Source organism: Pagrus major, chromosome 12 (genome assembly GCF_040436345.1).
Source record: "Pagrus major chromosome 12, Pma_NU_1.0".
Taxonomy (NCBI): domain Eukaryota; kingdom Metazoa; phylum Chordata; class Actinopteri; order Spariformes; family Sparidae; genus Pagrus; species Pagrus major.
In genome coordinates this window covers 8606087-8894444 of record NC_133226.1, presented here as the reverse complement: position 1 = coordinate 8894444, position 288358 = coordinate 8606087, and positions in this window count along the sequence as shown.

Genomic DNA, 288358 nt, shown 5'->3' with positions numbered 1-288358 from the left:
CATGTTCTTGATAGTAGATTACTTTAAGGTTACTCTTTGTTAAATACATGCTCCTTGTTCACAGTTCTGCTAGTCTGTTAGATACTGAAATGTCAGCATGCCTCTGGGTTACGCAAACACTTCACAGGCTCAAGGAGGCTTGGGTCAAGGGCCCAGAGAGCAGGGGAAGCCAAATATCGATGCGAGCAAAGAGCAGACTGGGAGCAGGTGCAGGAGAAGTTGAAGAAGAGGGAGGCAAGCCAGCGTGCATATGCTGAACAGCGGTTGTGCAAGCAGCGAGGATTGGCACCTCATTTGGAAGCTGCTGGGCCGGGTTCTGCTGTTTTAGGCCTTCTACACATGCTCAGCAGCAGAATCACTTCAGCTCGTGCCATTGCTTGTCTAAGCAGAGGGTGAAGGTGCCAAACCTCGCTGCTGCGCTTCAAAATTGACTTTGTCAGTGAGATTCAAGCTCTGAGTGATGTGATATAAATGGACAAAGAGCAAATCGTGAACTGGGTAGGGAGACGGGACTACCATGTTTTTGAATAGGCAGATAGTGAGCATTAGTGAACATTAGCACTTCTCTGCTGCCTGACACATGTTGGTACATGTACCTTGCCTCTGCACTGTGTTGCGTCCGACTTTGAATTTTTGGACAGGCAAGACTGAACTCAATTGCTCATGCAACGAGGCTGGAAACTGGTGTCGTCAGAGAGCTGCTGGACAGTTGTCTCAACTCTGCCATGCTTGCCCTCCAGCTTGTCAATTTGTCCTCCAGCGTCACTCTAATCGTTGATAATCCCTCCTCCTGGGAGTTCAATTATGCCCGGTGCTCACCAGTGGTGGTGACCTGAAACCGACAGGCCAGAAACATGGTCAATCTCTGCTGAGTCCCCGCGACTCTTCAGACCTGCTGTAACCAGAGCGAAACTTGGACCTGAGTGCAGGGACTCCACAGAGATGGACGCTTAGTTCAAAAAATGATTTACTGAAAACCACACAGCGGGGGACAGGGGAAAAACAACACACGCTACTGCCAAGGCATGACTAAAAGGACTAATTATGGCTCTGCAGAACTGTCACACATGCTGGAAGAAAAACAAACCAGACACTGACCAGACTAAATATATCAGAGCAATTACTGAGGAAGTGATCACACAAGGTCAAGCAAGACTGGTGTTTTCTTTGCATTTCTTTCCAAACTGAGCACACACTCTGAAATAAAGAGACACGGGGGGTTCAAACATCCGATGGTGACATACCACAATAAACAGCTGATCTGCATTCATTCAGCATTGGTCCTTGGAGGCTTGGATAAAACGGAGGCATCAGGTAAACAGCCTCCCTTACATAATGCATTATTTATTTCTACAATAGCAATCAAAAGCAGTGATATGTAGCTCTGGGTAATGTTTAATTACTTTGATAACGCATAATACAGCACAATTTAAAGTTGTGTAATGAAACTGTTTAAAGTTTAGATGTGTTCAAACAGGAAATAGATTCCGCTGGATTTGGCTCAGGGAAACATAATGAGCAGTGCTGTAAATAAATAAAACATAAAGTGAATTAATACATATCAAAAAACAAAGCAAGCTGATTTGTCTATGTGAATGTGTTTAATTGTAGTTGTAAGGGAGGGTGATTGTTCTGCCACACTGAGACTGTGTCAGTTCGGAGGCTTTGTTGTTTTGCTTGATCTCTAAATTTAATATTTCTTTTGTGTGTCGTGTCGAGGTGCTCTTTGCTTGAAGCTCCTTGTGATTTGAAAGCATTATTTTGTCATAAATTTTTAATTTTCCTGTATTTTGTTTTATTAAATATCATATAGTATAACAGATTATGTGCATAATTTCGGAGCGACTGTACATTCCAGCTAAGTAAGTAAGCCAGCCCACTGCCTTAAGGTAATCCTGTTCCTGACACTATGTATTTTTTTTTTTCTTTCCCTCAGTCACTGACTCACAACTACTGTTAATATAAAAGAATATGCTATTTTGTTTGCCAGCGGGCACAATCAGTGATGGTACACAGACGATCCCTAAATTCCCCCCTCCCCCCTCTCAAACTGAAGTGCACATAGCCTCTGGTCTCTCTTGCATCTCCAGACTATGTCAGATATCTTCCTAAAAGTGCTGAGCCTGACTGCCAGAGACAATTACTGTAAGTTAACAATGAAAAGAAATGGCTGCCTAAAGAAAATTCAGATGATGTGCTGAAGGACAGAAGAAAAGAAAAGCTAGCACAGAAGAGGACACTTGACTTGAAAGATAAGATGGGACTTACTGGAAAGATAAAATACTGTATAATAGTCAAGAAGCAGTTCTTTAACTCAGATACAAGGTCAAACTGTGAAGAAATCAAAGTAGAGGCTTGAGCAATATGAAGTACACTGTATGTACAAACATAGGTAGTAAGGCCTTGTTTGAACTGCCGGCCCAGGTCCATATGAAATGCAATTTTTGAAAATCAGATTCAAGCCATATTTGGAGGTGGTGTCTTAGTCCAGACGTGTCTTTTGCTTCACTCCAACTCGGTATCACACCAAATAGACCCAACGTTTCACCGTGTCACGATCATGTTAGGCTTCACCTATCTGTGAAATCAACACGGTCACTTTCGTGATCAAGTTACCAATTACAAACATACCCTGTCCAGATCATCTTAAAATAACTACTTCCTTAAAACAATCAGCACTCCTTGGTTAGGTTTTGGAAAAGATCATGGTTTTGCTTGAGTACCTACTTCCTCAAAACAGTCACCACTGGCTGTATCCTCACACAAGACTCAAACCTTGGTCGCCTAGGTGGACGACCTATGAGTATACCACCCAACAATCCTCGATCAGCTCTTGGCATGGACTTTCTGGCTCACTGAATTATGTTTGTCTGTTGTCCCTGACCCCTGATGGTGCTGCATCTCCATACACTTGTGTACTTTTCACGCCTAGGCGAGCCAAACCATCACCCTTGCATGTTGACTCATCAGCCAGGAGGAAGATGCAGTAGTCTAGGTATGAGATGACTGACTGGACCTAAAGCTACGCTGCCCTCTGGGTAGGAGGAATGCACATATCCTTCTAAAGTTGTAGATAATGAATCACCCATAACACTTGTAGTGACAAACCCACAGAAATCTGTCACTCAGGACTGCGGCTCAACAGCTCTTTATGGACAGTTTTAGCTCAGTATTTGTGGCGTTTGGAACATTGAGCCTATTGTATGGTTCAGTGACAGCAGTCTCATCAACAGCTACTATCTACGGTTCCAGCAACAGTAGGAGGTAGCTGTTTCAGCAAATAAGCTCTGAAAAAAAAAAACACAGAAAAGGCTCTACTTCCTACAGAAACTTAGGAAGGCTAAATTCAGGAGCCAGGTTCTGGTCAACTTTTACAGAGGAGCAATTGAAAACATCCTGATCACAAACTGGCATGGTTTATGCACAGCCCAAGACAGGAAGGCTCAGTGACATTGGGAAGGTGAGGCTAAACTAAGCAGAGACCAAAATGGAGCTAAAAGTGGACTGAATATTGAACTCAGATTCATCAGTTGGCAAACACAAATCAGAATGGATGCTTACGGTACACCATCTGGTGTGTTAAGAGGCAACTGTTTACTAATGCATTAGCCATTGCGCCATAACTCTGTTAGGTTGGGTGCCTTCAAGCAGTCATAATACATTTATGCAGCCTTATTTGTTTTTGCTACATAGTTATCAGGCTGTCTTTCCAAAACACTTGTCATGTAGCCAGTTGACCCTTTACATGGCAGACATTTTGACTTGTCAAAGCCGGAAAAGCAAAGGTGTGACCAATAACAACATTGATGGCTCCATTTCATCCTTATATGCTCCTTATATTTTATATTATTTATAAGTGTCCCAGTTAGCCATGTCAGTGAATGAGCATGCAGAATACCAGAGCTCTGTTACTAGTTCATATGAATAGAATACAGCCATTATTCATTTTTTAAATTCCACCAGGGCTTTTTCCTGCTTTGACAAGTCAAAGAGTCTGCCATGAAAAGGGTCCATTAATGGTAAAATGCATCGAAAATAGCACAATATTTGGCTTTTGAGACATCGTCTTCTCTCCAAACTTACAAGTCTCCAATAATTCAGCTTGTATGTAAGCTTTACTGTGACCTTAGTTTAGTCTGAGTGAGATATGCCAGTTATGTTTAATGATGCTGAGCCAAATGCTCATCTTAGCAACTGCATTATTAGAGGCTATGGCAAAACAGTGAGCACAAATGATCCCCAGGTTGGCTAATTAAAAGTGGGCACTTGGAAGCCACGTATGGTTCTGAAACACATTGAAGTGATTAACACCATTCATATTTAAAGATGCCCTGTGAAGTGCCTCGAACAAGATATCTTCAGCTGAATGGGCAACAGCATGCAGTCAGAGTGAAACTGAAAATTACAGTGGATAAACAGGGAAAACGTTATAGATCACACAACTCTTTAGCAAATACGCAACCTTTAAGAAGCATTCTTAATATTTAATGCGATTTTTATGGGTGTTTATGGGCTTAATGCTCCCATTTCTCCGTCTGTTGTTAGATTACATTTGGCGTCAAATAAATGATAATGCAATTTTGAATGAATAATGCCGCCACAGTTCACCCTTTAACACAGTGGATGATTTATTCTTAATACAAACGATCATAATTATTCATTTGAAAGTTGTTGTTATTGTTCGACATGTCAGAGTTTCAAGTGATGTGTTTTGTCGGCGTATTTAGCAGGTGGCGACGAAACTGCACACTAAATCGGTTTCACAGAGACAATTACATCAGTAAGATAAAAAGTCAGCCTCCATGAAGCTATTCCTGCCTTTTCCCCCACGCATGCAGTCAGTTGAAAAGTATAATTAATTGTGTCAAACACGACGGCACAATCAAAATTGATGCTCAAAAGTAATTTGCATCAGCCTGAATCAGCTTAACTAAAGTTGATTATGTGCCGCTGTGTTGAAGAACTCCAAAGTTCAATTGAATTGTTTCCAAAAATGCAACAGATCCTTTATAATTTCTTAATTACTGTAAAAAATGTGACTCTTAATTTCCCGATTGTCCTTTACAAGTGTTAGAATATGGCTCCCTTAATCAAAATCTGTGTTTGGAATAAAATCTTTGCTCCAATTTGCTTGCTTGTCCATCAGCTGTTTTGCAACCTCTCTATGTTATAGCTCTAGGATAGTACAGCCGCGACTTCTTCCTGGCAACTGATATATAATCCGATATCCAGTGTGAGCATGTTATCCATAATACTAGTGTGGATGGATGGGGGTGCCTTTGTAAGTTCCTGCCAGGGCCTCTCTATTTGTCTATGCTTATTTTACAATGGAGGTCAGTAGAAAAATCATCCAAAACAAACACACTGCGAGCGTCTTCATACAAACACAGCAAGCGGGAGAGGGAGACCATTTGTTTCCTCAAGAACTGGACTCAAATAATACGTATTATGCGAGGCGGTGCTTCGGCGCTGTGCCGAATTTACTGTCTCTGAGGAATTCAACAAGATGTATGGGGGTCTGCTTTGTTAGCAGGAAAGAACTCCAGTCATTTTTAAGATTTAATATTGCCCAAAAGCACTCTTTCCCGTCCTTACAGTACAATTAAGACACTCTAAATTCTGAATCTTTCACACTCAAATGGTTTGAAGGGGTTATGTAGTTCTATTTAATAATGAAAACTCGCTATAAATTGCAGATTAAAATCATTCCTTTATTTGAGGTATGTTAACAAGCAGTCTCCCTGCTAAAATGGCTGCGGTAATTAAAGTCAGAGGCACAGACTCGTGTTTTATTAAAAAGGCAGGCTACTGTGTAAATAATTATAATAGTATAACAAGTATAAGCTATGCATAGTGTGACGCTTTGTGCTAATAACCGTCCATGCTGTCTCAGAGGAAGGCCTTCAATACTACAATGAAAAATGCACAAGATGTGATGTAATGATAGAGAAAAAAAAGGTCATCTCCGAGACGCCGAGGATCCACAAAGGCAGCGACGGTACAAGAGACCGTGAGGGAAAGAGATAGTGAGAGCAAGTTCAGTGCCCTTATCTGTGGGGGCTCAAATTCTGCTCCATTATTTATCGAGCTCAGCAGACAACAGTTACTCACCGAGATATGTCAGGTCAGTGTTCTCTTTAACTTCAGCCCTAATGCTCTTCAACATGGCTCACTCTCGCGTAGGGACCAGAGTGGACACTTGCTGCTGCACAGTATCATCCCTCCCTCGCTCTCTCTCTCTTTTGTTCGTCTCTCTCGCTCGGAGTGCATTCTATCACATTTACATCCACGCTCTCATTTATGTATAAGGCCGTGACACGAACGCTCGCAACCCACTCCCGCTTGTCTTTTGAGTCTCTTCAAACCAGAGAGGTAGCTGTTGTGACCTTCAGAGCCAGAAATCCTGCAGTGCGACAGAGACTCTGCACAGCTTGCTTGTGTTGACAAATGTCATCATTAATGCTACAAGTTATCACGAAGACATGGAAGGCAAAAGATCAACATTAGCGATGGGAAAGTCAAGCTTTTTCTGCACTCATGCCAGCTCTCTGATTTTTTGCACCAATACATCTTATTCTGGCCAGTGGTGAAGCCTGAGAATGGGTCTTTTTTGGTCTACTGCAAGATAACTTGTCTGCTACTGGTCAGATTATTGTGGCCTGCACAACTCTTTGAAATATTATTACAAGAATCCGTATCGTAGTTGGACAAGTGCAGTCACCAAATGGCAGAAAGTGCATTTTCTTCTGATAAAAAATGAAGTACTGTAGTGCTGCAGAGATGCCCTGGCATCCAAATCCTGTTCTCCAGATGGAGGAAAACATGTGTTTGGTACAGACCCCAATAAATGTCAGATTAATAGTTTTTTCAGTGAAAATGAAAATTGTGACACAAAAATCCTCAGGAATCACATCGCAGTCATAAAGTCCTCTTTTGTCTGTTTCAGACATGTTTTGAGTATGGTATAATTCCATCACCATGGTATAAATCTATCATAAAACCTATCCCAAAGTCAGTAAAGAATGATCCCAGAATACCTCTTAATTACAGAGGCATCAGTCTCCTAAGTAAAGTTTATAAGGTATATTCTAATATACTGAATTATAGGCTTATTCGATATTTGGAAATGAAACAGTGTCTTGTTGATGAGCAGAATGGGTTTAGAAAGTACCGTGCCTGTATTGACCATATTCATTCAGTGTCAACTATTATTAGAGCCAGAATCGCCACAGGTAAACCCACTTTCTCATGTTTTGTAAATTTCCAAAAGGCATTCGATTGGATTAATAGAGATTTACTTGCCTTTAAACTGATGGAAGTAGGGGTGGATGGTAGATTCTACAAAGCTATTCAGAGTCTGTATGGTAACCCAGTTGCTTGTGTTGAGATCAATGATATGTATACTGATTGGTTTGAAACCCCTTTTGGCGTGAAACAAGGTGATATTCTTTCTCCAACACTTTTTGCATTGTTTGTGAATGATTTAGCTCTACTGATTAAGAAAAATAATCTGGGTATATGTTTGGATGACACTTATTTAGGTATTTTATTATACGCAGATGATATGATTTTACTGGCAGAATCTGAGTCTGATTTACAAAATATGCTAAATTTGGTTAGTTCTTGGTGTCTTAAATGGAGATTGGTGATAAATCAGAGCAAAACACAGATAATGCATTTTAGAAACAAAGGCATGGAAAGAAATAAAGAAAAATTCTATTTTGATTTAGTTGCCTTAGAATATGTTAACTCATATAAATATTTTGGTTTCTTTTTTGATGAATTTATGACGTTTGAAACTGGTTTTGGGTGCCTTGCTGATTCAGCTGGGAGAGCTTTGGGATCAGTTATTAATAAAATGAAAGTTTGTAATGATTTGGGTTACTTTACATATACTCAACTGTATAATGCATGCGTCTCTCCCATACTGAATTATGCTGCAGGAATGTGGGGATTTAAAGATTCCAAATGGCGGAGGATAGAATAAATAAAAAAGTATTTATATGGAGTAAATTACATAGTTCCCCCTGGTCAAAAGAAATTTACTCCATTTTTGAGGAGGTGGATATGGTGTATATTTACAGGAATAACTTGTGTTGTAATGTTAACTCCATTAAAAATAAGCTTCTATTGAAATTTGACGAGAAATGGTTTGAAAATGTTCTATTAAAACCAAAATTAAGGACATATATGCAGATTAAATCTAACTTTGGACCTGAATTATATGTTACATCACGTTTACAGAGAAGTCAAAGATCTTTAGTTGCACAGTTGAGATCTGGTATTCTTCCTCTGGCCATTGAGGTTGGTCGATTTAAAAATATTCCCGAGGAGAATAGAATATGTGAAATGTGTGAGCTAGATGAAGTAGAAAGTGCGTCTCATTTCCTTTTATATTGTACAAAGTATGATGATTTGAGAGAGGTATTATTTCATGAAATCTGTGGACAAAACCCTGAAATATTTTGGTGCTCTGATGAGCAGAAGCTGGAGTGGTTGTTTAATTTCAATGTGTTTAAAACTGCTAGCTTTATTTCTCAAGCTTGGAAAAGAAGACAGGTAAATTTGTTTAATTATTTTTTGATGATTTCTCTTGAACCTTGGCATTGTCTTCCCTTTCTTTTTTCTTTAGATAATGGTTTTGAACCCCCGTTTGTTTTCTTACTTCTTTGATGTGCTGATGATGTGCTCTAGATCCGGTTTGTTTTCTTGGTGTCTTATAAGCCCATGCGGGCTGGGCATACATGTATGCATGACACAATAATAAAAGTAATTCATTCATTCATTCATTCAATTCATTCATTCATTCATTCATTCGTTCATTCATAATATCTGTCAAAATATTTTGCAGCCTTTCTTCAGAGATATACAGTAACATTTCTGCACTAAAATATCCCAAAACTAGACCTTTTCTGTCTAGTCTTGTACTTAGATCTTCACAAATGTTTCCAACAATAAACAAACAAGTCAAAGTCAGTTTACTCAAGGTAACGGTGCGTTTCAAGCCGCCTGTGGCTAGGAAGGAATTTGTTTTCCTGGAAGAGAGTCAAGGTACCAAAAAAAGAAGCAAGGGTCATCATGTCACCAAATCTTGCTTTGGTGCCAGACAGTGGTGTCAGGTATATTGCAGTCATTGGGCGATGCATGGAGAAACACACAAACACACTAAAACCCAACATACCTACATCCTATGACTTCGGATGAAGAAATGCCTCCAGAAAAACACACTCCAGAGAGTAGGTTAACGACTTTATTTTTTCCCCCAGTGATTGACAGGGCTGATAATATTGTGACCAAACAGAAGGGGCTGGTGTGATCAAATATCACTGATGAGACTTCAGTTACACTTCAAACAAGACCCTTTCCCAAACAAAGTCAAGGGATGATCAACATATTGGTAAAAACATTAACCTACTCTCTGAAGTGTGTTCTTTCATTTTCTGGAGGCATTTCTTCATCAGAAGTCATACGATGTAGAGGTGTTTTTCGTTTTAGTGAGCTGACGCCACAGTCTGGTACCAAAGAGGCAAGATTCAGTAACATAATTACCCTTCCATCTTTTCTAGGTTCATTGGAGAGAGTCAGGAGCGAAGTTGGCAATAACCACTAAACACAACTTAAATAAAACTTTAAACATTACCTCTCTCTGTAAACATTTCTGGCTGAGAGATTTTCATCAGCAACTGTGGTTGTTTAAAAATTACGACCCTAACTCCCATGATCCCACACAACTTTCATCTTTTGTTCTGATTGAGAGACACCGAGCAACAGTAAACTACACATAAATATTCATGCTCCCCAGGGGAAGGGTTGTAAGGATTTTGATGAGCACTGTACCCTCTGTGCAACAGCATCACATCAAGTTTCCTCATGACCACCTTTTGGTTCATTTCAAGGTCGATAGAAAGCTAAAGGACAGATTTCATTAAAAGGTGTGGAGCAGGTGCGTGATCCACAGAGGACAGATACATTTCACTGCTATCCACTCAGACACTGGAAATATAAATATATAATGAACATATTGTGTCAGAAATTTGACTTGGTACTTCAGTGCTTTCCTGAGGATGAACCCATTCCAGAACAGCTTTCATTTTAGGCAAAAAGTTAACACTCAGTAGTCAGGTTACCAACGTATTGAGCTCTTAAAGGTGCCATACATATTCATACTCCAATAGATAGAGGCAGCATATCACAAAGGTATCTGCTAAGATACTAAGGTAGATGTTGTTAGCTTCTCAGCTCAGTTAGCTAGTTGGACCACTGGGGCAGTATTAGTTTTCACACCGCTATCACAGCAGGTCTGGACCACTGGTCGAAAGAGGTTTTCAGGCCCAGGGCTAGCTAGTTAGCATGCTAACTTCAGTTGAAATCTCTACAACATAATGTCAAAACTATAATTTCTTCACAATCTGTTAGTTTGTTGTTGTTGTTTAGTTTATTTTTGAATGTTTTTCAGTTGAAATTCTTACATATTGCACTTTAAAGGTGGAAAATCCAGAGACTGTGCTCCCATGAAAAACAAGAGCCATTTTATCAATTGCCCAAAAATGACATGTAATTTGGTCCAAGTGACAAAGCCCCCTAACAGCTGTAGAGACAGCAGTGTGACACTATTTTAGCGCCATTAAGTCCACAAAGTGGATATGTGGGTAAATAGAAGTTGAACTTTAACACAGGAGAGCACTGTTCATTTCCCCACCAACAGTCTACGTTGGTTTCTTCTCACCCCAACCGCGGTCGCTCTCTTTAGTAATTTAAATCCAAACCACAATGTCATCCCACCCTCGTGTTTTGTGTATTCGTGTATTCGCACGTTTCTGATTTGGTTGTGTCCTCTCACTTTGTGGTAAACGTTGCTCATGTGTTGTCAAATTGGTGAAGTGGTTTATTTTTAAATTGCTTGTGTTGCATGTGTTTTCCTAAGTTGGAGCACATTCAGCTCTCAGGGCCGCCCTATAATTCTTTGTAAGAGGGTGTCTCTGTGAAGTGATGGTTCTGACCTTATTCCACCTGAAACAAGAAGAAAATGTTTACCTTGACAATACACTATCTGATGTCCTGCTATCAGTTATCTGAGACTTGAACAAAATGCTGCCCTGGAGAAAAGGTGTGTGTGTGTGTGTGTGTGTGTGTGTGTGTGTGTGTGTGTGTGTGTCTGCATGTTTATATGACTTTAAGTAATAGAGGGACATGGACAGCAAGAATGAAAATAAATCACATGACTCTTCTGCCTGAGATAATATATTTCAAACATGAAATGCTTTATTTATCTATTGACTGGTGCACTTGTTTGGCTGGTATTTAGAATTCAAATCACTTTCACTGTGGTCTATTACCCCTGAATTGATATGGACTGAGTGAGCTGGGAAGAGTCATTAAATAAAGAAAAAGTCATTAAGCAAAATTAGCTGGCTGCTGTAAATATCACCAAATGAAATGCCACAGTGGGCTACCTTTCACATAAAACAAATATGCCAGATAATGACTGTTTTGCTGCACATGCACTTCATATATTCTTGACTAATAACATTCAAATGCAATTGATTGATTAAAAGCGTTCATGGAAATTAGACGTTTTTTATGATTTTGTTTGGTTTTGCCGTGATCATTTTTATAGCATTATAAAGACCAAGGTTCCTCTTTGTGCGTGCACATTAGCGGGAAATTTCTCGCTCTTAATGGCGGTCTGACACATGAAAGTCACTGAGGTAAACCCTGCAACTCCAACAGTAGATGTATCAACACAATTAAAAAAGACATAGATGGTTAGGATGTACTTCCTATGAAAGGCTACTTTGCCGACTCCTAAGTAATGCATGCTTTTAACTCGAGCCATTTGGACACCTCTTAATGCGAGTGTACCACACTTATTACGCAGGTAGTTACTGTCGGAGCATAAAACACTTATCTAAGTGAACTTGATTTGCACTTAGCGGGGATAATCAAGTTTACTCTCCAAGACAACACTAAAAAATGCATGTTAACCGCATTAGGGCTAATGGATGAAACGGAAAAATATTTCTCTTTCATGAAATGTAATTTGGCTACAGTACTTTGAAATGTAACATTCTGCTGTGGTCCAAACAATGGTGCCATATAATTTAGCATCACAACAGTTACCTATTTGTGTAATGCGTTGGTATCCGAGCTAAGTAATTCACCTCATGTGATGTTGTTGGACATGAACAGACAGCCGGCATACGAGCGTTTCTTACTACAGAGAATGCGCATTCTGAAATATTAAAGTGGTTCAGATAAGTGAATGAACAACTGGATATTTCTAGTCACCGAGTTGAAACTTCACATTGACCTGATTGAGTGTTGGGTACAATTTTGTGTTTACCCGAGTTATTATTTTTTCTGATTTCTTCAATATTCACACAGTTTGATTTGGAAAATTTGTGGCTCTTTGTCAAGCTGTGACATGGAATTGAGTATTGTGTTTCAATTTCCTCATGCACATAGGGGCCTGATAATGATTTGCATCATTTGTTGTATTTATTATTTTTATTATTATTATTATTATTATTATTATTATTATTATTATTAAAACATGTTTTAGTAAACAATATCAGTGCATTGATCTTTGAAATCTCCCGTGATGCCACCACAAATTGAGTCTTTACCCCCTAAAGTCTTAATGGTGATTTCTGTTCAGCGTCTCATCTCATCACTGGCACAGTGAGTGATTTCACAACAACAGATCTAAACAGCACAAAGCCATGGATCACGGCTGGAAAAAATGGTTTTGATCTGATGGCATTTACTGACATTTTCTGACCCCATTCATCATGTCCCTCTGACACGCTGTCTTCCCATTACTTACTTTAGTTTCATTTACTATTCTCTGGAGGTACACACAGAAAACTCTAGTTTACCAAAGTAAGCTGTGTTTCAAGTCAATGTTGTGACTCATATAACAAGATGTCAAAGTTAGAATAATACATTCTCTGAAGCTACATTAATATAGTTTCTAATATATATCTATATATAATATATATATATATATAATAGAAACTATATTGTGCGATATATATATATATATATATATATATATATATATATATATATATATATATATATATATATATACATATTTATATATATATATAATAAATGGTTTATGAACTTTTTCATTGTTAACAGTGAAATAACTATTAACTTAAGTGTAATTAACTATGAATTTACCATTTATTAATGATGGTTATTATAAAGCGATTGCCTGTATTTACCTAAATTCTAAACAAAAGCTATTTCAGCTTTTCATTCACATCCGTGAATGTGTTAAGTGGTTTGTAAAAACAAATAATATATACATTACACAGTATACAACATGATGCAACATGTGTTGTGATGTTTTCAAGGCTTTCAATGCTCTCATATAACCAGCCCTCGGGATGCGCTGAAGTACAAAACACTGATTACATTGATTGCTTGTAAATCAGTGCTTCCTGTATATTCGCCTATGGCTAATAACTATATTCCCAAGTACCATAGACACAAACAAGGCCTTTTAATGTTGCCATAGTAACCATCTGTTTCACTCTCGTGTCCCTTTGTCATAATGCGGAAGGAGGGGGATTAGAACGAGACAGACTCCAGGCGGGCATGACTGCTTTTGTTCAGGTCTCAGCACATTATGCACAAAAGGTGCCGTTTTCATTTGTCTCCACCTTGTCTACATTCTATGACAAATCTCATAAAAGAGTAGAGTGTGACACAAACCTGGCAGGTTTCAGTGTGACTGGGTATTTAGTAACCGAGCATGCAGTCAAAATGTGGCACCGTGACATTTCACAGTGTTAAAGTTTGTATCCAGACGCCCCCGTGATGTATTATCAGTTATGAATTCTCATAGAAAACAGTTTCTGAGCTGATGCATTGTTGGTTATGTAAGGTAGAATGTATTATACTGAATATGCAGTCACTCTTTCAGTGTCTATCTCTCCTGTAGATGTCCTGCCATCCATTCATTAGCAGTAAACAGTTAAAAGATAAAGTATTCACATCCTTAATTAGGTAAAAGCAGCAGTGTTGAATCTCTCATCATTTTAAAACTGACATACACAGTCAATGGAGTAACAAGTATGCACGCAATATTTGGTTGAATGAAAAGTTTTAAAAGTTAAAAAGTGCAAATATCTCACAATAAGTGTTTATTTTAAATTCTCATTGATATCTCAGCAGTGTAGTTAGCTCTAACGGCATTGCTACAAACTGTTATTGTTGTTGATGTAATCTACATATTGAAGGCAACCTCCTGAACTTCTCACCAAACAGATCGCTAACACTTAAGGATTCTGCCAAAACACTTGATCAGGAGTTGTCAAACTAATTAAAATCACTTCTCTCACGTCTCATGTCTGTAGTAAGTAATTATTAAAAATGTCCGCAGCAAAACAACTTGAGGATCTGTTATAGTTGAGTTTGCTTATAAAAATTAGGTTTTTAAATATCATTTTAACATCTTCTTTTGTCAATACTTTAGCATCTATTTATTAAAAGTGCTGCAGTGAAATAATAAGTAAGTAATGACAGACTTGTTTATTTCAACCAGGATAATGAGAAAAAAGCTAAACTTTCTTGTTTCAATAACCTTCCTGGCCTTTCGAGTAAAGATTTCAGAGTTTATGTGGTGCCGTTAAATGCAACATGACCTCCCTGTCCGCGCCCATGAATTCTCTTGGACAAAGTGGTGTGGATTTAAGCGTTAACGACATGCACCTGAATGCACTGAGAGTGTCAAATTTCGACAAGCATAAATAAAACTATGGAGATAAATGACACTAAAACGCAGCTTGACTGTTTTGGTAGAAACATTCATCAGTGTGGCAGAGAGCCTTACAAGATTTACTTGCCAAATGGAAAATAAGCCTACATCTGGAGCTTTGACATATTCTTACAACTATGTTTACACCAGTTGTTGAAATTGTGTACTAGAGAGAACGAGACACATTTTGTATGACAGCTGACAGCAAACCATCAGCAAACCAGTAGATCCGGACCATGTCTGGAAGCCTTGCACTAGATTGTAATCAGTGGCTGTGGCTGTTTTTCAGTGTTTAATGCTAACATGTGTTTATTGTTCTTACTCTGGCTCGGCAAATACAGAATTTGTATGATTAAAGCTAATAAAACACTAGCACGAGCAGAGGTAAAAGGATGCCACCATCTCCATTACCTTTTACCTTCACTTTCACTTTCCTGATTTGTTGCAATACTGATATTGCTGTAAATTTTGTCCTGCAGAATTTTCAAGTATATACACGTATTTGAAAAGTTAAACACAGGCTGGATCAGCAGCCAATCTTCAGGAGAATCGAACCTCGCGTTTAGACGTCCAAAAGCTGCCTACATAGAAAACTATCAGTATCTGCCAGAAAATATACCCTTTTCCTTTTCTGAGTCAAACGGTGCTATCTTGAGGGAGAACATTCAACCTTGAGTCTAAACTTAAGGAACCAGACAGTATCATAGCTGGACAAAATATAAAGGCTCACGCCGGCTCTGTTTCTCTGACAGTGGAGACGGGCCTCGTTGATGGTGCTCGATCTCACCCTTCACTGGGAGGTATGTGACAGAAGAGAAGAGAGGGAGAGCAGACAGCCCTCTGAGGCAGGTCTCACTGCGGCGTTCTTCTAGAAAGGTCACTTGTGCTTTCAGATAAATAAAACAACACCTGGCTCTTAGAGGAGCTGCCGGCTCCATGCCAATTCCTGCAGAGAGACAGGGGTCCCAGGTGCCAAGCACAGCAACCACTTTGAGCTGCCTGAGGCTGAACATTACACCCTTTATCCTTAGGGTGGGTGCGCTACACACACACACACACACGCCTGACAATAGATTTTTTTCTTTGTTCAAACTGAAAACATAAGAAACAACAACACACAACCTTGGATACATTATTTTGTTGCATATTCTTGTATGCCATTAAATCTGAAAAAAAAAGTGTGCACACAGAAAAATACAATATCTCTACCTCTAAATTCTTTATCAGGGCTGAATATTAAAAAAAAGCATGCAGTGCTCAGGTGTTTGTCCTTGAATGTTCTGTCTGGACATGATGTTTGCCAAGTACAGCACCAAGGGTACAATACATGATTTAATGGATTTAACAGCTTCTTCATAATTGCCATAAGGAATGCTTTCTCATAAAATTCTCCTGAAACAACATTATGTTCAGGTCAGCAGTACCTGCTTTCACCCAGAACCACACGCAATTCTATAATAATAATAATGCACTAAAATAAATCCACACATTTGATGGTTAACATTCTTCTGAACATCACTTGTATACAAAGCATCAGTCAGTGGAAAAGCACATTCATGCAGACTAAGTGAAACCAAAAACTTTCAACTTTACAACAAAATGAGCATCGGACACAATAAAGTCTTGTGTAGTGCATCACAGCGGACAATAAATTATTTTTGACACTTCAGAAAGTCCAGATGTCAGACGTTTGCCTTCTTTCTTCTAGTACAAAGGCATCTACAATGTAGGCTACTTAGCAATTCTTTGGACATCATGGTCAATGACATTCCTGGTCCCAGATTCTGTCTTTTACCACCCCTGCCTCATCACCTTTGCACGTCATGCAGGACATGAAAGACCGCAAGCTACGATTGTAATGGGGTTCGACATGTAGTACGCCGAGTCTCTGCCAAGTCACAGCAGGGACCACGATCACCTGATCTGACATTGTGACCATCTGGAAAGACATAGTGTTCTGTAAATCCCACCCTGACTACCCACAGATATACAAGGAAACCTAGACTGATGATCAAACTTTTGTTTTACTTGTGTTAGCTAAATTTCTTGTTGAAAACATTTAGTTTTTTTTGCCTGAATCAATGAGTAGCGAGTGATGTATTGCTCCAATGGACATCAGTTTCAGTTGACACAGACAACACGTTCTCACTCCTGACTTAGAAAATACAGCAGTTTGGTCAGTGCACTTAACCTTCAAATGATGACTTAACCCACCCTTTCGTGTCAGTTTTGCACGTGAAAGGTCTCGTGGTCAAGTTAGCAATAATTAATCTGCAGCGCCCAGTTAGACTTTCAAACCAAGCTTACTGACAAGAACTTCAAATATTATCGCATATTATGTCTTGTGGTCGCAGTTAGGTTAGGTGTAGGCACCAAAACTGCTTGGTTACTACCGAGTAAAACTTAGAAGTGTAGGGCCACTGACCAGGCTGCTGTATTTGACACATTGGTAATGAGAATGGCCAGACGAAGCAGCAATCGTAGCAGTTGCTAGGACCAATTAACTTAACTTAATCAAGTTAAGTGTTGTTTTGACTCACAACAACCTGTGCAGCTGAATCAATCTCATCCACTGTTGTCACCATCGATTTGGCCATTTTTCATTATGACCATTATTACAGGAAGATAATATCAACATTCTAGATCCTTGGTTGGCGAAAAAAAACAGCACCAGAATGGGGCACAGGTAAATAAAATGGCTGTTTAGAGGTAAATATATATGCAACACCCCTCCTGGCATTTCCAAAAGTACCCATTTTTGACAACATGCCACCTTTGATAACCATCTGTTAGCTCTGGCTGGCTGACATGAAACCGGCCTGCATTCCAGTGAGCTAATAGCAGCAATGCATGCTCACACCGATCAATCCAATTTAGCTCCACAGGTACTCAGAAATTAGCAATACGTGAACCCAGAGCATTAACAGCAGCATGGGTTCAAAGCACCCCCTCACACGCAAACTAACCCTAAGCGTATTGTTAGATAAAAACAGTTTAAAATATCACTAGCATGAAATTCATGCTGCACAGCAGAAGCACAGCAGCACAATCTGTTCAAAATAAACGTACCTTACACACCATACATGCCAGATGTGTTAGTGTAAAAATACATTGCATGTATACAGTACAGGCAAAGTGTCACTAATAAGACACAGTGTCAGAACAGAGGATTTAATAAGTATTTTTCAGCGACACAAGATCAAGAAAAGAGACTCTGTGTACTTCCTTGATTATTTTTCTGTGAAAAATTATAAGCATAGCAGCGTGATGTGCTTTCCATCCAAATCAATCACTTTGCACCTCTATCGGCTGTCAGCAGGTCGCACACTGGAACTCCAAACACGCTTCAGACTGATCAGCAAGACATTGATCACAGAGCCTCTAAAACCTCTTCATTAAACGCACGGTAACAGTGTGAGCCGTCTTACCTTACGATGGCCGTTTATTCCTGCAGTTTTAGCACAAAACCATCCAGCGCTTACAATAAAAAATCCATGTCTCTGTGCTAATAGCTAATTCTGCACTGTGGAGGAGGTTTCTTTTTTGGGATAATGAACATTTTCCACCCCTTACTTCGCAAAGTAAAAACAACTTCACATGTTGATTCTCTCACGAGTCCTCAGCCGTTTCTGTTTGTTTTGTACCTCCCACGTGTTCTCACATCTCACTGATGACGTCACTGGGAAAAACATCTCTGGTTAGGATTTGGTTAAGTTTAGACAACTTCGAATGGGCGTCACAGTTTGGACCCTAATTTTTCATTTCAAACCCTTATCCTGACTCCCGTGTCTATCCACTTGTGTCATAGCTTTATCATCAAATCCATTCCACTCGCTTACTGAGGAAATGCCCAAATCAATGATATTCCATACCATGTTTTCACTGCTACCTTAAACCTAGGCAGATTGTCACATTGCACACACAGGCACATCGCTAACGATCTAGTCATTTCGAACCACGGATGCCAGGTGGTTGTGTTTAGGTGGGTCACCACAAAATGTTCAGGAAATTGTTAACTTACCAAATAGCAAATGTTGGTATGTAACTAAATACTGCAATGCTGTTATAATGTTATACAGCTAACTTGATGGATTTTCTCACGTACACTCACTGGTGATTCTTGATGGTAGTGGAACTGACTGGAAGAGGAATGTAGATTATAGGGGAACGCACAGGGGCTCTTATACTAAAGTTGCCCCTCTACTACACTCAGTAAGTTTGAAAACATCAGAGAAATGAATTGAACAGAAAGTGCAATTACACGCAACATAAAGAGATCCTCAATTTAAATAAACGAGTGGTTATTAAATAAAGACGGCTCTGAATTAGTCATCGAGTCAACGTCTGTACAGACTGTACCTTTTTAACATCCTCAAATATGTGATCTGGAGCCAAACACTTCAGGGTGAAATTAGAAGATGTACCCATAGTTTTTTTCATGCTTGTATATCCAGATACAAGTTTCAAACCACCTGTTAAAATGCAGCAGAATACAGGAAATGATCTGCTCTGCTAAAAAGAAATTCTGGGGGAGAAACCTTGAGCCCCATTAGGCTTGGACATACTTTTTACAATGCTTCCCACCTCCAGGCTTTGATCAACTGAATTATCTCAGCAACAAAGCTAAATCCAGGCAAAAAAAAAACTTTGGTTGGCTGTTAGTGTTAAAGTCACATGCTTTGTACACCCAAACATTCAGCCCAACCTCGTCCCCATTACATTCAGTACATCTGTAATAGAGACAGTTTTAAGCCTTTAAATATGGAATGATTGCAGTGGTTTTTCTGATGAGGACAGTCTTGATGAATCATCTCATTATATTAAAGGAGACAAATTACACTAATTTTCAGGTTCATAATTTTATGTTGGGTTACTACTAGAATAGGTTTACATGCTTTGATGCTCAAAGAACACATCAGTTTTCTCATACTGTTCAGTGCAGCAGCACTGTATTCATTCTCTGTCTGAAATTCTCTGTTTTAGCTCCTGTCTCTTTAACGCCCCTCCTCCCAAATACACAATTTGCTCTGATTGGTCAGCTCACACACGCCTGACCCATCACTGCTAACAACAACAGTGCATATGTGCTAAATCTGTTATTAAGTGCCAAACTAGCTGCTCCGCATAAATTATGCAAATGTGTGACGTAGTGTGACGTCACAAAGTCATGGGATTAAAGTAGGGACTACTGACGAGGCGTTTCAGGAGCAGTGTTTTCTGTGGGAGGGAGGAGTTTCTTTTGGTGCAGGCTTGGACCTTTTTAACTTTCAAGATCTTTTACATGCACAAGAACAGATAGAAAATGCTGCAAGATAGGGGGGTAAAAGACAATAAAGTATAACAGGCCTCCTTTAATTCCTTCATTCCTGACTAAATGGTGATTTAGGGAGTCTGGCTCAAGTTTTAGACCAGTTGGAGGGTTCCTGAATAGTAGTTCTTAGATAATTCTCTACTTTCCCCTCACTGAAGCTGTCCTGAACTGGAAGCAACAAAAACTGCTTTTTATGTCCCAATTCATTGGAATGCCAATTCCTTAACCAGTGTACATGGTAGCTGCATTGTGCCAGAAAACAGAATCGTTGCAGAGCCTATAATCTTTGGGTTCGTTCAGAGAGACCATTGAAAACTTCCAACACAATAGCTACTGGGCTACCTCAGAGAGGACAAAGCTTCATATAATAACATTTTCAATATGAATTGAGACTTTTAAACCTTTCCTTCAATAGGGCCAAAGATATTGAAGCAAATCACTGACATTTTACATCCACTAAACATTTATTATTGATGCCTCTATTATGTGACTACGTCTTCAAGACCTATGTATTGAATTTCCTTACTAAGTTGAATGACATTGCTTAACTTATATGCACAAGGATTACCCTTGAAATATCAGGCTATAGGACACCTCTCTGTCTATCTCTCACCACATAATGTGCTAAAATGATACAGAATAGAGAAGTAATAAAAAGTCAGTAAATGACTTGTAAATGCATCTACAAAGAGCGTTTTAACTGGTAATTGTGTAAGACAGCAGTTTGGTTTAAAATTTCAGAGACATTTGATTTGAGATGGTTATTGTAAAAAAAAAAATCTCTTTGTGTGCAAGACATTTCAAAATATGCATGAAGGAAAGAGGAGAGAATGTCAAAAGTGTAATACAGAAGTAGAGCTGCAGATAGAAGGAGATCAGACACTCAGAATTCAATTCGGCTGGTCCGTCAACCCCGTCATTGGAGCCGCCAAGCATGTAGAGGCCTCATTCCTTTGTGCACAATCATTATTCTGGACAAGGCGAAAGCATTCAGGTAAAAAAAAAAAAAAAAAAGTATCAACATTGTGCAAGGCAATGAATGGGTAACAAGAAACAAAAACCAATAATAGCAAGCGGAGGGTGACCCGGCAGAATGGATCGTGAAGGGCAGCGTGTGTGCAGAAGTGATTCTGTGTGCGGAGGAAGGAGGGTGTGCATGTGTGTGATGGAAGCGCAAATAATGATTTGTATGTAAATAACGTTCATCGTTTATTTGATGAGGTTGCGCTCGAGGCATTTGTGATTAATTTAATGGGAGGTCTTTAAAGGTCTCATGGAATTAAATGGATTTTCTTTTCACTTCATGAATTATAATTTGGGATTTTATCATAGCAATACAATAATGCGTGCCATTCAAAACAACTTTATATTTTATAATTCATCATTAGACATTTTGAATACCTTTGTGTTGACTTGGGCTGAACCGTAATCTCTCTACCCAGGAACACATGTAAACTTGGCATATGCTGCATGTCACGTGTAGGCACGTGTTTTGAAGGAATGTTGTGAAAATGAAGCTTACTAATGTTCTGCATTAGCGGTAAAAGTTGGAAGCACAACCCCCGCACACGGACGCACATTTAAAAGCAAGTATACAGCCGCTCGAACAAAGACAGTGAAGGAGGTCAAGGACGACGAAGAGGGAGATGTTTTATTCCGTGAGTCAGGCTGTATACAGTGCATCTGAGCCTGTGGCAGGGCAGAGAGCTGCCAGTTTTGACGATGTTGTTGAAAACTGACAACCACATAAATACACGCCTCAGACCCATGATACAGCTGCAGCTACCTTGGTAGACCTTCAGGTTTTTATATGGCAGGAGCTGCGAGGAGGAATGTGCACCCTGGATTGTCAGGTGAGCAGCCCCTGCACCTTCACTTTGCATGCTTTATTTTCTTACTTGTCGTTTTATTAGATGCACTGAGCTACATCCAATACAACCGGGCTGTAATAAATCCTGCCTTCATGAGGCTTATCATATTGAGTTTTTGTTGACACTCTTGTCATAGAGGTGTTGATTCAATTCTGTGGTCAAGTGTGTGAAGGCTGTTGACCAGCGCGGTGGACAATTTGTTTTTCGGACAAGGCTTATAAAATCACACGTGGAACAAACAATGGACAATACCAATATACATACTGACACAAGGGCATAAAGTTACTCATGCAGACCCCCCACAGTGAATATGGAGATGTGTTTTTGTGTCAACACTGTGACACATTCCATCTTAAAGGGTAACTCCACCAATTTTACACATTAAAGTGTGTTTACAGATGTTGGGGAGCCTACGTTGCATATGTGAAAAAGTGCTATAAAGTCTTTTGTGGCTCCAGAGGAAGCTGCATGTAATTTCATAAACTGCCTCCGGTGATGTCACTCAGTGACTAAGTTGCATTATGGGTAATGTAGGCACCAGGTTTTGAGAAGAAAGATGAATGTGCAGAATTAAAGAAAAAATTAACATCTCTAGTTCTGCTGTATCAATTTGATCATTAGTTTTTTTTTTTTTTAACTATCCATAATGAGTTCAACAGTTATATACAAGTGCTTTTCAAAACTCGGTGCCTACATTACCCACAATGCAACTTAGCCGTCACTTAGAGTGACATCACTGGAGGCAGTTTAGCAGATCACATGCAGCTTCCTCTGCAGCCACAAAAGGCATTGCACTATTTATTTAACATATGTTGTAGTCCCCAACACACTTTAATGTGTAAAATTGGTGGAGTTACCCTTTAACTAGGCAATTCTACAGTTTAGAGACAAAACACCAAAGGCATGATCCCTCTCTTTAGCGCTTTAGCCTAGACCAAAGAAAACAGAAGTCAGGGATATAGTGGAAAACTTTCGGGGGCCAAAAGATCCAAGACATATGAAGCAGGCAGTTTAAGGTTTTTTTATCAGCACGCTGTCTTTAAATAAGTTCTGAAATGCACTGGAAGCCATTGAAGGGAGAGATTCAGTCCCTCGTGTTTGTTTGTGCTTGCAACAGGACAGAAAAGAGCTAAGATTACATATAGAATATTCAAACCTGCTCACCTTAAGGTTAAGAGAAAGAAACAGAAGTAGGTTCTAGGATTTGTTGAAACCCCAGGAGACTAAAATGTACGCCAACATTCTATTCTGCCAACCAAAGGACTTCCTTTTTCAGAAAGAGTTGAAATTGAACATATTGGAAACACACTTGTCTTTAAGGGCTACTAATTGCATCAGAAACTACAGCTGCTGCTAATTAGTCTCATTGGACTGTACCACATATGCTAAATATAGAGGGGGAGGTTGCCACTGGATGTTTGTGTATCTCACTCCCTTTCGGCTTCTTCGTCATCAGCACTTGGGTTTTCTTTGTTGCTAGAAAATTGAATGTTGATATAGAATTAAAAATATATATAAAAATATTGATTTTATCTCAGTATTTCTGAAAAACTGAATGTCTGTTTCTGGTTGAAACTCCCTTGTAGCTAAAGTTACTGATAATGAGTTCTTAACATGTTTGTTGTTCCTTTGTTAACGTATTTCACTTTCATGTTTGTCTGTATACAAAATGTCAAAATACCTCATCACATGTGAAAATCACAGTTGCTACTTTCACATGTGAACTAAAATTTTAACATGAGTAGAAAATAATGTCACACGTGAACATTTAAAAACGTGATCGTCTTTTTATTTCACACAGAAATGAAAGTTTCCAAACATGAAATGTCCATTTTCACATGTAAATTACAAACATTCATATGTAAATTGACTTGTATTAATACTGTGTTTTTCTGGTCTACAGACCATTCAAAGCACTTTGCAACTTGCCACATTCACTCACTCACATGCACATTCATACACTGATGGCAGAGGTACTGACCTGCTCATCAGGAGTAATTCAGTGCTTCCTGACTAAACTCCCCCTTCTATATTCCTACAGTATGCTCAGCCATTTACATATACAGTCACACAGATGGAGCAGCCAACGGCAGTGTTATGGGGATCCGTAATGAGATGAAAGACACTTTGACATGCAGCCAGAGCCGGGGGATTGGACCACCGATACCCAACCTCCTGATCCCCAGCCCACCCACAACTGGCTTTTTTCACATGTAGATTTTAAATTCCACATGTGAACACAAACCAAGGCCCATGAAATCACAGATAATTTGCTTCCACACGTGAATTCAAAATTTTCACACATTTTAACAATGTGATTGGCTATTTTCACATGTGAACTGGGTATTTTCACTTTGGGAGCCTGGACACACTCCAGCAGCAAAGAACGGTTCTGGAGGATGAGTGACACTGAAAGGAGCAGCGGAAGGTCCGGGACATGACAGGCTGTTTATAAGCTAGGACATAGTGAAACTATCTAACATTTTATGGAACTATTTTCGTATTGCTATCGACAACGTGTCTATCGCCGATACATATTGCTATTGTTTTATCGCCCAGGCCTCGTGATAGCCATGGTGCGACTGCTTGTGTTCATTTATCAGTTGTCTCCTTGTTGAGCCCTGACTGTGAAAAACCTCAGGTGAATGGCTGACTGCGAAAATCAGCACTCCATCTTATCGAGCCCCAATTCCCCCGGCCCATAATGCACCATGATACTGTAGCACTGGCCCAGTCCTGGAGGAAAGAAAACAGCCTCAGCAGCGGCAAGAGAAACAGAAGAAGCCGTAATAGGTATGTCAATGAGGCCATAGTCCCAGCTGGTTCACTTGGGATCCGGCGCTGTTTCCGGAGAGCACTTCCAGCTCTTTGTGAGAAAACAGCACTAACATATCATAAGACATTTTTAGCGCACGGCGCAAAGCAGACCGAACAGACAAGTATGCCTCACGATGATGCATTTGCAACACGTGCGAGGTTTGCATCTGGGCTAGGGAAGGCTAACACTAACTCAAGCAGTGTAATTGGGGAGGTTATATTTTAATTTGTTTGCTTTGATAGATGGTGTACACAGAATGCCTCTTGTACCGCTCTGTGGTTTCTGAAGAGAAAAATAACTACAGTTGAAATGATCATACCCTCTGCTTTATTAACACGCACTGCATCACTGAGGAATTCTACATCATAAATAATGCACCTGAATTTTAACAATATGCAACTTTTGCCATTGCCTTCCAGGCTTTCTGATTTATAGCAGGATGCAGCGCCGGGCCTCGGCCCCTGCTGAAAACATATGCTTTAATGCAATAATTCACAGTGAACCTAACAGAGATCTATGATGCGAGGGGGACACTGATAGTACTCCAAGGGACACACTCACTTCCTACTGTACCAGTGCTGCAGGTATTACATAAATAACACCTAATTGGTCTAACCGCAAATACAAAAGTTTGAAGGATATAAAAGAAGACACAGAATGAAAGCTGAGTTAAATAAAGTTGCTATAAAGTCTTAAAATTCCAACACTAATTGATGCCCCACTTGCCCACTCTGAGGTTGGATGACTGAAAGTTTCTGTGCACAGTCCTCTCCCAGATATTAACAGGATGAAAGGAGCAGAACAGTAGATACTGTCTGGGGAATAACTACTGGTTGATTTTACCATGTGACCTTTTCCAAATAGCCTCTCAATGCTTTTCGTTCTATCTTTCATCATGTGTATTACGCAACTGTATTACACCGAGCACTTTGCCGGGGAGTGAGCACAGGGAGTTCAATGTTGTGTCAGGCACACTTGGGCTGGAAATGCAGCTCTTGATTGACAATGACGGGTCACATTAAACATCTATCCTATTAAAATTCGGGTCAGCATATGATCACGGCCGTCACACGTAACAATATGCATTTGATTGAGTGTTTTTACATCCTGAGGGGTTTGTTCTGGTGACAAAAATATGAAAGATGGAATAGAGAACAGCAGCTACAGGCAGATGAGAGCACTGCAGGAGGTTGGTCCACAGAGGGAGAGCATACACCGTACTTCATTGTCTCTCCTCTACATCTTGCACACTATAGCCTGAAGAGTTAACTGTATATAACAATGAGATTTTTCTCTGGGATTACAGTGTGTGGTGGCTGAGCCTGGGGATTGTGGCTGGACGGATGAATCCAGTCTTAGCATCTGCTTTTGAACAAATCAGCTCTGTAGCCAGGCTACATTGGATTACATGCAAAAGCTGTGCTGTCACACATTTAACAGCATTATGTCCAAACCCATAATATTTTTTAAAAAAAGCATTAAGCAGCACAACCTTATCATATTAATATCAGTGTGGTTAATATTGAGTAAACATCTGTAAATATTTCCGGAGTGAAACAACATGGCCCATTTTGTTTTGTGTCTCATGGACATTTGCTCTCCAAGTGAATGATTTAAAAAGACTGGTTCACTATTGTTTGACTAACTGTCTGCTTTTGCTGTTTGTCCTTGATAATTTCAGTCTCAGTTCAGTCTCCAGGCACCATCAGATGTCATAAAGGTTGCTGATTAGGCTCGGGGAAGTTTGCAGGGAGTATTAAGTATTAACACTGGTCAAAAATCCCTCTATCTCCTGTTTTTTTATGAACTTTTTGTTAAGATCTTTACCCAACACCCAACTCCACAGGCAACTCAAGTATTTTTCCAATTTGCCACCTCTATGGCAGCCTGGCATCACTAGACCAGTTCTCTAATGCCAATCAGTCTAGAATCTCTCAGTTCATTTTTGGTTTCCAAGGAGTGTTACAAATGGGCGCACACCAAAACTCCTCTGGATGCAATTGGATTGAGCGGCAACCAATCAGAGCAACAGAAAATGTAACATAACCCTGAGCAACAGAAAAATGTCAACAGACTCTAGCATGCTGAGAGGAGCTGTGATTGTGTAGCATTGGTATATCTTTGAACATACATACATACTGTACATGCTTACATAAATTGGTATCTAAATTAATAACTGGTAAAAAGTTAGATGTGAAAACATTGTGGCTCTGAACTAGATAAGCAATTGTGATTGGCCCAGCTTGGTCTAGTACAGATGGAAATCAGTCTGAATGGGAGGAGGATAAAACTTATCTGCCAGAGCAAATAAAATATGAGCTTGCAGATTTGTCTGGGTCCCAGGCTACTTATACTTTAAGCATGGTTAAATTTAAATGAACTGCAATTAGATCCAAGGAGCTTTACAATGTCTCTCTCATTCACACTCACCAATCAAGGGAAGCTACTATGGAAGGTACTGGCTTAATAATGGAGCAGTTTCAGGGTTCGGTGTCTCTCTCAAGGACTCTTACAACATGTGGACTGGAACTGCTGGGGATGGAACCACCAACCCTGCAATTAGTGGATGACCACCATAGCTACAGCTGCCAAATTCAGGCACCTAAAAGTACTTTTGTTAAGCTTGGGTTTCAGAAAAACCGACGTCTAAACCCAAACCATGGTCTCCAGTGTCAAACTCACACACTTGCTTCACTCAAACCACCATTTCTGAGTCAAAGTCAGAAAGAGAATCAGCAGAATTCAATTATGCATACTTGTGAAATATGTGGTGCTTGAAGCTTGTTAGTGAAGTTACTACCTGCAATTTCCAACTTATTGCAATGATGGACCATGAATTAACACAGATAATTCACAGGAGCTTATCTTTACCATCCACTCCTGCTGTCTCGAAGCCAGTGGCTTCCCCAATACTGGACTGTTCATTGGGTCAGAACTAGCTCAGTTTGATTTGAATTCTAGTACCTCCATTAGTGAATCCATTGTACGTAGCGAAAACATCGAAAACAAATAGATTTTTGCTGTATAAATGCCTCTGTGGCTTTCTGCCACAGGATACTATCATGCTACTTGTGTCTTTGCCATAGCGGCAAGGTAGGAAGCTGCAAGTCATTATCTATGTAGAGCATCAGAGTGGAGTGACAACATCACAGTCCTCTACTGCAAAATCTCGACTTCTGAACGGCAGCCAGCGTTGCACATTTGATCATTTCATTGCTTTTATATTACATTTAGATATAAACATGTTGATTAGGCGACATGACTTAACACGATATGTTCCGATGCAGTCAAATACAATGTACCATATTACACGCAGCACAAACAAATCCATTAGGTGCTTTTGTCGTTGGTGCCGAGGCTCCGTGGGAAGGCAAATCACACAGAGCACATCAATCAACTCCACTCTTTTCTGAATTCGACAAAGACTTTATTTCTCACATCGCGGAGGAGTCTCTGTATTCCGCATGTGCCGTGACAGTGATTTCCCCTGACAATCCACGATACATTGAGGAAAAAGGAAACCGTGTGATTAGCGAAGACTCGGCGGCGGCGTGCAACTGAACCTTGGAGGGAGACGAGGCAGAGGCAAAGAAGGACTTTTGACGGTGTGTGGAGGGGTGCGGAGGGTGGATGTACATTCCTGAAACCCTTGCTCAATCAAACGGTTCACTTAATTTACTATTTGCTATGTCTGGTTTACAGTCTGTAAAGTCTGTAAAATTCCTACTTGTCTTCGCGGCGGCAGATGGAGTTTTGTGTGGAGACAGAAATGAGAAATGTTTAATCAAGCTTTGCAAACACCGTTGTGATGAAAACATTTTGATTTACCACCTTGAGAGGAACTCAGATGTTGTTTACGTACTGCTGTGTTCTTAGTGACAACAGATTAATACCATCTATAAACAAAAGGTGATGATTGGAAGCTATACCTTTGCGTCATAAATCAGGCATCTAGGATAAGAAAGTGTGAAGAAACAAACAAGAAACTCTGAAAATAAGGGGGTCTTGTGGTCAAAGGTGAGGTATGAGGGGATTTTTGAGGATTTATAAAATTGACAATAAAAGAATGGGGTTCTTTTCAGGGCCGAGGGTCAGGGGTCCTCTTCGGGGTTGAGGGTCAGGGATCAGGGGTCATGCAGCATTATGATGGTTATCATTGACAGGGTCAGCGCAGAGATAAAGTGTTTGCCTTAGCTGCACGGGACACTATAGTCCTGCTGTGAAGTTTTATTTCGTGACTATGAATCCCAAGGGAGCCCCAGTGGAGCAGAGCTGTGTTCAGGGCCCGTTGGCAGATCTCCCATAGCTTCTGCACGCTTGATATAGGGCCAGACTATCTGCTGTGACAACTCCTTATTAAAATCTAGTGCGTTTGTCCTTTTTCCGCCTCCCCTCCCCTCCCCTCCCCTCCCCTCATCTCTCCTTCTCTTCCTGTTTTTCCCTCTGTTCTCTCCCACCTCGACCACAGAGGGGGCTGGGGGAACGGGAGAGGACATAAATTCACCGAGCAGCTTCAGGCAAGGTCTTCATCAGACGCTCATTTCTCATCATTTTACCTAAAGTCAGCAGTCTGCCTGTATAATTACACCAGGTTTTAGTGAATACATCTCAAGGAACCCTGCACCCGCGCTCCATTGTTCAGTTATTTTGCACAATAAATGGTTCTTCGTTGATGGATCTCTCGGTTGATCTGTGACAGGAGGAGCGGCGGGTGCCGGGAATAAGAAAGAGAAGAAAAACTGTCTTGACTGCATTAAACATGAAATGGTGTCATTATGTAAAATTGTAATAAATTATGAAAAAGGCATACATCTTCTATGTAAAATATGCCTTAAATACTGCATGGCCAACAAAATCCATGTATTTGTACACCTGTCTCTGCAACATAACAAGCCTTTTGTATATATTTAAAAGAGAAAACAATTTTCTGTGTGACACGTTTCTGGTTTTGACTAATTAAAAGAAAAAAGTATTGAAAAGAACGAGAATTCATGCATAAGGTTTCCCCTCAGGAGTTGATGACTTTGCTCTCGCCCTTTGTCCTTGTTTCATTAGTAATTACGTAGCCAATGAAATATTAATTCAGTTTTAACTAGATGCCATTAGAGCTTTGGGATATAATGTTCTGTCAAGAAGGTCAATTCAATTGAACAAATACTAATAGTGACCAAGACATCGGTTATATACTGTATGTTTGACTGAAACAGCCCTTGCCATAAAGCACTAGAGTGTGTGTGTGCGCGCGTGTGTGTGTGTGTGTGTTGAGGTGTGACTTTGCAGTGATTAATGTCCTGCGTCCACACTCTGTGAGAGGGAGATAATACAAGAGGCTGTGGCCTTTGTGTTCTCAGTTTGTGTTAATGCCTGCACCTATCAGGAGATTTTAAAAGGGTCTAAGGAATAACATTTGCTCACGGATAGGCTGCCGCAGGAGCGAGACCCACAGATTGAGAGAAGAAGATTTAGGTACAAATAAAAAAGAAAATTAACACATTATTTATCCTAAGAAATCCACATACTGGATAATAAGTTGTTGGTCATTTGAAATGATATTAAACAGTTATTTTTGTGCATATCATAATAACATGAAGAGCTTCTTCTAACAGCGTCTAATTGGCCTTGTTCGACCATTGAAATGTACAACAAAGAACATTTTAACTTTATATGAAATCAAATCGTATGTTGTTTCAGGACCATCACTGCAAGTGACCAATCACACAGCTGTGACGTCATAAGTTCACGACTTCCGTTGGCTGGAACATCATACTTAATGATGCTCCAGGATCATTTCTGTTCATGAAACAGAGACAAAAACAGCATTTGGAACAGGCTGTCATAGCTGAGTGGGTATGTGTGGGACTCAAGAGACCAGAGGTTTTATCCCATCTGGACAAATTATTATGCCGTTCGTTATATGTAGTATATTATATAGAATCACATGCACCTTGGTCAACTTCGTTCTACAAGTGCAGCAAGCATGTTAAACGTTGGAAGTTGAAATAAATATTCATGAATTATCTGCATGCACAACCCTCTTCTGGTGGTTGTTGACTGGTGAAAGACAAAGCAGGAGTTGCTCCTCACAGACTTTGTCCCACTGTGCCAGTGTGCAGCAGGAAAATCTCAAGGGCAGCCAAGTTTGAGAAGTGGGCGTGTTTTTTTTTCCTTTTCTTTTTTCTATTTGTTTTTTTCTGGGTGTAAAATCCTTAGCACTTCCACCTACTGAAAGCAAGCATTTCTGCTCGCCTGACAAATGTGCAAGGGGAGAAAAAAAAACAGGCATTGTATACGATACACAGCAACACCATACACATCAACAAACAGAACACCACCCCCAGCATCCCCAGAGGAGTAGGGAAAGGAGAAAACAAAACTTCATCGAAGACACACTCTCTCTGTTTTTCACACCATTTGTTCAACCACAACAAGGCTACTGTGATAAAGAGGACATCAGATGTACTGTGGATAGATCGACATATGTCATCCTGATGAAATTTGCCTTGTACCTAAAAGTAATCAAACTTACAAATCCACCACCACTTACTAAATGGAATGAAATCATTCAATTGTTTCAACTTACACCAGTACATACATATTGTGGGCTGTATGATGAAGTATTTTGAAAAAGGGTTAAATAACGAGCCTTTCTTAGTTGATAGTTTCCAACATGGTCTGCATGTATCTAGACCTGCAGTTCAATGAAAGAAAAGCAGGGGAAGGAGAATTTGAAACAAAGTTGAACAATTCTGTCAGAACAAAATTAACATATTTGGTTTAAAATCAAATGGGAAGCCCTCAAACATTTGCCTATTTCACAGTGGAAATGTCCTGAGCCCTCCTTGACTTAATGAGTACGCGTGTCAAAGTCTGTAGAGCGGAACTGGCCAGAGGAAATATCGGCAATGGAGATATAAAAGTGAAGAATAATGGAGAACAGCAAAACAGACAATGGAAAAAATGAAGGATAGGAGCAAAGATGAGAAAAAAGAACACATAAAAGATTGTGCTGACACTGAAAAAAGAGATAAAGTTATACGAAATAGGGTAGGACAATGAGAAAAGATTTTAAATTTAGAAAGTCAAAGTTTTAGGCTGCTAGGCCTACAATTATTTTCAAATTCAGATGAAGGAGAAGAAGAGGCTGAATGTCTCAGTACTAAAAGGGAAAATTGGGTTCCCCCAGGCTTTGGTTGCAGTGGTGAGCTGAGTCTACAGTGTGCCAAAACTAAGAAGTACTTTCTCTTTATTTCTGAATACTATTGTGGGAGAATGCAGCATAGTGCAGCATACAATGACATATATGACGTGAGAGCTCAATTGAGTGCCATTCAGTTCAACCATCACTGAAGGACGTCTGTTTATGGTGTTTTGTAAAGTCAAGAGATTATAAAGGGTACTTGATAGATTTATTTGCATGGAGTTCAACCTTATTCTGTCATGTATTTATTACACGTGGTGTAACATGGTATACACACTCCCAACTTGTCAAATACAGCAGCTTGGTCAGAAGACTTAAGCTTTAAACTAAGATTCTTTACCTACCTCTCTAGCTTCAGTTTTGCATGTGAAGGGCTCCGTGGTCAAGTTAGCAATGATGTGTAATATGATATATAGACTTGATGACAGATGATATATTATACTTCCGGACTGTTTGCATTTGCAGACTCGCAGTTAGGTTTAGGCACAAAAACTATGTGGTTAGGTTTAGGACAAGATCATACTTTGGGTTAAAATAGGGTTAAAATAACTGTATTGTGTCACGTAACTTGTGTTTGTTATGCATGTCACGTCACGTTAATTACATAACTTACGTAACTTAAGTTCAAACAAATCAATCTTGACTTTTATTCACACAGTATATAACCATCCCCAGACCTCGACTTTTCTCCCTCTTTATACTGCTGCACTAGAGGGGAGCTTGAAGAAGTGATGTTAAAGTGATGAAACTTAGAAGCGTAAGGCCACTGGCCAGGTTGCTGTGGTTGATGCGTTGGAGTGAGAGCGAGCCGTCATGCACAGATAATGTCACATGTAAATGAGTGAGTGGAAGTACTACAAGCTTTAACTTAGAGATATTTGTTGAGCACAATGAAAGCTAGTGGATACTAATTGTTTCCCTTGTTGATAGAAGCTATTTGTGGTTTACTGCTTAAAATCCACAAAGGGCCAAAAAAGTGCAATGAAACGTGTGTCAATCTTACAAATTACAGAATTAATGACATGCATAAACATGTCATTTGACTTAGCAGCACTCGAGTGACCTACAAAATGTTTGCCTGGTTGCTCACCTGTCTAATATTTGCAGTGTCTCTAGGTTGGAGAATTTAATTCCAGGAAAACCAATTGCCAATAAATTCAGAGCTTGCAGTCCTGACTGTACATAACAACCAAGGTCAACATGTCATCCTTTCTGCAGCAGGAAATAATCATTGATAGAGACTGGGTTGGGTGGTTTGAACTCCAAGATGCTGGAATTCATAAGTAAGTGGAGGTGTGACTAGGTCGAGGTACAACATAGCTGACATAGGCTATATAAGTGCACTTTAACATTTAAATGTGCCCAACAACTAGTAGCAGTGTAATCTCTTAGCTGTGAGCTTGTGAAATTTGAGCTAGCATTATAATGTGAGGCAATGCTTCACAAATTTGCTCTGCAACAGGGATGTGTAGGCTCAGTGGGCAAAGCCGAATAACTCCACTTACGTTGTTAGTGGAACAGGTCAACCAAGACTGACCTGCCACTCCTACCACGTATCCATCTCACTGAGCAGTGGGAGTGTATTGTTGGGAAATGCTCTGATAGGAGCCTACTAGCTTTAAACAAGTTTTCTTTATTTTCCAGACACAAGAGAGTTGATAAGTTCACATCTGACAGCAAAGACGATAAAATATACAGTTAATAATGCAGCATCACTTACATACATTCCTTATCCATTTCTAGTTCACATACCCTCCCCCCCAAAAGTTTACGAAATCACCCCAGAGCTATAGATCAGAATAATGTACAAAAAGGACTTGATCTCAAAGTTTATACTCAGAAAAGCAGTTCCGTCTCACTCCCATGGTTTTGAAGGCTGGGAAGACAGCTTTATAGCAAGGGCGCACTTCATATGTTTCGCTAAGTAGAATACAGCATGTGTGGGAGCAGCAGCACAGCTAAAGTTATCTGAAATGCAGTAAAGCCTTCAAGCTACTTCAGAAAGTATGCCAACCTCATGTGGAGCAGATCGGCAGCATCATATTCCATGTGCACAACAGCACCAAAAAGAAAAATGAGCTGACTGACAAAATGACTGATTAAGGTAAACGTAGTAGTCTGATTTGACCATGACATTTTACCCCCCCGCACCAAATTTAGCTTGTAGTGAAGTGAATTTCACAGTTTTAAGGCTGGTGTCTTTTTAATTTGACATTGATTATCCTCAGCAAGAGAAGATCAAGGTTTCTCTTGTTTTCCTTGATAGTTTGGATCAGTCTATTCTTGCGTTGGTCAGGATGGGCTTGCAAACATACTTGCTGGGTGGGGACGTTGCTAAGGATCACGAGTAGTGCAAATAAGCAAAGCAGCAATTTACCTGAAAAGATGTTTGCATTCTACTCCCGACTGGTTTCTGGCACCGCTGGCGGTAGTGCTTTCTCCTGTTGATCTGATTGGTTGAATTTTGCCCATGATAGACAGTGATGAGATTGATTGATACTTTCTCCAATCACTTGTCAAGTCCCCTTTTCCAAACAGCTAATAGCAGTGCATTTCCAGATGGTCATCCAGGTTAATCAGCATTATCATTGCAGGTGGACCACAGAGTGAACAAAGAAGTGTTAGCCTGAGTGCACACAAGACCAAAATAGTTGTACAAACGTCTGCTACAGCTGGGCTTTGAAAGTACTAATCATCAGCTGGAAGAGAGACGACAGCCGAACCTCTCTTCTGTTATCCATAGCCACAATTCATCTATTATACTGCCAGGGTGTAATTTAGTCACACTTAAGAATTTGCCATCTGTAATCATTTCCATTTGTTTGAAATATGAAGAAATCACTTAGGTTGGGGTACATGGACATGACATCTGACTAGGGTGGATTGATCTATTTCAGATTTGAATGAGGCTTTGGTGAATGCAGCGTTTCCTCTCGCCTTCAATGGGCTGATGAAATGTCACACAATTGCAGGGGACAAAAAGCTAAATCGTGTCAGAGGTAGGCTAAAGATGCACTGAGAAAAGGAAAGGGAGGGAAGAGGAGAGGATGAAAAACCCAGGGAGGATCTGTTTTGGAGGATGCTAATGGAATCTTACAATGTGAATGAGTGGAGGGGACAGTAACCAAATGAGAATTCTACATTGATCCTGACACACAAAGGCCTTTTGGGACAAAGCGACAGAGGGAGAAATATAACTCGCCACAAAAAAAGGAGGAAATTAAAAAGTCATTCTCGCAGGGTTGTGAAAGGCGAGGTTTATAAACCCTTGTCACATACTCCCAATAGGCATAACCCCATTTTCATATACAACTAATTTAATCAAGGTGACTTCTCCTCCCTGCCTCTCCCAGGATGAAGGCGAGAGTTTGCAGTTCCCTTGTGCCCACAAGCCAACATATGCTAAGATTTGTGTCTGCGGTTCATCCCCCCGTATAGGCTCAGAGCGGCACAGTCTAATCTGTACCGTGGATAGCCTCTCCTTGCCCATATTCTCCTGAGGAATCTTGTTGTTTTAATGACTGCCCTAAAACTTTCCCTCTGTCATGTCCAATATTTCCTATCTTTTGAAGGTCAGAAAATTAGTTTGCAGTTGGCACGAATTCCTCTATTACAGCTGCTAACATAGAGGAGCTATTGTTAAATATAACTATCACAATCCAAACTGAGACCGCAGTGACTTTGTAGGGATTTCTGCAAGTGAAGTAAAACAATGAGGGGAATAATAAGACCAATATTTATGGGAACATTTTGGGATTGCATATTGGACAATTAATAAAAAAAACCTTTACCGTGATTGCATTGTTGCTAAGTTGTAAGTCTTGTTCGATCTGATTTTCAGGCTTATACATTACAGCCAAACTTGTGAAATGTACCGTACCAAAAGAGACCTTCAGTCAAACAAACAAGTTCTTGCTGCATCTCCCTAGTGAATATTTGTCTTTTCTTTCATAGTCTGATTTATGGACAGACATAAAAAAAATATTTCTTGCAAGCATTGTTTCAAAAACAACTCTGTCATCCACATTAACAATCAAAACTATGCATAAAACATCCGTCATTCCATCCGTTCTTCAGATTTTCATGGTAATGTTTTCCCGTTCAGATCTTCAAAGACCTATTTTAGGACACAAATTAGCTGTGACAGAGTCAACCATGTGACCGAGAAGAAAGCGAGTTAAAATGAAATCAAAGTCTGCTGTGTCAGTGGATGCCGTGGAGGGGTTTGTGGTTTTGTACAATTAGCTTGGTAAACAGCTGCTCCTCACACATCAAAGAACCGGCAGCATGAAGGTAAGGGATGTGTGAGCGAAGAAGAAGTGCAAGGATCAGTTTCTTTATCCTGACCTTATACATGCCAATGGTGAGGAAGCAATGCAAAGTTATGGGAGATTTTTGAGCCACCAACCAATGCCCTTCTGCACGCTTTGTGTGTATATTGGTTTACTGTCTGCTGCTGGAGAGGAAATCAAAACAGATTTCTGGATTGGTGTGACACTTCAACTTAGGCACAGAGGACCATGCTTTATGAAGCTTTGTTAGCATTTAGATATGCTAGCTGTATGGCTCTATGGAGAGCTAATCACTTTTGTCCAATACTTGTATTTTTGGGCTCAGAAATAACATGCTAAATTAAGATGTTGACATGGTAAACATGCAGCAACACATAAGCATGTTAGCATTATTAATATTCTAAACTGTATAACAAATAGTGGACAGAGCCATTGTGACGTCTGTGCCTTGAGTTTGGCATTATGGCCATCACCATCTTGGGTTTTTGGAGCCAGAAGTGACAATATTTGGACTAGGGGGTGGAGGATAAGCTGATTGGATCTAATTAAAACCTGATGACTCATTATGGTAGCCACCTGTCATTCACAAAGTAGCCAAGCTCCAAAGCATATCATCTATTCTACTCTAAATGGGACCATCATTTACAAAATGAAGAAGGCTTTGAAGAAGGCTTCAAAGTAGTGATTGAGACCATAAACTAATGAGGAAACTGTTTACTGAGGTCATACATCAAGTGAGAAGTATTATTTTCTCATAATCTTACATACAATCTGACTTATTTTTGAAACTAGTGGAGTCACCCCCTGCTGGCCATCAGAAAAAATACAGGTTTAAGGCACTTATGTATTGGCCTTCAGACACGGATGTTCCGTTCAGTCGTCTTCACAAAAACACTTGTGTGGCTGTCAATTCCTAGTCTGTTGGCATTTCACTGAAAAACGTAACATTATTGTAAAATAATCTCACTTCACCCTGTTAAGAGTACAGTACTATAATTTATTGCTCTATTTCAAAATGTTGAAAAGGTTAACCACAAGACTTCCTGCCTATTTACACTTCTAAAACCTTCATGGGTGAGACTCAAATGTTTTATTTCTGCAGAAAGGTTACATTTTATCTGAGAAGAAAGGCGACGGCTCAGTGTAACAACTTCCTCTAAAGGACATTTTCTGTCGACCAAGCCTCGTGAAAAGTAAACAGTGGTTAATTTCCACCACGAATAGAGAAGTAGCTTCTTTAGTGTCCTCCAAACCCTTAAACATTTACTGCTTGAGTCGAGTGTGGTTGACACTACGTTCATGCATACTAAACAGCCACACAGAGACAGCTCAAAAACAGGGGTTTATCTGTGGTAAGAGCTGACACCGACCATGGGAGAGCTTAGATGTGACACCTTTATGAAGTGAAAGCTAAACTGGACAAATTTCCCAGATATATTTTATTGATCTTTGCAAGCGTTACCCCCATGTTTTCACACACACACACACACACACCTACAGAGGAGGGGATGATTTATCTGAATGTCCAACTGACAAGGCTTTTTCAAGTCTTAGTTTGAAGGGAAAATATAACTACAATATGCTTTGTTTGGTGCCACCAGAGAAAAGATCAATGTTTTATCCTTAGATGACGGAATACTGATGAAATTCGTTGTAGAGGGGATCATAAAACACTGGAGTGCCGGAGAGCGGAGGCAAGCAGGATTCATGATTTTTTTATCCAATGGCCATAAGAAAGTCAAAGGTCATTGTGAGGGTTTCGATTTCATACAAAATGCCTGGTAGGGTCATGTTTTTTAATTTCTTTTTTTTTTTATCATTTGTTTAATGTAGTAATATATTCTAATGGAATCAATTTTAATAAATAATTTAATTGTTGGTTTATTGAGAGCCAGCCTTTTCTCATCTTGCACCCCTTTGTGACACTTTGTCATATAGGATATATGTCGATATATGATGTGCATGAAATCATAGTCATGCATATCTTAAGTCTTTCTGTTTCCTCCCAGAGGAGGATGGAGACAAGTGCGGGATTTCAAATTTCAGACTTCTAACGCTCTGATGCAGCTTCACCTCATGGGACCCTATTAGTCGATGGGTCACTACACACTGCACCCCTAACAGAACAGACTCCTGTGCCCATGCCAGAACTTGTCTTGATTAATTATCAACAGAGGCCATATCCAGCTGTCACGGGCAGGAAGTGAGACAGAGAGAAAGAAAGCTAACATAACTTCCACTTCTTCTACTAATGATGCTGCTCATGCCGCTGATGCTATTTGTTGGGCACCCCACAAAAGAAATGTTACAAGTTGCTTCACATAAAATGAATAATGAACATGCCAAAGTGTCGTATTTTGCTTTACACTTCCTGTCGTTGTCTTTTTCTTGCCTGTGTTTTATTTGCGAATTAGTCCCAGTTTATTTAAAGGTAAGGAAGGCAATTCTGGAGAAAGATAGCTGATTGTTGAGTCTCATTCCCAGGTCATTAAGTGTCAGTATTTGATGACTTGAGAATCAGACTCAACAATCAGCTATCTTTCTCCAGAATTGCCTTCCCTTCCTTTAAGTCAGTGTTTTCCCTTACTCTGTTGGTTTGTCTGCCTTTCTACATCAGTTCCCCAATCCTGTGTGTGCGCCTCATGAGCCTTTATTGTTCCTGCTTTTGTTCCCCATGGCTTTCTGTTTTGTTCTAAGGTTTTGTATTTTTCTTTCGTTTTTCTTGGATTCTTATCAGCCTGCGTTTGTTGCCCCCTTTGGTGTTTTTTGGATTCAGCTTTATTAATAATGCTCACTTTTTGTTACTTCCGCTTGCCTGCATGGAGTTTACTTTGGCTCCCTTTTGGAAACTATAACCCTATCCTGACTTTTGTACACTTGTCAAACCTACTTGAACCTTGTTAACTGAATGAGATGCGAGCAAATGTTATTGACAAAGTCGGTTAGGCCGTACTGATCTCAACTGGAATGTCCAAATCGGCTACGGTCAACACGGCACGGAATTTTAGCAAACCTTGTGCCGGAAAGCGCGGCGTCATGGATGGAACAGTTGATTCATTTAGCTGAAATGAGGATCTATACGATACCTCCACATTCAACTCCAAAGGTGGCAGTCTGCTGGAGTGAGATCTTCAGGAAGCTGGAAGTTTCTGGCAAGAAAATAACCTTATTGCCGTTGGCTATATTGTATGTCATCTCCAATAAAATGAAAAAAATATCTAAGAAGAAAACGTGTTTTCTGTTTAAAATGCACAATTGTGGGAAGACAGTAAGCAACCATCCATCTTTTACTTGAATGGTTATGTGTCAGATCTTGAGAGTACAGCTGATAGGTATGTTTTTTCTTTAAATGACATAACAGAAGTGCATATTTAACAGATTCAGTGTGGACAGACAGCGTAAAATGTTTCATGATGCGTCAACAGCGATAGTCTGACACTCGCCTGCTGTTAGGACACTATGTTAGCTGAAACTGGGGCCCTGTATTTCCTTCTGACTCTCACCCCCAGTCTGTTTCTGCTTCTTTGTCTGAACCTATCTCTCTATTTGAGACTGAACCTGTCTCCCTGTTTGAGGCTCATTCTGAACCCTGAATCTCTCAGTCTGAACCTGGGCACAGTCCGGTCCCCTGTCTCTACCTGAGGCGGTCCAGCTCCCCAGTGTCCAAACAGTCAAGTCCTTTGAGTTACAGTGTCCCTCCTCAGTAGTGTTATCTTCCTCTCCAACTGAACCTCACGCCAACAGTCAACAACAGGTAAATTTGTGCCACCCATATACCAGTTACAGTGGTTCCCAGTCCAGTTGGTAAAAACTATCAGGCCTTGACAAAGGTGGATCGATCGCCCTCCATCGTGCAAACACCAGGAGCTCCCTGCCACTTCCATTCAGCAGTCAGTCTCCCCAAGCGGAGCTGCCGACCCAGCTTGACATCCTCCTTGCCGCAGGCTGCACTGTCAGCTTCCTTCAACCCTTCCCTCTAACTCTGCTTCCTCACCAGACCCTCTGCTTTCTCTCTTTATCACTGACATGACTGACTCCATTGCTGGAACTTAATCAGCTGTCATACACAGTTTTCTATGGGTCACCATTTTGAGAAATTGATCTTGCTTTAAATAACATGTATGACCATATAACATTATTGTCCATGTTGGCGGAAATGGTGCTTCTAACAGAAATGCACCACTATTGATACGATCAAAGCAAATGGGTGTTTATCTGGGCTCAAATCATAATTGTTCATTGGGAAACAGTTTCTTTAATCTCATTTAGAATATTTGTGTTGTGTAACCACATTATCTTTTGGTGATTGTATTTTCTCTGATTTTTCATCCGTCTTCCTTTAATGCATTTATATTCTATTTCCTGAGCAGTCAGAGAGCTACAGTTAAGTTCATTTCAGCCTGCACATTATGTTACAAGCAAAGCGTTCCTGACCAGATGTAAGTCACGCACACAGAAGAGCCAATCTGAATGTAAAAATTGTATACCATGACAAATGCAATGCCCCTTTATTCAACAGCTGCATCTTCAAAGAGGCAAAAACTTTGAACACTGCGGATGTTTTGCCTCATTGTCTTGAGACCATCCACCTTGATTCTGACTTCTGTCACTTCTATTTCAGGGCTTGACAACAAGCTTCTTTTTCAGAGACAACAACAAAAGTTGAGAAGAAATTGGGATATATGGGATTTTATTTAAACTCCTCTGCTGTGGTAAAAAGACTGCTCCACAACAAAGACAGTTATGAAACTTATGTAAACTTGTGAACTTATTGTCCCAAAACATCCTCCATACCTAAAGGATTGAATAGGTCGATTAACAGTGACTCCCAGAATGACATACATCACCACTCTCAAAACATCTCCCCTGCAACATGCCAGCGACAGGCGTGATAAAACTTTGCCGTATGCTCACAGTTTGGTTTAGGCACTAAAACTACTTGGTTAGGTTTAGGAAAACATTGTGGTTTGGTCTAAAATAACTGTGCGTACGTAGTTTCAGTTGCATAATGTAGCCTACATGACATAAGTGAACTATGTAAAAAGTCAAAATAAATGTTTACTTTCACTTTCACACTGGCCACAGGCAGCAGTCTCCCTTGCTTGTTTGACCCCACCATCCTTCCCCGACGTCCTCCGTATGCAGACTTGTCACTCTTTATACTAGGCCTACTTGGACTGACTTCCTCCTTTGCTACTGTTATAATTATTACGACCACCAGAGGTCGCTGCCAAATACGAAATGTAAACATGAGTGTCATAAGCTGCTTTCACAGTCAACCAATATTGTTTTTTCTGATGAGGACAGCTGATTGTCCCCTTAGCCAACGAGCTAACTACTAAGAGCGGACCAGGCCTTGTGTATGCAACAGTGGTGAGCCACCTTTTCAAAGATCCCTTCCCATCCCAAAATATAAGTAAGAAAGGTTATATAACATAAACTGCTACATTTTGTCCAGCGTGAACTAAGGCACTGTATGAATGACCTACATCCCAAGACCAGCCTAGAGTACACGCCTTCAGACATGTTTGCAGATATCAAAGCAGGCGCAGATCTGCAACAGGTCAATAACAGCCTCTTTCCAAAACAGTTCATAGGCTGTGCCAGGCCTCGAGCTCCTACAAAGAGATTTTTTGATACAAGCACAGCATGAGTAGAGGTGTACTGGTGGCGGTGTATCACTTTAACAGTAACAACTTTAAAACGTGCTTTTTCTCCTTTAAGGTCTTCCAGCTGTATCCCAGTGTGTATTTTTTAAGGTTAAACAACATATTTGATGATCCATTATCTTCTGTTAGACAACAGCCAGCATTAGCATTCAACTACTTCCTAGCTAACATTACTCTTCAATAGTTAATAAGATACGATAGAAAAGTAAAGAAAAAATAAATTAGGTCTAAGATATCAACATATCATATCTTGGACACATTTCTTTAAGCCAGGAAGTGAAAAATGGAGGAAGTGGTTAATGCTAACGTTAGCTAATGGGTTATCAAATATGTAGTTTAACCTCAAGTTATGGTCCAATTTCCCTCCAGATTTTCATTGTCATTATCATACTCAACTGGTAAGTGATGAAATGATAGCAATTTGTCAGATTTCCTACGTTTATACAACAGGAAGCCTGTAACACAGTAGCATAACATTATCCCAGTCTTCAAGCTCCCCACCCTGAGCGAGACATCAGACAAAAATGGCCGCCATGTGAATTGGTTCAATGGGTCACATTTTGGGAGACACTGCTGAAGCCTCTACAGCTTCGAGGATGACACATGACTTGAAGATTCTACTATAGTCATACATCATTGTCACATTTTACCAACAGCTTGTTTTTTTTTTTTCAAGTTTGAGCAAAAAATTATGTAATTTGTCAAAACGTATTAACAAATGTATGGTTAATAAACATTGCCATGGAATGACTAAAAAAAAATTAAATAAGAAAAGTGCCAAAACACACTGGAGTTGGGTTTAGCCATTGAAAGAAGTTGTTCCTTTGTGTTTTCTTTCATAGTGTCTTAAAAGTGTCAAGCAAGCACGAACAACCCAGAGATAAAGTAGGACAGAACTGCACTCTTACATTCATACGAGAGTTTATTTAATCTTAATTGTATAGATAGCTCAATAAAAGAGGACGGAGACTAGAGTCAGCACTGGCACTTCTATAGGTACAGCCCAGATAGAAAGGCTTATCACAGGCTTATCCTGCTTGGCTAATCACATATATGCAAATTCTGAGTGAGTGGATGTGTAAAAACCGGGGTGTAAGACTGTGTTAGAGTGTGAAACATGTGTGACATAGAATGGGGGAACACATTTTATCTTCTTTACACTTCTGCATAATGATCTGAACTTCTGAAGCTCAGTGTGGAAAATACATATGCATTGCAGTCCTGAATACATTCTGGGATGTGGAACATGAACTTATTTGCACGCTGCACGACCTTTTGTTTTTCTTATTCGGTTTTACACTACATATTGCTGTGCCACATCACACTGGCTAAACACTCTATTTCAATAACTTGTGGCTTACATTTGATTTCCTCTGAGAGCTTCGCTACGCTCGTGGAAACGGCAGCAAAAAGATATGTTTTTATTTTTTTCTTCAGATACGTTCTTCCCAAAAGTATTGTCATTCACGATGACGTGCTTGATCCCAGAAGACATAATTGCTGGGCAAATAGGAGCCATTATATGCTGAGGTTGCTTATATGTGCACTCTGCATGCATGCTTAGATAGAGCCTTGACCTCAGCCATTACCTTCCTCTCTGGAGGACAGCTGCGCGAGATAGAGGTTGAAGTAGTTCTGAATTAAATTGGACACTCGGCTTGACAGACAGAACAGTCTCCGTCAGGTGAAATTGTGGGAAGCATCCCTCCAGGACCTACACAGCTGCCTCAGGCAATAAAAAGATTAATAATTGAATAAATATACATGCATAATAAAAAGCCCATTAGTTTCAATAGAAGGATGATTTAATTATTTACAAGAAACTGCGGAAAAGAAAAGGCAGGAGTTCAAACAAACTACTTGTTTAGTTTGTTATATAGACTGAATACAGTTTTTTTCTGTATTTGTAGATGAAACTAGATAAACAAGCCCAGAATGCCTTCCACATAAAACAACTGCATTCAATTTGATGAATATACATTTTTCCATCCATCATGTTTACATTCCCCATGCAATCTTTTCTGCTGCCACATGCTGCCTATTTTTAGCATGTTACTTCCAACACTGTCAATCAGATGAATAGCATGAAAGCAGAGATAGGTTTGTGTTTTGGTATGTAGAAAACTACTGTAGATACAAACAAAACACAGACCAGCTCATAAAAAAGAACCTATGATGAAGCAGAGTAAGTTCAAGTTCAATAAAGAAGATCTGTTATCTCATGTTTTGATATTTATTTACCCATTTCCTGCCCTTATCTTCTGCATCGCTTCCCTTTCTGATACTGTCAGTCCTTTTAACTCACGACTTAATTCACATTGGTCATGGTTGGGGTTTTTGTGTCCTCGTCTGTCCACGTGTCACTTTACATTTCCTGTCTTTGTCTGTTGTCTTGCCCTCTTGCCCACTCACCTATGTTTTCCTCATGTCTAACCTGTGTTGCTGACCTTGTTTCTCCTGTCTCCCTGGTTTGTGCTGGTTTGTTTAGTTTTTGCATCTGTGGATAACTGTTTTTATCCTGTCTCCTGCGTTCCAGTGCCTGTTCCCCTGATCCTCTCGTGTCCTCTGTGTCTAATGCGGGACATTGTTCTCCATGGTCTCTGGTTTGTTCTCAGTTTTGCATATTTTTGGTCTTTTCTTGGACTTTCCTTTGCCTGCCTTGGCTGCTTGCTTTTGTATTTCAGATCTTTGGACGTTGCATAGAAGTTTATCATCAAAGCTAACCTTTTGTCTATGTACCTTCCTGTGTCTGTTGTGTTTGGGTCCATTTTTGAACAACGTTACGTCACGATCTGACCGATGATCTTCTTGATCTACTCATGTTTCTTGAATTGATCCATGGATGCACAGTACATTTATTTCACATTTAGACACTTTAATAGTATATAGTAAGTAATAATATAATAATCACAACCAGAGCAGCTCCCATCACACTAACCATCTTCCCAGAGCAGCCTTCGGAACAGGTCGACTGGCGGTCTCACTGTCTATGACTCATGCTGTCAAAGTACCCCGATGCTTATATCACTGGAATATATTAATAATTTGTCAGCTTATTTCTTCAAACGAAATTGAAATATAGCACTGTAGCTGTCTTACTAGCTGTAAAAAAAATAATAATAAAATAAAAGGTTCGCTACTGGAAACTTAAATCATAACTGACCTGTTTACCACTGGGAAATTGTAGCCAGTGCTGAAGGAAATTGTGTTTTCTACATGATCCATTTAAATCTTTATTTTATTCAATGCAACTGCATTATTTGCATAACCAAGATGAGTTCATTTTAGTCAAAGAAAAGGTTGTAGCTTTTGAGTGATGGTTTGTCAAAAGGTTTGGGTCCCTTTTGACAAACTCTGACAGTTGCACTTTTCTACTAGCATCTCTGCATGTAGCATCGCTTTTCTATGCTGCCTACAGGATATTCCTGGAGGTTCAGCAGAGAGGTTACATCGTCCACCTCCTTGGTTTACTCTTAGAGAGATGTCTGGACAGGATCTGGACTCAGGGGGATCCTGCCCTATCTCCTATCTTCATATCGGCCTACGCTTAATGAAATGCTTCACTCCAAGGGTTGTGATTGCCAAAGTGCTGTGCTAACCTCAATAGATATTGTGAGACACTTTCATTGACCTCTCCTTATTAAAATGCACTTCAGTGGTCTCAACAAAAGGCAGAAGCCTTCATGGAAAGTGGTTTTATTTTGTCTCCTTTATGAAACATTTGTGGAATATTAATTTTACCATAATAAAATTACTTTTTGGCTTGTGGGCTATTATCTCTGTTAACATGCAAGATGCACATGCTGCTTATTCATTTTAATGTAGCATGTGAACATTTGTTTAGACCCCCCATAATTTATCACTAATGGACTCATCAATCACTAAAATAATTAGCCTTAGGGCTACCTAAAGGCAAGGTAAGATAACATAAGGTATCATGATGTTTCAGCCGCTAACCACATTGGGAACTGGTTCAGTCAGCACATAATGATTTGCTGTGTTGTTGTTGTGACTTTAAGTACCCTTAACTGTCTTCCTTGGGCCTATAATTAGCTGCTCATTGTGTACCTCACCATTGGGCATTTTCTCATGCTTTTTCAGCGCTGTCTTTGTAAATTCTTGAACCAACAACACTCCTGGCAAACATGTAGAATTACTCATGGGCTGCAGCACAATCAATGGGAGAAATTGATGCAGTGCGGGGCAGTTTGTCATGTATATGTAATTAATTATAACATGTACGCCGACCCTCGGAAGGGGAAAAAGTCTGTAAGGTGGTGAAGAAATACCCTTGGGTTTCCGCCGCATCACCTTGAGCAAACAAATCCGCCGTAGGAATAGCAATGGCAAAAAATAATCTTGCCCTCTGTGCGCTACCTGCTGAGTAACTATTAGGGCAACATAGCCTCCTGAGGTCGGCTCCAGTAGGGAGGTGAGCATGCAGGCAAGGACTTAGTCATCAACGATTCCACAGCTTGAGTGTGGGTGTACTGTGGAAAAGTTCAGAGGCATCCTAGGTGTGCTCCCAAGGGCGGAGGATGGAGGTCTTGAGGGGGATTTTCCACGCAGTGTTCAGCATGTCAGCTCTCAGCAGGTGGACCTTGTATTAACATGTGTCAGTCTGCGGGGGAGGCAGGCAGGGGAGAGGGAAAAGAGCAGACGCAAACCTCCATTATGCTAAGAGAGGGGTATGGTGATGAGGACAACAACAACAGAGCCAAACAGTCATCGACAATCCATGGATGTCACAGACCACCCGGCTCGTCATATTTCAAAGCGTGCCTTCCTCTGGGTAGTGATGGGGCACTGGGACAGTCTGGTAAAAGGCAACATAATCAATCAAAGCAGGCAGCCTGACATTCACCATCGCAGAACATTTCAAAGGGGAAATCACAGCCATAGCAGTTTTTCTTTCATTTTGTCTATGCTGTGCTCCAGCTCACATCAAACACACTGGACACCGTCTTTGAATAGCCAGCCCATTATCCGCATGTAGTCTTTATTTTACGAAAGCCCAGATACAAATAAAATGCCTCAAAAGAACATTAAAGTCCCCGTCAGTCAAAAACATGTTTTTCTTCTTGTTCCTACAGTTGTTCCGACAGCTTAACTGTGTGGGATGATACTGTATATGTGAGGTTTGGAACTACTACATTGTTTTCACATTCGTTTCTGGAGGTGTACATTTTCTTTGTTCTTACTGAAAATCTGATTTTAAGAGGTGGGACTACAAGCATAATTTGTGACATCACAAAGAGTTTGGAAGCCAATCCTGGTCCGATATTCAGCATATACAAGTGGGGTGTGGAAACTCAAAGCCTCCAGTGTACATACCCTGGGAATGGACTTCACAGTGAAATAGACATCTTGTGTCCAGCAGTTACACTTGTGGAGTGTCAAAGAATGTTACATGTTCAAATATTCTGGAATTCTTAATGAGGGAGAAGGAATAGGTGCCATTTTAGGGGTTTTAATATGGTGATTATACTTTTTTTCTGCAAAAACACATACACTATAGAATTTTATGTCTTTATACAAAGGTGGAGGGGATCTTTAACCACTGCCTGTTGATTATGGTTTGGCAACTTTTAGGACTTCAACTAACAATTCGTTATCGATTAATGCTCATCACAAGTTCCCAGAGCCCAAAGTGACATCTTCGAATCGTTAATTTGGTCCGTCCAACAGTCCAAACCCCAAAGACTGTTTATTTGTTAGCATAAATGACAAGGAAAACCAACAAATCCTTACATTTAAGAAGTAAATATTCAGCTTTTTTTTCTTACTGCTCTTATCGGAGCAGTACCTCCGAGAGCTATGGAGGTCAGTTTAGCAGCAGCAGGACAAGAAGAGGAAGTCTTCAAATGTAACTTTTTGGGAGAGCTTGTACGAGTCGGTGAGAAGTTGTAAACATCTGTATGATGTTACCTCGGCCAGACACAGAGACCGACAGTTAAAACAAAACAGCTGTGAGCCCAGTTTGACTCTGAGCAGCACATCCAGCTGTTGTATTGCTGACCATCCATGCCTACACAAGGGATGCATAGATGCATGTGGGGAGTGACAGTTATATGGTTTCAAAACAGATGCATCTAATTGTGTAAGTAAAGGGAGCATAAAATGATCTCAGACTTGAGGAGGTCCTTATATTTTTAAATCATTATTCATTATATATTTTTGCCTTTATTTGATTGTTGACCACAAAGGCATCCAGGAGAGAGTGACATGAAATCAAACTGTGGGACAGTGCAATTTTTTGGATGCTTCTTGACCAGTAGACCATGGGGACAACTGCCATATTTTGATCCTTTTCCCATTCTGCCTGTTGTTGCTCACCACCACCTGTCCCCTCTGAGGAAAAATGACAGCACTGGACTTCTGTTCAAACACATTGTAATGTTCCTCTTGAATGCCAAAGCGAGTTATTATGTGACGTGACCTTAACCGTATGACATTTTTATAACCTAACCCAAGCGTTTCAGTTGATGAAACCAAACAGTGTGATACGTTCGCCATACAGATCAGCAGATCAGAATAACGCTCAGTGGAGTCATTATGAAAAGCTTTGACTAGTGACCTACTTTTTTCATGCAGGACACATAATAGAACCAACACATAAGTATAGAAAACGTGTTTCAACCCGCATACTGCTGGAGTGCTGGAGGGGAGGACACATGCTCTGTCTGAGGAAACAGCTGTGCTCCGTTACTTCTAGTCTTGTGAGTAATTAGCATGCTTGAAACTATATTACATGCGTACACAGTTGAGTTAAAGAAATTTGATTTCTCATGTTTATTGTGATAAATAATGTGGAGTCCCATTCACCTCTACATGAGTGGAATAAATAAAGAAAAACCTCAGATGTAATCTAATGTTTGAGTCATAAATATTGAGAAATGTACCCAGAGCTTGGCACAGTAACTGCTCCCTGAGAGAGAGGACAGGCAGAAAAAACCAAAACCTATATTTCATCCTCTTCATATCCCCGGAATTGCGAAACTCAAGCCAATTGAAAAGATACAAGAAGAGAGGGCGAGATAGGGAGCGGGATGAAAGAAAAATATTAAATGTTCTGAATGTATTACATCCCCAAAAGAAATTTGCGGACCTGTCTTGATTGTGTGAATAGGCATTGCAAGAGAATTTAAAGACCTCCCTGTTCATCATAGTTTCTTTACCAGCTCCCAAATGACCCAGGCCAACCCCAGCCCAGTTGACAGGATAAAATATTAGCATTTAAGGTTTCTGCAAACCACAGGTACATTCAAATTTCAACATTTCATAGGTTGCATACCATACTGAGATGTATACAGAATGTGTCCTATCACAATAACAGTACATGTTTATCACCTGACATTCATGTAGGAGTCGGAGGTAAGTGGTGGACTGGGTGACAAGGCTCGCAATTCGAGTCTGCGTTACAGCTAAGTGTGAAACCACTGGATATTTTTGATGTGAAGTCGGGCCATCTGAAGCCATGGTTGTGATGACAAAACTGGGTGTTTGTAAGGGGACCTTTGGACAGCTCCAGTTGTGTTTGTGGCGACCAAAAGAGGTATTGTATGCCCTTCCATTGGAGAACACATGCCCTCTAGGGTTCCCTTGCGTTGGAGAAAAAGTGTTTTTGATGAGAGATGACACAAATTGAATACCAAGAAGGGAGGCTCTTTTTAGAACTGGAATATCTTAATCAGGAAAGTATTGTTATAAAAATGAGGAAATAACTTACAGGCTTGCACACTTATTGCTAAACACTATTTGGATACAAACATAACACAGCAGATGTTTCTACAGAGATTTTCTCCACGTAATGCTTTTGATACTTGGTCGTTTTCTGATTGCTTGTTTGTTCATGTTGTTGTTTGTAAACCTGGGGCTTCCCTTGCCACGTCCTCTGCCTCAACTGACAGCTGTTCGGCCCAGCAGGCCCCCGAGGCAGAACACGAGGCTCCATCTGATGTCAGTTTGTCTGGTGACGGCGGGCCAAGGTGCCTTGTTTTTCCATCAACACCGTCACCTCTGGGCCCAGAGAGCATCTTCGGCGGGACAGGGTTTGGACACCGGTAATGAGACACGCTGTATGGTGAGAGTCATGCATGACAACTTTGACAAGTCCATAAGAAGGCCACATAAGTCTCCACCTTCCTGTGTGGCGAAGACTCTGTATTTCTAGTGCAGTGGGGTTGCCATTGAGTGCTACGCTTAATGAGTCCCTCTCACAGAAAGTGTAGGTGTACTTGTCAGTGACACTGTCCAGGCAGTAAGTGTTCCTGTCAAGTGGCACATACCTCAGCCTTCTATTATAGTCCAAGCTCTCCTCAACTTGGAAGTTTATTCAAATTGAAGAGTGCGTGTGTTATAATTGAGGTCTGGTGTGACAAAAAGTGTGACGTGTTTGGTGATGATGAGAATAGTTTCTTGTTTGTCCCAATACTGTGTGTTCTGTTTCTTCTGTCCACATGGGTTTGACTCAGCCGTAGTCGCAGGACTGGACTTGTGGTGGTAGCCATATGGCTTCCAGGCCAGCCTGCTCTTCTATCTCTGCCTACGCATTCCACCAAAATACAGGCCTGACAGTTTGAGAATGATGTCATTTAGTTTCCTTTGAATTCCCAGACCGCAGTGCATGTATACGTCATCATCCCCTCTTGTTCAACAACATGGTGGCACCTATAGTGTCTTAATAAGAAGACAAAAGGCATGTGGCTACAGTGGGCACACTCTAGCTTAAATAGCTGAGGTGTAAATTAAAGCAACATTATGTAGAAATGGCATTCTCATTCTTATGAGTCCAAAGCCAAAACTACCTGCACCAAACTTAGAACTTTTCTAAAGGTGAAAAAGAAGAATGGATACTAAAATGAAATGGAATGTGATGTTCAGAATTTTGTTTAATCATCTGAAACTAATAATCATTGTATTTTCATTACCTTAGAATTAACCTTTTATATCTACAGAGGGAGAGGGTCCTCTTCCATGTGGCACCGTCAAGTTTTACACAGTCGCCCAGAAAGAACAAACCAAACGCTTGCTCTAGAAAGGGGCCCACAGCGTTCTTTGCCTTGTTAGCGTCCAACTTATGGTGGGTGATGGAGGGGTGTTAGTTAGTCAGTTAGTTGCAATCTGTAATCTCACTGCTAGATGCCACTAAATCCTACACATTAGGCTTAGAAATGTAAAAACCTCACTCAAAATGTGTAATGGAAAAGACAAACAAAACATATTGGAAAGGGAAAATGAACTACAATATTACTACTACAGTAGTTTATTCATCTCCCCCTCCCTTTAACATTGGAGACTTAACATTTGGCCTGTTGGTACGCCTTAGCATCAATTTGATCCAGTGGCACTACTAACTGCACTGACAACTGTGTGATTACATTGATAGGGGAGGTGTTACTTTGATAGGGTAATGGCAATATGGCTTCCCATTACAAAAGGAGTCCCTGAGGATTTATGAATATGTTTCAGTTGTGAAGGAGTCCTGTGGGAATTCACTGGTCAACCACAGGCTGGATTTTATTTGGATTGCATCAGTCAATTACATTTCCAAAACATTTTACAGCTTCTTATTTTTCTTTTTAACATTTATGATTATGGCCTGATTATCCAGAGTAAAAAGTAATTGCAAGCATGGTGACTAGTTAGCTCAGGTAAAGGTTTTTAATTCCTTAATGTGAGATTCTCTTTCTTGTCACTGGTATATGTGGCAGTGTGTAAGTCATAAACATCATGTTCTCTTGATGTTGGAGGCCTTGCAGATCAGGCTTGGAGGAAAGGAAATACATAGATATTACTTCAAACCGGCTTTATGAATTTGCAGCATCATTATTGATGACTTGATTTGATCGTATCTGATTTAATGGCTCATAATTCCCTTGTGATAATAAAAAAACATTATCTAAATAAATGTCAGTACACAGACATGCTGGGTTTATTGTTTGAATGCACCTTGTAAATTAAGTGTTGAGAACCATAATCCAACAATTGATAATTAAAGGAGCCATCGAGGGAAGATGTAATTCATCATCTGTGTATTCTTAACTGTTCTGTAAGTGATTTTTATTGACTTTCACTTATTGCCTGTTAGGATCCTCTAACAGCCTGTTTTTTTTTTTCTGAGCTGTGGGCTTGTTCCCTGATAAGCAAGTTCACAGACATGTGCCTGGAGCAAGGATAACGTCGTTTTTGATTAGAATCCTTGACACAAATCCCTCGTCCCTTTTGAAGTTGCGGACCCTCTCTCATGGCCGTGATACCGCCTTAGGGATATGAAAAGACATAGATACAGCTAAGCGAATTCATGATAACTTTCATCTTGAACTGTTCGATTTAATAAGCATCCATTCTCATGTTGTTCGTGTTTGTGATACTCCTCAGTTTTCACTACCTTTACTGTCTGGTTCCAAACCTGCAAAGGTTCTTTATCGTTTGTGGTAATTGTATCTGTATGCTTCATGTTAAGCTACCTTTAGTCCAAGTTAAGCTTTCAAATAGCTATATGTTAAGTTGATTTAAAGGAAGGCTTTTTTTTTTTTTCCCTTTCCTTCAGTATTTTATATTCTTATGCATGTAAAAGATCTGCACCAACAGAAACTCCTCTTTCCCACAGAAAACACTGCTCCTAAACATCTCGTCACCTGGTCTCACCTTTAAATTCCGTGACTTTGTGACATTGCATTACATCACCATGTCACACATTTGCATAATTTATGCCTCATAGCTAGTTTGGCATGTGAGAATTGATATGGCACAGCTGCTCTGTTGTTGTTGGCGGTGCAGGGTCCGGTATTTGTGAGCTGACCAATCAGAGGAGACTGAGTAGGGGAATACAAAGCTGCATCACTGGACAGTATGAGAAAACTGATGTGTTTCTCTGTCTCTGCAAACCATTCATATATTTAATCTTCATATGCCTTTATGTCATTTTTCTATTACATATCTGGTTAGGCTTTGGCACAAAAAATGCTTGGTTAGGGTTAGGAAATGATCATGTCTTGGCATGAAATCGCTGTTTTGTCACCACAAACTTGATGGAAATGGTCCTGAAGTGTTCCTAAAATTATTCAGTGGTGTCAAGCTTCCCAACGTTGAAACATCATGGTCCCGTGTGCCCAAATATCCAGTGGTTTCACACTTGCTAATGTTGAAACCCAGTCTTGAACAGCGGTCACTGGCTCAGCAGCCTTTGTGCCTAACTCCACTTCCATCACCTCCACCTCCTGATATGAAAGTCAGGTCGTAAGCATGTGATGTGATCGTGAAGTGACATGTTTTTGTAGAAATCTCACTATAATATATGGACACGTACAAATGCGAACGTAACGTTTGTTGGCAGAAACGTTAACCGCCAACATTTCATCCTGGCGAATGGGCTGACGCGAGAACAGCAATCAGGTCTGGTGAAAACCTGCGCCTTGGTACGAGTAAAGATCACAGCCACACCTTTACAAAGGACACTGTCAGCAAAAATAGAAATGGTTCAGGATCACAGAATCTGAAGTTCAGTCCTCTGAGGTGTGGCTGATTGATGATGCCAATGTGGTTTTTCACTCTTAAGCTTCCTTTTCCTTGAGAGAATTCAGGGTAGGAGCATTGAATGGGCTAAATGTGGTGTTATGCTGTATGCTTTGAACAATGCAATTTTGCTTTGTAATGTATAAAAATGCATGCTTTGTGTGGTGCTGAGAAAAGAAGCCATTACCAAGAGGATCAGAGGCTGCAGCCAGCGCTGTAAGGATGCTTTCTCCTTAATGCTCCCAGCACAGCCATTAAAGTCCACCCAACAACTCAGCTCAGCCTGTATCTCCCACTTCTGATGGCTCCTCTGTGGTCATTTATCAGTCAGCAAATGTTAGAGCCAGAAAATACAAGGGCAAGTCGGGGAAGGGACGACGAGCAGAGGTGGCAAAATAATTTTTATCTCTCTGCCAAACTTTGAAAACAAGAAACTTGGACGGACAATTTGTCAAGGCCAGCCCATATATATTGTTAACCCACACTGAGACTATTCTCACCAACAGAGATATAATTCTATCTTGGAAAACAGAAACAAAAACATAGATCAGGTAAACAACATGTTTAAATCCCCAAATATTGTTTTTTTTTTTTGACTTGATGTGTTTTCACAAAGACACAGAAGCTTCTGGATATTTATGTACTTACTGCAACCAGTTGGCAAAGGAGTCACCGCTTGAATTATTCCACAATTATCAGCAATTAGTGCTCAAAGTCAGACACATTCGTCCCCATTCATTTGTTATTTTGTTGATTCATTTGTTAAATGGCTCATTGCGTTTTGGTCTCAGTGAATGATACGTTTTAGGGTGCATCATTAGTAACATGGTAGGAAATGTTGTCTTTCTGCAAATTTGCAAAAAGCCCTTAATGTCTTTTTGAACCCGTGGTGTGTTCTTCATGACACTTAATTGTATATATATCACGCATTACATCACTTTTTACAGAGTAATGTGTACTGTATCCTTTACCCTTTAATTGCCCCCCGGGGACAAATAAAGCATTTTGAATTGAACTGAATTGTATAAGTGATTAATGTAAAGGAGAATACAACTTTCTTCCAAAATAACAATTTTACTCATAATTAAACTTTACAAAGAGAGTGTTCCAGGAAACGATTGCACGATGCAATTTTTTGTGTTTTTTGAGCAAGGAGTTGTGTTGTAAACAAAGAAAAGTAATGTTTGCTTTCAAGGTCACTCACTAAAATGCATGGTGAGTATCTAACAAATGTGATGATTGTCTCCAAAACATTTCAAAAGCAAACTTAAAAGGGCATTTTTTCCATCCATGTTAGCTTGCTGGACATCTTGGGTAAACTCAGGCTGTCATTTTCTTTAGCCCGACAGGTAAATAAGGTCTCCAACCTAACTTTAGTGAAAGTGTTGTTATTTAGATATAAAGGCATCAAACATGCATTTTAAGTTATTGTAAACAACAGCACAGTATCACAGCAAATAGTATATATTCAATGTATTCATGTATGTTTCATGAAATTGTTTAGGTTTAATCTGATTTTGATCAGAAAGCAATCTGAATGGAGGCTGGTGCAGATGGAACCTCAAGGCTATTCCACTGCATATGCCTGAAATCTAAGAGAACAATCAGAGAACCGCAGACTTGATTCATTTCCAGGGCAAAATAACCTCACAGCATGAGGCTGGCCGCTGCCTGATGATACAAAATGGATGCACCTGTGAACCAGCTGCCCTAAATCAAGGTTGTTCTTCATTTCAAGTTCCCCGCTCGGTTGAATCAGTTTGAATATACGCTTGAAATAGATAATACAGTGCATGCATGTGTCTCTCTGTGTGCTGCCAGTGTCACAGGGACACGACTGGTGCACACACACGCAGACGAAATATGCATAAAATTACCATGCAAGCTCGCTGAAAAGGTTAGGGTGCTTGTTGGCTAGTGTTCAAACAAGACGAGAGTAGCGTAGGTGGCAGGAGTTGTGTTTGGTGATGAGTGGGAGTGAAGGAGGTAACTCAGTGTCAGAAATCTCTGAAACATCTGTTACCTTACCCTGCTACCTGCAAACTGGATTACTGGTGAATAATGTTGCCTCTGTGATGGCCCTGCAGGTGTTAGAAAGGTGCTGTCCATTAAAAATAGTACGAATTAACACATTGTTCTACTGAAATCTGAATGTAGCTTCTGTGTGGTTGGTTGCAGAATTATAAAGGAATTAAGGGATTGTTGCAGTAAACCAGGTACATGTGATCCTTTTTTTTCACATTTTTATTCTTCACCAGTGGGGCTTAAGTGTGTTGAGGTTGGTCAGTCAGTCAGTTGGTCAATCCGACACTTCTCTGCAGAGTATAGCCCAAACTTTACTGGATTTTTCAAGCACATACCAATACATTTATATTTGAAAACAACAATGAAATACTCAACCCAGTTGCCAGAATAAATGTTGGCAATGTCATTTCTGCAAACCCAAAACATGTTGAAACTTTAAATTTCTTTATATTGCAACTTTACATTTACTCAACTTCAGTTTTCTTTATTATGTTGTGACCATGCTGTGTTCATGATCTGAGTGAGTTAAGGGGGAAAAAAACACTTGGTTAGGGTTAGGAAAAGATCAAGTTTTGGCTTAAAATACCTATTTTTTGATTGCCACAAACAAGGCTGAAGACATCCCAAAGTCTCGTTAAAAGTATCAGATTTTTTGTCACCACAAATTGTCCCATGGAAAAATATCCAGTGGTGTCACACCTGCAAATGTTGAAACACAGTCTTGAACTGAGGTCACAGGCTTAACAGCCTACTCGCCTGTAACTCCACCACAATCTCCTCCACCTCCCGATATATATATATATATTTTTGGTATACAGATAAGGGGACATTCCACTGTGTACAAATAAACTTATTTTGACGTTTCTTTTGTGGAATTACTAATCAGCCAACATACTGTATACAGTACAATATATGTGCAATAAGCTAAAATTGGCAGATATAGGTCCAGCTACATGGAATTTGGAATTGGTCTGCAATAGTTTCCTTACTATTTATGTGACCCCCAAAGATACTCCCCAGACCAATTTATTGGTTCGTGGTGAGGTATTATTTACAGTGAGGGAAACATATCATAGTCTCTTTTGGCATTTCCTAAACTTGGCAACCAAGGCCAACTGATATGATATACTCAGGTTCAGACTCTTACAGACAGATACACTGTTCTCTATTAGTGTGTAGTAGATGTGACCTGAAGATCACACAATGTTACTTGAGATAACTTGGGTAAGCATAGTTTCTTGTTTGGATTCCAACACCAAAAGAAATCATGAAATTTCTTCAGTAACAAGCTGACCAGTTCTTAAGAACTCCTTCACACTTACAAAATATGATAGAAAGATTTCCTTGAAATTTATCTGAACATTCTTCTATGAGTTCGTCTGAGAGCACCACCATCTAGCTAAGACATCCACCTCACATCGAAAAAGCACCATTAACAAATTCCATGAGTTTTTTTCTTGTCTGTCGCCTTTGTACTCTATTTATTTCACAGCTCTATGATTTTAATGACCCCCATGACATTTAATTTGGCATCAACTGCTTCATATAAAGAAAAGATACAGAATAATTGCACAAGGTCATAATTTCAAGTACAGACTTTCATTTTAAATTAACTTTTTAAAATGCATTTTCAGTATTTCATTCTAATGCTTGCCAACCTTTCTTTGGCTTATGTTTGTGTTAAAACAAGCTGGATTAATATGTCTGTGAATCCTGAGTGGTTTACTCAAAGTGGTTTTCTCTTTTCAAGTGTGAAGAGTTTGTTTCACATGAAAAAAAGTAGTGATATTAAGGTGCAATATGTAGGAATTGGCCACCTGTCGAATTCATACTCCAAACCAACGGGGGAGCACATCACCAAAGTAACCACTAAATGCTGCTAACTACAGCTGCAATTAGCGAGTTAGCTCACAGGCTTGGAGCACCGCTAGTTCAGGAGCTTAGGACTGTGACGGGCCGGGGCTAGCTGGTTAGCATGCTATCATTGATAAATATTTTTTCAACAATACATGATGTCATAACACCATAACTGTTATTTCATCACATTCTGTTGATAATTGTGAATGAAAAATTGAAAATTAAAGTTCCTACAAGTTCCTACATATTGCACCTTTAAAGTCATTTGTGTAGTTGAAATGTATTTTTGACTGTCACATATCCTGTTAAACATTTACATCCCCCTCTCATCTATTTTGCAACCCCATTGTGGAGTCATGACACTTATCATCTATAATACAAACCAGAGATCAAAATGTTTGTTTTGTGCCTTTTTTCTTTTTAATGAAAATGATTCAAATTTATTTGGGATATAATGCAAACAATTCCATCCACATAAAAGTAAAAGTAGACAATTATTGCAGTCCATTTAGTCCATTTATTTTTTGTTTTATCTAAAACAACTACTGCAGGAAATGTTATCAATTATCAAAGCTTGATTGGATCCAAGTTCAGATTAGATATGCAAAAAACGCACATTCATGACATTGTCCGGGGTTTTTATTCATTCAGGCTCACTGTTGAGGGCGATCACCTCATTACCGCCCTCACATAAACAGAACCCCTCACCAAGGGCAGCATGCAGAACTAAAGAGGTTGAGCACATGAAAGCAGTAAAAGCTTTCAATATCATACTTGTTGTGCATGCACACAAGGCTCCATTTTGTTTCCTCTGAGTGGCTTTATGGTTCAGGGGCATCATCAATTTTCATCTGTCTCTTTTCTGCCCAGGTGGTCTGCGGCGCCTCCATCGCTCTGTCTGTAAACATCCCAACAAATATGGAAAGATCAAGTGAGGTTTTATCATTATCAGCCCAGGCAATGTCATACAGAGCTGTGGTTTCCTCTGCTAGATCATTAGCAGTAAATCAAATGGAACATAAGCACACTAATGAATAGAACTGCGAACACTATTTATACAGAATATCTGGCAGGGCAGACCCAGTGCGATGACTTGACATGTTGACCGAATGCTTCTCAGTATGCTTTCGGGAGGCCATTTATCTAATTTTTGTTTAAGGTCAGCATACTATTAACCCTTCGCCATGCAGCCACACGGTATATAATGCAACAAATACCAATGGTACATTGCGTAGATGTTTTGCTGTTACTCCGTCCTCGCAAATTAAACTAAAGGAAGGCCTCGTGGAGTTAAGGTATCAGCCGAAGAGTTCAAATACATTAAATTTCCAACAAAGACGGACCACCCTTGCCCTCACTGTATCCCAGCTGGAGCCTGCCTCAGCTCTCCCTTAATCTGACAAAAAGATCCCAGCCAAGCACTTTTCTTGGGGTTAATTGTATGTGACATCCATAATACAGCTTTGGTCAATGGTTATCTTCGCATGGGTGGAGAGCAAGTTGTTTCACTCCTGATGTTATAAGTTCTTCAATGTGCTCTTTCTCCACTTACCAAAAAAAAAAAAAAAAAAACTTCTCATTATGCGATTGTTCTTAGAAAAGTTCAAATGCCTAATTAATTTAACAAAAAAATTGATTAATTCAACCTTTTGAAATGGGTAACGATCTCAGAGATGATGACACGCTGTAACCACCATCGTGATTAACGCTGATTACAAATATTTAACATAAAGGGACGTAATGTGTTATGACATTTACCCATTCTCGGAGAAAAGCAGTGAGGATGTTCCGAGCCGAGTGGTCTCCTCACATATATTAGCATCGTGCATCACTCTTTTAATGAGTATGAAGAAAGATCCATCACAATAGGATCTGTTCAATTTAAACCAGAAGGTGATGCCGCATTGGTCTCCACACTGTGCTGCTTGGCTGAACTGCTGCACTAATGATGAGGCTCGGGGAAGGCGAACTCCCACGGCTATGTGTGTCCCTTTTATTAAGATGGAGGGGGGTAGACGAATGCGGTGGGGAGAGGAACTGATGGGTTAAGCATCTTCCTCCAGAGGAACTTTATCTGCGGCTGAGAGCCACTGTAGTAAATTTTAATTACCACTCTCGCACACGACTTGGTACACACCTGTTTTATATCTGTGTGGAATTTTTTTGATATATAACCAAGAGGATCTGTACTTTCGGCTCGAAGTTTTTTTTCCTCTTAAAAGCAGTAACATAATTGGGTCAGTCTTAGACTCTTGGTCACTGTGGCTGCTCTGTAAACCTGAAGTATTACTCCCATTAGCCGCAGTTCTGTTCCCCTGGGCCATGGGGGACACATAGAAGGTAATTACAGAACATAATGTTATTAATTACTCCAAGCACTCACGCTACCGTCGGAGCTGAACTCTCCGCAGATGAGGTTCTCAAAGCCAGGCAGGCCACAGCACAATGCCCAAGGTTAAGTGACCCACTCGTCTCTGTCACTGGACGCGGGGAATTGTCTCAACGCTTCCGTTCGTCTGCGGATTCTCAGTACCGAGCGTGTTTTCCCGCTGCTGTTGCCGCCGAGCTAAAAAAAGAAACAAGAAAGATTTATCCACAGTGGTCCCCTGCAGTCATCTGTGTCCTTACAGAGTGCACAGAGGGAGGAAAAATCAGTAAGACAGAAGCAAGTGGTCAGATGTCACTGTGGGTTTCCATTTGAAAAAAAAATTAATGGAGTCAAACCAGGCCAATGGTGAGAATTGTTGTTATTATTATTATTATTATTATTATAATTAGAGACTGATTTGTCCTGGTGTGTAATGAGACTCCCCTTGCATGTCAGTGTTGTCATTAAGCAAACTGCTTCCCCATTATGGGTGTAAAATTTCCCACCTCCAGCATGATCTCCCCATGATCTCCTCCTACATGCAGAGTTTATATATAGCATAATTTAATCTCATTACCCGAGTGAGCCATATGCCTCTCTGTAATGATGAAAATACAAAAGTAGGTGTTATTTTTTGGCTCGGTGCAAGCTAGTGGGGAAAGCTTCAAGCTGACTCAAGCTTATTTGTTACTGCAGTTCTTCACACATTATGTATTTGTATGTATAAATATAGGCAGTGTTGGGCAAGCTAATTTGTGCAAGCTACTAAGTACTTAATACTGGAAGAAGGTGAACTACAGAAAAGCAACCTTTTGGACTAAATCTAGTACATACAGTACATGAACCATGAAACAAAGACAGAACACCACTAGTCATGGAAAAGAATAAAGAATTTAAGCTTTGCATTACATTGCAGAAGCAGGAGAACTCTGACACAGGAGTTACCCCTCTAGTGTCATTTCTGGAAGCACCCCTCTCGTGCAGTATTATAAAGAATGAGAAAAGACCAAGTCAGGAGGTGGATGGGGTGGTTGGGTGGGTTATACAGTACATAGGACTTACTCCCCAAGAGATCGGGTTAGGGTTAGGGTTGAGTCCCGTTTGGTACAAGCGAGAACAATTTGTTTGAAGTTAGATCATGTTACATAAGTGACGTGACTGAATGTAGAGCTCAAAGCATAGTCTTTCCCTCAACTTAACCAAGTAGTTTTTTGTGTCTAAACCTAACCAAGTAGTTTTGGTGCCTAAACCTAACCAAGTAGTTTTGGTACCTAAACCTAACCAAGTAGTTTATTGAGTCTAAACCTAACCAAGTATTTTTTTATGTCTAAACCTAACCATGTTGTTTTTTGAGTCAAAACCTAACCAAGTAGTTCTGGTGCCTAAACTTAACCAAGTAGTTTTGGTGCCTAAACCTGACCAAGTAGTTTTTTGAGTCAAAACCCAACCAAGTAGTTTTGGTGCCTAAACCTAACCAAGTAGTTTTTTGAGTCAAAACTTAACCAAGTAGTTTTGGTGCCTTAACCCAACCAAGTAGTTTTTTGAGTCAAAACTTAACCAAGTAGTTTTGGTGCCTTAACCCAACCAAGTAGTTTTTTGAGTCAAAACCTAACCAAGTAGTTTTGGTGCCTAAATTTAAACAAGTAGTTTTGGTGCCTAAACCTAACCAAACTGCGCCTGTATCATAAAGTTAATCAGTCCAAAACTCAATCTGTCATAATAATTGTGGCACCCTTCACGTGCAAAACTGATGCTCGAGGGGTAGGTAAAGCATCATAGTTTAAAGCTCAAGGCCACTGACCAAGCTGCTGTATTTGGCGAGTTGGGGCGTGAGAACATGTTGACAATTCATAGCGTTTTTTGTTATCACGGGTTAACGATTCGAGGGATAAAGCAACGGCAAAGCTCTAAATGAAAAATACACACATTCATACATTCGTACAATGCAATGGGTCACCAATCACAAAAGTAATATTCTTCCAGTAAAGTCAACAGCTTTATTTGATTAAGAGTGCAGTTCCCTTGGAGATAAATAATTGTATTAAACTAGAATTAGCTGTAATATCCCTGCAAATGTCACTGTTAGCTTTCATGCATATAGTAGAGAAAATGGGTGTATCAGCAAATACTTGATGCCTGAAAATGTTTATTTAAATCTGTACAGTAATCAATAACCCTCTCCCTCACTTGAAATATGATTAAATTAAATACATCTTCTATGTCCTCGAACCATTTAATATCGACACATATTATGAAGATATACTTGTGAAATATTGTATGAACATCAATCATGAGCTTCTACAACAATTTTGAGACTGGGAAAATGTCTTTACACTAGTTAGTTTACGCTTTTTTCGCCAAGTGTGTGCGCTCATACACGGTCTCTGGTTTTTCAATGCTCTAAAAGTACTTACACAGGAAAGACATAAAATAATCATTCACAAGACTGGGATTCAACTAGTACTGCCAGAATATGTTTTATCCTGCATCCAGTGTGAGCCTTGGGGTTTTATTTTATACCGTATGTAGTTGTTTTATTTAGGTTGGCAAGAGGCTGTCAGGAATATGAGGATGGGACTGCGTCAAGGCACCACATTAGTCTGATTCATACTACAATGATTTAGAATTCAAAGCTGAACAAACAAAAGACATTTATTTAACAGCTTGTCACCGCTGCTGTATTGAAAGAAGAAACAGACAGTATGCTAACAGAGCCTGTGAAGGTCCTCCAGGAGGGAGGAGAGAATATCTCCTTTTATTCTCATGGGACTCTTTGGCAGTTATGATACATTTACTTACTTACCTGAACAGAAATCATTTTCTTTCATCTCTGTTCATGCCTTACAGAGGATCAGTAAGATACATCTCCACCCGTTTGAAGTACCGTTACCTGGAGACACGCTGCTGGGCCGCCGCACTGAGCTTATTTGATATACTGGATTTTATGTCAACTGTGGCAATCCACTCTATGCATCATGTCTAGTTCCGAGTGCGGGGAGACAATGTAAGGACATGCTGTGCTATTCCTTAAAGCCACGGCGGCTGGACTGCCTATTTTTATGATCTATTGTTATAGAGGCAGTTTACTGTAAGATTGGTGGGCAGGGGGCCAACAGAGATAAGGTCCATATTAGATAATCATCCCTCAAAGCATCATTACAAAGTGACCGCCACTATCAAGATCATCTGAGCATCTAAGCAGACTCAAAAAACTTCTTATCACCAACACAAACATTTGCAAGTACAATATGAAGAAGGAGTGACTGTTAAAAACAAGACTTTTGTCCCCCAACATTTAAAGGTCCACTTTGTAAGAAAGTAGATTTCTGTGTCTCATTCCCAACTCGTCAAATACTGATGCCTTGGGATGGCTGCTGACCCGCTCTACAATACAAAAGCAACACAAATCTGCTGGGTCACAAATATTCATACAGTAATTCTAATATTTGGTAAAATGTCCCTCGGCCAAATTCACCTCAGTTGGCTGAATTTTTAACCGCTCCTCTTGACAGAATCGGTTCAACTAAATTTGTTAGTTTCCTGGCACGGACTCGTTTCTTAGCACAGTCCACATGTTCTCAATGGGGTTCAAGTCAGGACTTTGGGAAGACCATTCCAAAACCTCAATTCTAACCTGATTTAGCCATTCCTTTACCACTTCTGGTGTGTGTTTGGGATCATTGTCCTGTTGGACCACCGAACTGCACCCAAGACCCAATCTTCTGGCTGATGATTTTAGGTTTTCCTGAAGCATTTGGAGATAATCTTCCTTCTTCATTATTCCATTTACTTTCTTTAGAGCACATATCCACTGGCAGCAAAACAGCCCCACAGCATAATACTACCACCATCATGCCTGACAGTAGGTATGGTGTTCTTGGGTGAAAGGCCTCACCTTCTCTCCTCCAAACATATTGCTGGCCATCGTGACCAAACAACAATTTTTTTGTTTCATCTGACCACAGTTTCCCCCCAGGAAGGCTTTGTCTTTGTCCATGTGATCAGCAGCAAACTTCAGTCCAGCTTTAATGTGCTGTGTTTGGAGCAAGGGCTAAACTGTTGACCATGACTGTAATAGTAAAATATGGGCCCTGTATCTATAAGCAACTTGAAATTATTATTATTTTTCTTGAAAGACTAGATTAATATAAATGTATGCAAATGAATTTGGTTGTATTACAAAGCCACCACTTCATCTCCCCACTCCTGAAACCACACCTACGCCCTTGGGTAAAAGCACGACTTAGCCTGAATCCCAAGTGATTAGCTCCTGCATGTGCGATTATTTTCTTTCAAAATCATGCATTTCTCTGTGAATGAGATGTTAATCCCCCTCGAAAAACACTGAGGAGATAATAATCCAACAATCCCATTTGTGTGTGTGTGTGTGTACGACTATTTGAGCTGCTAACAGGTAAGAGCAGGTTTAATGTGTCTTCGTAGCACTTTATTCCAGCACAATCAAAGTGTCACACATTGTTGCAGACCATGTTCGGCTGTTTGCAAACATTGCTCTAATGTTTTAATACCTGGTAGCAGAGTATTGTTCCCCGAAGGCTTGTTTTGTACCACCTCCTCACAGGCATTATTTTTTTTTCTAACAAAGGTGGGTGTTTAATAGTGTGAAAAAGAAGGATGAAAGACAACTGTGAAGATGATTGTAACACACTCAGGAACAGAGGGTGCTTAAATTGGATTCTTAAGAGGGTTCTGAGTCAGTAAATGATGTTTTACACAGCTTCCCTTGCAAGGCTCCTGCAGAATTACAGCGTCAGAAACCTTATTTTGATGAAAGTGCAAGGCCACGGGCTGCAAGGTCAGCCCGGCAAAATAAAGGGAGCTGTAAAGGTGCGCCCTCTTCATATTCATTTGTTACATAACACGGCCAATGTCACACCTCGTCATGGATCTATTGTGTCAATATTGTCTGCATATTTGTAAATAAAGTCATGTCTCTCTCATCTCTGGAAGGCATTAGTTGGCGTTGCAGGTCCACTTGAAGGAAGCGGTGAGCCTCCAAAGGTCAGTCTGCTCTTGAGCTTTGCACCTAACTCACCGGCAGGTTTATTCTCCGACAAAGGGCCAAGGGGAGAGTGGAGCGCTCTCGGTGCGAGCCAATTAGGGCTTGTTTATTTTCCTCTGCTGTCTAATAAACGTCACTTTCTAGTTTTAATGGCTTGGAAAGAGAGTGTGATTAAAATTCAGCCCCGTGGTGTGACCAAACGTGAAACGGAGCCACGTCTTCTGCCGAGGCCCTCCATCATGCAGAATGGCTCTCGGCACACCACATTGTTATGGGGGGTTATGATACTAGAAATATTTATAACACCCTACTGACCTCTGTGTACAAGTAGAACAGGCACCGCGAGGATGGCAATCCTCACAAATAAAAGCTGGGAAAACAAACACAACACCTGCAGGAAGTCAATGCCCGCATTATTTATTCAAAGGCCGGCACTTTTCAAAATTCAATAATCAAAATGTAGAAATTTGAAATGTTTTATTCCAAAATGTGTTCTTGCCCTTAGGTTCAGTTAGACTGTCTCTTATTTTAAATGTGTTCGCAGTACCTTGCTCAGTTGTTAATATGTTGTGCAGTTTTTTTATTTATTAAACAGAAAAACAAACAAACTAAAGAATTACGCTTGTATGAAGCAGGAAGAAAAAGAGCCTTAATTGTATATTATTGACCACCAAAGCCAGTCTCATTACAGGTGTTGCTGCTGTTGTTGCTGTTTTTCATCTGTGACATTTAAAAATGTCAATAGAATGCACTGTGCCTAAAAACATGTGATAATTTAGCAGATGATTGGCTCACGCTTTATTTAGACTTCTCTGCAGCTCAGCAGTTTACTTAATCATGTTGTTTAGACCAACTTGTATAAAAATCCATACACTCAGCAGATGAAAAAGCTAGAGGCTTCTCTAAATTGAGTGTAAGTAAGTATTTTTGGCTTCATTCTTTAAGATCCAGTTTTTAGCACCATGTCTGATTTTTTTTAAAAGTAGGTTAACGTGGCTTTGATGATGTTGGACTCCTGCGCTTGCAAACTTGGAGAAAAAGTTTCAAAGTAACCTTCACAGACTAGTCAAAGTCCAGTGTGCAGGATTTAGAGGGGATCTAGGGAGCTCTATTGGTCAGAAATGGAATATAATACTCATAATTATGTTTTCATTAGTGCATATTCACCTGAAACTAAGATTTTTTTTGTTTTGTTTTTGTTATGTTAGAATAAGCCTTTTATATCCACAGAGGGAGTGGGTCCTCTTCCATGGGGTCCGCCATTTTGCATCGGCATGTTTCTACAGATCAGAAAAACAAAAGGGTCCAAAGGTTCAATTTGTAAGACATTTTTGAGTGGCCACCATCCCAAAGCGCCAGTATTCAACAAGACGGGATGAGACACAAAAATCAACTTTCTTGCAAACTGGACCTTTCGCACTAGGGGGTCTTTAGCGTTAGCATTTAGCATTAGTGTTCGTTTGGTTCTGCAACCACACTGCTAGATCTTTAAAGTATCACATTTTTATGTTGAACTTAAAGTATAGGGAGTGGAGAATACACACTGTTATACATAGTAGGTGAGACAAAGTCGTTGTTTGAAGGTCTCAAGTCTAAGCTATGAAGTCCCAAGTCAATACCACTGAGTCCCAGATCGTATTGTAGGGTTAGGGTTTAAAAGTTGAAAAAGAAAACTGTCAAACATAACATCAGTTAGTAAATTGAATTTGTAGAAATAATGAATGCTTTTAAAATGTTTAAAATTGCCCCTTGGAAATATTATTTCTGTGTCAGGGTTTGGTATTTGGTAGCATTTTATCAAATCTGAATCTGAATCTTAATGAATCTGTCATTGGCTTTCTATTTTAGTAGCGTAAATTTAAAAAGAAATTAAAAATCTTTAGTCTGTAGAGATCCATCCTTTTTGTTGGCTCAGAAAGGAAAAACGCTGCAGTTACAATTTTTGGTCTCAGTCCAACCATAAAACTTGGAAATTAGATCAGGATCAGCAAAGGATACAAAATGCTGATTAAATTCATATCAGCCACATTGAACCGTTTTAGCTCTCTGCCTGTGCACACCTTACTTTTAATGAGCTACTTGCTCTCAGGGACTTTTTCTCTCTGATGGCCTTGTTGAACTATTACCCCATTTGGAAAACACACCCCAACCACTCGTGATATTAGAGTAACCTTGCAGAGTGATGCTTCCTTTACCTCAGAAATGATCTTCTAAAGTTTCATTTTGGCCTTTTGGCAACCAGCTTCTGCCAATAATCTTAATCAGCTACAGTTGATCCAATATAAACCTGATTAATTTTAAATTTCAACTGATATAAGATTAAAAAAAAATTAGACATAATGCTTTTTTGTCCAAATGTGGTAATGTTTTTGGTGTGCACTGCACCTGTGCTGTGTGATTGGCTGATGTCAGAGCAGACTACATCTTTTGTCAGAAGAGTTGTGTCTAAAGTCTACACCTCTGCTCGTGTAGATAGACTCTTTTGTCTCTGCAACCGAACAACAAAGAGAAAAATAACTGCTTTAAAAACAATCTGAACTGTACCTCATCAAAAAAAGAAGTCAATTGTCACCACATTCACCGGCTTTATTTATTTATTAATTTAACTGAATGCAGGATGTACACAGAGAACAAAGTGACAGATGTTGTGTGGGACTGCTTTAACCAAAAAAGGAGACAGTCAGATCTAAAGATGCCCGTTCCACTAGTGCCCACACTGAGAAGGCCCAATTACCCTTCTTTTCAGCCTGGACTCAGGAAAGACTAACAACCCATGCCCAAAGATCCCCAGCTGGGATTTTCGGGGGATAAAAAGGCCACAGATACAGCATTGGGGATAGTTGTAAACAAGAACTGTAGGTGATCAGTAAAATCTTGACATCAGTTCTAAAATTTATTTGCAAACGGTGTACTGTGGAAAAGCTGCAAAAGGTCTGATACGGTCACGTCTATTAGATTTAGATAAAAGCCAAGTCGAGATAATGTGAATTGTTTAATTTCTCTGATTAAACGAGCCTCACTAAAACAGTTTCCAAGAGCTGCTATCCATAACAATGAGCTGGTGATGTACTATCTGCAAAATTAAATCATGGTATTGTAAGCCAGGGTGAAAATGACCTCAAAGTCAGAGTGAGAGCACCGCTGAATGCTTAATTAGGCCGTTAGTGTTGGCAAGCTTGCTGGCTAAATAATGGTGATGATGTAGATCCAAAAACGGGAGCAAACATTTTGCAGAGCTTTGAGCTGTAAACCTTGCCGGGGCTGCCAAAGGGCTTTGTGTACCAAAGAGTCTAACTGCTGGTTCCAACACAACGCCTGCCACTGTGCCACCCCCATACTGACTAACTTTCTGCCTGTGCCTTTTCTCTCTCTTTCATTTGAATCAGTTCAATAAAGCTTTACTGGAATGACGCTTTGATTAAAAAAACATACTGCCAATGCAAAGACTGATGAAAGACATGAAAAAAATCCAAACAAATGAGTGGAGACACAAATGCAGATGGTTGCATACACAAAGGTGCAAAAGGTCACAGAGTGGTTTGAGCATCAAAAAGACGCATGCTGTCAAAGCCTGTATCACAAAGCAAGCTCAACATAGTTTTCCCACTGAGCCTCACATTGGCGATCCTGTATAACGGACATGACGAAGCCTCTAACTAACTAAAAATGAACTAAGATTTGCAAACAGAATGTAAGTAAACAGCTGTTTCTGCGTTATGATGTGTATGTATGGTGTCTAGGACATCTACTGAAGTTAGCATGCTAACCAGCTAGGACCTGTGCCAGTCCAAAGCTCCTGTGCTAGCCGTGCAAACACACTCCCCTGGTCCTCGAGCTCCTGGTCTGAGCTGCTAGCTGCGTGGCTAACTGTGCTAACTAGCTGAGGGCGGCTACAGTTAGCAGCAGTTAGCGGTCACTCTGTTTTTTTGAGTAGGAATTTGATTGGTGGCTAATTCTTACATACTGCACCCATAGCAATGTGTGGTATAGTTGATATTTGAGAAACCAAAGCGCCAGTATTTGGCTCAACAATCAACTTTCTTCCTCCAGAATGGCTTTTTGCACCTTTAACTCAAATGTATAAGCAGAGTTCTGAAATACGAGCAACAACATCATAACTGAGTGGAATACTTAACATGACATGAAGTGGTCGATTCCTACTCATAAGTTATGATTTGACAGCAAACAGTGGTTAAAAGAGAGGATGGATCAGACAATATACATTATACAACACAAGCATGCAGCTGGAATAAATTACAGCTGTTGAAATCTCTGAAATGTAAGAAAACGTCAGCTTGGATGTATTTTTATGATTAAAGGTAACTGTGGGTTCTTTTTTTTTTTAATTTCCAATTATCATGTGATTGATTTTATCCTGACCTGAGGCCTGAATAAAATATAAATCTACATTCTCAGGAGTTAAAACAGATAAATGGAAATTAACACAAGCCTATGCAGCTATCATTGCAATTTTTTAGGCTTTTGTGATAATCTCTCCCTGTTAAAACTGAGCCAATAACATGATACCGGGACACTTAAGTTAAGACAGACAGCTTACTGGTCTTGGCTCCGTTTTGGGGAAATGGTGCTCATCTTCATCAAGGACTTCCACAGACTTGGAGAATCAACGACAAGGCAACCCGGTCTCACCCATTTGAGTAAAATCAACACAACGTAACACCTTTAAATTGCGTGCAGTGCAATAGCCATAGTCAAATTTTGTGTGCAGGTGGAGCGCCAATCCCTCCCATTAACCTCTGTGAGGAGCAGATCCATAGTCAGGGCCTTTCAGGAGTATGTGATCTCAGCAGTAACTGGTTTTGAGAGCTTAAGGGAACAAACATAAAAATATTCACTTCCAGAAGTAAAGTTAGACTGGTGTGTGTGTTTGTATATACATTATATATGTGTGTGTGCATAGGTCTGTCTATCACAGCTTATTTTACAGCCCATATGCCCTGTAGGGAGCACCCCTCAATATGTTTTTAGTGCGCTGCTGTCAGCTGGCTGGAGCTTCCAGATAAGGGCTGTTATGTGTTGTGTAGTTAGTGGTTAAGTATTGGTGTTCTCCACAGCTCTCCGTGTCACTGTGTTATCTGAAGGGTCCCAGCGAGCTCCTCAGGCTCGGCTCTCCAGGTCGCAGTAATGAGAGGGGATAATTACTGATCACACTTTGCAAATGGAACAGCAGGACGATAGAGGGCATCTAATGAAGCCCTCCGCTTGCCCCCCCCACATCATATACACAGAAACACTGTCGAGGGCCTGATAATGACAAACATGGAAACAACTGCAGGTCTCTGTGGACCTTAGCGAGGAGGAAAGGTGTGTTGCATAATGCTCCAAGGCTCAGTGTTTGACCAAGATTTCAGCCTTTCCTCGACCTTTTTCGAAACTCTGAAACATGAACCACGATAAAGGATCAAGACAGGAAAAAAAGGAATTACAGAAAAACAAAGAAAATGCATTGATTTTGCAGGAATACTCACTATTTTTATCATCATTCCAGTCAGCTATAATGACTGAAAATAAAAACTATAATGAGGAAAGGAGGAAGTCAGGCAACATCAATGTAGAGAGACAAAGTCTGCAGAAGGAGGATGTCAGAGGGGGACAGGCCAACAAAATGTTGGAGTGAAAACACAAGAGACCACTGTCTGTTTCAGTCAGCAGTGGTTTCTTTGAACCGTAGTTGTTCCTGAACCGTAACCAAGTGTTTTGTATCACATGAACGGGGATGAGGGTCCATCAAGAAGATTTTATAAGAATAAGTACTTATTCTAATCCAAAGAATTCCCCAAAATGTAACCAAGTCATTTTGTGCCCTAAACCAAACCAAACCTTACCCACAGTGTTTCACATCACTAAGCAGATGTAGTTACAGTGATTCAACATTTTTGGACAGCACAGACAAATAAGAAATATCCTGCATTCTGGCATTCTATAGAGCTGTTAGAAACAATCAATCTTGTAGTTTAGTTTGGATGATTTCTTGGACACATGTAGGCTGAATCAATTTTGTATATGTGTATTGACTGATAGCCCTCCAGGGACAAAAAAAAGTTCTAAGACAGGAAAATGTTGTTTTAGTACATCACAAGTCTCATTTTAAAGTCTACAGGAGTAAATTGTGAAATATTACAAGAGTTTAAAGGTCGCTTCAACAATACAGGGGGCAGCATATCACCATAGTAACCGACAACTGCCGCTCTTTGTTAGCAACCATAGGCTAATTGACTAATGGCTCAGTTGGCCCTGGAGCCAGTGGCCCTAGAATTGGCCCTGACTGAGACCCCAACCCTGGGTCGTGGGGAGAGTCACCACAGGCACAGTCACCAAGGGCTCAGCTCATCCAGGTTTAGCAGCTAAAGTGGGCCTGAACACAGCCTCTAGGACCGATGGATGCCGGTTTGAAGACGGGGGAGATGAAACGAAGGTGATCTACAGCGGCTCTGACTGAGACTATGACTCCGAGGGCAAGGAGAGACAGCTGGTGGGGACAGGAGAGGCGTGCAGTGGCAGAGGAGAGAGATAGTCAAGCATCGGCACATCTTACTCAGTGAGTTTATTTCAGTGGGTTTATTTCAATTAAACCAGAGCAGATTGTGGAGAGACACTGTTTTGATGAGTTGTATTCCATTCATGTAGAGGTTGAATGAAATGTGTTTCAGGTTGAGTGGCAATTAAGCCTGTCCTAGCTCTGTAAATAAGAGATACTTTTATACTCTATACTGTTCGGTAAGGAAAATGGGTGTAAGAGTACATTCTTTCATGACATATCATGGGTTTATTTTGTTCATTCATACTTAATGCTAAGAGATCTTATGAAACAGTAAACCCACTACTGGCATACATCTCCCAGCTGAAACCACTGGGGCTATCGGACTACAGACTATTGTGGTACAAAGAGGAATTAGGAGACAGGGCAGGCTGGGGCTAGCTGGCTAGCATGCTAACTTCAGTGGACATCTCTGCAGCACAGTAGTAGATAGTAGCGCTGTTGTGTCTTCACATTCTGTTCTAAACGTTAAAAAAAAAGTTTGACAACAATTTTGGCCATATCTTACATCTTATCCCCTGTAATATAACTAGAATAAATTGAACTTTTTAATCATTATCATCATAAAAAAAGCTACAAGTTAAACACCTGTAATGTCTTTAACTAATATTTGCTTGTTCATCTTTGTTTTCACAAAGACATTCAACAACAAAACCTGTCTAGAACTATCTTTGCGATGCCTCATGCCTCCAAGAAATGACGTCCAAAGCGGCGGAAATAGCTTTGGCCAACAGCCTAGATATATGAAACAACTGAATTCCACTTTAGGGATTAATTTCAAACAGTGCACCATTTTATAAGCAGGACTCCCTGAAGCCCCGTATCCCAGTAATTAAGTTGGTGAGAACAATATCAGAGCCAAAACTCTTATAATTAGGCTCTGGTTGTAAAAAAAAACTGAATTCCGCTCCACCAAGTCTCATCTCGTTACATTTAATTGATGATAACAACTGATGATAAAGAATGTGATTGAGAACAACCTCTTTGACCTTGAGCCCGGATCACACCTGCACCACTTTCTCCTTCTCCTCCACCTGTACGCTGAGGACAAACATTGTACCAAGCCAGAAAAAACAAAGGCAGAGAGGAGACGGAGCACTTTGTCAGATCAGCTAATTGAGTATTTGGCCCAAAGCAGGAGCCATTTATAAGACCCCTCCTCCCTCTAGGCCTGCCCAACTGACTCCCATTCCTCTACCCCTGTCCAGCTGTGTGCCGCTGTGACACGGGGCTTTGTCACCCCTGTTCCTGTATACCCCCCTGCCTCTTCCTCATTCATCACAGCAGAGTGATTCCTAGGTTTAAGGGAAGGTGATAAAGTTGCTTGCAGGCCCACTGTGGACACAGCAGGACCCTCCAGGCTAAAGTGCCCTGATCAATCAGAAGCTCTCCTAAGTCAAACTGCCCTTCTGGAATCAGACTCAAGGAAACAGGACCATAACTTGACAGGAAACTAGCGAAAACCCCTAGCGAATCACACACACTGACGCACAGAAACAATTTCCCACCCCGGTGTTTGTCACTAATCTTAGCTCTCGAACCCATTTTTGGCCAACTCAACTGTTTTATTATGTTTGGTGCAGCAGGAAACTACTTCATCTTTGTTGAGGATGACAATTAGGGGCCACCAATGTGTAATCAGAGTGAGTGTCCCAGAATCATAATAAGTGTCGGCACTGTCTCCCACTCCTTCCCATTTGAACAGCTGTGACTCCAGCAGTGCTCTTGGCAGGCTTCATTCCCTGTAGCCTCATTTACTTGCAGCCTCTGAAGTGTTTATTTGGAACAGTATGTACCTCAAACAACTGGAGATATGTGTACCGTGTTTTTTTAGACTCTGTCCTCTGGATTTTGTTTCAGTGCACTTTTTGACAAAAAGATAAAAGTTGTATCTGCTTATCTAATAGCAGAGCCGTCTCGGAGTTTGGCGGCCCTAAACGAGATTTTGTCTGTGGCCCCAAAACACTCCCAGCACAACCACCGAATCACACACACTGCTACAGACTACAGATTAAATGATGACATTATCCAATTATCCAAAATGTCCAAATATGATCTATAAAAATGGAATATAACATAGCTATCAAGCAAATGGTTAACCTGAATCTTTTGCTGCAGTTTGGCCAGTTTAACATATTATGTATTAAAATGATAAATTAAAAGAAATGTGCTGTTGCAGGAAAACGCTGGTAGCTAATTAACAAGCAAAGCGAGCCTTTATAAATTAGAAATGCAATCCTTACTTATACTAGCAAGAAAATAGCCACAAATCAAGCTTGTTCTCTCAAAAACGCTTAAAATGAATAATACATTCATTACTTTCTCGCCAGGTTAGAATTATTGTGGCTCTATTCTGTTTAATTTTTTTTTTAAAAATGAAGAACAAAACGACTATTGTTGCAAGAAAAACAAATGCCAGACTCAATCAGATCTGACCAACATCACACACTTTTATCCTGTGTTATCGTCTGTTCTTATCTCCAATTTACTCTTCTTTCGCGTGTCAGTCTGAAAGTTTTATTTGTGGAACGTCATCGACCGCACTGACAAGCAGACCCAACGGGATGACGCTGCTAACAACAAAACGTTGATCCAACACCACCAACAATGCTGCCACATTACTATTCTTCTTCTTCTTCGTTAACTTCAGCCCTTACAAAGTGTGGAGCAGGCAGTCACACCAATCGCGTGGCCCCTTTTATTGAATGTGGCCCTAAACGACCACATAGAGTCTTTATACCACCTTCAGCCCTGTCTTATAGCGACATTAGTCCTATGTCTTTAGTCATGGTCACAACTAATGTACGATACTGTGATACCAGTCTGCAAATATTGTATTCAATGAAACAGAACATTCTCTGAGAACATGCAACAGCTAAACCACAGTAGTGTTGTTTCATTGAAAATAGCATTTCAAGTGAACTGAAATTCTATTTTGAATTAGCCAGAGAGGTCAGAACTCAGGTTTGGGATTCAGTGGCCTGCTTACGCTTTCATTCAGCAGGTCACATGCACAGTTGTCAACTCATTTTTATTAATGATCAAAAACACGCAACACTTGATGCAATCTCGTATGAAAGAGGCTTTTTTGTACATGCATGTTCCTTTATGGGAGAGGAGACATTACTACCAGGTTGTTGATATCACTCAACAAAACTGGTTGAAAAGGCACCCTAGGAATATTGGGTGCATTGGGGCTTAAAGAAGCATTTTTTTAGTGAGAAATATCAGTGACTCTGGTATGTTAATGACTCACATGATGGCCAGCGTGACAATGACTCACAAGAGATCTTAATGACTCTCAAAGCATTAATCACCCGACAGAGGTTAAATTGCCAAGGACTCCTCACCGGTCCGTTAGAAGTGAAGGAGCCTTTTGAATGAGAGGTGAAATGTCTTCAAGGATCTCAAGCAAGTCAACATGCCTTCATTGAGCAATTAGAGCGACCATGACCTGGGTGACTGAAAACCCTCACAGCCACGGTCAACAACAAGCACAGAAATTCAGAAGCATGTCTGTATTCGCCGGGGATTTACTGTGAAGGCTAGAACCAGTAAATAATTTATAATATATATAATAATGGCATCAATTTCATTATAAAGTTTGCCAGCCTTCCGCTCAGCGTTTCCCCCAAAACCACCTCATCTCCTGATCAGCTCACCATACAGTATATGAACCACTTCGCCTCAGTTTCCCCACCACATCGGCTGCTGTGCATTCTGCCCTGAGAGCTGATCAAACCAGACATCGGCCCAAATAGAAACCCTCCGACAGCAGTCAGTGAACAGGACAATAAGCTCACACAGTTTATTCAAAAGATGTATTTGTACTTCTGACTCCTGACTCCAAACTATCACAGCTTTGTGATACAGTTCACAGAGAATGGTCGGTGGTGCAACAGGGAAAACAAGCTATGATTGTTCTTTAAATTCAACTCAGAACATTTGCACAAATTAATTAATTCTCTGACTTTCTGCTCGCTTTGTCGCTTTTGAGTCCTTGGATTACCTAGTAGACTTTGATTTCATTCAATCTACCTGACTCTGAGTCGTGCACTTGATTCATTACTTGCAACACTTATCCTTCAAATACAGCACCCCGTGCAGCAGCAAGCTTCGTGTCGGCTCGTTTTTTATTTTTTGGCGCTTTTCCTTTGCTGGAATTGGAGAAATCAATGTGGGTACTTGTTGCGTTTGAACAGTGTGACACAATGTAACGAATGCATTTCATTTAATCTGGCGCTGCACATTATTTTAATGAATCTCCCTCTCTAGGAAATGTCTTAAAGGTGACGTCAGCCTCCCAGCTTCATCCTGCAAAAAAGTTTAATTGAAAAAATACTTTTGTGCTCCTGACTTTCAGACTCTTTCATCAAAATGGTTCCTGCTGTCAGTGTCATTCTATAAATGGTTTTCTTTGTCATTTTTTCATAAAATCTGCCCCATAGTCAATAGGTCCAGGTCCAGGAAAGACATAATCAGCATAATACATGTCTGTCGAGGTAAAGTATTTCTGCTGAGTGCAGCACCATGTCCACACAGGTTTAAAGTGATTTCCAGTAGCCCTTTCCATTCCTGCACTGCATATCTATCCTCCTCCTCACTTCAGGCGAAGTTCCTGTTCCTATTCTCAGTTTTCCATTTTATATTTAGACCCTGCAATTGATTGCCAATTATAATATCCCCTAACCCCGCAATTATGCTTATATAAATGAGACTAGTTTGCATGCAAAGCAAAACACCTTGTTTGTTTAATTTAATTACATTAACCAGTCATGCTAAACTCAGTCCCCCGTGGCTAATGAATGGGAATAGTAGCTTTAGAAAATCATCATTTGTTTTGTTTTATGCTGGTTTCCAGCCCTTCGGTCCATTTCACAGGCCAAATCTCAAACACCATCTGACAAAATGAGTCAGTAGTCTCAGCAGGGAGATGGGATGATTGCTCAGAGGAATCAGGATGAGACAATGTCCCTTGTCCCCTCCGCTGTGGTGTCTTTGGTGGCGTTAAAGCATCGCTGGGCTCTGTAATCTGCCCCTGTGCCACAGAGCCAGCGTGGTAGCAACTCTGCTTCGTTTTAAGGTTCGAGGTAATTTATTAGTCGTTGTCCTACACAGGGCTGCACAATGAAATGAAAGTTGTAGTTCCGTCATGCTGCAGTCACATTACACATTTAGAGAGCATCATCATCATCAGGAATTTTTTTGTTTCACTTTCTTTAACATTGCGAGATGATATTTTCGTTAATTTCTCAGGGAATAATACATGGACCTTAATAAAAATCCGACATATGTAGGTGTCTGGTATCTATGAGTGAGTACAATTCGATGCAGGTGTGGTGAGTTTAAGTTATGGTTAAGCAGTTATGGGTGGTTTTAAATTTAGAGTAATACAGGGCTATGGAGTTTGATATAGGATTAGGCTTGATGCGCTCTAATGAGTGCCATCGTAGTTTTGAAAATGTAACCAGACATAGCATTTCTAATGTTGGTAACTTTACCTCTGCAGAGACTGTGTTGTATTATTGGTTGTTGACAGGTGAGTGACGCACTGGACCAGTGGGTCTATTACACAGTTTGGCATGATGCTTGGTCGAATGTATGCATATACACCCAGGAAATAATTCCATAATGCCTTTTTTAAATTTGTGGGGGCTGAGATGTGAATGAGCAGTAACACTATGGTGATTATAATATGGTTTCCGTGCTCACATTAAAGCAACGTTATGTAGAAATGGCATTTTGAGTTGAGCACAGAGTTCAACACCACTTTCATAAATACAAATCCAAGGTCTGTAACAGTTTGTGTAATGTAGGTGCTAACTACAAACAAAACTCATTACGTCAAAAACAACGTTATGTGTTGAAAACTTTTATCTTGCAGTAAACATGTATATAACACTGTGATCCTACCCTCTCACTGAAGTTACATAGTGCAGAAACAAGTGATAGGGGGATGGAGTGGATGAGACAGAGACACCATTCACCCTATTACAAGACACTGTACCATCAACATGATTTAGAAGCTGTTATTTTAAGATTAAAAAAAGGGGCATGATGCTGCCTTAAAAGTTGGACATCTGGGAGACACTGTCCATCAACTTCTGTCCCTGAACTCACTGATCTGAGTCGTGCGCTCTGTTGGCATGTTAGAAGTTTCAATTTCTGATTTAAAGCCGAAAGAGCCTTGTGAGCCACGTGATTTTTAATGCTAATTTTTCAGTTCATCTGACTGGATTTGTTTGCTTTTGGCACCTCAGTGATAATGTGCCTTCCTGTGGTACCTGCACAGCAATTTGCACCTCCTTTCATTAATATGGATATTTCAAGTGCATCACTGGATCTTTTGGTCCTATAACCCAGCGCCTGGTCCACAGGGTCGAAATACAGAAAATGTATTCAGATTTTGCACATTCACTGAACAGCATGGTACTTTCTATCTGATCAATGCAGTTTGTCTTTGTATAATCATATCCAAATCTTTATAGATAGAGTTGTTTGGCTCTGGAGGGAACCAATAACTAATGAATGAATAGACCGGAAAAAGATAGGCTAACTTCTGACTCCCCTTTGAGAATAATATAGTATATTATATTACAAGATATAATACTTCAACCCAGTTTCTAGTGCATCTCCAATAGCAAAGGAAACTGACGGACAAAAGACACAGGCCGAGGTTAAAAGCTTGTTCAAAGAAGAGATGGCTTTGATTCTGGTTTACACTGGCATCTGAAGGAATGTGGAAACAGAAATGACTTCTGCGTTCTTGACTCACTGCTGAGCTGCGCAAGGTCCATCTGCAAAGAGAGGGCAGCCATATTTTCTTATCTCATTAACAGTTATTTAAGCAGATGTCTTCGCAGGCCAGCACAGAGTAGCAGCAGCGAGTTCGCCTGTGGAAGAAGAAAGGCTTCTTCTCCTTGAGAACCCTGAGGACCTCCTGTCTAATGAAATGCTGTCAAGGTCCAGTGAGCTGAGCTGCCAGAAGAAAGCTACACAATGGAGAAAAGCCCGACAACCAGCACAAAGCGAGAGGCAGATAGCAAGCCCAACTCCTCATACACTTATTACATTTTGGGAAGCACTCAGCCAGATAACAGTGGGAGGCCGCCTCGTTCAGACAAACAGGAATCTGTTGCTTCCTCTCATCCGGATACATTATTTACGGTGTACTGTAATGCCAACTGCTGACAACAGTGATTCATTTAGATAAATTAACTGTCCTTTGAGCTGAAATAATTGGTCTGAATAAGCACTGTGGAGAAGAGGAGAACAGAATCTCAGCGGACTCGGGATGAAGACCTTTACAGGTAGAACTTAACAGCATTAGATTCAAAGCTTTACGGTGTATGACCGTGAATCTGCACTGTAAATATGAGTATTCCAAGGCATCTATCACTTCAAAATGAAAAGTATCATTGAAAAAAAAGAGAGTAAGCTCGCTATATTAATGGACATACTTCTCTGGGAGTCACATTTTTCGAGGAGCGGTGGCTCTGGCTATCTGGATAAATTAAATCTTTCAAACAAACCACCTTCCACGGAAGCAAGAGAGCTGTTTTTCATGAGCTCCGAGCCTCACGCTGACTTTTCCGGCTAATTAAACAAGGAGCCGAGACAGACAGAGAAAGATGAGGACTGCGACGGGGAACCAACCTGCAGCTGGTGTAACAGAAAGAAAAGATTACTCTGTCATAAAAGAGAGAAGGGAACGATAAGGTGCTGTTATTTATAACCCCGCTTTAATCTGTTGTCAGGGCAGGATTCTCATCCTCATTAAAGAAAAGCTTTACATTGAGACGGCCACTGTCGAATCTGTTTGTTTTTTTTCCGACAGCGAGGAAACATCACCTCCAGTCGTCCCCTCCGTGTCCCTGTAACTATCAGCCTTTTCCACTGTTGTGTTTTTCTGTTTCAGGTTGGAGCAGATTAGAGAATAGTGCAGTGTGGGGGGCCTGTGGTGCAATCAGTTTCATGGTTGGCCTGCAAAAAAAAAAAAAAAAAAATCACACAAAAGGAGACACACATGAAAGCTGTTGCCACAGAAAGTAATGATAATTGTGCGTCACACTTTCTCCTGAAGCTTGAAAAAAAAACCTGTTTGGAAGTACGTCTGAATAGAGAGAAAGGCAGAGGACTGTGGAATGAGAAAATAAATATGATCATGGTGTGTTTGTGTTTTATGTAATTGAATGTTTGATGATAGAACTAGACATGGAGCATGCACGCTTCTGTCTACATGATATGTGTTAAACATACAAGGAGTTTTTAACTGGTTATGAAACGGTCTCAGTATGACACTGATGTCTCTGTATGAACGACAGCAAATGAGACCATCAGTGAGAAGATTTGCTATTTCTATATATTATTACAGGTATTCTTACTGCCTGTCACCCAATCAAATCGGCAGGATAAATGTTGACATACATACGTTTCTGCAAACCACTGATATATTGAAACTTGTTACAAATTTACGTTTTTCAAAGGGGCACTATGTAGTTTTGGAGAAGAAATTCAAACTCAGTATAATATTAATGAGGTAATAATACAAACTCAGAAATATTTATTTTTTGCATAACTGAATAAACAAGCAGTACTCAGTGATCTGGGGACCTTATTTTCCTCTGTTTGAAGCTTGAAAGGTGGCAGGGTCCACCATATATAAACAAAGTAAAACAGTATGAAATTGTTTTGTCATTTAAGGTCAGTTTGTTTATTCTGTTTATTCAATCATGAAAACAAATAGTTTGTTTATATAGTTTGTTTGGGCATAAAAAAAAATCAGTCAATGAAGATTTTAACCTTTTTGATTAAAATGCCTCCCAAAAACTTCATAGTGCACCTTCAAGATTCAGTTTTCAGTTTTATGTCGTCACAAGGCTGTGTTTAAGGTCTGCTTGCGTTTCGGAACAAATTTGCGGTTATGGTTTGGAAAAGACGTGTTGGCTTCTGGAAATTGTCCAGTTTTGTTGCCACTAACACAGCTGGAAAATGTCCCAACATCTTTTCAAAAATATCCATTGGTTTCAGGCTTACGAATGTTGAATTACCATCTGAAACTGTGGCTAATGGCTTGGCAGCATTCTCCCCTAGCTATCTAGCATTGGTTCGCATACCGCGGGACAGGACTTCTGGGTCCGGTAAGTCATAAGAGTAGAACAATTTTTTTTTTTAAGGTGGAGTGATTTGGATGAAGTGAGGATTTCTTTCATCATTATCATACTACAGTAATTAATCTTATATAGCCAAAAATAGATACATTTGTTTGGAAACAAAAATAGTATAAAGAATATATTGTTACTTTCTTGCCTCCAAGACAAATGCACACGCTAGCAGATCAAGATGATGGTGTTCATGCTGCTTTTGTCCACAGGGGCCACCAGAACCAAATCTTAAAAAGTTCCACGTAGTAGCTTTACCATGAATCTATACTTTTGTGATTCCAATTTCTAAAGACGGTCCTCACCACAAGAATGATGGCATTGATTTAACTGGTTAGAAAACAAGATGATAGCACATTAAACGCTACCACAAATGAACTCAAAGATACTTTTTGGTTTTTGAATCATGGTTAAAATAAACTCAAATTAAAGGATTTCTTTGAGGCCTTCACAAACCTATAAAAAGTACGGGGAAGGTTGGAATCTGACCTCAACCATTAGACTAAGCCAGCTGAAGTCACCCAAAACACAATGTAAAAAGCTCATTACCAGTGACCTCCAACCCAAACCAACCCCGACCTAACAGGAGAGGCTTTTGTTTGCAGAGAGCTTTTAAAATGTCACACAATAGTGACATTTGCCTTACACTTTTTCCAAAACCCAAGGTGACAGTTTGAAATTGCTTGTTTTGTCTCATAAAAAGTCCAAAATGGAAAAGATATTCATCAAACAAGGAAAAGGAGATCCTCACAATGGACAAGCTGGAACAAAGGAAATACTTGGCATGTAAGCTTGAACCATTTAAACACTTTTATCAGTCAGCCTGCTGATTAAATAGCTTATTTGTTATGTTATTTGTTCCCTTGAATGTGAGATCTCTTCAGAAACATGAGGTGAATCTTATCGAACTGAGTGTTCCAAGAAAAATCTGAAGATCTCCAGCAGTTAAGGGATCGATCATTCTTGAGGAATACAATAAAAGTATAATAACCATCAGAATCCGTCAAATACATAATGGTAGTACACATTTTTCAAGTGAGTCATAGAAAGCAATGCATAGGACTGTAGCGTTTGAGGGGAGCAGTTTTGCTAGTGATGTGTTTCTCCTGCTGTGCTACATTGGAGAGAACTGCTGTGGGCATTACCAGTCAGTGTAATAAACTTTTATTAGATTCTATAGGTTGAATTAGGGTGGAACAGCTTGTGTATGTAAAATAATTGGCCTGACTAAACTCTACCAGAAATGCAAAATTAGATCAAGTTCAAAGCCGCGGGAAGACGAGCTCGGGACGTGTTGTTGAGTTGTGTGATTAAGACGGCAACACAAACCCACAGAGGAGAGGACGGTATCTTCATCTTTACAGTCGTCTTCGTTAGCTGGATTGTCTGGTCCAGTGCATAGGATGATTACAGCTCTCATTAAGGATGGACTCGGACTGTGTAAATCCCAGGACAGTCTTGTGAACAAGGAGGAGAACTGACAGAGCGTGCTGCCATGATACATACTGTCTGTAGTATCTGTCTCCAGAGTTTACGCCACAGTGGAGACACGGTCTGGTAAAACAGCTTAATTTCGCTGTCTTTGCCTTTGTGCAAATGTGTGTGTGTTTCACTGTGGCTTTTATCCGCACTGATATGAACAGAAATTATGAATTATGTGAATGTGTTATGATAATGATGCATCTCTCAACCACATTGTGATACAATCATGGGATTGTATGTAACCTGTCAAAGTACAGTTTGAGTTTGGCCATCATTAATATGCTGCAGTCGTTGTCTAAGCACACTCATGACAACTAGACTTCAATCAGAGACTCTTATGTCAAGGTTTTGACATTTACAGCAAATAGTTGCATACTAGTCACTCTGCTTTGTGAGCTCTAAACACCCAAGCTGCAGCAAGAATCTGCTGGGAGAATGAAACCATTTTAATAGACATTACATGCACATTAAATCTTGGTTAAATCAACTAAATGAAAAAATAGCTACTGGCACAGAGTGTCAGAGTAACAGAGAGAAGTGTCGGGTTGAAGGTGCCATGCTGTTCATCTCAGTGCATATGATGGAACTTGGGGTTTCATAATTTCTCCAACTGAAAATTTGATTTTCTGTTAAAACTTTTCTTTTCAGCATGGATGGTTAGACTAGTAAGTCTTGATTTTTTTGTGAAGTTCAAAAGATTTTTTTTTTTTTTTCATTCCCTGACTGTCATGTATTCTTCCTTAAAGTGGAACGTACTATTATTGTTGGTGCAGCTGTTGCACAGACAACCTTTCTGTTTCCCTCAGTTTAACAACTCCAAACAATACAGGGCAAAACATGACTCCATTCAGTCAGTCAGTCAGTCAATAATGGAGACATGAAAGCAAATGGAGGTGAAATGGTGCCAGGCTGCGAGCCTGACTGGAGATTTTGTGCCCGGTGGCAGACAAAAACAGCACAGTAAAAGCGAGGTTTATAGAGAACCAATCAAAATGCAGATGGTGCCATTTCTTACCACACAAAGGCGAAATGGTCAAACTTAAATTATTTATTAAAAATGTAATTATAATAAATATTTTAAAGAAACTGTTAAACACAAAGACAAAATTGGGGCTCTTGATAGAGGTGTACTTTACAACAACAGCTTGAGTTTCCTGTATGTTTAGCTGCACACACAGCAGCATTTGCAGCAGTGTGTAGTTTACAGGGAAGGAAATATGTTACCATAACAAATAATTATTTCATGAACAAGCCCCATCAGATTGCTGGATATGGTGACAGGTGAAAGGGGACATTATGCTCATTTTCAGGTTCATAAATCTATTTTGGGTTACTCCTGAAGTAGGTTTACATGCTTTAGTGTGCGAGGAACTCTGATTGGTCAGTACACACATGCCTAACCCAGAACCACTAACAACACCAGAGCAGCTGTGCTACATTAGGCGATAAAAGAACAGATAATGTAAACATAAAGTTACTTGAATAATAAACTAGCTAACACAATATAATGAATTCATTTTAATAACGGAGCTTCTGTTTGCTGTGTCTCTGCCAGCCCTATACAGTACACGGCATAACATGCTGTCGATCAGATTCAATGAAAACTATAAAAACAACTTTATTAGTGGTTTTATACACTCAAAAACAGACATGAATGTGGTTCTGTGTATACTGCATGTCTGTGTATTCAGATGTATACAGTTCTCCTTTGTCATAACTTTCTTGGGCTGCACACAGAGGTATGCAGGGACCCTCGCTGACATGGTCAGATGGCGAAAATTATGTTACGTGGACCCACACGGCTATGACATGCTGCTAAGCCATGTGATGTAGTAGCTATCTGTCAACATGTTTTGGTGATGTTCTGCCCCTTAGTGGCAAAACCTCAATTAATGGGGCTTTAACTCAGCAGTTATAGGGTAAATTGTATGCACTCTCTGGCAGTGCAATAAGATTAAACAAATATAAGCTTTTCCAAGTCCTTATAACTGCTGACTTTGAAAACTCTCCATCCAAGCTGTTCTCTGTTTTGACATAAAACCTCTGTTATCGTTCCAGCATGAGGATAATCTGAGAGGAAATATGGGAATTCGAGTACGTCTTGGAAGATGTGTGTCTGGCCCCACCTCAGCTCCCACCCCACTGAGTCGGAGAGGACACGGTAGCTGCCCTCACGGTGACGGTCCATCTGTCCATCAGATCTCATTAACAGTTCAATTGTCTGCGGGGAATCAGTGGTAGTCGGGGAGAGGCTCGCCGGTTGGAATGACAATTAGCAAACAAAGCAAACACAGTGCAGATAGAGGTAGCCTTGGAAAAAGAGTCCAGAAGTGTGTAAGGCACTGCAGACAATATGACTTCATTGTTTTAATATCTTATTGTATATAAATGCGTCACACAGGATCAACACATGGTTGAACAATAAGATTACAATGTCATGAACATACAAACTGCATCTGTCTGAGTCTGTTGATATCCTTGAGAGTGTTTCCGTCTTGAATGGCATGTTACAGCCCCAGTCATTTATTTGCTTGAGCGGAGCCCTTGATCCGAAGAACTACAATTACTGTTCGGAAAAGAGCAATGTGTAAAATGGCTGATTGTTGAGTCTTATTCCCAGGTTGTCAAATATTGATGCTTTGGTTTGCTGGCTGGCCCGTCCCACTAACCCAAAGAGTCAGTGTTTGACCCCCTGGGAATGAGACTCAACCATCAACTATACACATAGGAAGAATGAAATGAAAGAATACATAAACAAGAGACAGTCCCTCCACAATAGGTGTCTCCAGGACAACACATTGCCATTGTGACTCACTTACAAGGTGAAAACATTACCAGCCAACACAGCTGGTAAATATGTGAATATCAACAAGCCAAAAGCCAGATAAATCTTGACTAAAGTTCACATTTCATTATGTAAAATACAAAAATTGCTACATTTACAATAAACATGGACACCGGGTTACGTTTTTCCATCGGCATGATCCTTCCCCAGTTTGTCAAATATTTTTCGGCTGAGTTACTTGGAGAACTCGGCTTGTACTCGTCGCGGTGCAGTCGCGAGTTTCAGCTCATTACAGGCCACACTGGATGCTTGTGTAGTGCATGCCGGCTGTATTGGTGAGCTGCTGCTGATGCTGCTCACTCACTGCTCCTGCCTGCTCTGTCTGTTTACATGGAGTCTGCCTTTGATAATTATCAGTAAATATGATGACGTGATTTTCCGTTACCCGAGTTGAAAGAGCGAGAAAGCCGGAGAGGGAAGAACGGGAGAAAGAGTGCGCAGGAAAACAACTGCCCTTCATCTGTATTCTCTTCATGTCTGTGACGTATCCCACAGGTACAGGCTGACTTTAGTGAAACGCTGGCATGATGTCGATAATGACTGTCCACAGGTCGTTTTTAGAAGAGGTGCTTATGCTCACAAATACAACAAATGTTTTGTTTTACCAGGCTTTGGGATGTTTACTACTATTCTAAAATTCACCAAAAAAATACATCCTTGATCCCTGTGAAGGAGGAATCATTTTGTTGAATGTAGGCAGGTCCAACTTCAATGATCCATAGACATTTCACAGGGTCAAAGATCCACGAGCACCTGCAAGCTCAGCCATTGCACAAAACTCTCGATGCACAAACCCTCTGGTATGGCTAAATCTGACTGGACCCAAACACAGACGCCAAGGGAGCCGCCAAAGGACCTAATATACTATCAGCTACTGACCAACCATCAAGGGTACACTATCAGAAATAGAGGTAGGAGTCAATTTCTGTCCAATCTTCACTATTGTCATCCCTAGGGCTAAATATTGGACCTCAAGGTCACTTTGTGGACCTTTGGGGGGCTAAAAAGGTACATATATGGTTCTCAAGCAGTAAGAGGTACATATGTGCAATTGTCTGTACATTTTTTCTTAATGTACACTTTTAAAAAGGCCAATTTTTGTTCCCTTAAAGGTGCAGTATGGACAAATTTTAGTTTAAAACGTTCAAAAATTAACTATAATTTTCAACCGAATGTGGAGAAATAACACTTGATGTTACGTTGATGACATCTATGTATTATGTTGCAGAGATCTATTGAAGTTAGCATGTTAAACAGCTCTCCCCAAGCCTGTTGTATTTCAAAAGGCGGTAGTCCTGTGGTACACAACACCAACACTCCCCTGGTCAGCTGATACAACCGCTAGCTGCACGGTTAACTAAGCTTACTGGCTAACAACAGCTACATTTAGCATCAATTAGCGGTATTTCTGGTGATGTACTGACCCCTATTTTTTTGAAGTCTTTGACAGGTAACCAATTCTTAAATATAGGACTTTTAAATCAAGGTACAGAATTGCCACTAGGGGGACTAGACTGGGCCCTTAAAGGTACAAACCACAAGGGTACAAAGCACCCAGTGTCAAGGGTACAACAGCTGTACCTTAGGGGATACTGCCCCAGTAACAAGCCGATGTACCCCTACAGGTACAAATATAAACCTTATTTTCTAACAGTGTAAAAAAGGTCTGAACTTTAGTTTGAGCAGAAACTCTTTCTATCCAACCAAGATTTTATCAGGTCTGCAAACCAAAAGGTTGGTAAGATACATTAAACTGGTGCATCAATCCAAGTACACTGCCCTTAAATGCGCTTAAATAGCAAATAAATAAATAAATAGAACATGCCTGATCTAATTAATTATCTTGAAATTCAAACGTGGTTGAGTTGTTTTTATTCTGACCTCCAAGAACTTTCTGCAGTGCATTTGTGTTTACATGGCCAAACTAAATTTATCTCTTCCACAAACAACATATGTTTTTGAGCAGTTCTCATATCCATATGTCCTGTGCTCGCTCCATCAGTCCTGTTTATTTATCTCATGTACATCCTCAGCCAAATGGCAACTGTCAAGATAAGTCTGCGACAGAAGGAAAAAGCCCATCGAGCTGGAGTCAAGTGAGCTAAATCAGAGTATGTCTGAGAGAAGTTATGTCATTTAAACACTTAAACTTGCCCTGAAAATTGATGCAATTATATATTTCTTCAGACAGACTCCAAAGCACATACAGTTCTATAATTACTGAACAACACTTCACCCCTCTTATAACTCCATTACTTTTACAGAGAAAATTACAAATCTATGGTAGACAGCGCGGATTAACCCGGTGGAGGAGTTGCTATTTGTGTCTTGCACACACTTGACAAACTTAGACTCAATCCGATGTAGCTTATATTCAAATATTTTCTAGTTTCAAACTGCCATACATTATTCAAATTGAGGCCGAAAAAATTATGCACATTGAGGATTAAATGTTTTTAGGCAAAGAAAATTAATTCACATGAGAGGCCTCGCAAAGCGGATCAAGCAACACCAATGAAGTGTATTTCAAGATATTGAATATAAGGTTTCAACTGGGATTTTAAGAATGCCCTCATGGTGGTGAGGAATCTAACAGGATAATTTGCTGTAATGGGCATCAAGGGTGCTCCAAGGGAAGAAGCGGGAGTCTTAACCACATCATAGGGTCTGAACATTACTCTGACTTCAAAGTGGTATGACCCAATCTCTTAAGAATCATAAAACTATAATCAGTCAAAGAGAAATCAAAGTGGGTTTTACACTAAAGGCTTCTGATAAAAATTGAACTTTGTGTCCTCGCAAATGGTACACTCTGAGTTCACACAGTGTGCTGTGTCAGTCTTCTCTTTCTCTTCTTATGGCCTTACTTATTATTGTCATGTCAGGCCCATTTTCTGAATATTATATGGATTTAGGGACATTATCAACCTATTTGCCAGAATAAATGTTATCCAAGAATGTTTCTACAAAACCAGAGAAGTTAAAGCTTTATGTTTCTTTATGTTGTAACTTTACATTTGATTAAGTTCTGTAATGTTCTTTTTCTCTCTTGTCACACTTTGCTTATGCTCTGGTTAGGTTTAAGCACAAAAACTGCTTGGTTAGTGATAGAAATGCATCATGGTTTGGCTCAAAATACGTGTTTTTGTTGCCACAAACATGCTTGGAGATGTCCCCAGGTCTTCTTATACAGACCCAGTTCTGTTGCCGCAAACAAGGCGTGACATGGCTCGACTTCCCTTGAAAAATATCTGGTTTTGTTTACACAAACACAGCTGGGAGGCTGGAGTTCTCCTTCAAAATATCCAGTGGTGCCCTTTGGCAGCCTCCTCGCATGTTATTCGACCGTCATCCCCTCCTCCTTCAGATGTGAAAGTCAGGTAATAAACATGTAATGTGAAGGTGATATGACACATTCACTACAAATGTCAACATGGTACAAAGCCTATAACACGTACAAGCTTGGACGTATCTGTGATTTGCAGAGACGTTAGCTGCTAACACTATATCCCACTGGGCTGTTGTGTGTGTATTATACAAACAGGGATAATTTGTTTGATTTACCAACATTTTGATCATTTCAGGAATACATGCTGGACAATGGTTTGACAGACCCATAGAGTATTTACTGGATACCAAAGATTTAGATCTCTGTTTTTTTTATTTGCTGTTAAATGGAGTCCTAATGAATATAGTAAAAATGCTCAACACTAATTAGATTGATACTGTAAGGGAGGTGGTCTTTGGTGAGCAGGTCTTGCTTCTGATCCTCAGTTAATTTCAAATGAGGGTAAAATCCAATTAATTGGATTCTGGCTTCAGGGAGGGTAGTCATGCAGTAGGTGCTTTTCGATGAAAATTACACCTCCAAGGATAATAGCTGAATCTATTTCAGGAGGATATTATTCTCAGACATGGAGCTCGAGTACGTAGGTTTACTTCAGTTGATTGCTGCCGACTCTATTCATATTCTTGAGCAAACCGGATGTATGTTTCTGGTTTGTTTTTCATATTATAACAGTTTTGGTGTCTTAAGGCTACCCTCGTGGCAAAGGCTGCTTCTCTAAGTGAAACTAACCCTGAATGAATTATTCTTGATATTGGAAAACAGCCCTTTGCCCTTAATTTGTCACCTTTTTAGAACAGAAAATTGATTAGACTGCTCCACGTATAATTGCTTTCACTCCCACAGTCAACCTGGAATCTAGATGTAAACTTTAATCCATTTCCTACCGTTCAATTAAGTGAGAGATTTCAATCTTCCCGTCTCACATTGTGATCATTCTTTTTTTTATTTAGAGGTGAAGGACTATTTATTTGCAGGGTAAGGGAGGGTGGAATATTGGAGAAATGATGAGTAGAAAAGTTTCATTTCCAATCATGTTTTCAGATCTGCTTGAGAAAAGAGAATTCTCAAGTGTGGTGAGTCATTGTTATAGAAAATCTCAACACAATACAGGAATGATTCAAGGGCAGTTTTTCCAACTCTCGGTTTATCTCTTAAAGCAACATATTTACATACTTGGAGTACAGAGTGAGAGGGGCATAATGGTCCATGTTGATGTCAGTGCGCTGTTGTTTCACACTGAGTGAAAAGAAGTGATTTCAAGGTTGGGTTATGTTCAATGGGGCACACAGGGATAATTTCCTTCTTATGCTAAATTCAGTTTTGTGTCTGTTCAGTGAGCTGCTAAGATTATTGTGGGTTTGTTAGCTTCCCTGTGTTGGAAAGTTATAAAGTAATACAGTTATGAGATTGCCACTTGGTATGGAAATGTAATGAGAATCAGATAGTTTCTTGGCCAAAAATCTTAGCAAGAAAAAAGGCCAAAATAAGATGTTTATTCAGATTTAAATGTAGAAAAAGAAAATCATTACAATACACCCCACTGAAAGGTATAAATGCCCAGTGGTGGTACAGTGGTGCTTTTAGCTAAATGCTTTGATCTAAATCCAATGAAATTACCATCTGAGTTCAGGATTTTGAAAACAGTAATGCATAGATAGCAGAAGGGAGGAGAACGCAGCCTGAAATAGACCATATTCACATGTAGCCATTTTCCTCTGATGTCATGTTCGGGGTGGGAAGCTTATATGCTGGGATGACACTATGCTGCTTTGTTCCAGGTTGCAAGTCATATAAACATGGGAAATATGGCAAATTGTTATCATTTCACTTATTTGATTGATTAGCAACTGAAAAGATGATGGATAATGAAAATCTGGAGGGGCATCGGGTAATATTTCAAAGTTAAACGACCTATTTGATAACTGATCAGCTAACATTAGCACTCAACTACTTTCTAGCTAAAATTTCTGATAGATTACATCCAGTGAGTTTCACTTACATTAACCAAGATATATGTTTATATTTAGGAATTAGATCAACCTTTCCTGCCATATTGGATGACACTAATGTTAGCCCAGAAGTGGTGGAATGCTAACGCTATCAGTTAGCTACCAGTAGCTAAATTACCAAATATGTTGTTTTACCTTAAATTTTGGTCTGATGTCCCTCTGGATTTTCACTATCAATTGTCTTTTCAGTGAACTGTAAGTCGTGAAATAATAACAATTTGTCAGATTCCCTTTACTTGCAACCACAACACAGCTGTACGACGTTTGAGCTTCCTACCCTGAGAGGAAAATTGCCGCCTTGTGAATTTGGTCGAAAGGCGCCCAACAGCAGGCTCATACCAAAAGTTTACATCCACTCAGTCAGACTATTCCTAGGCTGACTATGTCATTAGTGCTACAATGTGATGAACTAAAGTTCTGGACAAATTGAAATTTTAACCTGTGACAAAGCTAGGTGAAAGGCCAGGGGATCACCAAAGTGATTAAACCTGTGGAGAAAATTTATGTTGGTATCAAATTTCATGATAATTTATTTAATAGATCATGAGACACTCCAAATCACGAATGTCAACCTGCTGGCGGCACTAGGAAAAGGCCAATAATAGGATTCATTCTCTGGGGATCATAGACTGTACAACATCTCATGGCTGTCCATTGTTGCTGAGATATGTAGATCTGGACCACTGACAGACTGACATTGCCATACATAGTGCTACATGTAGAAAGGCTGTTAGGTCCTCTTAGCCAGTGTTACAATGTGCACCATTTTCAACATTTTAGACTGAATCAGTGCAGTAACACTTTAATTGGCTCTGTGTATCTTGACGTGCATTTCATAGAAAGAAAAACAGAATGTCAGCAGCATCAGCCTTCCAGTGATATCAAATCATGCAGTCATTTAAGGCTAATAAGAATCCTAAAACCAGAGTCCTGAAAGTGGGCTCCGTGTTATTTTTGGCATTGCTTCCCTGTACTTCATCAAGAGTATCTCTTCATGCATGGGAAGCTGCATAAAATTAGCATATAGTAAAAGAGAAGGAGACTGCCATGAGAAAGAATGAGCTGTATTTCATTAATGGCTCATCGTGCAGTTCAAGTTCAAAGTGGAGTGAGTTGACCCTAATTTACGTTGATGGCGGAGCAGACAATTTCATTTTTTCCTCATTTTTGAGAGTTATCAGCCTATATCAGTAATATCTCTCTTTATCAGCAACTATCTATCTATTGGCTTTAACATGTTGAAAGGACATATTCCTATGATGGCAATACCTTTCAGCCCAAAGCTGATTCTGCTAATTCTGCTAACATTAGATGAGAATTATCACCAAACTCCAGAGCTCTTCTCTCATCAACCCTGGTTTTCAGCAAACATACTCTGATAATCCCATTTTATCTGTTTCTCTGCTGTGCAGTGTTTTGGTAGTGAAGTAAGCGACTTGCTAACACCTGTTGCAGGAGTTAGTGAAGTCCAAAAACCAAATGAAAAGTAGAATAAATATTGGACTTGAAATCAATGATAATGTAACATCTGCTAGATGTGTGAATAGGCAATTGCTTCCGAATACGTGAGCCGTAACAGCTTTATAATGTGGTTATAACTCAGGGTTGTGCGTGTGCTCGTTTAACAGGGAGTTTTCTGCCGCAAAGGGGACTAACAACGTTGACTCCATAACATCTATTTCTTAACATCATGTTGACATCTTTAGTTAATTTAAATGTTTAAACTACTATTCCTTTTGCAGTGCCCAGGAGGTGAACTACCTCTCCAGCTACCAGACCACGCTCCGTATTGACTGGTCCCAGCGGGTCTTAATCCAGCCACCCTCCGGTCCTCAAGTCAAGTCCCTATGGACTGAGCTACTGCCACCCCCATCTCCCATAAAACGCTGAATGTCAAAAGAGCAGATTCATTAGCATGGAGTGTATTGACATATTCTATATTATGTGTGTCGTGATATCTTAGTTCTGGACGCTAAAATGTGAAAAGAAAAATCTTTTGTCACAAGGTTTGGATTTGACAGTTTTCTTACCCACACACAGGAAACATAAACTGACATACTCACTCGATGAAAGTCAGACGCAGAGCAGGTGGTAGACTATAGGCTGCAGGTGGAGACAAATTAAACTGCGACATTCCCTGAAGAGGTGATGATGGGTGAGAAAAAGGAAGCACGCACATTGATTTACCTGGTGAGAGGGGTCACTTGTCCTTCCCTGTGCTCTACTAATGTCCACTAAGAAGTTGAAAATCAAGCACCCCCTCTCACCTAAATGATACAGCATATTGATTGGCCTTAAGGAAGGTTGTTCTTTTATGTATTTGTCAGGAGCTGACCTTGCTGTTAGTGTAACAGAGTCTTGCCACAGGCAGGCACACCACACTGAGGTAATTTTACTTCAGGTTTACACAGGGGGTTACATCACACAGCAGCAATCACCCCTCTCATGGACAAATCATAACTCTCCATGGTTGGTGCTTAAGTTAAAACATGTAGTGAAGACACACAAATGAGCACTATGACTATTTTTGCTGCTTTTTTTCTGACTTTTTGACATTAAAACATGTGTTCAACATTTCATTACATACTTTACTTTGCTAACCACAATAAAAAAAACAGAAAATACAACCAAAGAAAAGTCAACCAATCTTTTGGAAGGTTGTGAAATCTCCATTACTGAACACACCATCATATCTGAACGACTGGTTGCTTGTCGGTGACTCTGAAAACCAATAAAAAATATATATTTCTAGATTTGAAAATCTCACTGGCTACATGATGCCTTAATCATCCGGTGGCTGGCATATAAGTGACTCAGGAGAGAGGGGATGGAACAAGGAGTCCTGTCTTTGCAATCACTCGTTGGCTGCTTTAGGCTCCAATTCTGGCATAGAAGCTCCTAACAGGTCAAATGAGGGGTCAATCAACCTGCAGCCATCTCAGGATCTCCGGTATGCAGGGATAATGGGGTTTCAGACTGAGTGAGGGACATATAAAAACATATCAAAACATATGCAATTGCATTTTTTTTAGCTATTTCTTCACCATTTATGCATGGAATACTGTATTTTGGATTAAATATTTTAGGGAAATAGATGAACTGGACATTTGAGAATAAGAGAAGACAGTTTTTTGTTGGAATTTCATTCACTACTGAAACACCGAGATGCTTCAGCTGTAAATTGCCAAAACTAAAAAAACAATATTCAAAGCTTTCTAAGGATATATGGCATGAGTATCAGCTCAAACTGAGGCACTAGCCTAGTTGCTTTGCTTTGTTTGATTGCTATGTGAATGAGCCAGACCATTGGAAAATGATGAGACATACCTTACATACATTACATCGGTAACTTAAGTACTGTTATGTTCGTTTGTTGACTTTTAGTTCACGTGGTACACAAACAGCGGTCTCCTGGGTGAAAGTCTTGAGTTTGTTTGACCCATCAATCCACCTCAACCTCCTCCTTGTATTGACTTGGTAGCTTTTTATACTCTCACCTGACGTCCTCTTTTGCTGCTGTAACAATTACTACAGCCACTAGAGGTCGCCACATTGCAGTAAATGTAAACATGGGTTGTAAAAATCTGCTTTCACAGTCGACCTATGTTGTCTTTTCTCTGATGAAGACAGGCTTTCATTATTATACACATGTAGAGCTACATTTACTATACTAAATTTAAAGACAGGTCCTCCATGAGCTGACAACATATTTCAATCTGTACCAGAAACATGAATCACCTCCAGATGACACTGGGTAAAAAGTTGCAGGATCTCCAAAATTGGTATAATTTTTCACGAAAATGTGGAGATTTTAGAACAGATAATTGGAAATTCTGACCTGCCAGGACAAGTTAGGAGATCATCAAAGTCATTGTGATGCATTAGATGGTATTTCAGTTTGGATCGGAGCCCAACGTTAATGTAGCTAAAATTAAATGTACTTGCATTTTAAGTGAACCTCACAGGTAACACATCTTCAGACAAGTGCATTGTATTCCTCAAAAAATCCATCAAATCAGCCTCATGCTCATTAAAATAAACATATGATTTTGACATGTAGTTTCATTTTAACATACTGTTGCTAACTTGGTTCACAACTAAGGCCAAACCAGAGGGCTGCTGCACATGATTCCAGATACAACACACATGCATACATTCAGTGGGTGGAATTGCTGTTTTCTTAACGTTATTTCACATGATGATAGGTTCTCATCCCACAAGATGACATGGTTCCTAAGACTTGTTTGTTGCATTTCATCTAAAATGAAAACACAGCAATTTCCCTGTCTCTTACTGTAAAAAGATGGGTTTAATGTACTGCGAATAACATTCAATTTCTGCTTGCTTTCTATATCATATTCTGAATATGTTACCATAGATACAAAACATGTCAGAGACGCACTAACCACCTAAGGTAAAGGATGTCACAATATAAGTGGGCAGTGGGCAGTGTGAGATGAGACGGGCGATGTCTCAATGGTATCATGGGGTAATTTGGACTGTTGACATAATAATGCAAAAGCCAGTGGAGGAAGTGCTCACTTGACTCGAAGGTAAAACATTATTTTTGCAGTTATGTGATTAAAAGCAACACCCTTATCAAATTAATGGGTTTGATTATATGCAATTATACCCTTATCAAACTAATGATAGTAATAGTTGTCCTGTTTGTACTTTGTTGCCTCCTAATTTGTCACCATCAAATGAACCTGAGCACAATTACCATTAGTGATACAAACTCGTGTGTGTGCATGTGTGTCGCCGAGTCAAAGGCAATTAGGAATGAAGTCAAAAAATAAAAAAAATAAAACTGCACACACTCTGGTTTTGATAATATCATGCCCATTTTCTGATCAATTTCACCCTATGTCACATCCCTCTCTTTTTTGGAAGCGCTTTCATTCTGTTCAGTCCAGATAGCTGGAACTCATTAAACTGCTGGATGAAACACAAGCAAGGGAGGTCACGGTTTGTCTAACGGAACGATTATCAGAGGCAGACCACCCTCATATGACTTATCACAGTCAGGATACCTTCCTACAAAAGGCAAAAACAAACAGTCAGAGCAAGATCCAGCAGTGCAATCAGGCATAGCTCTTTAATGTGCTGATGTCATTCGTTCCTGAGCGCAGAGGCTGCGGCACAGAGCGGGCTTTGATAAGCTCCCGAGCAAAATTACATCTAATTAGATATGCTGCTGGCATGGTCTCTCAGTGCTCATAGCTTTATAGCCAGTGAACAACAAAAACAGTTTGTCAGTGTGGTCCTGCACAGTATGGACACGGTCCCTTAGGAGAGCAGTAAATGAGACTCCCGTTTGAAATACAAAACGGAATCCTAATGGCACAATATATTACTCCCTGCACCAACAAATGTGCTTCCAACGTCTTGTTTGTGCCTGGGGATTATCTATTGTTTTAATTAAGAGTGAGGGCACTAACACAGATCCCTGTGGACAGCAACTAGCCAAGACATTGTAATGTGTCCGTTAAGAGCAGCCATGGTACTCCAGAGCTTTGCCACCGTGGTTAGACGTAAACATTTATCCATATATAACCCTTGTCTTTATCCTTGTTTGTGTCTCCTTAATGATGACGCTCATCTTAATGTGAAATCAATATACAATATATTATTTTGATCGCTACAGGGAAAAAGATCTGACAAACTTGTAGTGGTGGAAGAAGTATTCAGGTCCTTCAAAAGTACAAAGTACAGATACATCAATGAAAAATTGAATTACGCCATGCCCATCATTAGAGCTAATTGAATGTGGGAAGGGATAATTAAAGAGTCCTCCGAGCATCCATAGAGAACCATGTCCTACGGTCAACCCAGAAAAAAAAAAAATCTTGGCCACAATGGATAAATTAGTGGACACTTCCAAAATAGATTCACAAGATATTTTTGAGGAGTTCTACACTGTACTCTTTGGTAGAAGCATCCATTCACAACAATCATAGACGTGATGTGAACGGGGGCCCCAAGTAGACCCTTTTTAGCGGGTAACCCTTAACAAAAAAAGGAGGATGTGAACTGCTAGTTTAGTCTTTGAAAATTTGTATTTTATAAGGTGATCATGTTCTCTTCTCTGTAAAACATACAACATTTCCCTTTTGCAGAGTATTTGATAGAATTGAAAAGCTACACAATACTCAAGGATCTGAGAAGCAAGGAATACACAATTGGAACTGTGCCTCATGCCTCTTTACAGGTGCCCTTAAAACTTATACAGTATGCGTTGCCCGGTGACTATAATGTTAACTGATGGCTGTTTGAAAAAACGTACTCCCCCACAAAAGGAAACAGGAACAAAGATGTCACATACTTGTAAGATGAATGCTTAAAGCATAACTATGGCACCCACCCAGAAAAATATGACAAAGCAAGGTTAACAATAGCACAGAAGGTTAGTCTGATTTTAAATATGTCCACACATCTCATAACAAATGAATATGCAATTCATATCAAGTCAATGATTCACTGAAAAACAAAACAAATAAAAACTAATAAACCAAAGCAATTTTCAGCAACCCAACATTGCCCAGCACTTTCCTGAGATGCATTAAAGATTTTAGAATTATTTGTGTAAAACAACATCAGCGAAACAAAATGACAAACAACATGTATTGAAAGCTTGCTTACTCATACCTAAAATGAACATTAGATTATTCGAGTCCCATAGGAGCACTTCCACGACCCATATGTCCTTCATTTCCAATTAGTTCAATTTTCTCATCTTTCTTTAATATCCCAAGACCAGTTTGCTGTTCAAACAGCATCTGTCTAGCAGAGCATTCGTCTCCTCCAGGCTTAAGCCTATTTCTAATTAATCTGTCCCTCTAACAGTAGAGAGAGGAGGTCAGAAAACAGGCTGAAGGTGACTGAGACTGGGTCTAGGTCTGTTTTTACATAAAACATATTTTATCTTCAGGGAAAGTCAGGCAAATGCTGTTTATTTTGATACAGCTGATGCATAGTTTACATGTTTAATTTATCTGAGTTTAAAACTGCTGCAGCCTGAATAATACCACTTTTTTCAGACTCACACAGACATCTTCTCTTTTAATACAAACCATCACAGCACATTAGGAATGCTCAATTATCTAAAATTGACTCGCCTGGAAATTCACCGTCATCAGTATTAACAATTCATTTACCTTATTTACGAAATACACAAAAAAGTACATCTTGAGAAATGAGATCCTGGAGACAAAATGAAAGCATAACTGGGTCTAATTTACTTTGTTTGTACAGCAAATGTCTTCTAATTATTATATCTGAGCAATGTTTCTGGAATGAAGATAAGATTGTGCTGACTAGGAGTGGTAAAATCAGCCAGTTACAGTGAATAATATTCATGGTCATAAAAAAGAGATATGCGGAAAGTGCAATGTTTTTTAAAGCTCACTCTGGAGTTTGTAATCCAATTCTGTAATGGTTCTTGCAAGATTGGTCCCTCACTTACACTAGGAAACAGGCAGGAATACAAGTAAACAAGCTAATTTCACGATTTCCAGTTTATAGTACTTTATGATCCATGACAATTCAGAGGGCAATCTTGTGCGTCTTTTACTCAATTACATCTGTTTAACAATTTAGTTAGTTTAAAACACAGTTTCAATCCATAGAATACGATGCATCATTGCAGATTAAATTCGTTTTTTTTAGTTTTAACGGAGACAAACTACTTTTCAACTTTCCTGCCTCCAATGTTTCCCTGTGGTATTACTGTTAGCAACATGGCTACCGCTAGCAGCTCAGCTACTGTCCAAAGCAAACAAAAACCCATAAAAATCCCAATTTCACCTAGAAACCTCGATCTCAGTGCTATGAAAGGGCAGAGTAAAAACACATGGTTGTATTGACAAGTTTTTCAGGTTTTGTTACTGACTGATCTAGTACAAGAATGCTGATTTTGAAACCGTTTCAAGTCCACACATATAAACAGGTAACAGACTTTGACACAACACCGCTGCTCTCCACTGAGTGAATGCCCGTCTGTTCAGTGTTGTTTGACCTCAGTTTCTGTCATTCTCTCTCTTGACTTCTTTGCCTCCTCCATCAACTGGGTTCTTCACACAGTTATTCTAGTTGTCCCACCATTACCTGGGGATAGCTACCAGGGAAAACAATGCCTCTTCCTTTTATTGTTGTGCAATGGCAGACTGTCTTCCTTTGTTCCATAATTTGACTTTTGTTTACCCGTGAACAGTTTAGAACACATACCATAGTGAGAGCGAGGGTTTATTGGCAACCAATGTATTTGCAGATGGTGTCGTTTTACTACAGTCATTACACTGTGCAATCAGTATTTACTGTAGAATGATAAGTTAAGGCATAAAATGTGTCTATTGCCAGTTGACCAAATTTTAAGTCAATAAAATAAAGTCCATAAAGATTCATTTTGAATGAAGGATGCAGTATTTTTGGATCGTTCAATTGCTACTTTTACAAAGTAAGACAGGTAAGCCAAACAAATAGGGTAATCAAAACATGAAACCTGAAAACGTGAAGAATGTAATGTAAAAATGTAAAATCATGACTGTGAGATGACAATAGTAAGCCAGTGCCAACAAAGACAGCAGCATGATAAGGTACTAGATGTGATTCAGGTTGCTGAATTTGATCTGCCACTCACGTCCTCTGAGAACATTGTAAGAATAAATCAGGTTGAAATGGCTCCATCCTGCAAAACCTCCAAGTAAGGGAATACAATTGAAAAGCAAGTGGTCAACAAGATACTGCTGGCCTGTGGAAGAAAGGCTTGGAAGAAGTTTCTGAGTACAGGCCCATCATTGTATTCGAGTTCCCTTGGCATGGTACGTCTTTCAAGTATTCATACTGTCAAGAAACATTAGGAAGGCATTTCCTAAGTAACAGAGGGGAAAGATGATGATGATGATGGTGACCAAGCAGACCAGCCCAGAGATGGTGACCATGGCAACACCCGACTCCACAGATTGGCCTTTGTGTAGGCTTCACCAACCATGGATGACCAAGGATGATGGGCATGACAGGTAAATCATTGAGCTGTAACGGAATAAGCAACACAAGACATAACGCGGATCCATGAGCAGCTTTGATCGTAGGCATTGTTCTCTATAGGATTGTCATGACAGAGTGAACATGTGTGATGGACCCAGACAGTCTGAATGACCCATCCCTCTGTAACACCAATAATTGTGCTAATGTTGTGCTGAATTCTCAGTGTCTCTGACAGAGCAAGGAAACTGAATAATCTAGGAGCACAGCTTGAAGAGAGGTAGCGCTAACAGCAATGGTGTATCTAGAGAATGACAACACTTTCTTTCTACCAAGGACAACCGTTGGTGCCGATGGCTAAATAAGGAATTCTGGTCAAATGGTAAACCAATTTATTGATGTCAGTTAAACCACATAAAAGGCCACTGAGGAGAGGTACCTCTTTCCGTCCACCCTCTACCCGTAATGTATGAACACAATAGCATAATCACCCTCACCGTGAACAACTTGGCACATGGCCCACATCATCCAGGTCACCTCTCTCGCAGAGACTGGACGATCAGAGACCTTCATCGCCTCGGCTGTAAACACGGAGTAATTAACACACAGGAGAGCTGGCTGATCCCAAGCAGGCACGGTCCAGACGAGGGCTTTACCTGGCATCAGAGTGATGATGCAGGCTGTACAGGTAGCCAGATGGTGGACATGCACATGGGGCAGATGGCGGCCTTTCCTGGGTCCTATCTAAAGGAACTGTAAGGTAAATATTGTAGTGATCATAATGTTCACAGCTGTGTCACTTTTTTGCTCGCTTACCATTCTCTTTATAATATGCCTTTTATAGTCGACTCTAAAGTGAGTAGTAAATTGGATTTGTGTCTCATTCCCAATTCCAAACTGTCGCTTTGGGTTAGTAAGTCGGGTGGGTCACCAATTCAAAGCGTCAGTATTCGACATGTCTGGAATGAGACTCAAAAATTAACTTTTTTGTTGGACCTTTAAAGGCTAGCACATCAATTTATTCAAAATATATATTTCAGATAACTTTGTGACAAACTCCACAACTAAACAGCCCAGATTTAAACATGTCACTCTAGTAACTATGCTTCAGTCTTCTATACCTCAAGTTTGCATTTTAAGATCAAGCTTGAACACACATCTCTGCCGTTTTTGTATTTGACTTAATTTCAAATTCCTTCTTTAACTGTAAGTTAAGCACCAGCAAAGACTAAAACAAACCTGAGCTGTGATGACTTGCAAATTCTGCTTACCCACAGAGATATGTTGATTGACATGCTGTGTGTGCCCAGTAAAGAAAATTGTAGCTGCCCTGATGAACTGCCAGAAGGACTTTCTTTTTATTTTTTTATTTAGGCCTGCATCCTCAATTTGCTCAAAGTCACTGCAGAGTGCTCATGTACAGGAGTTAATTTTCTGAGAATGTCTTTATTGATCGGCTTGCTGATTTCTGAGTAATTTTGTGGAAGAGTGCTACGGTGAGAGCTGGCAACACTTTGTCTCCAATTTTGATGACAAAAATGTTTGTGTCTTCTGTCAGTTTTCATCAGTCTGTGTGCCTTGACCCTCTTGGACCTCTTGCAAAGACCTGTTGTGACAACTAATACAACTCTGGGCATTTTCTTACCTACCGTTTCTGTGTACTTAAGGATCTGTGTCGACTGACTGAATAATTATATGTTATATGTACAAAATTTCCATAATGTAACCCTGGAAAGACATAGAATAAATAAATAAATTCACTTTATGTTTAGATTATAGATATATTGGTGATTCTGGAGATTGCGCCTCTTATTCATGTGACCACAGGAAAAAGAAATCCCTCTTGGTTATCACACTGCTCTGAGATATTCTGCCCACATGGTTTGCATGTAAATGAAATGGCTGCCTTAAATTACCATCTTGAGATAATATGATTTCAAAGGCATCACTCATCTGAAATCTTACAATGGACTTGGTCCTGCATGTGAAAGCTTTACATTAATATGGATGTCATGTTAATCCTCCCAAGCGTAACAATGCTGTTCTGCAGCGAGGATATATGAGGATGACACATGCAAAGATGTGGTGAAGTTTCCCTCATTATATATTGTGTGCCCGTTGAGCAGTATAATTGCTGCAACCAAGGGAGCAATAGCCAACTTCTGTCACTAAGTGTTCATCCACTCGTATGAATTGTAACAGCTCGATGGTACCTGCTGCCTTCCTTTCATTTCTAATTCATGATATTAATATTGCTCGAGGCCAACTCTTGGGAACTTCATGACAAAGAGCGTAATGGACTTCTCTCTCAAACAAATGGGTGGCTCTGGAATATTGATTTGGCCCGTATCGTCTCATCACACACAGAATAACAATCAAACATTTTTTGTCTCTATATTTCAGTTCTCCCTCCACACTTGATTAAATGTGCATTTCCTCCACAATTCCAGATAATAATGCGGCCATGCCTTTTGATCTTTCCATTTTAAAAGAGAAACTGAAAAGATGATTAACCCAATAAAAGAATGTTGCTCCCTTTGAAGCCCGTGTGCTGAAATATTGGTGAGCCCTGGCTAAAGATAAGACAAATGCTGTTTGTTTTTTGATCCCACGTGTTCTAGATAAATCCGCTGAGAGAAACACAATGACCTTTACTAATTCCAGGATCAAAAATGCTCCAGTCAAAATGGGCAGAACCACCTGCACTTGATATGCGCCATTAGAATAAATATAGTTTGTGTGTGGTGTGTTCACAAGAAAAATATTACATTATATCCTCAGTTATATCCATGCAAATTCTTAAAGTCATAATGCCTTCACCCCTTTCTGCACTGCCCAGTCTAATGCCAAGGAGTGAAATAAACCTGCCAATCCACTGGAGGGCAGTGTGTGAGTGTAGCGCTTTGCCTCGCCTAGGCACGAAAAGTAGAAGGGTGTATGAAACAATGCAACAATGATGGGAGTAAAGTGTGAGCGTAGTATAAATATCCAGAAAGTCTGCAACAGGAGGAGGTTAGGGCTGGTTTGTTAGTTCATTCATAGGACTTTCACTGACGCGACCATGGTTGAAGTCCTGTGTGAAACCAAAAGGCATGATAACTGTTTAAAGCAAGAAGGTATTTTAAAGGTGTAATTTGTAAGACATGGCAAGCATTTGAAGGTAGCTCCAAAGCTATAAAGTGCAGCATAGATGCTTACTGATGCTCACTATACTAGACTTGATACTTTTTGCTGTAGCTATCTGGGTGTAGCGACTAGCTGCCGCCAGCAAGTATCTCAGTTAGTCCTGGAGCTAAGTGGCCCTATTAGGTAAGGGAGTGTGCCCGCACAGCAGCCTCGGATGACGGGGGAGTCAACTGCGGCCTCCCAGTGAACACAGCTGGACACCGGATTTGGAAAGAACACAGTCTCTGAGACCAACAGATGCTAGTTTGAAGACAGGAGATACGGTACAGAGGTGATTTACAGCAGCTCTGACCAGGACAATGACTTCAGTGATGAGAAGACATGGCTGGTGGGGACCGGAGAGGCATGAGGCAGCAGAGGAATGAAAGAGAGTCGGGCATCAGCAGTTAAAAACTCATTCAATGAATTGAAGGATTAATTTCAACCAAACCAGAGGTGATTGTGGAAAGACAAAGACTGTTTTGGTGAGTATTATTTGCGTGAATGAAGTTGCATTTTAAGAAAAGTTAACAAGCCAATTATCATTTAATACTGACATTGATATGTGTCTGTCTTCTTTGTTGTAATTTGTAGAGTGTCCTAAACACACACTTAACTTTACTTTATAAATCAGCTTGAAAATGAGGTAGGTTTTTGAAGTGGCTTACACAACTCTATTTTCTTTGAAACACTGAACAATCTTGTTTTTTATTAATACCATATCCTCACATTTTATGAAGTTGTGACTCAGATTAAGAAAAAAGAACATTTACTGTTACTGTACTGAATAAAATATGTCACGTGCAAGAAGTTGTCCTGAATATTTTGTTTGAGGCTTGGCAACGAGCAGCAGCCTCGATTTGATTTGTCAGTTTCAAGCTGTGTTTTGAGCTTTTATAGCATTTTTGTTCGGGGGGCTGTGTCATAAAAGTGCAGTATGTAAGAAATGGCCACCTGTCGAATTTATAATCAAAACAAATGGGGGCAGCATTTCACCAGCGTAACCACTAACTGTTGCTGCCATTAGCTATTTAGCCTAGTTAGCCATGCATCTAGTGGTCTGGACTGGGAGCTCGGAAGACGAGGGAAGTGTTGGTGTCCAAGTACGACCGGGGCTAGCTGGTTAGCATGCTAACATCAGTAGGTATCTCTGCAGCACAATACATAGACATTATTATGTCAAAAATGTTCCTCACCTTCTGCTGCTAATTTAGCATGTTTTTAAACCATAATTGTCACATATTGCACCTTTAAACGTGATGGTGTGGGTTTTGTTCATCCACTGTAATCGTAATATACTTGACCCGGCCCCAAATAAGCATCCAAAAATGGATGGATGGATTACTCTGGCATAGTCACTCTTAAAACAGCTGTCACCATTATGATGGGAAATGAACAAATTGTAAAAAACACATGCAAGAAATAAGTTAAATCTAAACTGATAACTGCAGTAGCCATGTCTTTTTTACATAAAATGTATAATAACTAATGGCATGAGTAACTGATTTTCAAAAGCAGTGAATAACCAAAGGAATACTGTTTAAGCATGCAACAGCAGGGACGCAAGGAAGGAAGATGACTCATAGATAGATAACAGGGTACAGACTCGAGCAGGAAGGAGCGATCAATTGAAAGGGCACATTACTAGCAACTTCGAGAACAGCTGTGAGGGAGGGAGGGACGCTTTATATCTAGTCCCTGCTGACAGAGTTACACATTTAGAGGACCGTTAAATATGGTCCTGCACTGATCGATACAATTTTGAGTCATTAAATCTGTTCAGATGAAGAAAAATTGAAATCTGCAGAATATTAGCACAGCTATTAATGAAACTCAGCAGGAGGGTTTCATGTTGGGCATGAGAACTATTAATCATCTATAGAAGGAACTATTAATTTTCTATAGAAGGCTGAAGTCACAGTCCACTTCCAGACTAGATTTTCTACTCCATCTACATCTGTACTCCAGCACTTTCTTTTATTAAACTTTTTGCTCTAAAGCCTACTGGAAAACATTTCACAGCTGACTGAGACACTATTAAACCAAGTGACTCCAGAACCAATCTATCAATGTGAGCAGGAACAGAAGTTCTAGCAGGGAGACTTAACTTGCATACTATTTCCCTGCCACCATCAGACTGGAGCTAATTATTTCACGTACTGTACCTCCTGCTTTTCAAAGGCTTTTGTCAATAAAGGAATGACCCCATTCACACCCCACCAACACCACCAGGAGGCTGCATTACAGTCTCTATTCAAAGAATCTGGCAATACCTCCTCCAAGAAATCTATCTGTCAAGCCACAGGGATGCTGTTTAATTAGTTTTTTTTAATACCTGAATCAGAGTTGGCAATTCTTGGGAAACGTTTCCATTTTGCTCTGGAGAAAATAATATTGTAGCTTGAGAGGATACAACATGTAATGGTCCTCTGGGAAAAGGTTTTCTGAGCACGTACTGACTTCTGATCTCGTCTCTTTCTGTTCACTGGCTGGTTTCTAAAAAACATTTGTGTCTTTTAACCAGGAACACAATCATTTCGCAACCTTAACAAAGTGGTAATTTAACCAAAACCGAAGTCTTCAATAATGGTGTGGGATTAGAAATGTTTTTGTTATTTCTGCAACAGTGACTGTAACGATTTTGGAAGGAAATGATCAATTATGTCATCCTAAGAGGCTTCAGATCATAAAAATCTTGTATGTGTTGCTCTGGTTTGTTGCGGCTGTAGACGGACGTCTAATAGGCATTAGAGGAGGATATCACACTAATATGCAGGATTACCAAGAAAGGTGAATTTTTTTACCTTTAAATAACAGCTTCGAAATCATTTTGATGGTACAGTGTCTTGTAATATAGTGAATTGTGTCTCTGTCTCTCTAGCACTCATTTCTGCACTATGTAACTTCAGTGAGAGGGTAGGATCACAGTGCTACATACATGTTTACTTCAAGTTCATAACACTTTTATGACATAATGTGTTCTGTTTGTAGTTAGCACCTACATTAGCTCTGACAAATGGTTGCAGACCTGGGATTTAATAACCACAGTGGTGTTGCATTCAGAAACTGTGGGATGTGCCAAATCACACAAAATACCAAGTTCTACATAATGCTGCTTTTAATATGCGACATTGAACTCACATTTGTTTAAGTGCTGTGATGGAATGTGCAGGTGGCATCATGCAACGGCACTCTGGATTGAAGTGGGAAATAAAGCATTTTAAACCTTATTTGTGGTAAAAGTCTTTTTACGCTGTTTATATCAGTTTGGACAGATGATTCGTTACATGCAGTTCTTATGTCCTTGTGACCAATGAAAGTGAAGTTACAGTTCTATCCCCATTGATTTAGATATGGGCCTAGTCGTATTAGCTCAAAATAATTGCCCGCGGGCGTTGCCAAGATGGCTGCTGAGTGGCAAGACATACCTAAAGTGACTTTGACACAACTAAGCTACCACACAATTTGTTCTTTGAATTGTGAATTGTCAATTTTACAACAGTTAGTTTTTGTGACAATTACGCAAACAATTACTACGTTAAGTTAGCCGGCTTCATAGTAACCATACAGACATAAGTGGGTACTGTCTTTCTCTGTCTTTTCCCAGAGATCTACACAATTGACTTCTTTTCCAGCATGAACACACTACTCAGTCAAAAAGTGCTTTGGGCTAGTATGTACTATGGAAACTGAGACATGTATTGCTTTTCTACCAAAATTAGCGGGTCTACACGGGTTTTCTTAAACTAGAAGAGCCACATGATTCAATTATTTTATCCCCCTTCAAGTTAGCAGAGCGCTAAACCGGAAGTTAGCCGGCTCGGTCGGCGATCACGGTATTTTCACAGCCAGGAAGTAAAGCTTTTTTGGCTTCAAAACACCACTGAGCAGCTTTCATAGGAATGAACGTGTCTCTGCCTCTAACACCATGTCCAGTAACATATGTCCTTGGATAGATGCATCCCAAATTCCTTCTTTATTTATGCGCCACCACCAGATGTTGATAACGTGTCATCACTTTCCGTGGCGCAATTTAGCGTGTTCAACCGGGTCTTATGTTAAGATCAAAGTGGAGCCAAACCGAGGTGAAAAAAACCTGTGTCTACTGCAGAGTCAATTGACCCGGGTACAAATGCAGAGTTTACATATTCCCATTGCACACAAAACCAGCAGGTTTAAGTGGGATTTATGACCAGTGGAAAAGGGCTAATAGAGTAACAGTCAGGCATTGTGTGTTGCTTTCGATGTGTGTTGTACATCATAATAGATTTGGATTCTTTTATACCACAATACCATGTACACATATGCAGATAACTTTAAAGACAGACAGATATGAAGGGAAAACTATCCCTTTCCACTGCTCACATGGGAATGTGGAAGTGTTGTATTTCAAACTATAACACTGTTTTCAGTCCAGCCAGATATAACCCAAGATGGCAGCACGAGCGTTTCTGTTTGTCCTGTAAACATGTGTGCTTTATTGTGTCAGTATGGCCCCTGAGCTGGAAATACAATACACGATGCATTCAAAGCCTGACTACAAACAGTCAAGCTATAATCAACACGGGTGAGTTTCTTGTTGTTCGTTCCGTGCTCTATTCCCCGCTCACCTGCCCTCCTGCTCGCTGCTTCTCGCCACCTAATGCCTAATGCTACCTGATGCTCTCTGCCTGCCTACTGCCAGACAGCCTGCTGTGCTGCTAACACTGTTCTCTCCCCAGTGTACTCGCTGCCCTGCTGCCAGCCAACCTCTGACTCACGTGTCCAAAAGCCATTTTACCTTGAGAGCTGAACTATAGCAACGACAATGACATAATTCCTTATTACATGTTTATTCTGGAAATTGAGTCAAACCGACCTTTGCCTATGCTTACCAGCACTTTTACCAATGAATTAGATGGGCACAAATTGCAGCGCAATTGTCAGGATAAAATGTTGGCAGTTAGCGGCCTAGACCCATATAGTATTTTGTTTCATTTCACATTCCCATTACATGTTAATGACCTGAGGTGCAGGGGATGGTACAGTGTAGAGTTTAAAAGTTGACTTTAATTTTAAAAAGTCAGAAAACTGAATACCTCAGAATTACCAAGTAGACTATTACTGTAAAATCTGACAAAGTGACTATACTTAAAAAAATCAAGGAAACCAATTAACTCAAAATTATTAAAAGTAGACAAATATCTCTCATCTCATCTCATCTCATCTCAAAGTAGGTCAGAAATTTTAAGACACCAAAAAACTAGTAGGCCAGATAACATAGGGCAGCACGGTGGTGCAGGGTTAACACTGTTGCCTCACAGCAAGAAGGTCCAGGGTTTGAATACCGGTTAATACAAACCAGCTGTGTGGCAATTGTATGTTCTTCCTATGATTGCTTGTTTCCTCCAGTTGCTCGGGTTTCCCCCACCCTAAAAACTTTAGGTCAATTCTTCGGTCAGTGCCCTTGACCAAGTGGGTCCTGGGGTGCTTTATGTTGGCTGCCCACTGCTGTCACTGCCTTCTGGATGGGTTAAATGCAGAGTTACAGTGTCACTATGTTGTTCATTGAATGATATGTGATAAAATAAAGATTCTTCTCGAGTTATTTTTTTCTAAAGTTAGCCTCTGATTTTAGCTGTACTTGTTCTTTTAACTGTGCTCTGTGTTCTAAATCATTTTTCTGTGTAATTATTCTGTTTACAGTCTTCTCGACATCATTGAAAATGAGGGCATGTATGAGTTTTCTAGATTTAAATAAAGGATGATGAATTCCATTGCTCATGTTCCTCCCCTGTTAACAGGCCCACATTTTTATACAATTATAGGTCCATCTCAAGACTGTCTGAAGATTTTTAATCCCTCATGAGTCAGGATTTTTTACTTACAAACTAACAAACAGTCTTTTATATGATTTATTTACTAGGTTGGGATTTTATGAATATATGGATAGCAGGAATCATTGTAAAGGCTTTTTAATTGGCTTATCTTAGCAATAATGAACAATAGACTTGTCAGCATTGGACTATCAGTCACACAGATCACTGTGTGTGCGGGCTGAAATCATCACCCCAAGCTCCTGAAACACATCACAAGATGTGCCCCAGTATTTGGTCCTGGGACTGTAGAAGCTGATACTACATCTCTGGGCTTGTCTGAGGTGAGGGGGTCAGGAGCACTTGCTGCTGCGTCTCTGGAAGGTGCTGAGGTGGTGGTGTCAGCAGGTGGCTGAGGATCTGCAGGTGTGGGAACAAAATGGAGAGGAGTAATTGTCACCACTGGGTGTTACATTATATTAATAAATAAAGCTGCTGATGGTGAAACCCAGCCAATAGCACCTAAGCCACATTATAGCCAGTGGTGGGAGAAGCATTCAGATCCTTTACTTAAGCCAAAGTACCTCAGTATCAGTAGCTAAATGTAGTTAAAATATTAAGGTTAAAGTACTGACTGATATATTATTATATATGACATAATAAGATTTTTAATGCTGAAGCATCAACTTGTGTTACCATTGTTGCTGCTGGAAGTGAAGCTAGTTTGAAGTACTTTATATACAGTTTATGTGCAGGGACATCAGATAAATCTGAGGGTTGTGTGATGATTCATGAGAGAAGATGAAGAAAAAACAAAGCTCTGATGTGTTTTTAGTTTCTGGACTTTTTCACTTTTCCTTTGCTTCTTGCTGAGATATTGGATCGTTAAAACATGTATTGAAATGAAACCATGTGAGAAGTTTTAAAGGGAAAAAAAACACCATGTGGTGCTCAATGTGTCGCATTTTAAAAGCTTGTTACTGTACATTATCCACTGTGTAAAATCTTGTGTTTTTAAAGTAACTAGTCATTAATGCTGTCAAATAAATGTAGTGGAGTAGAAAGTACAATACTTCTGAAATGTAGTGGAGTGGAGGCATAAAGTCACATAAAAAGAAACTACTCAAGTAAAGTAAGTACCTTACAAAGACATCGTATTCATAATTCAATACTCTGTCTCCTTTAAACATCCTATTTGTAAGAAAGGTTAATATTTTAGTCTCATTCTGAAGTTCTGAAGTCACTTTTTAGCGAGTTCAGAATGAGACTCACACATCAACTCTTCCTACACACAGGACCTTTTAGCCTCACATTCAACAACTTTTGATGAAGTTGATTCTGAGGTGTTTTTTTCTTTTTTTTATTTCAGACGAGACTTGTTGCTGCCACCTTTATGTGGAAGTTCACCGACAGAATAAACATTTTCAAAGCAATATTACTTTTGCAGAATGCAGTCAAAGGCAGACATCTTTGTCGATGGTGCATACAAGAGTACCATTGCTTCTTTCTTTTCCGAAGCCATAAGTACCGTTTTTAGCTCCAAATTGGTATGCAGAGTGGAAGGGTTATTTTTCTTTTTTGTGAATTTTTCAGTGCAACTAAAAGTCCTTCAAACCTTTTCAAGATTGCTTTGATTTTATTATCCTGGGTCCAAACCTGTAAGGTGTGTGAGTGGCAAAGCAGTGGCCGTAGAAGAAATCTGAATCTTGAAGTAAACAAATGACAGCAACTGATTCCATTTTATTTTCATATCTGTGATGTAAGTTACTTTCACAGTTAATTCCATTATTAATCGCTGTGATATCATTGATATATGTGATTGTTGTTTGACACTTCTGGTGAAAGTGATAGTAATCTATTTTGTCAAAAGGTCGCTGTCCATACCTGTAATATACCCGATACCATCAAGTGACATGTGACGCACAATCCAGCTCCGCTTGGAGGAGGTAAGTCTGCACTGGGAAACAGACGAGTGAAGGCCCACAGAAGAACCAGGGTAAGCAGGTTGTGATTTGATGTAACAGATGGACTGAGGGGGCAGAATGTCACATGAGACAATTTATTCACCTCTTATAAACTTGGCCAGCATCTCCTGAAGAGGAAGATAACCATTTGTTGGCACAGTAAGAAAGAACAAGCCCGAGCTTCCCACTGCACTCCTCTCAAACAATCTGGAGAGAGGCCTCCTTATCAAAGTTTGCCTCCACCCCCACAGCCACTCTAGTTTCTGACTTCCCCAAGAGGAACAAGAACGTGATCGTCCTGAGCACACTGCACAAAATGGCTGGGATCAGTGCTCATGAGGACAGGAAGCCAGCCATCATCCTCAACTACAATCACAATGAAGGAGGACTGAATAAGGTTACTGGAACTTACAGCTGGGAGTATGACTGCCCTCTGGCCCTTTGGTCATCTTCTATAACATTATTGAAGTGTCCTCAAGCTGGAGAAGTGTAGCAGAATCAGTCTGAAGTATTACAGTACCTGCAGACTGGGCAGTGTTACAGTCATCAAACGTTAGTTCGAATGGGTGAATGATATGTGCACTGGTTACGAATTAAATGCATAAAAGTTTCAGCTTCACCAGTGTAATTATCTGAAATAATATGTGTCCCAACTTTACTTTGTGGTAACTGTGTTTATGTTTCTTTCATATCAGTTGTGAGCTATTACAAACAGTGATTCAGCTTAATTAAAGCTTCTCTGGATGCTGACTGATGTTAACACATGATGAATAAAGTGTTTCAAACTGAGCTTTGGACAGCGTTTGTGTTCCAACATCTCCATCACGATGAAGCGTTAGCTGTTTGAATGTCAGTCAACAAACAGACTGTGGAACTGTTTGAACATTAATGTGTTTGCAACCAAACTATTTAGTATGAGATCATTTTCTTATTTCGGAGACAAGCTGCTAAGATTTATATTAATAGTAATAATAATAATAATAATAATAATAGCATGTTTGTTTGTATAGCACTAATTGAAACCAGCATTACAAAGTGCTTTGCAACAAAGACAAAAACACAACAGTAAAGTACACGGTAATAAAAGAGAAATAAACTACAAATTTAAATAACTTTATAGGAAAGCCTTTCAATAAAACTAAGTCTTCAAACGTGATTTAAAAGAGGACACTTCTGTATGTCTATGAAGTGTTTTGGGTAGGTTGTCTTGAGGTTGATGTTAACAGAAGTTGACCAAACAAACACACTCATAATTGCTCACTCTGGCACACAAGCACTTGGTTAGGGTTAGGAAAAGATCAGGTTGTGGCTTAAAATACCTGTTTGGTTCCCACAAACACAGCTGGAGCTGTTCTAACTTCCCTTCAGAAATATATGTATTTTGTCACCACAAACACAGCTGAAAATTGTGCTGAGGACTCCTTAAAAATATCTAGCGGTGTCACGCTATGATGATGGCATTTCGAATGGTGGTGTCTGGCAAAATTAGAAAAGAGATCTCAAAAATATTTCATTTTGTTCTCCTTTTAAGTTTTAAAAGCGATCTCATCAATAATACTAATGTAATTCTCAGAGTTTCTCAACTTTTGTGTCTCTTTGTGATATCAGGCAGAGAAAGACCTGACCGTCACAACCCCCATGAAATGACTCGTTTCACTGTCATAACTGGAGCCAGTCGGTCCAATAACCTTTAGAAAGTCTAGAAGAGCTGCACGGTAAAATTATTTAAACCCCATTCAAGTTAGCCACGCACTGAACCGGAATTTAGCCGATTCGGTCGGTGGATGTCTCTAGTGCGCTCGCTTCAAATGCACATTCAGGCATATCATAAGTCTGCAGATGACAATAACCAATCAGAGAGCTTGTTACATCGGCTAATTTGCAATGTTTTAACTCTTTTACCAGCTCAAGGACCGAAGTGTCACGGAAAGGCTTAATGGAGAGGCTAAAAGTAGAAGCTAAATGAATAAGCAAATGGAATAGCTAATAGGAAAAGGGAAAGCAGCGTGTAAATGGACATGCAGATAGAAAAGGAAATTGCCCTTTTAGATGTCTGATTAAAATCTGTATTTTTAATTCAATTTGTGAATCCAGCTATTTATTTCCCCTTTTTTAAATAGCATTTTCAAATAGATTTTTAAATTCCATTATTTATTCATGAATTAATTATTGTTTGTTGAAATGATGTACTTACTGACTGCTTTATGTTGTTTTTGTAAATCCCTTTTTAATTTGGATTATTTATTGATGGATTAATATTTCATTTGTAAATTCTTCTTTTTATTGCCCATTAACATATCAAACAATGAATGACTTTTTAATTTAGTCTATTTATTATTAGATTAATACTTTCATTTGGAAACTAATTAATTAAATGCCTATATATTTCCGTGACACTTGTGGTCCTCCACATATATGCACATAAAATCTTTCCATTGACTGAAAATTCCCAACAGCAGATACTTTTTCCTTCTTCTGAGTACAACTGAATGCAACATAACTACATAACTATGTTTGGCGCAAAATGTTGCCACTGTGAACCCTGTAGATGATGCGGCACAACGTCAACATCTCCTTGGACGAGAGTGCTGTCAGTTACACATGCTGCATCGTGATTGGTCAATTCACAAAGTGGGCTGGTTTAACGTACATAGAGAGGCTGGAGTGCAAACAAGCCAGGAGGACTGGAGAAGGAAACTTCACAGGAGGTAAAAGAAGGTAAGCTTTATGTTTGTATAGCTTGAAGAAGAAGTTTGTAAAATTTAGAATGTATTTATGTTGGTTCTCATACTTTTTTGAAGAAGCTTGTCCGCACATGCGGCAAATATTAAAGCTAGCTAGCCAGTAAGCCAAGACCACATGTGGTTATGAACTTGTGAAGGTTAGCTAACAGTTAACTTACTGCAGTAAGATGTAGTTAGGGGACAGTCACCTCAAAAACCTCTTAAAATACGACCTTGGCCGAAATACTTTTCAAGAGGGACTGGCTGGCTCAGCTTTAAACCAACAACTAAGCCAGGCTGTAAATCCTCTAAACTTCGCGGACAACGTGCCGACCTCCGCATGATTTATGTCTTCCAGCAGCCTCAATTTTAAAGGAAGAATAAAAGTGATCAGCATCATGTGAAACTAAAACATACAAGGAATCCATTGGTACCAGGCATGCCATGGTAGGTTGTCAGAAAGTGGGCTAAAAAATGCTCCAAAGTCGGGTTAAATTTTGGCAAGGAGAAAACTGACAGCCATTTTGAAGTGGGTCCTTGGCCCATTCACCTGAAGATATATGAATAAAAAATTAGTTATATGGGCATATGGGTACCAACAAATCTCCCATTTGCAGGCATGGCCACTTTATATTTATAACATGCTGTTTGGGGAAAAATCATTGTTTTGTTTTTTTATTCAGTACAAATATTTGTGTTTTTATGAGGTTTTCTTTGCCTATTCTGAAATGGCATCTTGAACAACCTGCATACAGTAGCTGTGTCCCAATTCAGGGGCTGCATTCTTTGAAGGACATATTTGAAGGCCAATTACGTCACAACGCTGCGCGAAGGCTGTCCCAATTCGAAGGCTCCTTCAAATGCAACCCACAAATGCGGCCTTCTTTTCCTTCTTTTTGGAGGACGCACCGCTACTATCCTTTGTGCCCTCCCATATCCCATGATTCTTTGTGCGCCACTGCTCAGTCCCGAAAAAGAAGAAAGAAAGAAAGAAAGAAAGAAAGAAAGAAAATGGCGACATCAAGTGGCGCAGATCTGACATTTAAATGTAATTATTGGGTTTATACTCGGTTTTTACTCATTTGAACATCCAACGCCAGATATGTTAAACTTCAAGAGACCTTAAAACCTCCAACTTTTTTCAGTCAAACTCTCTACTCGTATTTTCACTTTCGTGGGCCTGGGCGGCAGAAATCGTGACGTAAGGGTAAGGACGGGAACATCTGGTGAAGCAACCAGGGAATACTCCGAAGGTTAGACCGTCCCATTTAACAATGGTTGACGCGGCCTTCGAAGGTCCCTCCGAAGGTGGGGCCTTTGGAGGGACCTTCGGAGGGACCTCCGAAGGCCCCACCTTCGGAGGCCGCAAAGGCCACGTCCTTCGAAGGATGCAGCCCCTGAATTGGGACACAGCTAGTGGGTGTGAGTGAGTGTAGTATTAGTAAGGTCATTTTATCTCTGTGTGCAGATTTCTGGCATTTTAGGATTTTATTGTTCCTTTAAAACTATCAATTTGGGAAGTAATCAAGTCTTGTTTATTGAGGAACATGACATTGCTATTATGTTTATAGATATTTTTAAAGCCCTACATTTTGTTATAGTTATTTTAAAAATGTAGGAGTGTTTATATTCTTACCCTAAACATCAAAGCCTTAAACTATTTGGTAAAAATCTGATGTCCATCATGAAATCTTTGGATTTTTTAAATTTCCCTTCCTTTTCTTGACTATTTAAATGTTGCTGTATCTGTAATGTAATTCATCTTCTGTGTCACAGGTCTGGTGAACAACTTGAGGCATTAAAAAGCTTTCTGGAGAAAATGGAGCAGATACAACCTCGGGTTGATGTCAGTGCTACAAAAAAAAACGATCTGGGAAGCAGGAGCTGTATCCAGAAAGTGGCCTCTTCCACCCTCTACCCGCCTGGCTGCAATCGCAGAAGCAAGGAAGGACTGGCTTTGATTATTCCATCTTCTTCTGGATTCATTCTTTAATGCAGAGGAATGCTTAAATGCAGTGGCACTGCTCAAAACACTATTAGAGACACTGTTACACTGTTCTGAAAACATAGACTTACTGAGAAGAGGCATATTTATAGTTCAGATTTTCTATCTTGGAGTAGCTTTTGCTGTCTTTAAAGTGTTAACATGTTATTACTGTACAGCTACCTCAATTGTGATTGGTCAGTTTGTTAAAGGTAATGGGCAGCATGTTGCCATTAATTTGGTGTGTCCACCCCTACAAGAAACTCAAACTCTTACCAAGTATATTCATCTAATTTCTAGCCAAAGTATCTAACTAAAGACTCATTTACCGAAGAAGTAGCCTGTCAGTGGGTACAGGGACTTGTTTTTAGACACTGCACCTTAGCAACAAGCTAATATTGACTTCTACCATTGGCTGATTTAATTTTTGTTAACTGCTACAAGTGAAAACGCATTGTGTAAAGTGTTTTTTTATTATTCTTTGACAAGATGCTCCCTCACGCTCGCCTCACTATCTCCAGGTTAAGAGTTCTCTAGAGAACGACCACAGCGGAGCACTGCTGTACCAACTTATTAAGCTTCTTGCCCCGTCGGCATTTTGTTTAAAATGAATGCACTTTATGAGGGATTACTGTGTGTTGTTGCCATTTTAATAAAGTGCTTATTTGTTCCAGCACTAGTTTTCCTTGATTTTCAAAAAAATTTAAAGTCATTTAATAAATATATATAAAATCTCACATATTGCTCCTTAGTAGCTCCCATATTGCTCATTTTGTTTTCCAAAGGAGAAACAAAGGAGCCATTAAACACACCGAATTGAGTTTAGCAAGGTGTCTCCCTCAAGTCTCAAGTATGACTCCAGCTAATTATTCTGTCTCACCTATTTCTCTGAGTGAATTATCGGAGAGAAATATGAGAAACATTTCAGACAGAATAGAAACTTGAATGAGGCTGAAATGAGAAAAACAAATTCGGCTCCAGAGCTTTGAGAAGAAAAAATCTCCTCTGGGGATATACCGCCTGATATGAAAGTCAGGTCTGATATGATATTACACATTTTGTAGAAACATGTACAAATGTTAATGTAGCAGTGGTTTACGAAAAAAGCGTTAATAATAATAATGATGATGATAATAATAATGATAATGATGATGTTAATAATAATAATAATGATAATGATGATGATGATGATAATAATAATAATAATAATAATAATAATAATAATAATAATACATGTTTTTCTACATTCACTGAGTTCATTTATATCTTCTTGTAATACGTGACCAATAGAGCAGGTAATAATAGGGCTTTCTCAAGATAAATCAACTTGTTTCACTTTGTTTTGATGGTTATGGGTTCATACAGATACACCATCCGACATGTTTACATTTAAAAGTTGTACATTTTTGAATTGGAACTCGTCCTGGAACTCTGTTGCCATGTCAACGAACTTGTGTTGAGAGCTTGTTTACCCAAACCTACAAGAAAACAAGCTGTGTTTTTGTGAGTCTGAGTCAAGTTTATCTTCGATAACGACAACTATACAAGTCGCCAACATGTTTCATCTGTTTGGCTGTTGTGGAAAGGTTTGTCTCCAACACAATTTAAGTTAGTGTGACTTTGACCTTATTTTAACACGACAATTTGCAGTATTTAGAAGATACTTGCTGTTTTCTGGTTACAGTATCATCTGTAGAGATACATTATGTTTCAGTAATTAGCATCCTGTACATTTTTCTACAGAAATCCGTCACTGCTCTGTCCTACGTAAGAAATGTGGATTTGGTAGCAGATAAGAGTAAAAAGACACCCAGCTCGCTGAGCAGGTAACAAAATCCATAAGTCAGGTTGATTAACATCCTTTTTGAGTTTGGTAGATGATTTTTCATAAAGTACACAAAGAAAACCATGTGTGTGTGTGTGTGTGTGTGTACGTACACTGTCAGGAGACACAACCTTTACTGTGGTCCTAATTAAAAACAAGACTTAGCTTGCGATCAGGTTACATTTATTTTCATTAGCACAATCCTGAATTCATCCCAGATTAGAGAGATAAGTTCCTTAAAATGATCCCCTCTAGAAGATGTATGATTTATTCGACACAATTAATGTAATTTCTCTACTGTTAATGTGAGCTTGACCTTATTTTTTATGTTTAGTAGATACTTAAATAATAAATCAACAACTGTATTTCTCTTTATCAACAGTGTCTCCATCGCAGACACTCCTGCTGCCAACATCTACAATCATGAAAATGTCTTCTGCTGGCACCAACTTTTTGGTCGGCCCATGGTATGTTTGAACGGCTGTGTATTAAATTAAGTTGAGTAGTTTGTAGGAATCAATATTGACTTTTTAAGATTAAGTTATTTCTAATTTTTTTGTTTGTTTTTTTTGTTTCCACCACAATCACCAAAAGGAGAAGACAACGTAAGAAATACATTTCTCTATTCCCAGCTAGCATGTTTGGTTTAAGTAATTAAAACTGCTTTTTTTAATCTTGCTTGTTAATGTAACCCTTTGCGTCACAATAACTGATCTTTGATAATTTTTTGTCACCAGGGTCATCACCTTGGCTGTAAAAACCGGTGAGCCCAAGAAAAAGAGCACAAAGCCTTGCTGGTGGCCTAAGGTATGTATGTTTGACATAAAGTGCAGAACTCTGGTTGAGGAGTGTGTCTTTGCATGATTTAACCAGAGTATTTCTTCACTACAACAGAAAAAAAACAGGGTCACGCCATCTCCTGAACCTGGCCCAAAGAAGCAGCGCCCCCCCACTCCTCACCAAGACACGGTGGTGGAGCTTAAAGATGGAAAGGAGCGCCCGCTTGAGGTCGAGAAGGTTCTTCCAGCCAGAAAAAATGCACAAGATATAAACTCCATCCCAAAGACCCGCAGACATCAGCAGTTCAAGTGCCTTGGGTAAGTACATCTGCATATAAACACACACACAGACACAAGAAAGACACATTAATCCATCAAACCAAAGTAAAACAGAGGAAGAAAAGAGTTTTGATGACACTGAGATATGTTTGACTTGTTTTGTTTGTGTGTCAGGTTCCCCAATCCAGCACAGAACTGCTATATGAACTCCTGCCTGCAGAGCCTCCTGACCCTGGAGGACTTCGTTGGAAGCATCAGCTGTCAGGAGCCAGTTTGGAGTTCCACTCCCGGCGCCGCAATCATGAGGTAGAACAGCCTAAAGACACAACACTCATTTTATCCTGAAATTGTACCTTTAACACTAAAAAAGAAAGAAATGCCTCTGACCCTTTTTGTCTCCATATCCAGGTCATTTATGGACATTAGCAGGTCTCACCTATTGAATGATGCGCGTCCAAAAACCCACCTCCTCCTCAAATTCAAGAATGTAGTTGCTGCCTTGAATCCGGAGTTTGCTGATTATCACCAGAAGGTGCATAATGTGGTGTCATGGTTTTTGTTTTACCACTTCCTGACAGGTTTCTCCTCTGTATTTAAACGTCTCTGTATGTTTGTGTGTGTATCTACAGGATGCTCACGAGTTCCTCACCTCAGTGCTCTACCAAATGATGTCCTTGAGAACACAGCTGAGGATGAAGGCTGCGAGCATGGGCAGGACCTACAGCTGTCCAGTGGAAGACCACATGGTCTTTAAGATGCAGAACATCAGGACCTGCAAAAGGTACAACTACACAGTCACACACATTCATATGCAGTGGTGAGGAAGTATTCAGATTCTTAATTATAGTCAGTACAGTAGACTATAGTACAGTAGTACTACAGTCAGTATAGTACTAATGCCACACTGTAAAAATACTCTGTTACAAGTCAAAGTGATGCTATAAAAATGCATTTGACTGTTACAGTTGGTTGATATCTAGCTGCTTTCCAACTATTTTATAAATGACTGCAAACCTTTGTTTCCCTTATGAATTAATCTGATATTTTTTTTGAGTGATGGATTAAATAGATTTTTTGGTTTGTAACTTTCATAGTGTTTGTTTTGTCCAACCAATAGTCCAAACTTAGTAAATAGTTTTCATGAATTAGTTAATCATCTGCTTGTTGCAGCCATATTTCAGCTCTATGTATTATTATTTACAGTAGTTTGATTTATACCAAAAGTGCCTTTGTATGCATTATATGTAAAAATCCTAACTTGTAAGTCACCAATAACTAAAGCTGTCAAATAAGGGGAAAAAATGTGCAATATTTTCCTCTGAATTTTAGTAGAGTAGAGGTATAAAGTAGCATGAAAAGAAAAAACTCAAGTAAAGTACAAATACCTTAAAGTTCTTCTTAAATACACTATGTGATTAAATAAACCCATATTTTTTGAAAACTATTTCAGATATCCATCTTCATATAGTAAGAAAATATGTTGCTTTGTAATTGTGGTGAGCCAATCTTTAAATATCGGATTACCTCACAGCGTTTCATTGAATTGAAATCCTCCACAATAGGCCTTGTCACTTGGTCTGCAGCTGTATCTTAACTCTATTGTCTTTTGATCATGTAGATGTGGTGCAGGATCCACCAGACAGGAGGAGTACACAAACCTCTCCCTGGACCTCCTGCCTGGAAGTGGAACAATTGAGCAAATGCTTGAGAATTACCTCAAGGTAAGAAACACTTTTCTGTCCCACTGATAAAATGTGATAGTATCATGTACAGTATAAAACACACGTTGATCCCAGAACCACTGCTTATGTTGGCATGTGTAGGGATAGCTAGTTGTTTTGATGTCATGTCAGTCCAGTATAGAAGTGTAAGCATGTTTGTTCTGTGCTGTTCTGCAGGAGGAAGAGTTGGAGTACAAGTGTGAGTGCGGTGCCACTGTGTCAGGCAACCGCATGTCATTTGTGAACCTGCCAAGGTGAGTGACATCACATCCATCACAAAGCCTAACTTTCTGTCCAAGTATTAGTAACATCATATTTCATGCCCATACATCTTCTTTCTGTCTACAGAGTGCTGGTCTTGCACTTGAAACGTTTCAGGTTCACTCCGACTTTCCAGCTTGAAAAGGTCAACGACCCCGTCCACCTCTCCAGGGACCTGGTGGTGTCCTCCAGCGAGGTAAGGAAAAACTCAATGACCTAATCGCAAACCAGCTCATCAGACTGGTCCTGTTTAAGTGAACATATGAATAATTGTGTGTGTACTAACTCTGGTTGCCTCTGCTCCCTCTCAGGGTGGTGCTTGCTACAGTTTGGTCAGCAGCATCAGTCATCTCAGCCTCACAGCACAAAGTGGTAAGATAATCTATTATTCTCCTTAAACTCTCAGTAGGTTAACATACATGCCATCCACTGAGTCCTGGGACAGCCCATGTAAACAATGATTCCTCTCCTGTTAGGACACTACATCTCTGACAGTGTCGATCTAGATGTGGGGCAGGGGGACCTGAATGACCGCTGGTTCACCTACAACGACGCAGTGGTCACTGAAACAACCGGTGACTCTGTGTGTGCAAAGCGCCGAAGATCTTCCTACATCTTGTTTTACAGAAGACAAGTAAGTAGAAAAACCCGTCCGCACGATCACTCACAGAAATGATAGTACTTCAGACTGATTATCAAACTGAGAGGACACATTTAGAAATCCACAGACACTGAACTTATTGTACATGTGTTTCTATTCTCAGGATTAAATTGCGGGACGCCCTGGCCAAGGTGAGATGGGAACCAGTTGAGTCTTTGTTCACCAACCAACTATCCCAGCTACCAGTGACGCCGCACCCCACAACCCAGTTCTCAGCACCTCTGCAGCCGGCACCCTGGCAAAGTTAATTGTTTTTTATATTAATTTGAGTAGTAGTTCTGTGGTGGACTTGCAGAGGCGCAGTCAGAGGCTGGGCGGAGTTTCACATCACCAGAGTTGCGGACGTACACGCACAAATGCGGCAGGTTGGCAATCATTGCCTGCTTAAAAGCCTTGGTCTTCACGCTACCTGCTGCCAGATGATTTCGCCACATCAACGTGGTATGTGGCTCCAGCCAGTCGCTTCACTAAGCCTCTTGTCTGTGTGTTATATGTCTACTTGGAAACCTGATTATCTTGTTGTGCTCCCTCCAGCGTTCACCAACTATCCCAGCTACCAGTGACTCTGCACCTACAACCCAGCTCTCAGCACCTCTGCAGCTGGCTCCCTCGCCTCGAGCTCAACCTGAGCCTCCACACGTCAGTGACGCAGTGGTCACTGTAACAACCGGTGACTCTGTGTGTGCAAAGCGCCAAAGATCGTCGTTCATCTTGTTTTACAGGAGACAAGTAAGTGGAAAAACCTGTGCACATGATCACTCACAGAAATGATAGTACTTCAGACTGATTATCAAACTGAGAAGAATCATTTAGAAATCCACAGACGCTGAACTTATTGTACATGTGTTTCTATTCTCAGGATTAAATTGCGTGATGCCCTGGCCAAGGTGAGATGGGAACCAGTTGAGTCTTCGTTCACCAACTATCCCAGCTACCAGTGACGCCGCACCCCGCAACCCAGTTCTCAGCACCTCTGCAGCCGGCACCCTGGCAAAGTTAATTGTTTTTTTTGTTAATTTGAGTAGTAGTTCTGTGGTGGACTTGTGTGTTTTCGGTGTCTGTTTTTGTTTGTTGTGCTTGCAGAGACGCAGTCAGAGGCTGGGCGGAGTTTCACATCACTAGAGCTGCGGACAAACAAATGCGGCAGGTTGGCAATCAGTGCCTGCTTAAAAGCCTTGGTCTTCATGCTACCTGCTGCCAGATGATTTCGCCACATCGATGTGGTATGTGGCTCCAGCTAGTCGCTTCACTAAGCCTGTTGTCTGTGTGTTATATGTCTACCTGGAAACCTCATTATCTTTTTGTGCTCCCTCCAGCGTTCACCAACTATCCCAGCTACCAGTGACTCTGCACCTACAACCCAGCTCTCAGCACCTCTGCAGCTGGCTCCATTGCCTCGTACTCAACCTGAGTCTCCACACGTCAGTGACCCAGTGGTCACTGCAACAACCGGTGACTCTGTGTGTGCAAAGCACCAAAGATCTTCCTACATCTTGTTTTACAGAAGATAAGTAAGTGGAAAAACCTGTGCACATGATCACTCACAGAAATGATAGTACTTCAGACTGATTACCAAACTGAGAGGACACATTTAGAAATCCACAGACACTGAACTTATTGTACATGTGTTTCTATTGTCAGGATTAAATTGCGGGATGCCCTGGCCGAGGTGAGATGGGAACCAGTTGAGCCTTCGTTCACCAACTATCCCAGCTACCAGTGATGCCGCACCCCACAACCCAGTTCTCAGCACCTCTGCAGCCGGCGCCCTGGCAAAGTTAATTGTTTTTTTTTATTAATTTGAGTAGTAGTTCTGTGGTGGACTTGCAGAGGCCCATCAGAGATTGGGCGGAGATTCACATCACCGGAGCTGTGGATGCACATGCACAAATCTGGCAGGTTGGCAATCAGTGCCTGCTTAAAAGCCTTGGTCTTCACGCTAGCTGCTGCCAGATGATTTCCCCACATAGATATGGTATATGGCTCAAGCCAGTCGCTTCACTAGGCCTCTTGTCTGTGTGTTATATGTCTACTTGGAAACCTGATTATCCTTTTGTTTTACCTCCAGCATTCACCAATTATCCCAGCTACCAGTGACTCCGCACCCTTGCCTCGAGCTCAACCTGAGCCTCCACACACCACCTGGTCCACCAGCGCCACAGTGAGCTACCGCTCCTCCAACACCTCTCCGACGGACTCTCCAGCTGGAGTTTTGCTACATCTTCCCCTGCATATTCCATTGTTGAATTTCCAGTAAATCTGCATGTATTTATTAAATCTACAAGCGTAACATTTAAGTTGTAAATGCAATCAAATATATTTGACAATTTAATTCTAATTGTTGCTTTTTTTGTCAAGAAAGTTCTTCAAGATGACTAAGTTACAAAAAAAATGACTAAAACTTTAATGTCTTTAATAAAAAATTCTAATAAGCCTTTAAAAAGTATTAAATTGTCTTAAATAAAGATTTTTTTTCTTAAATTCAAATACTTTTGGTCACATTACACAAAATTTCTCCAGTCTGAAACAAAGTTTATTACATATGCACCGCGTCATCGGAGAGGATTGAGGCAGTATACGGGTCAAACTATAGCTAGCTGGCCAGCCTACTAGCAAAGATGTTACCGCAGATGTTGGGAATCCACAGCTTACAACACCGTCAGCTGACCTATGAAACAACTTTTGGCTCTACACCAACACTAAGAGCTGAGGTGATTTTGGTGCTGATAATCAAGAGTATGCAGCTCATGTAAATTGTTGATTGTCCGGCCTCAGCTGGACAATAAAAAATTACGGCACAAAGTTGCTCCCATGCTTTGAATTGTATAGAATACATATTATTAATATCACGCTACTTATGTAGGAGGTATGTCTGAGGGAGGCAGAGATCATCTATGAGTGATTAAAAACAAAACAACTCACCTTGTATCCCAGGGACATCTGGGATCTTATAAACTTGCTGGGAAGCACAAACTGGACGAGACCCATGCTGAGCCTGACTTCTGCCTCCTTGAACAACTACTAATCATGTTAGCCATTTTCACCTGGAGCTAACGTCTGCAGCCATAAATAATAACTGTTACAGCAAGCCCAGCTAATCAGCATAGATCTGAGGAGGCGCTGTCAACATTGCCGTCCAACTCTGACAGAGGTGTGTGCAGCAGAGTCAGTAAATGTCTCATCTTAAAGCTGCCTTGTGAAAACATTATTGTAGATCGCAACAAATGTGTACGGCACTGCAGATGGAAAAATGTTTTGTTTTTGTAATGTTTATGTATTGAAAACATACAGCTTTTATTTTGTAGACTGCTGTAGTCTGCTTATTGGAAGGATATTCTGAATAAGAGGGGAATTTAAATCATGAAAAGTAGCCATGTGCAGTAATATGGATCATTGAGGATGCCATACACTGAGATGCATCGAGAATCGCACCCAGCTCTCAGCCCCAGCCTGCTAGCCTCTCGTCAGCTCCAGGGCCTTCTGGCCTCCAGCCAAAGACAGTAGCTGAGCTGACTGGTTTTAAGACCAGTGGCACCTCCGACAGGTCGCAAGAGTCTCCTTTCTGGGGAACCCGCCTGGCCTACAAGAGGACTCCCACAAGAAGGCGAGGTCCTCGACTACATCAAGACTCCCTGTCATGCAGCTCCATGGTCTCATTCCTATTGGACCTCGCTCTGGAGCCCAATAGCTTCCAGCTAGCTGACTAGGTGGCTAACACTGAGCCACTGAGTCAGCTCATCTACAAACTCAAACTATGACACATACGTTACCTTGAAAGGTCCAAATCATTCAAAAATGCATTATCCCCTACTCTTTCCTCTGTGCGAAAACTGTAGTTATGTAGGTAATTGTGTTCAAGTGCAGGAACAAACTCTCAAAGCACTAAGAATATCAAACAGGCCTACCGTTCAAACTTTTTGATCCGCATTTCCTCTGTTGGTCTCTACACAGCATTTGTGACATTATAGGCCTCCTGTTGTCAAATTATTACGAAATCAGTCCAAAAGATCACACTTTAAGCCATAATATCATGAGGTGAGGGACAGTCAAATATGAATGAAAATCCCAGTAAAATTGGGCTGCTTTCTTTTGGTTTGAATTTTAAGAAAGGACACAACCTTTTAAACAATCCCAATTAGAGGTTTTATTGCACTATATCTATAGCTCTACCATCCCGTGCAGTGATGAACAACGAGGAAGCGGTGCCATGTGGCCTTTTAGACGGAAACAACAGCATAAAACCAAACTTTGAAGCAAGGATTTCAAGAATGGTGCTCCATTCGTGCATCCTGAAACAGTAAGCTGCCTTTGTGAATTTAGATGCCGCTCTGCTATGCCCCGCCAAACGCTTGGATCTCTTTGACATCAAAAAGACTGGCAGCCTTCCCACACTTCTCATGGTGCTCATCACATTGTCATACACCTCAGTGAGCAAAGAAGAGGAAAAAAATCTGCATGTGTTACCGGCCTCAGGCCTAGGGGAACCTGGGCCAGCAGCAAATGAGCTGTGGAGCAATGAAGAAAGGAGCGCAATATAGTGCTGTCAGCTCGTACATGGATTTCATCTGAAGTACTAAATTTTCACAAACACATCTGTTTTTACGAATACATTTTTACTCCACATTTCTCTGGGAGTTTTTTCAATTGAAGTCTTATCTTAAACATTTGAACTTCCCTTTCAATACATTTGTGTAGTAAATAAACTACTAGATTTTTAAACTTTGACAAACCAGTTTATAACAGTAAAATTATGGGAACTGACCCTTTAAAATAAAAGAAACGCAGCATGAAACGCTGTATTTAACTGTTCGACGTGACGGCCGTTTACTGACGCCACCATTACATGAACATGAACACGCACACACATCTAAACCCGGTGCTTCACATTATGAAAACACATTTAAACAAAAGTACATTCATGTTACTTCATGTAACTGTTTCTTGTTGCAGTACAAAAGCCAAATAACTAAACTGTGCAAAGTAAATATATACCGCCGCGAGGTGGAGAGAGCTCCGGCCGTTAGCATTAGCTTAGCTAACTGTACTAGCTAACTCTGGCTTCACTCGTCATAACATTTTATTCAACACTTTCTTACATACCACTTTGATAACACATTTCCTAAACATTTCATATGATTGTACAGTGCTAGCGAAATGATAGGTTTAAAATTTAAATTCAGCACAATATGCTCAAAAAAAATTAGGGGGTGTCTGTTTTTCTGAAAACTACAAATAGGTTCATTTTTCAAACCTCTACACATGCAATCATCAGTGTGGCAGGTTATGATCTAGACTCAAGAAATATGACAAGTTTTTATCTCAGGTGAACTCAGAGAACCTCATTATGTGCTTTATAGAGAGGGATTTCACCTGCATTACTATTTGCATATTATTTATTTATTATTTATATTTACTGTACAGTGTTTTCCAAAGCTACATGATTGTGCCCACAGGATGTAAACTACGCTGTGGATAGAAAAGCTGCCAAATATGAAGACCGAATGAAAACAAACAATTATTCGGGGTTTTTGCTTTGAAGTTTTGGCATTTAGCCATGGCTACCTTACACATAGCCTCAGAACACCTACACACATGGAGCATTTCCTGCCCTCAATTAACCACACTGAATAATTTAAAGAGAGCTGAATTCTGAGAGAACCGGATTTGCTCGAGAGGATGTGGATAATACCAAGGACTATGGGAATGTAATCAATAAATTACAAGCAGTGTATAATTAGGATCTGCTACCTTTGCATATCTCATTCGGACACAAGTATGTACCCATTTTAGAATTTGCCGTGTGCAGCAAGGTGAAGAATTCTGTTTTCTCAAGAACATTTTCAGTTGACAGCTCTAAATACAAGTGTAAACGGCCATCAAGATGAAGTGTGACCCAGTCTCAAACCACATTGTCTGGGATGCATTTGACCACGTGTTTTATAGTGTAAAAGCTAATGCATCCTGATACGTCTCTGACAAGGACGTCATCAATGCAGGACCTGATGATTGTTATAGTGACAGGACGCCTCTATGAAACAACAACAACAACGACAACAGGTAGAATGGATTACACATTCTGCTTTCCATTAGGTCCACTGTAATGCAGATAACGTGTTTGACAGCAGATTTCATTATTTAAATAGTAACTGCATTTCATGGGTTGTTAATTGAGGAGAAGCTTATAAAACTTTGCGACGCAGCCACAGCAACTTCTATATCATTTGTGCCTTCTTGTAAATTCAGCATTAAATGCAATTGGCAAATGGTCTGTGGTTACAACAGGCTTAAGATATTTACACTAGGGCTGTCAATCGACTAAAATGTTTAATCGCGATTAATCGCATGATTGTCCATAGTTAACTCACGATTAATCGCATGTTTTTTATCTGTTCTAAATGTACCTTAAAGGGATATTTAACACTTTTTTAATACTCTAATCAACATGGGAGTGGAAAAATATGCTCGCTTTATGAAAATGGATGTTTATTTTTATTACAACAATCCAAAACGAAAAACAACAATCCAAAACAAATACTGTCCAGAATATTCTAACCTCAAAGGTACAGCATGCTGAAAAAATATGCTGAAAGCATAACATGGCAAACTGAAGCCCAACAAGCAACAACAGATGGGCATACTGACCTGAATGTGACATTCCTCAGTAATACTAACACAATGTAGTGTCCAACTTTACACTTATGAAGGTTAACTAAACAATGATAATAGGCCTGCAAGCTGTAACCACCCATTTAGCTATCGCTGTTGAACGTTTGTCACATGTAGAGTTATTCAGGAGTCTCCTTTGCAAACTATCCACCTGAGGGGGAGGAGGGCTCTCTGCATCAGAGTCTGCATCACCACATCAGACTCTGGTTCCCAGTCAGTGACCCGGCCAACATCAGTCTCTGGATGCTAGACTTAATTTTACCATTATCACTACTACTGTTTTTATATCTATAACAACTGCTCATAAGTTAACTGTTGAAATGATGTTGTTTAGTTAAAGTGACTACGAGAAATTGTTTTCTCGTAAATTATTTATGAAAACAGTCTTATGATTCCTCTGATGATTTTAAATGACCTGTAACAGCGAATGAGACCATCAGTGTAAAGACTGCTAGTTTAATATAGTTATTATTAATGCCTGTGCTCTGGTCCGATCACATATATGACATATAAAATCACACATCCTGCGGTCTATCTTTACAACAGCAGGTGCTGGTGTCGTACTGCTTTTGTCAAAATGGGCCGCTAGAATCAACAAAAACTAAAAGTAAGTAAGTAGTGCAGTCACTTCATACTCACTTTTTTATGGTATTTTTTCAAAATAGTTGTAATGGAAACTAGTATGGTTTCATCTTGGGGGAAATAAAATCTATAATTTAATACAAGAATTAATGGCTCGAGACTAAACTTTCTTCTCATGGTTATACCATCTGGCTGATTTAAAACAAACTTTTAACCTGTTTTGATGTACAAATCTTTTTAAGGCTGAAAGGACAAGATCTGATTCGGATAAACACAGCAGATTTTCTGTAACTGCAGTGCTAGGACACTTTCGGGGCCGGACGCCAGAAATGGAAAGTGTGAAACCAGTTTACAGCTTGCCATGACACTAATTTGAAAGATTTTAAGCATGTATTTATCTCAGTTCCACATTTTCTTTCTGCAGATATCTTTCTCTCCTTTCTCTTTTTCTCTATGTTCTTGTCTGTCATCATTCACCCTAACGATGCCTTCAGTAGAGAATCTGTCTCAGGCCAAAGAGAAACACAACACTGCTCTATCTGACGAGACAGCAATGGGAACATGTCCAGTGAAAATGGGTGCAATTAGTGTCTCTGCGATGTTACAACAGCTGCAGGACAGCAACATTTTTCAGAGTTGTCGCCCAAAGCCTGAGCACCACAAATCTAAAAGACACTGTGGGAAGTATTCGTTTTTTCTCAATTGCTAACACATGTTTTCTGAATGCATCATCCTCTAAACACAAATACAAAAACACAGAAACCTCAACGCTCCACAGATCTGGATTCAAAACTTTGTTTCTTCCCAACATAAAATGTCTTCAAATGACACACATACACACACACACACACACACACACACACACATCATATATCAAACAGACATCTAAGAATCAATGTAACACTGTGTTCTCAATGGAAAAGACTGACAGAGGATCTGTAATAATCATATTAGCAGCCCTTTTTGCATTTTCAGTGTAACAAAATACTGTACATGCAGTCGCCTGTTTCAGCGTTAATTTTTGAAATACTGGTTACATCCGACCAAACACGGCTGGATTCATAAAGTGTTCTTTGTACAGAACAAGCTATACAAAAAAGGAAATGAGATCCTGGCCGCAGGGCCTCATCGACATCACAGGCAGTGTTCTCCCTGACCAAGCAGCGAAATCCTGGCATGACAAATCCAACCCTGACATGCTCCAGCAGCCCTATTACCACATGCTTCCTCCATTGCTTGTAGAAGGGTTATGCACTCATGGGGCTTGCGTTTGTGTACCTTTCAATGCCAAGCTGAAAATTAAGCCTCAATATGATGAAGACACGGAAAATATGGTGGACGATGAAAAACCTGGCTGGTTGATGAACCAGTTGCAGACCAAAGCAGCCCGGTGGAACCTTGCATTGTCCCTGATCACAAAGTACCTGTGCCGCTCTGAGCCATCCATTCTCTCAGCTCGGGTAAAGATATTGAGTAGTGTGTCCAGAAAAGTGATGAGATGGGCTGTATTGCAGGTGCCAAGGGCTGAATGGTGATGGAGGATGTCTTGGTCATTTATAGCGGCGCACATGGTGATGTTCCCCTCCACGTTCCACAAACTTTAACAATGGCATGCTGGCAGATGACGTTCCTTCCCCGTTGCAGCTTTTTGCGAGGTTGAACACCACTTCATCAAATGAATTCATGGGAAGCTGCAGCTGCATCCACATGAGCTCAAGAACGCTCTGTAATAGACGACACAGCAATATCAGGAATAGACCCAAAGCTTTCAGTTTGTGAAGTACAAGATGTTACAATACAATCATGTGTTTACAGTGCTGTTTTAATGCTGTTTTTACTATTTCTGAGCTTATCTTGCATGTCTCCCTGTAGCAACATGTTCTCACTGCCAACTCATCAAAATCTGAAGCTTTGTCAGTGGCCTTAAGCTTCAAACTATGCTGTACTTAGCCTCTAGCCTCAGGATGTGAAGAGCTCTGCAGTGAGGTTAGATTTTCAAAATGAAGCTTGCTGACAAACTCTTAACTTATTATGACATATTATGACTTTTGGACTGTTATTAATATTGTGAAATGGTTGAAGTTTGGTTAGGTTTAGGCACAATAACTATTGGTCAGGTTCAGGAAAAGAACTTGACCAATAAAGAATGGTTAAAAATAACTTGGTCCATCTCATAACTTTACATAGGTAAAGGTACATAACTCACGTCACCTAACATATGATGTAAATATGTCACTCAATGTAAGTTACATCATTAACGTATGTTAATTTTCTTCCAGTGAATGACCCTTCCATCCACCCCAGCTGCCCCCTGACTCAGAGTGGTGTAGTAACATAAAATACATAATTAACTGCTGTATTTGAGTCACTGGGAGTGAGAATGCGCGGCCTGTACACCCGTTTCATTCATGTTTTTTTTCCACCTTAGGACACAGTCGAGCATTGATACATTGTTTGCTCTAACCATATTGACTATTTCAGTCTCCCATAGTCAGCAAGAGGGGCCTGAATCTCATCAGAGGTAACCAGGTTGTAGTCTTGGTCCTCCTCTTACTTTCACTCCCCTGGCTCTGCCTCTCTCTGCAAAATGACATCCATTGTTCTCCAACCCAGGAGAGCTCACCTTTGTCTCTTTGATTGCTAAAGCTATAATTGCTAATTGAAGAGCAACAGGGCCCACGAGGAGTCACTGGTGCGATTGGTAGTTTGAGTTTTGCATTCTGAGTGGCAGTGCAGAGATTTTATTCCAGAAGAGCTCGCCAGATGTAGAGAACTCAGTGTAGTGTTTCACAAAAAGTGTGGTTTTGAACTACAAAGTAAGTGAAAAGCGGGAATGTGTTTTTGCAGAATTGGTGTAAAAAAAAAAAGGTACATGAGATCCAGGTTTTTTTTCATTGTGTCCGAAGTTTCATCGTCAGTGTGAAAAAAACAGTAACTACTCTTGCGATTGTTGCACCAATAACATTACAATGTGATTATGCAAGCGTATGCGGAAAAAAAGTGACAAACAAGAGCCCAGGCACTTGTTAGCACCATTATCTTTGAACTGCTCCAATATTCTCTCGCTGTGAAAAATGAAGTCAGCACTCGCTATGACAGAATCTGTTCCATGTAGTTTTCTAAAGAATACTAGATGAACTTGCTACTTTGCAGACAGCAGGGAGGCAGAATATACAATGAACTGTGAAGCACAGCTTGAAATTAGAAGGTAAAGACCTCTGATATAAGGGAACTTTCATTCCAGATTGAAGAATTGTAAGTGCTGCATATTCAAAGCTCATTAGACATTTTACTTTTAATGGCAACATAAGGAACAATTTTAAGATACAGCCTGTGTAATGAGACCTAGAAACACAAAGAAGTAATAGTGCTTTTCACTTTCACAGTAATTATGTGGCCCACAGATGACATTAAAACCAGTGATGACACCGAAAAAAGGAAAAAATATTCAGCATTGAACCATAGTTAATTTATAGTCCTCCATAATTTCAAATAACCCATGTTTGAGGTTCAACCCAGCTCACAGAAGTCAGCTCAAAGGAGTTCTTGGGTAGAACAGAAAATGATTCATGATGTCGGATGTTAGAAAAGCAGCGGAGAGGCTTCCCCCCTCAGCATAATAGGAATCTTATTAGAAAGAGAACAAAAAGAAAAGAAACACATTCATTATTTCCTTTGAATTATGGAACTGAGTAGCCTCAATTTTGCCTCCCCCTCTGTGCATTGGCACCAGATAGTCCAACACGAGAGATCCTACTCTTGAAAGCACCTACAAATCATCTAAGAGTGCTCTTAAATATTGTGTCATAAATAGTTTCATTTTCTTCCGACTGGAAGTATTTTATCAAGCTATTCTCAGCAATGAGAAAAAAAAAAACAGTGGTCAGGCCTCGGTCTGGTACTTTATTAACCCATTTATTAGCACAAAGCTAATTGTCCCATTATCTTTTCAATTAAACTGGTTCATAAAAAGACAGTGTTCCTGAGGACTCCTGAGTAATCTCCTAAATAAGCCACAGGCCTGTATACACAGATATTTTACATTATGTATTTGAATCCAAGACTGAGAAATGTGTTAGCTGAATCACTGTTATTGGTTCTTTACAATCATGCCACAATAAATACTGTCGGCACAAGTCAGCGAAATCACCAGGGTTAGGGTTAGGCTAACCTAACCCTAACACGACACTTCAAACAAACATCCAGTCCTCAGTTGAACAACTTTTCTAAAATCAGGGGTAATGTTACTTTTAAAAGTAACTCATTACATTACAAGATTTCTGCCATTAAAAAGCAACTCGTTATGTTACTGCATTATCTGCTGAGAAAAGTAACGCATTAGAGTACTTTAGAGTTACCAAAAGTTACAGTAAAACCCCTTTGTGACTCGTTGCACATGTCGGCACATGCATGTAGCCAACTGTACATGTAGCTTTGAATGTATCGACTACTGTCATTCTGTAGCCGTCTTTAAGGCCCACAGTCGGTAACTCTGCAGCCTTATAATAGGAAGGACAGACGCAATATAACATTTACAGTCTGACAGCAAACTTGGCAGAGGCATACCGTATTAGACACAGCTGTTTCAATCAAAACAATAGAACATGTTTAAAAATGCAACTAATGAACCCGTAACCATAAACTTTAATTTCACCGTGGTGTTGTTCTTGTCCTTTTCGCAGGAGAGAAACAGAAACAGTGCAAATGCTGCAGGAATTTTATTTTTGTGGTGACAAAAGGTGAGGAAAAGACAGCAATTTTATTTCCAGTAACGGATTACTTTTATGAAAAACTAACTAAATAACAGATAAATTAAATTGCTAAACAGATGCATTACGTTGCTCGTTGCAAAAAAAAAAGTAATTTGAGTGTTCCAATGGACTACTTTGTAACAAGTTACCCCCAACACTGGCAACAGGATATATTAACCTGCAGGCAACCATTTTGACAAAACACTGAATGTATTCTGGTGTTGATCAGAAATCCACTCTGGATGACTACTGTCATGAAATTGGAGCTTGATTGTTAACATGGAGTCTGTAACACCAGTAAAACAGCTTTGACACTGATGCAGAGATTGATCTACAAACAAAGAACCATGAGGAAATTTCAGGAAAGAAAATCTGCCCTGCTGCTTTAATCAAGCCTGCTGCTCTCCTGTTCCACAGAGAACTGTCTCAGATGCTGTGAGCAGCAGACTAGGGTATTATTATTGGGTTTTTTGGAGTTCAAAATGGATTCCACAGTTGCTATAGCGAATGAGACCTCCAGGTTAGAAACCACTTATCAACACTGTGTGTTAAGTTTTAGGGAGTTGATTAAACTCAGTTGGCCTGTTATACTGTAGAGTTTAAAGTTAAAAATGTACTCACTTGCTCTGAGATAGTTGTGATATGAGATTGAAGGATAGAGCGCTGCATTTAAGTGAGACACAATGCAGCACAATAGTAAACAACCATGACATTGATGGAGTAGTAGCTTAGACTGAGTTGATGACAGTACAGTGGATGATTTAACAAATATCCCCATTCAGCTATGTCCTATCTTAGCAGTTGGATAAAAGATGCAATGGACACAGGTATGAGAAATTAATGCAACTGAAAAATTCTAACAATTACTAGGGGCTTTTCTGAGCCCTACATCCACAAAGTTATAAGGTCTAGGTTCTGAATGCATTAGTCTGTAGCCATGGTTCCGACGTCAACGCCGATGGGCTGTCGCGACACAGCGTCAGTTCAATATTTTCAGCTCACGGCATTGACAATTCCCATTAGACACAATATCGCGTCTTATCATTGACTTTGTATGTAATGTAGTCGTGTGAATAACTCACATCGCATTTGGTCTGAACACAACACAAGCTGTAGTTGCCCCAGTAAACACACAGACCAATTTGGCTGTTACAACTACAGTGTTAGAAAAGGTGTTTCCATCAAATGATTTTTTTTTTTAAAAAAAAAGACAAAACTCAAGTGAGACTCAAGTGAAACTTTTTGGTGAAATTGGTTTCAAATTTCACCATTTCCATCTCCTTTTCCAACATAATACTTCAAAATGCACATGAAAATACTTTGATAGAAAGACAGCTACGATGTTGGACCAGACAAGAGAATTAACAGATGATATGGATATTGTGTTCCTGGTGGAGTGACAATTACAAGTGATATTTTTAGTATAATTTAAGTAAATCTACAAATAAAGTGATAGAACACGGATTTCATTGCAGCAAGCAAAGTAACTGTTTCCTAATATTATCTACTGGCATCAGGGACAGGTCTTCAAGCTTCTGAATTTGCATCACTCATATTGCGTCACCTTGGTGTCACTTTGTGGTCATTTTCCATCACTTTCTAATAGTTTTGCATCATTTTTAGGTCTTCTGCATCACTTTGTCGTAATTTTCCAACTCTTTCTGGTTGTGTGATTGACTTGACACAACCACATCACCAGAAAAAATGTGAGATAGGTACATTTCTGCAAAACCACAGATAATGTATGTGCTTATGCTTAGGCTTAGGCACAAAAACTACTTTGTTAGGGTTAGAAATACATCATGGTTTGGTTTAAAATACCTGTTTTGGTCGCCATGATCATGGATGGAGATGGTCCGAATTTCCACGAAAAATGGCCAGTTTTGGGTTGCCACAAAAAATGGCCAGAAATGTCAGCAGGTCTCCTTAAAAAGCACTTGCTTTTGATGCAACAAAAACAGATGGAAATATCCTCAGGTGTCCTTAGAATTATCCACTAGTGTGACTTGAACTGCACAGCCTTGTTGACTGCTATAACGACACCATTGTCCTCTCCACCTCCTGGTGTGAAAGGTGGCTAATAAGCATCTAATGTGAACGTTATACGCCACTTTTGCTACAAATGTCAACCTTGGACATATCTGTGGTTTGCAGAAATGTTAACTGCTAAATTTGTATCCTGGGCTGACTTTACATCCAGAAATGTATACATGGGTTTTGATACTCACAAGCCTACCCATCACCGTCTTTCTCTGACTGAAGGAGCACCATGGTTAACCAATCAAATTCCAGAGGGGGGTGTGCCACCCCTGGCTCCCATTATGGCCCCGCCGCAGACTAGCTCACAGTCATTGCTGTCTTGATTTAGGTTGACACTTGCACAGAACAAGTTTGTACAGTGTTTGTACACTTTCTCTGTGCTCTGAGACAACTGGGGGGGAAGAGGCTCTGGCAGTAGAGTTGTGCATAATTATGTCTTGAATACATTGTTGGGACAGCAGGTGGCAGGGGGCATCATGAGCTACAAATCTGACCCATGGTTTTACTTATGCAATACATTGAGTTTGAAGAACATTTGCATAACATCTTCAGGAGCTAGAATAGTACATTGTCACTTGGGCTGGCATAAGCCTCATAAGCTGACACCCACTGCCTCTGTGTAAATCCACCCCATATACCTCAGTACACAGTACGTTCAGATACATCACGGTGAAATAAGTTAACAGAAGGTCAAGAAGGTTGGTGTTAATAAAGGCAGGTTATGTAACAGACACATGGTGCCAGACACTTACATGTCCGTATATGAACCGTATATACATACATACTCCAGCTGTCATGGAAACTGGTTTCATGCGGGTGAAAAGCCAAGGAGTATTAAAATTCTACACTGCTAGTGGTGCACAGCGATTCAAACAAAGGGTGAAAGATGGTAGCAACACAATGCTTAGCTTATGTTGTGGGTTATACTGGAGGTGTGTAAAGTCAAATCAAGTCATTTGTCATGTGTGGTTAAGTTCAGGCCACTACAACACATGGGTTAAGGCTTAAGTAGGGGAGATCTAAATATTTGAAAGTTCTGCCTCACTCTTCATCTCACTGTTGAAAGAAGAAATGCATGGTGGTGTTGTCAGCATGTGTTTAACATTTTGCGACTTTGCAGATATATTCATTAAAAAGTTTCATTATTGCTTACAAAAAAAGGTTATTTGTCATTTTTTGGAGAGATGGTTACTCACAGACTTCCACAGCCTCGATAAGATGGTAAGAAAAGAGAAGCACTTCAAGCGTGCCTTCCAAAACAAAAGATGAAGGGGATTTGGAAAGGAACACCTGGGGTGAACCCCTCTTACAGGGCACAACATAGACTGGATGGTAACACTCAAGGTGTACACTGGATTGACTTGACACCGTCATGACACCTGTCATAAACATGAAGGAGCCTTTGTGAATGTTTATGACTGTCATTTGGTCAATTATATAACTTTTGATGCAAAGTTGACATTGTTTCAGATGTCTTTGTCACGACAACTTGCCATGAAACAAGACAACGATATTTTTGTTTTGACAAATGTGGTTTTCTTGCCAGGTTTGGCTCCTGGCATCAGGGCGGATTCAGCTAATAGAAGTGCTAGCTAACTAGCTAACGACAGCTAACTATAGTTAGCAGCAGTGAGCAGTTAGCTGATTGTAGGAACAAGTAAATCTCCCTCAATAACCTTGGTACTTATTCCATGTCATGAAATTAGCCTTTTAACACTTCAAAGTCCAAATTGTACCACTGTAGTTGAGGTCAAGGAAAATATTCATGATAATGGTCTCATGACAGCCAATGCACGGATGCCATTTTAATGTAATGTTAACTCATAAAGCTGAATAGTTTCTTTGTTAATAAGGGCTGCCATGATGTGGTTATGTTGTCTTGGATCATCACAAGTGTCATGTCATTGTTATGCACATCCAATACAGTGAACTAAAATAAATAAAATGTTTAATCTGCAGTGTGCTTATAATTCTAAGAATGCATTTGGCTGCTGGCCAAAATGTGAACATGCCAGAAAAAAAAAAAGATGTGCAACAACTGGGTCAATTTGTTTTCTGTTGGCAAGAAATGTACCCTCACCACTCAATGGCGCACATCAATGCAGCAATTAAAAAGAGATCATCTTGGCAGATTAATTAATGTCAATTACCAGAACTTTGTTTGCATTATTTGAAAAACCCCACTATTTTTACCACTTTTTCCTACAGTTGTTGCTACCATAAGGACACATGATCGATCAAAGGGATGTTCACTGATACCAAGACTGTGTTATTTCAACAAAATACCAGGCTTCTGAAACTCACACTGCAGGCCAGAAATGCCCAGAGGCATCAGACCTGCCTGTGGTAAACTGCATTGATGTCTGCATTCACTGTTACATCACAACCACAATTATATAACAACCCATACTGCGCATTGTAAAAAAATACAATAAATACATTTTTCATAATTTCTTAAATCTACTCTGCATATTATTCTACTGATAAAAAAGAACAGTTGTGACAGCAGAGCAGAAAGACATAACTTTTGAGTATAAAGGAGCTCTGGCTAAATATGTTTCTTCTTTTTTTGACTGTGTCCTGTGATTCTCCTCCTGGGTTTCAACTTTCTTGCTCCTCCTGTGCACTGTCTCTCCCTGCATGTCCAGATTGTTCATTTGTGCAGCTCCCAGGCTGCCTGGTTTTGGCGAGGCCATGCTATCTGGTTCTTTGTCTTCCCCGTGGCTCTGTCTGCCTCCTCCAGGACTCCTGGTGCACTCTGTCTCTCAGGTGTCCTTTCCTCTTCCCCAAAACTTCTGCTTCTCCACTGTCAGAGCCACCTTTATTATGACTGACTCTCACTCTGTGTTTGTATGCATACCACATACTTATTTAAAGCAGGTTATGGGAATGTTTTCACACTAGATGCATGTTTAAATTTACTTAAATTTGCTGTTGATGGACAGTATAAACCTTTTTCACAGCAGACATTTTGACTCTTACATGAGCCCCACTGCCTATCTCACCAGCTGTACCTTATCAGCCCGTTAGTCTCTGCGCTGCTATATCAGTGTTCTTAATCCAGGTCCTTGATGCTCCCTTGCCCTGCATGTTTCTAATTCAAATGAAGGGGTCGTTATCAGGTTTAGGCAGACCTTGATAATGAGCTTATCATTTGAATCAGGTGTGTTGCAGCAGGGAGACATCGAAAACATGTAGGGCAAGGGTCACCCAGGACTAAATGGTTTCTACCAATGTGCTATTCATGTGGTCCCTACTTTTCAATTCCCAGCAACAGTTAATATATCCCAGGCCTTGTTAACATTTGGCGTCAACTTGTGTCCTGAGTGATCCTATCACAAGTAGACAGCTCTGAGTGCAGGTGTGAAAACCCCCAAGAAGCACCGAGGACACATTTAAGATCTGATCATTCAAACCACATTCAGAGGACATCTTGGACAGATGTGACCACCATCTTTTAGCAGTATGTTCACATATGTCCTGGGCCACATTGATTGCACCACTGGCCACAAATTCTAAATGCATTGGTGTTTCCTTGTAAATGTGGCATTAAATATAATACATTAAGATGTTTCTTTCCAGTTAAAAAGTGTCAGTTTGTGACACCGTTTAAAGTGAGTCCTGTCTGCTTCCGCGTCTGAAGTGCGTCTTACCTACCAGCAGCTGTTTGAACCCACTGTTTCAACTGATTTCACCATTTACACCAAATTAATATAAAGAATATAACATATTGACAGTAAACATATTAAATTTTACAAATATATCAAACGGTAACTTGTTTAGGCTACTTCTTTGTCGTCTGTGAAGAAAGTCACCAGACTCCTTTCAAAAAAAGCTCAATTCTACAGCACATTCTTAAATATTTGGGCCTCCTCGTTAATTTGGCAAACGTTCTACATGAAGATACAGTATGTCTTCCTTTGTGTAAAAGAAGTGTCTCTTTGCTCCAGTGATGTAGGTGAATATTTGCATATAGAGCGGGGGAAACCCTGTGGAGCACACATACGGTACAATATGGTCAAATTGTCATTTGTTGTACTGCATATTTTGTCATGGACATTAGGCTGAGAACCACCATCTGCATTGTATCCCTTTAGAATTTTTCAGTGACCTTGGGGGTAAAAAGCCCTATTAGGAAAATTGGCTGTTCAAATTTCAATTGGTTTGGCTTCCTTCTCTCATCCCCTTATAGTGACAACCCCATTTATCAGCCTGAGAGCACAAAGAAGAAAGTGATTACATCATAAGCCAATGAAGATAACACGCAGACATTGATGGGCCTGATATTGAGAAGTGATTACTGCCAGCATTCGTTTTCACAGTCGGACCTGTGAAGGGTTTTTTCTGTTTTTTTCCATCACTTCACTCAGCTCATGTCCCCTGCAGGTCCCTCGCTTTAATTTGGAAAAAAAGGAATAATCAATCAGAGACAGTCTTTGGTCTTTTCTTATATGAGCACAAATGCAGGTTGTGCCTCATGCAATACAGAATTTGTAGAATACGTGAAGGGACTACATGGGGATGATTATATTTAGTCTTTTTACAGCACAAAAGAGGAGAAAATATATCAAATTAAAAGCACTCTTGCATGTGTTCTTAAAACCTAAGAGGTGCTGTGATGACATTTGGACTTTATTCAGTGTTCTTTGTCAATCCTCGCATTTGAGTCCATTTTTGTGCTCCGGCCATAACAGGTTCCTGTTTTTGGTTTCTGTTTGTTTGTCAGAGGGGCATCGAAAAACTCAACCTCGGTCAGAATTTGGTAAAACTTTTGGGCATTTGAGCTTTAGAAAGCCCTTTCTGCACCGTGATGCACTGAGGCAACTTTTTGTTTGTTTTTGCTGTATTTTTCTCAGTTTCTCCTGTAGTGTTTTCCAACACTTTTTTCAAGACAAATTCAGATTTTCAGGTTGAACAGTGACATATTTATATCAGCTTAATGAAAGCTATCCACTTGCATTTTGATATCCCCTACCATTTCCACGTCTTGGTTCCCAAATTCATGGAAAAATGGCCTTAACTCTGCCTTTGCAAATGTGTTTGATGACACTTGCACACAAGCAAAACATTATCTCATTTCAACTGTTGTTTTCATAGTTGGAACAACAAACTTGACATAATTTTAGAATTCTGTGCCATTTTGTCTAGTGGTGTAGTCACATGAGAAATGAATGTAATCTGACTCAAACTCAAAGATCATGATGCTGACTCACTTTGCAATTAGCATTATTCGTCCTTTTACAAAGCACTAATGCTTCTGTTTAGCATTCAGGTATTCTACATGAATCAGATCTGGATTGTGCAGCCTTTGTGGAGAGCACTCTAAATGTATTGTCACACTTCCCATGCCTGTGAAGCATCACGAAACAAAAAAAAAAAAAATGGAAAAACAAATGAAAATTGTTTATCTTGTGCAGGTAAAAGTAGCATAGGTGCTGTTGAAATTATACATCATTCTTAGACGTCTGTTTACATTTCCAGGAATGACTCATCTCTGTTTTCTGAAGTGTTGCCTTCTGGATTTGTCATCTGAAATAAATGCCTGTCCCGTTTGAAATTGCACCATTTCATTTTCGCTCAAGACAAAAGAAATCTATGTATTTAAGTTGCTTTTGATAACTTTGTTGCATTTTTTTGTTTTCCAAACGGAGAGCACCTGTCCGAGGTGAAAGTATAAGTCACTGTGAAAAATAATGTTTGCAGGTTTAATCTATGATGCCCAACCACAAAAGCAAGACGGAACAGCTGTGCCTGTTACTCTATTAATTCCAGAGATTGCTTGTGCAAACGGTGTGAAGAAATATGTTGAAAAGGCTATTACAGCAGTGTTTTCCAAACTTATCAAAATGACAGGAAATGATTGAATATTAGCCCATTCAAGTGAGTCTCTTTGTTCAGCCGTGTGCACTGGTGTACAACTTTGTCTGACTTATTAGCTTTTTAATACTGTGCATAAATCCATTTACAAAGTCTGGGCATGTATGGTGTGTGTGTGTGTGTGTGTGTGTGTGTGTGTGTGTGTGTGTGTGTGTGTGTGTGTGTGTGTGTGTGTGTGTGATTGAGCATTTCCAGCCCCCCTGAGTGTGAGGTGATGGAGCATAAAAGATCAAAGGTTACAGCAAAATATTACACCTGAGACGACGGGAGAAAAGATGGAACAGAAATCCAGGCTTGTATCTTGGGAACTGCGTTCATATTAAACAATTCTGCAGGTCACATTCAACGCCACTGCAGGAAGCACTGTGCCCTTTAGGTGGAGAAGCACACAGTGAAAGTGTGGAGGTACGCGAGGTGTAGCTCATTTGACTTTTTTTGCAAGAGACTGGAGTTATCATTCCCTCACAGACCTGAACGATCTTCCCCTAATGCAATTCAAATGATTTAATTAACTAACCTTAATTAAATCAAAGCATTCCAGATGCCTACAACCATAACAATGATGAAAAGTCAGGGGATCCCCTAAGCCTCTATCAAATTTCATAGCAATCTGTTAATTGTTGAGATCCGAGATAAGTGGTGGACAGACTGATCAGCAGACAGACCAGCATCACCATCCCCAGAGCCATGGCAAAATAAATTGTGGGCATAAGGAGTACATTTCTGCAAAGCCACAGAAAAGTTCAAGCTTTATGTTTGTTTATGTTCAATTTTCTAATTCTCTCCTGGTTCAGTTTAGGCACAAAAAACACTTGTTTAGGGTTAGAGAAACCCTAAAATTAAGAAACTTAAAATATCTGTTTCAGTTACCACAAACGGCTGCACAATGTCTCGAGGTCTCCTTAAAAAACACCATGTTCTGTCATCACAAACATGGCTCGAGATGACCCACCTTCCCATGCAAAATATATATATAATATGTTTTGGTGGTATCAAATACGGCTAGAAAATGTCCCAAGGTCTCCCTAAAAACGCCAGGTTTTGTTGCTACAAACACGACTGGAGATCCAACTTCCCATGAAAAATATCCTGTTTAGGCTACCACAAACACAGATGGCGTGACTTCTTGTGGAAAAACATCCCGTTTTGGTTGCCACGAACAAGGCTGGAAATGTCCCAGGCTCTCCTTAAAAACAACAGGTCGTGTTGCCAAAAACAAAGGGAGATAGCGTGACTTCTCATGGAAAAATCCGGTTTTGATTGCCACAAACACGGCTGGAAATGTCCCGAGGTCTCCTTAAAAACAACTGTCTGTCACTACAAATACAGCTGGCGAAGGCCCAACTTCCTGTGATCTTGTTTTGGTCAGAACAAACACAGCTGGAAATTGTCACGAGGTTATCCTTGAAAATATCCAGTGGTGTCCCGATGTGAAAGTCAGGTAATAAACACGTTATGTGAACTTGATATGACACGTTTCGCACGAATGGTATGTAGCCTATAACAAGTATGCAAGTTAGTTTCAAGAATAACTTATAAACTAACCAGCTAGAGGATGTGAATATTTGTTTTGTCTTCATCAGCTTGAGGAAGGTACTTGTTCCTTCTCAGTGACACTCAGTTTCTCATAAGATAATTAAGAGGGGAGTGAGAGACTCAGTCATGCTTGGTCTAAACTTTGGCTGCAGCAATCCACCCCCCTCTGTATGAGCCCTTATTTTATTAACTTTATCTCTATATAGATTTTGTTTTTGCATTGTTTGTCAAAACAGAATCTCGAGAGCGTGAGACTTTAACATATCGACAATGTCTAGACAATAATTTTCCAGCGTACTGCTGAGACATTAAACCCATGACAGCCTGAATTGAGAAACTAATCATGGAATTAATAAGATGTGATATGGGCCGCTCTTAACGTCGCAGAGTGCCGAACAATCTGTTAAGCAGAGCAGAATCACTGTGTCACAAGCCTCCTCCTGCTGTTTACTTATTCACGATTCCTGCACATTAACAGCAGTTGTGAGATAACTCCTGACTCACTGATTTTACAGCGTGAAGCGTCTGTGAAAACTAGGCCTTGTAACTGGGCCAACTGTCAGCCTCCAGACTCAGGGGTGTTAGGATTACATCTCTGTTCTCGGGGGTTACGTTGCAGCTGAATCTCAATAAATTGGCTACTTTAATTTAAATAAGATGCCTTTTTAAAATTGACTGATTTAAGTCTGCTGTATATGTGTGCTTTCATCGGAGACTACATGAAGATGGTCTGTGATGAGTTAAGTAATGATTTAAATCAGTAATTAGAATTTTGGGGGAATACCAAAAAATCAGGGAAAGCTACAGTTAAATTAGGTCCTTTAATAACATTTTCACAGTAAATGAAACCAGACCGATAGACAGCTAGCAGGTAGCTGTCACTCAAAACACTAATGCCCTTAATTATGCATGACCGTAGGCCTTAATATAAGTTAAATGAGTAAGTTATATACCAATTCACTGTACAGCTGTCATGGACGGGAAAATAAGAAGAATAAAACTGCCTTTTGTACCAGGCTGTTAACATGTTTATCTCTGCTGTAAAGATGACCAGTTAAATATGGGGGTCTATGGTCGTTGATTTGCTTTTGGAGCCCGCCTCAAGTGGCCATTTAAGGAAGTGCAGTTTGACGCTTCTGAGATGTTATTTATGGTGTGTCTGATATCTCTGTATTGGCGTTATTCCTAGAACATCATAACTACTGCTGTTCCAGGACCACAATCACTTCAACCTGACAAAAACCAACAGAATCTACATCTTGGGCAAGCTTTTTGTCCCATACTCAAGTGTGATATATGCACATATATGGAATATGGATTAAGTGCAGGACTCTAACTAAGGATACTGGGTGTCAACATATTGTTATACTGTTCACTCATTACTTTTACACTCACTTCACTTATTATTTTCCATTTGTTTTAAGGTGTCTGTTGCTGTTTGGTTAGGTTTAGGGAACTAAAGTACTCGGTAAGGTATAAGAAAAGATGCTTGTAGTTAAAATATCATCTGCACTGCGATATCAGATCATGCAGTTATTTATACAGACTGTGGTTCACAATGAGTGAATGTGCAGTGATAAATATTAAAATGTTATACTGTAGCTTAAATTAGATCTGTGCTTTCTGACACTGATGAACTAGATTCATCAGGCTGTGACCTGCAGCCTGAACCAATATGGTGAAGAGCCTGAGAGTGGGGCTCTTGCTTCACCAGTTGATCTACAATCCAACCCAAAATAGCAAAGTTTCCTCTCGCAGGGCGTCTCGGGCTCACCCACAGGGACGGGGTGAGAAGCTTAGACATCCAGGGGGAGCTCTGAATTGAACTCCTGCTTCTTTTGGGTTGCAAAGAGACAGATGAGGCGGCTCGAGATACCTCCTGGAAGCCTTCCTGTGGAGGTATTTCAGGCACGTGCAACTGGGAAAAAACCCCAGGGCAGACCCAAAAGAAGCTGGAGGGATTATACATCCTATTTGGCCTGGAAACGCCTTGGGACTCGCCTGGAGGAGCTGGAGGACAATGCTGGGGAGAAGGACGTCTTGTTTAGCCTGCTAACATCATGACCCAGACCCAGAAAGGCAATGAAACGGGTGGCATTTACTTGTATCTAATAATAATTTATAACAATAATGATAAATAATGTAAAATATAATTCCACATACTCATTTATTTGGTGTTGACAGCTGTTCAGTTATTTAAAAACATGTCTAAATATTTTAAACAGAACTTGTGTTAGAACAAAAACTCAACTGAACACGGCAATTACAGACGATCACAGCGTCAGCTCGTGTCGTGCCACAGCGAGACACAGTATGACGCTCTTGATTAGGAAATGAATTGTTAATGTCAAGTTCAAAATGATAAAATCCTGTTATGAGACTAAAAAGTGACTCTGCTTTACTCTGCGTACATAATACGTACATAAATAGATCATAATTCCCTGGTGATTACATTATTCAACAGGATTAGTCATCTGTTGATAATGTTTATCATCTGTTTATCCGGATTAATTCTGGACTGATGATACCTCTTTTTGATCAAGATTCATGAATGGGATGGAATTGCAAAATATCTGCCTCAGCTACCTCGATGATGGCCTGGGAGCTTTCCACACTGCTAAAGCCCATCTGACACAAGTTGTCAGCTGCTTTCATCTGTCCAGCCAATTGTTGCTTTTTCAGCCTTCCTCCCTCATAAGAGGCAGGTATGTGGGCCATGTTTCGGCACCGCTGGGAGTGATCTCCCTCCCTCAGCAGTCAAGCCATGTGTGGGGGCATTATCCCGCAGTGGCCTTTTCATCTATGGCTTCCCCATGGGCAGTTCTTCCTAGCTGGGACAGATTGGCAGTGAGGGCCAGCAACTCTTATCACAGTTTCCTATCATCTGCCCTGCAGTTGACTGTTTGCCCCTTCATAGATCTTTATCAGGAGTGGTGGCAGTGTGGCATGCTCGTGGAGCAGGTGTTCAAGCAATCCTTTCCCCGGAGCAAGCTGTGCGATAAGGCCAAGTGCGTATTTGTAAGAATACCTTTTAACAAGCAAATAATGTCCACAAATAATCTGGTTTTTCTGAATCACCTCTCACATCTCTGATCAGTTCAGTGATTCAAGTAGGTCTAGTAGTTTTCTTGTGGTTTCTGACATTAGAGAACCAGTTGACTGATCAGAGCTTTGAAGACAAGATAGAGAAAGGTGTACATTGTTATTTTAAGTCAACAAACAGAAAAAACAACAACTTTTCATTTGACATATTTCTTGAAAATTATATCAGCAGAATGTTTGCCCAACACCTATTTACTCATGACATATTTACTAACAACAATATTCAATAATTAATTTGAAACGTAAAATTACATAAAAGCAGCAAAACACGCATTTAAACCAGACAAGTCACAAAATGACATGTAAAGCAAGAAATCATTCCACTTTGCCCCTGTTATCCTCCTTCACACTGGCTGTCAATCAGGGCCTTTGGTATGTCACATTTAAATAATTCCCACCACACGACAATTGCATGACTCAGTCATTACTTGTTGTATAGTTGTATATTGCAAATATATTGTATGATTGTAATAAAATCCCATGGCACAGCTGGACTTGCCTCACAGCTCGCCAGTGTACCTTGGCACACCATTTTGGAACCATTGCTGTGGATAACAGGGCAATCAAATCAGATTCCCACACTGGATTTGCTAATCATCCAGGACAGGTTCAACTGAGGACCCACTGATTTATTAACTTTTTGGTTGTGTTGGTTGGGCATAAATCCTACAAATACTGTGACTGGTCATTCCAGCAGTCTGCCTTATCCTGGCAGGAGGTTGTAAATGAGGTAGTAGTAAATTATCCTGTGAGATTTAAAAATGGCTCAAAAAGGGCAACGTCATTGACATTTTCCTGTTTCCTAAGACAACAAGAGAAATGAGACTCATTAAGGATCTATAGATCTAATGTGAGGTTGTCAAATGCTCACCTCTGGAAATGTGATGTGCCCCTTTGCTATGCATTGTGTACCTACTATCATATAGGCAGTGTTGTATAGAGTACCCAAAAGTCATACTTAAGTAAAAGTAACTGATGTTAAATGTTCATATTGTACATATTGTGGCAATCGCCCAAATTATATTGATTATAAATAAGAAATATTATTTATTTTTCTTTTCACTCACCTACACACACCCGCCAGCCCTGTCAACCAGTGATCTGGCTCTGATTTACCCGCTTCCCGGAAGTACGGCCCCTTATGTTTTTTTAGGTTGAGCCACAGCGTGCAGTATGGCGTCTGACGCCGGCGAGTAAGGGAGAAAAACAAGTCCTCCACTCCGTCAGCCTGCCCAGGCATTTTGCGCTGTGTTAAGTCCGCAATATTCACATGTGTGTCATCGTGAACAGAAACAATACATTCAAAGAAAGCAGTCTCTGGAGACCCAACAACAAACAAATCACTACGGTACCCGTGAGTCGGCGGAAGCCTAGTGATCCCTTGTTTTGTTTTATTTCTATCATTCTTTCTTCCTCTTCTTGGGGTTTTTTGTTTATGGATTGACTGAATCGTGGTTGAGAATACTTCCTTGTTTTGAGTTACATTTCGCTGGTTAACGTTTCAAAAACAATTTTCAGGCAAGAAATGCACCGAAGCATCAAAAGTTCAGTTCAGTTCAGTTTCACGAGTAAAAATAAATTCATGTATCTATGGATCAACTGATTATTGAATCAGATAATAACATAGATTAATTTAAAGATGTGCTACTACGGCTATGATACAGCTTGCAAACTGCAAAGTAACTAGTGTAGGGTAAGTAATAGGTACAATATTTGCCTTTAAAATGTAGCGAAATAAAAGTATAAAGGGGCAGAAGTTGGAAATACTCAAGTAAAGTGCAAGGACCACAGAATTGTACTTAAATACAGTAACTGTTAACATGTACTTAGTTACACGTCATCACTGTATATGGGTAAATAAAAAAGTGGAATCATGGAATTGTCTGTGCGAAGACGTCCATTGATACTGGGAGAGCGGAGAAATCCAGTATTATGGATGCAAAATTCGTCCAGTTGGTCTTTCATGTTAGACGACATCTGAGAAATGTAAATTATATACCAAAGGAATATTTTAGTCAAAGCCTTTGTTTAGTTTAATCAGTACAACTATGGCTCCCTCTACGATGACTCTACAGGTATGTGTGTGACAGATGGTGGATTCAGTAGGGTTGTGAAAGACAGAGGGGGCTCACCTGCACACCTATGATGCAGCGCCGGTGAGGTCCAGCCGCAGAGCAGAGAGCCACAGCAGGAAGCGATAAAGCTACACACCATATGGTTTATTATTTCTTGCCCTTCCGTCTTACTTCCCTGTCTATCAGTTTGTAGTGACAGGCTGATGATGTTGTACAGGGCAGTATCCAGACCCACAGGAGAAAGTCTGTCTGACAAAGACCATCTGGCATCGCATCATTATTCAGAGCAACCCCCAGACCCTCAGGACAGAGCCTGCCTATCATGGAGCACTGAGTGGTATGAAATCCTGTGACAAAACAATGCTACATATTTAAACAAAAGAGAACAATAACACCCATTAGTATGACAAACCATGGTGAATTTGATTAAATGTAGATCGCACAAGTTCCATCTTTTTTATATTCACCCACCTCATTCCCCAGCGAGTTAAAAGAACAAAGACATTTTCATGGATAATATGTGAGATTGCAGTAATACTAGAGCTTGGAGGATCCCATCACCCCACATCAAACAGAAACCAGCCCTGGATATGGTCATTATCCAGCTCTTGCAGCAGATTATGCTCAGTGCTCCATGCTCTGCTCAGGTAGGTATCATGTAACTACATCCTCATTTTCAGAAACACTTCCTCTTCATCTGCAAGAGCAAGCAGTTCACCTCAGAACTTTCCTCCATCCATTTCTACTCTCAACATCTTTGCCTTTAATTCAGGTTATCAAGCTAATTTTAATTTAGATGGCCTCTTGCACTTTGCTGTCAAAAAATTCTGTTGCATAGCAACAAGACTGACCTAATGTTGCTCGAATCCTTTGATTTCTCCCTCTCTCTCACTTACTTGGAGCATTTGCAGCTGTACTTTCCATTTGAGCCGAAGAAAAAAGCCTGTACAATCTCAGCCTCACAGTTCACAGAGACACACACCGGCACTAGGAGGGCTGAGAAAGATTAGGATGTTCTGTGTGATGGCAGCAGGCTCCCATCGCCATCCAGCGTTATCTCCGATGGAACTCTAAACTCAAATTGCAAACTGATATTATTAGGAAGAAAGTTGGTGGTGAGGTGATTTGCAAACTGCCATCTGTTGTAGTTTAAATTATAATTACATAGTGGAGGGCACTCCCTAATTTTGAAGGGGTCACCCGCAGTCAAGTTATGCATTACCTGACCTCAAATCTGATGTGAGGATAAGTCATTAGCACAAAGCATAGCATGTGTTCAAACAACTGGATTAATATTAAAACCGAGGGAAGCCAATCAATTCAACTAGGCCAACTGCTCGATGCAGTTAGCAAGTAAGAGATTAAAACAATCAATGGGCTTCTTCCTGCGTCCTTTTTACACAGACAGGTTAATGGTGCTCGGAGGGAGACTTTAGCATTAGTCCCCTCATTAAAGACTGACCTGCACTGATTTATCTGGAGTGTGAGTGAGGTTGACGAAGCAGCAAGATTTAGAAATGGATTAATCACTGGGTCACTAAGGTTTGGAGAGTTTGCACCCAAATCTTAAGGGTCCCCTTTGTCTGAGCTTCATTACTGTAGTGAAACTCACTTTTGGCTGAACATTTCACATCACAACTATCTCGAGCTTGATATCAAGTTTTGCTGCCTTCTGACTCAATTTTCCTCATCATTATTCACCAACTCAGTCATCAGAATACATTTTGGCAATGAACATTCATGCAAACAATAGAGATATTGATCAAAGTTACATTTCTTTATGTTGCAACTTTGCGTTTTCTTCAGACTACATTTTCTATTTTATGTTATGACAACACTGCTGCTGATGCTCTGGTTAGGTTCAGGCACAAATAACATAGGGTTAGGAGCAGATCATGTTTTGGCTTAAAAATACCTGCTTGAGGTTTGCAGAACCGTTTGAACTGTATTCACCAATGTTCAGCAACATGTCTTGTGATTTATTTTATTTTCGTGTCTTCTACCCATGCATGACCCTATGTGGTCTGTGTTCGTCAAAGCAACTTCATACTTTATACACACTTGTGTGTTAGTATGACTAGTAGAAGATGTTTCTGTGTGTTTTGTGTGGGAGGTTGCGAACGGGAGTAACATTTTTTTCATTTCCACATGTAAGGTTTTCCGGTGTTACTCAAGGGTGACAGTCAAAATCAATGAAAAGCCATAACCTTTAGACTGAGGGGCAGGAAAATGACATGATTGCACTTCATGAAGACAGGTGCTATTGTGTCCCAGTTCTTGCAGTAGTGTGTGTGGCAGACCTGAGATTAAAAGAGCGGAGAAGCCAGAGATGAGTCGACTTTGATCAGGGAACACAGACGCTCCGTAGCAGGCCAGCCATTCGCTTCACCCACTCTTTTTATCTCCGCTGTGCGTGGGAGGGAGAACACTGTTGCGCTTGCCTGAACCTTGTATTGAGGGACGTGCATGCTGAAAACATACAAGACAAATTGTCAAAGATGACGCAGGATACACGCAAGCACATCACCACACGAACCAATTCTGGAGATGAGTCATTCGTTGTATTTTAAAGCTGCCCCCAATCAATATTTTTATATTAACAATGGATCAAAAGACTACGTGTAGTGTGAAAGAGGCGTTCATAGGCATGAACTCAGAGAGAATTATCACCTTCCTTTGCAGTTCCGCTCAGTTCTATGGAGCATTTTATTGTCTCTCAGCTCACTGTTTTGGTTTTATGGCTGCCAACTTTACTGCTCCGGTTCAGTCTCACCTCTCTCATCTTCCTCGTTTACAGCCGCAGCAGGCAGCTGTTTTTCTTTGAAAAGCTCCCTGAATGCTACCTGCCCAGCACCCATAGCAAATCTGATCAAGTTAGCGATTAGCTGGTGAACATAGTGGAGCATTTAGCATCTAAGGAGCCAGCTATTTGTCTGAGGAGCTGGTTACAGAGCCAAAAGGAGACTATTGGATTATTGGATTATTGGAGAAACGAGACTCCAAATGGATGCAAATGTTGCTCAATTTCTGCCTGATCTGTAAATTGACCAGTCTTTGTTATCGTGCTATGCATAAGAATTATATAAGGTGACGATATACTGGTGTGTGCTAGTCGCCAAAAAAAAAATCAGGTAATAAGAAGTTAATGTATTATATGCTGGCCACTATGGAGCAGATTGTTAAGGGAAAAAATGTTTTTTGTTGTTGTTTTTTTTGCCTTTTTATTGCTCCATTAGACAGGACAGCTTAGAGAGATGACAAGAAAGAGGACTGGGGAGAAGGGGGATGACATGCAGCAAAGGGCCACAGTCCAGACCCGAACCCTGGGCGGCCGAGGCAAGGACACAGCCCTCGTGCATGCAGTGCACGCTGTACCAACCAGAGCAGTATTTAAAACAATGTTTGCATCAGATTTGAGTGTCACAGTCCACCTCATGAAAGTCCGATATGCACCCCCCTTTTAGCTCTGGTTTGAGCTCTCACCCCTGAGAAATACCTGTCTCTTCATCTGCTAAATGTTTGTGTCATGATTTGGGTGTTCACCTGTGTTTCATTTGTTAATTAGTCCCTGTGTATTCAAGCCTTTATTTTCCCCTTGTGATATGTGTCCACAGGACACTATCCACTCATTGTCTATGAAGGAAGCAGTGCAATGCATTCTGGTGGCAGCGGGTTATGTTTCACGAGGCGAGGCGTCGAGTTGCCTGCTGCTCATCTGCATGTCTGGCACGACCGACTGGAAACACCTGGAAAACTATTAACAAGTTAACTGTTGTTGAGTTAAACTGATCACAGATCGGCAACTGCGTGGCTTATTTCAGACCTAAAATGTCTTCAGAAACTCATTTCACTGAGCTGCTTTTGTAATAAACGAGAAAGTTCCCAAACAATCCACCTCGTTCATCCGGTTTGAAATCCTGTTGGGTTCTGTCCTTGCCTGTCCCGTGTTCTAGTTTTTGTTCTCCATCACTTTGTGGTTGGTTCTTTGTGCTGTATTCTTATTTTTTCCTTGCCTTCTGTTGCCTTTTGGTCGACAGCCATTCAGATTTTTTCGGATACCGGCTTTTCTACCACTGTGTCTGCATTTGGGTCCTCACACTTTTCCAACCATAACCATTTCTTCACCTGCCAGTCGCTATTTTTTTCTACTGTTTGGGGCTGCACAGGTGACATAAGTGCAAGTTTCTTTGCAAGCAGTTAGACTAAACCATACAATATATCTGCTGTCAGACTCAATGACCAAAATAAAGCTAAAAACTGTAAGGAGCTGCAGAGTTTGGTATGGTGTATGCCCAGCTTTACAGAGAATTATCACCACTTTAGAAATGTTGTTAATTCCAACTCATACTGTTGGGCGACGAGTAAATCGTCTGCGATGTAAAGCCAAAGTTCACAATTAATGTGCTCACACTGTACGGTCTGATCATCAAGCTACGACCTGAGAGCTCACACCATACGGCCCCTAACTCAGATGCTCTGCAGTGAGAATAAAAAAAGGCGCTGACGTTGGGGAAAGCACTCGTGGCTCTGCTTCAACTGTGCGAGAGCCTGCATTGACCGACCAAAATTTTTGATGTCAGAAATTCATCCGACCGTCCGACCTCATAAAACACGATTGAAGTAGCATCTAACCCTTTTATCAACAGTTAAAACATCATCACCTCACACGACCCGTCGTGTTGTGTATGAAAGGCTCATCATCGTCTGTATGTAAGATGAGGCAATCGGTCGCCCCGCTGGAGCTTCAGAAGGGAGATGCTCCAGCTCTCCAGAGATGAAGAGGACACTTCAGCGTCTTTGAAACCTTTGAAATCATTCTCTTGGTTAGAATGGGAAGCAGCTCCGGCAGTTTAACTCAAACGATCCACCAATGATTCTCTTGGCCACTTCGACTGTTACACAACCTGACTTTGAACAGAGCTTTCCCAACCATGTAATTAAAAAAAAGAAGAAGAAGAAAGCAGCCGAATCTACCAGGGAGGAGGTGTTTTACAAGCTTCTTATGAATCCTAAACCAGTTGAGATTTTTTGTCTTTTTCTCGTTTAACCTTTTAAGTGGCCCATCCTCTGATTATATTCTCAGGGGGAGGATTGGGGTTCCTTCTGATATCAGCACACGCATCTTTAGTCATCATTGCATTCAGCTGTGAGAGGAGATTAATAAAATCCAAAAGAAAAATATTTATCTACTGCAAATAAAAAACAATGGCACACAGTCCTGTTTTGATATTCATCCAAATCCATAGATCGCACAGTGGTATGTTTACATCTCATTGCTCTTCAGCCTTGACCATTTAACATGGAAAACCGATCGATGCATTTTTACCCTTCAGTCTATATTACAAGCCTTCAAATCGCAGTAACAACAATTGGCTTTAATGCTGTACAAAGTACGTGTTTATGAAATTGAGCCTTTGTAAAAATCAAAATGCCCGAGGCAGCTTGAACTCTTTCTGCTTCTATCCATGCTGCCAACCTCTCCTAGGATACATATTGGGAAGTTTAAAGGGTGAATTGATTAATCAGTGAATGTGGAAAGATTGTAAATGTAAAATGCAGTATATTGTGAGCCAACTGTCTGTGTCGTTAAAAACATACTTTCACTCAAGAGCTTTTATTAAACGTCCTTGTTGTCTAAAACCAAAAAAGTGGAAAATATAATGTATGAAGTTGAGGATGAGAGAAGCCACTTCTGTGGAAAGGTGAACGCTTGAAATATCTCCAGCCCCGATGTCCAGCCCCACCTGCCCCTCTTTCTCCACTCGGGGAACTAAGCAGGTGTTCCTGAGTTGTGCGAGTGAGGGGAAATGGGGTTGCCCTGTCCTCGACCCGGTGCTGTGAATGATGGATGTTTTAACAGAGAGGGCAAAGGTCGGTGCTGAAGCAGGTCGCAGAAGAAGATCAAAGTAGTCCAAGTTAACTTCACAGGTTTGCTCTTCATCATTTTTTACTCTCTTCAACTCACTCTCTCTGAGTTGAAGATGACAACACTCCTGGATAGAGTTCTCTCTCTCTCTCTCTCTCTCTCTCTCTCTCTCACTATTATTTTTCTCTATTCGCAATATATGTGAGAAATTTACTGTTTGTGTTGCTGTGACGCTTCTCTTCATCATAAACATTTGTTTTCTTGGCATCTTATCGTGCCTGCCATTATACACCCCTTCAACTCCCCAAAAAATTCAAATAAATCAAGTAATCAAGTAAAAAGAAGAAAATAAGACGATTGCGTTGCAGTACCTCCTCCCCCTGGTAGCTGGGGTGTATTATGGGTACTGTATTTCTTCTGACCTGATACACCTCATCTCTTCTGATCCCTGTCCCCCTGCTTTACTGTTTGTTTTAATTATTGTGAGCAGCTTGAGATTGAGCAGTCTGTGTTGATCCGTTGTGGCGGGAAGGTTTTGACCTAATTCAGATCTTTAGCATCGACAAAGTAAAGTTCAAAAGCAGAGTGTTGTTTTCTGTGCTGTCACAGTTGATGACTACAGAACTTTTCTTAAAGTTCTCATGAATCGCTATTTAAGTGTGTTTACCACGTCTTGCTCCATATCTCACCTATACACCTGTATCAGGCAAAAAGCCATTTTGTAGGTATTTTTAACAGTCTTTTAGTTTGTAACGTCCTGGAAAATCATTAAAGATCTTGATGACTCGTCCTGCACTTCATATTTCATCCTGTCTTTCTTTTATGACGCTGTCATGAATGTATAAAAAGAGGAGCGCCGACAAAGCGGAGTGTTGTTTGTGACTGGACCTCGTGGATTACTGTACAAAAATCCAACTTTATTCAGTGATTTGGGTGAAACTTGGTCATGTTTTTGAAAATATTCTCTGCTTTTCCCTCTGCTGCTCTCAGGCTGCTCTACCTGGAGCAGCTCTGGACGGATAGCTTTACTTGTTGCTAAAGTAACTGCTAACAAACCTACTGATAACAGGCCGCTTCTCAGTGAACACCTCCAGACTGAGGATGTCAACCATGAACAAGTTTCATGGTTGACAGATGCTGGTAGCTTTGTTGCAAGAGTAAGCACTTACTGCTGCTAAATGTAACGTTAGCTGCCGTTAGCTGGTTAGCTCGGTATGCCGTCCTATTCGCTGACTCAGACCCGCAACGCCAGGAGCCAAACCTGGCAAGAAAACCACCATGGTACTGGTAGGTCTGGCTGTAGTGTTGTGCTGCTACTAAATTACAAATACATTGCACACACAGGCAAGAAAACCACAACAGAAAATATTGTGAACTGGTGCAGCAGCAGTTAAGTGTTCAATTAAGGAAACTCATTCATCAATCTGTCCCTGAATTCAACTCAACAACGTGTTGACATAAAATGGAAGTGATCAATATTTCCTTTCCTTTTTGTTTTCAAGGATTAATTAATGCTGAACAAAGTCACGCATAAGAAATTTGTCTCCGTCCCAATTTGTTACCTAGCACTGTCAAATTAGTGTCTTTTATATTTCCTTAACATCACACTTAGTCCGTCCAAACAAACAGTCTTTAGAGGAACTGGGAAGTAGAGAGCAGAGTGCAGGTACATTATGTTCTTCAGCTTTTTACAGCAGCTGCGCAACCTCATGCTGAGGAAAACGTTTAAAGTATGGAAAAGAGAACAGCGCTCTCAACCAAAGACAAAAGGTAAACAAAAAAAAAGTACCACAAGGGTTTGCAAACTGGAATCAGTTAGAATGTTGCTTTTATTCAGTTCTCTATGTCGAAATGTACAGACATTCTGTAGGTTTGTATGTAAGTTAGGTCCTAAGATTAAAAGGTGAAAATGCTAATTCTTTAAATTATGTGTCGTTTTAGGGATGAAATTCAAACCCAAAAATGTAATATTTACAATAATAATGAGGTAATAACACAAACTCAGATATATTTATTGTTTTATTGTATTTATTTATTTATTGTCCTCAGAGGAAAATAAGGTAAAAGGTAAACAGCACACACTTTGAAGCTATAAAGGTGGCAGGGTCTGTAAAATGTAATACAGTATGAAACTGTGAGTCAGAGTTTGTTTATTCAGTTTGTTTAGGCATAAAAAAATCAGTCAATGAAGATTTTTCTCTTCTGATTGAAATTTCTTCCCAAAACTACACCGAGTGCAACTTTAATGTAATCTTTTCATTCCACTCCCATCCATTCTACACCACAGATGTGTTAAAGTCCCAGTGCAGTTGGGCCTGTAGTCTTTTTAATAATGAAAACAGCTTCTTCTTTTTTTTATCATTTACAATCACAGCTTGTAATCTTCATTCTCAATATATACTCATCAAAACAAATTGAGATTCCATCAGTACAAAAAGACACACACTCACTCAGTACCTCACTCTGGATCGTTTAGAGAATGTTAATGAACACCACACAAAGAGTGAGCCGCGCATACGTCTTTCCGGCTGTAAAACATCAGCGATCAATGCCGTCCAATCGTTAAAAAAGAGGAGTTTAGTTTGTCCTCCCATCAGCAGAACAGACTGACTTGTATAGCACAAGCAGCTGTTAAAAGCCATGATTTTGAGCGTTCTCCTGTTGTGTAGGGGGAGGACAGATTAATGGTATACATGTGACGTATCATGAGTCACGCTCTTTGTGTGAAATGACTAGATACACAACACTATTGCATCTTCTTCCATGTTTTTTTTTAGCACTTTTTCAATGTCTTTTTTGTCTTTAAACACGAATCAGGTCCAAGAGCCTGTGACCCACATGTAACTGAATCATGAAGCTCAAATCCTAATTCATATAAGCATTGCTATGTCAGTGAGCAATGAGGACTGTAGGATGGATGTGACATCCCTTGTCATTCTTACACTGTGCAGGCATGTCTTTCTGACATAGCTGTCAGGTCAGATCGGTATATGGGTAATATTGTTGGACAAATATAAACACAACTTAGGTAGAAACATAGATTTTCAAAGTCGTTAAGCATGCTCCATGCTGAAAATGCTAACTTAAAAACTCCAAAGTTAAATAAAATGACCCGTAAGTTAGAGGTTGCCTTTATAGAGTAATCGGTTATTTATTTTATTTTTATTCTTTTAATTATCATCTTCTGTCATGGACTGATTTTTATTTTATTTTTTTTACATGTCCTCAGAGCTAAGAGATTATACACTATATCACAATATCTTCCAAATAACTCGCTGTGTGATCAACTGTTTGACGAGATAGTAATTGCAATGCATGCCGTGTTCAGGGATTCAAGCATAATTACAGGCTGCTTTTTCAGATATATAAATAAATAAACCGGCAGGCTATAAATGTAACAGCAGCAACATGTAATGCACATTTAGGCACACTTGCGGAACAGCCCTGTAAAGCCAACACGGGTTTTCCCCAAATGTTTCACTCAATAAGTTGGACAACAAGTTCTGGTTGGAACGTCAACTGTCGAGTCCGGCATGTTTCACTCACAAGCTTTGAAACTTATTTGCCAAAAGTTGTCACAGCCGACTGACTAGTAGCACAGAGGTGCACTGTGTAGCTTTGGAGAACATTTTAATCTTAAGAAAAAGATCTTGGAATTAGTAGCTTTCCCTGATACATCATTTCTGGTGTAGGTACCAAAACAGGAGGACCTTGCACCTCTTTATGGAGTTCTCTGTCCTGATTGGATAAAGTGGGCAGGGATACCAGAATATTACTTTTCTCTTGGACTGCATGAGTTGGGGGAGGAGAGACATGGATTACATACACTCTACAACAGCGATTACTGTTGGAATATAGAGGTATTTAACACTTATTTTGATTAGAAAATAACACAACAGTTTTAACTTCGGAGGACTGTGTTTTACTTTCTGCTGAATTATAAATAGTGTCCATAGATATATTTGTTCTGACCAAAACCTTTTTGTGTCGAGGCAATCATGTTGCCATTAGCTTGCTGTCGGTCTGGGACAGCATCATCTGGGAATCTGCACACGTCACATCAATTTGCAAGTCAGTCAGAGACAGGAAGGCGTTGTTTATACTCTCAAGCTCTCAAGCTCAACTGGCTCAACGCTCAATTAGAGGAAAATATACATTTTGTCAGTGTCCACCACTAACATTTTAGTCCCGTCTCATCTTTTCGTCAATGAAACAAAGCATACCTCTTGTCATGGCTTCCATTATCAAAGATTTACTTTTAGCTCTTCGTGGTCTCATCTTAGTCATGGAAAAAAAGGTTGTTGAGGAAGACATTTTGTCTTAATTTTCATTCACGAAACACTGATCGAATTCGCCAAAGTGGTGGTAATTCCAGTGCAGCAGAGTGCCGGTTCAGACAGCCCAGTGTTTACCCAGTAAATAGTGACAGATTCAAATACGTGGGCACAAAGTGTCCGTTTTGTTTTGTTTTATTTTGTTTATGGGTGGTTTTTTTGTATAAAATGGAAAATTCCATTCCTAAAACTACCACAGACTGGATATGGACCTTGGATGTTGGTGTGACAGTCCTGGGATCAAATGTATAAACCATGCGTACACACGAAAAATGTACTTACGTCACTTTCCACTTAAGTTTTTAAATGTATAAAAATCTACGGGTGGTGAGAATGTGTGTTAACACCATGTGTACCATGCACGCAGTCTTTTCTTTTTTTACTGTCTTCTGTAAATATGTTTGTCAGTATGCATTATGATAATTATAATTAGATTTATCTTTATGTAAATAAACAAATACATGATCTTAAATACGTAAATAAAGATTATTTTCCTGTATTATTGGGGTGTAAGAATCCTAAGGTGTGAACTTTTATCAGGTCCTTTAAACAGCACTATATAAGGGCTGTAGCCGTGCGTAATGGCTGTGCTATGATACAATGGCTACAAAGCTTTGGCGTTGCTAGAGGGCATTGCCAATGCGCAGTTAGACTAGAGCCAGTTATCAGGGATTGTACTGATGATCAGGTCCATGATGATGACCGCTCATCAAGTGGAGAGAGCGCGGGGATACCCTCTCCTCCTACACTCTCATTGTGCTCCTCTCGGCCGCTTGCTTGAAGTTAGACCACTTTTTTTAACTCCAGGGACATTAATGTTGTGTTTCATTCAACCAGAACAATTTAAAATAAGTGTCCATGTACGCAAAACCTGTAGATTATATTTCATGACAACTTCATGTGTCGGTTGAGAGCGAAACTAAAACACTGAGAAATCGTCAGTCCAAGTTGCAACACCTTATGAGCAATCTCCTTTGATGCATTTGGGTACCCACTTTAAAACTTGGGTTCGATAACGTGATAAATACATAAAATAAACAACTCTGTTGAATTCCACAATCACATGTGAGATGTTGACATGAAAAGTGACCGAACAGGCGGTGCCTCTGCGAATCTTTCCTGTCTAGGCCCTTAAAAATGCAATTATTCTGTATATAAATAGTGATTTCGCTATTAAGCAGGCTGTGTCTCATTATCATAAAAACAACTGAAAATGAAAATGACGGATAATAACAGATCGACAGAATTTTTGTGACAGTATCCGTCAAAATGACGGACAACTACAAAGTCCAACGTAGCCTCTGAATGAAGTCAGGCATGCTTCCGACAGTGAAGATGAAGGGAGGAAAAAAAAGATTACTTACAGTTATTGACAAAAGGAATTAAAGTGTCTCACAGCAGCACCAGCCAGACGCCAGGCAATAAACATCAGAGAGGGACAGGGCAGACAGTGTATGTCACGGCTGCACACTTTGCTTGTACAACTGCTCTCAATGTTCCAGCTCTCCAGAGATTTACACACTCCAGCTCCACTCTTAATGAGAGTGCTAATCATCCAATGCACTGGACCAGTCAGACAATACTTTATCTATCCTCGGGGTACAGACGTGAAAATAATGATTCATTAACTCAGGTGAAGAAGGCTATGCGATTAAATCAATATTTTTATTACGGCCCCCTCCGTCTGAACCCTCGATCTCAGAGCCCGAGGGCCATTTCTTGTGTTTGTTCTCTTGTCATTGTCATCGAAGATTGTTACTGACATGTCAAACTGAAGGTTGCCCTTTCTTGCAAATCTTGTTTTTCACAATCATTATAGAGCCAAAATTATTATTATTATCCTTTCATATTGCTGAAAAGGCCTTTTACTGGGACTCGGGTGACTCACTTTTTCTTTTCCAAGCCTTGTAATGTACAAATAAACCCTCTTCAGACATGGATGTGTTTGATGGCGTTATCCACGAGTTTCCTGATGAGTTCACTGGGGAATAAATTATGGGTGATACTTCCGGTGCATGTCGGAACTAGCGTATGTAAAGTATCATAATAACTGATGCACCAGTGGCACTTTCAAGGCTTTAGAAGCGTTCAGAAGCTACGTTGGCATAGCAATAATTATCGTTTCAGTAGTTTTCAGTAGTTTTTCACCGCTAACCTAGATCTTTATGAATGAATGATACCCCGTACAAATGGCTCCAAGAATGAGGATTGGCATCCTGTCACCATCTAAAGCGGTAGTTCCAGTTAAAGGTGCAATATGAAAGAATTTTAGTTTAAAACATTCAAACACAAACTAAATTTATCAATTGGATGTGATGACATAAGAGTTTTGCATTTATGTCAACGACTATGGCTATGTTTTGGGTTGCAGAGATATCTACCGAAGTTAGCATGCTAACCAGCTAGCCTCGGGCCTGAAACCTCTTCTCCCGGCAGTCCAGAGCTCCTGTGCTAGCAACGTAAACACCAACACTCCCCTAGTCGTCCGGCCAGCTGCATACTGAGATAACAAGCTAACAATAGCTACAGTCATGGTTGTATAAATATAATGGAGTTAGCAGCAGTTACTTTGCTGATATGCAACTCTATGAATTTAATGATTAGGTGGCTAATTGTTACGTATTGAACCTTTGTGATGATAATTCACACAAGGCATGATGGGGATTTGGAATAAGGTGGTTAAACATATGTCTCTTGGGCTTTCAAACACAGGTCCTTGGTACGTTGGTTTCATAGTGGCTGTTTTCAACAATGACACTATTGTTCTGAGAGGGAGCGTTGGCACTGTTGGAGAAGAGCAGTGAGTTGGATTAAATGTAAAAAAGTGCTCTCTTTTACCAGGCTGCACAGTGATGGCATTTTAAATGGTTTTTTTGCAGTTGGAGGCTTAATTAATGACGACCGCCCCGGCTTCTCACTAATTGATCCCCTCTCCTCATCAATTTTATCATCTATTAGGTGGAATCTAAAATTCCGACAGTGTCTCAGCATATTAAAAACTGACAAGATGTTCTCATTCAATGAAACTTTGGCAAAAATTTCTTCCCACTCTAATCTTCTCAGTCTGTCTTTCCCACCGCAAGGTCCCCATTCATGAATTATAACATCATCATATCTGGCATAATGACCTTTCTGCCCCCATTCCTCCAGTAGTGTTCTGTATATATCATTGTAATCGTGTCATTAAGACCTTCTGTTGTGCGTTTCACCTTCCCTTAAAGGATAACTTCAACCAGAAATGTAAATTATGCCATAATCCGCTTCATGCTGATGGAAAGTCAGGTGAAGTTTCGTAGACGACAAAACGTCCCTCGAGTTTCACTGCCAAACATTGTTGCAGCATTCTACAGAATGAGTGCTGGAAAAATAATAATAAATGATAATTAAACAACAAAGTTACATGTCCCTGAGATCCCAAAATGACTTGAAAAGATGTTATTTACATCCTTGACCTGAGTTGAGGTCGTGCGTGCACTTCATATGGGTAGTGCGTTAACGTTTTTAGCTTGGCAGCTACAGTGAAGATTTTGGCTTATAATCCAGGTCTTCAGTAGCCCCAAGATGTATGCGACAAAACAAGTCTCCATCTACTTCAGCTGTTCAGGAATATGCTGCAACTCTGTTTTGCTGTGAAGCTCCAGAAAAGTTTGTGGACTATGAAACTTCACCTGCTTTTTTCCTGTTCATTTCTGCTTTTGGGTGAACTTATCCTTTAATTTACAAGCACTATTACGTTCAGGATGTTCTGCAAGACTCAATCATTCACCTGCTGACTTTATTTGACCACCAACAGCATCTAGACCAGAGGTCACCAATAGGCGGACCGCGGTCCGGATCAGGACCCAGACGCCGTCCTATCCGGACCCGTGTTTCTATATTAACTGGCACCAATTGCATACGCTGTTAATCATCTCACGTGACGCACCGGCGGATCTGTCGGAGGAAATGAGAGATCAGAGAAAAATCAGAGAAGAGGTCTCAGAGAAAAGTGGACAACAAAAACAGAGCTTTTGATCAAGAATGGACTCTAACATGTTGATTCTTCCCATGAGCAGTTTAAAACCAGTAAGTCTCACATGTTCTGATACCGTGGCGATTATTAAAAGCTGCAAGCAGCAAAGCGTCACTGTGAGACGAGGACAAGTCTTTTAAGCAAACATACCCACTCAAATCCGAATTAAGGGCACCTAAAATAAAGGCAGCTTTCTGCACTGTGAACATTGTTTAAACAAAATATCATTCCAGGCTCACACTGAGCACCTACACACGTGTATGAGGATGGCCCTGACACCGTTACAGCCCAGATTTAAAATCCTGGCAGGAAAAGCTGAAGCTCATTTCCCTCACTGAACAAGAGAAAGTGGAGGAGTGAGGTATAAGAGGGAAAGAAAGACTGCTCAGTTGTTAAGAGGTGTTGAGATTGTTTTTATACGGTTGGTTGAGATGTTAAGATGTGAAATGGAATTAACAAAAAAGGGATAAAAAGGGAAAACTCAAGGTAAACTGTATTTTTTTCTAAAAGTTAAGCACTTTATTTCAAGAGGCGCGTTACTCAGAAGCTCTCTGTTATTTAGCCTATTTTGTTTTGAAAATACAACACTTATTTTACTTGCAATGAGAAAAGAACATGTATTTATTATTGAGGTACTTACTTCCCTCCAGTTCAATGTGAAAACTGACAATATTGCTGCAATATATATAAAATCTAGAAGAAAAAAATGTACTACATTTAATTTGACAGTCAGTAGTTGACCACATGCAGACGTTGACACAACTACTAGGCTACTTCAATATAGGCTGCTGCAAGTCAGACATTATGAGGTTCACTTGAGGAAACTTTCTCTAACTGGACCTCTTTGAATTTTAATTGAATACCCCTGATCCAGACCTTGGGTTTGTCTTCCTGACCCGGTGTACTCAACAGTCTTTCTCGGTTGCTGACCTCAATCAATGTTGTTTTTCCAAGTCATTTCTCCTTCTTGAAATTAATTTTCAAATGCAGTATAAAAAGCCTCTGCTGGATTTTCTTGCTGTAAACAGTTGACATGGATGGGAGTTGAAAAGCTTTGGAGACCATCACCGCGCTAATGATTGTGTTTTTAGCGGTGTTAAGGGATTGTAATATCAGTTGGTTAAACCACCATATTTACTGCACCCAGAGGATTTTTAATCTAAAAAAAAGTCCAATGCTTTGTTTTATAACTGCCTGCAAAAGGAAGGACATTTCCACCAGCCTCATCTGTGCTAGTAAATTGGTTCTAAACAACGCACAGAATTTTTATTTGTATTTATTTATTTACTTTAGGATGCCCATTGACATCAGGCGAGGGACTGCCGATGAAAACAAGCTTTTCCGAAATGAAAGAATGAAACTAAATGTTAGCATGCTATTGCGCTAAAATAAGACGGTGAGTGTTGCACCCGCTACACATCATCATGTTAGCAGCCTCAGTGTGAACAGGCTGTCGTGCAGACAGTAACATTTCACTCAAACTGTTGTGCCTAAATATACACACACATGCCACTAACATGCTGTAGATTCTTGGTGTTTTTGGCCTGATTTGAAATAAACAAATCTACTCGAAAAATTAAAAAGTAATTTTTTTTTTCTTAATTCTGTTTCTTTAAGCATAAGAAATGATGTTCGCATGATACATTTATAAGAGTTTAGAAGGCGGAACAAGATATGCATTTTACATCTCTCACTGCATAATTTCAGTCTCTCCATCATTTGGGACTGTATTTAAATCAGACAAGTGCCACAGCAACGTTAGCAGGTTAAAAATGCCCTTGTGGCTTTTACAGAAAAGTGCGATCATGACACAATTTCAGAACATCTAAAATTGGCAGCACATTTAAACGCGACAAAGTCGATGTCTGCAACATGCACCTCTCGTGCCATTTAGAAACATAAAAACAGGGAAAGATGGCAGCCCTGGGGACAGCTGCATGGATGAGTGACAAATTTTATGAGGACGTGTATGTGAGACTGTCAGTCCCTGCGGTGGAATAACTTAGTGACTCAACGTGAAGCCGTCAGTGAATGACACAACGGCGAGGACGCAGGAGGGACCCAGTCCACTCCATCACACCTTGGCAAAGCAAACAATCCTGACAGAAGCTTCCCATGGCTGCTTCAGTGGGCTTTGAAGGATATTTGTCCTGGCGAAGAAGGATACTCGAGAATGAAATCAAGGAGCCAGACATAAAACGCCTCCAGCTGCGTTTGAAGACAGCATAACTGATCGAGACCTGCCCGCGACATCCGCCGCCTTTGAAATTAAACACTTCCTTATAAACACGGGGAGGCGTAACCGCATGTGATAGACATCTGTATCCACTTCCTTTCTCATGGCACAGGATCCTCAAGCCAAGGCAATAATCAAAGGGAACAGCGCTGACTCTTAAATCAAGGGCTTTTCATGCGCTCGTGTTGAGGCCTGTTAATACGCATTCGATAGAGAGGGAGACATCAATGGGGGAAATTCATCACTTTGACTGGCCGTGCCCTTGGCCCTTGATGTCTTAGGTACATGGAAGATTGTGCACAAGAAGCGTGGATCTATCAATCCTCCCTCAGCATCTGTTAAACTGAATGAAGTTTGCAATTTCAAGCAGAACAATAGTTCACTTTTTTATTATCTCAACAGACCAATTTTCTGAGACTTTTGGAACACTTGCGAGTAAAAAATAACCCTGGACTCAAAGAAAAGAATTAGCATAATACTTTATTGATCCCCGTTGGATAATTGTCTTTCTGCTTCCTCCTCCGCAAGCTACGAAGAGGTAAGAATCAGCAGCAGAGCAGAGCTTCTGCAGCTGCTGAGGATTCAGTATCTTGCTCAAGGACACCTGGATGGTTTCTGAAAGGAGGATTTTTTTTTTTTTTACTTGTACTCACTGCACCGTGCCGCTGTCCTGATCTGTGGGTGTGTTAGTTTACCGTTAAGTGCTGGGAAAGTTTCCACCTTTCAAAAGTACCCGGACACATGGTGCCACTGCGGCAGCGTCGCGGGGAGAGCAGAGGCACAGCTGAATAGGTGCACTGACGCTTGGCTCTGTAAAGGGCAACCTTTAAGGATCACCAGACGTAGCATTTGTCACAACACTCACTATGCATTACAATGGCCCTCACAGAGAGTGTCACCTCATGATTCTACATGCAGTGGTATGTTGCGGAGTAATCAATTTTGGTCAGTGTACCTGCAGAAGCGTTCAGAAGTTGGGAATGGCCTGCCACAGAAGCTTGATTCGGCACAGTCAGATGGCTGAGAGGACCACTCTATATTTGTGAATGGTATTTCATGCTTTTAGGTTATAGAAAGGCATCTTTACAGATAGATTTTCTTCTTTTTTTTATGATGGGTTTGCAAAAAAGTTATGTTTTGTCCAAACTGAATGGTTCGACCGAATTGAATAGGTAGAATGAGCATAAGATGTCTCTGAGCAACGTTTTCATAAGAATTTAAGAAATCACCAGTCATTGGTTAAATAAATTGGAAGCGGGGCAGATTCCCGTTTTAGTGTCAATTGCACAATAATGCCCACAACAAACTGGATTTAACAGACATGTTCCTTTAGTAAAGCTGATCTAGGATGAGCAATATTGGAATTAAATAACAGTTTAAACCTAATCAATCGAACCACTGAGCAGACTGCAGGCAGCCCAGGGAAACACTAGTTCCCAAAAGATTTAGAGACTAATTGCCCCATTGTGGTTGAGGAACACTTTTCTGGACAGGATAATACATTCAAAATCAAAGGATATTTGACAAAACAGTTCAGGACCACAGCGAAAATGTTGTTTTTGAATGGACAAACACCAACAAATATGGATTGAAGCAAAATATTTTGTACGATGAAAACATGTTGAGAATTTTAGAATTGATTCCATTTGCCTTTTCTTGTTACATTTTCACTCTGGAGTTACTGGAAATGTTAGAATCACACAGAAACCACTACTACAACTAGCTAGCTTGATATAAGTCAAGTGTGTGCATGTAGTTTGTGCACTGTATCTACATTTGTCTGTGAAAATGTTTTTTTTTCAGCAGATATTTTATTTATAACAGGATTGAGCTTACTAAGCAGTTATGTGTTTATATGAGGTATTGATTCAGTTTGAGAAACGCCACAATCTCTACAAAGCATCGAAGTTCGCTGAAGGCTGGCTCCACAGGGACTACTCGGTCATTACTATGGGTCGGCCTACTTGCAGGAGTAGTAAAACTTTTCATTACATATGGGACTCTACTGGCATGACTGATTGATTTCCAGTTATTAGTCAGACCTCATGTATTTCCATGTAAATGGAGATAACACCAGCAAAGAGTTTATTTAATTTGAGAGCTAATTGCCCCACAAAATTAAAAACACAATCATAATTACAATATTGCACTTTAGGGTGAGCTTTAACTCCATTTTTGTGGCACGACAGTGATGCGGTCGGGATCGAGGCACTTGCTAATCAGTGACGTGAAAGCACACCCTCTTGTGTGATATTGGTTAATCATTAAAGGAAAGAAAAAATATCAATATGACAGCTTTTTTCAAAAGGAAACAGCAGAGTATAGTGGTGACATACTGTCAAGTGTTAAAGGGAAGTATTCAAGTCATTTTGATTTGACACATACTAAAGTCGAAGTAAAATCAAATGTATACAATATATATAAGGTCATTTATAGCCATGCTAGCATTGGCCCCAGGAATATCAATATGGGCCAGTCTGTCGGTCAATTCACAACATTTTTCCAGACAGGAATAATATAACAACTGATTTTTTTTTTTCTGCAGGCATTTATGGCCCCCAGAAAATGAAGCCTATCCTCCGACTTTGCCCACAGAGCCATTCTGAAGTCGACATTTTTGGGTTTAACTCTCGTAACATGGCTCAAAAACCATCGGATTGCAATGAAATTGGTGCACACATTCTGCTGAGCCTTTCAGTTTTCATGTACAGCCATCACCAAGTCCTCTGCAGACCCAATGATAATCGTGTTTGTGTTTAAATCAAGACAATCGTAATACCTGCTAAACATCAGCATATTAACACTGTTAGCATCCAGCTCATATTCGGCGCAATGCCTCATAAAACTGCTAGTGAAACTGTAGACTAGGTTTTGTTTCTACTATTAAATTCTTAACATCTCACGTTGATACAAAACCAGCCAGTGGGCTTTTCAGTAACAACATATGTGTCATTTTCTCATAACTAGTGCAGATATATTCCTTACTTATTCTTGAAGCAAGTTGTTGGAATGAGGTTGAAATAATATTGCTGCACTCACAGATGTTTTCTCCTCTTTTATGAAAAGACTTCAAGGACTCATAACAGACTTTTAGGACTCAATAAGAGACTATATACTTCATCAGATGGAGATTTAAAAAAATACAGACATCTCAGCGCAATGTGGAGTTTAACAGCAAAGCTTGTAAATGTGTACATGAATAAGATGCATCCTGCTTAGTGTAACCAATCTCTCCAATAAATTTGAGTAGGCTGGTGGCATCTTCATTAAAATATATACTGCCCTGTGCACATTCCCTTTCTTGGGGCTGAGCCAAACCATAGGTATACAAATAAGGAAAAGTAAAACTCACTACCTTTCTTACTGAAAATGCATTCAGGCAACTTGTCATTAACTGCACATGAAGGGCCTTGGTGAATCCCAATGGACCAGCGTTAAAGTTCCTCTGCAGAGACGGCAGAGGACAGCCCTCTCTGCAGCACTCCATCCATCATGCCCTTATGGTACAGTGGCTAGACAGAAGCTGCTGCTGAATAAATGGCATATGACAGCTTGCCTGGAGTTTGCCAAATGGCACCTAAAGGACTCCGACAGCATGAGGAATAAACATTTTCTGCTCTTCTGAGACAAAAATTTAATTCTCTGGCCTGAATGCCAAGCACTACATCTGGCAAAAATCAGGTAGCACTTACAGCATACTTAATGTCATCTCTCTGGTGCAGGCTTCCAGTGGCAGCAACATGCATAGGAGTTGGAGGAGAACACTGAGGGTAAGCCCTTTCAGCAAACCAAGACAGATTATGTGTGGCTGTGGAATGATCCTCTAAATGTCCTTGAGTTTGAACAAAAGACCTATGAAAAGTGTGAGATTCTTTTCATGGACACACTTTTTCAATCTGACAGAACCTAAGAATGTTTTGAAGACAAATGGAGAAATTACAAATATCAAAGTGTGTAAAGTTGTAGAGGCTCATTATTTGCTTTAAGTCTTCTCGTGTCAAAGTGTGGAAAGAAAGCGCTGAACGCTGAAGTAAAATTGTTGTCACGTCTCAGATTAGCTAATGTTACCAAAATACTACCTAATGTCAGATCACCAATGTTAGCCAGGTTTGCCTCCTCCTTATTGCTGTGGTAAAATTAAAAAGATTTGGGAAAGGACAGTAGGTTGGTGGCTGACGTATTTTTAAGATGACATGAATAACCATTCCTCAGAAAAGATACAAGCTTCTCTCATTGTCATTGATACTGGAATGCCTTGGCCTTAATTCACATTGTTTTGCCATGTCCATAAAACTAAACATCGCGAATATATCCTTCCATCGTGCACTATAGGCTTGGCTGTGGCTTCTTGAAGCTATATTGCCTGACTCCCAGAGACTTTCAGATAAACACTGTGGCACCCGGCTAAACGGGACCGGTGTCATCATGTCTCTTATTGTCAAACTTGTCCTAACTAGCAACAGTAACCAATGGCGATCGGACGTTGGATTGGTCAATTGCTAGTATTCAATCATGGCCATGGTCCAGGCTTGGACAATTTCATCACACGGTGTGATGGCTCATTAAACTTTGCCAAAAAACCATTGGCACTAATTTGAATGATCTTGGGCGATGATCAGACCCTCATCACCCTGTCTATGTTGTATGTTATGTCACTATGTATTGTATCTTTTTTAGGATGATGTGTGCTGGTTGTGTTGACAACTGTTGCAAACCAAATTGTCCCTTGGGGACAATAAAGACTCATCTAATCTTATCTAAAGAATCATGATTATATGAATGTACCAATGGGCTCATATTTGATTGTCGAGTAAAATGTCAGATTGGCATTAGATGCATTACTCTCTTGGCTTAAAACACTTTTTATACTGAGAATTAATTAGTACAAGACAGTCTTCTGATCATTTAGTCCCGATAAGAACATCGGACATGGCACCATTGTCTACTTTTAAATCTTTCATTTTGTCCTCCTTTCTCTGTTCGCTTCATGAATACAGATTCCTCCACACACTTACGATGCAGTGGTACACTTTAAACTAATTTGGAACAAGTTGAGAATTAAGAAGAATGTTTTCTCTAGCATTATCTGATGCATGCATAATGCAGTCTTGTCTTAATAAATCCCATTGAGCAAGTTGCTTCCTGCAGAACACTTCACACCTGACACATCTTAGCACAAATAACTTGCTTAATATGAGAAAAATGAGTTCCATCCATGCTGCAATTTTGCAGCTGGTTAGCATTCAGGAGTATTAAAGCATTAGCAACTACATAATCATTTAGTTGATACAGGCTACAGTTGGTTCAGTAAATGAAAGGGAATATTCCCCTGCTCTGTCTTAATTAGTTCAGGGGTGGAACAAACAAAACTGTGGGCTGTGTAAATGTGCACTGATAGCATTTACTAAATTAAACACCATATTCTTGATGGTGCTTACTCGGGTTGACATTTCCCTCGTGAGTGCATCCCGTGTAGTACAAATACCCAAACAAGATGCAGAACCAGCTATCAGTGGAATTACAACTGCAATTTGATTCAGTGCCGGTTTCTTCTGGGACATCGTGAAAGATTTGGGCCATCCACATTATTATGAAATGATATATACAGTATGCTGCAGAACTATGCTTCTAATTAATTATTTTTTTCATTTATTATACTCAGAAGCAACTGTGTGTGAGAAATGTATTTGATGAAAAGGAAAATACTATTCTGCCAATGTTCACATATTAACAAGGAGGTAAATAATGGGCTGGGTTATCTGCCCCAGCTTTGGGACGGTGCAGTGTTTTTCTCCGGATGCAGCAGGTTGTTTTCTATTCTGCTCTGAGCTGATTCACTGTTAATTGGCTGAAAATAGCCTCCAGAATGTCTGTGTGTGTGTGTGCAGTTCATTAAGCTGCATAGATAAGCTCATCATAATTTTCACATTGAACGGGTGCTCTTTCTGTGTTTCCTCATTTATATTATAGTCTCATAGTGGGTGATACCACCTCAGCTCATTTGGCTGAAAACAAAACATACAATCATGACAATAACAGCAGCCCAGGCAATGTGGCATTCTGTTGGGCTTATCAGATTGGTGAACAACCCATTATACAAACCTCATCCTGCTCCAGGAATGGCAAACTGCCCCGCGCTGCTCTTCACACCAGCAGCCTGGAATAAAGGCAGGGCCCCTCCAAATATTAATTAAAGGACATCTCATTCGTCCTCCTCCCATCTCCTCCGCAGTGGACATGACTATTAGCTGTGAAGTAATTAAAAGTGGCACAGACATATGAAAACCTTACTAATGACTCCATAAACCTTTCATTCTGGGACTATCAGCTGCTCACCCAAGTGGAAGGAGCTCATTGTGCCGTACAGTGAGCTCAAGAGCCGGTGAGACGGTCATACCACTGCCCAGGAGACAGGCGGAGGATTATTAGTTGTAAACTGAGCTGTTGTATGGATGGAACTAAATCCCTTTGCCTCTAAGATGTTTTGTTCACTTTTACCAGGAGTTAATCGTTGCATATATTTAGCCCGTTCTGTCAAACTGCAATCAGTTCTTTAACTGCAAATATCCTGAAATGATAAAATATACTTAAATGCAAACTAATTATCAAGTAACTGGAAATAAGCCAGGTCAAATGAACACACGGTCTATATGTTCACCACGCACTTTGCCTTTTCTCTGTCCTGAGGCGACATATGCCTCCCACGGAGATGCTGATTGTTCCGAGTGTTTCACTAAAGACCTCATCTTTGTATATAATTATCTATTAATTGGAAAGCTCTCCAATCCTAATGGGACTCCTAATTAGCGCCTTATTAAAGACAGGTGCAGTGGAAAGGTCAACCACTCCAACCCATATGTTGCTGTAATAACATGTAGATAATGTGAGCATGATTTATAAGACAAAAGTGCCATATGTTGACTTGTGCAGGCTTCATGATAAATATTCAAAATTGGACAACTACAATAAGGCAATAAAAGCCACCAAGATTTATAATTTTGATTAAATAAATTTGTTCATGATGGCAAAGTGACATGATTCGGGAATTGGAAGTCCCTACAAAACGTAAAGCATATCTTTGACTTCAAGTGGCCACATATTTTGGCCTGACTGAAGCATTAAACTGTGGCCTTTTAGTAGAATAAAGCGCAATTTCAAATACTCACTACTAGGTAAGCTAAAGGAACATAAGCCAGTCCAACACTGTGGTCGAGACTGAAATATCTCAGCAACTACTGGATGGGTTGCCATTGATTTTGGTCCAGATATCCATGTTGTCCACAGAACTGTTTTTTACTTCTAAGTTCTGATTACTGTGACTTTGACAGCAGTGCATCTGAAAAATGGACTGAGACTGCAGAACTCCTCTACAGTGGTTGTAGAGGATTTTACAGTCACTGAGGAAAGGTGTTTTTAAGATTTACCTCAATGGACTTCTCTATGAATAGGTTTTTATGAGCATTTTTTATGGAAGACTTTGAAGCTCAGCAATTACTACTCCTGCTTCACATACAGAGGATCCTGGGTAATTGTGAGTGATTATCACTACATAAAGCATGAGAGAAAATGGTAATGCAGCCTGTGTAGGCAGCTGTTTTGATTAAAATTGAAGTGTGTCAGTTCTGTTAGCGACGCACGTGACACACGACTGAAAGCCATATGGTGTAGAACCATGAAGCCACGAGGAAGCTTAGCGAGTGTGGAAATTATAAGAATCATATGCTGGAAACACCGCAGTCACCGTATCTCTGCCCAGTGGGAGATTTTGGACCAACTTGTTGGACAGTGTTCTCCACCAGCTTCATCGAAATACCAAATGAGGATAAACCCTTCAGTAGAATACTGTGCAATCCTTCCAGAAGAGCAGCATGCCAAACAAAGGACAAGAGATTTTTTGGAGAGACATGCCAGACAAGTGCAAAGCGTTAATTTACATAATGCCTAAAATGATTTAGCACCTACTGTGCACAATGTTAGAAATGCAAATGCCGTAATCTTTCTACTCCACACTCTACATTCAGATTCTACCTGCAATCTCTGTGCGTGGTGTATATGTGCCATGCATGCAGCAAGGCATATCTGGTGCTACGACTTCAAGGAGCCAGATATTTTGGCCTGACTGAAGCAAAAAAACTGTGGCCTTTTAGTAGAATAAAGTGCGATTTCAAATACTCATTATTAGAGAAGCTAACAGAACATAAGCCAGTCCGACACTTTCGTGACTGAAATATCTAAGCAACTATTGGATGGATTGTCATCGACTTCAGATATCCAGATATCCATGTTGTCCACAGAACAGTTTTTTACTTCTAAGTTGTAATTACTGTCTTTGACAGCCATGCATCCGAGAAATGGACTAAGACTGCAGAACTCCAGTGGTTGTAGAGGATTTAACAGTCATTGAGGAAAGGTGTTTTTAGACTTACCTCATTGGACTTCTCTCTATGAACAGGGTTGTTGGAGCATTTTTTATTTAGAAGACTCTTGAAGGATGCTGGGTAATTGTGGCTCATTATCAGCTTATTTCGACTTCCATACTTATAGCCATACCCGTGTTTTCTCTTCCATATTTAGAATTCCCCTGGGAAGCTAAATGTAGACGTTGTACATGTATCCTGTATAACACTAAAACATGGAAATTGTAGCTTTCTTTACATCTTCTGCGGAAGTGATACCCTTCCTCCAGTTTAATTCAGGGGCTGTCCCATTTTGCCATGGAGGGGCTCTTCAAAATGAAAACCCAAATTGTGAAACCCATAGTCTCCCTTCGATGAGTGAACAGCCTCAGTAGTGTGAAAAGTTATCGGAATGAACAACAAAGTCAGTGGTGTTATTACTGTTAAGCAAAATGTAAAAGACTAACTACTACTCATTCATTAAAACCTTTCACCTCTTCAGCTACAAGAGGAAGCTGGAGCAGCAGCTGGAGCAGAACAACACCAGGGATGTCTGGAGAGGACTGAAGAAGATATCTGGTCATGGAAAAGGTGGAGGGAGAGAGCAAGACATCGGAGACCAGGACTGGGCAAATACTTTAAATGACTTTTTTTTGCCATTTTGAGTCCAGCCCCTCCCCCAGCCTGGCCACTTCCACCCTGTCGCCTTAACTTCTCACCTGATGAAGACCATGGAGAGGATTATTCTCAGGCACGACACTGGACCCCCTTCAGTTTGTACACTGGACGCACTGTGAGGGTCATGTTTTTTGACTTCTCCAGTGCTTTCAACACAATACAGCCGGCACTTCTGAGGGGGAAACTGGAAGGGGCGGGAGTTGACCAACACCTGGCTGCATGGACCATAGACTTTCCCACCAACAGACAACAGTATGTGAGACTCAAGGACTGTGTCTCAGACGTGGTTCTATGCAGTACGGGGGCCCCTCAGGGTACGGTGTTCTCTCCCTTCCTTTTCACCCTCTACACATCGGACATCAGGATCAAGTATATAGGGGTCATTAACGACTTTGTTAACTGGTGTGAATGCAACCACCTGCATACAAACACCAGTAAAACAAAGGTGATGGTGATCAACTTCCAGAGCTAGACACCACAGATCACACCAGTGAACATCCAGGGTTTGGACATAAAGATGGTGGCAAAATACAAATACCTGGGTGTTCACCTAAACAATGAACTGGACTAGACTGATAACACGGATGCCCTGTACAAGAAGGGCCAAAGTCGCCTCCATCTGCTGAGGAAACTGAGGTCCTTTGGGGTGCAGAGGACATTGCAACATTTTATGACACTGTGGTGGCATCAGCGCTCCTTTATGCAGTGGTCTGCTGGGGAGGTAGCAGCACGGACAGGGGCAGAAAGGGACTGAACAAACTAGTCAGGAGGGCCAGGTCTGTCCTGGACTGTCCACTGGAGTCCATAGAGGTGGTGGGTGAGAGGAGGATGTCAGCCAAGCTGACGTCAATCATGGACAACACCTCTCCCCCCCTGCACCAGACAGTGGAAGCATTGAGCAGCTCTTTCAGCGGCAGACTCTTACGCCCACTGTGTAAGAAGGAGCGCTTCCGCAGATCATTCATCCCCACAGCCATCAGACTGTTCAACTCAAGCACTACATGAACAGTCACTTTCCACCCACTTGTTTGCTTTTGTAAATATCTAATAGTTTTTTGTAAATATCTTGTTTTTTCTATTTATTTTCTATTTAATATTTAATATTTCTATGCATATTTTTCTGATTCTACTTGTACCGTTGCACCTCGAGCTGCTGTAACATGTGAATTTCCCCATTGTGGGATAAATAAAGACAATCTTAATCTTCATACCTAAACAATTGAACAGGTCGATTGCCAATGACTCCCCAAACAACATATACATCCATTCCCACAACAAGACAAAAACTATGACATATGACCACTGGAGAGTTCCAGCAGCAGACGAACTGAACTAAACCTTTGTCCTCACGTGGTTAATGTGGAACAGCTACAATTTCATTAGGTTTAGGCAAAATAATCTACTTGTTAGGTTTAGATACCAAAAGTACTTAGTTAGATTTGGGCAAAAAGTCAACTTATTTTGATTTAGGCACAAAACTACTTGGTTAGGTTAAGGCACAAAGACTACTAGGTTTAGGCAATAATACCACTAACTTAGGTCTGGCAAAGGTCAAGGTTCAGGTTAAAATAAATAACCTACATTAGTAACATAAAAGATAATGTTACATTACATAGTTAAATTAGATACATAAATCCTGTGCTTGTTTGTACCAACAACCAACCCCATCCTCCATCTTCCGTTAACTTTTTCATTTTTGTGTTACATCACATGATTCCCTTCTTTTTCTCCTCATAATTACTATGACCACTTGAGGTTGCCACGTAACAATAAATGTAAATATGCGTCATACTAAGCTGCTTGCATGGACAACCTATACAGCTGTTTTCCTGGTCAGAATGAGCTATTCATTTTATGAACATTCTGTTTTAAAGGCTTTACTTTGAGTGGGCAACAGTGACTGGAGTCACAGGTCCAGTTATCTTGTAAGTCCTTGTGTCAGCAGACCAGTGGATTCATTAACGATTTTATTTCAGAGCTGTTGGTTTTAACAGCGCATGTGACAAGTTGACAGGAGTAGAAATTTGTCTAATCAGCAATCATCTCAAAGTCGTTGCTTCACTGACACGCTGTACATCTTCAGATTCTTTGGCAGCAAAAACCTCATATGATCCTCCGAAGGTACTTAGAGCAGCAGTGGACTGGTGCTCAAATTCCATTTTACTCCAACTAAAGGAAATAGAAAATCAATAATGTAGAAAAGGTATCTTATGTGTACCCACTTACCCTACTTCATTCGCTTCACCCCCGACCAAATGTTATATTCCACTGACACCTGCATTAGTGTACAAAACACACCATGCAGGACACACTGCTGACTGCCTCCCCCCTCTGATCATTCATACAACATCAGTGTGCAAACTACCTGCCTGGCTGCCACAAATAATTGATCCCCTCTAGAACAAGCATCCTCAGTCAGCCACATGTTTGGATGTGTCATGATAAAACTGTGGGAAACGCAGTCAAGCTATGAAGTGTAGAGTCTTAAAAAATTAAGATGAAAGAGAAGAGAAAAATACTACAATATAACAGTGATGCATGTGCAGTGTTCAACACTAGAAGCCAGGTTTCAGACATTTCTCTCTGGCTTCTCCGTACCACCCACTTCATTTCATTCATCAAATCGCTGCATGTGTTTGGACTTTCTATTACACCACTTTCCATTAGTATACAGCCTGTATCCTCTTTCTCCCTCTTGCTCATCTAGCAGGGCACCCCCATTCCAACTCTACCTACCTGAACTTTTCTTTTTAATAAATCCTGTTTATGTCATATTCATGTGGTGAAGTCCCTTCTAGTTGAAGTGATCTTAGGATTTTCTTACTGTTTTTTTTTTTACTGATCTTTTTTTGTGGAAAAACTAGGTCAGACACAAATACTCAAAGCAGAGTTTTTTTGTTATTTCTGGGGATCTTTAAACTGTTAGGCTTCAGTTTCTGAGCCATTATCGCCGTATGCAGCAATGATAGGCTTAAAAAAATCAGCAGTTGTTTTTTTTTTTCTCTCGTTTGGCATTTTGCCTTTACTGGAGGGTTGACTCGAGAGGTAGGCCGCATGTGATGACAGTTAAGGCTCCTAGCTGGAATCAAACCCAGGATTTCAAGTGCTGTATCATAGGCAACAGGACGTGTTTCAATTTTTTAAAGAAATTTCACCTCTAATCCAAGAGGCTTCTTCAGTTCAAACTAACTGGAGGGGAGTTGCAGACTTTTAAACTCTGTATGGGAGTGTCCTTACAGATTCATTAAGGACACGTGTGAGCTCTGAGTTTCAGAGTCGTTAGGGCCACTTGTGGGTCATTGACCCAACTGGCATTCATATGGGTTGTTCAGGCTAGGTGAGCCCAGGTATGAATGGTTGTGGTGAAGTTGGTTCTGCTGGACAGAGTGCTGTCCTGTAGCAGGCGTTTCTTTTACTGCTTCTTGAGTGGGAATGCATGTAAAAAGTGGTGAGAAGAAACCATTGTTTCGCCTGAGTCCAGTGTTATTTCTCTCACCTTGTTGGTAAAATTCTGTGAGTTTTTGATGTGGTGTTGAGTTTTACCGACCAAAGGAGCTTGGATACTGTGCTTAGATATGTTATAGGTAACTGAGTTGATGCTGCTCCTGATGGGTCTGAGTGGTGCTCCTCCCTTGTGTATCTTGGGGAGTCCACAGATACATGGGATGACTTCCCCAGGGTACAGTCAGTAATATAATGGCCGGACAATGGCTTTATACTTTTACAGTTTTTGCAGATATTCTATAAACCTCTTTTTGTAGCTACTGGTAGGATCTCGCCTCAGTGTCTCATAGGTGTTAGTATCACTAAGCAGATCAGTGACTTTGGTGCTGTAGGCTGATACCTTCAACCATCGCTGTTCTGCCTCTGTGTCTGCCAACTTGTTGTTTCTGATGGCCGACTCTGTTGCTGTGATGAGATCTACTACCAGTATCTGTTCTGGAGTTACTGCAAAGGTCAGTCCTTTGGCAAGGACATCCTTCTCCGGTTGGGTGAGCTCTCTGTCAGACAAATTGTTCACCCACTTCTCTTGTATGTCCGGATGTGCTGTGTTGTTGATGTCCTTATTTCTCCAGGTGAGAGCTTCTGTTCTGCCTGTACTGTTTGTGATGCTTGTGCCTGCTCAACAAACTTGGAGACATTTTCCAGGACATTGCAAAATGGACCCTGCAACAGAGGAGGTTGCGGTTCATCGTCAATGTCAAATCAAGCTTTGGATTTCAGTTACGTGCATAAAGCATGAGAGAAAATGGTAATGCAGCCTGTGTAGGCAGCTGTTTTGATTAAAATTGAAGTGTGTCTTTTCTGTTCTGACAGGTGGCACACGACTGAAAGTCATAGTGTAGAAACAAGAAGCCACGAGGAAGCTTAGCGAACGCGCTAAAGAAAATGAAACAAAATCATGCCTCCATACGACATGCACAGGAGTAACTAAACGAGTTGATGAGTGTGGAAATTATAAGAATCATATGCTGGAACCACTGCAGTCACCGTATCTCTGCCCAGTGGGAGATTTTGGACCAACTTGTTGGACAGTGTTCTCCACCAGCTTCATCGAAATACCAAATGAGGATAAACCCTTCAGTAGAATACTGTGCAATCCTTCCAGAAAAGCAGCATGCCAAACAAAGGACAAGAGATTTTTTGGAGAGACATGCCAGACAAGTGCAAAATGTTAATTTACATAATGCCTAAAATGATTTAGCACCTACTGTGCACAATGTTAGAAATGCTAATGCTGTAATCTTTGCACGCCACACTCTCCATTCAGATTCTACCTGTAATCTCTGAGTGTAGTGTATATGTGCCATGCATGCAAACAATCCCTTTGTGTGTGATTGAAATACAGCGTATTGTGTGATTTCTGGTGTTGTTATTGTGTTTGTTCATGCAGGAGTGATCCTTATTTCACAGTCAGAATTCAGCCGGGCTCTTTGATCCTTAATCCCGTGATTGATCATGGCACTTTAACCTAGAGGGCCCCGCTGTGTCCTCAATCGACCCGCGGCCGTCTCCATCGCATTCACTTAAACGGTGGGATCCTCCCGGTGTGAAAAATTGAAGAGTGTCAGAGGGAAGAGAGAGGCAGCTCCTCTGCCACTGTGCCTCACACAGTGCACAGGAGAGGGTGGAGGTTGCAATGGATGAGAGAGGAAGAAACATATTAAAAGGGGAGATGTATTGCTGCTGGTGTCATTCAGTTACTTACTCAGACCACTCAGTTCATCAGCAAATAAGACTTTTCCCAGAATTTTACATCCTGTTCTGTTCTGCTCAAGTGGTACAACTATAGATTGTATAATCAATACTGGACAAAGCTACCATGACTTTGCCCGTTGGTTTATGGCCAACTGTTTTGAAGCCTCAAGTTTGGTATTTTGGCCATTGCGATCTTGATTTTTTGGAGCAAGAAATGACAATATTTGGAGGATACACATTGATACATCTGGATTGGATCTGATGAGAAACCCGAAGACACACCTTGGTAGGGACTTGTCAATTGCAAGATAGACACTAGGGTTGATGGGGGATAAGGGTTCAGTATTGGGCTAATTTGGTACAGATAATGTACTTTATATGAGTATCATTTGAGTAAAATGTGTCTCTATCCAAGCTTGTGATGAAAAAAAATCCTCATTACGTCAGGTCATCTAGTCATTCAAGTCTCTAAAATATTTGTTCTGTAGACAGTTCTCTCGCTGTTGTGATCATCATTGATCTAAAGCTCAATTCTAAGGCTGTTTTGTAAATATTTTACAAAGTAATACTTAAAAAAATACAGCTTCTGATCAACCAATATCAATTTCATACTTAAATTATCATAATCTGATTAGCCCAGCCCACATTCGCTTTGCATCGTCCATGCGTATAGATCATTTGGTTGGTTGAACAGATACAGACGCAGACAACAGTGTACTCACTCATCCCTAGTAGCTACGCCTAAAAGCATACTCTGTTGTATCACCTAAATTACTTTAAATGAGACCTTATTTACAAAATGAACATCTTGCATTTTTAAAGAAGACCTTGGACAAGTGATTGAGACCATAAACTCACTAGGAAACTATTTGCTGAGGTAAAAAAATCAAGTGAAAGTGGGGTCATTTTCTCATAAGCTTCCATACAATCACTCCTCATTTTGCAACCAGTGGAGTCAGTCCCTGCTGGCCCTTAGAAAGAATGCATGTTTAGGCCACTTCTGCCTTGGCGTCCCTTTTCAGACCTGAATTCTCCATTAAGTTATTAAACCCTTTATGGGTATGTTTTTATTTTGTCCTCTGCTGCTGAGCACATTCTCTTCCAAGGAGCTCAAATTCTTTAATCAGATCTGTTAAGTGTTTTGTGCCCTGCGAAAAGCAGAAAAATAATAAGTCTCCCTCAAAGGTATGCAAAAAGAGATTTCTATGCTGAAAGGAAGGATACTCTAATAACTAAAATGTTTCTGGTGATCAGTGTTCAACAAATAGTGGATTGAATAAGCTGCATTTAAATATCTCTCTGAAGGGCTGGGGAGTACAAATCTCTTTTAACGCCAATTTATGATAATGTTTTTGATAGAGTGGCTGCTTGAAGCAATATTCCTGTACTTTTAAAAACTAATTTTGCTTCGATGGCCACATGGCAATGGACAATCTAATTAGTTTTCAGTGCAGCATGTTGGGTAAGCTAATTTCAACTGATAGATGCAGAATCATTTTTCTTCTCTTTCTTTCTTACATCAAGATATTCACCATGCAGCTCAGCCTCACCGTGAGACCTTACAGAAGGCCTCACAGTATGCCTTGTGTAAGATAGCACTCGCTTTCCATACTATAGGCTACTTTAAGTATGAAGTATTAGGGTAGAGCTGAACTATGCTAATGACTGGAGGAAGCATGTATTCAATAACTCACTTGGCGACCTTGTTACACTGATTCCTTTATTACAAACTTCTTTTCTGGGTCATTTCTCCTGGAGGCTTTAGAAGCCGTGAAGCTGGGCAAGTATTCAGAAGTTCTGTGATTCAGCACTTCCCTGCTGCTGGTGAGGTGAAGGAACATATTTTGTCATTATAGGTGACCCAGAGCTTGGCAGGATACAACAGGTCCTTCTTAGATCCCAGTGGATCTGATATCCCTTTTGCGTCTCAAATTACTTCCCTTTCTTCCTTACATAGGCAAAGTAATGTGGATAGCCAAAGACTCGGGTGCCCTTGTCAAGAAGATCTTTTTTGGCAGGCAAACCAAGCATTGTCCTCCTCGCTCTTGTTTTATGCTGTCCTGCACCAACCCACCTGGCCCTGGAAGTGGGGAGTGGGCCTTTACAATCACCAGGCTTCAGGGCTCTACGCTAGCTTTCCCACCAGTAGCACTGGTGCAACAACCTTTCCCAGTTGGCCAGGCCAGAACATTTTTGCCAGTGCTATCTACATAGCACAACAGGTGGATCAGAGTGAAAACACAGCAGATACTGTAGGCGATGCGACCAATATAATGTTATGACCAGGGTGGAATCCTGCACATTCGCTTGTGTTATTCTAAAAGGCTAAGTTTGGTAAGTTCGCAAGGTTACATGTGCCCATACACAACAGAAGCAGATAAAATATGCTAGTTACAGTAACGCCAGCCAAGGCCACACACAGTCAGCATTGATTCCAAATTGACCCTGTTATTAAAAATATATTGCGACTTACCTTCGACGTTTTCAAAAAAAGAACAATCTGTCAGTTGTTGTTGAAAAGTTTTCCAACAAGCTCAGCACCTCCTCTGTCTGAGGACTTTTGAAAACAAACCCATCCCTTATCTGATTTCCCAACTTTCTTAACTAATTTGGATTAGGAACATTAGACTGAAAGAAATAATAATAACATCTAGCTGCTAGCATCCTAACCCTGTGACAGCATTTAGCTTCTTGAGCTAATGTCAGCTTATTAACATTAAGTTAACAACTGCATAGGGTAAAAAAAGAAAAAAGAAAAAGGTCATTTGGTCAATTTTGTAAAAAGAAATGTATGTATTCCTGACAAGTGACTCCTTGCCAATCAACATCATGGGGAAGTTGTGCTCACGTAGCAGTTCTACAGCAGTACAAGTTCTCAAAAACTCAACTGGGCATGGTGCTATCAAGTAGCTTAGTTGTCTAAACCTGGCCAAACCTATCGTGAAGGCAGATCAAAAATTATAATTTTTGCAACCTTCATACTGCTTTTTTTAAAGGCACTAAAAACAATGTTCTTTGAACACAATCTTCATAAGCACTCAGTGTAGTTTGAACCTTCTTCCTTTGTTCCACATAATTTTGGTGTCAAACTTGTGATTGCTGTGGTTAAAATTCACCTTAATTAACAACAAGTTTGTCACAGTCTGTTGTCTGTGTTTCTGGCAAATTGCATCTGTGAGGTCCAAATTGCACAAACTAAACGCCACATTGAGAAAAAAAAAATCAAACATCTGTATTATATTTTCAGCTTCCCTCATTCATTGACAGCAGTGTTCCTACAAATGTTTTCCCCACCTCACAGTAGGTAGAGGTGGGTGCAAAGGAAGGATGTGTTAAGTATAAATACAAGGTCTGGGAGTGGAGTGGAGAGATTTTCTAAAAGTCTATATTTTTCTATTTTTCCTCGCCCCCTTTCTTTCTCCTTCTAGTGGTCAAAGTAAAAATTCATGTTTCCTTTTCACTGCTTTATCCAATTTGTCCGACAGTGTATTCCCATAAGAAGGGCCCTCTTGTATGATAATGATGCTTCGGTTATCCAAGCACCACACTAACATTCCAGGAAAGGAGCCAAGATGATGTTGTAAAATGTAAGTGGAGCAAGGGCTCTTTCTTTTCTTATCATTTCACTTGGACGATGGAAATACCCGCTGTTAGATGTGTTGATGAAATGTTGATGCTCCTCTATTGCAACGCTGTCCCACAGGGAAACTTGTAAGCAGCATGTTTACCATGGGAGCAGGCCAACAGCCCACTGCCAGTAACACTTTTACGCTGTGGATACAGGCAAGTGGATACGAGCAAATCGAGTGTTCTTCATGGACACATATAACTACATAACTGCTGCTTTGAGAGCTGTTACCATGGTAATTTTGCTTCACGCTAAGGCTCTTGTCAGGAGCACTTGGGTGGATGGAGGAAGAGATGTGACATTATATACTACATTCAATGAACCTAAAATCATGTAAGGCTGTACAATAATTAGTGAATGAATTACAGAGAGGAAAAAAAAATCACTTTCTGTAAAGGATATGAGAAGAAATGTATGTAAGCAGGTCAGGTCAGTCAATATCAAGTTAGTGATTTCAGATATATGTAAATTTGATTGTTGTTTGCAAAATCAAATCTGAGCAGTCACTACATCAATAGTACAAAATCGGTTTTCATCATGTTGGTATTGTATCTAGAAATTGCACAATGGCACAAAAAGTGTCTTTGAGAGGTATTGTGTAGTCCGACTATAAAGGACAATGCATGGCTGAAAGCTCAGCTTGAATCAAACAGTCTCAACTCAGCAGCTTTAAAAGAGTGTCTGTTTGTTTACATGTTCACATACAAATCTCACATTTATAGCTGTGTGTGTGTTTCTCAAGCATCAGAACTTTGTTTCTGGGCGAACAGCCAGTTCTGGAGTCAATAGGCAAGACAGATAGACCCCAATTTTTATTTTATTTTTTGTGAATCTTTTATGCAGCCTACTCGATGTTTTCAATTCATGCTGTTAAAGGAATCAATTATTAATTCTCTTGTTTGTGTATCATCACACACATAAGATGGCTCTTTGGCATCGTGCACCCCATTGTGCTCATCTATGCAACTGTGCACGACTGGGTGCTTATATTGGAGAAACAAACCTCTATATTTATATCAAGGCAACATTTTGTATTGTGATGTCATCAGGCAGCAAAGCCAGGAAAGAAGAAGAACACTGACGAGTAAACATGCATGTAGCAAAATAACACTGAATACAAAAGAGCTACAATTGGCTGTGTATGTTTTATAAGGAAGAAAATGGATTCAACACATTTGTTAGAGCTCAAGGATACATTGAATGTTCTTGTGAGTAACACTGAATGTAAACAAAATGAATGGCACCTTTAATGTGCTACAGTATTCAGTTCTGCAAGGCCAGCAACAAGTCTGGGGCCAGTGTTGTACAGCCAATAAGAGTGGCTGTGAGGAGGTAGAGTGGGTCATCCTGTAATAGCAGAGTACAAACGGTTCAAACCTCAGGTCCTTCTCATCAAATTTGGCAGCCTGGTCAGAGGCCTTAAACTATGAAGCTTTACCAACCCCTCAAGCATTAGTTTTGCATGTGAAGGGCTCAGCAGTCAAGTTTGCAATAAAACATATGAAACGTCCGGGTAAAATTTCAAAATAAAGCTGGCTGACAAATTATGCCTTTTTGGACTATAACATTGTGAAGATGTCATGATTTTGTTAGGTTTAGGCACAAAACTACTTGGTTAGCTTAAGGTATGCAACTACTTGGTTATTGTTAGGCACAAAAACAACCTGGTTAGCTTTAGGCACAATAACTACTACTATTACTACTACTACCTCGGTCTCGCAACTCCAGCTGTCTGGCAGTGCTGCACCGTGCTGCACTCAAAACGCAGCTGGTGGGGATTGACGGACAACGGAGCGCGGAGCAAAACTGTAGCAGAGCCGTTCCGCAACGTACGTGCAACCAGTGGTATTGCTGGGTTAGAATTGTAAGGCCACTGACCAGGCTGCTGTATTCGACGCATTGGGAGTGAGAACGGGCTGTCTGTGCACAAAACACTGAAACCCAAAAGGTCAGGCTGCCATCAGTATGTGAATGTGGAAATGGGTGAATGAGAAGCAAATTATAAAACTCTGAATGAAAATAAATATAATTTCAAACATATTTGATAGTCTCTTGAACCTGGGCATGCAAAACCCTGGATTCTCAAATAATTTAAAATTATAAGGTCAAGACTATTAAGGTGCTTTGCTGGTCAGCCGCATGCTGCATATTTATCAAGGTGAACCTGAGGCAAATGCTCCAGGCAATATTTGCTTCACTGCCTTGAGCAAATATTAATCACAATTCCATTCAATTGACTGGAACCTGTGTGAGATTTTGCCATCACAGATGCTGGCTCACAGGCAGGCCTTTAGTCTTTTGTCGATTGAAGTATAGACTTAGCCGAATCCATCAAATACAAGAAAACTCTTTCTGTGGTTGTCGAACAACCAATAATTTGGACTCAACAATCTTTATGACAACAGCCTTTGAAACAGAGGGGTTTCTATCCCACTGCTGGTCTGTGATAAGTAATTGTCTGTCATTACTGAGACCCACCTCTAAGAGCTCCCTGGGTCCCTTCAGATAAAACTGTGACAGGTGAAGCAGGGGAGAACACCAATACCACACTAGTAAGTACACAATACACTACACACCGCAGCCCAGTGCACATCTGCACTACACCTAACAGTCCTTATCAGGATGCTCCAGCCAGCCCTCAGAGGCTTGCTAAACACATATCGCCCAGTACTCCCTCCTGAATTAGTACACATGTTTAGTTTGCACGCATGTGTGTACTACCAACACAACTAATGCACACTTGTGTGGTGGAGGTTTTCCAATTTGCATTTAGATTTCAGAATATTATTCCCCAATTCTCTCATTTTATCACCAGGCCACCGAGTCCTTACACCATCCCATCAGCTCTTTTTAGATTCCTCCCTTTCAGGCTGGAGCAAAGCCTGACCCAGCAGGTGCCCAGGTGATGCCAGGTGAAGTTAGAGTTTGAGCTTGTGTAATGTAATGGATTGCACATCACTTCCTTGAGTTAAGTTTTGACGAAACTTGGATCTGATCTGCAATCCACGCATGAACATTTAAAGAAAACGTGTCAAAAAAAGTTCCACTGCAAATGCTAAATGATGAGGAAAGCCATTACTTCTCTGAGTTCGTGTCATGGATCTTCTCAAATGGTTGAAGTTTGGCCCTCTAGGCTAAATTTCATTATTGTGATTCTTTGTATGCATATTCTAAGCCTCATCAATCGCTTATTTTTCAGTGTATTGGGTTGAATTTGCTAGAAACCCGAATATAATTTACAACATGTATTCATTAGTTGTTGCAGAATGTTTACAGTAATTAAATGAATTACAATAAATATTTTTTTTACCCAAAGGAAGAAAGTCTTTCATTTTGAAAATTAATTAGTTAGTGATAGAAGTTTATTTATGCTGCACAGAGTCAACCTTTGGTTGCAACAAAATTAAAATGTTGAAATGAAAGATTCTGTTGTGGTAAAAAAAAAAAAAAAAGATTTCATTAATGTAATTACTATAAACATTTACTATTCAAATGATTAAGTGTTGCAAGGTATCCTTAGGGTTTCTTGGATGCTCAAGACAAATTTCAAGCCAATCCAGTGAAAATTAAGCAATCCTTGAGGCTTCGAATACACATACAGATTCGCAAAAATGACGAAATTTGCCTCTGAGAGCCGAACTTAAAAAATCCATGTCTAAAAAACATTTTGGAGTACAGCTATTGGATTTTGCAAGGTCCCATGAATTTAATAGAAGGGTTGTTTTTTTTTTTTAAAGAATATCAATGACACTGAATGAACTGGGAGGTCCAACGACCCAAATAGACCTTATTTCAAATGCAGGAATTTCTGATTAAAACATGTGGATATGCTGATATATTTGGGTTTTACGAGCATTCTTTGGACACGTATACATCATTTATTTATTTACTTATTTATTTGAAAGAGATAAACACTGAAATATTTTGTAAACGTTATTCACTTGATTGTTTTTTTTATAGTAATGTAGACACAATATCCCATGATTGATCTCTGCCTGGAATTCTCAGACTTGCAGATCTGGTTTAAAATCACTTACTGTGTGGATTTATTCAGTTCAGAACATAACCATCTTTCCTGTGTGACGTATCAAACCTCCCTCCCTATATCTGAGATGTTCAGGTGAATCCTGCTTTCATAACCACTGACAGACTCTTTAAATTGCTCATGTTTACAAGTAGCTAACAAACGTGGCTAAATAAGGTGATCGCTGTAAAGGTCCATCCTCTTTTTGGCCTATGCATAAAGCAGCTTCTCCTTATATAGACTGTCTGTGGCTTATCTGTGAATTTATCTTAAATCCGGAATTGTGTATGTAAGAAGAGCATAAACTTTAAATGAACAAGTCATTTCATAATCACATGTTCCATTCACTCTTTGCACTTGTCCACCAGAGTCGTTACTCAAAGAAAGTAATGTATAGCTTGATACTTTTAAAGAAAGTAATGCAATGCTTTACTTAGTGACTCCTTGTGGGAAGTAAATAGTTACCCTTCTTGTAACATTACATATGAATTACAGTATTACAAACAAATGTAATGTGATTACAGTAATTTCTAACACATTTCTCCCATTATCCACAACCTATTTCTTTCAACAGACGATACATAACATGACAAAGAAATTGTTTTTCTCAAGGTATTGCTGAAACAAGGTATTTTTTGCTGAAACACGTCTTACCTATGGCAGAAATACATCCATCAGCATCGGAGAATCAAGCGCAGGTTTTGGATTAGAGCAACGGACTTTTAGATGATCACTGCCCGCGGCATCTTTCGACCATTCGACCCGAGCAGCCGGACCGCCACAGGGAGGAGAGGAAGTAAGTCGGGATATGAGCCGTGCTAATCCAGCTTTGATTAAGACTGGTCCGGGCTAATATTCGGTCGAAGGAAAACGAAATGGAAGAAATGGGAAATCAGAGACTGATCTGCCGACATCTTCACAGAGAAATGTCTCTATCGCAACATCCCTGAACAAGCTTTCTGTCGAGGAGAGTTGGCCTCTGTGTTTATGTCATTGATGCTTGGTGCTTAGTTGAAGGACGGAGTTGTCCAGATTTAGAATTTTTAATGTGAAGATGCTGACCATATTTATCATCACTGTCTTGTTGTAAAAGTGCTTTACAAATTTCATTTTGTTTTGCAACCCTGTGCTGTATAATGACAAATAACCTTGAACCTTGATATGAACATTTGTGCTCAGGCAGTCTTTACACAACAACACTACGCTCTGCATCCTTGTTGCTACAGCGCTGCTTGCTTTCAGAATTTAAACTCCAACTCCCCAGTCTCTTTCCGTATTAGCATTTAATCGTACATGAATATTGGATGTTTAGCACGAGTTCATGTTCGTTCAATGCCGTGTATCTCAGGCCTTGCCAGGGACTGTAGTCAGCTCAGGGACAGTCTGTGCCAGGCCTGCTCAGATTTGTTCCAAAGCGTCACATAAGCAGAGCCACAACGCCGAACTGAAATGCACATTGCAATAAATGGTTAAAAGTTTGACGAGACTGTCCTGACTGAAATGAAGTTCAATTATTCCTGACAGCTAATCCTGGAGACTCAAAGGCGCATCTAGCTTGTGTTGCAGAGGCCCGGGTCTGTCCGTAGATAGACAGAACAGTTCCACGGATCCATGCCTGCAGGCTGGGATAATGCCAGTGCCGATTGAAATCTTTGACTCAGATCTTGGCCCTGTTTGAAGTTGCATGCCCTCTCACTGTGCTCGCATTTTCTCTGGGTTGCAGGTGTCTGCTCATGATACCGCCTTCGGAACGCGAACACAGATAAAATGAACTATTACCCGCAATTTGATTGAACTGTCAGCTCCAGCACTCTCTCTCTTTTTTTTTTTTTTTTTTCTGACAAACCTGACAGTGTTGTGTTTCTTTCAGTCCATTTTTATGTTCCAACAATAGCCTCTTGCTGTAATAGCCTCAGGAGTATAATAAAAACAAGGTTGATTCCTGTGTCCTCTATTACCTATTCATTATGAAAACATGATTTAGGAGTCTTGCTGTTCTTCTGTAGTGATAATGTCTGTCTTTGGTGTGCAACCCTTGAGTAACAAGCAAAGCTGGTGGATCAAAACCTCCTTTCCATGCCACAGTCGGTTCAAGTGTAATCATTTTTCAAAGATGCCGTGTTCTGTAACGAGATTTATGAGTGAAAATTTTTCACCTGAGTTTCAAAAAGGCTCTATTAAGTAGAGATCTCAGGAGCTTGGAAGCAATAACACCACAAGCAAAAGGAATGTGTTGAAAAGGGAGGAGGGTTATAACACCACGCATGCATTCGTCTCCCCAGCAAGGTGTTTACTTGAAGTTAGAAGCAAAGCCTGAAGGCAAACGGATCAACATTTTACATATTGAGGTGCCGTGTGGTGTTAAGGCCATTAGCGAGGATCAAACAGACAGTTTTCTCACAGTTGAGAGCCGGTGTTCCCATGAGGCAGTCTTCGGGACCGCAAGCAGAAGATTTCTTTCCTCCGTGAAAGGGTTTTCGAACTCAGGACGCATGTTCTTGTCTATCTGAATAGAGTTTGCTCTGTTTTGGTTCCCTACGGCAGGCTAGTGTGCGCCAGTGCCGGTCAGAGTCTGTGCCCGCATGTGCACACGGCTCATTTCGGCAACAGTCCATAAGCCAGGGTAGATGAGGTTACAGACACTTATCTAACCCCTCAGTCTCCTGTAGCTCCAGCGTCAGACAGCTTCATTCATCTTCATTCCCTATTCCGACCTGGTGCTCTGTTTTTTTCTATCCCTTCATCTGTAAACATCACAGTAAATATGGAATCCCATAGCGAGAGAATTGATTTTTACATCTGTGCGGCTTCATGCAGCAGCCTCCCAACTACAGAAGAGAAATTGCTCAGCTATTAGCGATTTGTTCTGAGCAGCACACACGTGCATGGAAGGCAGTGCTTTTGCAGCACGTGTGGCGCTTCACCGGGTAATGTTCAGTTGCTAAATTCGTCTGACAACGACAGGCCTTGATTGGCATTTAATTTGTATGAAGTATTTCCTTGTTTAAAAGTAAATTCTGAAACTCTGTTCAACTTGTCAAAACAGCAGAACTTCTATAATTTGAAATCCAACCCTCCAAAAATATTAACAGTGTAACAGCAGGGAGGCAAAGGCAAGGCAGGACAATGCAGACGGTGTAACAAAACATCTCCCCAGGAAGGAGAAAATTTGAGTCAAGATTCAAAAGTAAAGCCCCACCTCAAGCACCAGATGATTTAAATCCAACTGAGTGCCACAGATTTAAGCCGATATAACTCAGAGATGGGTATACTTCCAACTACACACAGGATTAAACCCATCCGGCAGATGTGATCGTTTGCTGTTGTCAGTTGAGTTTTTTCACTTATATCCTGAGAAAAAAAATAAAATGCAACTCTTTGAACTTACTCAAAGAAGTTTTTAACTGGTTATGAAACAGTCTGGATTTAATACCGATGCCTCTACATGACCTACTAAGCAAACCCATCAGTGAGAAGATGGGCTATTTCTATATAGTTATTATAGTTATTCTTAATGTCTGTAACCTGGTTGATCCCAACTTATCCAGATGGATGAGCCTTAAGGCTAAAAAATAGACACATTTCTTATCGTGGGGTGCTCAGAATGGATTGAGAGGTCTGACAGCCTGAGGAAAGAAGCTGCTCTGGTGCTACCGTACAGCCAACACAGTCGTCAAAATGAATGTTGGTAAAGTATGTATTTGCATTTCTTCAGGTTCAATTTTTGTTTGTTTTTTTTTTTCTCATCATAATGATATACTTATTATCTGGTTAGGTACAAACACTGCTTGGTTAGGGTAAGGAAATGATCATGTTTTGGCTTTAAGTTCCTATGAAACGGCTAATGGAATGCTATTTGCTTTAGCATATGTGTTTCTATAAAACAAGCAGCAGCCAAAGCACGGAATGGACGCTATGCCCCCGCCAACCCTCAAGATGGAGGCCAAGTTTGACCAACAATACAGTACCGTGGTGGTTTTCTTGCTAGGTTTGGCTCCCGGCAGCCTGGGGATAAGTCATCCACTTACCGAGCTAACGTCAGCTACATTTAGCAGCAGTTAGCGCTTAAGTGCTACGGACTGCTTAAGCTTATGTGTCTTCCAGGAAACGTCCCTAACCTCAGTACTGTAACTCGCCTCCGTCGTTGTTCTCCACTGCTGCGTACAGCCTCAGTCTGGAGGTGTTCATTGAGAAGCTGCTGGTTAAGAGTATATTTGTTAGCATTTATTTTAGCAACAAGTAAAGCTATCTGTCCAGAGCTGTTCAGACAGAGCAGCCAGGAGGGAGAACCAGGAAACATTTTCTCCATGAAACAAGACCCGGTTTCACCTAAATTATACAAAACAAAAGTTGCATTTTTATACCATAATCCATGAGGTTTTTATACATTCATGGCAGCATCATAAAATAAAAAAACATTTATTGGACAAATAATTAAAAAAAATAATTAACATAATTAACATTTTCAGGAACTTACAGACTCATATATACCATTAAAAATACCTACAAAACAGCTTCTCTGCCACTGTTGTGCTGATGCTGGCATATAGGTGAGATATGGAGCAAGTCATATGTGGTAAAAACATTTAAACAGCAATTTTGACTCCACAGGGACTAGTTTTGGTCGCCCACAAACACAGATGTGCCGAAAACACCTGATTTTGTAGCAATAAACACATCTGAAAACTGTGCAAATGTCTCCTTAAAAATATTCAGTGGTTTCACGTTTACAAATGTTGAAATGCGGTCTTGAACTGCAGTCACAAGTCCACATACTTACCATCTTCATATTACAGTTATTAATCTTACATAGCTACCAACACATACATAAACTCATTGCTATGCATCCCGCAAACCGTTCTGTTTTAAAAAGAAAAATAGCATTCGAAATATGTTTCCTGGAAAGATGGATGTTAAGTAGACGACTGTTCTCATACTGTCCCCTACTTTCTTAAACTGCAGTAAATTCTAGGTCACACCACTGTTTCAGATGAAACATTCTCTGTCGTTTAAAGTCATTTTCCCTTTTTACCATCTCCCGGATCATTTTCATGGCTGTCAATTACAGAGGTCTATCTTCCCCCTCTCTCCTGATAGTTGGACTCTCTCAAGATGCATCAATCAAAAGCCTGTTTCCTTCCAACTCTCTTTTGAGACGCACTCATCTTTGTGCACATACTGTATGGTGTTATCCACTAGGACAGATGAACACCTGTTGAATACGCTCTTCCAAGCCCTTATGAAGCTCTCACTGTCCATACCAGAAGGCGCTTTCTGAATACGGAGGCCTCTCAGGATCATCTTATTTCTGATGTATTCTGAAAGAGTAATGGCATGCCATCTGTTACGAATCTTATGTAGCTCTTCTCGTGCCACCAGAGGGTCTGTGGTCTCCTTAAGGATATTGCGAATATAATATGAAGGAATTTAAATATTTACGTCATTTCTATATTTAGTGTACTCAGAAAGTAATTAACAGCAAATGTCAGACTTTTAGCTTTGATTTTTGTCTGTTTTAATCTGAATTAGTCGAGCAGTACACAGTCCTCCAATCATACACCACAGTCACCGGACAAGTGAAAGGACAAGCGCGTTGATAGTCTATATTTTTGTTATTGTTAACAAAACCAAGGGTGGACACGCATTGATCTGACTACAAATGCTTTTCACGCTTCCCAGCCTTTCTGTGCTCAAGGACAAGCCCACTAGTTCCTATTGAAGAGGTAAATCTGTAAAAACGGGTCAAAATATGAAGTTTAACTTTATAAAATGGCTGGGCAAATTTGTTAAACCACTATGCACCTTAGTTTTTAGCCTAATTTACTCATACATACAGTGGATTTGGTTTTCTAGTGATAATTTACATTGTGCAGGTGGTAGTGCCAGTGTTCATGATAATGAAGGAAAATATCAACCAGTGCAACATTGCAGTTCTTTTAATATTTTTCAACAACAATAGCTCTGTGAGGAATTAGATATGTCAGGCTTTGGCAATCGAGGCAATACGTAGGGGTAGGATTAATTACAAATTGGGATTTGTTGAGGGAATATTGAAAAATATTGAATATATTTGTAAATCCTTTCTGGTCTGTGTCAGCAGTTATCCTGTTGATGCTCCGCCAGGCCTGTACTGCAGCCATCTTCATGTTTTTTGCTGTTTTTGGTTTGCTCTTTAGTATGTGCATCAGTTTGATTGGGTAATAGCTGCAGTGAATTAATATTTTCATCACTGATTGACTTGTCGATATTCTGTTAATTAGTAGATTAGTTGTTTAGGCTATGAAATGTCACAGAGATAAAGTGAAACAATTTCACACTGGCCCAGATTCTGGGCAGATAGGCTCTGAAAATTGTTTTTTTTATTACTGTCCAACCAACAGTCTTAAACAATAAGGCACTGCTAGAAAACAGAAGAAAAGACACTTTTGAGAAGTTGGAGTTGGAGTCATCTGACCTCAACTGAGGACACTGTTCACCCAATACGCCTGTAAAAACACTGACTGTAAAAAAAACAACATTGTGTAACTGTTATACATTAAAATAACAGCTGCAAAATCATTTTGATGGTACAGTGACTTATAACAGGGTGAATGGTGTCTCAGCCACTTCGCCCTTCTCTTGTATGATTCTGCACTATGTAACTTCAGTTAGCGGGTAGGATCACAGTACTCAACACTTTACGGCAGTAAACGACACGCAGCACCAACTATAAGTGAATTTGGGGAAATTGGCTCATATTTTATGGAGAAAAAGGTTTTCCGTTTTTTCCTCTGATGTCCCCCAGCTGCCCGGCTTCAACTCTCTGTTTTATGGAGTTTCCTGAAAGCAACTCGGAACTGCTGCCAACTGTAGCTACAAGTCGTCAACTCATTAGTTTTTCACCATAAACCGAGTCAGCCCATTTCGACAGAGATTTAGCGAGTAGCGTGTTAGCCAGGTGTTATTGTCTCTGGGTCAGGTGATGTTAGCTTGCATACGTGCAGCGTATATGCAAACTCTGACTGCCGCGTGCCAAAAATGCCGGAGCATGCATGTTAACGTTTAGACATACATTGTTAGGACATGGAGAGTTTTGTTTTGTAGTTAGCACATAACGTTAACATTACATCTGAGATTTGTATTTACCACACTTGTCATCTCGTTAATTTGGGGGCAGATGAATTTCTAATTGAAATGCACAACTTGAATAGAAAATGTAATCAGACTGTCAAATCCTGACACATCCAACCGTGTAGTCACTTATAGCTACACATAAGAAGCCAGTACATTGGAGATTTAGGCAGGAAGCAGCCCACATCTCTGAATTATTTTAGCCAAAGGCTCCTTTACTCCTCTTCAGCTAATCCTCATTGGAGCTTTGCCTAAACCCCCTGGTCTAATAGAAACAGAGCTTTGACTGACACAGGGGACTGACCAGTCTTCTCAAAGTTAATTGAATGCTACAATTATAATACCCAAGCGCTCAACCTCTCTTTCCAACAAACACATGCACTTGTGCATGTGCACATACACACACAGAGAGAAACAGCAGCATGCAAGCGTTTACTGGTTAGAAATATAATTAAGGATAGACTTGGACATGATTCTCATAGCTAATAAGTATTTACACCGACACAGAATGAGCACATTTTTCAGTGAACAGAAACACTTGGGGATTTATATACATGCAAATCTGCTGGTCATGAAAGAACTGCTGTTCTCCAAAGCTCTGCATATCCTTAGTCGAACATGTGAAACAGTTCTGAGGTTAAACGTTCCCATGGCTGTGTTTAATAAGTTAGGGAAAATCAGAGGAATGCCCCTGGGGATGAAAGTTAGGATTTCTGTTTTCACAGAAGGAATTTTATCAAACTTGTCCAGCAATCTGTGTTGTAATTTGCTTCAAGATACAGACAAACTCCAAACACATCTCCAGCAGAGAGAGGCGGTCTTCATGGAACTCACTCGTTAAGTATATCCAGAGGGTGTATTGAAATCCCAGACCATCTGATCTTGTGTCCGTTGGATGCAGTGATGGCAATATGCAATGCAGTACATCAAATATTTACATTTTGATGTTTCTCTGATTAGACATGCTACAAACATGTAGAGCCCGATAAAGAACAGCCTATTAGCCTGTAGAAAATTATCTGTGAGGAATACAATTTATTATTTTCAAAGGGTTTACTGAAAATACTCCAATGCTGGTCAGCTTGGTAATAACATACTTTTAATAAACCTTCATTTTACAGCCAAACGGTCTTCTAATTGCTCAAAGGGGTGCTCACGTCCAGCAAAGACATTAACACTTGGAGTCTGGCCCCAAAATTTCAAACAGATTTGTCAAGAGGCAGCATTGAATAATACAGACCTGTTCTCTGCTCTCCTCTTGCTGCCCAACATTGACGGTTCAATTTGTCAGATTTAGTGGCATCTAATGGTGACCAACAAATACACCTCACCTCAGCCTTTCCTTTGTTGTGGCTGCTTAAAATACAATAGGCCCTCTCTAGGGCCAGTGTTCCAAAGTAGACTCCATGTAAGAGAACCTGCTCATTCTGTAGATATAAAAGGCTCATTCTAAGGTCACAATACACAACAATTCTTAGTTTCAGGTGATAATGCATTAATGAAATTCAATGTTTCAACCATTGTTGGTTATTATTGGTTGAAAATCAAATGTGCCCATTGAAATAATCATTTTCCTCTTCATTTCCTCTGAGACCAAGTCCTATAGCAAGATAAATAGTTTTCAGCTCTCCCTGAACGAAAAAGCAAAGCAAAACTGACCAAAACACACAAGAAATCTATCGCACGATGGAACATTTATAATCTACTACTCCAGCATTTGATTACAAAAAATCTTCCCTTTAACCCTTGTGTGGTGTTCATATTTTTGTTATTCAGCCAGTGTTTGTGGGTCTGGTGGACCCACTGCATTTTTGGGTTTTTAATTCAACACAATCGAACAATTTCATGTTAAAATACTCAACAGAGGTTTACTTCATCCCAATTACAAGCAATATAAGCAGCATATATGGTTAATATTTGCCCTTTACCTTTGTTAGATCACATTTATGAAGTGCTACTCGTTTTAAAGACTTATTTTGTTTGGCTGTGAAGTCATCCACATCCTTATTCTTCATCCATTCTTTTTTTTTTTTTTTTGAAAATAGCTTTTACATGTTTGCACAAACAAATCCTCTGCTATTCCACTGATCAATTAACAGTTTAACAAAATTAAAAGGTGCAATATGTAAGAATTTTTTATTTAAAATGTTAAAAAAAGTAACAAGAAACTTAAGATCTGAGGTTATGGCAAAGATGTGTGTGTATCATGTTGCAGAGATGTCTACTGCTTGGGGGCGGCTGTGGCTCAGGAGATAAAGCGGGTCGTCCAGTTATCGGAAGGTCGCTTGTTAGATCCCCAGGCTGCACGTCGAAGTATCCTTGTGCTTATGTATCCTTGAGTATCCTGATGAGCAGGAAGATACTAAAGCCTAAATGGCTCCTGATGAGCAGGTTGGCAGCCTCTGCCATCAGTGTATGATTGTGTGTGTGAATGGGTGAATGTGACGAGTGTTGTAAAGCACTTTGAGTGATCACTGGAAAAGCACGATAGAAATGCAAGTCCATTTACTGAAGTTAGCATGCTAACCAGCTAGCCCCAGTCCCTCCTCATTTTAATACCACTCCCGGAGCTCCTCGACCGACAGCTACAGTTAGCATTAGTTACTCTGGTGATATACTGCCCCCATATATATGTATATTTTGTTTTGTTTTTTTTGCAGTATGACTTTGACAAGGCAAATTTTTACATATTGCACCTTTAAGATTTGCTGATCTTTTGATGAATACTGTAAGATGCTGTTAAAAGCATCTTGGCAAAATGTTTGTCAGTGGGTCTAATTTGGTCTATCCTTTATTGTCAAGTCAACAAAGAACTTTCATGCTCCAAATCAAAACAGTGGGAGGATGTGTCAAGACTGCCTGCTGGCATCCAAGGCCAAGTTTTTGAATAAATTTAAAGCAGCATTGTTTATCTGGATCCATTCAACACATTTGACACTTGATAGGCCTCAAGGACAAACACAGTGCATTTTGGGAGGAAACACTGAATGTAAAAATAACTGTTTGTTTGCAAGTAAACTCTGCTGGGTACCTTTGAGTCAGATCGCATCCAAGTATGGATGTATAAGTTGCCTGTGTTTTCTTTTAGTCATCATTAGGACAGAAGCTGTGAACACATTTTGCAGGGGAGAATGGCAGGATGTGTTTGGGGAATCAGCGGGAATTGGCAACAATAATAGAGACAATTTGAGAACTAGTAAACCTCTCGTGGGAACAGTGTTTCATTACTGCAATCATCAGTATATCATGATGCGATCTTGTCTTGTAGCTTTGTCGAAGCTGAGGCTGCGTGGAGACTTCCAACTGGTAAATTAAGTTAGGCCTTAACTTGGCGGTGTGAGAGGAAAGCTTAAACAGGTAGACTGTCAGTTGTATAAGAACTGCTGCAGAAGCTATGGGCTCTAGTGTCTGCTACCATAGACAGAGGGCAAGTCATGATTTCACTGATGCCGATTCAAATGTGAAATGTGATTATCAGCCAAGAAATTTTGGTCAACCAATTATCGGCATGATCTCTAGGCAAAACCTGAAGAGGATGACACCTCTAGGATACCTGCTAACAGCAATCAGTCATGTGGAAAGCGATGCTCAAGGATCTAGACCCAGGAATCCACAGGTCATTAACAATGGCTCTGAGCATCTGGTGGTTCATAATACTGACGGCAGCAGACAATGAGCACCAGGAAGTAACCTCGGCAGTGGGAGGTGTAATTGATTAGAGGTGACAAAAGACTTTTGTTTTTCTGTTTTAAAGGGACGGGGATAGATGGATGAGAGTTCTATAAATACCTTGTTAAATACTACTCAACCTAGCAGCAGTATACACGGTGGGGCAGTGTGTCTATGTCCTTAGATACTTGTGTTTTATCTGTTGATTAGGGAGAAATAAAGTGTCTATCTGATTATTAGGGCAGTATATTCCCTGTAACCTTTCTAAAGAGCCCAGAACTATACCTGTGCTCCAAATGGTTCAACAACAGCTTTGAATTTACTTTGGGCTAGACTGGGATAGTTATTTTAGGATAATATCACAAAAACCTTCAGGGATGGTCACAGGTATTTTGAGAATAAAAGTGAAAGAGAGGGCGGGTATATGACTCATATAGCCTCTTCCCCCCAAAAGCCAACTGTTGTTGCAGCTGAACCTGGAAACATATCATGTTTCTTGCAGTTTCAACTGATTTGGTGAGTCTGCAAATGGACTTCTAATAGGCGTGAAAGAGGAGGATATTTGGTTGGTTGGCGAGGTTATTCAAACCTTAGACATTAAACTTTAATTTGTTCAAGTGCTGTAGTTGGATGAGCTGACAGCTTCATGGCACTATGGACTGAGCCGTAAAAGAAGTTGTCCTGAAACTGTGTGCATGCGTAGCAGAAGTATAACCTGTGGGGGGAAAGCATTTTTAAATGTTATTCACTAAACATTTTAAGCGTTTTTTATCAGATGTGACGACTGAAACTGAAGTTATGGCTCTCTCTCCATTCATTTAGATATGTGCCTGGTCTCATTAGCCCGAAATGGATGAACCCTTCTTTCTATTTAATGATTCTCTGACCTTTTTTTCTAGTGCCACCAAGATGTTGATATTTTTGTTCATTAGAGAAAGAAAATCTCAACTGTTGATTTAATTGCCATGAAATTTGTTTCTGATATCCATGGAGCCTGGAGGATGGATCCTAATTACTTCAGTGTTCCCCTGTCTGTTCAACTAATGGAAGAAATAGATATTTACTGAAATATTTCTACATCTATAAAGATGGAAAAGAATATATTTACAGAGCACAGATATGTCTCTATAACCACTAGCAAGTCAAAATGTGTGTTTCAGTGCCAAATATCATGTAACTGTTGAATGGATTACAGATGGTGGTACAGACATGGAATTTGTGAATTTTGATGATCCTGTGGCTTTTTTTTATTTTGCATCATTATCAAGTCAAAAGTTTATACAAACAGATTTGTTTTCTTTGAGCAGTCTCACAGAGCCTCTGGTGGGCTGTAGATTCTTAAGTCTTGGTCTTTTTATATAATTTGAGCAAAGTCTTTGTGCCTTGCTGAGGTTATTTTTCAAGGATTTTGAAGTTAGACTATAGATCAACCATCATCTGTGAAAGGAAAATAGACTGTTAGACTATAGATCAGCATTCATCTGTGGAAGAAATATAAAAACCTTTACAAGTCTTTTGTTTTTGTGATTGACTTCACTTTGGCTTTTAAATTTTTTTATTAGAAGACACCATCACAGATAGTTCAGATATTACTTCTGGACAAGGAAGGGTAAATATTTTCAGGAAAACAAACATGAGATAGCTGGCTTGAAATACAGTAGATGATGCACTGGCTGTAACATCAAGGGGGCGACTGAAAGTGAGAGCTATCGTCCAACAAAGGCTGATTTTTTCCTTTCATTCCCTGAATCCTTGTTCAACTGATTCAAACAGGTTTGGAAATCCAAGGGATGAGTGGGTACAGACAGGCAGGAAAAAGAAAACTAAGAAAGATGAGACATAGACATAGAAGTGCAGCAGTCACGCAGTTCAGTCTATGCAAACAGAAATGGAGGTAGATACTGTTTAAACATCAGACTGAACTTATTGTGCGATATGTGGTGGCGTAAACCAGCCTAGTCGCCAGAATAAAATGGTAGCATTGTACATTTTGGTAAACCTTGGGTAAGTTAAGTTTCTACATTTCAAGACCTCAGCCAAATAACAGCTGTTTTTTCCAGCTGTCCTTTTGGCAAGTTATCACAGAGCCAGGAACATTTCTGTCTGTTTTGTGGTAACAGAAGCAGGTAAGCCATAGTATGATTTTTCCTAACTCTTACCTAGTGGTTTCTGTGTCTAAACCAGCCCACTCTCCAGGATATAATGTTAGCAGGTAATGTTTCTGCAAACCACAGATACGTCCAAGGTTGGCATTTGTAGTAAACATACCATATCACATTCATATTAATTATTAGCTGACTGTCACATCAGGTGGTGGCGTTATTACAGCCAACAGGGCTGCCAAACTGGAAACTGCAGTTTGAGTCACACAAAAGGATATTTTTGAGGACAACTGGGGTTGTTGACAGCTGTTTTTGTGGCAACCAAAACCAGCCACTTTTCACAGGAAGTTGGACCATCTTCAGCCTTGACCGTGGTGACCAAAACAGGTATTTTAAGCCAAACCATGATGTATTTCTAACCCTCACCAAGTGGTTTTTGTGCTTAAACCTGCAGAGCATAAACACAGTGTTGTGACAAGAGGAATGGAAAATTCAACCTAAACAGACAACATAAATGCTCAGTTTGAACTTATGTATGTTTTATTTTTGGAAGCAACTTATTTAGCAAACATTTATTCTGGCGATTGGGTTGTGTAAATGTGTTCTGACATTGAAACTGAAATAGTAAAGTACATGCAGCGTTGTTTCTTGAGCTGACATCATCAGTTAGAGGACTGACAGTGTGTCCTTCCAAAAGAGTAATTCACGGGCGAGCGGGCGAAGCAACTCACTCCAACTATACTCATGACTTCACATTACTAGTGTATATGTTATGTATATGGTGTTATATGTATAAATGCATACACAGTATATGATTTTATTTTGAATATTTTATTTTTATGTTTACATCTCTAAATGTTATTAGTATTGTCTTTTTCCTTTATTTTCTTTTCCCTTTTTTTAGTAGTTATAAGTGCCAGTTATAAGCTAATCTCTGAAGGACCTAATGTTTGATGATTTGTGGATTATTAAGCAGGACCCAATATTGGACACCAAGACAGGAAAAAGGTGTAAAGGAATTTATTCAACAAACTCAAGTGGTGGGCAGAGGTAGCTGGCGCAGGCTCGGGCTGTGGTACAGCCGGTGTGGTAGCGGGGCTCACAGCGCCCGTCGGCAGCGGCTTAGGTGGAGACACTGGTGGACGAGACACGGAGGGTCCAAGGAGGAGTGGAGACTGGTGGCAGAGTTACCGAAGGCTGGGTGCCTTGAGGAGCAAGAGCATGAAGGTTACACCACCGCTGGAGAAGTCGAGGAGAAACAAAGTTAGATAGGAAGGTGAGCAAAAATACACACAGGCAAAAAGTCGCTGAGAGAGATTCTAGCAGTTCAGCCATATACCACATTGTGTCGAAAACAATCAGATGAGCTGCAGGTGTGTGAGGCAAGAGCTCCAGCCCTTAACGGAAACCATGCCCAGCGTCTGCAACGCACCTCTGAAAACACACAGGAACACAAAACAAAACCCCAAGCACAGGAAAAAAACACACAGCTAGTCTAAATCATGACATTAAGTGCATTTCACTGCACATTGTATTGTATTCTCTGTGTATGGGACAAATAAAGAACCTTGAACCGCGAACATACTAACAATATAACAGCCTATAATCGCCAAAGACTCAAATTTCTCAATTGATGCACATAACAATGAAAATATCAATAATTCAGAACGAAGTCTATTGATCTATTATGTTTGATTGGAGCTCAGATAAGGATGTCTTATTCTTGGGCCTTGGATGATTGTTCAGGGATTGTTGTAGGGTCATGGTGACAAATGCAAAACAAAGCTATTTCAAAAAATGTTGTGTGCGATTAATATTTGAGGACAAAACAACACACCAACATACACTTGTTTGAAGCGAGTGAATATATACAGTATGTTTCTATTTATTCAAACACAAAAGCAATCGATGGAGTGGTCTGAGGAGCCTTACCTCCATCGTAGCTTAACTTTATCCAAAGACTTTTTAAGGAACTTTTAAAAAATGAACTACCAAGAGGTCCAGCTCTCTCCTCTTCCTCCTTCTTCATGTCTCAGTTTGAAAAGTTCTTTTAAACATCTGAAATAAAATCGTTTTAGTGCTTTTATACAACACTTGATCCCTCAACTACAAGCTGTCTGACTTCAACTGAATCCAAATGGGGAATACGACCTACAGTAAAAGCAAAGTAACATTTGAACTTGTTATTCCTTAGCAATATTTTCTGTTATGCCGGGTTCCAGCTATGATTGTTTCTTTAAGCTTATGTACTATAAGCCTGGATACTCCAATACACACAAAAAGATTCCTTTGTTCCTAGCTGTCAAATGTGTCTAGATCTGAGAAATTCTGTTCCTGTAAAGGCTAAAGGGCATTGAAGCAGCAGGGGCAACCAGGTGCAGTCTTAAAAACAAACTCACAGACCTTTAACCGGTACTGCATGTGTGGGTGCTGACCGAGTCGTGAAGTGGTTCGTACACCAGGTCAAAGGTCACAGGACAATCCTTTTACACTGACATGCAGCCTGCATCTCATGTGAGCTTGGTATAAAGAGAGATATAATGCAAGGCAAGTGAGTCCCTTAAAAGACATGTCTGAGTCATTTTGTATTTGCAGTCATCCATTCAAAACATGTATATTAGGTTAGCTCTGGGGTCAGTGCCCTTGAGCACAGGATAAGATCTGGAGGTCCCCAGGTGCCGTACGTTGGTTGCCCACTGCTCCTCTGGAATGGGTTAAATGCTGAGGACCAATTTCACTGTGTTGTACATTGTGTGATTCTATGTGATTAATAAAGTTTCTTCTTCTTCTTCTTCTTCTTCTTCTTCTTCTTCTATTTGAGGTAGCGTTTTTGGATGAAATCCTTTTCTCAAATGCTTTCTGGTTCATGATCTTTTTACTCTTCTCTTTGTACATTATGTTTGATTCTATTGTAGTGTGTAATAGTGATATAGTATCAATAGGTATGTGGTAAACATTACTGGTATATGAGTGTAAGTGTTGTAGTGGGCCCTTCACTGCTTTCCTAGGAGGTCATTGTTCCATCCAATAAACAATATCGTGAACACTGTCCTCAACATGTTTGCTGCAAAATGATATCAAAATAATACAGCATGGGAATTGAGACAGACTCATAACAGACATAAGATATGTTTAATCACACTAAAACTGGAATGTTTTCAGATTTTAAGAAATAAAATGGGCAATAAAAGGTCCTCATAAGTATGCCTTTTGTTTTACTAGAACTTTGAACTGTGAGACTGACTGAAATACTTAACGCTGTGGTAGTTTAATAATGACAAACTGCTCGCAAGACAGTCTGAAGACTGCAAATATATCTGTTGAGATGTCACTTTGGCTGCTAAGCTAACATAAGCTAAGTGCAAGACATTGATGTAACGATGTGATTAAAATATTAGAGAGATTCTGACCACTATTTATGAGTTACACAGCTGTTGGTTGGTAGCCTAACTACTCGAGTCAACTCGACTGCTGTCTAGCTAGAACGTAGCCTACGAGCCTGGAACACAATCTCCTCTGTCACTTTTTAAAGCTGAAACAGACAACTGGATGACTTCCCATTCACTAGAGTAGCGACTGCCAACAACAGCAGACAAAATGTGAGTTTTTCATTCATTTAGTCTATAGTGTAATGGAGATATGAAAGCAGGTAGAAATGGTGCCAATTCACGCAAACGGGGTCATTATTCCACAGCCATTACATTGTGCAATCAACATAACCTCATACACCTCATAATATGGTAAAGCAAAAAACAAATCTTTTGGCAGTTTAAAGCACCAATTTGTAAGAAAATTGTTTTTTCAATCTCATTCCCAAGCTGTCAAAAAAGTGACACTTGTTGATGGTGACGGACCAGACCTACAATCCAACCAGCTTCAGTACTTGACAAATTGGGAATGAGACTCAAAAATCAACTTTCTTAAAAAAGTGGACCTTTGAATCACAACTTTCTGTGTTTTTATTAGACACTGTGTGTTCTTCTACATGCTTGGAAGGGGTGAAGGAGGCAAGGCGCAATCAGTTGGCTGCAATCTGTAACCTTAACACTGGACGCCACAAAATATTACAGGCTGGACCTTTAACATGTCTCGAACCCTGTAGACGTATGCACAGATTTTGCTCTAGTGCTGCTTAAAATCAGTAGGTGACATGTTGGTTAGGTGTGAGTCTTGATGTACAGTGTCAGGGTGGAGCAGATGATAAATGTCATCTGTAGCAATTAGTTGATTGCGACGCGAGCACATCGAGATGAGCATTCACTGGGGAGAATTAAGTGCATCAGACACGTTGTTAGTGCAATTGGTATTCATTTGGTGTGGCCTGATAGTTTTTAATCCAATGAACAGTTAGGGATACCAATCATGTTGTCCTTCCGTCAGGGCAGGATTCTGTGGCAGGGTCGTGTAAAAACTGGTAAATAGACTTTGATCAACAGGATTGTCTGTAAATTCATTCTTAATAGTCTGAAAAATAATCAATGCAGGCAAGTGCCCTATTTTTATATTCTGATACATTTCAATAAAGTGTTTCCTCTGATTTCTTGGGCGGATGAAGTCGTAGGCCACCAGATACGTCTATTTCACTCAGATTGACTGCTATTGTCGCAGCTCACTGGGCTATAACATTTTGTCATTTTGTAGCAGCGTCTCTGCCAACATCAAGGCTGCTTTAATGGAGGAATTTGTATTCTGAGGCATAACTTGTCATTCTGAATGTTTTCCTCGCAAACAAACACGAATGTGACACGAGAGGAGTTACAGTTGAAGACCCCGGGATTTCAAGATTCCACACTACTGACACAAGTGTATGCAGAAATTTAAAAGAGAACAGTACTTACCTGATGTTCACATTAATGCTAAGTGTTGTTCATCTTTAGTGCGGTTGTGTTTGAATGCATGCCTAATTTATTCATCCTGAAATAGTTTGTTTTTATGGAGTAAATAATAATAATCGGATGTGACAGCTACAAGATGTTCATTCGTTTCAATCGGTCAAACCCTTGCATTGAAACATAACACTTCATTTTCAAATATTGCCTGCAGGTCATTTTTATTTCAATTTTATTTGCATTAAGTCAATACAAAATACACAGCATTCATCCCTCAGCTCCCACCTCATCTACCGTACTCACAAATAGACCAACTAAGAATTCAGCAAAGCAGCATTTAGACAGACAAACGCAGATCAGTGACACAAAGGACACAGTAGGCATATTTCTTACATCTGTACAATGTTGTTTATATATATGTGTAATGCGGTTTCTATGTAGAGTCCGCCGTATTCCTGGAGAAACACTGACACTGTGTCAAAGCCTAAATAGCTACACAATACATACTGCAGTTCAGTATGTGGCTCTGCCTGCTGTTTGAATGATGCATTGTGTGCATTGTGTCACATTGTGTGGTTTGATCATCAGCTCTGCGGTGAGCACATGAAGAGAGCTAAAGTGCTTTGTTTGTGAATACCTTTTATTAGCCAGTGTAAAGGTGCAGTAAATGTCATGTTTCCATGATGAATTCCTCCCAAAAGCAAAAAACCCCATTAAGCTCTTCCCCAGAAGGTTGCATTTTCCATGGAAGGGGCCTAAAGGATAAATCAAAATCCAGGATGCTGAATCCCACAGGTCCTGTGGAGGCTGTCACCTACTGATTAGTTCTTGTGTCTCTGTCCTTAGCGCCAGACAATCGCCTCCCTGCTGTGAATAATTAAGGTTTCCGGGCACTCTGCTCCCTTGTTCCCAGTGCAGGTTTACTAGACGTGCCTGTAAAGACGAGGTACTCTGCACATATTGGCTGAGATCAGACACGTAGAAAGACGTCTAGAGAAACCTACTTCCTTAGCCTTTCCTTTTATCCTTTTATCTGCATTGTCTGGTTGTATTTCCTTTGGTTAAGCATTTGTAACGTTGGTAAGAAAAGTTCATTATGTTATTATTAGTATGATTAATGCTACTGAATTCCTCACCTTTGACATCTGGCTGAGGTCTAATGGAGCTTTTCCATTGGCGGTTTTTGCCACGCATGTCCATTACCAGTTTAAGGGCACCACACCACACTAGGGATGAACTCACTCTGTGTGTGGAAAAGCCCTATAAAGAATCACATCTTCCAATCAGAGACATACGAGGGTCTTATGCTGCTCTTGCTGACAGGATGAAGAGATTGAGTAATTCAATGACACGCAGAACCATATATCAGTTCATATAAAATACACCACATCCTTGCTAGAACACAGGCACCTTCAAAACCCTTAATTACGATTCATGTATGTAAAACCAAAATGTGATTAAATAAGGACACTTATATTTAAAATATAACCTACTTTCATGCAGTATTTGCTAAATCCTGTTGAATTATCTTTGGATATCAGTCTTTGTGATACCAAAGCTATATTTTGTACTATTGCTTATAAATTGATACTAAGTATGCTTTCCAGAAAACTGCCAGTTATGTTTTCAATGCACTTAAAATGATGCACAGCTTTACCTGTGACATTGAATATAATCGGGCTGGTAGGTGGTATAGAGAAACGGGGACAAATAACGGCTGAGTCTAAAGCATTTACTGCAGAGACACCCTGAGCATCTCACTTTTTATCTGTCGCTGCGCACCTTTCATTTTTTGGAGAAAAGCCCTCAGCACTCCGTTTAAAAATTTACAAGTCAGAGCAGAGAGATGCCTTCAGTCATTGCACCTTTTTCCATGCAGTGAAATGAGGCCTCGCTCCTGCTAAATTTGTTTCACACTCGTAGAGCGGAAGACAAGTCGGTAATGGTGGTATTATTCTCAACAGGTAAATAACACAACAAATATAAACAGCTTTGACTGAAATAGATGTACAGAACAGAATTTGTCTTCTTAATAATAACACCAAGCTGATTAGCTGTTAGTGACAAAAGTTGGTAGCAGGTGACGGAAAAACTTTTAAAATGTTCCTGTACTTTTGCCATTGCTGCCTCCAAAATAAAGGCAAAGCATGTTTTCATGCCTACAGTTTAAAGACTGCAGCGATGTCAACCCTGAAGTCAAATCTTTCACCATCATCACTATGCACCATGGCAATCACCATAGCAACCAGTGACTGGGCACAAATGGACAAAGCTGACCGTGATTACCCATGCTGGCACCTCTCTCGAAGCCACTTTAACTGTCGGCCTATGCAGGTCCTCTCGTCAAGCAGAACCTATCACACAGCTTTAAGGAGAGCTGGGTGCCACATTCAAAGCTGGCGTGCCATCCAGTCTTATGAAAGTTGCTCGCTGGGTGCATACGCAGAAAAAGCCTCTTCCACACTCTTCTGAGTTTTTGGGCCCATAGAGTCCTCCAGACAAGCCACTTGAGAGCACGCGAGTCCCAGACTTCTGCCTTCTGAGCTGGCTGACTTCCTGTCGGCTCCCTGTGCACATGAATGGGATGAAATAATTTAATTATATGAATGTTATGAGAGCTGGGCCTCGAAAAAGTTCAAGCTTCAAGTTCAAACCAAGCAATCTGAGAAGTTTGGAGGACGACTGGACCTGCTAACAACTCAGAGACATCTGAGACGTGGTTGAAGGGCAACTCGACCAATTTTCCACATTTGAGTGTGCTGACAGGTCTTGGGGAGTACTACTGCATGTGAAAAAACGTATTCTAAGAGGACGTGTGAACACACTTTACTGTGTAAAATTGGTGGAGTTACCCTTTAAGAGATTCAATTTGACATTTTTTTCAAAATTCAAAAGCCAAAGCGGTTTGTAATCACTGGTTTAGATTCTCATCAGTGTGTTGTATTTTATAAGCGTGTATGTGTTCTCCTTTAAAGTCTTCAACTGAAAACAAACTAATAACTATCTCTGTCAGGGTACTGTGATACTGTGATACAGATACTGTGAATGTATTGGAGTTAAAAGCACAATATTTAGTATACATTTGTAGTAGTAGAAAATGTAAATTCTTAAGTAAAGTGCAAGTACCCTATAGTTGAGTAAATGTACTTGGATACATCCCACCACTACTGAACCCAACCCACAGACAGGCAGCAGATGTGTTGAGCCACGATAAAAAATATGTTCTGAGTTTGGATATAAAAGTTAGATAAATGTGATGGTGAAAGTGCATGTAATGATTGCTTTCTCTAAAAAAAGCACTTCGTAGTCAGATCAGGTTTTATGGTGAAGGAAAGGACAGCATCAGTGTAATATAAGCAGATTTTATGGTTTCAGTTGATCCCGTTGGCAGCAGGATTTGGTACAAGAACTAAAAACAACTTTAAAGAAAGCTGATTACTTTTATCCTGCTCTGCCACCATAATAAGCATAAACTGTAAGACAGCTTTTATCATTTACAATATTTGTTCAAGTTTGAGCTTGTCATGCTTTAATTGTGCCAAGATACAAATGCCATGATCAAAAGACTTCTTTATAGTGATGGTGTTTTCTCATATACAGGCTTTACCCTTTATAAATTGAAGGGAAACTTGCCATTTAAAGGGTAACTCCACCAATTACACACATCAAAGTGTGTTTACAGGTCTTGGGGAGTACTACTGCAAAAAAAAGTGTAAAAAAAGAAAGAATGAGACTCTATCGGCTAAATTTGGCCTGCCTAGCTCAAACCTTTTTCGATATTTTCAAATACGCCAATTTCAAAAAACCCAAAATCCACAAAAAAATGCCTGTTTCAGCTAAAAATGTTACATCTTGGTAGCTAAACATTATTGCTTTCAGTTCCCTTCTTGCTCGCAGAAGAATACTACTTCTTTGGAAGTCCTATGCACCCCCTTCATCATTTTCCCATATAGAGGATATGATGATGTTCCTTAGTTTAGAAAAAATTAAATTTGCTCTTCGTGGATCAGCCCAGAAATTCTATTCCACCTGGCAGCCCCTCTTATCTTATTTTGACCGACTTACAGTGCTTCCTCATGAGTAAGACCACTCATACCCTATACTTTATGAATTATTCTGATGCTGTGTATCTGTGTGATCTGCTGCGCTTGCGGCATATGGAAGATTTTCCCTCTTTTTTTTTTTTTGATCTCTCTCCAGTCATGAAAATGTGTGACATATTACTGAATGTTTTATGTGAGGCTCCTTAACTTATGTTATGTGTATGTATATAAGTACGTATGTATGTATGTAGGTATATATATGGGTATATATGTATGTAGCAGTACTATTGTGTACTTTATTTTATTTTATGTCTTTTTATTTCTTTTTTTTGGCAATGGGTGACGGTGGGGTGGGGAGGTGGGGGGGCGAGTTAACTATCAAAAAAATAATGGAGGAACAACTACTTCTTTTTCTGTAGAAAGTATATGTTTTTTGATTCTGTACATATGTTGGTCTTGCCAATAAATATAAATTTATAAAAAAAAAAAAAAAAAAGGAAGAAAAGGAAGCCTCTTGTGGCTCCAGAAGAAGCTACATCTAATATGATAGAGTGCCTCTGAGGATGTCCCTCAGTGGCTAAATTGCATTGTGGGTAATGTAGGCACCAGGTTTTAAAAAGGAGAATGCGTGGAATAAAAGGTGATATCTTTGTCCATAATTAGTCCAACAGTGTTATAATGCAATGATAGATCAGTGGGCTGCTTTTCAAAACCTGGCGCCTACGTTACCCACAATGCAACGCAGCCACTGATGACATCACTCGGTCATGTATACACGGTTACTGGCACTGAGAAAACAGAACACTTTGATGTGGTGGTGCATGGACGGTCATGTCATATAAAAATAAAGAAAAGACTCATCTTCTTTTCTGTTGATTACAAAAGATGTTTGTGAACATTTGTGGTTTAGCTATTAAAGTTATGGAATCTATGAATTAGAGGCCATCAAAGATATCAGATAGAGCCTGTTTTAAGTCCTTTAGTGCAACTCCAAATCAAGTCTCAAATCAGTTGTGACAAGTCCAAATCAGGTTATATGTTTGGCTGTGTGCTTTTTCATGTTTGTAACCATGTTTATTCAATACATCAGTACAATAGGTAAAATGGGATTTGGGGATATCCCAGCCAAGTCTCAAGATCCTTATTTTTGCAACTTAAGTCCAAGTCTCAAATCCACAGGTCTAGTTACACATTATATTTGCTATTTTAAGTAGCCCACAGAGTACCCTGAGTGCAATGGTAAAGTAGTATTCTGCACATTATTTGTTGTCAGAAGGATTGTTTTCTACCACTATATGCAAGTTCCTTGCAGTGTTGTACCTCTATTTCAGCAGCATTCTTGCTCACACTGGTTTTTGCATTCTACTTTCCCTCAGCTTACCCGACTCCCATAAATCAGTCATACACTTTTTTGTGTGCTGCAGCTCTCTTTTCAAACCTTCAAAGGCATACTGCATGCAGAAGTATAAAAAATGAGTCACAGGAGAAGAATCAAAGTGTGCTGTCTTTCAAAGCTGTTACGTGGTTTGTGGTCTCGTTGCGATTGTCCTACAGTGCCACGCAACTGCTCCCCGGACATCAAAAGCCTGAAAGTGTCAGGGTGAATCATGCTAGGAAGAGGATGGGTAGGCCTTTGTTTTTACCTTAGACCGAGGAGAGGAGGATGGCAAAGTCACGGGAGATTTACGAGGCGCTGTTCACCGCTCTTTAAGAGGATGCATAAGGGAGTGTGCTTAATGATTTATTACCCCGTGCCACTGTGGAAATCAAAATGGATTTTAGAATCTGCTCAACTCTTAAATCCCGACCTGGAGGAATGTGATTTATGAAAATGACACCAGGAGCCCCTGTGTGTTCCACTGTGTGTCTTAGCAAGCATGTGTGAAACAGCATCTTGGCCTCATTAAGCACATTCAAGTTATGTACAGTGCAGTGCACTTTTTTTTATGCATGTGTTTCAGGAAAAGCTGTTTTCACAACTGTTATCTGCCTGTCTCATTATGTTTTTTAACAAAGATGAATCACAGACACATATCCATTCATATACTCACTTATGCAAATGCATGACATGGCATGGCATAATAAAGATGAAGACAGTCTGATAAAAGTTGCGTCAAATATGTCAGCTTTGTCAGTGGCTACTGGAGGTACCCATCTGGTGTCATTTCTGGAGGGCCCATTAGTCTGCTGTCAAAGGCAGATGACGTAGTATAAAGTGCAAGAAAAAAACACTTAGGGAGAGAGAAGGTCTGGTTGAATGGATGGGTCAACACTGGACTTTCACCCAGGACACCGCTGTATGTCTCCCGTGTCAAACCCATAGTCAGCGGTGACATCTTTTAACTTACACTACGTGCAGTAAGTTATCTCAGCCCAGTCACCAGGATAAAATGTTGGCATATAACTGTCTTCTGCTAATCAATGATACATTCTACAAATGTGTCATGTTCACATTATGTGTTTATGACCTGACTCTCATGTCCAGAGGTGGAGTGGATGGTGGTGGAGTTAGTCTCAAACTGCGGTCACTGGCTTGGCAGCCTTCGTGCCTGACTTTCAAGATTTTCAAGTGTGAAACCACTGGATATTAGTAAGGAGACGTCGGGACAATTTCCAGCCGTGTTTGTGGTGATAAAACTGCTTGTTTTAATGAGACCTCGGGACAAAGCCAGCAGGTATTTTCTCTCTCTCTTTTCCTAAACCCAACCAAGTGTTTTTTGTGCCTAAACCTTGAACAAAAAGAAATGCAAAGTGTAAAGTGTCAACATGTTGGTCGTTTACAGAAACATACATTGCTAACATTTACTCTGGTGAAGGGGTTGATTATATAACTGAACTTATGTAACAAACATAGCTATTTTAACCCAAACCACACTCTTTTCCTAAACCTAACCAAGTAGTCTTGTTGTGTAAACCTAACCAAACTGCGACGTGTTTATTATTGTTACCATGATGACAAAGTTTCCCAACTACGACAACGAAACTCCTCTGATTATGGTTAAAGCAACATTATGTAACCTTTTTACTTTAAAATAACTGCTTCAAAATCATTTTGATGGTAGAGCATCTTGTAATAGGGTGACTGGTGTCTCTGCCACAGCCACTCAGCTACCCCATCACTTGTTTCTGCACTATGTAACTTCAGTGATGCTACATGCTAGTAACATATACTTATATTCTTTAGATGCATAGAGATAATGTTAAGGTTTTTTTTTTATATGTGAGTGAGACATGAGATTAGCAATGACCATGATCCGCTGTGCTCACAGTACATAGTCTCTGATCCTGTCGTTGAACAGCTAAACTGGTTGCACAAAGCACACAGCCCCTGAGCTAAAGAACAAGTCAGTTGAAATGGCAGTGACAGTCTGTTGTTCAGCCATTAACCGAATAGCCCAAAACACACTGCCCCTGAGCCACAGAACAGAGCAGCAGCTGCAGCAGCAGCCTCTTTCAGTGGCTAAGGTTAGCACAAAGCACACAGTCCCTGAGCCAAGTTAACACAAGTTAACACAAAGCACACACCTACAGCAGCAAGGAGTAACTGCTGCTATGATAGTGACATTTAATGAGTTGTTTATTCATGTTTTTATTAGACTAAACATTTTTATTAGGCTAAAAGAGCTTGTTGCGAGAGCTACGTGGCAGTCAGTGTCAGGCTGCATTCAAGTGTTTAAGAGGAGTAAATTCTAAAGGGAGGTGATGGGATTATTTCTGTTGGATGCCTTTAAAATTTAGCTTGCTCTTGCTGGTTTCTGCAATCTTACTAACTCCAGCTTTAAAGTTTAAACTTACAAATAAGTAACAGATAGAAAAAACTATCAAGAAAAAAAATAGTTCATGAAATGTAACTACTTACACATGAGAACATGACAGCTGTGAAGACAATGCAGTCTGCTGCAGATCTACCTCTCATAAAAAATTAATCATTCCATAAACACAGTGATCTCATCGGAGAGGGGCTAAGTGTAGAATGTGAGAGAATTTTCCTTTATCCTTTTCCTTTTGAAGTAAACATCCTCCTGCTGGTGTTCAGACACTCACTTCAAAACAAAATTCAGGCAGAAAATTGTCTGTGAAACTCTCAGCACACAGTCAAGTGTTAGTTGAGTCACTGTTATTGATCAAAAACCCTGTTGACCACTGGCAGATATATTACTGCTGTTTTGTGTCCAGTGGAATTGTTACCTTAAAGCTCTAGACCCCAGTGGCCCGCCCACACTGGTGTTATCACTTCTTCTGCCTGATTAGATGTCTTCTCAGGATCGTGGCAGCATGTTCAGGCTGTGCTGGATTGACACTTTCCTCATACTTTGTTAGCTCTGTGGCACCTAGGTCACAAAGGATTCACAAGGCCAGAGAGTGCAAACTTTTCTTGAGCAAAATTAGAAAAATGAATAACCACATGCAGAGTACGAGCATATTTTACGAAAACTAGGTAACATATCCAACATATATACACATTTTTAAAATAATAAAAATGTTTGTATATCCCCTTATTCAGCTATAATCCAACGCAAACTCAGCAGCAACTTAAAGTCAAACACAAAAACATGTTACAGACTGGTAATTTTGCTAATAGCTAATTCATTTTTCCAACATTAGGCAAAGGTTAATTCAATTCGCAAATTTCACTTTAACCAACGTGAAGAAAGCTGAGGCCCAAATGGAGTGGAGTGGAGCTCTTACTCTGGCCAAAGAGCTGGCCCTCACCCAAAACAGTGGGCGGCCTATTGCTTATGGCATCCCTGTTAGCAGCTCATCAGAGCCCATCACCCCCAGGACACACGTGTCTATTAAAGTAGGAGGGTTAATCATTTCTGATTTTGCTAGTATTTAGGGAGGTTGGGAGCTCTCACTCAATCCACCCCCCAGTACCTCTGACAGAATCTGGAGCCCTGATTTTGGCATTTAACCTTACTCAGACTCAGTGTTGGGGATTAGTGAACTACATCACTATGTCATTATTATTTTTTTTTGCTAGTTTAACTACATTTTTAACTACTGAAACTACAAACAACTTTGGGCTCCATGGATCATCAGGGCTGCCATCAGGGGTGCCGTTGCCATGAGGGGATGAATGGATCCCAGGACCCAAAGTTTTAAGTGTAAGTTTAAGCATGGATGTTTTTTTCCTGCTTATAAATCAGACGTTCAGATAAGGTTGTTGCATGCTATTTTAGAAGTTACCTGGCTAACTGTGTAATCCTGAGTGGTGCAATATCTCCACCAAGTCTATGGTTTTGTATACAATGTCCAACAGTCAGGCACCTGCCTTCCAGCCACTGACAGTCCTGTAATTCCTTGTAAATTATATTAAATATTATATATTTACAAAGTACTTTGAAATACTTTCTACTAAGTTGCTGTAGTTAACCAAAGTAGACTTTTCCCTCGGGTTATGGTAGTTCAACTTCTTCATACGCAACAGTTACTGATAGAGTAGATCCTCCTGCCAAAGCCAAACTGAATAGTCCTTCTGAGGAGCCTACATCCAACATTATTTCTGCTCTTCACCACAGATGGATGTTGGCAAATATCCACAGCCACTGGATGATGATGTGAGGCTTCCAGAGGTATACAGCTTGAATATCATGTGTGACTTTATGGTTGCTTGGTTCCACATAAAAACTTGTGTGTCCTTGTCCTTTAACACGGCTGCCTACAACAATGAGGAGGAGGGTCCATTGACCTCCATAGCATAATTGAGCACAGCAAGTTGTTGTTTGTGAATGTCATTGTCCATGTGTACAAATGACATAGTGTACTGGACATGCCTCAAACTTAACACTATATTAGTTTTTCCTCTCTGTAGCTTTCAGTCAAAGAGCTATAAAAGGTTTGTATCGGAAAGCTAATTGAAAAATGTGATCGTGAAATGGACCAAATTAAACTCCAAATAATAAGAACACCAATTAACGATGTTGTTACTTAACAATTGGCAAATTATTTAAAAATACACATATAATACAACATTAAAACATTTTGAGATTATTTGCAGGAAGAAAAGAAGACAAGTGAATTGATTTTTTTCATCCAAAGAAAGTAAAAATGAAAATTAATGTTTTTTGAAGGTAATAAATAGAACTTCAAAATAAATTTAAAAAACAAGGTCAAAAAAAGAATAAAAAATAAAATATTTATTTGAAGAACATCAGGGAAAGTAAAAAAAAACAATCTGTCTTTAATTTGACAGGGGACTGATGGGAGGTAATGGTGGATTAATTGGAGAAACGGTTCTGACATATTGCATCTGAGTGCTCTTTCATCTCAGCCATCAATGAGATGGAAAGGATGGTCCTCCTCAGGGTCATTAAACTGTATAGCAGGGTGCCACTCTCCTCTAATTGTAGAAATATTACATAGAATGATGCACACCATGTGTGCCACATGCCCTCTTCGGGGTCCAGGCCTTAATAATGCCAATGGTCCTCTCAACCCAGTCCTGCTGTGAGGCCGTTAATAGTATCGCCTTGGTCCAGTGTAAATGTTTCAGTGTAAGGCATACATTTCTGATGGCCTGACAAATGGTTGCCCTACTGATGTGCTCAGTGTTTGTGATGTGTTAGAGAAAGCTGCCGTTTGCAAAGAACCCAATGCATAATATCTGTTCAATTTCTCTGAATAAGTTCAGCCTCCATGTTAATGACATCATTCAGAAAAGGACGCCTGTCTGTCGCCCAACTGGTCCTACTTCATGCTCAGAGAGGACAACTACATGTATCTGTCTGAGGTTCCATTTGCAAAAAATTTCAATATTTTTTTATATTTGAGTGAATTAACTTACAGATATGAAATGAATTTACATCAAAACCTTATGTCAATACTGTAGATGAACACAAAATACATACATATAACTACAAAATATAAAAATTAAATATCAATAATGCCTAAAAAATAAAACATATGAATTTCAGTATGGCTTCTGTATCTATGAAAACATTTTAATAAAATAGTATCTCATTAAATGATTAAAAAGTGCTTGGCTCAATATGTGTAATTACATTGCGAGTGTTGGTCCTGACAGTGTCCTCAGTTTAGGAGAAGATAAATGCACGCTGGGCTCCACTCACAATTTGCTTTTTTCTTTTCAATTCATTTCCGAAAGCTGAGTAAGAGACAAATAAGAGTACTCTATGTCAAGACTCTGATTTGTTCCTACCCACGTGAATCAATCATTCTAAAACTGATTGTCTGTTCTAGGTAATGCAATATAATAATGCACTACTTATAACAGCAATGATAACAATAATAGTAATGACAAACCTGAGTGCTCTTATGAAAGAACACTGGAAGGACTGAATTGCCTGAGGTCTGAGAGCATCCTCAGTGTAAGCTGGAGATAGTTGCTTGGAAACGCTTGCGTTTGCTGCTCGACTGTCACCACAATCCTGCCTCTGATAAAGTATTTTGATGGATGGATGGTTAAATAAGCAGTGTGGTGATGGGTGGGAAAAACTGAGAGCCTAGCAGGAGCCCAGCGATGCATGATGAATCCCCATGTACTGTACATCACATTTTTGGTAGTGCAAATAGAAGTTGTGTGATTTAAAAATTCCTAACCAAAAAAAATCTAGTATTACAGATCACTGAAGCAAAACATCAGGACATAAAAATTCCCCCAAAACCTGAGATGGATGTGGATACATAACTCTTGGAGACCTGGAGACACTGCTGCACTCATGCCAGATGTGGACATCGTCTGAGATATCAGGCATTAGTGATTAGCAACTCAAAGTTTGATGTCTGTGTCTGACAGTATGTTATTCCAATACATTTTCACTCCCAACTTGTCAAATACGGCAGCTTGGTCAGTGGCCTAAAGCTTCAAACTATGACTCTATCTACTCCTCACGTGTGAGTTTTGACGAGAAGACCTCTGCAGTCAAGTCAGCAATAATACCCTACATGCATAGTCCAGTTACACTTTCAAAATAAAGCTTGCTGACAAACTTTACACATATCATGACATGTTATGGCTTTGGTTTTCAGTAACGGATTGATTAGGTTTAGGCACAAAAACTACTTGGTCAGGTATCATCACAGCAACTACTTAGTCATGTAAACCAACAAAACTACTTGGTCAGTTTAGGTACCAAACTACTTGGTTAGGTTTAGGAAAAGATAGATTTTAATTTTAAAAAAATCACGTAACTTATGTTGCATACGTGATGTATCTGATGTAATTTAATGTAAGTGATGTAAGTACATCTCTCACATAACTGTGACTTGCGTAACTTGAGTTACGTGTTTTATGTACATTAACTTACTTAACTAACCTAAAAACAGATCACTCTTGGTAAAACGGGACATGAACCCTGGTCTCACAACGATAAGTGCAGTGTAACTACCCTGACCACCCCTGACTTGACTGAAAAATAAGGAAAAATACCAAAGAAACCCTTTATTGTGTATATATATATATATATATATATATATATATATATATATATATATATATATATATATATATATACATATATATATATATATATACAGTGGGTACGGAAAGTATTCAGACCCCTTTAAATTTTTAACTCTTTGTTTCATTGCAGCCATTTGCTAAAATCAAAAAAGTTCATTTTATTTCTCATTAATGTACACTCAGCACCCCATCTTGACATTTTTGCAAATTTATTAAAAAAGAAAAACTGAAATATCACATGGTCATAAGTATTCAGACCCTTTGCTCAGTATTGAGTAGAAGCACCCTTTTGAGCTAGTACAGCCATGAGTCTTCTTGGGAATGATGCAACAAGTTTTTCACACCTGGATTTGGGGATCCTCTGCCATTCTTCCTTGCAGATCCTCTCCAGTTCCGTCAGGTTGGATGGTGAACGTTGGTGGACAGCAATTTTCAGGTCTCTCCAGAGATGCTCAATTGGGTTTAGGTCAGGGCTCTGGCTGGGCCAGTCAAGAATGGTCACAGTGTTGTTCCGAAGCCACTCCTTTGTTATTTTAGCTGTGTGCTTAGGGTCATTGTCTGAGGTCCTGAGCACTCTGGAAGAGGTTTTCTTCCAGGATATCTCTGTACTTGGCCGCATTCATCTTTCCTTCAATTGCAACCAGTCGTCCTGTCCCTGTAGCTGAAAAACACCCCCATAGCATGATGCTGCCACCACCATGTTTCACTGTTGGGATTGTATTGGGCAGGTGATGAGCAGTGCCTGGTTTTCTCCACACATACCGCTTAGAATTAACGCCAAAAAGTTCAATCTTCCTCTCATCAGACCAGAGAATCTTATTTCTCATAGTCTGGGAGTCCTTCATGTGTTTTTTGGCAAACTCTATGCGGGCTTTCATATGTCTTGCACTGAGGAGAGGCTTCCGTTGGGCCACTCTGCCATAAAGCCCCGACTGGTGGAGGGCTGCAGTGATAGTTGACTTTGTGGAACTTTCTCCCATCTCCCTACTACATCTCTGGAGCTCAGCCACAGTGATCTTTGGGTTCTTCTTTACCTCTCTCACCAAGGCTCTTCTCCCACGATTGCTCAGTTTGGCTGGACGGCCAGGTCTAGGAAGAGTTCTGGTCGTCCCAAACTTCTTCCATTTAAGGATTATGGAGGCCACTGTGCTCTTAGGAACCTTGAGTGCTGCAGAAATTCTTTTGTAACCTTGGCCAGATCTGTGCCTTGCCACAATTCTGTCTCTGAGCTCCTTGGGCAGTTCCTTCAACCTCATGATTCTCATTTGCTCTGACATGCACTGTGAGCTGTAAGGTCTTATATAGACAGGTGTGTGCCTTTCCTAATCAAGTCCAATCAGTTTAATTAAACACAGCTGGACTCCAATGAAGGAGTAGAACCATCTCAAGGAGGATCAGAAGAAATGGACAGCATGTGAGTTAAATATGAGTGTCACAGCAAAGGGTCTGAATACTTATGACCATGTGATATTTCAGTTTTTCTTTTTTAATAAAATTTGCAAAAATTTCTACATTTCTGTTTTTTTCTGTCAAGATGGGGTGCTGAGTGTACATTAATGAGAAATAAAATGAACTTTTTTGATTTTAGCAAATGGCTGCAATGAAACAAAGAGTGAAAAATTTAAAGGGGTCTGAATACTTTCCGTACCCACTGTATATATATATATATATATATATATATATATATATATATATATATATATATATATATATATATATATATATTTGGTATTTCCCCAATGTAATTGGTGTTTTAGTTTGTGTCACTTTACCTAAAACTCGTCACAGACCATAATAAAAATCTTGAAGGACTATTCAAAACCATAGTAAATGTTATTAACTACAAACATTTTGGAAAAATAAAACATTGAAGACAACAACATTTCTTATTTTGTTCACAAGTTGAGATCATATCTGTGTGTACGAATGTTTCATCACTGAGGCCCATTGTACATTGGTTGAAATGTTGGTGGCACAATAAAACCAGTCGTGTGAAACCTCAGTGCCACTGACTGCTGACAAGACAAGTGCAGAAAATGCATGCAGTGAGAGTTCCAGCATTCAGACGCAGACAGATATAAGAAGTGATGGAAGCAGCTGTGTGATCACATTGTGCAAAACATAAAGAAATAGGAAGGCGTTCGGAGTGGTGCCGCTGTGCAGAATGCTGTGCAACCAGTCATCCAGCAACTGGAAGAAAGGTTATCTGACTTTATTAAGCATCAGGCAACACAATCAAATTTCATGGTGTGGTTTATTCAGTGTCACCAGTCCATGAAAATGGCTGCAACAAAACAATGTTAGTGTTCCTTTTTATATGCTGATTGTACATGCAGCTTCCAACCGTGGAGGAAGAGGAGCTATATGAGTAGAAGCAGCAGGAATGTTAGCAGATCCTGCTGCCATCCAACCAGACACCTCTCTATCATCACCCCCATCTTCCCTGCCATACATCTCCTTACACACCTTATTCTCCCCGAGGGAAAAAAAGAAAATTAAACGCACCTGATGAGGCCATTGTTGAGCGAGAATTTCCCCTCTGATCTCCTGGATCCGGGAGGAAAATGCTGCACAATATGTGCATCATTTGCAATTACCGGCACCCTATCCTCAAAGCAAATGACACTTAATGATAGCAGTCTGTATGAGGGACATAAAGGGAGCTCATGAGCAAAATAAGATGCAGAGGAAACATCAGTGTCTTATGATTTTTTTATTTATTTATTTATTTCTTCATTTATTTGTGGCAGGATAAAGCAAGGGAATATGTTATGTAATTCACAAAAATACAGCAATTATAGGTTTCAGGCAGTGTTTACGTAGGGCAACGTGAACATGTCTGTGTTTGGAAACACTGCGGCTTTGTTTATGCACAACAGAATGAACAGATGATGTTTGAAACTGCAGCTTCTGGTTTACCACCAAAAAAACCACCGGGTGGATTATGAGAGATGATTCATGAATATCAAATCCATTCAGCTATTGAAATCATGAAAATCCACTTGACACAAATACAACATTAATGCATCATGCATCACCAAATATCAGCAGCTTGTAACAAAAATAAAGCCATCATATGGCATTTGTGACAAACGCACGTCACATCAGAGGAAAGGCAAACTCCACCACTGCACAGCCTGTCTGGTGAATCTTTTATTAGGAGGGAAAATTCAGACTCTGTCAAGATAAAGTCCTTCAGCTGCTCCTGATCACAACAGGATAGTCAAGTTGCTCTCTCTGTAATAAGACCTTCATATAGCCTGATTTCCCCATGTTTGCTTCCAGTCTCCTGCAGACGTCTCCTGACAGGCCATGGTGTCCCAAACACTGGTGCCACATCTGGCCAGCTGTCCATGACAATGTTTGGACTGTCAAACAATACAAAAAAAGGGAGTAGTAAAAAGAGCAGGTTGTTAATAAATCCTGTGTAATTCATCTATAAACATTATTTTGATGTCCATTATAAAGTTACAACTGATGTTTATAAACCCTTACAATTGCTTAATAAAGCATTTTATTTGTTAACAGTCAAATAACTATTAATGTATCTTAATTATCTATGAATTTGTCATATTTTAATGATTGTTATGTTGTATTGTAAGTGTTACTTTTTTTAATTTCATTATGATGTTGATATTATTAAAGGTGAGTGAGTACATCATTATCTGTATCTGTATCTTTTTTGGACCAATTAAGTTATCTGTATCATTGTCCTCACTTTGAATGGGCGGGGTTAAAGCACATGTGGGAGGTGCTTAAAACAGAAGTGGACTGGACAGGAAGTTGTTAATTAAAATTAATTTAAAGGCTGCTATGTTTTCACCCGTGTCCATTTGTTGGTCGTTTGGTTGATTTGTCAGCAGGATTACACAAAAACTACTGAACGGATTTCCGTGGAATTTGGATGGTGGGTGGGTCTCGGCCCAGAATAGACCTGGATTAGTTTTGGTGCCGATCAGACTATAGGGACAGTTAGAATAATTGTTTCTTACATTCTTCAACACAGCGAGATAGGGTGTAGTATCTAGGTGGCTGGTATCTACAAGTAAGTACAATAGGGGACCGTGTGGCAAAGGTATGCGCTCTACAGAGTGCCACCACTGTAGTGTAAACCTGAAATGGATATGGGTTGCTGTATTATTTTTTCTTATATTTATTGGAAAACTAATTACAGAACAGCCTTAGAATAGAGATCGAAATAAATAATTTTGATCACAAGAGTAAGAGAACTAGTTACCGATATTGTACGGATATTGACATATGATACTCGTAAAGAGTACATCATCAGTACTGGATACCTGTTTCAGCTGAATACTCGCTCAACCATGGTTATTATTATTGACAAAATACTATTTCCTGGGTGAAGAATGAACTTTCATGCTGTATTAGAAGTGAAAACAAACAATAAAACAGGTAAAAGGGAAATATAACAGTGTATTGTAGGACATGAAATATTTCATTAGAACATTATGGAGCCATTTGTCAGTTTCAAAGTAAACTTACTTTCAATCATGACACCAAAACTCAAACTACACCCACAGTATTTTGACACATAAGTGTTAAATAATTTCAGTGCAACACTTGAAGGTCAGCCAAAAGCAGCACTTCACTTGCAAACCCACCTTCTGTCAGATTTTTAAGCACCTTGGATATTTGTTCCAAGGTAAAAAATCACAGAAGAGGAGAGGAGGAGGAGGATATTGCATCAGATTATCAAACAACAAAATGCAGGTTAATACAGGCGTTCATTTAATGTGAATACAATAAAGTTTTGACTTCTGTGCTGCATGAAAATGCTACAGCAGACTGTGTGAAATCTATAAAGGTCAGCTGTAAACAACTAATTAATAAGCAAATGGCTCCTCATCAGAGGAGTGGGAATCAAACACACCTCCACAGCCAGTTATTGTTCTCGCTCATCACTACATGTAAACTGTGTCTTGCACCTCCCACCCATCAGTACAAATGAAAAGCAATTTGATGAGTTGTTCGCTGTTGCTTTATTGCTTGGATTCTCCGGCGCTCGCAGTAATTCGCTCCTTTGCAGTGGAATGTTCAAAAGTCCAAAGGATCATGTTTTAGCTTAAATACCTGCTTTGGCTGGAGATGTCCCAACTTTTCAGTATTTGTTGCCACAAACATGGCTGGAAATGGTCCTGAGGTCTCCTTAAAAATATCCAGTGGTGTCACACTTACTAATATTGAAACTCAATGGCCTGGCAGCCTTCTCTCCTGTAACTCCACCACCTTCCCCGCCACCTACCGGAATGAAAGTCAGGTCATAAACATGTAATGGGAATGTGATATGACACGTGTTGTAGAAATGTCAATATTGTACGTATGCTTGACATGTACAAATGTCAATGTATCAGTGGTTTTCAGAGATATTAACTGCATTTAACATCTAACATTTTATCCTGGTGAGTGGGCTGCTAAGATACATAAATATTGGAAGTTACTCATTTCATACCCCTGCAGTTATATCTTGCTTTCATGATATATTCAATGGAAACCAACTTCAATATTTTTGTTTTTTAGCTAAAGAGTTTCAAAAAATCCTCCATAGTTAGTTTCTTGAAATGTATATCAAAATACAAAAATATATGATATGCATTTCAGGCCTTATTTAGAGGTGCAGTGTGTAAGATTCAGAGGCATCAAGTGGTGAGGCTGCAAATTGCGACTAACAACAGACAGTCTGACTCTACTGAGCGCTTTAAATCCAAACTTTTTTCACCTTAACTTTTAATTAGTCCTTATTCCTCGATTAGCTCAGCCTGTAGCCTCTAGCAGCTGTCACTATTACCTTCTGTGGTGGGTCAGGCTCAGTTTCAATGAATCTCTGAACCTCAGTATTTATGGTTCGTGTTTGTCCTGCCGACGAGAATACAACAATCGGTTAACTCCTGATAAACACTTCATTTCTCTAACTTCTGTTTATGTTTCTTTTTCCCTCAAGCTGCAAGCTGTGTGCGTTTCTCTCCTCCTCCTTCTCTCTCCCTAGCTTTCTCCCCCTTTCACCCAGGCTTCTCTCTGCTGGACCATGGGCAGCCAGGGAATCTCTGTCTCTCTCTCCTGGCTGTCAATGCCTCACATACAGTATATGCCCCATCTGGTTCGTCATACATACCCTTAGGGCCCCTCTCATGGATCATTGCTCACCTCACTTTTTTAATGCAATCTGTATACTTGTTAATTATCTTGTGTTGCCTGTTGCGGTGGAGACAAGGTCGCATGGCTTGGGCACCATTCGCGACACCTCAGCCTGCTAAGTCGTCCTCCTGGATCCACATCCTTTATGTATATTTTACAATCTACATGTATCATGTTTCTTGTGTTTGTATTCTGTATACTTTTTGATTTTGTTGGTCTGTTCTGCACACACGACATCTGGATCCATTCTCGGTTGCTCTTCCTGAGGTTTCTTCCTTTTTTTCCCCCAGGCTGTAAGGAGTTTTTCTGGGGTGGGTTAATCCTTACTTACTTGACTTCTTTTTATATAAAAGGCCCACTGTAACAAAAACACAATGATTCTTAGTTTAAGGTAACAAAATCTAGATGTTATATTCCATTTCTGCCATTAGATCCTCCTAAATCCTACACACTGGACCTTTAAGCATCACATTGTCATTGCTTTCCCTATTATATGTAGATTAGCATACTTGTAATCATTGGCCGCAGACATCTACATATATTTGTGTTAGCATTCATGCGCTTTGTTCACAGTATGTAAAGCAGTCAGTCGATAACGTCACAGCCTGAATAGAGCCTTTTATTTATTAAGATGGGTATGAATATTCCACCTATTCTTCACCATCAGCTGGTCAGACCTCCAGACCAGACTGATAGCTCCTTTAATATTATACTGAAAACCATATGGAAAAAACATCATAAACTCACTTTAGTTACAACATATGATACATTATGGTTTGATAGATAAAAAATATTGTTTGATAAAGTCACAAGGCATGAGTACTGAAGGTAAAGGAGGAATATTCAGCTGTAAATATGTAAAAAGCCAAAGGATACTTCCACAATTCAACAGCACATTTGGAGACATGTATCTCCACAAGGATATAAAGGATTAGCTTGGCGTTAATGGACTTGTCTCTGTGTTTGTGTCCATAATTAATAATTCCACGGGCAGGTTTTAGTTTAGTGTCTGCAGGCTACATTAACTCTGACTGCACCAAACACTCCATTTGGACCTCCCTGCATCCATAATTTACTCATTTCTCCTACAGACCGTTCTTGTGTTGCCTCGGGCACCAATATCGCTCACAGGTGTCTGTCTGTGTGCACGCTAGCACATTAGCCCACACAGATGCACATGGCTCTGGCTCCAGCCCCATTTCGGGAAGTTTGTAATGTCCTTGTTTTTCTCTCTTGACTCTGTTATTTCTGCTGCTTACCTCTGTGAAGCACTCTGTGACAAATGGGCTAAAGTTTTATATCCACCTCTTCCACCGCCTCACTCCGAACTTTCGAAACGCAGTCTTAACATTATGATCTAACCTCAGAGGACACTTCATACATGGCACGGACAAAGAAAAAGAAACAGGGATCAAGGGTGAGAGAATATTGGTGACTTTTGTGTGAGAGTGGAAGTGTTCAGTCATTTGGATTTATTGAGATCATTAAAGGCTGTAATGAAGTTGCAACAAAACAACAGAGAGATATTTACTGGGCCAAACAGCCTGGTCACCAAGATAAAATGTTGGCAGTTAACGTTTCTGCAAACCACTGATACGTTCACATATATTCACATATCTACATATCTAAGTGTCATATCACAATCACATTACATGTTTATGACCTGACTTGTGTTTGTGGCGAGAAAACGTGTATAGTAATTGTGTACTAAGACGCTTAGTGGTGGGACCGCAGTGTAGCATGTATCTAACGTTAGCTTTTTACTTCTAGCGATTTAATTGAAGCTTTAAAAATCACATAAGTGGTGTTCATCTGTGAAGATTATCTTGCTGAACAAAACGTGTAAGTATCATAAATTTGTGTTTGCCACAGAGCATATTTTCTGCAATAACCCCAAATCCCCCTGGCTTTTCACCGAGGGAACCAGGGAGATGCTAACTTCCAGGTTGGCTTACAAAAATACGTCATCCCTACACCACTCTGTTTCACATCTTTCAATCCATCATATTGTATCTGTCAGTGCTGTGTTGTTTTTTCATACAGGAGCAGGAAATGTATTAAAAGCGCTCCTTCACTGTGGATCAAGGCAACCCCCACCTGCATGAGAATAAAAAGAGGCTCCACACCACATCTGCACTGCATCTCTGCATGGACTATCTTGTTGCAGCCATCTAATACAAGAGTAAACAAAGTTTAATTCACAGTCTCCATTAGTAAACAAGGCAACCTGGATGCCATCTGGCTCCCTACTTACCACTAGCTAGAACATTTCTATCAGTCAATTCCCAGGAAGGGAAATGAATCACTGGTTACATCAGTTGAGCAGATGCCAATGAGCACTAAGCCTACAGATATCCTGTAGTGGCAAATCAGCAACAACAAGCAGCAGCAGGAGGCTACATACATTGGACAAGAGCAACAAATAATAGGATTTGCTGCAGGGGGTAAATCATATTCAGACGGCAGTACAATTACACACAGCATTAACACAGTATACACAATTCAAGCAGAACCGCAAACACAAGGTAAGGCAGAAATGTGACGATAACAGCAGATCCCAGCAGCTGTCTTAAACTAAACCGATGATTAGATTAAAGGAAATAGTGACATAAATCACAGTGGAATTAAGGAAACCATAAAAAGGTACTGTTTTTTAATAGAACAAACAGCAATGCAATACCCTAAGTCACTTGAAATTTGAAGTTTGATACTTCTTTGTTATTTAAATGTACAAAAGGTTACGTGTTTTCCATTCTAGGCTCTGAAGGACAAAACAAAAAATAAGCTGAATTCATGGCTCTTTCTGATACTGTATGAGATGCTGTAGCGAGGATGAACTGGCTCTAGCTTCATAGAGGTCAGGGTTGCAATATATATTTTGTGATTAGAGCATTCTTCGATTTTGTCCTGCTCTCCAAAAGCAACATATTCACTGCGGTCAAACAACTGCTTGCCCTCCTGCTCACCACGCACAAAGAGAGGCACACACCTAAATAAAAAAATCATATACTGTATCTACATTCACTGTTCACTCAGTGGCCCAGCAAGGCATTAATAAGGCATTACTCTTGATTTAGTTTGGTAGCTGCAGGAAGTACAATTAACTGTCAATAAATGTGTTAAAAATATGTATTTATCTTTGTAAAAATGCATCATAAAGGTTTAACAATCACACAACAGCTAATTTAGTTAAAGCTGCCACAAGGAACTTTCATTTGTTGTTGATTCTGGCGGCCCCTTTGGACAAAAGATGACGAGGGTGAAAGTGAGTTAGTGTGGCACCTGTAGTGCCGTACCACCAGACTACAGAGCACTTTGTTCCCTCAATTCATCCTAAGCATTCCACCATAAAAAAAAAAAATTCTAATTTAATGAGTTATCCAACCCGGATATGGTAGAATCCGACCCAGTGACAGGCACTGTCAGATAACTATGACAATAACAGCCGATGTTTTCAGTGTAGGTCTCTTTTCGTATGTAGGTCATACAGGAAAAAACATTACATTAAATTGAGACTGTTTCATAACCAGTTAAAAGTTCCTAGTGAGAAAAAACATAGAGAAAGATCAGATCAATCAACCAATTGCTAGCAGTTTTATTATTTTTCACTATTTGCCCGTTAGCCTTACACTCTGCTGGTGTGACACAAACACTACCTTTAAGTTCATGTACCGTAATAGGCTTCTGCTGACAAAGTAAAAACATTAATCTGACATAAGGTTCACATTGCACAATGCTTCCTCCTGCTTTGGTCACTGTATTTAAGCTGCGCTCAGAGGTGCTGCTGGTTGTTTACACCCTCTGGGTACAAGTGCTAAATTGCAACACAAAGGCCATTACAGGATATCATCTCTGATCACCAAATGGGGACATGGGACATTAATCACTATAAAATAGTACATAACACACTGTGGACGCACACATGCATTCAGATGTGATCACGAAGGTGTGTATGTAACCTCAGACAACCACACGTGTGCACGCTTGCATTGACATATTTTAAGGGAGGAAAAAAAAATGTGTAACACTATTGCGTCACAACAATGATCGATAAATGTTTTTAGCACAAACAGTGCAGAGAAAACTTCAGCAAGCACTGTTTTGCTTGTGTGGAAATGTGAAAATGCAAGGTAGTGCTTTGCTGTGCCTGCGAGGAATTGACAAATTCCCCTCGGTGAAAATGTTTAAATCCATCTACAAACACCCTCAAAAGCCATTTTATCTGACCATGTATTTCATTTAAAATGACTTATAGTATTGACCTTCGTGCCTGTGCGTTGTAACTGAAGATTAACTAATGACTACTTGTTAAATATCCCCTAATTTTTCTTGGCAGGATAATTAATGAAGTAATTAAGCACACGGTATGAGTGCAGAATCATCAAAAAAATCCCAGATATTTTTCACTCGTCTCTTTCTGTCCTCTGCTTTATTGTCTCTTTCCTCTGTTTTACATCACAGAAGATTTCCCTCGAGTTAGCATCGAGCTCGCACTCGCTGGCTGTGCTGTTACAGTCCAACAAATCCATTCCTTTTGTGAAACCAATCTAAAAAATAGCACAGATCAGTTATTAAAATGCATATGAAACACATCAAAATCTCAATAATACTCTCTCTTCTCCCGTTTCGCAACTGTTCGAAAATAACCAGAGGACATTTGCCTGAGGTGAGACAGAGCCTTACTACAGGCATCCACTGCTTGCACTACATGAAGCAGACACCTCTGCCACTATCTAGTCTATGATGCACATATAGCATCATACTGTTTGATTTAAGTTGCGCTCAATAAATGAAAGGTTGCAGACGTGGAATCTCTTGATCTACTTAAATGCACTACAAGGAATTTGGTCATGAAACAGTCTCAGTTTAATGCTGATGCGTCTATAGGACCTACATAATCAAACAAGACCATCAGTGAGGAGATGACCTCATCGCTGTGTATTCTGCGAACAGCTGTATTTAAAAAAGAAAATAATGTTAAAGGTGCATTATGTAAGAATTTTAGTTTAAAACATTCAAAAAATAACTGAAAATTTCAACAAAGGTTTAAGAAATATGATGAAGAAGTCTATGTATTGTGTTGCAGAGATATCTATTGATGTTAGCATGCTAGCCAACGAGCCCCTAACCGCTTTGTACCTCAAGACTTGATAGTCTGACAGCAAACAACACCATCAACCCCCCCAGTTCTCCAAGCTCTCTGTAGCCTACAGACTGAGACAGCTAATACGACCGCTAGCTGCACTGTTAACTGAGCTAACGAGCTAAAGCCAGCGACGACAAGCAGCAGTTAGCAGTTACTCTGAGTATGAATTCAACAGTTGGCCAATTCTTACATATTTCACCTTTAAAAATATGTTGTATCTTTCTTTCACATGCTTCCAAAACAAATGCACACGCTGGCCATATCAAAATCTTTAGACGCATGGCGGTGGTGCTCGCACCGCTTCTGTCCACAGGGGACGCCAGAAGCAACAAACAAATTAAAGTTCTCTGCTGCTTTACTGCTGCGATTACTGTGTCTGATATTCAGCATATTTCTGATCAATCAGTCTTTTGTTTTTTTTGTTTTCATCAAAATCCGATTGCTGATAAAATAAATACATTTGAAAATGTGCTGCTTTGGCTCTGATGCAGCATGCAATCTGCAAAGTATCTAGTAACTAAACTAAAATAAATGTAGTAAAGTCAATCATGCCTGTTTTCCGAGGTATAAGTAAGTGCCTATTTTAGAGAAATGATCGGCCAGCTGTTGTTTAAGCATTGTGTGATACATTAACTAAGTAACAGAATCATGTGTTCACATGTATCTTTATGTAAAAGATGCAGGAGTAATAAAATGGAATTTATAAATGTGTCTTGGGTCTGACTCTGGTCTTTGGAACATCGTAACTAATGTTTTGCAGGTGCCTCATAACAGCAGAGCTAAATACGTAATAATACCATATGTGAACACCATACAAATAACAACTGTCAACTCATCTTGTATGCCACTGGAGGGAAGCGTAATCTTAGGTGCATTTCTTAATCTCATGTATTTGCATTTTTTAATTAAAATCAGGCCTAAATCAAGATGTTATGTACATGTATTACCAAGTCTTTTTTTTTTTCTGAACCAATGGTATTGCTACTAAAGCCTTGAACAATCAGAATGAAATATGACTGTTAGATTATCCCTCTGTGCACTAGATAACCTTTTATTAAAAGTATAATGTGCCTTTGAAGCAGTCGCACCTGCACAAAGCATTTTCTTTAGCCACATTCACTGGTGCACCCTGTAATTATGAAGTTAAGACTGCTGACTTTATGTAAAGTGATGAGAAATGAGCTTGTGATGAAGACCTTGCCTGGAGCGGCTTTGTGGATTTATGTCCTCTCCCATAAGCGAAACAACCCTCCACATACTGTTGGACTGGTAGCAAGAGGGAAGAGAAAAAGATTAATAAATGGAAAACGGAGGGGGGGGAGAAAACGACTGACATGGAAGATGTTAATAAGCAGTTGTCACAGCAGGCAGTCAGGCCTTATATCAACTATGCAGAGGTTTTCAGAGATCTGGCAACAGGCCTGAATAAAGCTCTGGCCCACTGGGGCTCTCTGGGGTCTCTTTGCCACAAAACTAAACTTCTCTGCTGCGAGGGTGATTTATTTTTCAAGCACAACAAGTACTATATCTCTACTGAGACCTTAACTATCACAAATATCTGATTTCCGATGGCTGCAACAAACCCTGACAGTTGGAAAAGTTTAGAAAATGATAAACCACAGGATGTCCTGGGTGTAATTTTAATTTCTTTTACTAGCTCAGTTACTTTGTCGTCACAGTTTTGGTTGTATACAGTATTTCTCTTCATTATCCTCCTTTTCCGTTTAATTTGATTGCTTTTTACTTGAGATGAAAAGCTCGATACAGAGAACGAAGATGGCTCATGGAGACAAGCGGCATTGATGGGGATCCAAGCAGATTGTGATCCAGAATGTGAGCATGTGGATGCTCGTTTCATATTTAGGCACTTGAAAAGACACAACGTGCACATGCTTGAGTTGCCACATTGTTGGCAAAGTACGCCTCGACCACCTGGGGATTCAAATCCTGAACCTTTGTGTCCCCAGAGAGGATGACATACCGACTACACCACGAGGGACGCATAGTCTCCACATATCTTGTCACCAGTTGAGGCGATGACATCACATGTGCAAAACTGGGGTATTTTTGTCTAATTAAATTCTGAAAAAAAAATCGCACATCATTCTGCCAGTTTTGGGTGTGTTGTCACATGTTTTGGTAAAAACAAGATGATGGATGACATTGAAAATGTTACTGTACAAATTAGAGCAGGATACTGAATACCACTGTGGATCTGACCAACCTGAAAACCATTTGAAACTCTTGATATCTAGAAACCAAAGAATCTTTGTCCATGTTGGTAGCATATGAGTGAGGATTAGTGGAGATATAATCTAGATGTTAATGCACCCAGTGAGATTTTAAAACATTGTGGCTACACGCTGTTATGTGCTGCCTTGTTAACTCATCGTAAAGCACAAAGAAGGAAGGGTCATTACATCACTGAATCTTGCTCTGGTGCCAGACTGTGGTGATGATTTTTTCCAAATGATTGACATGGCTAATAATATTACAACCAAATGGTGCCAGTCCGACCACGTACTGCCAATGAGACTGCAATTACACTGTGAACAGGAGCCGCTCCCAAACGAGTTTGAGGGATGACCTATGGGCCAGAAGAGTCTGGATTCTGCTCCAACACTTTACCAAAACTTGCTTCTTCAAAGTCTATTAGAGTCAGGAAAAGTGCTCAGAGAAATCCACCGGAGATGTGTGGGTCAGTTGCAAAAGAGTTTATTGTGTTCTCACAGACAGCAACACCAACAAATTTGAGTCGATCCCGGGATCAGACTGAACTGAAGCTCTCAGGGCTCCTGGTTCTACACTGTTGGAGATTCTGAGGAGTCTCCACCTCTTTTCTTTAAAAACTTTCTCTGAGTTTTTGTTCAGTGTATTACTAATCCTGGGATCTCGGGGACTTTCCTACCTGTGGCATGCCGGATTCCATTATTTCCGGGCCTTTCCATGGGATATTTAAAAAAAATGTTTAAGACTAAGATTTCTCACACAAATACATGTGATTGTTTATTCAGTTGGGTGTCAGTGTGTTTCTTCAATACAACTGTCACCACAGTCTGGCACCAAAGCAATGAAATGTCACAACATAATGAGAGTTACTGGTACTTTTACTATATCGTTATTTAATCTGGTCACATCCTCTAAAGTTTCTTCACATAATTGACACGACCAATCCCACTAAACCATCTGTCTATTATGGCCTGCTTCTTTGATTTCTTAAACACACTATTATTAACTGAGGTAGAGGAGTTGGAGTTGACTCCCTTTAATAAATCATCATTATGCATGTGGGGACATTTGATTCTGCCATCTGTTGGGATGGACTCCTCCACAGACCTCTGGGATTGGCTCTTTGATCATCAGGAAGTTGTCAGTTCGTAGTAATACCCTGTCACATTAAACACAATCCTCCTGTCCCGCAGACATTCCCTCTTGCTTCAGTGACATTTTGGAGGCTATCAACCCCAGCTTGCTCTCTGTGAAAAGTTCACTCTTCTCCATTGGGCTTAAATTAAATAAATAAAGCAGCATTAACCCTCCCTTGATCTAGCCCTTTTAGAAGCTGAACACCCAGCTCCTTTAGCTACTAAAGGGAAAAAGTGGCATCAAAAGGTTGTCTTGAAGTGGTAGGAGGAAATCATTCTGTAACATTAAAAGATTTTGGCAATGATAGACCCAAAACTACCCTTAAGTGATGATTTCCTTTTAAATTCCTATTCTGGCAAGTGTTTAGTTCTAATGCCACTTCACTAAAAAGCAGCTTTTTAGACACGTGGACCTGCTTCAAGTGAAAGCTTGACAAGTAAGATTTGAGGGCCAAATTTCTCAGAGTGGTGCTATGATTTATCTGTTGAGCAGAGAATGCTCATTTATTCATCCATCCATCTATCCATCAACCAATCACTTTACATCCAGGATCCAAGTCAGTCATGGACAGCCCCACACAGTCCCACACTGGGATCACCATCTGGGTTTATAAGGTCCTGACTGGCACTTCCTCTGTCTGACATTTTCTGAAATATTAGATGTTAACTGTTATGTCGTTCATTTATTTCACATTTATGTTCAATCACATCATTTAGAGTAACCAATCCTGTCATTAAGTGAGTCTGTAAGACCCAATGCAGCCCACACACCGCCCGATCCAAATATCGATAATATTGATATCAACGTTGGTATTGGTATTGATCGATACCAGTGTAATGAGATCGATACTTTAGTTTCAGTCTCTCTCCTGTATGCACTGCTGTATGACCTGGCTGTCTGGGTCTGTGTAAGTGCCGCTGCTTTCAAGTGCTGATCCTGTCACAGTGCAGAGCAGGCGCACTTTGCTCCTCCTCCCCCCTCTTGTGATTTGATGTTGTACCGTCACGTGACTCAGCGGCACCAGGCAAACAAGCAAGCAAGCAGGCTCAGCCAGCAGCACACACTGGCCTGCAACCTCCAGACATGACAATGTATGGGGAAAAATTGTTTTGTTACCTTTCTATTGTTTCCGAACAAAAACTTTTATTATGATAATAAAGTATTTTCTATTTACTCATAAACTTTGCCCAAATTCTGTCTTGGGTTTTAACTAATTAATAATCCAAAGGAAAAATCACAAAAAACATTTAAAGGTCATGAAAATTCAATTAGATTTAGCAATTTGATGATGCATCCACCTTAATTATTAAAAAGTATCGGTATCGGCGATACTGGCCCTGTATTTACTTGGTATCTGATCGATAGTAAATCTTGCAGTATCACACACCACTAGTGAATGCTGACTTGTGTTGTAAAGCACTTTGAGTGGTCGCTAAGACCAGAGAAGCACCATATGAATACAGTCCATTTACCGTTTAGCCTACCATTTGTTTGGGCAAGGGAATTAATTAACACCAAGCCTTACAGCTGTGCCTGCCACTAACAGGCCACAGCCTTGCTTGCCAACAAAAGAAAGGATGAAGGCCTTGCCTGAAACCTGAGCTTTCTTTATTTGTTCCCTGTAGGTTTAGCTGGTCCTTTTCTTCTGTTAACAGCTGAGCCCACCATTGATTTCAGTTTATTAAGGTTAACAAAGAGACACAGACAGAAACTGTTTCACAAAAATAATTCAGTGATGATAGATCATTCATTGCCCATCATCGTCTCAACAAAAAAAATCCCTTTGCATTCACCCGTAGAACCCAATACACCACTTGCCCCTACCACCAACGCACAACATGGAGCTCTACCACTCCATGTTGTGCGTTCATGCCCCGCAGTCGGTTGTCTTACGGTCCTTCTTCATAACAAGCATAAAACAACTGCTACTAGTTTGCTGATGTCTCAGAGCTAACTCGCTAGCTAGCTAGCTAACGTTTCATTGTTATTGCTGATTTGTTCATAACAGTTCTGCATTCTAAAGGTCCAATATGCAATATTAAAAATTAGCTAAAATTATCAACAGAATATGAAGAAATTACAGTTATGACATGCAAGCATGAAGTTGTGAATGAATTGCGAGTGTCTGCTTTACTGTCTCCATCAGATTAATAGCAAATGGCATTGTGATAATACCACGACAATCATGACGGCTTGCTGGAAAGGTCCAGTCTTGTCTGTTCACATCACTGTCGATGGCAACTGATGACATATGTGGGTCTTGAAAGGTTGTCCTATTCCATCCACAACCTCTTATAACTCTGTTTGACTCTCCTTTCCCTCCCTCCATCTGACGTCTGTAACTCAGGCCAGCTTATATTCCCTAAGACCGTTGGAGGTGACAAATGTTTCCTTCTTCAGGTCGGCAACCAATCAAAATGACAAATGACAACTTTGAAGGTGAATACACACAACGTCTAAGTTCAAATTTGGCAATATTTATTTGAGACTGGAGATTGTAAGAGGTCTTTGTTGTTTCAACAGCATTTACCGATATCTGAACATGCTGCAGAGTCAATTATGGTGAGCTACATTGACCTGTAGGCATTGAAATGCTGTTGAAAAAACACATAGACTTTTAAGTGTTTTCACCGGCAAATCAATAAAACCAAGCTTTGTGGATGAGAAAGCTCAAGCCCCACATACAGTACTGTATCTAGGAGCACTATGTGCTGACAAATAGTATATTCTATTTTGCAGTGTATATATATTCGCATATTGTTACTGAAGCCAAGACAGTGAAACAAGCAGGTTTATGCGTCTGATGGAATCATCTGAGGGGGCAAAATATGGGATAATACAGGAATACACAGGCCGGATTGATTCAGATGTATTATTCTACCTACATTTTGTTTTAGTAGGTGTTATCAGTGTGCTTCATGTAAAGTGTTTTTGATCCATACTATTACTTTTTCTTTCCACCTGCCCAGTCAGATCAGCATTCTCTGAGGGATCTTCAGGTTTATAAATCATATGAATAACAACAGAGAGCTTGTGTTTTTCTGTTTTTCCTTGTTTGCTTATTTTATTAACCACATCCATGGTAAGTGCTATTATCATAATCTTACTCATAGTGTCACTTCAAAAAAAAATTGGGTAAGCTGCACCTCAAACAAAAATGTGGACAAACTGATTTATTTGTGTTTACTCGCCACTGCATCTTTCCACTGCGCACACACACCCACACTCACTCACATCCAGTCCCTGCCTGGCAGACCTCCCCGGTTAACTGGGCTTGTAAATCATCTGCACAACATCAATGGAGAAACATTTGTCACCTCCAACGCCCGCCTGACTCAGCATCTCTTTAACTGTCCTCAAGGAACAATGGTGAGGCACGCAGCCTGTCGAAGGGGTCAAGGGGTGATTTTTAAAGAGAATGATCAAACTACCAATTCTGCTGCTTGCCAGATGGGATTTTGTAAGAAGAGAGGTGAGTCTCTATGTCAAGCCAAGTAATCTTGAACCAGGGCCTAGAGAATTCTTTCCTTGTATCTTTTTTTATTTATTTATTTTTTTGTTTGTTTGTTCTTTAACCAGATAAACCAACATTTTCTCACTTCTGATTTGTCAAATTAGCTTCAAATATGACACTCTAACTACCTGTCAAGGGTCAGTATTGGATGCTTAGGGCTTTGTAGTGATGTTTGCAATAATACATTTTATGCTTTCAAAATAAAGCTTGCTGACTTCTCATATTAGGACTTATTGGGACTTTTTGACTATTATTGATGTTTTCAAACGGTCACTGTTTGGTTAGGTTTAGGCACAAAAAATACTTAGAATCATCATACATTGTGTTGAAATAACTACATTCAGACGTGCAACTTACAGCAACATAAGTGATTAAATACGTAAAGTAAGGTACATCACTTACGTATGTTAACTTACTCACGTTGCCTAACTTAAAAACACTCTTGATAGCAAACAGGACACGAACCTCAGTCCCAGGTAAAGTCTAGCGCAGTGTTCTTCAAACCTGTTCCTTGGGTCCCCCTGCCCTGCATGATCTTTCCCTGCTCCAACACACCTGATTCAAATCATCAGCTCGTCATCAAGCTCTGCTGAAGCCTAACAACAACCTATTCATTGGAAAAACACCCCTGACACCCACTTTTCTTGTTCTTTATACTACTGCTGTAAGTTCAAATTTCATGTTCACGAAAACACATACAAAAGTTATTATTTTATGTCAGGGGTCACTAGTTAATATTGTAAACCAGGATCTCTTATGAGGTTAATGGCTGCAAATAAGCTTTGTTTTGAATTGTTTTGTCAAAATAAACTCAAAAGAATCCATTTTCATTTTATCATATCAAGTATTTACCATATGACACAGCTAGGGCTGTCACAATATCAGATTTAACTTCACGATTATCGTAGCCAATCAAATTCAGGATAACAATATTATTGTGATATCTATGACAATTTAAAAAAATGCCAGCAATGAAATCTGTCTTTAACATTGTTTTCTGTGTGCTCTGCCTCTTTTTGGCAAATAAATTATCCTCAAAATACAAGCATAGGGAGGTGGAGAGAGAGTCTGTAACCATAACTTTAAAAAAAAAGTGTACAGAAGGAAAAATTACACTCAATTGCTGATGAAAAGACAGCCAGATGAACTTAACGTCTTCGCTGTCGGATTCACACGATATTATCATGTGTATTATTAACACAAGATCAACATTAAGATTTTTAATATCGTGATTATCGTGCATATCGCGATATTGCAACACCCATAGAAACAGCAATTCCAGTGTCATGATCTATGGAAAGGTTCGGTCAAAACATGTTCTACTTCTACGTGCCCAGAGTAGGTGGATCATTGTTTAACAGGCACAGTAATGCTGTGATGTTGAGCGACCAATATGGATTCTCTGAGTGGAAAGTACAAATTCAAGCCGATGATTAATGGATATAACAATACATCCCACACGGTTAGGTTAATCTATAACCCTAAGTGCCTCAAAGATAACATGTATTCTGACCCCGCAGTCATTCCCCAGGATAAATGCATAGATGCCCTCCTTCACGTCGGCGCAATTATCCTGTGTCAGTTTGCCTGTGGCGAGGCTCTCAGGTAAATCGTGCCGACTGAACACGTACTGTTTCAAACTCCATGGAGGCCCCATGAAATCCCATGAGGCTGATACAGACGTGTTGGCTTGGATGCCGGTTGTCTGCACGCAATAAAAAACAAGCAATGAAGTGGAAAATTACCATGTGTAAATAATAGTCAGACTGAGTAATGAAGCTTGATGAAATGTTTAAAATAATAAATATCACCACATGCCATTGTTTATGGATTCTCTGCGAAAAGTGGCACAGCTGTGTAGTTAACATATGATGAAACTTTATTGATCACCGCATGAGCGTTAGGATATATGATCCTGCCATTTGTTTGATTTGTAGTCCGTTTGCATCAGTATCTGCTTCAGAGGATAATGAGCTGTAAATTACCATAAAATATCCCATTTGAAAGTGAAGATATGAAAAGTATGAGAACCAAATAATAATTGATAGTCATTTTTCAGCGTTCAGCGACGATATATTAACATTTGAAACTGACTCTTCACATGTTGAGTCTTAGGAAAAGTCTTTCTATTGCATTTCTAGTGAAAATTGGGTTTACTGTTTATAGAGGTTTACAATTATAATAAATTAAATTTACAGAAATACATTAAATAGAATATATATATACCACACAGCCATGGTGACACTGTTGATATAACACTGTTGATATAACATGTTTTATAGACTTTATAGAAGAATCATAGCCCACGGCCTGCACAGAATTGTACTCTGAGAACAGCAGACGAAGACGGCAAATATTTGAATATGAAATATGTAAATGTTAAAGGATTGTGACAGAAGGAGAAATAGAACATCTAACACAGGTGAAGCCGCCCGCTCATTCAGCTCTGTTGCATAATTTTTCTACAAGGCTTTCTTCATCATGCAGACAGGACAGCCTTGTCAGACTGTTGGTTTTATTCTAATAAATAATGCATTTAAGCTGAAAGACTTTGCTGTTTCTGCTCTTTTTTTTTTCCTGTTGGCACCAGGACCTCACCATTCAGGTGTGTTTAAGCCTCGCTTTTTCCCAGAACAGTCGACAGGATAAAATGCTTGGCAGTTAACATTTCTGTATCATTTTGACATTTTAAAGTGTCTGTACTTTAAGTGTGGAACCACTGAAACTTTTCAGGCATGTTTCTGTCAGCTTTAAGGAGACCTTGGGACATCTTCAGCTATGTTTGTGGTGATCAAAGCAGGCATGTTAAGCCTAAACATGATCTTTTCCTATACCTAACCAAGTGGTTTTCCTGCCTTAACCTTACCAGATCATAAGCACAGCGCTGTCCCAACATAAAACACTAAATCAAACCGAAAAAAATATAAAGGAAAATGTTAAGTTTCAACAGATCCATGGTTTACAGAAATGCACATTGCCAACAATTATTCTGGCAATTTGGTTGTTTTTCCAGATCTGGTTCACTGCCATCATGCAGTTTGTGAGATGTTGCTAAGACCACCTAAATATATAACGCAAGACATGAAGAGATTCATTGAGTGTTTGGTCATATGCCGTGTGTTTTCTCTCACAGCGCTTCATCCCAGCACTCACCAGCGCACTGCCAGTGATTTCTGCCTTAAAAATGTATGTAAAATATATGGGCCCTAAGTATGGCTCAAGCATCAGCCACGTGCTTTAACTTGACAGCAGAAATCCAAGTCCAAAATGTTGAAGGCAAAGCAGACATCCCTGGCCCAGTTGAATAGTTATTAATAAAAATAAAACAAGCGATGGTACAACCGATGTTCCTGTTCCTCAAGACACCGAAGATGCGACAATATGCAAGAGAGATGTTTCAACCCAGCCCAGTGGCCAGGATATAATGTTAGCAGATAGCGTTTCTGCAAACCACAGGTACATCCAAAGTTGATATTTGTACCAAACATGGCATATCATGTTCACATTAAATGCTTATTAGCCACTGTTCACATCAGGAGGTGGAGGGGATCGCAGTGGCGTTATTGCAAGACAGCCAAATGGACAACTGCAGTTTCAGTCACACCACTGGATATTTCCAGCTGTTTTTGTCGCAACCAAAACAGGTATTTTAAGCCAGACCATGATTTTTTTCCTGACCCTAGACAAGTGGCGTTCGTGACAAGACAGACAGAAAATTCAACATTCAACAAGCGTGAAGTTGCAACATGACAAAGCGTTCAGTTTGAACTTCTCTGTGGTTTTGCAGAAACATACTGTTTTTCTGGCTGTTGAAACCAGAGCGGCAGGAAAAGTTCAACTGGGCAGCCGGTCACACCAAGACTTGTCTCCAGCAAAACCATTGTTTACCTGTGGTTCAGTGCACCTGACGTGCACTCCTCCTCACATGCGTTGGGATCAATGTGACACCCTCATCAGTGTGAAACTCCACAGCCCCAATCCACAAGCGCAACACACACAGCACTGTGGCGTGAAAAAGTGAACGGATTAGACAAAATGTTCTACAGCATTTGTGAGAGGGCAGGTAGACAAATCATAGCAGATCACAGCATGTGTGTGCTCAATTGCTGTTTTATTGCTGCTTAAATGTAGACTATGAATGACTATTTAAAATATATGTCCAGTTGTTGTTCAAAATGTCTGGAATTCTGGGATATTCAAAGCCAAATTGGCCGTCAAAACAACAGAAGTCCAGCATAAACTCTTCTGCAGAGGTCATATTCGCGCCCTTTTCCGCTCAGCCCTGCCCCACATTGTTTATCCACGCTGTTCGGTCTGCCCAAATAAATTCGGGTCACGGCCCCCCAACCCTCCCATCCTGACTGTCAGCAGCCTCAGCAACAACCAGGGCGGGATGTCTCTAATTAAACACTAGTAATGATGAGAGAATGCAAGGGGAGGGGGTTGGGGGAGCGCACTCATTACACTGAGAACAGATGCTTTCACCAACCCCTGCCATCCCGCCTGGATGCCCACAGTAAGAACACATACATATAGATCTCTCTCTCCTGCTTTTAAGCTCAGTGCTCAATGCCAAGGAAGCCCACACTTGGCTGCCGCATGTTAATTTTTCCTCTCACACTCTAATTGAAATCACAATTCCTGGGTTTTGGATCAAACGCGATCAGAAGTCTATCTTCTCTCTCACACTGTGTCTCTCGCACATTATTATTCCACACGATATTCGATGCCAGCCCACACTCGGTCAGGGCACTCATTGTTTTTTTAAACAGAGTCACACCCACATTGTGTGCTGCTCATGCATTCAAATGCGAGTTCGGAAACGCTTGTGTGGTTGTAAAGTGGAAAACAGCATCAGTGTGAAACAATAAGGTCAGGTTACGTATGAAAATTAATTGAACCTCAGCAGAAGTGTAGCAGAGGTGACAGCATGTTGCTGTGGGAAGGGGTAGGTCAGCGACTGGATGTACAGAGAGAGCATGAACATAACTTTACATTCTTAAAAAAACCTCTGGTGCAACAGTTTATTTGAATAAAGGATCATTCCGATTTAGTATGACTTTTTCATTTTAATTGAAGTTTTAATCACTGATATCTTAGTGTAGGGATATTTCACAACAACAAAGTCCTAAGAGGCAAGTACGAGCAGCCAGGCACATTTAATGAGCCAACAGTTTAGCCACATTATCTCAAACACTTTATTATACTTATATATTAAGCATCTTTTGAGCAGGGGGGATGGGGTAAGTTGATCCTGTGGGTTACGCCATTTATCTGGATAACCATAAACAAAAGCAGTACCATAAATTAAGAAGGTATACTTCACATCTCAATTTATGTTAGACTGAAGCACATGGAGAGAGCAGCAAGCACACCAGAGTGAAAAGAAAATATTGTAATGTAATGCCAAGTGAGTTCATTATGTTTTTAAAGCTATCAATCCTGTATCTTAAATAAAATAGGAAATTTTAACTATTACTATTACTACATCTGTGTCAGTTTCATCGTCACTGAAAATGTTGAGTTAGCATGTTCAACAAAACACAACAAATGTTGTGTCATTTATCTATCTGTATTCAACAGTGGCTGTTTAGTCTTAGAGGGCTCAATTTACACACACGCTTATTTTGCAGTGAAATAATCAAATGTAAAAAGCGGCTCGTCTTACCCCACTCTCCTCTATGTGTTCACAGTGGATAATAGAAAACGTGAAGTATATTCAAACCAGACAGGGTTTTCGAGTGCGCTGTCTACTATTCTCTCTCTATGCAACTCACAAAGGAAATGGAGGCGCTGCTCACAGCTGGAAAACATCAATAAATAAATAAGCTAACTGTGAATGGTGGTGAAACAGCTCCAGAAAAATATTGGGAAAAAAAAAAAAAAAGTCAGTCAAGTTACAACACAAACACAAGACATTTAGCTTTCTATTTGTGAAGTTTATTCCAGCATTGTTATTATATAATAAACCTATGTGATGACATGGGCCTTGCCACAAGCATTGGCAGTATGCTAATTACTGTACATTTGTCAAATTGCAATTGATAATCTGTCTATGAAAATGTATTTTCCCAGTAAGTGGTTTGGGGGAAATAGCGACACTGTACACATACACAACTGTATTTCCCATTAATTTCCCCATTCATTCTTTTAATTCTTTTAATTTATTTGATTATTCTTTAATGAAAATATTGATCTGATTTTATTGAGTTTATAAAATCAGAGGCAAAGTAAATGGAGATGTACAGTGAGTTCATTTACCAGTGGTAGAAGCTGCACATAGTGCTCTTATCATCCCTTATGTTGCTCGCATAATAAATTCTCACAGTTAGCATCTGAGCTTTAATTTATAGCCTAATGTTGTCATCAAGGGGCGAGGGTCGGCGCTGGCCTCTGCCATCAATCTGATAGCCTGCAGGTAATGGCCAAGTTGCATATTGTCACAATTCCAATACATTATTTACTATGAGACATTAAATAGTAATGCGTATTAATAAACAGGCCCAAGGCCAGAGGGCATAGCCGCCTTCAATTTAGTCGTATTTCTCCTTGCTTTCATCAAGGAGACACTTCATAATAAATGTATGGCCAAATCAACACTCAGGGGCCATTTCTCTTGCCAACACTGCTTTTGTGAAGTATGGTGGCCACTGTAAACGTTTTTAATATTGAGTAATTATTTCATTATTTCTTTGACTCATCCAGTAGTTTTTTAAATATGCCAATGCCAAATTCAATCCCTGATGAACTGATTTTTCTAAAATTTCCCATTGTCCTACTACTGTCCTTATTATCCTTATTATAGTGGTACCGTTAGTTTCTATCAATTGACATTATTTCCATTCTCTCACTCTTCAATCACATTTACCACTCCACCTCCGGTACTTGATTTTAATAACCCGAGGTGAATGGGGATGGTGGTGGAGTTAAAGGCAAAAAGGCTAACAAGCCAGTGATCGCAGTTTGAGACTGTGTTTTGCCATTCATCAGTGGGGAATCAATGGATTTTTTGAAGGAGACCTTGACATACCTCCAGCCATGTTAGTTAGTTCAAAATGTTTTTTTTAAGCCAAAACAGGATTTTCATAACCCTAACACGTAAGTTTTGTGCAGCCCAGGCACCAGGATACAATGTTAGCAGTTAATGTTACTGCAAACCACAGTAAGTCCAAGGTTGACATGTGTACCAAACGTGGCATATGACGTTCACATGATAGCCACCAGTCGCATTGAGAGATTGAGGGGAAGACAGTGGTGTTATTACAGGCAAACAAGGTTGCCAGATGGTCGACCGGAGTGCGAGTCCCACCACTGGATGTTTTTAAGCACACCTGGAGACATGTGGCGACCAAAACAATTTTTTTTTACAGGAAGTGGGACCATCTCCATCCATGAGCATGGCGACCAAAACAGGTATTCTAAGTGAAACCATAGTGTTTTCCTAACCCTAACCAAGTGGCTTTTGTGCCTCAACCTAAACAGGGCATAGGCACAGCATTGTGACAAAAGAGAAATAGAAAATTCAACCTAAACAAACTTTGCAACAGAAAGAAACATGCAGTTTTAACTTATCTGTGGTTTTGCAGAACATACTTGGCAAACAAATATTCAGGTGATTGGGTTGGTTTTTGTGCCTAAACCTAACCAGACCATGAGCACATGCTGTCATTACATAAAAACAAATAATAATAATTGAACCTAAAGAAATGTAACGTTGCAATACAGAGAAATGTTAAGTTTTAACCTCACTTTTCAACAGGTGAGTAAAACTGGTCAAATATTAGTTGTCTCTAAAAGGAGATTGAACAAAATGTAATGCATGTAATCTGGGTACCAGCCAGCCAAAATGTAATAAAGGAAAACTCCATCATATAGAAAAATAAAGCAAATAAAGCAAATAATAAGACTTACTAATAACTCATTCAGTCCAGTGTTGGAGCTGTTACATTACCTTAGCTTCAGTTTGTTACAGAAATGGAGATTCTGGTAACACCTAAACATGCTACCTATCTTAATATTAATATCCAAAGCCTTTCAATGCTGCCGGGGTCACTAGTGACTCTTTACAAACCCATACTCATTTGTTCAAACCCGTAGTACTTTATTTAAAATTCTCCTGGGAATCCCCAACCTTCCAAAGGTACAAAATTAAAAAATACAGAATTTTGGAAAAATGTGTATAAAACTTGAACGGTTTGATGTAAGAGTGCACTCCTATGGAGTCTTGCTGGTTCCAGTCAATATAAGCACCGAAGCAGTTCACTGAAGTGTTAACAAACAGTAAGTCATTATGTACTGTATATAACACCAATGTACCTTTCAATTTTTTAAGCAACCATGAGGGAAAAATGTAAAGTTTAAGATTTTAATTACTTCTTGAGCTAAAAGCACTCTCTTTCTTGCACTCACCAGCCTCTAAATCACACGCCTCGAGCAAGTGTGCCGGCTGAAAATCCCCTGTGTTTCTTGGATCAATAATAAAATAATGAAATAGACCATATAAAACATCATTGGGTTTCACCACCCTTTTCATCACATTTGAAATTCAATAAAGATGAATTGTTTTTGAACTTCTACATTAATATGCATTCCAGCAAATTAGGAATAAGAATACATTTTTGGGTTATTTGCTATTTTCACTGGCAAATCTAGTATAAATATTATCCTCTATCTTGGAACAGCCTTAGATTAACTGAAGAGTGCATTCTTAAGGGAAGCATAACATGATGACTGAAATGACGGAAAATCAATCAAATACCTTTTATATGCATTTCACTGCTCTTCTAACGTGCAGTCTGTCAATAATACCAAAACATTCATCATTAAAACTAGATGGTGGAGCGTGAAACAAACAGATAAACAGATGCTTTCTTCCTCGAAATAAGGAAACATCTGTGGCCTTGTTACCCTCTGCTTTATGTCATTTTTATGCTGGTCAAGTGCTGTAAGTGCTCCCACATCTGCTACAGTTTATATAAGATGCAGATGCATCATCTGCTGAGGGTGAGCCCCCCTGTGGCTCAGTTAAGTCCTCTCATGATTGATTCATGCTCTCGGGGAAAATCTGACAAATCGGAACCCTTGCTTCTGTAAGAGGACCTTATGGATCTGTCCATGTGGGGAGGAGAGGTTTCCCGGGCTCACACGGTGGAAGTGTGTGGAAGATTAAGTCTGCGCATGAGGGCTCAGTCATGCATAGTGATCGTGTCTGTGTAAAGAAACAAGAACACACACACGTGTTAGAACTTGTATTATGCAGTACATTCCTCGAGGGATTTATTTTAACTTGTGTTTTTTTTTGTTTTTTTTGCATTTGTGCAAACCAAACAACAAGATTCCTGCACAAACACAAAAACAAACACAAACACAGACACCCTTGTCATACAACACAGCGAGCCAAGAAAAAAAGGAAAAAATGAGGGAGGCAATAAAAAACGAAGGTAACACTTTACAATAAGGTACACAAAAATGTAAGTAGTTACTGAGGAGCGAGGAACAACTTGATAGTTAATGCATCGTTAAGGATTCCTTCCTGAGTAACTAGTAGTATTTTCAAGTAAAGTGAAACATCATACGTAGTAAATACCCACTAGACTCATTAAATACTAATTACTTAATCAGCAGCTACTGTTTCTGTGTACCATCAAGTGAATATATTAATGATACCATATTCATTATTGTAAGTATCACCCAGTCTGTTCTCCAGTAACTCATCATTATCCACTATATAGTCTTTGAATCATAGCTTTTGAGGAATTACTCATTAACGATTCAGTAACAATCAAGTCGTTCCTGATTCATTCCTTATGTGGAATGTGTTTCTTGGCCCTCCTTTGCCCACAGAAGTATTTGGGAAGAAGATAGAGTTAAAAATCACTAAAAGGTGAAAAGGTGTGCAAGAGGATATACAGTAGCAGCGGAGCCAATTGTAAACACGGCACTCAGCAAGTACAATACTGAAAGGACGAAAAATCCTGCAAACAATTTTAGGCAAATATAAAGGCGCGTACAAAGCAAGAAAGTGAGTGAGTCAAGACCCTGGATGATTCTGAAAAAGGTCAAGGAACGTGTTGGGTCAGAAGTTGTTAAATTCTAGCGATGGATAACAGGCGTGTGTGCTTCTCTTCTCTGCCTCTAACTGTGCCGCCGCATGAAATATGTAATAAAAACGTTTGTTCAAGAACCCTGCAGGGACATCGCTGAAATTTATTTATCAATCTGCCCTTGAATAATTTCTGTCCGCTTTCTTTAGCCTCCGTTTCAAGCTATTTCCCGAGGTCTCCTGAGTACAAATCCTGAGCTGTATACCAAGGCATTGTGAAGAAGTGAAATATGTCAGAATCTGGCTTTCAGTTGGAGCTGAATTCAGATTGACAGTGAGGAAGCCGCAGCTGAGGTTATAAAGGTTATCTAGAGGGTTCAGTTCCTGTGGAGATGCTAACTGTTGATGCGTAGCTGCAGTGGCAGCGCAGGTGAGTGCGTCTGGGTGCTCTGTGAAGTGTGACGCACCTTGCTCCTGAGGCGATTCAGGGAAGATAGGAGAGGGGGGGGGGGGGTCAAGATGGAGTAGCGTCGCCTTCTGGCTTGTCACACACTGCTGCACACAGTCAGCATGAGGGTCTCTACATGTATGGTCCATTTATAGAGTTAAAGTGTTTGCACTGCCTGAATTATTCATTGTTTTGCCGGTGCACACAAACGTTACTTCAAACGTACAAAAAAATACACGCTCACATCTAAGATCGAGCACAAAAACTTAAATCATAGAGCAGAAATGGCGTCTTCTGCCTTCATCTTTGTTGAACTGCATTGCATCATGTTGTGCAATGTCCCTCTTGTGGTTACTAGTTAGCTAAAAAGCGGCTCCTCCTGCCACACAGTCGCCTGGATGAGACTTTATTGTGACAGTGAGTGGAGGTCCCCAGTGACTTCCTGTCCACTGATGTGTTTGCCGCAAGTATCATGAGTAACGGCGCTCAATTTCCATGTTTTGACATAAGAGGGGACATTTGATAAATAGTTTGAGGACCTGAGCACATAAATGAGGCATAAATAATGCATAAATTAAGTGCCATTTTATGGAGAGATGTCAGTGCGTTTCTCCAATAACGGGAAGATTAATGACCTGACTGTGGAGGGGGAAATACTGCATAGGAGCGCGGCAGAAAGATCAAAGGGATGAGTCCACACTCTGACTGTTTTCAATCAATATACCCGTGTATTTACAGAGACTGGATGGATGATGCAAGCAAAGCAAACCTCGGCTGAAGTTTCTGGGATGAAAAAAGAGTCTGCATTTAGTATGACAACTTACTCTGGAGAAAAAGCTGCCTGCCTCTCCAGTAGCAGTGGATATTTTTTGAGGGTTTTGGGTCCTGATAAACTACATAACTTAATAGAACCCATCCATTGTCTCACACGGCCTCATGTATTCAGTTACAAGTTGCACTTTAACACGGTGCAAAGACAAAAGCCAGCAGCCGACTGACAGCCAACATGCAGGCGCAGGCCAGCGTTGGCGTGAGAGGTAAAAAGTAATACGTAGGCTGTACCCTACAGACCACAATGGTGAGATCCATCCATCCATCCGTCCATTGTTTGTAACTGAGTAGCTTATCCTTTGCAGGGTCAAGGGGGTGAGGGGGTGGCTGAAGCCAATCCCAGCTGACATTGGATGGATTAGATGATGGTGAGATGAGATGAACAAAACAAACCCGCTCCCAGCATTATCACTGAAACTGATCGGTCTTATCATCAGAAGAAGTAAAGCGAGGTCAAAGGCTAAAAATATGGGGAAACTGCACTGGATGGGTAAAATCATTGATTCCGAAGAATAAACAGTCAGTCAGAAAGCTCTGGCCAACAGACACTATCCAGTATGTCGGTATTGACTAGTCCAGTCCAGTCAAGTTGGTGGTAAACCACAAATGGCTCAATGTCGCCTGACAGTGCCGGATACAGTGTGGCAGAGTGAACCATCTGGCCTGGAAAGCATCTCCCTAAAGACCACCATCGTAAAAGACATCAGTAAATCTACTGACAGATATATGTTTATATTAAATGGCAGACAAGATCGATTGTAACTATATTGAGAACTTTTAGCCAGGCTTTGACGTATTGCAGTAGGGCTGGCAATTGTTGGTTGGTCAGACCATCACAACAAATATCGGATGATTGCCAGATAATGTTACAGTTATCTGTGGTGCCAGATTTTTTTCAGAATTGTCACTTATCTGATGAAAAATATCAATATTTACTCAGTAAATTGGTGCAAAATGTGGTGCAGCACCACAGAATTGGCATAATTTGTGATTTTTGTTGACTATCTGAGCAACTGTTGGATGGATTTCCAGGACATTTGGTACACATATTTATGTTTTGTTTTTGTTCACATTTCCCAACATCAGCTGCAATTTGTGTTGAGTGCTAATTAGAAAAGAGACCAGACTAACACATACAGATTTTTGGCAAATCGTCCCACATCTTTTGGGGGACAGAAAAACGAAAATTCTACAAATGTCGGTGCAATTTGATGTATGATTGATACCTAATTTTAACTAATTTGTGCAATCCTTTCATATGAAACAACCCTGTGTCCTGCAGACACGTCTGATAGTTATTTTGCAGCCTTGCCTCAAATTAAGTGTTCCCGACTTTAATAAATTAAGGTTGTCATGCCGTCACGCCCTTCTGTCTGCCCTATCCAAGTGGCTTAATGACCCAACACGGTGGCTACACATCGCTTATCTGGACATCTATACATGTCTGATCGAATCACCAAGTAATGTAAGACTAAGTGTTGTTGTTACATGACCAGCCTTTTAGTAGCTAAGTGTTCTAGGTTAGGCTAACATTTAGTAAGAGATTACAGTCATGTTTACTGATGCTAGTATAATGTATGACTGTATTCCAGCAGGCTCCTTCAGCCATTCACTATCATAACAGTAAATATCCATGTATCTTATGTGCCTCAAATTTCCTTTTGATTATGAATATGGTTGCTGGTCTGGTCTATCTTCTATACCAATATGCTGATATGCTAAACTAAGAGGGTGAAATTGGTCGGCCTACAAATCATACCTGCTTCGCATCAGCATGTTTGTACGTCACTGAGAGCATTTAAGCATGCTTATGATAGCATTTAGCTCAAAGCACCACTGTGCCTATGAGTACATCATATGCCATAGGCTGCACAGTGCCCATCAGGAAGAGACAAAAAGCCTCTTGGCAAAGGTGCTCTTATAGAATAAATGAATACTACTTCAGATCACTGCACCAGTTTTTATGATGACTGTATTAAAAGAGCACGATAAAATGCTCCAAGGAAGTGTCCAATTCATTCCAACGTTTGAGCACATGGCACAAGTAGATTAGAGTCCTTCTCTGACGAAGTGGGCTGAATCCCTGCACACATGAATGGCACAAAGTAATATCTTGATATAGGCCTTTGCAACTCTTATTTGATATGGTGCTTTGAAATTGTGATACAAAGCAGAACAGCCAGAAGTAAAATAAAACACATTCCGAAATCACTCTTTCATATTGTGACAGGCAAATTTGATTGTGGCCACACAAAAAACAAAAGTTCAGCACTGTTCCTGTGGGCTTGGTTGTCATAACAGCACCGTACATCCATGGTCAGTGATTCCCATCTGCCACTCGATGCATCACCTTCCTGAGGCCACGGTTACCACACATGTCCGTATCACCTACCTGTAGTTCAGTATCATTTCCTCTTTGACATGGAGATGCATGTCCGTGCGACTCTGAAGGTGGTAAGACTGACAGTCATACTAATGCCAGCAGACAGCTATGTGTGTGTCTCTTAGCCATTTCCTGTGTGTCGGGGCATTCAGACATCGGCAGCTGTCCTCTTTGGTTTCTATCCCTAGAGCTCGGAGAGGACCTGACACTGTGCCTCCCTGACACAGAAACCTCCTGCACCCCTGGGCCACTGTCTGGCCATAGAACCAGAAAAATAAAGAGATATCACCAGCAGAAGGTCATGAAGAATATCCCCACCATCACTCAGAGCTGATCTAATGTTCACTGTGGCATAACTGATGACTGATGTAATTGACATTGCATAACTAATCTTACATATTCCACAGGGGCTGATGATAGTTTCCCCGCAGATGAGCTAAAGACTTTAGAAAGTCTGAACAGTGGAAAAGGTGACCTGAGGCTCATCTAATCTAAATAGGGGGAATGACACTTAAAATTCATGGGGACAATCTCTGCGGTCTTGTTCATTTGGAGTTCTCCCTAATTCGCCAAGGAGAAACGGGATGATGGCAAATTGAAAATAATTGCGGTGATTATGGCAACATCTGTAATGTTGGATAAATGTAGGTCAAGGGCAAATATCATCTTTGCAGGGACACTATCCTTGGCGCCACCATCTTTCCCCATTAACTTTAGGGTGTCTGGGCATATTTCAAACTGATTTAACAGTGTAATCCATAACATGTTTCCTCATTTAAGGGAGGAAAAAATTGTTTGACAGTTCCTCAGATTGTTATTGAAATCGTTGCACATTTATGCGGGGCATTCTCATGGAGGAAGATTGTTTTTTATTCATGCATTACCACAAAAAGGATTTCAGAATCCAAATAGCACAGTGTTTTTTATTGATTTTTTCCAGTTATAAAAGCTACCTTTCTGTGTATTTATACTGATCAATATTCAGTTTACTAGGTGACCTGCCAAGTGGCTAGATGACTCCTTGCCGGTTTTTCAGCAAGAAATGATATTCTCCCTGCTTTACAGCGAAAAAAATGAAAGAGGAAATAAGAAAAACAAAACAAGCAGGAGTTACAAATTCAAATTTAGAGTGTTTTTTTGCGTGGGCTTCTGTGTGCATAGTGTGCAAAAGCACTCGGCAACCTGATCCACTTCAAGACTACATCTGTGACTCAATGACTAGTCTAAAGGATTATTCAAAGGTGTCCTTGTCTGATGTTCTGGGGGGTCCAAGGTGTGATACTAAAGGCAAAATGTTGAGGGACTGTTTTATTTAACAGTAACGGGTACCTTCCTGGAAAAAAAAAAAAAAGTATTTTCATTACAAACACAACATCAATCAGAACATTCATTATATGTACCTGTTTGTTTGTCCTTGACGAGATTCACTGCGTGGCTAGAGGCTGTAAGGGAATTTGCTACATACTTATAATTGTTGTAAGTGTTGAAGCAAAGAGAGATGAATTCTAAGAAGAACTTGAAAGAAGAATTTTTTGAAGAGCGTCGTTATTTGTTAAAGCAGCTCAAAACTTCAGTGCAGTTGCAAAGCAGGAAGCGACGCGAGGTCACCATGAATGGAGGAATGTGCACTTCTGACTTTGACACCAAGAGTGTGACCTGTCTCTTACCTACAATTGACCAATCTTTACCATTCTTTAACCACAGGAGTAGCAGAGAAGAGGTGCTCGCACCAGAACGTCAGCTTTTAGACAGTCATGTGGGACGTACTGCTTTGTAGAGTAGTGTGGGAGCAACCGCCTACTCTTGAGTGAACACCCAGGAGACTTGGCATAATGCAGTGATTCCCTGCCAGGGTTACTTAACTGCAGTTGTCAGGGGTTAGGTAGAGATCAGCTAATGCACAAAAGATAAAAAAAATATATGAATTAGTTTCAAAAAGTACAATCAGATGTATATTTTAGTTTTTACTTTTCATATTGAGTCAGCTGTAACACCTGTACAGTATGAGTTGCATTAGCTAGTGCATGAAATCTAGTTAAGAGAAAATGGCTAAATAGCTAAAAGTAATGGATAGATAGTTGACGCATCTGGAAAGAAAAGTTGAAACGTTAAAGTTAAAGTGATGGACAAATTGAAACATTAGCTAAAGGCTAACTGAAAATTTGTTGAAATGTTAGCTAAAAAAAACTTTGGCTAAATAGTTGAACATTAGCTAAAAACAATAGATAAATAGTTGAAATTTTAGTTTAAACAATGAATAGAAAGTTGAAGTGCTTGCTAGAAACAATGGATAGCTGAATAGTTGAAACATTACTTTTAAAAAACTGGATAAATAGTGAAACAATAGCTAAAGTACACAGATAGAGGAAACATTAGCTAAAATTAATGGCTAAATAGAATTAGCTTTATGAAATGTTGTAAATAAATGGCTGCAAATGGTAGCACAAGGCTACTGGCTATCTATCTATCTATCTATCTATCTATCTATCTATCTATCTATCTATAAGATGAGAACTTGTTGGAAAGAAGAGGTACTTTCTTCCACAAAGATGTTGCGACTTTCAAGGGCTCACACAAAGACATTTCCCCTCTGAAAACCACTTTTAAACATTAAAAAAGTTATTTAAGACCTCGCACAGCCCTCTGGTCAAAGTGGCGAGGCAGACAGCAGACAGAGAACGGTCACTTAAGAACCTGACGCTGAAGCAAAGGCCATTCCATTCCATTAAGCAGAGAGACAGCTGCCTTTTCTCCTGACAGTGTCAGATTTGTGACTGGAAAATATGGCACATTGATCTGTGATGTCATGGCGTGGCATAAAAACCTTCAACATCCTTAACAAGGAGTGCCACTCAGAGCTTTTACACACTGCCTTTGTGGTCTATGTCCGCCGTTTCCTGCTAGTGAACTGCAGTGGACTACGGGGTAACGGGAGGTGTGATGTGTGTTATTGCTCCTGGCCTGGTAGGAGCTGTGCAGTGGAGAAAGGCAAACTGTTCAGGCTAACAGCCTTCTTTTTAATGAAAGCTACTCTAATGAGGTACCATTCCAGGACTTCTTTGATGACTTCAAAATCTTTGCAGCATAATAATAGCTCAGAGGTTTTTTCAGGAGATTTTTCTGAGGCCTCAAACTGAATATGAGATTTTTATCACTGCACCAAGACCCACTGGATTCCTCTGAGAGTTTTGTGACTGGAAGAGTATTTACAACAGATCTTTCTCATTTGAAGCTAAAATGTAAGTAGCATCCAGATATTGCTCTGCCCTAATCTCTCCCCTCTAAAGTCGAGGCTTTTACAGATCATTTGTGAACTTGATGTTTACAGCGTTTTACGCTATTTAAAGTGTAAATTGGAGCAGCTGTTTCAATACCCAGAGCGATGAAGAGCTCCTTTTCACTGCCGTGAGTGTCATCACACTATTGAGACTGGTGCTTGGAGAGAATTGAGTTCCAGCGGCGAGGGGATCAAGGACAATGCATTGTTTTGAACATCGATTGAGGGGTAGGACAATGGTCAAATCTGGTTTTAATTCAGTTTACTACAAGAATTACTGTGATAGTGAGCTTTTTTTAATGTAACTGAGAGATGGATTGTACAATTTAAAGGTGCACTATGTCATTTTGGGGAAGAAATTCTAATTTTAAACGAAACAAAATAAACAAAGTCTCTTTGTTTTCATAACTGAATAAACAAACTGACCTTAAAGGACAACAAAGTTTCAGACTGTTTTACTTTGTTTATATTTGGCGGACCCTGCCACCTTTCTAGCTTTATACAGTGTTCTGGGACCTTATTTTCCTCTGAAAACAGCTTGTTTATTCAGTTATGGAAAAAAATAAATATGTCTGACTTTGTGTTGTCAACTCATTAATATTGTAAATATTAAAATTATGAGTTTGGGATTTCTAAAAAATAAAACTACATAGTTCCTCATAAATACAACATGATAATGACATTACACATCAAAATCCCTCAGCCCCTTCCCTAATTGCTCTTTCTTGTAATGTTTTTTACATGCATGAATGTTATTTACATGCATTATGCAAGAATGTATAATGCATGCATAAAAGCAAATTACAGGATATGGTAAAGGCCTGGCAGGATTTCAGGCTGATGGTTATATCTACATACAATGAACACTACTAGGCACCGTCCTTCTGAGATTTTCAGATCAAGTCCAACTGTAAGAAGACCCCAGGGTGGACCCAGAGCATAATTAACATAATTACAGTATATCTCATCTGGTTTGCAAATACCTTGGGACCTACCAGGAGGAGCTGGAAATCACTGCCAAGGAGAGGGACGCCTGGACTGCCTTGCTTAGCCTGCAAAAATATATAGCTAACAAACATTATCATTACTTGCGCTAACATTGCCCACACTTGCTGACATAAAAGTTGCTAATGTGAGCTAGCTAACATTAACAATGCCAATGCAAGCCAATGTAAACGTCGCTAACACTAGCTGGCTAACGTCGTGTGCTGGGTATACTGTAGAACTCAGCAATTTAAATACACAGATACCGTGTGACACCAATGGTGCTATACTATTGGCTCAAAAACCTTGTTAGAAGCTGGTCAGAATCCTTACACAGAGATAAAACAATCATTTTCGATCCAGCATTTTCTTTCTGACTAATAAATCACAATTATAATAATGTTTTTAAGGAAACAAAATACTTTAATTCTGCACCGTACTTTTAAAAAATGATTTCGCTACATAAGCATGTTGTCAATATGGCCTTATACATTTATTTGGAAATGTTCCCCACCTTACAAATGTTGCTAAAGCGTGGTTAAACATTTTTTAACAACTGCTCTATGGGCGCCTGTCTTGCAGAAAAATCAAACAGAATTTGTGGTATAGCAGTGTATCGACATGGGTGGTATTATTCTGTTTCTTATAAGTGCTGAGGAATTATAAGACACTTGAGAGGAGCTAGGGGCTGCTGGGAAGTCATAACGTGATCATATCCCACTCCCTCATTAAGCTATAGAAGCAATCCCCGCCTGTAGGAATTGATGACAATACGATTCACATTCAAAGCCTGACATGGTTGAATTAAGTCTGCCTCCAAGACATCCCCAGTATTTTTCTCCTCTGTATGAAATTCATTTATAATCACAGACGGAGGATTATATTTTCAGGTGCTTTATCACTTCAAATCCCTGTTATGCATTGTCAGAGTTTATTCTAACGGGCAGAGTCATTTTTATCAGGGATCCTGGAATCTCCTGGTCGTAATGAAGAGTTCCTTGCATCTTTAAATTCTTCTTCTAGGAGTCCTCGCTCCCCCCGTCTCATAATTAAGTCAGAGTATGTGCTGTAAAGGCTGAACTCTCCTGAAATAAACCCTGAGAATTCTCCACCATCTGCTCCGCTCCTCTCTTTCTCCACTGCTGCCTCCCTACATCGCAGCTATCATCTGGAATATCTATTACTGCGGGCATGATCATTGTACCAGCATGCACTGAAAACACACTTACAAGAGTGCAGTCAGACAAAATGATCTGCCAAAACACTATAATTAATAGATAATGTAGGAAATGTGGCTTGTTGTTTCCAATTTTATAATGATTTTAGCTGAATCAGATCGGCCTTACTTGATTTTCATCCTGATTTTAAACATCTAAATGTTTTTTTTTTCTTACATGCCTATATTTTGTTTGTATGTATGTATGAAAAAGGAAAAATGCAGATGAAACGCAGACCATCTACTCATCCATCCATCCATCCCTCATCTGTAACCACTTATCCTTTGAAGGGTTACGGGGGGCTGGAGTTGATCAAAGCTAACATTGTCGAGTGGCGGGGTCCACCTGCCTCATGCCCAGATTGTGAAATGCCAGTCAAAATCAGATACCAAATAGTTTTTATGATGTCGGATCTGAACCATTAACCCAAAGCGTATCTGACCATCTGGGAATGAGACTCAACAATCAATTATCTTTCTCCAGGATCACTTTACAAGTTACACGGTGTTGCTTTAAACATCAAAACGTCTCTGAAATCATGTTTTGTTTTTGTTTTTTTACCCATTTTGCTATATTTTTAAATGACTTGAAAAAATCACATAATGAGACTTAATAGACTGTGAATAAGGGTGAGCTGTGGAGTGAATCAAAATATCACAAATCTGGGCCTTTAGATGCAGATCCTTGCTTTTACAAACACATTTAGTCCATTTGACGTACTGAACTGTAGCATATTAAAATATACAATAAAGTTACATTTTTATTTCTCTCCCTACCCCACCCCTCCGCAGTCGCTCTCCTTCTTTTGCCACTTTGACTCGGCTGTTGAAATGGTCCAGCGACTGAAAGCAAGGTATGAATGAATGGGCTGTCTCCTGCATAATTGGAAGCATTCATTGATTAATGATTTTGTGCATGCAGGCGTCAGAATTAGCAGCTCCTGCTGAGAGGGAGGATTCTGTATAATCAGCCGATTTGCTCTCATTCTCATCCTTTACGAGCGCCAAGCTTGTCATTTTGCCGCAGACTCGCATTGTTTAATGTGAGACAATCATTCCAGCTGTGGTCGGCTCATCAGGAATAAAATGCTCCCACATGTTACATAAAACTGGATCTTTCTCGACGCAAGATGGATGGGGAGCTTTTCTGTGCGGCATCAAAAGTCATTCAGATCTCCCCGAGGCATCGTGGCAGCGAAGGAGTGTCAGTTTTCTATCATGGGAAATTTGTTTGTTATTGTTCAAAAAGGAGATGTCAAGATCTTTAGCAGATATGTGTCAAAGGGCGACTTTATACTTTTCAAATGCGCGCTGTATTGTGTTTTGCTGTGCTCAATTTAATGCCTTTATTCATCGCATTGTTTTAATTTCTTATTTCCATGAAAGCTAGTTTGTTAGCATGCTAACCTTTACAAATTGGCGTTAATCTTGAACTAGATCTGGGAATGCCATTAGTTTAGCAGATATTTGGTCATAAGCTATTTAAATCATCTTCATCCATTAAATAGCTGTTGCGGTATTTCAGTTTTGACCAAAGCGCCAACAGAAGTTTGCATGTCACATTATAAATTCTTAATCATTATACTTTTTGATATTCCTACTTGGCCACATTATCTAAAAAATATGTTGGACTTATTCATTTATACAGCACTAACAATGTTTGGTCTTGGAAGCAAAAGTACCATAGGAGTTTATCTTTAGGGATGTAGTTACATTACGAGGCCTCATAGTGAGTCCTTTAAGCCCATCTCAAGGAAGTAGCTCATCTACATACACACAAATGAAATATATGCAGCCCGAACTGTTACTCACCTTGCCGCCTTCCTTCTGCTCCTACCTGTCCTGCATCATTTACTGCCCTGCAGCCAGTCCTTTTCAACAGACACCGGCCCTCAAGCTGGAATATGAATCCAAGCTAATCACTGTTTCTTGTGTGGGAAAGGAACACAAACCCGCCGTAATATAGTCTACTTTATCCAAGGTCCCCTCAGCAATTTTCGGCATAAGGACACTAATGCAATAAGATGAAATTGCAAAGGGATCCAGAAAGTGTTCTTCTCCTTGTTTCGGTCCAATGAGAATCTGCTGGCAGGTATTCTGTGTCACATTGCTCAAATGTTGTTGTGGGAAATTCAGCAAAATACCATCTGCCAAATGCAAAAGTGTGTGTGAGTACGAACATTTTGTCCACATAAGTTTCTGATTAGAGTATTGTCAGTGCAGGCGTGTGTGCTGTGGTGTTTGTATTCTAATGTGTGTGTGTGTGTGTGTGTACATTGTGTTCACATTAAAAAGCATGCATTATGTGTATCAAAGCTAAGGCCCCTGAGCTCAACGGAAATAGAGCACAAAACGCACCACACGCCAATTAACATTCAACACCAAGGTAGCTACACATCTACCCCATCTTTTCACACATACGCACAGATAGTCCTTAAGGCCATTTATGACGTTGAGTACAAACTGTAACCTTCTTCCTTTGAATCTAAGCCTCTATAATACAAAAGCGATGATGCATATGCTGCAGATGACAATAAAAATACTAAACAGATCCTTCATGTTTATCCTTGCAATTTGTTCCTCTGGTTAAAGTCCTGAAAATTTCTGTCCTGGTTGACCTGCCGACACCTGTGGTTGCCTAGGTAACAACAAGTGAAGTTTAATACTATAGTAAACACTCCTTGAGCAGCTACTTTGCTGCAGCCAAACAAACTCATGTTGTTTTAATAAATGTCAGTCAATAATCAGCCTTGGTTCACCTCCATCATGCTACGCTGGTTTCATGCTCTACACAGCGCGGGTAGTTTTCTACATGACAGCAGGGACGACTCTAACGTCTAGAGACATTTGCCTCGTTGTTGAGGTTTGGAGGTGTTCAACCTGTCGCCAGTAACTCCATCATCCTCTTCATCTAACATCCTCTTCATCTAGCATCCTTCCATTCCTCTCTGCAATTTTGAAAACTGATCCACTGTAAAACAAAAGAAAACACAACATATCTGAAAATGACTGTCGCCTGTAGGCCCTTTTTGTGAAGGTTAGCGCTAATAGTGGTCATAATAACATTGTGTTTCCGTTAGTTTTTCACAATACAAGCCTCTTAATGTGTAGCAGCGCCAGTAGGATGTTCCATTTGTATTAGCAGTAACTTAATACATCTCTATGTTGTTCAGTGTAGGATAAACTGTAATCAACAAGGCTGATATCAAGGATTTAAGTTAACACTGGATCTCATGCTTGTAAATCCCCTAATCTCTATCACTAGATATCTGTATACAATGTAGAATCTGGAGGCAAGGGACAAGATTTTGGCATCAGAGGCCTTTTGGTTTCCATTTGAGCAGGTTTTGCTTGCATGCACGTAAACAGTTTGGTGGAGAGCAAAACAGATGCATTTTCGAAGCCTATTAGCTGTCATATGACAACAACTTAGCTTTTCATTAGCTTCTTTAAAGCTGCTCTTTAAAGCTGCAGCAAACATTAAAATAAGTGTTAAATAGCTCAATATTCCAACAGTAATCACTGTTGTAGAGTGTTTGGTCAGTAACCCATGTCCAGGACACACGCTGGTTACATTGGAAGCCCCGAAACGTTGGCAGTTACCCCCAGAGGCTAAATTGCCAACAGATGATGGCCGATGGATTCCGAACTTGGTTAATGCCAAGTGCATGTGAAGGCAACTTGAATCCAGCATGGGAATTAAAACCACTATTTAAGGTAAATACCAGCACGTCCTCAGGAAAAAAGGTAAAACCATATAGGTTCCAAATGCAAGCAGGTCATTACAACCCATATTTACGTTTTATTCTCTGGTGGCTACCTCACGGCTTTAGAGGAGGATGTGAGGGGAAATAGAATAAAGAGAGACAACAGCGTACAGAGGGGGTCGGGGATGGTGGATAGGTTAAACAAACACAGGACTTTCAATCAGAAAACCACTGTACATGTCCAGTGTGAAACCGTGAGTCAACGGTGAGTTCTTCACTTACCAATGTGGTGAAGTGACATCATATACTGTACATGACATGTTAGTGACCTAGGTAACATTGGTATGGTAAGAAAGTGATTTAAAGCCAACCATGCTGTTCTGTTGTACACCTAACCGAGTGTTTTTCGTGTCTAAACCTAAACAATATTACTCTTGCCTAACCCTAACCAAGTAGTGATGTTGCTGAACCTCAACTAAGTAATTTTCTTGCCAAACGTAACCAAACTGCGACCGTTTCGATGAATGTTCGGTACATGTGTTGTTTTGGCAGACAGTTGACCGATTCAGTCATTTAGGTATGAGGCTGTGTTGGTAAGAAGGATAATCAAAAACAGAGCTTAAATTGAAAACTGTGAAAAAAGGATTATAACTTCACTGCAATGGAATTTCTTTTGTCAAAGTAATTCCAACTCTGTCTTCTAGAAATCACATTTATAACTAATTTGCAACAGCAAATATGTTTTGTAGGAAAACTACTGCTGCTTGGATTATGTGTTCTGTTTACACAGTGGGGAAGTGTTGTTCATTAACATATCTGGCAAGTCTGTAAATGCAGATACTGAATGTATCAGCAAACAATTCTTTGATCACATACTTCATGTGCTTTCAGACAAAATATTTGATCTAGTCACACAATATCTGCTTCTAGCAACTGAAGAACGAGCAAACTTTTTTCTTTTTTTTTTGTATCGTTATGTTATTTAAGAAGCTCAAAGCACTTTTTTAATGCAGGAAAAAAGCCAGCAGTCAATCCAAATCCCAATCTGTGGAGTCAAGGTCCTGCGTGGTACATAAATGAAGCGCTTTATTCGCTGGGATAAAACGAGGCCTCTGAACACAATCCCAGCAGTGATAACGTTTGTCATCGCAACAATAAATTAGATGCACTGAGACTTGTTTCTATGAGGACGGGTTTTTAATTCAAACTACGTGAAGTTCAGAACTTGCATGGTCCTGCTGTGTGACAGAAATAGCTGCAGCTCCACAGTAACGGGATCTGCACAGCTAGAGACCCCCCTTTACTTGTAAAATAACATATTTGTTTCACATTGTTAACATAGAACATCTCATTCCACAAATGCATCATTAATAAGCAGTTGCTTGTGTGAAAGTATTATTTATAGCTGACTAATTTTCATATTTTATGAATGAGATCCAAATAGGATGTTAACAGCAACCCTCCTCTTTCTCCCTCCCTCCATTAGCGCATGTATACCAATTAGGATTCCCCTCTTACAGGCAGTCAGACATTATTAGAATTGCAGAGAAAACGTTCTTAACGTTGCATCACGTTGGACTGAGTTGTATCATATTGCACCACATGATACTGCAGGGAGACATCAGGGCTGAATCAAATCGTATCGATCTGTTGTCTGCTTGGAAATGTCTCAGTAGATGAGACGCGCACCCTCACAGCAATAACAATGCCTCACAGCCAAGGGCAAAGGTTTCATCGCAACTTTAGCTGGGGGGGTGCAGTTATCAATCTCTCTTAGTGAATCAGAAGGGTTGAAAACATCTTGTAAATATACAGTAGAAAGGTGATTTAAAGTGCGATTTTGAGTAAAAACTGAGCGACGAGAACAGCGTCTCATGTTTTCTATGTAATAATTGCTTTTTATTCGACTGTATATCTCATAGGTCTTTCTGATTTTGCCAGGTCTTGCTGAGATAAAGACAATTTTCCACCCTGGTGGACGATAAAGAAAGTAAACACTCCAAACCGTAAACACATCAGTCTGTGGGATGGAAGGCATGCACTCATCTCTCCCAATATTTAAAGGCAATAATACCTGTGAGAAGGTTTTTTTTTCATTTCACTATAAAGCATAAACTGTAGCATAGCGAGGAGTGAAGAAGCTCAGAATCAACCATAAAGTAATGAGAAAAATGTGGAGAGCTTCAGATGGACTCAAATATAGCTTCACAGCACTCAAACCTGCAGCAGGAACACGACCAGGAGCGCCGAGAGCTGGGGGAGTGCGCCGTGCGCTTTTGATTTCATAGCTTCATGTCTGACATTTATGTGGTGTCCCTCCCACTCTCTTTCTTTAATCTTCCTGGTGCCGTCTTTGTAAATGAGCAGAAATGTCATGAAACGTAACCTCAGAAAGATCTTCTAACATCCGCTGTTCTTTTAATCTGCTCAGCTATTCTTGCATCAAGCTGACCCTCGTGAGAAGCTGCTTGCCTTATTGCGGTACCTCTTCATGTGCTGCGTCTTTGTTTCTGCTCATCATATTCATAGAATCTTTACCACTTCTGTCGCCCTCCTCCAAGACTGAACTCAAAAAGCTCAGAGCGTCTGTTCTCTCTCGCTCTCTATAGCTCCTGATGCTAAAAAGCCTGGGAGCTAGTGTAGTAGCCTCTGATTAGCAGCTCTGCAGGCACAGGAGATAATCTTTGCAGATAAGATGTGTGAGCACATTGTTCTGCTATATTAGATTCATTATTTATGTTACCTTTGTGAGTCTATGCAAAGGACTTGGTTTGGCATTTCAAAACAAAAGCACTACAGTAGTTGCAACTGTCAAATTATTTCAGAGATGACTTGTTTCATTTGCTATCTTGCATGCTAATTACTGGTATCTATCTATCTATCTATCTATCTATCTATCTATCTATCTATCTATCTATCTACCTACCTACCTACCTACCTACCTACCTACCTACCTACCTACCCACCCACCCATCCATCCATCCATCCATCCATCCATCTATCTATCTGCAGCAGCTAAAAATGTTAGTATACAGAAACAACACTCGATTTCTAAAGCTGTGATATTGTGCACTGACTTCACTTTTGACATGTGATGGGCAGAACCCCCACTGCTCCACAGACAAAGCCTTTGCCTCGCTACTACACATGAAAACTCAAAGTGGATTAAAGACGATCGCGCCATTCATGTCGTTCAGAGTGTTTTTTGTTCGCCCCAACACTGCCGAAAGACAGTTCTATCATCCATATCCACGAGCAAGCTGAGCGCGCTGACAAATCAGTAGACTTCTGCAAGTTTTTGTGGGTGTCCTTGCATGGCTGGCTTTTCTTTGGATTGCACTCACTGATGTGATCTCTGCCAATCACTGTTGCCTCTCCATGGTTGTATTTACAGGAAAAAAAGAAAAAAAAACTGTGTGAAGTCAAGGCTACAGTGCTATATTCAAAAAGAGTGTGTAGGAATAAAGCGCTGAATATGGTGCATACAGGATCGCATTCTGACATATGAATCGAACCATGGCGAGAAGATGCACGCCGAAGAACAATCCCAAGTTGGCAGCTAGGGAATTTTAAACTAGGGCATAGATCCAAACAGCCAATTAAAGCGCCTATCTGTAATTGCAGTGTGCTGCTCCTGTTGTTTCTCTATTGTCTTTGTGCATGTTCTGATTCACTGAATCGAAGATGTTTTGTGATCTTTAAATAGCTGGCTGAACTTCTGATACAACAAATGAGGGTGTAGCGAAACGAGTCTGTTGCCATTTTAAAGGAGACATGTTATGTTTTTTTTCCTTCCCTATAGTGTTTATTTAGGTTCTTGTGCATGTAAATGATCTTGGAAGTTAAATGGTCAAAGTCTGCACCAACGGAAGCTCCTCTTTCCCACAGAAAACACTGCTCCTGAAACGCCTCATCAGTGGTCCTACCTCTAATTCAGTGACTTCTTGACATCACTACGTCACCATGTCACACATTTGCATAACATATGCCAGCGGCTAGTTAGCAGCTCTGTTGTTGTTAGCGGTGCTGGCTCAGGCGTGTGCACGCTGACCAATCAAAGCAAAGTGGCCACTTGGGACAGGTGGTCTTAAAGAGACAGGAGCTAAAACATAGCGTTTCAGATGCAAGACAGTGCTGCAGAACTGGACAATATGAGAAGATGTATGATGTATTTTTTGAGCATTAAAGCATGCAAACGTATTCTAGTAGTTACCCAAAATAAAATGATGATGAAAATGAGCACAACATGTCTCCTTTAAATGCTGTTTGAGGATGTACAGTATATTGTTGATGCTAAAGCTGCTTTTTGTGTGTTGGTGGTCTTTGTAGTCCAAGCTATAATCAGGGGCTTCACACAGATGACCTCAGACTGCCTTGGGATTGCCCAGGAACAGCTGGGCAAAAACATGTGGGCCCTGCCAAGACTGGCTCGTTGCCCCGGTGCACCTGACCTGGATAACTGGCAAGATAATGCATGCACGGATTCCAGCGATGTTGTGTTTTTGCACATAAAAACCTTTGCTCGCTCTAATTCCCATTCACACAGCCCCAAATTATTTTCTGTCAGACTTTATTAATGATACTGCTGTGGCTGTTATTAATTATGCATAATAATCCACATTGCAATAGTATCTGAGAATTTAATTCAGAGAAGGAAAAGCTGCCAACAAAAAGCCCAAAGGAATCATTTTCTGTCTCCCAGGCTGCAAGAAAATTCAATCTGTGACGTTTTTACCAAATTAGAATGGAGTAAATAAAATATTTATTTACATTGCACTTATCCTCTCTGGCTGCCTTCCAGTATTTTATAGAATTTTTCAAAGTCAGCAGCCCCAAGACTAAATAAATCCTAATACTATTAATCTTTTGCCTTTTACTGACAACCTAAAAACAGTTTCTCTGTCATGTCCAGTTTGAAAATAGCTGCTATTGTGCAGCTGCACTGTCTGTCAAGTGCCATGAGAGTTTTCCACCCAACATATCATTTTTATTCTAATGTGTATCCGGGCCACCAGTCATGCATTTTTCTAAAATACAGATCCTCTCACTTATTCAGCATTCTGTCAGTGAGAGCTGCGTGGCTGAATTCAATTTACTGCTCTGCACAGCCTGCTGAAGGCAAAGAATGCTGCCTGGCTGTCGCTTATAAATATGGATTTGGCCCACACTAACTGCTATCACAGTATTTTGGAAAAGCCCCAGCTTCTCTTAAATGTAGAAAGTGTCATGTGTGTTTACTCATAGACAATCTTGGCACATTTGAAATTGCTCGTTGGGGTGATTAAGAAACCTCAGATTACTCTCACACATTTGGTCACACTTTCCCTCATGCGGAGGACATTTTTCCCCCTGCACACGAGTGTTAAAAAGCACTGCCAAAAATACTGAATCACTGACAGGCACGATGCCCGGGACAACTTTACACGATAACTTCCTCCTATCTGCCACACGAGCTCTAGCCAGTTCAGCAGCCCACGAGCAGATGGAAGCGGAGACTTCCGAGGCTTCGCTCCTGCTGGGTTTCTTGAAAGCATCATGCATCAGACACAACAGGTCATAAGACAATGGAGCTGTGTCGCGGACCGTTTTCCCGAGACTTGAGACTTTTCGTGCGGGAGGTCAAAAGGTCACGACAGCTTGTGTTGAGGAAGGGTCTGGAGATTCAGGTGGAGACTGAGAGAGTGCCAGGCAGATACAGACAGGTCATTTCCCATCCACGCAGGGGGCCGAAGCTACGGACTCAGCAGTACTGAATTCAAACGATAACGGCAGCTGTGGATGCAGCCGCTCTGTTCCTCCACAAGGCCATTCCTTCTCATCAGCCTCTCGGAGGGAGAGTGCAGCCGAGTCAGCACAGCACAGATAAAAATGTCGCCATGTGGCCTGTGCTATACTTTGATAGTTCATTCTTCAGTGTGACAAAAGACATGGCCTCTGTCACAGGGAAACCTACTCCATCCTTTTTTCCCGTTTCATCTCACTACATGCTTTGTGAGGCAAATCACATATGAAAGTCTGTAATTCCCATGTGAAAAATGACAAATTTGCATGTGTAAACTTGAAAAAAGTGTTTCCCAGTTCACATTTGACACTATTTTATTAATATGTTGAAACTGAGGAGCAAATTTCCTGTGATTTTATGTGCCATGTTTGTTTGCTTCAACATGTGGGAATTCTAATCTCCACGTTGCATGTGCAGGGTGCAGGATAAAGGACGAAATTAATGCTTCTGATAAGGCTAATGATAAAGTTGGATGTTGTCCGATAAAGGCTATATCCTAGCCGAAGCCAGCTACTGATCCGGCCAATGATAAGCTGGCACTGGTAACTGAGAGGCTGGCGGTGGGACAGGAGGATCTGGCAGATGGAGATGAGAATCCAACCATTCATACTGCCTCAGCTGGAAATTAGCTTTCCTCGGCTGGTGCGGTAAATAGCATGCTTCTGCTAGCAACCCACTCTATTAGCTAATGCCACGGCTGGACATTAGCTTTCCTCGGCTATTAACTAGCGTGTCACGGCTAACTCACTGGATTAGCTACTGTCTGAGCTAAGCATGAGCTTTCCTGGGCTGGTAACTAGCATGCCTTTGCTAGCAACCCACTGGCTCAGCTACTGCCTCAGCTGGGCAATAGCTTTCCTGGGCTGGTAACTAGCTTTCCTTTGCTAGCTACACTAGCAGCTGATTAAGTTCTTTCTTTCGCAATTTATTAGCGCATCAGAGCCAAATGTAGTCCGATACCAACTGTAGAAAAACAGGATTATCTAGTGCATTTCACAATTTTCAAGCAGTAGTATAATACGTACCCAAAAGTCACACTTGAGCAAAAGTAAAGATATTGTGTTTGAAATATTACTTTGTTAAAAGGGAAGTCATCCATATGAATAATACTCGTACTAAGGCAAATTTCACATGTGACTTTGTAGAGCTCTATTTGGTCGTCTCTCTGAAGGTATATACTGAACAGAGACACAGTGCCATACACTCCCACACAGTAAAATTATACTGCTAAGTATACTGTGTTTCTCTGGCTTGAGAGTTCCTTTGAAATACTGTGGACAAAAAGCAGCAAATGTCCATTTTTGTGCCTTCTGATTAATGGCGTGCACAGAGAAACTACTGTTTCCTCTTACTATTGTAGAGGAACTGTTTGCTCTACTTTATTTGGCCAAGAGCTGAAAGAAGTGCATTAGACTAGAATTTCTCTCCCTCCCTTCAGCCCACTCCAAATAAGACAGATCTAATATCGGCAAATTAGATCATTCATTTCTCTTTTATTAAGGCGATATGGGCTCATTTTCTGAATGACAAGGATGATAGAGGTCTGACATGATTGTTTGAGTTAAAGACAAATCTGGCCATAACACAATATTAAAAGGATGAGGAGACTGATACGGCGCCTTGATTTGACATTTGATATGAATGAGGAGTTGATTAGCTGTCAGTGCATGAGGCTGCTGCTTCTGTCCTGGATTATGGATCAGACTAATGAGAGGAAATTAACCATCAGGGCGTCAGAAGCCTCTCCTCTAATTTCATGATTTCTTACCAACTTCTCTTCTCTCACCTCCTTACTCCTCTCCATCCCTGAGGTGCTGCTCACATACAGAGCCCTTGACTTGAGTTACACAGGCGATTGATGAAGCAAGACACCTCCGTATTTGATCCAGCCTGATTGCCAGATTAGTGCCACAGAACAGGGCTTCCAGTTACAGGTGAGTGATGTTGGCTCGGTATTGACTGCACCTGTCACACAGTCTAATGACTCATGTTAAAGCACTTTTTGACTAACAGGATCTATCAAAGATATGCCACATCAAGCGCTATTCCCTTCCTCCAGCCCTAATGGTCGGGCTCTGTGACTGAAAATAGGCAAATCACTGTCTCCTCCAGCTTGATTTATTGGCAAGTCCACTAAAAGTTTGTGGATCGGTGTTCTGTGTAGGTTAGTCACTTAAAGGCAGAGAGTCTTCATAGAAACTAAGAAGCAGAGCTTTTATGAACTTGTGTAGGGATTTGATTTGACAGAAGCTTTGGAGAATGGCCACATGGGGCTGGAGAGTTTCCTCAATTCAACTGCAGAGGCCTGTATCACCTATGTTGGATCAGGAGGGGCAAGAGTGCAAAGCAACTCCAGCCTTTTGAACCAGTGGTTCTGAACCTTTTCAAGTCGCGACACCCCAGAAAAACCAGGTTGGTGTTCATGGTGTTGGCAACCCCTGGAAATGAACTCATGACCCCCTTGGCTGTCCCAACCCCCAGTCGTTTTAGACTATGGTGTTTATGGAAATGCAAACAACGATTCTACCCAACCGACCAATCTTAAACCTCCAATAATGCCAATAATTTGCTTCTATTAACATACAGGTCGAAACATACTGCAAACAACGTGTAATAAACTCACTGTTGCCTGCATTCTGCCTGAATTTCCATTTTAATTCACTTTATGAATTTTAGGTGCTGTGCCTTATGAAACATAGGCCTACGCAAAATTAACACGATTAAAAAGCCACCAAGGGTGCACATTAGTACAAAGTAACATTTTCTATCCGGTTGTGAACAGATGAAGCGAGCTCATTTGCAGAAAAAGGATAAAAGCCGTTCTTGAAATGAATAAATCAAAACCAGTTTGATTGATATTCATTATGATACACAATAAAAGAAAAACGCAATTTAGGAAAAGTGAAAAAACAAAAAAAGATATCTTACCAAAACAACCAAACCAGTTTTATTGAAGTTCCCTGGAGTGCACAATTAAAAAATGTGAGTTAGGTGAGAAACGAAGATAAATGTTTTTGCAAATGAACACCTCATGATATTCCAGCCACTCTGTTTCTGATGAGTCTATAAATGAATGGTTATTATCAGCTGCTTGTGAATGACCACACTGAGTACATTATGTATTAAAGCCCACCTGCAGGCTTCTGTCATCTGGCACCACTTGTTGTTGTTTGGGATCTGGGGGAGGGGGGAAGTAAGGAAGCATGCAGGGTGGACCCCTGGCAGCAACTTCATCTTATCAATATCAGTAGTACCAGGAACGATGCTACATCTATTACATTATTCAGCTTTCTGAGATGTTTTAATTATATATAATATGGACTTGCTTTCTGTGTGTTAAATATGCATAGTTGGCACACGTTGTGTTTACTTTCCTTGCTTTATTTTAGTGGGTTGACAGATGGCCAGTGGAAATTCTCCCCGTTCCCAGTATCTGTGATGGGGGCTGAGCTAAAAGACTGAATGGTGGAGGGATAAGGGCTCTATTTTCTGTCCTGTCAGTGCTTCGCTCTGATCAATCTGTTTAACACACATTGGTTCCACGATCTGGGTTTAATATAAAAGCTGCCACCTACATAAGTAAGTTTGATCACAACAACTTTTGGATGAATTTCTATGAAATCACATATGTGATGTAATGATTTTGAAATCCAGGTAAATGGCGTGGCTGTGGCTGTATTGGATGGATTGCAGTGAAATCTGAAATATGATCAATGATGAGGTGAACTGACTTCAGTGATCCTCTGACTTTTCTTTTTGGCCTGCCAGTGAAACATTTCATTCAGTGAAAGAGCTCAACAACTTATTAAATTGGCACAAATGGCATTCATTGTTCCCAGCTATGTAACCTCATGACTTCAATTACATCCAATTATTTTCATCGCGTGCGACTATGACGTTGACATCTTTGAATCAGAGCGAGTCTTAACAACAATGTAGTGTAATGATGACAGCCTGTCCTCATTTGAATAAAGACAATTTAGTTTAGCTGTGAAAGCAGCTTATTACGAACCATATTTATGTTTCTTGATGGGCAAGAGGGAAGTAAGGTGATGTAGTTTAAGGAGCTAAAAAGTCTTTCAATGGCCTAGGTCGGAGGTCAGGGACAGATGGTCAGGTTAAACAAGCACTGGACTTTAATTCAGGAGAGTGCTATTTGTGTCCAGTATGAAACCAGAAGTCGGCAATGAGTTTTTTTAACTTACTAATGTAGTTTATTATGCCACGTACATAACATAACTTAAGGTGATAGTCCTGTGTGGAGACAGGGAAGCAGAGCATTTTACTGCTAAACAAGACTGACAGCAAAATGGCCACCTAAAAAAAAGCCTCCTAAAAATATATACGTTTAAGTGTACGCTATATTTTGAACATTTCTTGTGCTTTACATTGCCGCTAGACAGCCGCTGAAAGTCAGGCGCAAACAGAAATAGGAAACACGGACGTTGTAACGTTGAGGGAATGTAGTGCCAAAGGGAAGGGATGGAACTAGTTTACAAAGCAGGAATCAAGTTATATATATATAAGTATGTTTGAATGTTTTGTTAACTCAAACATGATGTTTTCTTCAACCTAACAAAGTAGTTTAGAGCCTAACCCACTAGTTGTTTTTGCCCTAACCCAACCAAACAAAGCTTCCCTGGGGTCCATATCCAGTCATTTTGGTATGAGGATGTGTTGATCTATTACTGGGTATCTAAGGTTCAGCACAGTATAAATGTTTTGTATTGGCAGTGAACAGTCTGCAGGTATGTTAAATATTATATTTTTAGTGGACCGGGTTGATTTAACAGATGCAAAGGAACTGGCTGAAAAGTTGCAGGGATACAAAGTAAGAACTTGAAAAGGACATTTTCATTGCAGTGTCTTTAATGCCTGGGTTATTATATTACTGAAACAGTCATTTACACAGAGCTAACAGACTGATGCTGCATCTTACACTTTACACTTAAGCAGGTTAAATGAACAGATGCTTTTTGTTGTGGTGACAGCATTGTTTTTCTTGCATTCATTAACATGAAGTGGCCTCCGACCTTGGCTGCCATGTTGACTAAACAGTAGGCTAATGCGCCTGAGGAGAAATAGAATCTCGCCCACAGCTCATGCCCACATCAAGCTAGCTCTGACATCAGCTTCCCTGTGGACCACAGATCTAGTGTGAGTTATTATAAAGCCAACAAGACATTATGAACTCTGTTATGCAGCTTTTAGGCCTAAACTGAGCTTATCTGATGATGGAAGATGGGGTTGGTGGCAGTGGAATATTGCTGGTTACACAGAACTATAAATTAGCCTTTAATTGCCAGAGAGAGTACATTTACAGCACAACTTTACAGTACCTCTCTTAACATCTCTTATGGCGCTACGTGAAGCACTCTGAATTTAGGTGAGTTAACGGAGATAATAAATGTGATTTGTTTTGCCCCTTTCATGTCTACAGTGCACTTCTTTAAGTGGCAGAGTAAGAGGAATGACCTCTCATAAAATCCTAATTAAGGTAATGTGTGAATGAGCAGTGGAGCCTTGTGGATGCTGATGGTGATAAATGTCCGTCCCTTCAAAGCCACGGTGAAGGTGAAAGTTGCTATCGAGTTCAGGTAGCCGACAGCGCCTTATTATTCTGCACAGACAATAGAGGAGACACTAAGCTGATGCTTCGCCCGCGGAAAGAAAAAAAAAACAGTGACGAGCTACCAAAACGGTTTGCTTTGCAGCCAATCTTCTTCTGTGGAGAGACAGAACAGTGCCAGGCATTTGATGAGATTCAGAAGAATACACTCAAGCAGTCACTTTGACAATTCATTCCCTTAAAGCCAAAAGTAATGTTTCCATTTGTGTCGAAGAAAGACTATCAGCTTTGACATTTGAGCTGCAATTCCCATGGAAGAGCTTGTCTCTTCGCATCAAGAGCATGAAAAGGAGCGACTTTCAAGGAACGCCGTGCTTTAATTTGACAATTCCAAACATGTTTCAATGCGTAAACCGAAAGCAGGACGGCTCCGGATCTGTCAGGTTTATTTTCCTCTACTCACACATCCTGGAAAGACCTGCATGTGCGCATTGTTCACGGTGCTGAATCTGGGCTTCTGCAATTTATCACAAAGTTGGGATTTCAGTCTGGCCTATTTAGTGCTGTCCAGGTTTTCAGAACATTCAGATTTATCAACATCCACATTCACGCAGCACTGGTGATACTCACTCATCCGTGTCATCCGTGTCATTCTCTTTCAAGATTTTAATCTTTTGATGGATTTGAGCTTGCTCCCTTGCCTGAATGGCCGCCATGCTGAGCGACTTGATGAGACCGAATTTCCACTCAAAATGCTATCAAAACTATCATTAATTATTTCTATGCCGGCCTCAATAATTCTAAATTTCCAAATGAGGAAAATAAAGTACAAAAGAAATCCTATTGAAAAAAGGAAGACATGCACGGGACTCATAATATAAGATGACCTCAGTGTCGGAGGGAATTTTCATCAAGATTCTATGAAATCACTGCTGATGGATAATCAAAGTTCACTTCACATTATACACCTTTCCATCACTTTTTGTGCCACCATTCTCTTTTTTCTTCCCAGCACCCACACCCGATCATTGTTTCTTCCAGGGCAAGAAAAACCGCTGTCAACCTCAGTGTTCTTCCTTCACTCCCTCCTCTTTGTTCACTTCTAATTAACTGAGATTTTGCTTGGCTGAACTTCAAAAGGCCATTGGAGAAAACAGCTCTGCCTGGCTGTGAGTCACTCAATCTTTCATCTGAATTATGGGTTTTTAAAAGTCAAGGCATTATGAGATTGCCAAATGGCGAGGATAAAATACAACAATGTAGCAATTATGTAACAAAAAAAAAAATGGAGGTTATATGATGTGAGCTCATACTGTTAAGGACCATTCAGGTGAAACTGAGTATAAAACCTGCTGTGATTCTAAAGTTGCATTCGCATACCTGAAAGAGAGAGAATATAACTAAATGACATGCATAGATCTGTTCATGTACTGTAATTTTTAAGAGAGGACTTTAGTAAAAAAAAAAAAAACTTGCAGTAGGTACGGCAGAATATTGCTGCCACCATATACAGTATATATACTGTACATACATGTATGTGTGTATGTGATATCGGTTAATTATCTACCTGCTGAAATATAAAGTTCATTCAAGGCAACATAAAGCTATTTAAGTTGTCAGCGTTCTCTGTTGATGCCATTTCTGTCCTGCTCGGTTTCAAGCCCTGCTGCTAATTCTGCTGCTGCAGTTTCATTAAGTAAGGAAGCCAGCTGCCTCTCAACAGATCACGTCACTTACTGTAAGCAGTGTCAGGCCAGCAGCAATGGGCTGCTTGACTGATCAGAATGGATTATCACGTTTGTAATACATTAACTGGACTTTACATCTAAATTGAGAGCATCCTTAATTAACGTTATCATTGACACCTGTGCCAATGATAACCTTATATTATCATGTTTATTTGCACTGTCTAACGTGTGGATTATCAAGCCAACAAGCTAACACTTTGACAATTTATGTATAGCTTGCTAGTGTCAGTGAGGTAAGATGGCAAACAGACTGTGCACTGTTTTCATTTTTTTTATGTTTTCGCATTAAAAGCATGTAGAGCTGTTAAATAATACTGTGGTGAAGTGTATTTGTGTTGAAAGTGCTATTGTTTATTATGTAGTTTAATGACACTGCAGGTCTGTATCAGTGGGTTTTCTTAAACTGTGCCTGTTGTTTTTCTAGTGCATTTTGTGTGTGTGCCCTTTGGTAGCCTTAGTCTGAAGGCTTTTCTTTTTTTATTTTATCTGTTTACAACTGGAGGACTGGCACCAGCTTTTTGAACTGGAGCTGCAGGGATGATGGATGCGTTGAACACGGACAGTGCACAACATTGCTGTAAAGGTGCCAGTTTGCCAAAAGGCTATTTTTCATCTGTAGTCCCTGGACAGATGTTACAAGTCATGTTTCATCTCCACAGGTTCAGTGCTTCACTTGACCAGAGTAGGCTTTTTTGTTGTTTGTGGTGTAGGTATGTATATTGCTAATAGGCCTATAGCTTTTGAGGCTACCAATTGTGCTGGCTATCATTGACTGTTTTAGATAACTACTGAGGTCTTGTCCTATGATTTACACTGTTGCTGCCGGTGTCAATCAACATTCTGCACCAGTTCAGAAGAAAACTCACAGCTTTTTGTATTTTATTATGCTTTATTTAATATTTGCTGATGTGTCCGGGTGGTTGGGCTGGACTCACCTCACTGGTGGCATACTACCTGCATGGAGGAGCTTTGTTGTGGAGTGGCCAAACAGTGGTCGGTAGCCACACTGGTGTTGGGCTCTGTATATATTTGGACTCTTCACTGTCTGCTGTGCCGAGCTTGGTGTTTGCTTGCGGGGACTGAAAGGTCAGAGCCTCGACACCAAATATCAACTCTATGAGTACTCTGTATTCACATGAATAAATCTGTCCCACGCCACGCTTGGCCTGCTGAGCAAACTTCCTCCAAGTTTTGTGACATTGTAATTAAGGTAGTGTCAACTTTCTTTCACTCCGAGGGCATGAATAAGTGACAATCTGTAATTGTTCTCCGGTGGCGCTCCCTTCTATGATTTCTCTGTTTTTGTCTGGTTTATTTTGTCAGAACTCATTAAAGATTCACTGAAATTAGAACAAGGAAAAACTGTGAGATAATCTTATATTTAGCACCAAAATCTAGTCGCATTTGTTTTGAATGTCGATTTCATTATCTAGTGTTGACTATGCAAGACTGTTCGACTTAATTAAAGTAAATATCGCTCGCTACCACTATCTGATTTGGGATTATGTTTCGCTAGATACACTCATTAGCTACAGGACCTCCAGCGTGCGTCTTATTTTAAGTCGTAGCCTTTTGGTGTGCATGATGGTGTATTCTTACAGTGTTTCTGACAACGCCTCAGATGATTTACAACCCATTCAGTGATACAGTACAGAACTATAGCCTCAGAATATTCATCACCAGCCCTCTCTGATGAAGATAATATAGACTTGAACAGCACACGTCAAACATCTACAGCAGTGATTACACGTTTCAAGAGAAACTCAATGATGTCAAGAGAAAGGACTGACTTTGAAGTCTGTTATGTAAACATTAATTTACAAGATCAGTGCTAAGAATCAGGATGAGAAATGGAACAAAAAAAAATCCTTTCTGCAGATCAGAGGTTGTCAAACTGGATAGTTGAAGGAGAGGCACTGTGGGAGAGATGTTAGAGTGAGGGGAAGGGGCAAGGTGCAGCGCCCGCAGCTAACCCTTTAGCAGCCTGAGGTTTCTGTATACTCATCGGTACATTTCAAAACAGATATCGCTCAAAACTTTTTGTAATGTTTTTTGTCAATTTTCTGAAATGTTATCCAAAAAAAAAGACAAAAAAACATTTGGCTCAAGTTGAAGCCCACAGTGGACTCTGTGGCAGTATACTTCATGTTTACAATATCCAAAAGCCTCAAATAATAGGAGCTGTAGTTCCGAAACTGCAGTTTTCTAGTCTCAATTTAGTCTGGATGTCCCAGACTTTTAAAAAAAAAAACCTGCCGTGTATCAAATAGGACTGGAAGAATCCACCAATGTCCCTATGGCATTTAGCCTGGAGGCCACATCATCTCGACTGTGCAAGATGCAGTTACACAACTTTACTGGTGTGTAGTGGATCAAAATGAAAGCCGAGTTCAAAAATAGACATTATTCAAGCAAGGGTGCCAGAATTAGAGGGATGCCCCCCCCCCCCATACGCACTTTACGCCCCTGGCCCATGTTCCTTTTGATGCAGCTCTGGCCAATGAGTACTGAGTACTCATGTAATAATAATAAGCAATAATTACTCAGTACTCATGGGTCAAAATGTCAAGATGTTGATATTGAGTTTTTTTCTGTTCAACCCAAAATATTATCGCTTCCACTAATATAAGTTGTGATTATTTGATAAAGTCAATCAAACCAGTGGCTGCTAGCTGAGCTGTATTTGAGATCACTGACTCAGATTGACTAATACGTAAATTATGGTTAAAGTTGACATACCGAAGCTGGTCAATATGGAGGAAAATCAAATATCACAATAGTTTGTGCTTAGTAATGACTAAGTGGGTAAAGGCATGTATTATAATATGTAGAACAGTCTGGTAAGTTCATCACTTTACTGTAATGCAACCTTTAAAAAACAGGATAAAAGCACACATCATGATGTAAAGATATCCAAAAATCTAAGACGAACACTATTGATATACTGCCAGGCAAGATGACACTCCATTACAGAGTACATTTTTCTGTGCGTGCACATTGAAGATGAAAAGAATTCAATTAAAAAAAACACAAACATTGCTTGCATCACTTTGTTCTCGCTAATTAAAAAGTTTCTACTCTGCATTATGCTAGACTTGTTTGCTCGTTTGTCTTTGCTCTGAACTAAAGAGAAAAGAGTTAATCACACAGTTGTGTTTGCAAGTCTCGCATTCATCCAGGCTATAGCTATACCCAGTCATCCTTCAGGCGGGCTACACTCTGGACAGGTCACCAGTCAATCACAGGGCTGACATGTAGAGAGGGACAACTGTAACACCTACAGCCAATTACCATGCTTCTTTTTATAGACCCACTTCCTCCCAGCTCATCATTTAATAATGCAGAGTAAACTCCTGTGGTATGTTATAGACTAGAGTTACACTGTACACTGTGTATTTTCTCTTTATCACATTTATAAAGACAGTAAAAGATATATATTGAGTTCCCAGAGGCAGAGAAAGGATTAATCACAGACTTTACCATCATGTTATATAGACATCGTTTTTCTTATATATAGTATGGGGTTGAAAGTCAGTGTAGTGTCCCTTCAAGTGCCTCTCTCAGCAGTGGTTGTTGACCAAGTGTTGCCCTTTTACTCCACCGAGGTGTTTTCATAGATCTGAGCTGCTGACCTTCCAGTCAGAACTGTACTCTTTCAGCCTTTAGGCCACCACTGCCTGCAAATTGTATAACAAGCTGTAATTTCTCCTTCTTAGCTACAGCCATGTCCATATCCCTCAGCAAGTGCTTCATCCCGCCACCACAGCACTCCCATCTTGCCTACAGGGCTAAATCAATGAATCAAGTGAAAGGACGTCAGGTGGGGAGGGGGGGAGCGTGTGAGATAGACATCAGGAGGAAAACAGAGAATGGGAGGTTAATCCCCACAGCTCAGTATTATTTCATACCTGCTGCAGAGCATGGTCAAGGAAGCCCAGTCACCTCTCCTCTTAAGGCCACCTCAGGACACATGTTGCCACTTTAAGTGCAGCCTGTCAGTGAAGGTCACTCTGTTAATGCCTTTACACACATTTGTCCCCTGCTGTCAGTGCCTCTCACACCGTGCCATTTATCTCCAAACTCAACAGATCGCTCCAACATGGTCTGCTGTCATCGCCGCTCGGACAAGTAAAGAGCACGCTTAAGAAAACATGGAGGCAAATGTGACGGACGATAATTCTTAGTAACACATTTTAAAACTGGCATTTTGGCACTGCATTTAAAATGTACGCTCACTTATAATGTATGATCAAAAATGTAAGCTGTGTTTTCAGTATAGTGAATGTGAATCCCCCAATCTGCCCAATTCAGCCCCCTCTGTCAGTCTGAGCATACAGATAAACAATTATCCTGCCAGCTTTTTCCCCGCTTCTACATGGAAATCATTTTCACACGTTCACTAATGATATCAAAACTAAATCTGAGATGGTAAAATGAGTACAGTAATGTAATCCACAGGGGTCCGCGTCTCGTGAGGAATCGTCTCATAGAACATTAAATTAAAATATTTTGTGAATAATTCACAGACGAATGGAAGCTCATTGAATTTTCCTCCAGTCGTTTAGCTGAAATTGACACAGCTCCACGTACTGTATCGGCGCTGCCCGTTTCCCACTAAATTGCAGAAGGTCAGTCGCAGACAAGCTGGCGCTTGCTGCAAATGTTCATCTGAGGGAGCATCATAGCTACATATGGTATGGGATATGTGTAACAGTTCAAAGGTTTTGGGGTTCATGTTTTCCACTGAATTAAATCTGCGTTGAGGCAGATCCAGCATTAGAGTGTTCTCTCCAGACTGAATAATCAACATTATAATAAGTGGCTGGCGGTAGCGTAGGCAGTTGCCAAGAAAGTTCATTTTTGTGTGGAGGAATTCTTCTGTATCCATTTATTCAAAATGGGGGAGTGATTGTGGAAAATTGCTAAACCTGAAGAAGTAATCGACGTTAAGCATGCCCTGTGGATTTGTCTCGTTAGTGAACACAACATTCGCTCTGACAAATGAATTTAGTGCATTTCATTCCTCATAAAACATTTGCACAGTTTGATTTTATGTCAAACTTTGAAACCTGCACTGCTTACATCCAGGTTTAGTTGCTAGCTTCTTCTTCATACCTTTGCTGTTGCATTTCTGTGCATGTCACCACCACCTGCAGATCACTGGAATAGTATGAAATTATTGGCAGAGATGTGTATCCCATCACCTGCATGAGTGTTAAGACAATCAGAACTTGGGCTGAACCCATAAAAACATTGCTCCATAGCATGTTTAATGCTACCTAACATAAAGTCACTTCCGGTCAGACAACTGGTGGCTGATTTTCTTTGTGAAGATGTTCATTTCTGTTGTCATTTTCAGCATAAAGATATACATTAAAACACCGTGGTTCAACCTTTCTGATCTGCTGTGCTTATTTTATGTACTGTATTGCTTTGCTTGCATCTTTGTTAAGCTAAATCTACCCAACACAACATCTAACCAGCAGACTAACTGCAAGTTTTGGGGTAAAGTCAAACTGTGATTGTCTTTAGTCTGTGGTCCAACAGGTAGATTGAGTCTCCAACCTACTGTTAGTGGAAGTATTTGTTATTAAAGTTGCCATAAAGTCAAAATCACTCTTTGTGATTTTGTTCACATATGGCTCCATATCTGACATACTGTATATGCCAGTATCAGGCCCAATAGTGACAAAAAAAATGTTTTGTAGGTATATTTAATGGTATTTTAGAGTTTGTAACTTTCTGGAGACACATTAAAATTGTTGATGATTCATCTTGCACTCTGGGGCATATATTTGTCCAATAAACACTTTCTTTATATTATGATGCTGCCATGGATGTATAAAAGGAAGAACTTTGTGTGTTACTACAGACCGAACATTCCGGATTACTGTACAAAAACACACCTTTATAACTTTAGTCAGTCCTTTGGGTGAAACCCGGTAATGTATTATGGAGAAAATATTTTCTGGTCTTCCCTCTGCTGCCCTCAGGCTGCTCTGCCTCCAGCAACTCTGGACAGAAAGCTTTCCTTGTTGCTCAAGTAAGTGCTAACAAACTGAAATCTCAATGAACACCTCCAGACCGGGGCCATACGCGGCCTCCAAAAACATCAACAGAGGCCAGTTACAGTACTGAGGCTATCTATGGAGTTTCCTAGTAACTTTGTTGCTAAAGCAAGGGCTAACTGCTGCTAAATGTAGTTAGCTGCCGCTTGGTAAGTGGTCTTTGCTGACTTTGCCCCAGGTAGCCAAGAGCCATTATATTGGGACTTTAATGAGGTATTAAAGCATCGAACAATGAATCTTAGATGAGCTAGCTACTGCATTGCCTGTTCAAAACATCTTGTTTAACATAGATTGTCTGGTAACATGAGAGAGCTAACATTGGCTAGCATACTACTGTTGACAGAAACTTAAAAGCTCACCTTCAGTTCCTCGCTGAAGAATACAAAATCTATGTTGACCGCGTCTCCATACTTGTTTAACCTTCTGCAACAAGTTGCTACAGCGCGCTAATCTCCATTTTGTTTACGTATGCTTCCCAATGAGATCACGTAAAAGGGTGAGCCATGAGCCAGAGCACTAAAGCCACAGATCGGTGTTAGCTGTATATTCAAAATGTATTAATATTTAATGTCTCCCGTGTGCAGGGATTCAACACTGCACTACCTGAGGTCCTCAGCAACACACTTGCCAAGTTTGAAGTAGATCGAATGGACCCTTCTAGAGATATGCAGTAACAACTCTCCATATAATTCATACAGACAGAGATTCCTTGCATTACAGTTAGATATTGTATTTTGATTTCAACCATACAACCCATCCCCAGTGACCACTGATGTTTGCTTGCCTCTGTTCTCTTGCCTCTGCTCCACCTCAGCCTAGCGCCTGCTGTGGCTACACTCACTGTGCACCTTGGAGAGTGTTGCACTGTTTGTTTCTACTTTACACCCATGGGGGGATTGTTTTTTTTCTGCTTTTTACTTTCCCTGCATGTTGCTCTGTTTTCCATGCTGATTTGCTTTATTGCCGCAGCAAGAAGCATCCCCAGGAATAGACTTACACTGCCAAGTCAAACTATATCACCGTCTCGCTTCGTTATGTGACGTCAATGCTCCTCACAGAACTCTGGTTGGTGTCTATATGTCTGTGTGTGTGTGTGTGTGTGTGTGTGTGTGTGTGTGTGTGTGTGTGTGTGTGTGTGTTTGAATACTGTGTTGATGCCTGCAACAATGCCAATCCCAGAGGGTGACATTTTTTTGCAAGTTTAGAAACAAAATGAAAATGAAGTAGCCATATAATGCAAAATGTCTCCCTGGGTTGCAATTCAGCTCCACCTGAGAAAAATTGTTTTGGCATCTATTACTCATAAAATATGAGTTGTGTTTATTAATAGAAGGCATTGTTAAAGTTGTGTAGTGTGAGTCATTACACAAACTTGTGAGATGGGAAACATCTGTGACTCATACAGAGCAACTTGCTGTAGTTGCAAAGATGTATACTATAACAACAAACTGAGTAGTCGGCATTGACTATGTTTTCCTGCAGAGTGTAAGTCCTTGTCTGCTCCCATTCAGTTCTCTGCAACTACAATTGTAGTCTTTTCTTTCTTTTTTTGTAATACAACTGTACTAGCTCTTTAGGGGGAAAAAAGACAAAAACAACAATCCAGGCAAATATAGAATGCACACACTCCTGTTGCTTAAACAAAGCCTTCCCGACATACAGTGAGGTCCTGAAATATGGACACAGTTTTCTTAGTTTTGGTTGTATATGCGATGAATAGATTGGAAATGAAACATTCAAGATGCAGTTGAAGCAACCATTTTATACACAGTCCCCTATTATCAGCGTTGTAATTAAACAAATGAACATAATTATAATCATGTTTCACACTTTGTCAAGAATGCTCTGCAGGCAAAGACTGTCGGATGTCATGAACCCACGGTTATCACCAAATGCTGGGTTCTTTCCTTTTGTGATGCTCTGCCATGCCTTTACTGCAGCTGTCTTCAGTTGTTGTTCAGCATCCTTGATCGTGGTTGAGATCGGATGAATGAGTTGGCCATGCGGAATATTCCTTTTCTTTGCCTCAAGCAACTCCTAGGTTGCTTTCGCAGTATCTTTTAGGTCATTGTCAGTCTGTACCAGTCTGTTCCAATCAGCTTGATCTGGGCAGACAGTATATCTCTAAACACTTTAGAATAAAGGCTGCTCCTGTCAAAAAACACAAGTGATCTGCCTTCCTTGCCTTTTTTACAGAAGCCGTTCCAAGCCTTCGTCGTGCTTTTTTCTTCCCGTCGTTCTGGTAGAGGCTGATCATGTTGCTCCGCAGCTGGGCTGGCATTTTAGATGATTTTTGGCAAAGTCTGTAATGTCCTTTCTGTTTTTGAAGCTTATTAATGGTTTGAATTCTCTGTACTTGCTCTTGTGAGGTCTCCTCTTTATGGTTGACTTGGATTATGATATGCCTTCCTCCTGGAGGATGTGCCTAACTTGACTGGATGTTGTGGAGAGGATTCTCTTAACCAAGGAAAGGATCTTGACTTCCATGGATATCCTGACCTTTTGCATTGCCGAGCTGACCAGTGCATTCTTGCTTTTCCTCAGAATGTTCAAAACGGTTAGTCTGGCCTTGTCTTGCAGTAACGCATCAAACTTTAACACTCGAAAGCTTTGAATTTACTTTGGGCTTGACTGGGATAGGCCTTCTGGGATAATCTTACATACATTTTTAGGAATCGTAAAGAACTGAACCTACGAAAGAACAGCACATATGCTCAATACTGTATTAAGGAGCTGTAATTCCTAAACCCTTCCTCCAGTTTGGAAGTAAATACCCTTACATTAGAGCAGAGTGTCAACACTTTAAGAACTTATACATTATAAAACATGTTTTGGCAGTTAAAAAAATTGTCTCAATATCCAAATAGATTTGGATTTAACTATCTGCTGCCATAGCAGATAACACACCGGAGATTATTACCTAACAGCTCCTTAAAAGCAACTGAAGGTCAAGCAATTGAACAGATTTGTGGTTCTCTGTTCAGCAGATTACTCACCACAGGCAGAAAGAAAAACATTCCTTTATGCTCGAGAACATCTTTCGGCTCAAAACAAACACCCTCTTGTAAAAGTCTGAACCCATCTTTTCAGTGAAGGTCTGATGTTGAATGTGTTGTGTACAACGCTGTTTTGTCACGCTATTAGTTTCCTCCTACACACTGCGGCGCACAAACATCCTTATAAAGTAACTTAACTGACTGTGGTGTCATTCTACTTCACACCGTTTGATTCGAATGATGGTATTTTACTGATTTATCCAGATGTCGGAAGTCACATCAACAAGATGAGAGGGAACATTGTTGAAAAGATGTTCTGTCATAACTATATTTGATTAATATTCACTCTAGTACTTCTTTAGAAATGTCACAAGTGTTGAGAAACGCTCTGCAGGCGTCTTTCTCTCTTACATCAGCTCAGGCAAATAACAGTCAACGAAGTTTATCGAACTAATACAGGCTGTTAATGCTAATTTGACATTTATACATATGAGTAATACAGCAACATGGGGAAGGGAACTGACAGTGATCTCCTGATGTAATCCTTCGGGTGCCAATTCATTGAGTTAAGTGATTCTTTTAAGAACACATTTCATACATTGCATAATAGTTCACTGGTTAGTGTGATGAGGCCATATGTAGCTATATCGCAAAAAGAGCTAAATTAATCCAGGTGAGCGCTGTGTGTGTCCAGCGTGAAAGCGAATCTCAACTGTGAATTATTTTAACTCACTAACCCCGAATGATGCATCACATTACATGACTGAAGTTATGCACGTAACAATGTTCGTAGCTGAAGATAGATAGATTTTAAGCCAAACCACAATGTTTTTCTAAACCTAACCTCGTAGTTTTCATGCTTAAACAGTGATAGAAGTCGTTTGGGAGTCAATCGATCTATTCAGCGGTTGAAGTATTAGGATGTGTTTGATTTTCTAATGTTATTAGAAGGCACGGCGAATTGATGTCATCCTGCTGAATGGAGCCTCAAAACGATTCCCTTGTCAGTCTAGAGGGCATGGACAAATGAGTTATGTTGTCCTTTAATTTGGAGGACTTGTTGCAATTAGTCGAATTTGATAGGTCCTAAGTGATTATGTGTTGTAACTGCCCAGAGAAGAACCCATACATTTAAAACTCATTTCACACATCTCAGAATCCGTTCTTTTGTACTTTTGGACATATTTTCGGACGTTTCTGCCTTCACCTGAGAGCAGACAGCTGAGAAGTTTCAGGATATTTGGGGAGACACAGAGCTGGAATGATGCTGCATAGTTCCTTTTTCCATAATCAAACTGGGGACATTGCAATTACAATAATTGACCACCACCACACAGTTGTGATGTCAAAGAAAGTGTTTAAAAGAAGTGCACAATGTAGTACACAAGTGAAATACCAATTATTGAAAAGCATTTGGTAGGAAGAAGCTTGTCCTTAACATGTTGTTTTTACTTTTCATCAACAGCAGGCAATTAAAAAAAAAACGCTTCTTAAAAGTGACCTCACATTACTGAGTTAAGAGGGAGTTCACTGTGACCTTGGTGTTCTCCAGCAAACCACGTCCGTGTGACAGAAATCAAAGCTTCAGTTTATGTCCAGCAGTTAAACAACCAGCCATCACATTCATTACATTAAATTGGCACTCTGCAATGCCAGTATCTCCTCACCAATTTGTTAATAATGTTAGGGTTCACAGTGCATCTCTCAAAGTTGTTAGCAGCCTGGTGGAAGTGATGCCACCTGCTGCGGTGAAGATGTTTTAAAGTGTGAAATTTCCGGGAGGGGTGCTAATTTGCCTCTGCGTCCTGCCCACACGAAGCAGAAAATAGTTCCCGTCTGTAATGAGAGCTCAATTCTGTAAACAACCAGGTAGGAACATTTTGAACACAGGAGAGCAGTTTAATGTGAATAGAGAAGATTACTTACTATCATCAAAAAATCTGTTTCAGCTTCCACACAATCCATATAGCATTGTGACCTTCTGTATCAGCAGTGCTTATCTGAGAAGGGAAATTAAGGTTCACGCTTGGTCGTGTCACTGCTTGGAGTTTTTTCAAAGTGGTGTCAGCGTCTTTTTTTTCACTTTTCTTATTTGTCAGTTTTGGGGGGCTGCAGAATACATGAAAAAAGTGACTGATGTTTTATTGAGTCTGTTTGCCTTTTAGATTTGTCTGACTCCATCTGATGTTTCCTGTTGCATTTCTATTTGTCCTCATACATCGCCCCCCAACTCCATCACTTCAGATCTGGCTGCCAGTCAGCCCTTCTGATTTTCAAAGGCGCCAGAGCATGAAACAGCGACTCTGAACATAGGCCAGATTTTCATTCTCTGATCTTCCCTTCTCACTTCCCTCTATCTCCGTAAGCCTCCCTGTTTTTGTCTCTTTTCTCATTTCCTGATAGTCAGAGTGGCAGACAGGCATGCGACAGAAAGCTATTGAATCTAGGTGCTGCAGAGAGCATTAAATTATCTTTAAGGGTTGGTATGGTTTTACACTAATGATAGTAAGTGTTTAAAAGTTTCCTCCACAATAGTGAATACAACTTGGTTAGAGTTAGGGAAAGGGGCGTGGTTTGGGTAAAAAATAACTACAATAACTAAAACAACAGGTAGCTTTGCACAGCAGTTAGAGTGATATAAACACTTGACAGTTAATGTTTCTGCAAATCACGATAAACTAATAATATAAGAGTCAGGTGATAGGAAATGTCATTATGGTGAGTAGCCTATTACATTGAGAGGTGGAGTGGATGGTGGTGGATGGAGTTAGAGGTCAAGAAGGCAGCCAAGCCAGTGATTGCAGTTCTGGACTGCGTTTAAACGTTCAATAATTTTTTGGTGAGGGACCACAGCATTTTAACATTTGTGAGCTAGACACCAATTTTCAATGGGACAATTTTCAGACGTGTCTGTGATGACAAAAAAATGCCTATTTTTGAAGGGAAGCTGCAAGTTTTTTTACTTCAATGCATCTCCAGGCTTGTTTGAGACCAAAACACATATTTTAAGCCAAAACATGATCTTTTCCAAACCCTAACCTAAATGTTTTTGTGCCTAAACCTAACCGAGCATAAGCACAGCGTTGTCACAACACAAAATAGAGAATTGAACCCAAAGAAACGTCAAGTTGCGTCAAGATATGTCCAGACGTCCAGCATTCATTGCATCCAAGAGGTACGTCTGATTGTTTCCACCTCCGTGAGGGAACAATTTCATGTATGGGGTTTTAGTAATGGAGAGCAAGGTGAAAGGAAATGTGACAAATTGCATTCATATTTACAGTAATTTTGCTTAATGTTTGTTTTGTAAATATCATTTTTTAAAGTTGTGTGTAAATGTGTAATATGGATCGCAAAAACAGAGTTTTGGTTGTGGTTGACTTTATATTATATTTTTCAAATATTTTAAATGCATTTTGTTCCAATCAAATATGCTCCCAACTGAAAAATGAATAAGCAGAACCACAATCTTACCATGAACTTAACCAAGTGTTAAACATGACAATCAAATAGTTGAATTATTCAGTTGGTACAAGTGGAAATTGTAAGAAAAGAAATTAAATATGCTGTCAGTGACAATTACACTCATTTATTCAGTATCAACACCTTGCTGGTTGCTGGACACGCTAATTAACTATGTATGTTTTCTCATTATGTTGATAAAAATCTCATCTGAGCAGCATTAGATATCCTTTAGAAAGAAATTGCAGTAAATTAGCGTTTAAAGAGACGAGTTAGATGTACGACTGTTATTCTCAGATATAGAATTAAAATGATTATTTTAGGTACACTCAATATACAAGTTTATATGATTACACAGCTTGAATGACTTATAATAACTGAAAGGCCAATGTTTTATTCATTGGATACGCAATTTCTGTAAGTATTCTCTTAAATAGACTTAATCATGTGCTGTGGCGTCTCACTTTATCCTGCTTTTCCTTTCTTTTTCTGATATGAGGAATATAATGTGACAGATTGTATTTCACTGCCAATTATTTAGAGACAATAATTGTGCCACACCTGTGCGCACAGAATGGGCGAAGCATTATCCCTCTCAGATCCTTGTTTTAAGGATTGTATAAAATAATCTTGGCGAAGGACCAGCGGGACTGAAATGTTAGTATGTCCAATAAATTGTAATACTGAGTGACAGCAGTGTTCAGAGTCTTCTTTTCTCAAGTCTGAGGAGAGGATTGAGAAACAGTGAGTGCTGCTTGCTGACAGAGATCCGATATACAAATGTATAATTTTATGTATAACTGGCTATTTTTTGTGAATGCAGATATCCTGGAGGCAATACAAAACATAACAGATGGATCTTGGTTTTACTTGTTATTAATTACACTGTCTGCAGTTAAATCAATCATTGGATTTGCTTTGTTGCTGTGAATAATAGTTTATATACTTGTCTTGTTTGTTTCATTGACGTTCATGTAGTTCACTATATTTATGGTGGAGGAATTATTTAGATTTTTCACTTGAGTTAAAACACAGATATATTTGCTGCAAAATGTATTGAAGGAAAAGTACTCAGCATGCAGAATGACACTGTGATATAACTGTATATAATTGGCATTATGGTGTTTAATCCAACAAAATGTATGTAGTTTGTGTAGTTCACTATGTCTAGTGGTGAACGATGTCACTGATGACAGTGTGATATTACTGTTTATTACTGGATTAACACAAATGTATGACTGTACATACAGCATTTTATGTTGTAACTGATAAAAGTAATTTCAGCTACTGATGGGTACTTTAATTAAAGTATAACAATACATCATATTTCATAAGCTGATCATATAGTTTGTGTTTAAACCTGTATCTAGAAACTAGTAATTGTAGCTGAAGAAAAATCCATCAATGTATTGTACAGGAAGGTTATTACTGAATATGATACATCAAACTGTAAAGGAATCTCTGTCTGTCTGTTCTTTGCATATCTTGAGAACCATTCATCCCATCTACTTCACACATGGCAGGTTTGTTGCTAAGGACCCGAGGAAGTGCAGTGTCGAATTTGGTGCAATGTGGACACACAACACTTTCAATATTAAGTACTTGAATAAATGTACTTACTCTCCACCATCAGTGAAAGACTGATGGGATGCAAATTAAGAAGCTTTTCACAGCTGCTTGTTTGTATTCGTGTTTCAGGAAACCTAAGATTCAGGGGTTATTTTGTCAAGAAATAACAAGATATGTCTTCATTTGTGAGATCTGGAGGTGCTGGTAGGCGTAAATTATTACTTTGTACAGAGCCAGAGTGAGCTGTTATAGTCCTTGAGCTAAAGCTAGGCTAAACATGCCCTAAGTCCAGCTCCATACTTAATTAGATATCAATCTTCTCATCTTACTCCTGAGAAAAGTGTATTCCCTAAAATGCTGGACTGTTCCTTTCATCTTAACACCTCCAATATACTGTACACACATGCAAAAAAAATCGGTTCAGTACATCTTTAGGCACTGAGATAATAATAAGCCACTGAGGAATCTTTTCAGAGACAAAACTAGGTTATTCCTTCAGCATTTACACTACAGTGATCCTGCTGAAACAAAAATATAAGAAAAGAAAAGAGGAGAAAAGTTGAGTTTCCCGTTATTGACATTACATTATTAATGAAAGTGAAACAAAGAAATCATTTTCTTTTCATTTTACAAACACCAAGATCTTGCAGTGTCAGAGGTGATGGTCCTGGTGAGTTCTGTGTGACATCTCTTTCTTTCAGAATGAAGACCTTTTTTGAACTCCTTTGCTTATCAGCAGTTGTTACTCTGGGGAGCATGAAAACAGGGGTTGAAAGCAAACATCAAACAGCCGGAGAGGCATCGGGCCCTATCTTCCTGTGTGTTCTGCTATGTGAAAGGCCCGCACTATCATGGCAAGGTCTATCTTTCAGTGCAATGAGTGAGCTAACCTGCAGAAGGAAGATAAAGAAAAATGGGTTCAATTTCTTCCATCTGAGAAAGTGTGCTTGTTAGAGCGGAGAATCCATTCCCGTTTCCCTGGGACCTTTGATCTGGGATTACACAGGAAGCTCTAAGATGAGAGCTCTACGTTTGGCCGGGGAGAGCTCATGATAGAGGAGCCCGAGGTGGTCGTGGCCTCTGAAGTGAAAACTGCTGCTGAGTCTGCTGTGAAGCAAGCTTGCACGCCTGTAAGTGGATTATTACATGATTGCCAATTTTCATCAGTGGGGAACAAGAATAGAGGAAAAGGGGCCTGATCCATCATTGCATCAGCCAATCGAAGAAGAGACTCTGTTATCAATTTTACCTGAAATCAACCGGATGAAACATTGATCATTTGGTGCTTTAGACAAAAATATATTTCTCTTTATATATCCGGGACTTTGCCCGTATTGTTGCCTCCTGCAGCAGTGTGGCCCCCTTAATGGAACTGGTCTATTCCTGGGATCATTGCATAAATGAAGCACAGCGTGCACAAAAAGCAGTAGCGAGGGCCTGATATGGATAGAGGCAACTATTTTTATTTAGTGACGTTTTGCAAGTACATCACACTTCACACATTGGCTTGAAATTGCCTTTGGTTGACTAAGTCCTTTCCAAACTGTCCCCTGTCCTTGGATATTATTAGTGTTCGTCAGTTGGCGCTCTGGCCACATACTGCCCACCACCTTCCAGCCGGCAGAATATTATTGAATTCAGAAAATGGGCGCATCTGACGTTACTCACCAGTGGAAGAAGCCCAGATTGTCCTGGGAGTCGATTGGTTTGCCAACCCCTGGCAATGAACCACAAAGTCCATAATTCATAGTCCACTCGTTCTGCACAATCGGATTATTTACTCAACTCAATCCTCCCTTCTCCGATGACCCATCATCAAACTGACTGGCTCCCAGGCTGACCATTCCCTGGAGCTGAAAGCAGCACACTGGCCGGACTTTAAGTCCAGAGTTGTCGAAGAATCACAAGGCTTGTCTATACGACAAGGCGAGAAGAGGCATTTCTTGGGATTATTTTTGTTGGCCAACTGTTGCATTACGTCTTAAAAGGAGAACTTTTCTTTGCTTCCTGGGATCCTGAAGGACAACATTTTTGTTGAGATAAAGTCTCAGTCATCGTAGGATGGACTGTGGCTTTTGTATTGAGTACTGACTGCAAAGAAGTCATGGCAGGGTAAATGCTGTGCATACAAAGTGGAGGACTATGACACTGGAGAATGAGGTTTGTGTCCATTTGTGGTTAGGTTGCAACTACTAAAATAACTTGGATAGTGACACACTTGGCCTAGGAACATTTTGCCAAAATTAACATTTTCTGTCTTGTGCTTTAAGTCAATGTTGACTTGAAATATAACACCAGCTTTTCCTGAATCCTAAAAAAGTGTTTTGAGTGCCAAACATATAACTATAAACATAAAATATTGCATCATTTGCTATAAAGAAAGCACTTTAGGGAAAGCACATGAAATACCGTACATTGTCTGTGTTTTGCAGATTTTCAGTACAAACCCTGTTCTCTGCCTATGTTTTGTTATTGAATGGATGCATGAGTGCATAAAGAGCCGCAGGTCTGTGTGTCTCTTTGACCGAGGGCAGGGCTGAGCTACACACACACTTCAGCTGAATTCACACAACAGCCAGCAATACAGCACCTTCCTGAGGGCTGTGTGGAGGTGTGGGTGTAGTTGTTTGTGCTCTAGACAGTAAAAATAAGCAAATAATGTTTTACTGCTTAGCTCTCAGTTACGGCACTCCCTCGCAACATTCCGTCTCTAGCTCACTCGGCCATCACTGCTTTCTCTCTCTCTCTCTCTCTCTCTCTCTCTCTCTCTCTCTCTCTCTCTCTCTCTCTGTCTTGCTCGTTTAGCCAGAGGAAGAGGCCAGCTTTGAATGTGTGTGTCTACAAACAAAAACTCACAAATCTTGCATAGTATTCCTTTAAAACATGTCATTTCATTCATCGTGTTGATCAAAAAAAGTAATTTTCCGCTTGCCAATATACCTGTCAAATGCATTTAGATTCTGAGATGTGAGACGAATTCACCACATCTATCGTTTGACTTCCATTCCATTTTTAAAGTTTCACTTATGTTGAAAATCAGTCAGCAGACAGGACTGCCAGAGAGCGGCCTGCTGTGGTAGACGAAGCATGCTGCCATTCCTCAATATGAAGCAGCTTACCCCGAGAGAGCTGTTGTCTGCACACAAGGTGGTGCAGAGGATGTTAGGCTGTGTTTTGTAAATGATCTAAAATCACTAGGAATTTGGAGCGACCATTAGTAGCAAAATTACTCCTCTTCAAAATCCTTTCCACTTATTGCTTAACAATGGGGCAGAGGAACAATGCCTCAAAAGACTATATACCAACTACAAAGTTTATACATTCATTTATTCAATTGGTACCCTTCTGCCTCTGTCTCTCTCTCTTTCCCTCCCCTTTGCACTCCTCTCTGCGGATTCATGTTGTGATCTTAACATTATAAATGGGTTCTCTGGCAGCGCTTAGATTAGATTTGTTTCTATGAGATTCATTCCAGCCCTAACTCCGGTCTCGGTGCTCATGTGGCTTGTTTTCTTGATGAATGCCCCCTGCCCTGTCAACAGTCATTTGCAAGATCTCTTCTCATAAACTCCTCCACAGAGGCAGGCCCAAATCCTCCCTACAGAATCCATACTGCATTCCATCCGTAAGCCTCTAACCTTTACTAAAGTCATTGAAGCATCCACAGACAGATATACAGTACATGTCTGAATTCTAAATAATTGTAATAATACAATTAAGATAAAACAAGAGTAATATCTCGTGGGACAGCTGGCATGGAGCCTCAGGGGTTGTGTGTGTGTGTGTGTGTGTGTGTGTGTGTGTGTGTGTGTGTGTGTGTGTGTGTGTGTGGAGTGGGCGTGGGTGATTGGGTTTTGATTGATATGTTTGCTCTTTTCCTAGGGGAGCCGAAAGAGGAGTATTTAATGCCTATTGCTTCATACAGACTGAAGTATTGATCGTCTGGGCCTCCATCTTGCCTTTGTCACACACCCTTAGGCCTGACGGCTCCCAGTGCTTGACTAAGATGTCATTATTTCTCCATCAGCAGGGGTCATTTTCAAATCTGGTGGTTGTGTTTGGTCTGCGTTTGTTCAGAACAGTACGATTAGGCATAAAGGATAAAACTGGCTCTTTTTTTTTTTTAGCATTATCATCAAATCCCCATAAGAGACCAAAACCAACACTTAATATATCCTGCTAACAAGTGCTCCCTGTGTAACCACAGCTTGATATAGCTTCTGTGCCACAGAACTCCACTGCTATCCAAAAGCTATTAAAAAGACATTAAAGAGCTATACCATTGCATTGGGTGTCATAGGCTTTTTTTTTGTTTCAATAAAAAAGGCCAGCGTAGTTCATCCTGAAACAACTGTGATCTCAGTTTGGGCCCCTATAGATAGAGTAACTCCATGGAAGACATCACAGAGCATGCTCGGGGACACAGCCTCATGTTTACATAGCAGAGAGAAAGCTATTGTTTTGTTATGTGTGGAGCATTTAATAGCACAGGACGGTTGCGTAGTTCTAGGCTATGTTAAGTGGGACTAATTTGCAATGCATTCTGGGTAAATTAACTCTTTTTAAACTAGAAACATGACCAACTGAGCTACAGCTTCAAGCGATTCAGCTGTTCTCTGCTGCAGAACACTTTTGCCTCCTGGAGGATTTGAAG